The sequence below is a fragment of the Chelonia mydas genome, chromosome 8, assembly GCF_015237465.2.
Source record: "Chelonia mydas isolate rCheMyd1 chromosome 8, rCheMyd1.pri.v2, whole genome shotgun sequence".
Taxonomy (NCBI): Eukaryota; Metazoa; Chordata; order Testudines; family Cheloniidae; genus Chelonia; species Chelonia mydas.
The window spans coordinates 63635563-63923029 of NC_057854.1; the positions used below are offsets into that span (position 1 = coordinate 63635563).

General features: G+C 40.8%; 2 protein-coding genes and 1 pseudogene across 10 annotated transcripts; 2 read left to right on the forward strand and 1 right to left on the reverse strand.

Moving 5' to 3' along the window:
* Positions 1-49271: 49271 nt before the first annotated feature.
* PTPRC (protein tyrosine phosphatase receptor type C) lies at positions 49272-224606 on the forward strand. 9 transcript variants are annotated; one of them, XM_043521584.1, is made up of 36 exons: positions 49272-49469; positions 75968-76090; positions 88014-88241; positions 99247-99361; positions 99893-100028; positions 100218-100335; positions 142097-142195; positions 144540-144563; positions 148533-148667; positions 149504-149635; positions 150435-150470; positions 153885-154109; positions 154502-154618; positions 168455-168616; positions 178286-178420; positions 184083-184235; positions 188716-188906; positions 193714-193774; positions 204527-204635; positions 207138-207172; positions 209334-209443; positions 210260-210350; positions 210470-210546; positions 210819-210855; positions 211306-211403; positions 212629-212754; positions 215360-215517; positions 215945-216080; positions 216803-216952; positions 218121-218211; positions 218542-218675; positions 219867-220001; positions 220360-220482; positions 221030-221208; positions 222297-222432; positions 223294-224606. In XM_043521584.1, exons 6-36 carry the CDS (start codon positions 100263-100265, stop codon positions 223573-223575), a joined length of 3750 nt encoding a protein of 1249 aa, XP_043377519.1. In that variant the 5' UTR covers positions 49272-49469; positions 75968-76090; positions 88014-88241; positions 99247-99361; positions 99893-100028; positions 100218-100262; the 3' UTR covers positions 223576-224606. The 9 variants fall into 9 exon arrangements, with proteins under 9 accessions (XP_043377519.1, XP_037762429.1, XP_043377520.1 ...); XM_037906501.2 differs by having other exon boundaries at positions 49275-49469; positions 99893-100133; XM_043521585.1 differs by lacking the exon at positions 99247-99361 and having other exon boundaries at positions 49275-49469.
* Positions 51686-68518, reverse strand: ATP6V1G3 (ATPase H+ transporting V1 subunit G3). Its single transcript, XM_007063662.3, has 3 exons — positions 68395-68518; positions 59917-60017; positions 51686-52299 (listed from the first exon to the last, which is right to left on the reverse strand). Exons 1-3 carry the CDS (start codon positions 68474-68476, stop codon positions 52126-52128), a joined length of 357 nt encoding a protein of 118 aa, XP_007063724.2. The 5' UTR covers positions 68477-68518; the 3' UTR covers positions 51686-52125.
* Positions 111586-111704, forward strand: LOC114020353 (annotated as a pseudogene).
* Positions 224607-287467: the final 62861 nt, after the last annotated feature.

Consider the following 287467-nt stretch of genomic DNA (forward strand, 5'->3'; position numbering starts at 1 on the left):
CTTGTTATAGTATTATGAGAAGGAGTAAATAACTCTTCCTTGTTTACTTTCTCTATACCACTCATGATTTTATAGACCTCTGTCATATCCCCTCTTAGTCGCCTCTTTTCCAATCTGAAAAGTCCCAGTCTTATTAATCTCTCCTCATACGGAAGCTGTTCCATACCCCTAATCATTTTTATTGCCCTTTTCTGAACCTTTTCCAATTCCAATATATCCTTTTGGAGATGGGGCGACCACATCTGCACGCAGTATTCAAGGTGTGGGCATACCATGGATTTATATAAGGGCAATAAGATATTCTCCGTCTTATTGTCTATCCCTTTTTAAATGATTCCTAACATCCTATTCGCTTTTTTGACTGCCGCTGCACATTGAGTGGATGATTTCAGAGAACTATCCACGATGACTCCAAGATCTCTTTCTTGAGTAGTAACAGCTAATTTAGACCCCTTCACTGTAAATTAAATAAAAAGAAGAAAAATGATTTGGAGGAAGAAGCCCGAGATAGAAGGGAAATCAATCAAAAGTGGAGAGAACAAAGCATTTTTTGGTTTGTTTCTGCATGGGGCCTAATAAATCTATTTCTATATGGAAGGTTGAAAAAGGCAGTTATACTTGTACCAAAGATGTGGGGGAGACTAGAAAAATGGGGCCATTCCTCCAAAAACACTCTCTTAGTAATGCTGGTACCAAGGTGAGTGAGAGCTTTGAGTATCTGTCAGTCATGCAACCAGGGTGACCAGACAGCAAATGTGAAAAATCGGGACAGGAGGTGGGGGGTAATAGGAGCATATATAAGAAAAAGTCCTGATTTTATAGGGACAGTCCCAATTTTTGGGTCATCTGGTCACCCTACATGCAACTTAGGCCCTTGGGAGAGAGAGCTGTAACCTGTACACCAGGGTTTTCTGGAAACTTTTTCTGTTATGCATCTACATTGTCTCCGTACTTGGGTCAATGGTGCCCTACTTTGTTACCCCATCCTTCTCCCTTTTTCAGCTTGCACTCCACTGGGATACATACTGAATGAGGTTCAAAAACTAAGGAAGAAAACCAGCAACCCTAACTAATCTATCTACCATGTCAACAGCTGATTAGACATAGTTTTCTTGATTTATATTTTGAAGGTTGAACTGCAAGCTAGTTCCTTTTCTTTTTTAAAGTGAGATTAAAAAACAAACAAGAAGCTTAACATTTACAAGCATTTTATATTTTTTGCTCCTTATTCAGCTCTTTAAAAGTAAAAAAAAAAAGAATAAGAGTTTTCAGTTGAATTAATTTGGTTTAAGGGTATAAATCCTTTAGCTGAAAGCCCTTGCATCAGTAGTTCAGTAATACCACCCATAGGCTGAACTAAAAACACTACAGCCTTACTTAATAATTAAATGAGGACCTCATTTTAGTCACCGTGTCTAGCACTGAATCTAGTGAGCCCACCAGCTGTGTATTTGCTAATCCAGAAAGTTCCAGCTATCAGGTTGTACTGAATTTCTCCCAGTCATCCCAGTCTTATTAATGCCTCAGTGTGGCATACAGTTTCATTCATTATTCATAATAATCCAGTCAGAGGGCACTCTGAGACCTGATAAATTCTCACCTAAATGACAACGGCTGACAGGGCCTAGGGTTTTATAGCCCTTCTTCTGCCATAGCAAGGTGCTGTGGGCAAAGGTCCAGAATGATCCTCCACTAATGACCAATGTGATATACGAGCAGCTGCTGATTTTCTGACATGAAGTCTACTCTGCTGAGTATCCAACCTGCTAACAGTGAGCAGTGGATGAATATCTGACAGATGAAATACTTCAGGAACAGGCCACAAAAAATTCTGTCTCGGATGAGAGCTAAAGGGTTAATCCTGTGCTGGAACACTACTAACACCAAAAAATATCCTGGAAAACAAGCAATCAGTAGAAGTCTGTAAATTCTGACTGTGCTGATGGGTGAATGAGCATGCAGCTCTCACTCCTGAAAACTCTCTTCCTTTTTGGCACACAGAGGGTTGAATAATCATGACTTTAGGAGCCTGTACATTGCTTTATAAAAATCAATAATCATCCGTTGAAGGATATTAATTGCACTTTTTCACAAAGCGAAAAAGCTTCATAATATTTTATTGGTTTTTAATGGCTTCTTTGATACCACAGGAGGTAAGTAAAAGCCTCCTTTTTCCCCTCCCAGACACAGGGCTATTCTTTCAAAGAAACATATATACCTTTCCGAGTTTTAACATTTCCCTTGTGTTGGGGGTTCAAATTAGAAGCAGGTGGAGTCCTTTTAATTCTGCCCCTCTCGTTTCCTTTCATCAACGATGACTAATGTTCCATTTTGTTGCCTTAACTTTGCAAAGTTACACAGATAAAACTTGCATGTGTATAAATAATTATATGCACACACATCTATGTAAAATGTGTGTTTCATCTTCAGTCACGTTTAGGGCCTGATTTTAGAGGTACATTGATTCAAGTCAATGGGAGCTGTGCGTGCTTAGCACCTCTGAACATCAGGCCTTGAGTGCTTGTAAAACTACACCAGATTGACAGCACTGACATCTGAAGTTTTCTGTTTGTTTACAGAATAGGTACAGCACACGCAGCAGCAATGCTAGATTCCTTGTGTTTCTTTTCTGCTGTGCTTCAACCCTGCCCTTGACACATGAACTCTAAGAGAGTAAGATTAGTCGATTCTCCAGTGTTTGGCCTCTAGGCTGAGAGTGCCAACAACTATGACATGTAGTGTCCAAGGTTTGTGTGCTATGAATGCACTGAGCACTGGATTAGCTCCATTTAACTCATTTCATACGGCCCAACAAACAGCCCTCAGATAGCGACAACGTTTGGTCACTACTGATCCGGGCGGAACTTGAAATGATGAGCTAGAGGTGAAATGCCAGTCCTCATTTCCAGCCCATTACTTGAGCCATCCATTCTGTCAGCAAGGCCAAATAAAGCCTGAGCCCTAAACAGTGGCTTCCAGCACAAATGACCAGGCAGCTAATGGAGACGCAAATCCAGCCTGATCTCCCAAACTCACTCATGGAAATCAGCGTTAAGTTGGAAAAAAATGTCGTCACAATGGAATTAGGCCCAGTGCTTTATTCCTGAATTTCAAATACATCCAGTTTATTGTTGCTGCCAGAATGACTTGAGTCTGACTTGCCCAGTGACTGCATGGGACAGTAGGGTGTGCTACAGATATTCTGTAAGGTACCTCTAAAATAAGCAAAAATTGAAGACATGCTAACAGAATATACTCTTCTTCCTCTTTAGCTCCTAAAAACCCCGGGTCACCAGCAAGCCCTTCTTAGCAGAGTTTCTTGGTATTGTGTGGGCCAAGTGCACAAATTCAGGATCAACGAGGAGTCCAGTGGCACCTTAAAGACTAAAAGATTTATTTGGGCATAAGCTTTTGTGGGTAAAAACCCTCACTTCTTCAGGACGTGATTCATTCTCTCCAAGCATATCAAGAGGACAATTTGACAATCTGGCAAGCTAGCCATCCTGAAGGGGCGGCCAAGAGACTTTCTGGGCCGAGGAACTATTTGAAAGTCCTAGTCTTGCTTTCCCCAGCTGTGTCTTGATTCATCTGTTATAACAATGGAACCCATCCATCTCTGGAATGTGCTTTCTGGAAAGACACCCTAATGGCTTAAATCCAGGAGATTGCAGACAATCCCATGGAATTAAGGGAGCACCTTATTTTCTTGACCAAAGTTATGCGTATTAAGGATGTGTCTACACTGCAGCTGGGAGTGTGCTTCATATGCTAGCTCTGCTTGAACTAATGCACTAAAAATAGCAGTGTAGCCCGGGGGTGGCACTACAGTGACTTAAGCTACTCACCAGTGCCAGGCAAGCTGCTGCCCATGCTACCCCTGGTTACACTGCTATTTTTAGCACTCTAGCTCGAGCAGAGCCAACATGTGTCTGTCTACTCGAGCTGGGAAGAACGCTACCAGCTGCAGTGTAGACGTATCTAGGAGATCCTTGCTTGACCTTGTTCTGAGAACTAGTGCTTCTATTAATAGGTGCACTGGCTGTGCACAGATAAGGTGTGCCTGACCTCTGTACAAAGCAAATGTTTTCCTGACAAGTTGTGGCCTTGAAGTTTGTGAGAATTTGGGGTGAAAGTGCTTCTGGAATCTTCCATGGTTGCCATAAGGACTTAAAATATAACTGCATTATTCATTCTTACTATGTCCTTTTATCCTGCTTCCCCATGTGCCTTTTCCTTCTCTCTCATTCTATTCATTCCCTTTAAAAAGTAAACAAAGCTTAACATTTCTCTTGGGTCATGCACCAGGTAGGTTATTCCCTTGCTGCCTCTGGCCTGAGTGGTAAACCTGGGCAGTTTGCTAGTGCTCCTCTGCTACCTTGATCAATAACTGTGCCTCCTATCTCCTGTACTACTTCTGCTGTGCATTCTTCTCTACTGGGTAATACATATGCTGAACTTAGACCAGAGCCATAACAGCAGAACATGTGCAGTGCCATTGAGGGAACAGAATCAATGAGCTCTTTGCCTTAGGCTTTAGGCATGGAGGGAAATGGCAGAACACTCTAATTATGTGCAAAATACCCATACAGACTCATTGTTTTAATGATTTTCATCACTGTGGGGGACAGTGGGATATGTTACTAATATGGCTGGGCCTGGTGAATTTTCTCTAACAATCCCAAGTTCAGTGACTATGCAGCCTGGATCTCATCTATGAGAGGAGCACATCAGTCAAAAATAGGCCAGCCAGTGTCTCCTCCAAAGCTTTTGAGGAACTTATTGTACCCTCCCTGTTTCTTTTAAGGTGACATGACTTTGTTTCAAGTTCCTTCATATCTAAGTAGATAGAATTGCTGAGTTTCTTTTTGTGTATTTGTACTATTTGAAAGTTATTCTCACTTATTGTAGCCTAATAATAAAAGGTGGACTTTAAGATATACTTAAAATATACATGACACAGTTCTAAAAATTAGCTGTAAAATGCTGTAAAGAAGAAAATATTTTTAAAAATAAAAGCCCAAAGTTATGTTCCTAAATCCATATTTAGGCATCTTAATAATTGGCCTGATTTTCAGACATGCTGAGCATCCAAAATCTTACTGACTTCAGATGGAGCTATTTGGTACTCAAAACTTCTGAAAATCAGGCTATTTATTTAGATGCCTAAATGTGGGCTCCTATTTTTGAAAATCTTGGTGTAAATGTATTAAGCTTTCTTACTAGTATTTATTAAATATCCGTCTTTCACAGAAGGGTAGATGAACAGGTTAGGAACCTAACTAAAGAAAAAGCTTCCATATAAAATAATCTCTCTACAGTGCAAAGTTTTCTGCCAAATACTACAGGCACTCCATATACCTAAGTGCAGGAACTAATGGATTGTAACGCATGTGTTCCCTAATTCCCTCAAGGATTTTACTTACCTTCAGAGTCCCTTCAGGGCTTTAATGGTAAACATTTAACAAGAGGAACTCCCCTTCCCGTCTCACATACTGTTCACTGATTAATTTACTTTAATAAGGGGAACTACATTTCCTTTCGGTTGGGGGCCTGACTTCATTACAGCTGGGAATTCTACATTTCAACTGTTTACACTCCAAGGTTTTGCTACTAGACACTTCAGTTTGTCTCTGACTAGGAGTGGAAGAAACTCAACATCTTGTTCAGTGGAAAACAACCTGGCTCCTCCCAAAAGTGAAAGGAATTTCTGCCTAAATTTCCAAGATGAGTTTTTAATAATCTATGGATAACATTTGTACTTCTGGTCAAATTTAGGGCCACCACATGACAACTCAGCCAGTTAATTTTGTTCCCTAATTTATCCGTTGATTGTAGCTAACATGTTTCCAATATGCCAGTCATCAAGCTTATCCTAAGCATAGTGGCTAGGATTGGGAGCCCCAATCCCATAGAGATTCCATGGCAGTTTGTTGCCTTTCTCTCTTAGGCCTCTTTGAAAGGCTCAGTATGCATGTTTTTCTCTGTCTCTAGGAAGCCAATGCAAAATTTCTTCCCTTTATCCAGTGACTAAATCAGATTGAAACAGGAGGGGGAACACACCTTCCATGGGAGAACAATTGCAAAGAGCAGTTGGCAAATAGTTGTCTCAGTCCCAGCTCAGCCTGGGCATGATCATACGAGGCGTTCAGAAATATTTCCTCTTGAGGATGAGAGTGACCTTATGGAAATACTGTCCAATACACAAGGGCAGATCTGGCCATTACAACTTGGCAAATAACTGATTTTTTGGTTCAGTGGCAGTTAAAAAAAAAAAGATTAGTTTGGGTTGAACCGAATCTAAAATTTCAGAATTTTTGGTTAATGAAAAATTTTGTTTGTTCCAGAGTAGGGATTCAAACTTGGGTTTCCCACATCAATGTACTACTGCCCCGCCCCTGGTCTTATGAAAAGCTGAAATTATTTTTGTCAAATTCATTATTAGTTTTGAGTCAACCAAAGCTGCATTTTCAGTGAGTAAATTATGTATCAAAAAATTTTGTCCAGCTCTAATGGCAATCAGAGGGCCAGATCCTCAGCTGCTATGACTCCATTGGAGCCCAATGCATTGAAAACAATAGATATCCATCAGTTCACAGCAGCTGAGCTTCTAGCTTTGTAATATCTGAACAAATTGGCTGATCCCATAATCGCTCAAAGGTAAGCCACGCTTTGTACATCACTTTATCCTAAATGCTGAATTCTGTTCTGTTACACTGGTGTAAGTCTGGAGTAACTTGATTTCAGTGGCGTTACTCTCCAAAATTTACACCAGTGATTAGGTGGTGCTGGAGGGATTCCTAGATATTGCCATAAATATAGTTACTGCTTGAAGGCAGGTCTAGTGAGAGCAATTCCAGTCACCACGGCTGTCCCTGGGGGGTGCGGGGCCCAGAGCAGAAGTGACGATTCATCACTTCCAGGATGCCGTTACTTCTGGGACCAACTGCGCCGGCCTGCAGGGCCCCCCAAAGCGCATGGCCCGGAATGGTCATGTGCACCTGTAGGAGCCCTGTGGCCCGCCTGGGTGACTTAAAAAGGCCCGGGGCTCCTGGCTGCCACCACCACCACCATTGTAGTGTTGGTGGCCAGGGGCCCCTGGGCCCTTTTAAATCTCCCGGGTCCCTGGGCAATTGCCCCCTTTGCCCCCCCCCCCCCCCCGGGAGGGGGGGCCTGCTTGAAGGCATGTTTTCTAATGTAGTGATGTGCATGATGTCTGCCAGATCACATTCAAGCAATTGGATTTGTTGCAGAGTTCTCTAGCCTTGGTGGGCTTTTCTGGCAGTGCCTTGTCTGTGAGGAAAAATACCAAAGCACAGTACAGCACATATTGAAAAGCTCTTTTGTGTGTGTGTGTGCATGCACGCGCGTGTTTAGCGGGTGGATGGGGACTTTTCATTTCAAACACAAGTTTCTGGAAGATAAAAATAATTTTTTTTTTGGACAGTTCTATGGTTTGTCTCTAGGCATATTGGGTGCTGATTTTCATTTTACTACATCAAGACAACTGTCTGAACTGCAATCCAAACTGAAATTCCTTCAACAACAAAACGCTAATATCACTTGTAGTTCCAATTGCTCACACTTCTTTTGTGTTCGCTCTCTCTGTGAAGTCTCACTTCCCCAGCCCACTGCCTTGGGCTAATAGTTTGAAACAAAGCTCAGTCTCTAAAATGTCATCTATAAATGGAGAAAGGAAAATCATAAAAAAGAAGGATGAAAACATTTACCAGTCTGGTTCCCACACACTCAGTTCCTCTTGGGTCTCTTGATTCATCAGCCAGTTAGCAGGGCATGCAGCCACCTATGCTGCTCCAGTTACCACTGGTGAGGTACCATTCATCAAAGGAGGCTCATTGAAGAATGATGTAGTGTCAATGCTGGCAATCGATTCAGGAAAACAACTCACATCTTTGAACGCCACCAAGAGCCCACTCCCCTTTTCCTCAATAACTTAAAAAAAGTTAACAGGCCAGCGGTTTTTTTGTTGAGATAGCAAGAGCTAAAATAATTTGCCAGGTTACAAGGTATGCCCATCTTCATGGAGGGGATGAGAATTAGCAGAAAAAGTAAATTATCTGCCAGTATATCCAGTTAGAAAGAGGTAATTCTTTCTGGGACATCAGCTTGTAATAATACGTATCCATGTGGTGGATTTCTGTAGGCTGAGAGAGACAGAGACCACATGTTTGAAACATGGCATCTATATTTTCCGCTTATACAATCATGTGGTTCACATGCCAATCCCACACACATACTATTTGATGTGTGGTTATTCTGCTATTTCTATGCACAAAAAATATGGAGCCAGATTGTGAGTCCCTTGTGCACAATAAATATCTTACTCAAAAATACCTAATTAATTTTTGTTGCCCTTCTCCATACATTTTCCAATTCATTCATATATAGTGACTACACACAGTTTTCAAGGTGTGGGAGTACCATGGATTTATATTGTGGCATCATGATATTTTCTGTCTTATCTGTCCCTTTCCTAATGGTTCCTAAGATTCTGTTAGCTTTTTTGACTGCTGCTGCACATTGAGGAGATGTTTTCAGAGAACTATCCACAGTGATGCCAAGATCACATTCTTGAGTGGTAAAAGCTAATATAAACCCAATAATTTTGTATGTATAGTTGGTATCATGTTTTCCAAAGTGCATTACTTTGCATTTATTAACATTGAAATTCATCTACCATTTTGTTGCCTAGTCACCCAGTTTTGTGAGATCCCTCTGTAACTCTTCACAGTCAACTTTGGACTTACCTATCTTAAGTAATCTTGCATCACCTACAAACTTTGCCGCCTCTCTGTTTAACCCTTTTCCAGATCATTTATGAATATGTCGAACAGCACAGATCCCAGCACAGCTCCTTGGGGGTCCTCCACTGTGAAAACTGACCCTTTATTCCTACCCTTTGTTTCCTATCTTTTAATTAGTTATTGATCCATGAGAGGACCTTCCCTCTTATCCCATGACTGTTTACTTTACTTAAGGTGTGGGACCTTGTCAAAGGCTCTCTGAAAGTCCAGGTACAATATATTCACTGGATCACTCTTGTTGACTGGTGAGGTGTGGCTCTCTTTTACAAAAGCCAGGTTGAATCTTCCCCAGCGTATTGTGTTCATCTATGTGTCTGATGATTCTGTTCTTTCCTAAATTTTCAACCAGTTTGCCTGGTACTGAATTTGGGCATACTGGCCTGTAATTGCCAGGATCACCTCTGGAGCTTTTTATAAAAATCAGTGTCACATTAGCTATCTGCCAGTCATCTGATACAGAGGCTGATTTCAGTGGTAGGTTATATACTACAGTTAATAGTTATGCAGTTTGATATTTGAGTTCCCTCAGGACTCTTGGGTGAATAGCATCTGGTTCTGGTGACTTATTACAGTTTTATTTATCATTTTTTCCCAAAACTACCTCTATTGACACCTCAGTCTCGGATAGTTCGTCAGATTTGTCACCTAAAAGGTATGGCTCAAGTGTGGAATCTCCCTCATATCCTCTGCAGTGAAGGTGGATGCAAGGAATTCACTTAGGTTCTCCACCGTGGCCTTGTCTTCCATGAGTGCTCCTTTAGCACCTTGATCATCCATTGGCCCGACTAATTGGCAAGCTTCCTACTTCAGATGTACTTAAAAATTTTTTGGTGTTAGTTTTTGTGTCTACTATGTCTCTTCAAATTCTTTTTTGGTGTGTCTACACTGCAAAAAAGTGTGTTCTTAACTCAGGTTAGCTAACCTGCATTAGCTAACTTGGGTTAAAGTAGCAGTTGAGACACAGAAACTGGGGTAGCAGCTCAAGTTCCATCACTGGCTGCCCTGTGAGTTTGAACTTGAGCTGCAAACCTGAGTTAATAGCTGAGTCACCATGTACTCTGCTGATTTAACCTGAGTTAGCTAACCTGGGTTGACTTGGGACCCACCTTATTTGCAGTGTAGACATACCCAATGCGTAACTAGAGAGGCTGAGAATGGAAGGACAGCAAGGTTCTGCTCCAACGTTTACCAACATTTCATTTGAACAGTTGTAGGATTTTTTTTGTTGAGACTGGCCCAGCAGTGAGCAGACACCTGAGCATATGTAATACTAATCAATTAACAGAGCCGCCCCGCCCCCCTTCCCTGGTGACTGCACTGGATTTTCTGTTTGTGTCTGTGCAGCAAATTACTCAAACTAATACTATAACTGGGATCCTTATATTCCATAGACAGCAGATTTCCTGTGTCAGCCAAAAGGGAAACTATCCCTAGTTAAGCTCATAGAAGCTGCGTTAAGCCTGTTTCAGATGGAATTTACTTTTGGCATAATTTTCATTTAGCTCATCTAACTAGCCCACCTGTCATCATTGGTATGGTTCCCCGTGAAACACTCTGCCTGTCCATCACCAAGCTAAATTGGCATCTCCAGAAACACCACTTACTTCCAGGAGTGCCAGCTGAGTGCCAAAATTTTTGTTTCACTTTGGCTTTGAAGTGCTTCCAGAAAGGCTTATTTACCACGTCAGAGGGATGTAATGGATGTAAAAAGCTTTCCCAGAGGACAAGCGGTATAAGGTTCTTACAATTACTCAAACTGTAGCTTTATGTCACAGTTCAGGAAGTTGCTTTTGCTCCAGTCTTAGCATTCTTGTTGCAATTAATTTTGGCATTGTGAAATTATACAGTATGTTGTATTGGTTCAGATAAGCGCGTTAGAAAGGCAGCTACCTTTTAGCCTATGATAGAGGGTGGGTGGAGAGACTGGTTGCAGCCTCCTGTCCATTAGCGACATTTCCAAGTGGCTAAAAGATGCTAGTGCAAGTTAGAGAGAGTCCTGAGTGACAAAGATCTGAACTGGATCCAGATCCTAACTTCTGTAATGTTCAGGAGTGTTTAGATGCAGGGTTTTGATTTGCTCTCATCTATAGAGCAAATGCAATAGGAATGAAAGAGAGAGTGAACTGTGTGTGTGTGTGTGTGTGTGTGTGTGTGTTGAAAGGAATGAAATAATAATAGAATATATTTATATAATGCCTTGCATTCTGAAGCTTCCCAAAGCACTTTTCAACCAAGTACATCAGCATCACTGATTAATGCAACAAACAATAGGCTGTTGTCACCAGCAAAACAAAACCAAAAAAACCCCATCTCCACAATTGGCCACCAGCAGGTGGAAGTAGTATTTTTGTCTGTGTTTTTGGTCAAGGAAAGCAGGGCAAACACTGACTCTTATGAAAAGTGCCAGGGGCTATTCAATGTCTGTGAAGTTCCATCAAGTCCTCTGATTTGAAGGTCTCTTTTGAAAAATTCACATGTCGATAAAGTCATGGAACTCCACGTGGTCACAATTAAGAAAAGAATACTAAATAAAAGAAAAGAAAAAGTGAGCAAGTGAAAAATGCGAACATCACATGAAGATAAATGTGGTATCTTGACTTCCTGCATAATGAATGGGTGTTTCAGTGGGAGGCGTTCTTTCTTCTGAGTCAGTATCAAGCCAATGCTCCAGTACTGTGGTAGAGGGTACATGTTTTGTTTTGTTTTTTAGATAAGCTTATGTTGTGACAGTATAAGAGATCTTATTCCGCTCTTAAGTGTAAAGGGTATTATCACCCTTAAGGTTCTGGCCAGATTTGAATTTGGAAATGATAGTTTGCCTCACTAAAATTCCCCTCTTAATTTAATTGGGTATGCTGTTGTTGACTTGCTGCCTTACTGTGGTTTAAGATACTGAGTTGTTAAAATACTGCTGTGTTCCTCTCCAGAGCTAGCTGCAGTTTAGTAGTGGGTGAAGCAATCCTCCTTCACCTAAATTACAGGACTTCTGTGAGGCTTGATTAGCTAATATTGGTCAAGCACAATGACATCCTCATTAAAAGCTGCTATTGAAGTTAAAGTTGGTTCACGTGGTGGTAGTATTTCTCTGCTCCTAGATATATACCTTTAGTTAGTGTTGTGTGGACAAGGCAGAGCCCAGGACTGAATGACCCTACCTGCTGCTGAAATTATGCTGTAAATGTTTTCTCTTTCTTGCATCTTCATGAGATAAGGTGGTGAAGTAGTATTTTTTATTGCACCAACTTCTGTTGGTGAGATAGAGACAAGCTTTTGAGCCACACAGAGCTCAGAATACCCTTCCCAGACCTGAAGAAGAGTGTCACAGCAAAACGCAAGGTGGAATAGATTGTAGCTTGTCTCTCACCGACAGAAGTTGGGCCAATGAAAGATATTAGGTCACTCACCTTATCTCTCTAATATCCTGGGACCAACACTGCTACAGCTACATTGGCTCTTCTTCATGGACAGCTTAGGGGTTCAAGTTACCATTAAAACCCTGACCTTTTCAGGAATTGGACCTGCGGGTAGGGAGAAAAATATTTCATTGCCAACACAACTCTTTAAGTTCACTAATGTGGCAGTTAAGCATAAGAAAGGGATGTTTTCAGGACTGAAACTGAAATTCTCAGCCTTGAGATGCCTCCAAAGTCACCTAAGGCATCTGGACACTTAGCCAGAATTGGCTGTCCAAGTTCCCTCAGTGGCTTTGGAAATATCAGTCTAAAGTTCCTTCCCTGGAGTGGGGCTTTGGCTATATATTCAACACAGATTATCAAGCAGTATTAGAGGGTCTAAAAGGAGGGGAATGAAGGCTACATAGGGTGAAAAGTGACATGGAAAATGATAGTTGGCAAATTCTAAGAAAGCAAAGTGAGAGACACAGTCTAATTACCAGGGCATAATAACCAATGCATAGACAGTAAGTACCTTGGTTCTGAGGTCCCTGGCATGAATCCTTGGTTACATCAACACTCACTACTACTGGTATACTTTTGTGTTCAGAGTTTATTTTCCATTATTGCTAGAGGCCTTCAAATTCCAGATAGTCAAAATATCTTTTCAGTACTGCCTGCTGGGCATTTAACAAGGGCTCTTGTAATAGGACCCAGTACAAGTACTCTCATGAATGAGAAATGCAGGGGCCAACATAGCACCACAGGCTGCAAGGTAGCCAAGTGGAGGCAGCTGGAGAAAAACAGAAAAAAGTAGACAATGACCCTCAGTGCCTCAAGGCATTGCTTCAAAAGGTATCAACACCAATTAAATTGTAAAGGCTCTGTCAGCTTCTGAAAAGTTATCCAGACAGGGAGAGACAGAATATAATCAAAGGGTCTGAAATGTGGTTTTGTATATTTCACAGTAGACCTGGTGTACACACACTCCTGACAACTTGTGATCCATACGAGATCCTTCAAAAGAAATGTGGTCATGCTTGGAGAGTGGAAAAGAGCCTACATCTAGAGGGCATATCCCTATTCTAGGATTTCCCAAGTGTTCGTCTTTAACTATTGTTGGTGGACGCGGTTCCCAAATTAAAAATGGAAAATACCAGGCTGATCAAAAAATGGTGGCAATGTTTTTGTGGGGGAAAAAATCATCTAAAGGTTAAAAAGAATTGAAAAAAAATTCAAATTTCACTCCTGTAAAATAGTTGTCTGCATCATTCATGCATTTACTTCATGTTGGATTTCCTTGAAGTAAATGACAGACCAGTCTCTCAGCATGTTTGTCGCTATGTGCAGTATCTGTTGTGGGCAAAAAAGCACAGTTGCACTGGCTTCTTTCTTTCTTTTGCTGGTAAATGCAAACAAATATAAAATTGTTAAAGCTCCCATCCCCTACCCATTACTCGGGTTGTGACAGGATCTTAACATTTTGGTTCCCTGTTTACTGCCTTGGAGGAGATTAAAATAGCTAGTGGTTCTGGGCTAAGGTACCCTATTCATGATCCATTAGATGATGTTTAATACTTTAGCCAAGGGATCATTGTGATATATATGAACACCGTTTTCAAAATGACAGCAGAATGGTGTGTTCTCATACTGAATAAAACCGGGAGAAACTGTCAGTAGGGTGCTGACATTATAGTCTGTGGTACATAGATGGTCACAGGAGAAACTAAAGTGCCTCAGGTTGCAAGTAGATTAAATGATTCATGCTAAAAAAGACTAATTATGATAGTCTCCTCTATGCTGCTCATTAAAAATAAGGAGAAAAGACTTTGCTGATTTTTTTTTCTTTCCCCACTAGTTAAAACAAGGAGTTCCAAATGTGCTTGGTGTTCTTGGAATTTGCTTGCAGAGCATTCTTGTGGCAATTCAAGTGACTGCATCATGTTAAGTCACCTTTGTAGGTATGCACGGTAGGTAACAGGGATAGCACATGCTTTGCGTCTAAGTAGTACTAAATAATGCATCATGTCGAGCCCGAGCCTGGTGTAGTAACAAATTATATAATGATTTCATTGTTTAGACACTAAATGACTTTGCTCCTTCCAATCTGAGTCAAGAGGTGATAAAACTATGAACTGGCAATCAGCACAATTGAAAACAGTAGTGAATTTTCTTTGAGTTTTTGCATTCTGACAAGTAGGGCCTGATTTTGCCTTCTGGGGCAACCATGCAACTCCGTCAGTTTCACTAGGAATGCACAACTGTGAGGGCAGAATTTGGCCAACAAACTCTAGTTGAAGACTTATGGAGAATGGTTAAAAGAATAAATAGAAAGGCAGTATTATCTATTACATTCTAAAAGACTTTTCCAGAAGGGTAGGTGAGTTAGTTCTGTAATACAAGAATCATCTTGAAAATTCTCAGAATGCTGTCATCTAACTAGAGCTGAACTTTTTTCTGGACTCCGATAAATTGGGACAACTGTAGTTTCCCATTACAACTTTGTCATCATGCATCTTTGAACTTCTTGATTCTGATTGGGACTGGAAACATAAATGCCACGATACCATGAGAAACTATAAGAACAATTTCTGGCTGAATAGAAGGAAATATCAGAAATCTTATCAGTCTGTTTCTTCTGGAGCTTCAGCTCAGTTTTGTAGACTCAAGATGTTCTCATAAGCTTCCAGAATGCCTGGAGTACTTAACTGAAGTAAACCATCAGAGTTTATAGGGATCACTACTTGGTACAGAGAGAGATCCAATGTCTGTTCCTGTTTCTGTAAGGAACTTGGCAATGTCTTTACAAGATGCTTTCAAGGCATCCATGAGAAGTCTAGTCAAGCTTTCAGAATCCACATCAAAGTGTAGCTGAGATGATGACTGTTCTAGGAACAAGTGAAACTGCGATCCAACCCATGATTTATTTGTGTGCGTGTGTGCATATCCTGGATTTTTTATGTGTTTATATAGATACTGCACACACAGAGGAGGAAGTTTGCTGTGCCCTTAAAACGACTACTGCAGATTGGCCTGTGGTAAGGGGCACATGGGAGGCAAAGGACTGCATGAACCATGAGTAGCCCTGCTTCAATTTGGAAGTAATTGTATTCCAGTCAATTATTTGTTTGGGAAACCTTCTAGGCACTAGAACTGATAACTTAGAATGGCCATAAGAAGCTCACAGCAGATATCACCAGTTTCAAGTAAGGAGAGATTCTGTGTCTAAGGCCTGTATAAGGCAAGTGAGAAGAACATGGGCAAATGTTTTGTTGTGTCTGTGGGTTACCTGGTTCCTTCATGCTATGCCTTCCTGCTTATTAGTAGTTTGCTGTTCACATGCAGAGAAGAGGATTCTAAACTAATTCCAATTCCTGTCTGGAATTAGAATAAAGTAAGGACTCTCATATTTTTAAAAATACATTAGAGAAAGAGAAAAGATGATTTGCTGTTGGCTTTCTCCAGCTCAGGACAAAGCTCTCTTCTTCAATCCACAGTGTGGATCTCCATTGCAGTTCTTGCACTTGTACTGTGCATTAACTACATTCACATACATGGGAATTACATATGTACAGGGAGAGAGGAGTTTCTCTGTTTCTGTAGCAGAGGAACAGAATTCTGATTCTCTGAGGAACCAGCAAGACATGGGCATTCCCCCAAATCTAGCATCAATTCTTTCATCCATGCTATAGAGAGCAGAAACCTTGGTTTACTTAATTCTACTGATTTATAAATGGGTATGCACTAATGCATTTCCAAGGCTCTGCCAGAGTACAATGCAATGTGATTTTGACATGGCTGAATGGATTGTAAACTTTGTCAGATCAGGATATCGTCCACTTAAACAACATCCTAAACGGAGGCATTCTTGAAGAAAGATGTTGAATGATCTTCAGGTAGGAGACTGAAAGCTCAAGGACTGAATTCTGCTTGAAGTCAAGGGGATTACTTATGTGAGAAAAAGCAAGCAGGATTTGCCCCCCCGCTGTGATATAATTGTAAACAGCATGGCAAAGCTGTAGATGTCTTTGTTTTTAATTAATTAAATTAAATGCAATCCATTATTAAGCGGTTTCATTCTTTGGAAGAATTATTTGACTGTTGTCTTTACAAGAAGATGCTGATGGGACTATGCAGACATTCTGTCTTTGATTGTCCTTTGTATGAACTTGATTTGATTCAGGTAGGGACAGGAGTATTTGTGGTTCCATGTTCTCTTAGGTCCAAAGCCATTTTCTATCTGAGTGGGTGCTGGGGAGATCCACAGGCAAGGAAATTTCTTTCCCAGAGGAGATGGAGTGGGAGTGGAGCTGCTCCATAGAGGTTACTCCAGCCTAATGGCGAGTGTTACCCGTTAACAGCCTTAATACTTTCTCCATAGTTGGGAGGGAAAGACTTGAGGATCAGCACAGTCTAGAACTTCTGTACCCATCCCTTCCTAAGCCATCTCTTGCTTCTAAAACAATTCTGTATATTGCTGTCCAGGGAGCCTGCAGGGCACTGGGCTTCCCACACTTTAGGGGGTGGCCAAAACCAATTGTATTCCCTCTTGTATAGGGCAGCTGCACCAGTTCCATTGCCCAGAAGATCTTCCTCTGGGGGTGCAGTTAGGATTTGTGGCATACTGTGTGGCTTGTTTCACCAGTACAGCCCAAGCCAAAGCTAGTGGAGATTTTTTGTTTGAGTAGTAAAAGCAGGGATTTTTAAAGAACCATTAGCTATTACCTATAGTCTGCTTTAAAACTGGTACACTGTGTCCTGTGGTCTCAAAACCTGTTTGTTCTGTGTCAGTCTACATGGAGTTTAATTCCAGACATCCCTTATCTTAGCATTTGCTTTCCTGTTTGAGAAAAAATTCACAGCATTTGCAGTACATGAGTGAATACTCGTACAGATTATATTTGTCCAGAGTCATGGATTCAGGGGGGGAAAAGCCAAGACTTTGGACATTTGGGTCATTTGTGTGTGGGAGAGTGACAAAGAATCAAACCTGTTTTTTCGAGAACCTTGAATGTAGTCAAATTAGAACTTGATCCAGCAAACCCTCACTAAAGGATGAGGGTCATTAACTTCACTGGGACTTTTAAACACCTCACATCAATAAAGGCCTTGCAGGATTGAGCATTCCGTAAATCCTGAGCTGCAAGAGAGGCTAATGGAAAGCAGGAGCTCAGCCACAACATTGCAGTGACACAAGAGCTGTTCTTGATTCTTGTGAAGTTATGAAATTTCTCACTCTTGGAAGGTAAAAGATCTGGGGCATTAAGTTGGATTTAAAATGTCTGCCCGTAGCGTGGGAACTGCTGTGTTTGGATCTGTTCAATGTAACCATAGCACAAACTCAGATCTAGTCCTTTAAACTAACATGGAAAAAACAAAAGTAATTTGGGATACCAAGCAGTGTCACTTCATGTCTTAAAACTATTCTGCCATTAATTTGGGTCTTTTGATCATGGCACTTCATTAAAGCGCTTGTGATAAAACAAGGCTAGCTATTGCTCATCTTACTAACTGTAGCTACCCATTTTGATTTCTTTATTAATGCTTCAAAATCCTGTTAATAAATGGAATAGTCACCATTAAGAAATCGAGTTACTTTGCTATCTGACCTGTTAGAGCAGTATTCCTGATATTCAACAGCGTAAGCAAGTCCATACGGTTCTTGTACAGATACAACTATTTTACTGAAATAGATATACCAGTACAGCCCCTAGTGTGGAGGCCAGTGCTAAAGGTACTTTATACCAGTATAGCTTATTTCCCTTTCTGTATGGGAATAATTTATACCAGGATAAGCACTTTCATACTGGTATGGTTGTATTCACATTAGGGAGGACTATATTGCTTGAGGATGCTGATATTGTTCTTATGGTATAAAGCACTATGTATAGGAATTCTTTGAAAATGCTGGAGAAGTGAATTTTTGGTGTTTAGCACACTAATAATTTTACCTGCCAATAACTTTTTTTCAATGCTGTCCCCTATTAACAGGAAATTCCTGACCCTCTCCAACGTACCAGGGTACAATCCAGACTAATGAGCAGCTATCATCTCTGCCCTGCAACCTTGGGTGCCTTACAATGCCTCACTGAAGTAGCTCCCACCTGGACTGCTCACAGCCTTCCAGCATGCAAGCTACACCCTCAGTGTCTGTGTGTAACTGCAGCCTGCCAGCCACACCTGCATTACATTTTGGTTCTCACCAGCCTGGTTATGCTGCAGGGTTAACCCCAACACATGCTCACTACCACATTTCCCCCCAGAAATGTATGTCCACCCCTCTCCTGGACAATACAAAATATTTTAAGTCTGTTATTCCTTAAAGAGAACAATATGCCAGTTTATTATCTCAAATAGTTATTCAGACACTTCCATTTAAACACATGGCATTAGATAAAACAGTAAAACAAGTTTATTAACTACAAAGAGAGATTTTTAGTGAGTACAAATAATGAGGCATAAAAGTCAGAAATGGTTGCAAGAAAAATAAAGATAAGACATTTACTATTACCTAACTTAACAATCTATCAGACTCAAGAAAAATTTCTCATCGCATGCTTTCAGCAGTCTTATTGACCAAACCCTGTAGTTCAGGACCTCTCCCCCAGAGTCCAACAAGTGCTTCCTTTGTTGCATCAGGTGTAGTGAAGGAGATGGGCAGAAGGAGAGAGAGAGGTGCTAGGGGGTGTTTGTCCTTCCTTTTTATACTTTCAGTCCCCCTCTGGAAAAACGTTTCCAGCTGAGCATGAGGAGAAAAAGTGTCTATGTGGAAGGATATTCCCTGCTGTTTTTTTCTCACCTGTTTCAGCTTTCTTTGTTTCCCTTCCCACCTGGTGACTCTGTTTACTGCTTAGATGCAAACTAAGCAGAGCACCCATATCTTTGTTAGGACAAACCTGCTTGCAAATTCTGTTTGGGCAGGGCTGTGGGGTTTGGAACATGTGATAATAACAATAATATCTTATAACTTTACATACAATGACAGGTTTCAGAGTAGCAGCCGTATTAGTCTGTATTCACAAAAAGAAAAGGAGTACTTGTGGCACCTGAGAGATTAACAAATTTATTTGAGCATAAGCTTTCGTGAGCTACAGCTCACTTCATTGGATGCATTCAGTGGAAAATACAGTGGGGAGATTTATATACATAGAGAACATGAAACAATGGGTGTTACCATACACACTGTAACCAGAGTGATCACTTAAGGTGAGCTATTACCAGCAGGAGAGCGGGGGGGGGGGGGGACCTTTTGTAGTGATAATCAAGGTGGGCCATTTCCAGCAGTTGACAAGAATGTCTGAGGAACAGTGGGGGTTAGGGGGGAAATAAACATGGGGAAATAGTTTTACTTTGTGTAATGACACATCCACTCCCAGTCTTTATTCAAGCCTAAGTTAATTGTATCCAGTCTGCAAATTAATTCCAATTCAGCAGTCTCTCATTGGAGTCTGGTTTTGAAGTTTTTTTGTTGAAGAATTGCCACTTTTAGGTCTGTAATCGAGTGACCAAAGAGATTGAAGTGTTCTCCGACTGGTTTTTGAATGTTATAATTCTTGACGTCTCATTTGTGTCCATTTATTCTTTTACGTAGAGACTGTCCAGTTTGACCAATGTACATCACTACAAAAGGTTTTCCCCCGGCTCTCCTGCTGGTAATAGCTCACCTTAAGTGATCACTGTTGTTACAGTGTGTATGGTAACACCCATTGTTTCATGTTCTCTATGTATATAAATCTCCCCACTGTATTTTCCACTGAATGCATCCGATGAAGTGAGCTGTAGCTCATGAAAGCTTATGCTCAAATAAATTTGTTAATCTCTAAGGTGCCACAAGTACTCATTTTCTTTTTACATACAATGTTGTCACTTATTTCACCAGGACAATAATGACCAGCAAATTACGAGTTTTTAAATGATACCTGACAAGACATACCTTGTACAAAGATTATTACAATAGTGTGTAGGGTGTGAATATAAGGGGAGTAGTCTGTCACTGCCTCATTAGAATAATTCTTGCCTTGTGATCCAGTGCCATTATTGTGTGACACACAATCTTCATAACATGATTCAACCGGAGTTTGTAAATATTTTCCAAGACTATATATAATTTTCTTTGGTCAGCTCTTGCCAAGAACAAGCTCACCACTTGTGTGCTGATGGAATGGATACCAAGCTGGGCAAGCACCAAAACCCTAGTTAGCATATCCTGAGTTCAACATTTGGATCTGAATTTTGCTGCCTGAGCCCATCCCTGCAAACAGAGCCAGATTATCAGATGGTGTAAATTGTCTTCAATTGATCTACATCATTCACACCAGTTGATAGTGTGGCTCCATTTTCAGGGATGGGCTCAAGCAGCAATATTAAGATCCAAATGTTGATATGGCCCATTACATTTCTTGTCCTTGAATCACATACCAGCTAAAATCAGATGGGATATTATATCCCAATATAATTATTTTTATTCTAGCACGATGACTGGTCTAGTGGATTTCTAGTTGAATAACATCCTTTGTAATCTTTTTTAAAAAGCTTTATTAAAAAACTAAAATAAATTGGAGTAGTCCATTCACATATCAAGAAAAAAGCCCTGTTTTTGTCTCCATACCAACGCCCTGGAGAAATATATACCATTTAGTCTTTTTGTACCATCATTATAGATATTTTCTCTCACTACAGACAATAAACCTGCTCTCCCTCATATCACCCTAGTGTAGTCTATTCATTTAGAAATTGTTTCATTTTTTAAATGCTAATGTTATTCTTACCAGCTTAGCAACCCTGGGATAATAGCATATATCAGTGAATTAGGTTATCTTTGTTTAAGGCATTTCTAATTTTTAATTAAAAAGAAAAGTCAGACTCTTGGTGATCACCTACAGGATTGTGCCTCTCCATGGTTACCTGTCACTCAAAGAGATCTAGCTCTGAGGAATGCTAATTAGCACTGCTAAAGCAATGGTAATTGAGCTGTGGAGAGAGGCTGCAGAAGGAGGCTGTTTGCCTGCCTTGCCATTTAAATGGACTAGTACAGTCATGAAGGTACACTGGATAAAAGAGAAAAAAAGCACTCAGACTGAAATTTTTAGTGTTGACTTCAAAGTTGTTTACCAAAATATATCCTAGAAACAAGTGCCCACACCGAAAAGCTTGGCGCTTAGCAACTTCCCTAACAGCCTATTCCTCAAAGATGCACAGTGAACTCCTCTTCTATTCATTTCCATGGTACTCAGGACAGTACTTTGCAGGAATGGGCCCTAAAATATACTCCCTGATTCTCAGTGCATACCACCATTGCTAGATCACTGCTTGTGTTTTGATATATTGTATTTGGCCAAGAAAGTAAAATAAATAAAAAAGGAGCATGAATTTCTCAGATGATCTGTCTTAGGTACTCATTTGGCTCCCATTATCTGGGCCTCTCACAATCTTTTGGATGCATTTAGCTTCACAACATCCCTGTGAGTTAGGGAAGTACTATTATCCCCATCTTACAGATGGAAAACTGAGGCACATAACTTATTGACGGTCACATGCGATGTCTGGTGCAGCTAGAATTGAACTTGGGACTTTCAAGGCCCAGGCTAGTGCTTTAACCACTAGACATTCCTTCCTTTCTGGAGTTACTTTAAAATGGACTGATTTTCACATAGTGGGAGCTCAGAACTTTTTGAAAATCAAGTCCCTTTTAAAAGAAGTCTCAAGTTGGGTGCTTCACTTCTGGAGCACCCAAGTCACAAATGACTTTTGATACTCTTAGCTATGTCTGTTCTTTCATCTGAGTCATCTCAGGAGTCTTTACCTTGACTCATTGTTTCAGGTCTCAAATTAATACCCAGTCCCACAAAGAGTTACACACATATTTAACTTTATACATGCAAGTAGTCTTACTGATTTTGAGACAACTTGCATTTGTAAAGTTAAATGTGTGTAAACCTTTGCAGGATCCAGCAATTAAATTGTAAGATCTTTAGGGTCAAAGATACAATACATCCCAGAATCATGCTTAAAATCCTGCTGTAAAAATAAAGACTACTAATATGAAATTATATTAGATGAACAGGTAGGGAATAGTTGAGCTCACTGATTGTATTGCAGGTATTACACAAGTAATCAGTGGTAATAAGAGTTTTGTACTTGCAAAAGTGTGGAAGGGTTATTCAGTTAGCTAAATTGAATGCCTGCAGCAATTCTTAACCATCCATAATGAGCTATTAATATACTGTAAAAGAGAGAGAGAGAGAACCGCTAACTTAGCGTCTCCGGTTACTGAGAGCTTCTTGGGTTAAAACGCTAAGGGTATGGCTACGTTTGAACTGGAGGTACAAATTCCAGCTCGAGAAGACGTACCTGCTCTAGCTGCAGTCGAGCTAGTGCTCTAAAAGTACAGTGTAGTTGCAGCAATGCAAGCAGAGAGAGGGGCTAGCCAGTCCAAGTATGCGCCTACTGTTTGGGACTGGTATGTATTCGGGGCAGGTAGCCCCTCCTGCTGTTTGTGTTTGCCACAGCTACACTCTCCTTTTAGAGTACTAGCTCAATCACAGCTAATGCAGGTGTGTCTCCTTGAACTGGAGTTTACATCTCCAGCTCAAAGTGTGAACATGCAGTATTTTGATCATCATGTCTAAGGGTAACTTCACTACATAGCATGGGAATCTTACCCAGTACAAACCAAGAACTAGCATCTATACGCCCTTACTCCTGCACATAGTGCTAACTTGCTCACACATTATCAGTGGGTGAAATTCTGGCTCCTTCTGAAGTCAATAAAGTAAATGGGAATTTTGCCAATGAGGCTAGGATTTCACCCAGTGACATCAGTGTTCAGGAATAAGGATTTGCAGCCTAGCATCCCAAAGTCCTGTCACTGCTCATGCTGAGTCCAGTGTTAAAAGCTGGGATGCATTCTCTGGAGACGTTTCCTGTTTTGGTTGTTACTGAGTTCTTGTCAGAGATGTGGAGAGTTTTCCCAGGTCAGTGTGCTGCCTACACTCATCTCAAGGTGCTCCAGCTCACTTCTTTGTGTATTTCAGTAATCTTTACAAATTGTGCATATAGAGATATTAAAAAAGGTGACCTGTCATCTAAAGTACCTGAAAGACCATGATGCAGGTGAAATCTTAATAAGTGGCAATGCTATGCCACAAGAATAGCAAAGAACATTTCAAGAATTGCCTGTTATCACCTTACTAAGGTGTTTTATCTTTCTCTTTAAACACCCACCCACATAGTAGATGGCCCTGTTTCAGTAGTTGTTTTTTGGGTACCTCAGTTATCTGACCATTAGGTGGTGGACAGATACGAGTGTGTGCCCATTAGATGGATAAACCCACTTTCAGAGAGACCTACGTTTTCTTTTTAAACTGCCTACCTTTTCTGTTGTCTCAAGCTATCAGCAAAGAGAAAAGGCAGCATAGCCCAAGCAGTATTTAGTAATATTGCCTGATACTCCAGCATATAATCTCAAATTGTCTCTGAAATGAAATCCCTGAATCTGTGATTATGGTTTATGGCACTGACTCATTTTTCTTCTGTTTGCTCTCCGGGTACTAAGGTGCCTTGTTTAGAAACCACACTGGCCTAATTAGCTGTCCTTGTGTATTTAGACTCTCTGTGTATGTATGCTCTTTATGGCATAGTACCTAGTATGTTCTGTGTACATTGTAAAGAACCTAGTATGTTCTCTGTGTGTGTGATAAATTTATTGTGTGTAACCAATTACTCATTGTATCTAATTCAAATAGCCTTTAAAATCAAAGTAGACAAGTAGCATCCTATCTGAGCAACCACCTTTCCTGTATGGCCCAGTGCAGTCATGGCTTGATACTTCCTTTTCCTCATCATTGCTCCATTGTTGTTATGGAGACTTATTTCTGGCATAATGCAATTCTGTCCCTTCATGGCTCAATTTCCTGGCATGCACTGCTGTTACCATGGAGATACTTGGCCATTCATTTTGCTGCTCCTTTCAGCAGCAGAGTACCTTCTGGTGCCTCAGGCAGATGCGTGTGATGTCAATATGTGGCTATGGGCACTTTAAAAAAAAATTGTAACCAACTCCAGCCTGTTGGCTAATCAATCAAACAAACAAAACCTATGTTAAAGTGATGATGATGATGTGGGTCTGACTTAACCATCACCCCAAAAGTAAGGAAGCTTGGCGCTAAGGCTGGTGTCCAGGAATAGTCAAATCCATGAACCCCCATATTTGGAAGCCCATTACCCTCTCAAGGTACAGTGGAGGAGTGCAAGCAGAATGCATGACTGGATTTTCAACTTCACAGTGGAACTGTCTTGCTTTTGTAATGAAACCCCTATAATAGTTTCAGTAGATCTTTTGAGTTGCTTACTTTCTTTTAGCCTATCACAGTGTTAAATATAGAGATTATTTTTAATCTAATACATCAGACTGAAAAGTACATGCACTGTTTTTCTTTGAGGTCAGATCAATAATGATCTGTCTGTAAATGTACTTTAAGGGCTTTTAAAATTGACCTGTTGTATTCCATTAATATATCAGGGTGTAATTTTGCTCCCAGCTCTACTTTAGGGATGTGTAAGGTATCAGTCACCATGGAATTTATGCACCCTCTACAAAATTAAGAGTTGTATCTAAATTGTCCATGAAGCATTCTTGTTTCCTCCGTGCTCGGATTCAGATGCTAATATTTAAACACTTCTCTTCTTCCTTCTTTATCTGTCCATGGGAAATGATATTGATTAGATCCACACAATGGATCTCAACTCTGATATTCTGCTGTTCCTATGTATGTAGAACTGCTGGCAACAGATAAATGGTGCAGTGGGAGTTCTACACATTTAGGGCGGTGGTGGGGGAAGGGAGGAGAGCTAGAATACTGGGGTTGGGAATGCGTGAACTTATTTTATCTAACTTCAAACAAAGTGAAAGATGGATCAGAGGTGGAGGAAAAACTAATGAAACTTATCAAACTAGTATTTAATGATAAAATCCATAATACTTTGCTTCTATTGATCTCAAAGAAAAGTTGCTTTCCAAAGGTGGGTATTATCACCATTTTATGGGTGGGGAAACTGAGGCATAAGGCAGTTTAGTGACTTGCTCAATTTCACACAGCAAGTCAAAGCAATGGACAGGAAGGGAAGCTAGTTCTTTTGGACAAGTGCCCTATCCACTGGACAGTGCTGCTTCCCAAACATGTAGAATGTAAACAGAGAAACAGATGTGGTGAAAGAAAAATGCTAATGAAATACCATATATAGCCCATTCACTTGTGCTAGCCTTTTTCTTTTCAGGAGAAGGAGGTTTCTCTGTTTTCAGGGACATTTGTCAGCATAGCTAAACTGGAATAATTATACTACTTGCAAAGCAGTATAAATTAAACCAAAAAAGGCATTCTTATTCTGGAACAAGAGCATCCACGCAGGGAGTTGCACCAGTGTGACTCCAGTCATATAGTTATGCCAGTAAATTTCCCCTTGTAGATGAGCACTTTAGACATATGTTGTTAGCACAGGTTTCCCTTTAACTGGTTAAATGTATTTCAAAGCACTGAATCAACGTGTGTGAGGCAAGGGGGAATGGATTTAAATTACAAGGAAAAATTTGCAAAATCAGATAGATGGGCAATTAAAAAAGCAACAGTTGGAGAGGTTTTCAGAACCTTGAACTCTAAAAGCTTTCCCCATCGCTAACTGAACTCACGATCTGACAGCAGACATTTGCCCATAATATTTAAATGTGGATTTTTGATGAGATTAAGTGACCCATGGTACCTGTATGTGTATTCAAAACAATGTGTGACTATGCTTTATGCATGCATTATTGTACGTGTATTGTATTTTTGCTTTTTAAATCCATCATACAAAATGCATGACCTATTTTAAAATAAAAAATATTTACTATGAATGCACACTAAGTGCTTTTTAAACCTCACTACTTTGCGATGTCCAATATTCTTATACCTAAATAGTCTGATTCATAATGTGCTGGTCTGCAAATCTCAATTTGAAACCAGAAGCTGTTTAAGGCCCAGATTCTCAGCTGGGGTAAATCAGCATAGCTGCACTTGCTTCAGTGTAGCTGTGCTGTTTGACACCTGCTGTTGGTGTGGCAAGAGCCTTAAAATCCAGTTTGCCTTCCACCCCAAAGTGAACAATAAACGCTTTTAAATTTTAAAAATTTCTGTTTAATAGAAATGCTGAGAATCTTTTCTCTATTATTGACAAACAAATCAGTAAAAAGTTACGATTTCCTGCACAGCAGATGCTGTCTTTGTTGTAGGACGCTTTTTGGGATGGAGTGGATGTGAACATGTCAGGCAGATGCCTGATCGCTGCTAACAACTGAATTAGATCCCCATCCTGCAAGTTGTCCTGCATGGTGCAGGCCTCAGTGCCTGTGCAGAGTCATGGACTTCAGTGGGGCTCCATGCAGGTGCAGGACACTGACCATGCAGGGCAGCTGGAGGACTGGGCTCTTTAAAGTTAAGCCTGGTGTAGTTCATTATCCACTGGATCAGGCCCTCGGTTCTTGCACTTGCGTCCAAGCCCAGCAGGGGGAAGTTTGCATCCTCTTCTCAATACTAGGGCAGGCCAGATACAGTCTGGCCTTTAATATTTAAATGTTAGCTATTTGATTTAAATATTGGAATTTCTTTTCCGATTGTTAAACTTTTCTTAAAGCAGGCTTGGAAACCAATTCACAGACTCTTCCCCCGAGCTCTCACATTGCTAGTGGCACAAGGAGCTTTCTGTCAGAGGAAGATGGCTACCTCCAGTACCAGACTGAGAAATTCCAGTGGTAATAAAACACTTTTTAAAAAATGCATTTCACAGTTTATTCTTAGTGCGAATTGCTTCGTACATTGTGAACTTTCATACCGAAGGGCTAAGCTGTATGGAGGTAGTTTTCCTTTAGGGCCTTCTTCCTCTGTGGAATGAATAAGGGTCTCACAGCAGAGCTAGGCAGACTTCTTATCTGAACTCCGGAGAATGTGAAAATGGAGTTCTAATCAGGATGCCTGTCCTGTGACAGCTTTCTAAACAGAATAACAAACTGGTCGTACTCTTGTTGATCATATACCCTTAGTTTATGCTAATGTGGTGTACTTTGCACTTCCTCTTTAAAACGCACCTGGTGAAAAGGCTCATTTGCTTTTGTGGGGGATAGGCCCAGTGTTAGACTCGCTTATGGCAGCAGGCCAGCCGCTGTGCCACATATCTGTTTGGAGGCGGATTCTTTTTCACACACATCTCCTACTCAACTAATGAGTACCGATAAATTAGGTCCTCAGCTAAGAGGACCATGGGTTTAGTAAGCCTGTGAAGTACTATATGGAGTTTGATGGGTTATGTAAATCCCACACTAGGTAACATGGGATTAATGAACTAATATGGGTTGAGTGATTGCCCTGATACACCTGTGAGAGATGTCAGAATTGGAGAGAGACACTTAGAAGGGAGAAACACAGCTCAGTTGAAGGCAGAACAGGCAAGAGAGCTAACCTTTGGTCCTCCTCTCCTGGAGAGAGGGCTGATTAAAGGCAGGAGCTCCTGGAATGGCTGCTGCCTGATGGCCCATCCCATTTGGAAGGGAGAGCCAGATGTTGACACACATTGAGATGGGTCTGTTCCTTTCTATTTACTTGCGAACTCAGTTTAGGGCCACAGTCTGATGAGCATCCTCAGAAGAAAGAGAGCCTCAACCCAGCCTTGTGTTATTTGTGTTATTTCCCCTTCTTCCTGTTAATTGACAACCTGGAAAGGGTAGATGCTCTGGGGCCCAGCCAGAGGGCTGAGCCTTCTAGGTCTGGAACAGGAAAACCACCTGGATATTGCAGAGCACTGGCCTGGGTGAGTGTGAAGGCCACACCTAGAGCCCTGAGGGTACCCTGGGGAAGGAACTTCTGGTGACAGGGAGAAAGTGTTAACATCCCAGTTTTAGAGTGGGAAACTGAGACATATATTCACAGTTAGCTCCTGGGAAACAATCTAAAGACCAAAAATTAGTTGCTGAAGAATCATTTAGAAAAGCAAATGAATCAGAGAGAGGCATAAGCTGCTTGTGAAAAATTCACACACAGAAGAGTAACTATGTCAAATAAAATTGTTCTTTGCAAATTACTCACTCAGCTGTAATTATAAACAACTGGACTCTGTGTGTGTGTGTGTGTGTGTGTGTGTGTGTGTGTTATAGTGAAAGTAGCATATCAACCTTAGCTACATCAGTTGCTGCAGATCATAGAGGATCTGTCTAAATGATATCTAATGACGTATGTCAACTGAACACCAGAAATATCACATATGTTTATTCTCTTATTGAGGGCTGAATCTAGGCCTTTTACTTCTCTTGCCACATCTCACTGGCTGGACAGCCTTAATAGATAGATTCATAGATACTAAGGTCAGAAGGGACCATTATGATCATCTAGTCCGACCTCCTGCACAACGCAGGCCACAGAATTTCACCCACCCACTCCTGCGAAAAACCTCTCACCTATGTCTGAGCTATTGAAGTCCTCAAATCGTGGTTTAAAGACTTCAAGGAGCAGAGAATCCTCCAGCAAGTGACCCGTGCCCCATGCTACAGAGTAAGGCGAGAAACCTCCAGGGCCTCTTCTAATCTGCCCTGGAGGAAAATTCCTTCCCCCAATATGGCAATCAGCTAAACCCTGAGCATATGGGCAAGATTCACCAGCCAGATACTACAGAAAATTCTTTCCTGGGTAACTCAGATCCCACCCCATCTAATATCCCATCACAGGCGATGATATGCTGTTCTTCCCCTCTATGTGCCTAAGTAATAGGAGGGGGAGAAGGTTGGAGTGGGGGGGAATGCTTCTCCCTCTCTTCTTTAACAAATAATTTTGTCTTTAAAAAAAAAAAAAAGAACTTAACTCCAGGTACATGGGAAAAATACATGAGAACTTGTCTCGCAAGGAAGAATCCATACTGAATAGGAGTAGAAAAAATACATCAGTAACAGATGGTACAAATGTAAATAAAGTAAGTAAACTAACTGATGTTGTTGCTTGCCACTTTCACCTCTCCACAGTGGTGAGTAGTGGTGAGCCTTTATGTTTTGTTTTGTTTTGTTTTTTGTTTCACTTGGGCAGGAATAACAGGCTGTTAGATTTTTAGACTGATTATCAAGCAGGTGGCTATTCCTCATTTATGTAGTAGACTTCAGTGTTTGCTAAGGGTTGGAGACTAGCTGGGTGAGGGAATGGGTAATGGATTATGAACATTTTCACATCAATTATTTATTTGTATTACAGTCGGCCTTAGAGGCACCAGCCAGGATCAGGGCCCCATTGTGTTAGGCACTGCACAAACGTTGGCCTAGATTCTGTATATGTATGTACAAACCCTGTCCGCCTGTCCCCCATGTGACACAGAAGACAGCAAAAGGATGAGAAAATGTGACAGAGCTGAGAATTGAACCCACGTGTCCACAGTCCTAGTTCAATGCCTTAATCATCAAAACATCCTTCTTCTATGGCACTGGATTGAATCTAGCCCAGACCATTTGGAAGTTTTTACCATCTAAGGCTGTTGGTCTTGAAGGCAAGGTCCAATAAGCTAATATTTGGATTCATCAGGTACTTATGTTTTGGAGGCTTCTTTTTAAGGAATATATGGTCTTTGATTACAGACATTTCTGACTCCAGTTATGGGGGCCCATTGCTGTCATAACAATGCACCTTATATACACTAATGCACTTACCCTCATAACAACTATGAGGGTTAGGGAACTGTTATTACCACTCCCATTTTACAGAAAGGAACCTGAAGTCTTGTGGTTAATACAATATTAAGAAGCTCTGGGTTCAGTTCCCAGCTTTGCCAGAGACTCTGTGTAACCTTGGTTTTGAAATTGTCACTTAGTTTCTCTGAGCCAGGAGTCTGGCTTCTGATCCAAAAGCTAGAGGATCTGATGAATAAGGCTGAATGGCTTCAGCAAAGTGCATGTGGGCTGTGATTGCATCTCAGCGGCTGCCAGCAGTACTGGGAGGGCCAGGGAGCTATGGCCCCCCACTTTTAAAAGTGGGAGGGACATGCCCCCCACCTTTTAACAAAAGAAATATAAGCACAGAATTCATGTCCCCCACAGATTTTTTTTTCCCCTGCAGAATAATAGATTCTGCCAGGGAGGTGCTGCAATTACACCTTTTACCCACCAGGGGCTGCTGTGGCACAAGAAGAGAGGGCAGCGGGCTCACTGCCAGAGCCAGCTGTGGAGAAGGAGAGGGCACTTTGGCCTTAGCCCCTCCACTTCTACAAAGGTTCTGGTGCCCTTGTCTCAGCCTTTTTTTTGTTTATCTAGGAAGGGGCAGCTGATCTACCCGTACCTGGTAGTGCCATGCTTACAGCACCAGACTTTTGCTGTCTTTACTAGATTTCATTGTGCTCCTATCAATGCCCAGCTATGCTGCCAAAGTTGCACTAGTCTCTTCCACCATTGCTGTAGCCTCCTGGTGGCTCACTCAGCGCATCCCTTGCATACTTTCCTATGTTTTGATGCATAGTTGGTGCTGGAATTCATAGCATCATAGAAGATTAGGGTTGGAAGAGACTTCATGAGGTCGAGTCCAACTCCTCTCCACACAAAGAAGCAGGTCCTCAAACTTGGGTAGTATAGAAAACCGTAAGAGAGAAAGCGAGCATGCAGCCTTGTCACAAAGCTGTGTAATTTGTGCTCTGTAAAAGAGCTTTGCCACAAGGTTTTACAGGTTTGCCCTCTGTTTATCTGTAAAAGAAGCAGCCTCCCCAGGGCCTGGCTCTGGCTCCTTTAGCAAGTGTGACATAGAAGTCTGGAGTACATGAGCCATCACACAGTGCTGATTTGACTCCTTGCTTCTGCACTGTCACTTACCTCAAGTGTTCTGCCTCCTAACGGCTATAGTATCCTAATGAAGCACCCTGGTGTCCTGCTCTGTGGAGAAGTGATACAGAATGCTTTTCTCTCAAGCAAGCATGAGGTCCCTTCTGCCTCCTTGTAAATGAGTCCCATGGAACTCCTGATGGAGTGGAAAAAAACAAAACCGGTATTGTTCATACTTACCTGGTGGTCATGCCTCAATCAGTGGGTTTGGTGATGGTTCTATTGAGTCTACTGTGCAGTCTCAGAAACCTGGGAGGGAAATGGGCAGGGAATAAAGTCGCAACCAGCCACGTGGACCTGACTTACGGCAGTGACTAGATGGCACTGTGTGCTGCACAGTTGGCTGGTCTGTTTCCTGTTTCATTTATGTTTCCTGGCCAAACGTTTTAAAGTCAGAGTTCTCATTTCTGCATGTAGATTGGACCACGCGTGGAGGCCTTGGTGATTGTAGCTAGCAAACGTTCAGTTAATAGTGATTGAAACTTTAATGAAGCCTCTGTTACATGGGAAAATATAAGCAATTCTACAATGTGAACCATATTTTATCTCAGAGCTTACTGCTACTGTAGGTTTTAAAAGCCACTGAGAGGAACTTAAATCCAGCTAGAAGTCCATAGGGTTAAAACTATAAGTAGATAACATGTTATAATAATTATATGATATGAGAATACTGGAAAAGTAAAGGGATTTAGTTAGCCTATAAAGGTCACTGATGTGATTTGTGCCGCTGATGAAGACTCAAGGAAAAATTCTAGCAGTAAGCAGAGGCAGAAACCTTCAGATAACAGATGGACAGACAAGATTCACACACCTACTGTGCGTATGTAAAAGCATTACTATCCCATTTCAAAGGCGGCACTTTTTTTTTTATTGTGGGTGAGCACATCTTGCTTACTGTTTGGCACATTTATGGGAACGTGAATTCTGTTTGCACTAAGCACTGAGTGGACAGCATCCTGCTGAGGCTTGTGTGAGTTGAGGAGGAGCAGAGTGGGTGCCAGTTATATGTGCAGCAAAAAAGCTATCCTGCCAGCATGGGCTGGCATCGCTCTGGTTGGGCCAGGGGATGAAGGAGCAGCCAGATGCGCTGAACTGCTCCTTAGAAAGAACAGTGTACGTCTCACAGCAAGTACATGCTGCAGATTGCAATCTATGCACGAACCAGCACTAACTTCTATTCCAGCAGGCACAACATGCTCCTTTAGGGACATGGAGCACTGGCAAGTGAGGAAGACAGGTCAGTTTCCTAGTGTGCTCCTGGACATAAGGCAGAGATTCTGCTTTGCTGCATGCACAGGGGAAGAACCCCTCCATACCCTCTTATTGTGGCCGGGCAGCACAAGATGTAGCCCTAAATGTGGCCACCAAGGAACAGACTGAAGTTGAGTACCCATAATTGGATGGGTGCATAGACCCTGCTGATGTTACATAAGTGCTGAAGTACCAGGATTGGACTCAGTTCATTTGTGGAACAAATGTCAGAGGGCATGCCAGGCTACATCGCTGTCACTTAATCATCACTCTGCTGCCACAGTTCCAGCCCTGTTTTGGTCCACCCGCCAACTTTGCATGCTGAGCTCCTGGAGGGATCTCCCCCGGATATTCTAACTCCAGTCGAAGGGGATGAAATCTTCTCTAATAAATTTATTATTCTGGAACAATGAGACAGAGAGAAACAGGATTTTATTTGAAACCTCACAGGTCAGGAGACAATACAGGTCACCTGGGGCAGAGGCCGGGGCAAGGTCAAGCACACTTTAGCATAGCTGCTGTTTTGTGCTTCAGTGTGCAACACAGTTTATTCCAGAGTTGACTTTTTTCTTTGTGTAAAATGAATGTTTCATGATATAAATTCATCTCCTGATTTATATATGCCAAATTAGTGTATAATTTCTTTTTTATTCTCCCTTTTTTCTTTCTTTAGTTAGAAACCAGCAAGTGGTGTAAATTTATGTGATTTGATGAGTTCATGGTGCCATCTAGTGTTTAACAACAGAATTATTGTTCCTGGTCTAGAATAAAATCTTTCTCTGAAGGCATTGGGGGAGGAGGCAGGAGGAGAATGCAGGGACTCATTATGTGATTAAATAATAGCTCATAATCTCCTAAACACCAATTACCGTGATTTCAAAACCGCTCAGCACCCCGCACTCACACTGAGCACTTTTGAATATCTGGCCACGTCTTTAGGTGCCTAAATGAGTGCTGAGTTCTTTTGAAACCTGGCCCCAAATTTATAGCAGAGAGCTCCAGAGAGTAAAAGTCAGACCACAGCAAGTCATTATTTTAAAAATCATCTTTTCTTTTCTTTTTAAAATCAATATCCTTTTTAAAAATTTCTAAATTTGGGTGTTGGGGAAGCCTTTTACTCTGACTAAATGGTGATACAAAAATAGTTTCCATTGATGATGTCTAAAAAATGGATAAGTTTGAGAAAATGCTTTTGTGAATTTTCACTTTTGAAAAACAGTCATATTGAATCTCACACACACACACACACATCTATCTAATCTATCTGGAAAATGTTATCAGAAAGGAATCCTGCATTACTATTCTCTTCCCAACCATAGTTGCTCAGGTCTTCAGATCCTGGCCTCCTCCTTCCTCCAAACATCGTGGCATACTCTAAAACACCTCCTTGTTTCTAACATATCTGTTCTCCTTCTCCTTCCCTGGCAGATGGGCAGCAGCTCCAGTCTGAGAACCAGGAAGCCCCTCTAGAAGACAGAAGAATGTGTTTTGGTATGGCTTTCATTTGAATCTTGACTCCCAAATGACTCTCTGTGTGAGGAGGGAACCAGACATTCCCATGAATGTTAGGCCACAGAAAATGTGGAGTAAACAGGAGTGGGGAGGGGGATAGCAGAGTAACTTAAATAAAATTCAGTGTGCTAAAGCAGAGTGGTTGAGAGGTCCGGCTGGAATGAATTAGCTCTCCACCAGAAACAGTTCATAAAAGAATATGCAGAATGTAATTTAACTGGTTATTCTATCCATATTGGCAACCTGAAATAACCTCTGCAGACATGTTTCAAACACAGCCTCTTCCTTGCCCTCTTTAAGTAAAGTGGTTGCTCATAATAGCAGATCAACTTTTCCCTAAATTAATAATGCTACCTTAATAGTTGCAGTGTTCCATGTATTGGTATTTATGCTATGGAATACTGCAAGTATGGAGATAAGTGGGAAATTTGTAAGAGTGGCCACTGAATAAAAGACAAGGAAAGATTAGAATAGCAGAGCTGCAGAATTCAGGAATATCTGGTGAAGGTTACAACTGGAGGTCAGTTGGATCATTTGTCCTTGAAATAGTGGGTCCAATAAAGAAATGTGAGGTCAAAAATAGAGGCTTAGCCATAATTGTCACTGCCTAATTACTGTAGATGTTGTTATAGTAATGGGATTAGCCAGCAATGGCAGTAGCCTGTGGAAATAGGTTCCTCTTTTTCTGTAGATCTACTAAAAGAATCTGCCCAACAGCAGTGAAGTGACTTGTTTAGAAATAGACATGCTACAATTATGCAAGGTAGATTATAGCTTTATTGGGAAATGACTTTGTGGTACCCTCTCCTCATGATCCAGTTACATTCAATTTTGTACAACCCCTTAATGAGAGGTGACTGAGAAACTGTCTAAAAGCCAGCTACTCTGTGAGAGCTTATTTGAGGTGCACTGTGAGTTAGCAACCAGAAATTACTTGTTTATGTAGAGAAGGTTCAGGAGTTTGGGGTCAGTAGTCTTAATTGAAGATGGAAGGTACATGACACTTCTTCAGTTAATGAATCTAGACACAATCCTGATGGGATCTTTTCTCAACTTTTTAACTCAGTAGGGGGCAGCATTCCTATTTAATAAGACATACTCCTGCCTTCTGTCAGAAAGATGGATTATAGGGTGTATACTCATGTATACTTATCTACCCACCACAGGTTAAAGTATAGCTCTTACTGGAGAAGAAGCAAAAATAAGATGAAAAGTTAGGCACAGGGGAGTATCTAGAATTCATTAGGGTTGCCTCTGGGAGCTTTATCTGTAAGAGGAACAGATAAGAAATGTCCACTAATGGATTATTCAAAAAGTTTACTTGATGGAGTAGTCCAGAATATGACTTAACCTTACTTCAGGTTTAGTGAACGTTTTATTCAAATATGCAAACAAATTTACTTCAGTGTGTTCACAGAAGTGGCAGATTTTGAGCAAATATTGCAATATATTTGAAGAAAATGAATTTCAGATTTGTAATTGTGAGTATTTGCTCTGGAAAACTAATTCTAAATGCTACACTCAGCTACAAACAGACCATGGGATCTACATGGGAAAACCAGAGTGGTGGAGGGATCACTTTGCCATTGCATGTTTGCACAGTGCCTAATCCAATGGGGTGGCTTGATCACAGGTTATAAATACTGTACCTACGTGAGGAACAAGTATTTCATAATAGGCTCTTCAATCTAGCAGACAAAGATGCAACAAAATCCCATTGTTGGCAATTGAAGCTAGGCAAACACAGACTGGAAATAAGGTGTAAATGTTTCACAGTGACAGTAATTAACCACTAGAACAACTTTCCAAGATTTGTGTTGGACTCTCCATCACTGGCAATGTTTAAAATTAGATGTTTTGTGTAAAAAATATGCTGTAGTTCAACCAGGAATTATTTTGGGGAAAGCTCTACGGCATGTTATGCAGGATATCAGGCTTGGTGAGCACAGTTGTCCCTTCTAGCCTATGAATAGGGCCCTGACCCCTCTATGGAACATAAGTGCTATATCAGTACACATGTAATAATAACTTCAGATGTGAATACTTGACATAACAAAACACTGACAGGCAAAGAAGCTACTGACTGAGAAAGTTTTGCAAAATTATTCTGTGAATGATTTCAAATGATGAGTAAACTGAGATTTTTGTAACCTATTTTAGACAGATTTGGAAATAGAAGAGTAAAACCAAACTTAATCAAATAACTTATTAGTTTTAAAGCATTCATCCAAATTGATCTTTAGTAGAGATGTCAATTAATCGCAGTTAACTCACGCGATTAACTCAAAAAAATTAATCATGATTAATCGTCGTTTTAATCCCACTGTTACACAATAGAATACCAATTGAAATTTATTAAATATTTTGGATGTTTTTCTATGTTTCCATATATATTGTATTCTGTGTTGTAACTGAAATAAAACAGTGTACAAAAACAAAACAATGTCAAACTTCAGAGCCTACAAGTCCACTCAGTCCTCCTCCTTGTTCAGCCAATTGCTAAAACAAACAAGTTTGTTTACATTTACAGGAGATAATGCTGCCCTCTTCTTAGAATCATAGAAGATTAGGGTTGGAAGAGACCTCAGGAGGTCATCTAGTCCAACCCCCTGCTCAAAGCAGGACCAACCCCAACTAAATCATCCTGGCCAGAGCTTTGTCAAGCTAGGCCTTAAAAACCTCTAAAGATGGAGATTCCACCACCTCCCTAGGTAACTCATTCCAGTGCTTCACCACCCTCCTAGTGAAATAGTTTTTCCTAATATCCAACTTAGACCTCCCACACTGCAACTTGAGACTGCAACCATGGAGAACAGCCTAGCTCCATCCTCTTTGGAACCCCCCATCAGGTAGTTGAAGGCTGCTATCAAATCCCGCCTCACTCTTCTCTTCCGCAGACTAAATAATCCCAGTTCCTTCAGCCTCTCCTCATAAATCATGTGCCCTAGCCCCCTAATCATTTTTGTTGCCCTCCGCTGGACTCGCTCCAATTTGTCCACATCCTTTCTGTAGTGGGGGGCCCAAAACTGGATGCAGTACTCCAGATGTGGCCTCACCAGTGCCAAATAGAGGGGAATAATCACTTCCCTCTATCTGCTGGCAATACTCCTACTTTTGTAGCTTGCATTGCAAGGTATTTACGTGCCAGATATGCTAAACATTTGTTTGCCCATTTGTTCTTCGGCCATCGTTCCAGAGGACATGCTTCCATGCTGATGATCATTGTTAAAAAAATAATGCATTAATTAAATTTGTGACTCTACTCCGTGGGGGAGAATTGTATGTCCCTGCTCTGTATATACATTCTGCCATATATTTCAAGTTACAGCGGTCTCGGATGATGACCCAGCACATGTTGTTCATTTTAAGAACACTTTTTCACTGCAGATTTGACAAAACACAAAGAAGGTACCAATGTGAGATTTCTAAAGATAGCTACAGCACTCGATCCAAGATTTAAGAATCTGAAGTGCTTTCCAAAATCTGATCGGGACGGGGTCTGGAGCATGCTTTCAGAAGTCTTAAAAGAGCAACACTCTGATGCAGAAACTACAGAACCTGAACCACCAAAAAAGAAAATCAACCTTCTGCTGGTGGCATCTGACTCAGATAATAAAAATGAACATGCGTCGGTCCACACTGCTTTGGATTGTTATCGAGTAGAACCCGTCATCAGCATGGACGCATGTCTCCTGGAATGGTGTTTGGAGCATGAAGGGGCATATGAATCTTTAGCACATCTGGCATGTAAATATCTTGCAACGCTGGCTACGACAGTGCCATGAGAATGCCTGTTCTCACTTTCAGGTGCATTGTAAACAAGAAGCAGGCAGCATTATCTCCTGCAAATGTAAACCAACTTGTTTGTCTGAGCGACCGGTTGAACAAGAAGTAGGACTGAGTGGACTTGCAGGCTCTAAAATCTTACATCATTTTATTTTTGAATGCAGTTTATTTTGTACATAATTCTACATTTGTAAGTTCAACTTTCATGATAAAGAGATTGCACTACAGTACTTGTATTAGGTGAATTGCAAAATACTATTTCTTTTGTTTTTATACAATGCAAATACTTGTAATAAAAACTAAATATAAAGTGAGCACTGTACACTTTGTATTCTGTGTTGTAACTGAAATCAATATATTTGAAAATGTAGAAAACATCCAAAAATATTTAAATAAATAGTATTCTATTATTGTTTAACAGTGCGATTAATCACGTGATTAATCACGCTTGACAGCGATAATCTTTACTAAAGTTTTCTGCCTTGTGTAAATGGATTCTTCAGTAGAACCTCAGAGTTACGAACACCTCAGGAATGGAGGTTGTTTGTAATGCTGAACAAAACGTTATCTTTGTTCTTTCAAAAGTTTACAACTGAACATTGACTTAATACAACTTTGAAACTTTACTATGCAGAAGAAACATGCTGCTTTTAAGTCTCTTAATTTAAATGAAACAAGCACGGAAACAGTTTCCTGACCTTGTCAAATCCTTTTTTAAACTCCCCCCCCCCCTTTTTTTTTTTTTGCAGTTTATGTTTAACACTGTGCTTTACTGTATTTGCTTCCCGCCCCCACCCCCCTCTTCTTTTGTGTGTGTCTCTGCTGCTGCCTGATTGTGCACTTCCAGTTCCAAATGTGGTATGGTTGACCGGTCAGTTTGTAACTCGGTGTCCGGTACTCTGAGGTTCTACCGTACTTCCTCTGACTAGCGAATTATAAATGAATCAAATAAGGCTTCCAGTCTTTCAAAATGGAACTTGTTCAAATATTAGAATTATGTTTTTAATATTAATGGTAGATACCTGACTAGCATCCACATTTTTATGGTTGCCACTTAAAATATAGGCTGGGATTTTGGTGAGGAAGAGATGGTCTAGTGGTTTGGCTCAGGATTTGGGAGATAAGTGCCTTCTCTACCACAGACTTCTTGTCTGACCTTGGGCAAGTCATTTACCTCTCAGTGCCTCAGTTCCCCATCTGTAAAATGGCACTGCCCTGCCTCACAGAAGTGTTGTGAGAATAAATACATTGAATATTACAAGGTGTTCAGGTACTGTACTAATGAGGGTCATACACATATCTTTGATAGGTTTTTCACAAAAGCCCACATTCTATGGGCTTTCAATAGTATTTGGGTGTCTAATGATATTAAACATCATTTTTCTTGCTTTTTGAAAGTAGCTCCAGGTCAGAGGTCTGCACACTGTCCCCTGCATTACTTACTTAAGTCATTTCTCTAATGGTGTGTAGAGCTATGCATGAGCTTCTGCACTGGAGGAAATTTCCCCACTGTGTTCCTTTGCACTGTGTTCCTTTGCATACTCAGAATACTCTTCCAGTTCCCAGGTATGCCAAACTCAGGCTCAGGTCTGAACTTCAGCAGCTGTCTAAAAAAGTCAATGAATGCTTGTGCATACACGGAGATCTTCTCTGCACAAGCCGTCATAACAACCTACTCCAGTGCCAGATTGGTTGACTTTTGAACTTTATTGCTCTTAGAACTCTGCAAGACTCCACTCTCATGCCAGCAAAACGGAAGGGAGGCAATATAACATAAACGCAGACATGCTTGTTTATATTGCACACACCATCAAACTGATCTTCACCTTCCATGGACCTGAAGTTTACAAGGCAGAAAGAAAAAGGGCTAGAACAGGTCATAGGGCCCAGAGAGAACAAAGAGACTCATTAAACTTGATACTTGCATGTTCAAATTTAAACCAACCTACTGCTTGTTTTCAGTGCTTTGACTTTTAATGACACATTACTGTAACTAGCATGCATCTAACCTTGCTTTTTGCCATTTTAAATGCAACAGAGACATTTTGCAAGATTTCCTGGAATACTGAGTTGTCTCTCAATGTTTGGGTGAGACAAACTACCTCAAGATTGATAAATGATGAAGAAACATATATCTCCTTTTCTAAAGCAGGACAAAGAGTATATTTTCTGGTCATAAAGAAAACTAACCATGTAGTGCTCTAAAGTGACTGACCTTAGTGTTTGACAGTGGGTTTTTCACACGGCTTCATACAAGACCACATTTCCTTGTGAATGTAACACCTTTATTAGCCACTGAAGAGTATGTCTAAAGATACAAATGAATGCTGTTCTCATGCAGTAAAAGATAAAGGTTATACTAGTCCAGTCTCAAACAAGTGCACTACGTTTTGCAAAGCATTGTACTATAGTGATATTAAAATGCTAGATTAATTAAAGGTGTGACAAATATCAACACCTCTCAATAGACCATCTCTATTTGTTATATCCACACCTTTATCTCCCTGGGGAGTTGCTCCCATACATTTTAAAATCATTCCTAGTTCTAACAGATGCAAAAGCATCAAATCTTAATGCTAAAATCTATATGGAACATGCAATCTGCACTTTCTTACTGAGACCTTGAATGTCTTAGCTTGTGCCTTTTGAGGCTCCAAGTACCTTGGTGATGGGCACCAAATAAATGCTACTAATAATGAATGGAGTTACTGATCATAGGAAGTACCAGACAGTTCCCTGTGATTTTGTGAGGGCAGCAATGTGCTGCACAGTGCATAGGTACTGATGGGCTGGGGTGGGAGTAGTGCAAGTTTTAAATTATGAGATCTAAAATGTATTCATTGAAACCTGAAAAAACATGACCACACTTTTTTCAGGTGCAATGCCAAACATCTAAAAACAAAAGTTTAGAAAATATTTGCAAGTAACTAAAAAGGGAGCAGTTTGCTGATTTATTATTCAGTTTGTAGCGTGTTTATTTTTGGGGTATGTCAAGTAAAGTCCCTTTGAAATTCTCCAATTTGAAATATCCCACTCAGTTCCATAGCTGGCATTGTGTGTTAGAGAAAATATAACTGTTCACAGATTGCAGCCCAAGGAAGTCTTGAAATTTACAAACAGCTTTTCATGCAGCATGCATGATCTCCAAAAAACCCACCAAAACCCCCCCAAACTGTGATTATTCTCAGTTTTTGTAATCTGGTTCCCTGTTCCTTATTCCTCTACCTGCTCCTCCCTCCATGTCAATTGTATCTGATACCAGATGCTGGATACAACAGACTAACTAGCTCAGCATAGTGACTGACAGAAGGATAGTAGGGTGCAAGGTTAAAATGCGAACAGAAGAGGGGCCAAATTCTCAGCAGGTGTAAATGGTGTAGCTCCATTGACTTCAGTTGAGACACTAATTTAAACATTTTAGAATCTGGCCCAAGAAGTTTTGTCTCTCAATGACTCTCCCACATAACCAGAAAAAAAATTTAAGGGCTATTCCCAAGAAACCCATAGGAGTTGTGTAGGGAATTCCCTTACAGCAAACTTACATTGGAACAGATTCACCACCTTATTGGAATCAGTGGGACCACTCAGGATACCACGTATTACCCTTACACTGGGTATCAGAATCAGGCCAACTGTCCGAAAAGGAAATCCTTGAGGAAGTGGGTTGCACTAGCAGAAGCAGACACTCAGGATTATCATGTAATTGCTCTTTTGTGGACATTAGCATATGTCCATTCTCTAATAAGAAACAAGCTTGGGTGCAGTTCTGAGCCTCCCAGCTGCACAAAGCGTGTCCCCATTCACACAGATCTCTGTCTGTTCTTGCAAAACAGCAGCTTTGGGTGGGTTAAAGCGTCGGATTTGAGCCATGGTTATTGCTGCTGGTCTGGCAATTTCACACTGACATTCCCTGTAGGGTGAAAATCTAGTTGCTTCTGATAAAAAGCATCATTGGTAACATGCACATTATTTCCTCACATGCAAATCTACTTTAAAATAACGCTGTGGGTTAAACACATCAAATCATAGCCCTCAGAGTAAAAATGCCTTTAACTCACCCTGTATTGATTTGTAATTAAAATTTTATTCGACTTTTAAAATAATCAACACAATAACATATTTCAATTGATCCAATCCATTTTTTTTTGGATCATCCTTTTGAAGAAATTTTAGAAACTTTGACTTTTTGTCCAGATTTTGGAAAGGAAAATGTTTGAAATCTTAAACTCTCATGCAACATAACAATTGTTTGCCACCCAGTTCCAGTCAGAATGCTCAGCACTTTGGAGAACTGAGTCCGTAATGCAAAAATGGTCTGTTCCTCAAAGACTTGCAATCTAATTTCACACATGATGCAATAAAAGACACAGCAAAACAGGAGACTGCAAAACAACAGAGGAAAGAAAAGTGTTTACTCAGCGAACGCATGTGCGCAGCATTGTTGAACAAAATTTACATTGTCTCTCTTTTGTTAGTTTCTGTCTACCTACCTATACAATATCTTTGTAATATCTAGGCTTTTCGAGAGGCATATAATATACATTTATATATTATAATTTATACATATATTATATGTACATAGAAAAATGTTTAACTCGTGATAAGTAGTAAGTTAAGTTCTGCTGAATTTGCTATACATATTTTGCTTTTGTTTTCATGTATTGTTGAATGGTAACTGTATAGATTTACCAGTGAATTTGAATTGAATAGCTTGTTAAAGCTATGTCCATTTAATACCAATTAGTGGAATCATCTCCCTTTTGTAATCTACATGATTTTTCATTTCATTGGAGAGCTTTGTTTTAGTCAGGTTAACAGTTTGTGGAGCAGAGTACTAAGCAATAATTTCCATATTTCCAGGAGTGAAATGAAAACACAGTAGCCTCTTGGAGAAGTCTGCACCATGGGTAAATCAAATATTTGGGGGAACAGGGACTTGCAGAAATCTGCATAGATCAGGTAATTTAGTCTCAGCACATCCTTCATAAAAGCACCTAGTACTTTCAGAGAGATAATAAGCTTGCAAGTCAGCATGAAATTCCACATGCAGTCATGTCCTGTAAGTGCCCTAGAGTATATTAAATAATACTCCAATGTACCATTTTCCAGGTGTTTTATAATAATACTGGTTGGGTCATGTACTCATAATAAGTGTTAACATTCCTCAGGGAAGATTCAAAGTTTGAAGTGACTTTTGCTACCATAAAATGAGGGATAATCAATGTAAAAAGGACAGACCACTATGAAAATGGCAGTAAAATATGACACTCACGTATTCTATAAGCGGCAGTTGCTTGACTTTTGTATATGCACAGAATTAGTAAAAGCACTACTGGATTGTGTGTGTATGTGTATGTATGTACCATATGAGTGTATAAAATTTTGCATAATATTCCTATTTGCTACTTAACCAGAGCATGACTGTGCTTGGGTATTGCAATCGACTAGACCTGGGACTAGCTGCTAATGACACTTGAAAGCTCTGGTTAGCTCAAGATATGGCTCCCCCCCTTTCTGAGTGTGGAAGGCTGGGGAGAACATTTGGGCTGGGCAAATAACTTTGATTTTTCAGTTTGCTAGTTTGGGTTTGGAGAGTGGGTAAATGGTTCAAACCATTTTTTTTTTTAATTTTCAGCAAATCTAAAAACTTACCAAAAATTTGTTTTGGATCAAATGAAACATTTTGTTTCTGGGATTTTGTAACCCTTAAGAAAAAAATAAAAACAAAGGAAATAAATGGTTCGGTTTGTGGTGGCACTGCTGTCATCCCTTATATTCACTAGCCCATGGGCTAGGACACTCATTTGGGATGTGGGAGAGGTAGGTTTGAATCCTTGCTCAGGAGCATCTCTCTTCCCTCTGAGGTGAATGCCCTCACCAGTGGGCTATACGGTATTCCGAGGTCGGTTGCTCTCAGTCTCTCCTGCTGAAGCTTTTCCATTTTGTATAAAATATTTGAACAGTCACGGCACCAGAGTGAGAATGACTCTCTAGGCAGGTTGTTAGAGCATTCACCTGGGATGTAAGAGACCCAAATTCAAGTCCTTGCTCCAATGATTATTTGTACAGAGGGTTTTACAGAACCCAAACTTCAATGGAGAGCCTGGTGTGTGTTACCTGCAGCGTACTCCTGAGCCATCCCAGCCTTACTCAGGTCCCAGAAATCTTCCTCTCTTTCTTTCTTTGAGTTGGTTGGAAAGTAGCATTTTTTTCCCCCACAGAAAAATTTGACTTTTGGGCAAAATGTTTTGTCCAAAAAGTGAAGTGTTTCAGTTCAAACTGATGCTGCCATGCCTCATGGGAATTGTAGTTCAGGTACCTTATGCTATCATTGATCTCTAAGGGCCTAGCTCTCTTGTCAAACTATACCTTCCAGGATACACCACTTTCTCCCCTATTGGTGAAGGGGGGAGGTACATTATATGAGACCCTGGCTGAATCATGGGAGTTTTAGTCTGGCCAGAAATGCTGAAGCTTGGGGGAGGATGGAGGCAAAAGGCATCTGCATTACAATTCCCACCATTTTGAATAAAAATATTTCAGTTTTCAAGGTTTTGATGAATTACTGAAGTTTTCCCTGGAAAAAACATTTTCATTTTACTCAAACCCCCAAACAGTGTTGACAGAATTTTTTTGACTTTTTTGACTATTTTTTATCTTCTTGTAGGGAGGGAGGATCTGTGGTCTGATTTCCACTATGGCATCTTCTTAAGTCTAGACCTCCCTCATCTCTTTTCCGTCTTCCAGCTTCAGATGGGTTACTGCTAGATAAAGCCCATTCTCTCTGTCATGCAAATCCAAAAGGGTTGGGAAGCAGAAAAAAGACAAAGCTGTCATTTATGAGATCATAAGGCAGCAAGGAAAGTAAAACACTTATTTTCTCACTGTAGCACGTACCACCTCACAATATTTCTACCCAGGTCTGGATGTAGAAAATCAAGTAATCTCCCAGATTGTTCTCATGAGCTTTTCAGCTCAGTATTATGTCAAAAAGTGTGTGCCTGTAAGGGGTGTGTGCATAACCAGACCCCAACTATAACATATGGCTGAAGTGTAATCTCCAGTGTTTGTGGAGACACTTGGGATGTGGGGCAGTGCTTGCATGATAGTCTGCAGACTCTGCTTGACCCATGCAGAAATACTATCTGTGCGTGGTTTCTTCCAGACAGCACTCCAGGAATAGTCTTCCTTTTCACTGAGAGAAAGGTAGGGGTGGGTGGATGTGCTTGAGGGTGTGAGTGGGAATTTGGTCACATTTGTTTAGATGGAAAGGTGGGACAGACACACAAAAACAAAAGCAATGGTGCCTCTGAAGAGTTAAAAAAAAGAAAAAAAAGATTGATTGCTGACCGTCTCATGATTTTGCTTCTCCCTTTAAATAATTTGAAAGAGCAGCAGAAAAACAGAAATGTCTTTTTTTAAACAGCTGTTGAATGGAGCTCCAGGCCAGCTTTGTATAAAATGCATTGTGCTTAGGTTTGCAGAATATTCCTTCATTTACTAGACCTCATCCTTTAGGAGATGGGGGTAATAGGCGCCTATATAGGAAAAAGTCTCAAAAAACAGGGGGTTACCTTTCTGCTATGGTTTACCTTTTGGTGCCCTGGAAATGTACGTATTTTGTATCTTTGGCAGTTATTTCTGAAATGTTGGAAAGGATGGCCGAGAGGCCTAAGATTCAGGGTTGGATTCACGTCTGATCTCAGGATGCACAGTTTGAAATCTCAAACTTCCAAGGTAGACGTTAAGTTCCATGCAGTCCCACTATGCAATGGTCTTTTGGATCAGTCATTAGAAACCAAGGTTCTTTCTGCTTTGTGTGTTTAATAAAGGCCAGTTTTTCTGAGCAAGGCCTGTTTGTGCAAGTGTAAATTTGCACCTTCACTTTTTAAGCACTCACACTTATACATTCAAGAACACAGAAATCAGAGCTTGAAAACCATGTACACGGGTCTCTGGTCATGCTGAGGACCCTTTGATAATTTTTCCCGAAAGGTCCATGGCACTTTCTGTAAAATGAGGGGTTTGTCCCAGTGTCCTTGGCAAAAGCCACTGGTACACCAGCTACTGTGCACCAGTGGTCCATTTGATTGCTCTACCCCCATCCATAGTAGCTAAGGACTCCCAGGTCTCACAGCCAGTGCCAGGTTTCTGCCTGTTCCCATGTTTCTTCTAGCAGTGCCTGAGCTCTATTGGATATAGATCCCTAGCAGGTCAGGTCACTCCATTTTATACAAAGATTTTAGTTGTGGTCCCTTGAATTGTCTTTGGTGCAGGGACTATGTCTTATTCTGTTTTGCAAAGAACCTCATGCATACACTTGTCATGCTATATATATATGATTATCTCTAACAGCAGGTGATATTGTACTGATAATCTGGGTTTCAGAATATATTGGATTACGGAAGATCCCACTGACACAAATCCTGTTGCAATCTAAATCAGGGGAGTGGAGCCAATTTCAGTCTACAATATGCACAATCTAACCAGTTAACACTGATTCCAACTCTCAAAATCTTGCTTTCCTTTCTTGTAGGAAATTGCTTAATGGTTAGTCAGAAAAACACCCCTCTGAATTCATTCTCCAGGTAACGTGAAATGAAACTGAGATGGGAAAGACACTCTTATGGATACACTATCCACCCTGCATGACGGGATTTAGATGGAGTCACAGATCTCCCATGAATAGGAATCATGCCATTAAATCCCTATGGATCATAAATGAACATTTATCTCTAAGTGTAGACATCTAGAGAAATTCTGACAGCACAAGTGCAGCAGGATATCATTTCACAAGCTAAAAAATCCCAAGACTTGGAAATTGTTTGTGTCAGGAGTTTCTCAAACCAGCTGTTGCATTTCCTTCCTAGCTTTTGACTGTTTCTCTTAATTCTCTTTTTCTGGGGAACTGAGTTTGGTTTTAAGTCATCTTTTATAGTGCAGCTCTTCCTTTTGAGGCAGCAGAGGCATTTTTATAACTTTAGATTGCAAGCCTTTGGAGGATTTAACCAATTCATTAGGCTATATGATGGCAGCTGTCCTACTGTGGACCCAGTCCTACTCCCACTGAAATCAACAAGTGGTTTGTGATTGATTTCAGTGGAAGCGAGATCTGGAATTAAAACAAATTTCAAAATCATGAAATTTCCCATGAAATGGAAATTTGGGTCCCTACACAGTTGTATATGTATTGAAAACCTGTTGTAACACAAAAAGAAAAGGAGGACTAGTGTCACCTTAGAGACTAACCAATTTATTTGAGCATAAGCTTTCATGAGCTACAGCTCACGAAAGCTTATGCTCAAATAAATTAGTTAGTCTCTAAGGTGCCACAAGTCCTCCTTTTCTTTTTGCGAATACAGACTAACATGGCTGCTACTCTGAAACCTGTTGTAACACAAAGTGCCAGGAGGAGATGTGAGATTGGCACAAGGGAACCTTCCTAGAGAATTGCCTGAGATTTATTTAGCCATTGATTTCATTTATAATTATAAGAGGGGGCACTTTTATAGGTTCCAATGGCAGTTAGGTACCCAATTCTCAGAGAAAGTCAAGGAGAGTTAGACACCTTCCTGCCTTTGTGCCTTTGCAAACATCCCCCTAAGTGCCCATCCTGTGGTCTGCATTTGTGTTCAAATTCTAAACAACAATAATCAATGTTATTGTAAGATCTGGGTTTAAATTGCAACAAGGGAGGTTTAGGTTGGACATTTTGAAAAAACTTCCTAACTGTCATGGTGGTTAAGTACTGGAAATAAGTTGCCTAGGGAGGTTCTGGAATCTCCAACATTGGAGATTTTTAAGAGCAGGTTGGACAAACACCTGTCTGGGATGGTGTAGATAAAACATATTCCTGCCATGAGTGTAGGGGACTGGACTAGATGACCTCTGGAGGTCCCTTCCAATCCTACAACTCTATGCTTCTGTGAATTTCTGCCATATTACTAAATGTGCAGTGTGTTGGGGAGAGTAACTGTCCTTCTCGATGGAATTGGCTTGGGGCAGGGGGAAGGGATCTCATGAAGCAGACTAGAACATTATGAGTGCAGCAGATATATCACTAGAGCTGTTCTATGAGAAACTCTGACATAAAAAACATCATTCTGAACAGGAACAAAAATTCAAAATTTTGAAAATTTCCCATGAAACTAATTTTTTGGGGGTCAATCAAAACATTTTGTTTTTATGTCAATATTTTATATTATTTTTTAAATGCTATTTTTATATTTTTAAAATGTTATTTAAATTATATATTTTATCATTTTATAAATAGGCAGTTGGCATTGTAATTGGTAATTGGGTTTGAAAGTGGAATTCTAGTTGGCTTGGTGTCTGGTAATTGGTATGCTAATTGATTTGGTACTTGTTTTGCTCAATTTGTATTCTCACTGATCACTTGTGCCTAACTGCCATCACTTTGTAACTGCTATTCTAATTGGTACTATTCTATCTATGCTATGAGATATTTTGGAAAGACATGAAGGACCAGATCCTCAGTTGGTGTAAATTGACAGAGATTTATTAAAGACAGTGCAGGTTTGCCCACCCTAAATGTTCACAAATCATGAGCCAGGTCCCTAAAAAGCACGAGATTACCAACCAACGAACCAAACATACAAAACCATAGTTGGTTTCTTTCTATTTCCCTTCTTGTTTCTGACCCTTCAGGTCACATTTTCAGGGTTTTCTCTGCAACCACGAGGACTAGAAACTTACTTTAAACAAAATGAACCCAGAGATACCCCTCTAATTGTATGAATCTAGGAGCTGTGATGTTTCAAAAAGCATCTTACATTGCGGACTTGTGACAAAATTGCGCTAGTTGGCAATGCAGAAATGCTGCTACACCAGTGCACATCAGCTAAAGATCTAGTGATTAGAAAGATGATAAATGTTTGCAACGTTACATTCTTGTTAATGATGTCATTATGAAGATGATAATGTCATCATCATTGATAATAATGGAGGGGCCAGTGAGAGATGAACCCCTCACGAGTATCCTCTGGTTTAGCAACTTGAAGTATTGGGCCCAATATTTTTTTAGAGCATCGTGGAATGCTTTACTATGAGGGAGGAGTATTATTCCCATTTAACAGATAGGTAAACTGTGACACAGAGTTCAAATGATTTGTCCAAGGCTACACACTGAGTCAATGGCAGAAACTGGAGCAGAGCCCTGGTTTATTTACTCTTACTCCCTGCTCTGCTAAACAACACTGCATCACTTCACATACTGCTGTCATTTAGTGGGCAAATTTTTTTTTTAATACAGTGCAGCTCAGCAATACACCAAATTGCATCATATTAGTACACCAACTTTCCAATAACAGGTGGGAAACCTATTGGTGCATATTTTTTCCTTACCACTCCTTTCTCTGCAAGGCAAATACCTCATCTGCTGAGCTCTAGAAATGTAATTATTAAAAGCTGGATTTTTGCACTTTTTAATATCAAGCGTTTCATGATATATTCTGTAGTATTCAATCCTTGCCTGCCTCCTATGTCCACACATTGATTCACATATCACTTCCACAAGATCTATGCACTTTGTCTTTAAACATTTATTTAGAAGCCAAAGAGGAAGAGGTGGAGCTCTGTGGTGAAGCAGAGAAACAATGTGTCAGGTTTCAGAGTAGCAGCTGTGTTAGTCTGTATCCGCAAAAAGAAAAGGAGGACTTGTGGCACCTTAGAGACTAACAAATTTATTTGAGCTTAAGCTTTCGTGAGCTACAGCTCACTTCATTGGATGCGTGCAGTAGAAAATACAGTGGGGAGATTTTATACACACAAAGAATATGAAACAATGGGTGTTACCATACACACTGTAACAAGAGCGATCAGGTAAGGTGAGCTATTACCAGCAGGAGAGGGGGGGAAAAAACCTTTTGTAGTGAGAATCAAGGTGGGCCATTTCTAGCAGTTGACAAGAACGTGTGAGGAACAGTGGGGGGGGGGGGGGGAAATAAACATGGGGAAATATTTTTACTTTGTGTAATGACACATCCACTCCCAGTCTTTATTCAAGCCTAAATTAATTGTGTCCAGTTTTCAAATTAATTCCAATTCAGCAGTTTCTCGTTGGAGTCTGTTTTTGAAGTTTTTTTGTTGAAGAATTGCCACTTTTAGGTCTGTAATTGAGTGACCAAAGAGATTGAAGTGTTGGGCCGTCCTTCAGGATAGGTTGTAGATCCTTGATGATGCGTTGGAGAGATTTTAGTTGGGGGCTGAAGGTGATGGCTAGTGGCTTTCTGTTATTTTCTTTGTTGGGCCTGTCCTGTAGTAGGTAACTTCTGGGTACTCTTCTGGCTCTGTCAATCTGTTTCTTCACTTGAGCAGGAGGGTATTATAGTTGTAAGAACGCTCGATAGATATCTTGTAGGTGTTTGTCTGAGGGGTTGGAGCAAATGAGGTTGTATCGTAGAGCTTGGCTGTAGACAATGGATCGTTTGGTGTGGTCTGGATGAAAGCTGGAGGCATGTAGGTAAGCATAGCGGTCAGTAGGTTTCTGGTATAGGTTAGTCTCTAAGGTGCAACAAGTACTTCTTTTCTTTTTGCGGATACAGACTAACACGGCTGCTACTCTGAAACAATTAAGTTAGTTATCCTCTACATTGTACAGCAGGTTCAGTTAATCCTGTGCACATTTGGAGTACCTCCATTAAAATCACTGTACTTATTTTGGCATTACACCAGATTAACTGAAATCAGAAGATAATCCTCTGTCTGAAAAGCTTTAAAGCTTTCTGAAAACAATTATTCCACACTTTTAAGTTGCAACCGTTACAAGAAATTGTCTTACACCATTCTCCCTGAATTGCTTTAACTCACACCATATCTTCATTCCACTAGCAAATCAGTGTCTCTTTTCATTTTGAAACATCAGAATAAGTGCTCTGTTAGCAACTGCTAAGAAGCCACCCAAAAAATATTTTCCTTGATACTCAGTATTCTCTTAGTCTGGAATTCAGAACAGACACAAATTTTCATGTCTGAAGTATGCTTGTATACACAGAGTCTAAGCAACCACAGAAAATGTAATAATCAGCACTCGTTTTCACTAGATGATTATATAGAATTAGGATACAACCTTGAGGACTCATGTTAACTGACACAGTTTACTATGGCAGTGCAGTCTCTCTGCACAGAGACAAGCTGTGTTTAACGCCATGTCATCTGGGTAAACCTAACTGGAACAAGGATTTGCCTATGACACACTGGCATGAAGTGGGACACAACTTGTTTCAGTCTACATAGACTAAAAAAAGTCATGGTAATTGTTTTGCTAGTTATTGCAACTCCTTAAGGTTATGATCTAACTTGACATAATTTTCTAATGAAAACAAGCCTTCAGCTGGGCTCATGACATAGGGCCTGATCAAAATCCCATTGAAGTTAATGGGAGTTTTTCCAATGACTTCTAAGCGGCTGAATCAGGATGGGCCAGATTCTGCTATTCTCACCTTGAGTAGTATTCTACTCCACAAAAATCAATGGAGCTATTTGAGGACTCACGTACTACTCAAGGTGAGTAAAGATGGGAGAATCTGGCCCAATGTAAAAGTAACAGGATCTGGCCCTAAGTAATTTGACTTCAGTGAAACTCCTCATGGATTTAGGTACTATTCAATGTAAGGATTGCAGAAAACAGCCCTACCTAATTTTTTTTTGCTTCATGACAGATATTCTGTTATGTATCTTGAGCTAAAGCTATTTCATTATTAGTATAAATCATTTATATCGATTTTCAGACCTAAAGCAAAGCCTGCAGGGTATATGGTGCAATTTAACAGTAGGACAATTCTTTGAGAGTGGCATGGGCAGGTAAATATGTAAAATCAGCCAGAACTATATTGTGCATTTACATTTTACAAACTACGAAGAGCCACCACTGTGGAAATATGAACTATGTTACTGCATGTAGCATGGTTCTAGTCGTGTTGGTCACCCACCTTGTCTGAACTGTGACTTAAGGGTCATTACTCTAGACAGGTCATTGCAAATGCATGCAGGAAACTGAAACAGCCTACTACTATAATAGCCATAACCAACACAGTCCGTTTGCTCAAAACAAGAAAGAAGTTCTTTAATTTTAAGTAAAATGAAACATTATTACATATCTGATCATTTTAAATGTACTAAGGATTGGGACAAACAATTTCATGCAACACCCCAAGTAGTACAGAACACTTTATATAAGAAAAGAAATAAAGACACCCACTAAAAAGCTGTCAGTGTCAAATAATCACTTGTTCTGCTGTTGTCAACTTTCTACTATTTAAATGACGGTAATAGCTATCAATAGGAAAAACAAATCCATTCCACCAAATTCTTGTGAAACCTTGTAGCATTTTGTCACATAAAAATTTTGGTGTGTGGCTGTGTGCTTTGGGCTTAGTGTTTCTCTTTCACGTACAGACAATCCCATAAAGGAGATGATGATTTGGGTTACTAGGAAAACAGTGTGCCTTCCGTTGATACATGCACACATCAATGGGATTTAAACTGTGTCTCTGTAGTTTGGGTGGATTTCAGGCTTGATGTCATATACCATGTTCAAAAGTTGTTTCATTATGTTTTCCATATACTTGTGGAAGCTACTGGTGATGTCTCGGATTTTTTCTGTTGTTTGCTCTTCTATTTTAGTGGAGAGGTTACCTTGGGATCCCATTATCTACAAAGGCAAAACAAGAGAAACCCTATGAGCAAAATAAAGGCTTACATCACAGTCGTGTTTACTGTAGCCAGGGCAGCCTCTAAGAATGTCTTTCTATCCCTGAACATAAACATTATGCAAACCTTTCACAGTGCTCTGTAAAAGTAAGGTTTAAAGTAGATTAAACCATAAACATAATAAACAGGATTAATGGGAATGCTTTGGATACTTGTTAGCGATGAAATGTCCCCACGTAGTGCAGGTTTCCAATGTCACTGTTGCGTACAATGTTTATGAAGAGTTTTTTCTCTTTAACATTTTTGAATATTTTCATTTTATTGATTAATCCACTACATTCTATCAATGATAGGTTTGTTTGAGCTCATAAAATTAATGCAAACCATGGCTTTTGAAGTGTGGAAGATGGGAATGCTTCCTAATAAATAAATAAATAAAAATGAAGCCTTTGTGTTTCCAAAGCACTGAAACATCTTCCATGGTTACTGATGTATAACCCTCAATAGGCCTCATTTGAGGCCTTTTAATATTACATTTTCTTATCTGGCCAAATACCAGACAGCTTCTGGCACAATAAATATCAGGACATTCGCTTTGGATGTAATTGTATCTTCCCTTCTTTCTAGACTAGCTGAACATTTTAGCAAGGTTATGTTGTAAACAGATGCGCACATTCCAAATCTGTGGCTTCATCCCTTCACTGCCCCAACTTCCTGTGAGTGTGCTTCCCTTATAGAAAAGTCCTAAAGAGTTTAATCGAACATTATACCCTGCTGTAGGATGGCTCACAAAACCTGGGAAAAGACATGAATAGAGAATGATAGCCTCTTAGATCTCTATAGAATCCAGTTGTAGTCATCAATATTAAATTCTATAGGGCTTCTCCATAAGAGTTCCAGTTTTTCTCTGGGCTGTTGCTGCAGATAATTCTAAAAGTAGTGCAATATACAGTAGCTACCCATAGCTAAAGAGAACATCCTGTGAGTGTGATAAAGGAGCAATACATAGTATGAATTTTAGGTTTTGTGGTTCCAAGGCACACCCTTACTACTATTTCAGTCTTGTGGTTCTCTTGAGCAGAGGCTACTTGTTGAGGCAAATTGTGTTGTGGTCCAATGGTCACAAGATACAAGGGAGCATATAGGTGAGCAGCAATTCTCCAAAAAGGGCCATATTTCTGGAGTTTAATGTTGGCACACCCTCATCATGTATCATTGGAAAATTTATTTTGTGTGTGTTTAGATGAGGTCTGATGTAGAGCTGTCAAGGGGTACTGTAAGCCTTAAGGCAAAGTGAAACAATGGTACCCAAAATGATTGTCATTTTTTTGCACAGTTCCACAAATACTGTTTACATTAATTTCAACACCTCAATGTGGTGTTTATTGGTCCAAGCTACCAAATGACAATGTATTAAAAATATATATATTGGTTTTGCATGGCCAAGTTTGTTTTTCTTTTCAGAAATGATGACGCTGTTTAGCATGTGATAAAAAGGGCAAATGTCAACATATTGCAATATGCTTACATGAAATGTTTTTGCATTGCATATTCTGAATTGTCAGGGTCTCACAAGTGATTATAGTTTCCTATATTTTCAATTGAAATTTGCTGACCAGATCAGACTCTTGCTGAAGGTTGGGCACCAGTAGTAGCAGATTATGTGCCAATGGCTTATACTGCACAGTGGGTAGATTTAAACGCATGTGAATTCCTAATATAATATTCCTCCATTTATAAGCTTTTGTACATACAATGTAGCAAATAGTTTGCCTGGTAGGAGGTTTTAATTTGTAATTGCCTATGCATGTAGTACAAGCCATTGAAATATTCTAGAATCTAGCTTTTAAATTTAATTTTGCACAGATCAGGATTCATGTTAGAGATGACAATACACAGCTTCATGCTGGGCTTCAATCAAGTGCTCACTAAATGGAAATGGCAATTTTGATAGTACCATAGGTCTAAACTGTATCTAATTTAGCACAAATTTGTATACGTCTACAAAATGAAAAATGGTGGTAGTGGTTGTGATAATGCTCACAATATACCTTGGGAATTTTACCTTCACAGGGAAATATATGAAGTTGTGGAGGATACAAGTCCCGTAAAGCTTACGTTAAAGAGAAAAAGACTCCCCACAAACATTGAAAAATGAGTTGTTTGTCAAAAAAATCAAAAGAACGCAAAACTGTCAGAAGCCACCAGAGCTGCACAGAATTCTGTGGTGCTGGCAGCCAGGAGAGATGAATTGTATTGGTGGCGACTGGATGAGTTTTCTAGTTTAGGTGATGTGCCACCAATATTCTATCACCGGGGCTGCTTTTGGAAAAACACAAGTAAGTCAAATTTGGCACATGTCAGGGATGTATTGAACTCAGGAAAGAAAACAGACTCTGAATCTGAGCACAGAGCATCATGTTCACATGCTTTCATAGTCACCAGAGCAAGCATATCCTCCAGTGTTTGATCCTGGTGCATTGTTTACTTGAGAGAAACACACAAGAAAAATAAGAAATGTTGTAAATTAGAAACATTTTAGAGAGCAACCAATGTAAGGGAGACAGCACTTGAAAGAGGAGATGATGACATGTTGCACAGACTACGTGTGGAAGACTTGATTGCTAAGGATGCACTGTATCACTCAACATGCCTTTCTTCCTATTTATGTAAAATAAATCTTAAAGCAAAACCATCTAGTTACACTTATGACACTGCATTTTATCAGCTGATTGAAGAGATAGACAATGATCTTATGTGAAACAAGAAGGCTCTTCTCCTGTCCAAGCTGCTACAAAGCTATAAAGCTCTACTTCTCTCGGATGTAGAAGCTGCAAGCTATTCCAGTCCCAAATTACAGGTAAGATTAGAAACAACAATGAGGTTTTGCAAATTCATTCCATGCACAATGTGGACAAGGCAAGTCTACCATCATTCTCTGCAGTGCAATGACATTAGCTGCTAGTCATCTGAAGCAGGAACTTAACTCATCCAAATGTTTTATAGATGTTCTTCTGATGAGTGAGCCTGATGAACAGCTTTCAAATGAACAAGTGGTTTTGCATAATGCTACTTCAGTCCTTCAGTCTGAAATAGCCAAAATGAAAGCCTCCGCATATTATCCAATGCCAGGTGATTGCAGCTTACAGAGCTTAGCTGCTTTTGTACCCTAATTAGTGCAGGAGTTTGTCCTTTGGTTGCTAGATAAAGAGGCATATAACTCAGACAGCAATGAGTGTCATACCTCAGAAGACAGTCAGAGGAGTTGCTTCTCAGTTGTGCAGTGCATAGTATTTAACAGATCCAAAATTATCACACCATTACACATAAGCTTTGCTACACAGCTACACCTGAGTTTGGGTGATGCAATTTAACTGACATACAACATCATCAGGGATTCTGCATCAATTACGATGAGCTAAGGTGATTCATGACTAATGCGGCAACAACCGAAGCAGAAAGACTCCAGTGAGGTGTGCTCATTCCAGACGGAATTGAACCACTTCGTGCTGGTGGAAATCTCATTCATGACGGAGATGATAGTATAGACATCAACACAGAGATCACTGATGGAAAGAATACCTTCCATTCCGTGGCTAGAGTGCTATTTCAAGAACAGACTGCAGATAGTCCAGCATCATGAGAAATTCACTGAACCATGGGAAAGAAAAGTCACTTAGTCTCCCCGAGTAATCAGAGTCTCTGAAGCAGTATGCAGCATTTGAAAAACTAGAACACGTCCAGAACTGACTTGCCATGAAAAAGTACTTGAGAAAATAAACTTTGGTATCCTACCAATGAACTCTGTCCAAGATTTCTCCTGGTGTCTTTTAGACTACTACCTCGTGATGTCCTGCCAATACCAAATGATATTGATAGCTTGCAACAAAGAAAAGCACCTACACAGTAGTTGCATATGCACCTATTGTGGATACAAGACAGCTGCGAGCGCCAGAGTCTGTCCCACAGTGCTGAAATGTCAGCCACTGTAGGACAGCAGCATGTCGTTGACACCAAGAATCAGCAGCTGTCTGCTGTTGCTCAGCAAGTGAAATGGACTCTCTCAAATGAACTTGGTACCAATATGATTTGTACCCTGTGCTGTTTTATAGCATGTATTGGGAAATTCTGGGGAGATGCAGGATTGCTAGAGCTTCTTGTTGATTCTGATGTGTATGCAGCTTGTACTGCAAATCAAATGCTGCAGGTAAGCAATTCAGCTGTGTTCTACATGGCTTGTGATTTTTTTGCATTTGAGGCTCTGAGTGCTCTTAAGAAATTTATTATTACATTTTGTTTTACCCTTTAGATTGCTATTGTGATGATTTGAGGTCACAAAAAAAAATCCGATTTCATGGCTTGAAATAGTACAGAGAGTCATTAAACTACCAGAAACTAATGCAAATATTTCAAAGTGGTCATTTTAACGTGTTGATAGTGTCATTGTTTGTTCTCATTTCTATGGTAACAGCACCACTTGACAGGTCCACAACATACTTCATCTTAAAGTAGACATAATAAGCTTTCAAATGATGCATGTTATGTGTGTGTAGAGAGGGTACATGAAGTCGACCAAATCAGTGGTCTCTTGCTGCTCACCTAATATCACCAAATTCATTTTCCTTGTGACTGTAGCCCAGTTTTGGCCTTCAAAGATGACAAAGTGAATGAATAAAGATTATCCTTTAGAAGGATTTCCATTGAAATGATATTCATTTTCTAAGTAGCATCTACTAAACAATTGGTCTATAATATAGAATTAAAACTTTTGCTAGTTTGAGAGAAACAAAAGGAAACAAACAATTTTAAATGCTGGGAAGGGATTATTATTATCTGTAATAATTATTTTTCTGAGGATAATAATTAGCATTATATGTATCTTAACTTTGGGCCAAACCCTGAGGGCCTTTACTTGGGAAAGATCTGACTCCTTCCACATAGCGAGCCATCTCCATAGAGAGAACTTTATGCAGATTCAGGGTAGCTAGATGTTGTCTCCAAATCAACCCCATGGAAAATGCTCAAGAGTGTTACTATGCACTTGGGTGGAGCCTCCTCCACACCAGGGACCCTTCCCCCTTAATTCACACCATAGGAAAAACATACAGTATTGTAATTTAATTAATGATTGAATTTCTGCCTGGATTTTTTCATGTTCTTGTTTTCTACTACTGAGTTCCAAACCCTTCATATTATTGAACTTCATTTGATGTTGTATTTAAGTTATGATCTGTTTTGACTTTGAGGATTTTACCGCAGTGTCAGACCAATGACTTCCATAGTGCTGCTCCTAATCTTACATCTGGTATGAATGAGATCAGCATCAGGCATTGTATCTCCATAGGTAGGTGCCATACCTTAAGGATGTTGTGTAACCCGTTCATTGTAGTTTAAATTAACCAGGTAAATTATGCACTTATTAACACCCCATTTCTTAGGCTTAATTCATTCATGTTTATCGAGCTCTTGGAGATCCTCATGTGGAAGGGCCATAGTGTTATTTCACTATGAGAGAGACTCTCAACATTCAGAAAGGGATTTTGTACACCCCAAAGTTAGAATCCTGGGGAGAGAGTTGATTTAGTCTGTTATAAAGATAGGGCCGTTTGGCAAATTTTGGATCCAGATCTGTGCTCAAATTTTGCACCATGCTAAAGTGGATATTAGCAATTATCACTCTTATTCAACACCAATTGTTGTTTATTGTTATTGTTTATTATGGTCTGATATGTTGTGGCTGGGGTATGAGTCCGCACAGAATTTAGTCCAACATGTCTCTAATGAGCCACAGTCAAGATGCTAAGTACAATGGGGAACTTTAAATGTGGCTGTAATAACTGTGGAATTATAAATGTTTTCATAGGAACACATGAGCCAGCACACGAACTAGTTAGGGACCAGTGCTCTGGCACTGCCCTCCTTACTGCCCTCCAGGCTTGGGTTAATAATGTTGTCATTCTTCTGGGACAGACAAATGTCCGACATAAAGGGGTCAGGGAAAGTGAAGGAGGGTTGTAATGATAGTTTACAACATGCTGGCATTGGAAGAGCTGTATGTGCTCTTGTCGTCTTGTGTAAACTGCTTCAATCCACAATCTACAATGTTAGCTGAATGTGGTAATTGTGGGTGTAATGAGAAGATTGTGCTCAAAATAATGCACAGAGAAATTTCTTTCTCCTTTGCTCAAAGTAAGGCACAGAGAAATTTCTGTCTCCTTTGCTGTTTCAGACATCAGACGACAGTTTCTCTCTTTCTGGCTTGAATGTAAAGGTGAACACATCTGAAAGATATTTTACCTTTTTTTCAATTGTCAGTAAAAATCTGAAATAGTATGTACAGGACAAGTCTGCCTGCTTTACTGTGAGATTATCTCTTGGAGATGACACTCTGGCTGAAGTGACAAGCTGATAAATTTGACTTCCTCTTCTCCTCCCCACCCCATTCAGCTGTTGTAGCTTTACACGGAATCAGACAAAAAGGAAGTCCAGTAAAGCAAAGAGAATAGTTTGTGATACCCCTTCATGAAAACAGCAAAGAAAATTGAAAAATGATGGAATATCTAAAATTTACTAAAATTCAGAAATTCAGGTGCAAAAATGCCAGCCAGATTACTATTTTACTCTGAAAAATGTCATGGAAAAAATAATCAGTTTTGAACAGATGTTGCTGTGTGCATAGTTGGAAGCTAACATTAAATGATTAGAACTAGATAAATAATAGATTTTTGCATTTCACGGACAGTTTAAAAAAGTAAAAAAAAATTGTTTGGCTTGGACCAAAAATGAATATTTTTCAACTTTTTGGTGAATCAAAAAGTTGAAAGAAAGATCATTTTGGATTTTTATGTAAATAAACAAATTAAGGAAATTTTGCAATGAAAAGTCATTTCAAACCAAAAATTTTCCAAAACAAAATGTTCACATCTGATCAGAATTCTGTTTCTTGTTTTGGTTTTTTTGCAACCAAACTTTGATGACATAAACACAAACTTGTAAAACGTTGTGGTGTTGCCGAATCTACATTTTTCACTGAAAAAACGTTTTGCCTGTAAAATTTTGTCCGACACTATAAATGAATAAACGCAATAGCTTTTCATAGGGCCTGACCCAAAGCCTTCTGAAGTCAGTGGAAAGATAACCGTTGACATAGATAAGCTTTGAGTCACTGCAGCTCAACTCTTTGTATATTAGTTAGCAACCAGAATTGTACCTTACTCCAGCTTCTGCTCTGATGTTAACAGAAAATCTGCCTGGCATTAAAAAAGAGAAACTGAAGGTACTTTTAAAAAAATATGTGCATTATATATATTTCCCAAGAGACGGGCCTGAATGATCCCCAGCATCTGAACAGTCCTGAATTTTAGTAAGGTTGAGATCCAAAGCCCCAGATCCAAAAGTCCCTGAAGTTTGTGAAAAGAGCCGGACTTTGAAGTCCAGCCCCATTGCTAATATTTTCAGTGAATAAGTAAATTCATTATGAATTGTTGGACAGCTGATAGTGTACCGTATATAAAGGATCTACAGTAAGGACCTAATACAATGCTTATTGAATCATGTCCTCCCCTTCTCTATTGACTTCCATGGACATGTGAAATATGTATGTAAGCTTCTTACTTACATTAGATTGTTTGTGCCTGAATTCCCTCTCCCTCTGTAACCTGTAGTGGTCTATCTCTGCTATGGCTTCTTCTTTGGCTTGCTTCAGTCTCTTTCCCTTTCCTGGACAGAGAGAGGAAACATAGGGTTACTTTGAAATTAGCATTGTGCCTGAAGAGATGGTTGTCTCCACACAGTACTTATTCTACACAGCATAGTATTCCATGTGCTGAATCCCCAGTAAAGTACTTGAGAGTTTTGATTGCGTGCAGATTACTAGTAAGATTTTCAGGAGTGCCTAAATGATTTAGGGAACACAGGTTCCACTGAAAGCCAATAGAACTTGTGGTCCTAAGTCACGAAAGCGCCCAACCTATGGTATCAGGCCCTTCTTGTCTACAAGTACACAACAATCATAAAAAATGGGTAGGGTTGTCAACAATAGAGCATATGGCATTTTCAACTGATTTTCTTTACCACAACATAAATGACCATTTCTTATCACTGCTTCATGTTCAAATAAAATGCTTATCTTTGCTGAATTGGCAACAGTAGCAATCAGAGAACAGGTTTGAGTTGTCACTGATTGGAAGAGACATTATTCTATAAGATTTGCTGTATTGATTCACTGCCAGGAACCCTTCAGTCCACACCAACTGGATTCTATTTAATGCTGGCAAATTTCCAAGGCACTCTGAAGATACAGCTCAGCCACTAACAAGCTAAGTTGCAACATTTACATTTTATTGCCCACCCCCCTTTCATCCAAACACTTGTAAAATGCACAGGTGGGTGATTAAGACACAGAGGACATCAAAGCAGCTTTTGTTTTCTAATGTGTGGAAACATGAAAGTGATGGCAAAATCAATATTAATTAATTTATTTATTTATTACAGAAAAATCTTTGTTATCCGGCATGTTAGGAATGGGGCGGGGGGGGGGGGGACAGGAGTGTGCGGTTAGCTAAGAGTTATACTTACCAATGGAATACCAATTTTCAAAGAATTAGAATACAATAAAATGAATCAAGAATAAAATAGTATACAGGGACTCATCAATCCAGTACTGCACTGCAGAGTGGTTGGTTTCTTGAAGCACTTAGGTTTATACAGGTAAAGTTTTCTATACAGTAGGTTATCTTATGAAACTATATATCACTATGGGAAGCGCATGGCATACACCCAGATCACTAAAAATACACTTAACATTAAAACTATACTGAATATAATTTAATCTTTGATGATTCAGAAGACACTTCAGGATCTTGCAGTGCATCAGGGTCATCATTATCAACATCAATTATCACTGTAGATGTAGAAGGTGTAGGAGATTGGGCTGAATCTGTAATGACCCTATGACACACCCTGGAAGCTGCTGTTTTGAATAAATCCCTGATGTCAGCTTGCTTACTTGTCTTCTGCCTCTTTTGCGTGAAAGTAGAGTGCAGAATGTACAATTGCATAACCTCCTGGGCAGTATACTAGTCCCGGTTACTAGATGGGAGATATCAGAAATGTCAGTTAATAGCGCTTTCTGGTTGATAAAGTGTCGGATAACCCAGCTTTTACTGTATTATGCTAAGTGACCCTTACGCTGTAATAAAGTCTAAGGCCCTGATTCTGAAATGACTTATGTACATGCTTAACTTTACACACTGTGAACAGTCACACTGATGTCAATGAGTACTCACAGCGTGTAAAATCAGTGCAGTGTTGGATATGATATATGTAACTCCTGGATCTGACAGGATGCTCTGTGTAGGAGGAGAGAGAAAGAATTAATAGAAACATGTTGCTTATGGAATTGGAACATGAAACAAGTGGTGAATTTGTGATAACTGTTGGAATTTGATATCTATATGTGTATTTGTTTCATAGGATTTTGTCAAAATTCCCCTAATCCCTACAGGATCCTACAAATTCTCCACAAACTGCTGTCTGGGAAACCAGCACTTGTCAGCTGAGGGAACCATAGTTGCTGGAACTAGGGGTGCTGGTGGTGCTGCCGTAGCCCCTGGCTTGAAGTGGTTTCTATTTATACAAGGTTTACAGTTTGGTTCAATGGTTCTCAGCACCCCTACTATAAAAATTGTTCCAGCACTCCTGGAGGGAGCTATAAAATGCTAGATTTAAAACTGATCCACAAGGGGGAAAAAGAAATGGGTTTGTCATTTTTGTGTTTTTTTGTTAGGTCTTCTCATGCCTGGAAGACTCTATGATGACGTATAAATGAATGAAATGATAATATCACAAGCAGAGAACAATGACATTTTTCAGATGAAACTTATTTTTTTTTTTTTTTGGCCAAAAATTGTAGATTCTGGTCAACCAAAACATTTTGTGAATTTGCATAAAATTTGCTGGATTGTTTTGGTCAAAAAAAATTCTAAAAATTTAAACATTTCATGCTGATGTTTTCAAAACAAAAGTTTAGATTTTTATTTGAAATTTTACTTCAGCTTTATTTAAAATAGGTAAAAGCCACTCAAATTAAGTATTTTGTTTCAGGCTGAGCAAAAATGATATTTTTTTACTTTTTCAGTTTGCCAGAAATATTTGTTTTGGGTTGACTTGAACCAATTTATTTTCAATTTTTGTTTCAGTCAGTGATCCAAAAAATCATTTGTTCATACACACCCAAGAGCCATGAGAGTGAACGTTGGGCATTTAAGAAAGCAAGTCTTAGTCTATTTAAAAGATCTTCTTTTTTGGTTAACACCTATTCACAACTTTACACTTATTAATGCTTTGGAGCAAAAGGCTCATCACATGCACCCCCCTTCATTTAAAGTGTGAGAGTTAAAAAAAAAAATCCTTTTCTGAAACCCCCAGATAAGTTCTTCAGCAAAAGCGGAGAAATAAGAGTTGATGTTCCTTATATTTCTAATATAAAACCAGCCAATTCCACAACCCCTCCCACACTATCCTTAAATATGCCAGGCCTTTATACATTATTAAGCATTTTGATCAGCTTTAATCTGCTCTTACAGTGAAACTTGCCAAGAGATGTCACATTTTGAATCTATCCTACTAAAATTCCCCTGTATGTAGTCCTCAAATGCCATTTCTCAGAGTCTGCTAGACACTGAAGGCCTGATTCTGATGTCAGTTGCACCAGTGTAAATCAGGAATAACTCTACTGAAATCAGTGTTGTAAAACTGAAAAGGAGTACTTGTGGCACCTTAGAGACTAACCAATTTATTTGAGAATAAGCTTTCGTGAGCTACAGCTCACTTCATCGGATGCATACTGTAGCTCACGAAAGCTTATGCTCAAATAAATTGGTTAGTCTCTAAGGTGCCACAAGTACTCCTTTTCTTTTTGCTAATACAGACTAACACGGCTGTTACTCTGAAACCTGTTGTAAAACTGGTGTAAGTAAGAACACTTTCAGGCCCTAACTATCCACTTTTGGTACATGATTTAGTTCAGACAACAGCATCAGATTGAGGCAATTGTTCATTTCTTCTGTAGTACATCATGCTGCTGTAGATTGGTTTCAGTTGTTTTGTACATATGAAGCCATATCAGATGTAACATACAGTAATATAACTCTCCTAGGCATAGCTCAAAAATGAATCTGAAGTTTGCCAGAAAAAGTGCTTTTACTGGGTCTGTAACTCAAGAAAATTCTAAGTAAAAATGACTGATTCAGGGGTAAATTATCTGCTCAGTGAGCAGGCCAGTCCCAAGTCACTACCAGCATTTCAGTGAATAGATTTAGAAGCAGTAAATTCCTAAAAGCCTCGTATTGATTTATGGGCTACTTGACTCACTGAATGTGCTTATTGTGGGATTCAGGGAGGGATCAGGTATGATTATATAAAGCCTTTATACAGAAGGAGCAATACACAGTGTAGAACCTGGTGGATTTACTGAACATCAGCCCATCTTGTGGAATGTTTTTATGTTTACTTAATTAGATTTGTCAGAGTCCACATGTCACTGGAGATCGCTAAGAGTTTGTAGAGAAGGGCAGAGGATGGACATTTTTTTACCCATTTAAGATTAAAGTATATTCGTTTCCACAGGTTCTATTTCTTGAATCAGACCTTGCTACATCAGGTTCTGTTACTGCTCCAAATATCCAGAAGCAGTAAGCATAGATTGAATGACTCATGTAAATACCTGAGATTGGCCTAAGCAACAGAATTTGGAGCTGGGGTTGGGTCTTTATTTTGAAATACAACCCCTCTAAATTTGAAGGTCTTCAGATCTGGGTTTCCAGTTAAAGCTTTACAGCGCTACCCCTTAATAATTAAATGAGGGTGCCAGATTCTCAGCAGATGTAAACCCGTGGAGCTCCAATTGACTTTGATGGGAGCTGTGCTGATGTACATCATCCACAATCTGGGTTTGGTTCTCGAGAACTAACTAAGCTACGCTTAAGTCTGGGGGAGTTTCATATTTGGGATTCCAGCTGGGTCCCATCTCTCGTACATTTGTTACCCATTTGGTCATGAACAATCCCTCCTGACCCCATATTAAATAAACTAAGACACATTACAAAATTGGATTTCTCTGGTTTTGGTAATTAATCTGATGAAGAAAAAAAAACAGAAATTTTTTTACTGTGTTCTAGTAAGTAAGATATACCATATCTGCTGCCACACACTGGTTGTCACTTAACAGTGGCAGCCATTTAGTTTCTCCATGATACCATTGGTCATGGCACACCAGTGACTTTGTTTTGGAAGAGCTACGGGTGAATTGCTGCTAGTGGACATTGCTGCCTATGTCTGTAATAGGGCATAGACTGCTGCACCTGATTAAATTAAGTATTAATATATCTAAACCTGCTGTTTTACTAGAGGCACGCCAAAATTAATGAATCAGTTTGTCTAACGCTAACCTCTTGTCTGCTACCCTATCTGCACAACAAGTCTTGCTTTTCAAAGTTAGGCCTGTTGTTCAGGGATACAGATGACTTTCTGGGTCAGATTCTCGGCCTGTGTAAATCAGTATAGCTCTGCTCAAGTCAGTGGATCTGGTACTACATGTTTGGTGGTGGCACAAAACTGAAATTCAGCCAAGGCTATTGAGAAGCGTCTGCTAGAAATATCTGAAGGCAGGAAGGCCATTCTGATGACAAAGAGAGATTGCTATATTCATTTTGGGAGGGGCAAAAATAATCAATAAATAAATTTGACATGGAGGGTGTGTGTGTGTGTGTGTGTGTGTGTGTGTGTGTGTGTAAACGTATAATTATGCTGACTTCGAGTTTTGACCAAAAACCATGGCCACCAACTTCAGCAACAATAATCAGATCTTCCACCAAGAGAATTTCATTGAAAAGGCCCATTTATTGGGGGAGGGGAGCACAGGCAGCAGAACAGCACTGGCTCTGCCTGCTCCCCATCCCCTCTCCCCACCTGTACGGGAAAGGACACAGCAGTTCTGCTGAACTCTGAATCTCTGTGATGCTCCGAACCCCTGCAAGGTGGTGCTGGGAGAGTGAGGGGAGGGCTCTCTTACCCCTCTACACTGCCATCATGCTGGCCAGGCTGCAGTTTCACCTTTTGTGATTCGGTAGCCCTTTATTAGTCTTCATCTCCTCTATTCAGCTGGAAAGTATTGTTAAATAGCGCCAGGAATAAAAATGACAGGTTTCAGAGTAACAGCTGTGTTAGTCTGTATTCGCAAAAAGAAAAGGAGTGCTTGTGGCACCTTAGAGACTAACCAATTTATTTGAGCATAAGCTTTCGTGAGCTACAGCTCACTTCATCCGATGAAGTGAGCTGTAGCTCACGAAAGCTTATGCTCAAATAAATTGGTTAGTCTCTAAGGTGCCAGGAATAAAATGTACTCTTGGAGCAGTAGTTCTTTAATAGTAATATACTAGACTTGATTAGTAAAGTATTGGTGAGATTTTTAGGACTGCTGCAGGTTTGTGAAGTCATGCATAAAAACTAAATCATGGTAAATTGGTCATTTCTGCAAATGCCACATTTTACTTTAGTCAAAAAAAAAATGTATGTATCACTTTCCATTAAACTAAAGCTGCCTTGCTCAAATATGCTTTGGAATTTCAAATACATAATTGAGGATTCTCTGGTAAGTGTCTACATATGGATGACATGATGGTAATTTGCCAAGCACTAAAATGGCATTCTTAAAAAAAATTAGAACATTTTAGTTTCAAGACCACATTAAATTGTCTGTTATGTAGGTATTTGGAATACTCATTTTGAGGAGGATATGCCGCACTTTATACAAATATAATATAGGTTAGTGGATCGGTATATGCAGTTTTTATATTACATTATATACCAGATATTAACCAAGAAAAGGCCAGATACATCATTTGTTTTTAAAAACATATTTCTATTAGTGTTTCTTTTCTCTCTTGTTTTGTCCAAAAGGAGCCTTGGTGGACTGACATCCCTGCTCTGACAATGCATGTTTATTTTTGAGAGCTGGGTAATTATTAATGAAAATAGGGGAGGCAAGGTGGCAGAATTTTAAAGGGAGATTTGGGTTCAAAGGTTGTTTCTGCAATGTATGAAATGAGTTGGTAGTCTCATTCTAGGCTCCAGAGGACATTTGTTTATCCCCTTTGCAAAATCCACTGGAGAAGTTGCACAACAGCTGTTTTTCAATGTAGGTCATATTTACAGTTAACATAGAAAGGGTTGCATTAGAACAGGTAGGACAAGTTCACTGTTTTGCTTTGCAACTGAGATTTGCTGATTGCCAACCTGTGAGCAGGATCTTCTGATGTTAACTGGTACAAATTGGCTCAGAGTTGGTGTTTTCTGAATTGAAACAGAATATGCTTGACTTGCTTTACAAATTACTATGTGCACAGGTTACCTGTTAAGTGATAATTATAACAGATACATTAGTATTTTTAAATGACTGTTTCAGAAATATTTGTTTTTTTTGTTTACATTCTATTTTATTTATTTCCAATCGTGAGTCAAATTCTGCTGTCATTTACATAGGTCTAAATCCAGAGTGATTCTTTTGAAGTTGTTGAAATTATTCTGGATTTAAACTAGTATATCTGGTCTGTGTTAAATTACTGCTGTGAAACACGGACATTCAAACAGTGAATAAAAAACTATAATGCTTTAAATTATGGTTCATAGAAGAATTCTGAAAATACCATCGATAGACCACTGTTATGCCAACAAAAGCCCTAGTGTAGACGCAGCTATGTTGGCATAAAAATCCAATTGCTGGGGTACCTTATTTTGTTTGAGGACCTGCTCTAAACTATGTTGCCAAAAGCATATTTTTGCTGGTAAAAACTGTCTATACTAGGAAGTTTTTGTGGTATTGCTACACCCATAGAGCAACCTTTTCTACTGTAGACTATACCTACACTACTATAGCTATTCCTGTGAGGCAAGGAGAATACAATATGCCTGTTTTAAGCACCAGTCCCACTATAATTATTACAATAAAAAAAGCATCCCCCTAACCAAAATGACCATACCGGTACACAAACTTTCTGTAAACTAGATCTTAGAAATCCCAAATGGGAATCTTGCTAAGGCCTGACCTTACTTGCTCTTAAGTCATTTAGAGTTTTGTCATTTACACTAATAGGCACAGATTGCAATATTTAGCATACAGACAAAAATCTGTCCCAGTTCTTTAGATTGTGAGTGAATCTGGTACTTCAAATCTCTCCTTTTTAGAGAAAGGTCTTACCTTTTGCCCTGTTTCTGATACTAAATAATAAAATAGTACATGACAGGGACAGGTTCTAGTTGTTTCCTCATCACCAATAATTCTTAAAGAGGAGACAAACATAATTTGCTTAAAAATAATATAGATGGAGCAGGTACTTGATCAATAAATATGTTTTGTAACTTTGACAAAACAATAGCTGGGTTTCTCTATTTCTGGACTCTAACTCTCATCCCAGTGCCTCAGCACTGTCAGAAGCATTTAGCATTCTGATGTCAGTTTGTGGCTCCAAGGGGTTTGGAAGGTGTTTTAAGCTAAAAAGGCTCTGCGAGTATCCCATGTGGTGTGGCAGTGGTTGAGGTGATGACAGTAGGAATGTATGTTCATGCACAGCAGAGTAAGTGCACCTGGCATCTCAGGTCCTGATTAAGTATGGGCACAGTTTAAGTACATGTATATAATTATGCTTATCAATTATCCAGATTTCTGATTTGGAAATATTCCTTTTGGCTGACTAATTTTTTTTTAAAGTTCCTCCAAATCAAAAGTAAGCAGCCACAAGCTTTAAGTTATCATAACTAAGGGCCTAACTTTGTATCCCTAACTCTTGCAAAACTCACTTTGACTTCATTTAGGGCTAGATAGTGGCGTTGACAGGTACAGTACCCTGTCTGCTTCCCATTTGCTCTGGGGGATAGTAATTTGCATCTGAGCTAAACCAGCAGCAAATGGCAATACCTTTCAGGGCAGCTCAGTTGCACTGGCCAGGAAAAATAACCCAACATTTAAAAATAAATACTGTGGTTTTTATCTAATGAGTATTCAGTGGGAAAATACAATAAACGCAGGCCAGATACTTACTCTTTTTGGCTTCTTCTAGTTTGTCTTTGGCACGTTTTTCTGCCTGTAAAAGTTGCTGGATTCCCTGAGACTGGCTGGTCATGCTGATTTTTGGGTCTGGTGTGCCTTTGTAATAACTGGGAGTGAAGGGGGAATTATATACCATCGTCTATCTCTTCATTGTGTGTTTTGTTGTGGCAACATTCAGTACAAGACCCATCCAATTTGCACCAGTACAGCCTACTTTGGGCAGATTACTGTTGTGAAAGAACAACAAAGGGTACAATCTGGAAAACCACGCTGACTGGTTTTAGAGATTCTCTCCTTCCCTAGGTCACACAATACTTACAATGACTTGATTAAAGCACTTTGAAAATAAGGGAATGACACTCCAAACTTACAGTTTTAGGATGCTTATTTTAAAATAAACCCTCTGCTGAAGGAGAATTGAGTTGTTAAACTCTTGTTGGTGGGATCAGGAACAAAAAAAGTTTTTGATTTACTGCAGTTTTCTTTTAATAGCAGTTTCCATGGGTACTATGTCAGAATAATAGGGCCAACAAAGTAGACCTGGGCCAGTAAATAGAACTGTGCTCGTGCCTCTCTTTGTGTTTGCGTTCCCTGGAAATTTGAGTTTTACTGGCAGAAAATGAATTTCAAAGTTCCAGGCACAAGAATTGCAGACATTAAAGTTTAAGCAAGCATGTGTAACCCACTGTTCAGTGTATGCCTTGCTGCATTCCCGGTTGTGTCTGATCCATAGAAACTGAGTCTGCTACAGTTACCACTGTGGCGATTCAGCCCTGTAGCTCGGGCTAGAGGCTTATGCTCATAACTTTGGGGGTCCTGGGTTTGACTCCAGTTAACAAGCAAAATGATAGTCACACCTGTGAGTGCCAATAGTGCATGCATGCTAATCTTCTTAGATCATGTGCCATTGTTTCTGTTCCCCGTTTCATCAGTCACAAGCAAGCCACACAGCTCAAATTTGGAATATTTACAGTCAAGCACTGTAAAGTATTTGAAAAGATATTTGAATAACCAATCCTTCCATGCTCCCTCCATTCACCTGTGTAAGGGCTAGGGATCATTCGACATTGTGATTCAGTTGGTTTATTTAGCTGAATTAATGTCGCTGGTTATTTCTGCTGCTAGCTCTTGCTCCAAGGCCCTTTCTTCTCTGGAGCTCCCTAGGGCAGCTGCTCTGTACTGCTTGCATGCTGCAAGGCTGTTTTCTGGCCCTTATGAAAAACTGCCTATTGTTGCTATGAAGCTCTCTTTTCCAAGTGGCTGCATGCTTGAGGGAGAATGGAAAGAGAGAAACCTCTTGTCCTATTTCTCTCTTCCACTGGGCTCCAAATGGCAGGAGCCTGGGGAGAGTGAAAAGGAGGTTGTTTCCTTTTGTCATGGCAATAGTGTAGAGTGGCTCTGCACACTGAATCTTACCTGGGGAAGTACATACTACCCATATTACTTTCCCTCTCCCAGATACCACATGAGATGACAGCCCATCTCAGCTGTTGAAATCACAACCTGTTATAGCTGTTCAAGACAAGACTCATCAGACTATTTGTAGAAGATATAGCTGCATATTTTTAAAGTTGACTGTATCTTGTTCAGATAAAAAAACAAAGCGATAATCAACTTGACAAAACGCATACACATTTGAGGTTCATACAGGACGCTGTTCCACCAGTCATGCCCCAAATGTTCTTACTGGACAGAAAAACAGAAGGTAAAAATGAGCAGTGTTAGTCTCTGTGGGTAAATGAAATTTGTTTTTAAAATTTGAAAGAATTACTTTTTCAATTAAACAAGATGAGGGAGTGTTGTCAGGTTGCTCTCTTAAATCAAAGGTTAATCCTGGGCAAATTATTTTGGGTGTACTTGTAAGAAATGTTACACCGCTGCTACAAGGCTAAATTACCATATGGTGCCCTGGGCTCAAACAAAAATGTCAGTGATTCTCCCCCCCACCCTAGATTTTAAATACATTTCTCAGGTTTTCTCTTACTTTTCATTGAATTTAAAAGTGATCTAACTGCATTAGCTCTTAGTGATGACTGAAAATTTCACAATAAATAATGTATTTGATAAATTTCATTGTTCCCATTTGAAAATCCATCCACAAACAAATTACAAAATTCTGTCACATTGTTCATAATTGTTTCCAGATGTCTTCATTTGATGTGCAAATTTCAAATAGTTCATGAAATTCAAGTTTTGGCTGACCCATAATTACAATTTATAATTTAAACTGTAATGCATATAACTTACAATTAATACAGTGTGAATTTCTGAGCTTACAATTGTAATATATTCGCAATTCTTCTGCATAGACCCTCGGTCACATTTTGTAAAGCTCTGTGGGAAGACCAATAATGCCTGGCTTTACACTTCAGTTGAGGGTAAAGCCTACCAAACATGTGATCTCCAGAACTGCCTGCACTGAAAATTCCAAAGATTACCTGATGGTGATGACAAATTCAGACTATTTAGAGTGGGTGCTTCTGTGCACTCTATTTCACTGAAAATTCATTAAAATAAAGCATGTTTTAACAAGAACAACAAAAACTTAATGAGTAGATTCAATGAGAAACTTTTATGTGTAGCAGCCATGGTCACCCATTTCAACTCAGAGAGGGTTCCAGCCTCTGTCCTGTGAATGGAGCTGAGAAAGAGAAGCTGTTGTCAGGATTAAGAGGTTAATTTGTGGTCAGAGGGGGAGTTTACATTTAAAAAGAGACTCCTCTCTCCATGTAGCTGCCTGAGTCCTTTTCATCCATCTCTCTTGGCCTCCAGGACTTACTGCAGGTGTGCTTGGCTCTCCCTAGTGACAACGAAGGTACCTGGATCCAATTCTAACACTTCCCCACCCTCAGACAGCCATTATGAAGAGTTAATGTGAGGGATAAAAGATCTTGCAGCGAATGCCCTGCTGCTCATCTTCAGGTTAACCAGCAGCAACAGACACTGACTTAGACATTTCCAGTGTAGACACAGGCTGTACTGCTGATGTGTTCAGCAGTATCTGTCTGCACCCAGGAGGTCGGGGTGTACGTTACACTACAGATGGCTAACGACTATTTTATTTTCAAAAACAATTGGCTTGGCCTATAACTCATACTGAGTTTTTCAAACATGAAAACGACAACCTTTTAGTACAGCTGCCCTTTAAACTCACTGAGCAGTAAAGGCAGGGCTGTAGCATCCTTTTATAGTGCTCTGGGCAGCTGACCCACTAAATGCCACTGGGCTCAGTGCTCCTGTTCCAGTCCAGGGGCTCCTTGTTTGCACCATTTAAGAGGGTGGACTGCACATGGGGGGGGGGGGGGGGGTATGGGAGACATGGTGAGAAAGAGACCCAGAGCGGCAGAGCAGACTGGTTCAGTCAGGAAGAACAGGAGATGAGAGCTCCCAGAGGGAGAAAGTGGTTCCTGGGAGAGGGCTAAAGGCAAGAGAGCAGCAAGAGACGTTTGTTGGCTGACATCTCCAGGCCAGAGAGCCAGGACCGAAGGCAGCAGTGGCAGTGGCAGGAGATACGTTTTGGCAATAAACCAGCAAGGCAGAGCCCAGGGCCAGAGAGGGCTGATGGAAGGGTGAGCAGTGGAGCAGCTTATTTGCTGAGGTCTCCTTACCGAGAAGTGGGTCACAGAGGAATCATGAGAAGGCCCAGAAAAGTGAGGGATGCTCCCCTGGCAAGGATGCTTTCAGCAGAGAGGCCGTGAGAGTTCCTGCTGGGACGAGCAGGGTTGTACCCCAGCAGGAAAGGCTGGGGTGGTTGTCCAGCAGTGAACACAGAACGACTGACAGAGCCCAGCTATGGTGAGTACGAAGCTGGGTTTTAAAGACTACACGTGCTGGGGGTGGGGGATAGGGACTGTGCTTTCGGGCTTTTGTCCTATGTTTTTGTTAACCAACTGTGATGGAGTGGAGGATAAACTCATATAGAGCACATGCATCTTAAAAAAAAAAAATCACCTTTTTATACACTTTGAAAAAGCTTATTTTTAAAAAAAAAACCAGCTACCATGACTACCAAGTGGCACACTTTGTTCAGGCTCTGCTTCAAAGCACCAGCCTTGATACAATGATGAAGCGCTAAAATCAGCGGCGTGTCAAAGAGGACAGCTGGGATGAATTTGTGTGTGTGCGTGTGCACTTTTTGTTATGTTGTTTAAAAAGGTCTAAGCAAGGAAAAGTGCCGTGCACACCTGCATGCCTCGTTATACCACAACGAGGCCACCATGAATATTGTTCTAACAAAAAAAGAGCTACTTCAAATGGGTTAAGATCTATCATATTGAATAAGAATGCTGCAAATTTCTGCTGCTTCTATCAGCAGTTAATGTCAGGGGGACCTTGTGCATAATTTTAAAACAGGCATTGGCAACCATGATGCTTTTAGCAAAAGCATGAATTTAATTTTCTCTCATAATAAAATGGGTTAACTAATGTTAATAGAGGAAAAGCCTGTGTTATGTCTGCAAGTTAGAGAGTATTAGTTAAAAACCCTAAGGGTGAAATCCTGCCCCCACTGAAGTCAATGAGAGTTTTTTCATTGACATCAGTGGGGCCAGAATTTTACCCTTAGAGTTTACATGTTCAGAAATGAATAGTTGAGAAGATAATACAATTTCTTAAATATACCCATGTAAAATTCTTACATATGCATGTGTAATATATTGCAAATTCCAAAAACACTTCTCTAACTGCCCACTAGTCACGTTTCCATAGTTTTTTACCTTCAAAAATTTTCAGGTGTAAATTGTACGTGCAACTAGATTTATGTATGGAAACTGGGTAGTTTGATGGCTGACTGCATTATTTGCATGTGCATTATTTGCCGTTTGCCTGCACAAATCTGAGCTTTTATGCCTGCAAGAACTGGATCTGAAAAATTATGCTTGCAGGTTTAGCTCGGTTGCCGTCCTATTGAAAATATGTTATGTGCGTTTCAGATCATTTGTAGTGGACAGATTGCAGCAGGTTAGCCTTTTTATATATCTTCTGCATATCTAAAGAAAATTTTACATGACCTATTGATTTCATACAGTCCATGATATAATCGTATATACTGTAATTCTGGCTTTGTGTTATGTGAGCTTATACTGGCAAATAAAGACAATAGGGAGATTTTCAAAGACCTAAAGGATAGTTCGCTACCCAACTCCCAGGAAAAGTCAGTAGGAGTTGGATGCCTAATTCCTATTAGTGCCTTTGAAAATCTCCCCTAACATCATCCACATTCCTCAACCGACAGACAATGAAGAAAGCTCGCATTTTTTTCCTTAGTCACAGGGTAAATCAGATTTGTGCAATCCTAGTTATTGAGAGTTTTTCAGTAGTCTTGAAATCTTCATTTTAAATTTTCCTTTGAATTACTTAGCAGCGAAGTATTTGTTTTTTAATGGATTCCTATTCTTGAAGTTTCCTTTTGACTAATACTACTTCTTTCCTAGCACAGTCCTTCTCTTCTGTCTTATTTCCCACCCTTTTCCACCTAGAACGCCTCTTCTTTTTTCTCACTCCTACCACATCCTGTTTGACTCTGGGATGTTTTTTTTTTTTCTTAATAGTCCTACCTTGCAATAAGGCTGTAACCTCATCACTAAACCTCATTACTAAATCTCACACTAACTGAAATTTTACTCAAGGGCAAGAAAACAATCAGAAAACATCCTTTAAACTCTCTAGGCCAACCACTAATTCACAGCCATGTAGTAAATTTACATTCATTTGAAGAAAATGTACATTAAATTTTGTTGTTTCTACCTGTAAACTTGGGACTAATGTCAATTGCAATAGATTCTTTAGTGACCTTGGAACTGATCGTACAATTATTACACATAGCCCTAAAGAACTCTTTTACTCTCTAATTGAACTGTTCCTCATCACTTAGGGCCTGATACAATTCCTATTTGAGTTAATAGAAAGACACCTATTGACTTAATCTGGCCCTTATTGCTGGGGTGGATCACATATTAACGGTGAGATTGACTTGTGGACCTTCTCTCCCCTTATTTCTGTCAAGTGGACCCTTTCCCCCTCCCGTTCACATTCATATGACAGCCCTGTGGCAACTACAACAATTACCAGCATGGAAAGTAATGTTCATAAATTATTTAATGTAATTAAGCATTTTAAAAAATTCAGTTGGACATGTGGAAACAAGGAGAAGGGCCAACAGCCTGTGACCCTTCTTTTCTCTCCAGACTGACTGGAAGTGCTCTCTGGACAGTGAACCACAGCCTACAGCGTGGGAAACTCTGTCGTACTGCGAAATAGTAACCTACACGTTGCGTGTTATGTATCTACAGTCTATGTCTCAGTTAGACCTCTAGAGGGTGGGAAGGGTAGGTGGAGACAGCGGGATCATGACGGACAGTGAAGGTTGGTCTTTACACACCCGTTCCCCATAAACAGCAAAATCCTTCCTTCAGACGCACCTCCTAAGTGCCTGGCTTTGCTTCATTCCTCTGCCTAGAAAAAAACCTTTCTATTGTAAGGTTCATGCTGAATTGAAGATCACACTAAACTATGTTGATGATAAAACTTGTTTTTTCCATTTTCTGTTGCAATATCCAAAGTATATGGGGAAATTGCAGTGCACGCTATAAATAGCTCTGCTGAGAGCAACAATGGCACGGTAGAGAAAATAATCCAGCTTTGTGTTTGCAGCTCAGTTGAACTCTTACATACTGTTCTGTTCATGTGCTTCTTGCCAGGGGGCTCAAAAGACAGTGAATTAATTTCCCATCCTCTGACAAAAGCTTTGCTTGTGGTTCATGCATTTCATTTACATTTTGCAAATTTTGAGCAGCACCCACTTGTAAGACAACTGAAAATGGACAGTAGGTGATGAGACATATCACCTTTCCATTCTTCCTAGTGTTCAAAGGAAAAGGGAGTGAAGCAGTGGGAGGAGAGGAGGGCATCCAGTGCTGCTGCAGGGAAGAAGGGAGGAATCGGCATAGTCTTCACAAAGCAAAAATATGTTGGAAGGCTGAGGGGAAAAAAACCTGGGGTGGGCAGTGATTGGGTATTCGCTCTTCGGATTTTATTAGTGAGTACATATAAATGTGACCCTCCAGAGTCAGGCATGTGCTCTCATTGTGCAGCAGGATGATAAGGATCTTCCTGTGCAAGCTCCCTAAGAGCTGTTGAAGGCTTCATTATCTCAGCTGAGCCAGCCTCCACTCTGAAACCTCAGTTAGAGTTTCCTGGGCTGTTAGTCTTTCCCCTTGTTAGCTCCTCAAATGCCATTCGCAGATCATTGGTGAGCAGAAATGACCCAAAGGAAACTTTTAAGTCCTGAGGTTTAGCTGATGCTTGGTTTCCCAGTTTTTACAGAACTGCATTTTGGAAGATGTCCCCAAAACCAGAAGCAGAGAGAATCTCTAGATTTATAATAGCTGCCCACCTCTACCCTGTGCTAATTCCGTACCACCCAGTGCCCTGTTGGCTTCTCAACAAAACAAAGAAAAGAACTTAAAAACACTTCAGAACAAGTAAGCATGGTAGCTAATTTTAGTCTGTTCATCTCTTTACATCATATCCTCTGTATTTCTGTTCTGTTTCTTTTGGTTCACAGGTGAAAGCAAGCACCTCTTTTCAAATTGGACAGTTCCTGTCTTGGCGTGATTATTTAATCCAGCTCATCAGGATTTACTGCAGCAAACACACGTTGCACTATGTCCTTCAGGAACATTTAGAGGTTTGTTTTTGCTTGGTTTGTTTAGTTTCACTGATGAAAGTAAGCTACACAGAACCTGTTTTTTTTTTTATGTTGCCTTTTTATACACTGGGCAAAAAGCCCAAATTCATCATCAGTTTCGCTTTTCTTGAAAATTGCTTCACTTAGCTCCAATTACAGGAAGTCATTGCAGAGCTTAGCTAAACTCTGCACAGCTACAGTACGGCAAACTGAACATGCAGTGACTTCTAGCGTCATGTTTTGAAACATAATATGGTAGGGTCCTTTTTCCCAAAAAAGCTAGGAATGTGAGAAATGCCACAAAACAGGAAGTCTGTGCTTAATATCACTGCCGTGTTAGACTGGTACAGTGAAGAATTTTACTAATGGCACAAGGCATACGTGTTTACCAGGGACCCGCTGGATGGAGTGCCCTTGTGTTCTTATGCATACTGGCACAAAGCCCTATGATCTGATGCTTGTCTCAAATCTACCTCTGGCAAGTAGTGCGTAGGGAACTTGCTAAAACAAGGGCATCGTTTTTCTTGAAGCACTACGTTAGGAGTAGCACTTTCCAGATGAAAAAAATATATCAGTCCCCACCCTGCAGTGGTACAGGAGCTGCAATTAGAAAGGCAGCATTAGCCCATGGTCACTGTACAGAGGTATCTGGGATTGCCACAATCTTCTCCTGTGTTTAGGTTGGAAATAAATGTGCTCCAAATAGTCCTCTTGTGATTCACCTTCAAAGGGTCCTTTCAGTGCATGTCCCACCCACCACATATAAAAAGCAGAAACCCCTCCTTCGACTGGACCCCCGGATCTACATGGGGTAGGAAACTGAAGCAGGTACTCAAGAGAGAAGGGGTGGGTCAGAGATGGAGCCAAGGCGATGTGCATGGCTTACCCTCTATGCTCGCAACGGAGAATTGCCCTCAAAGTGTAATACAGTCAAAGGTCCGCTTTGCTTTCCCCTCTGTGGTAGGGGTCCCCCTTTTGAAAGGGGGTCTTGGGCAGCTGCAGTCAAGGATGTCTGAGACTGAATGGCTCCAGCTGAGCTACGCTGTGGGGATCTGGGTCTGAAGTTGTGGAGGTACAGTGACATTGCACAGAGATTTGTGGCCCAGGCCTTTGCTTTTTTCTGCAGGGGACAACCCCAAAAGATGAAGAGGAAAGTGCTCTGTGAGGGGACCTCATGGGATTTCCTTCTCCCTACACGTAGGGGTACAGTCTGGCTCTGCATGAACGATGTAATTTCCATTGGCAATGTTGACTTTTTAATGGAGAACATTCTCATGGTCAAATTTTAAGGCCGCAGCAAAGAGGTGGGCAAAACAGCCCTTGAATGTTAAACTGAACTCCATTAACATGGAGCAGTATGAAAAAGGATCTCAGGTTAATATAAACCCAAACCTAAGGTACCTTAAAGGAACTGAGAACAGTGACAAATTAATAGAACCATTCAGGCAGTTATGAAAGACTGCCTAATCAATCTTTGAAATATGATACCAAAAATTATTAGAAGGTTTTGGGGATGTGTGCGTGCAAATGCAGTTAGGTTTGGATAGTTACTATGCAACCAGGAAGCCATTCTCTGCACTGTAGCTCCTGTTTCTGAATAGCATGAATATTTGCATTGCTCTTTCTTGACACGATAGGCAGCAGCAGCAGCATGGATTAAACCCTTTCTCACAGGGCATGGCATATGCTGTAATGGAAGCATTTCCAAAGGAAATTGGTTGCTTTGAAAAAACTCAAAAGATATATTAAAAAAAGAAGCTTTATGCTTATGATAAGGTAACCCTTGATAAAAGGCTACACAGTGCTGGCTCTTGAAATCCTCTTGAAATGAAATTAAATCTATTGAAATACTTCCTCTGTACAAGGATCTACAACCTATCCTGAAAGACGACCCATCACTCTCACAGATCTTGGGAGACAGGCCAGTCCTCGCTTACAGACAGCCCCCCAACCTGAAGCAAATACTCACCAGCAACCACACACCACACAACAAAAACACTAACCCAGGAACCTATCCTTGCAACAAAGCCCATTGCCAACTGTGTCCACATATCTATTCAGGGGACACCATCATAGAGCCTAATCACATCAGCCACACCATCAGAGGCTCGTTCAGCTACACATTTACCAATGTGATATATGCCATCATGTGCCAGCAATGCCCCTCTGCCATGTACATTGGCCAAACTGGATAGTCTCTACGTAAAAGAATAAATGGATACAAATCAGACATCAAAAATTATAACATTCAAAAATCAGTCGGAGGACACTTCAATCTCTTTGGTCACTCAGTTACAGACCTAAAAGTCGCAATTCTTCAACAAAAAAGAACTGTTCAAAAACAGACTCCAACGAGAGACTGCTGAATTGGAATTAATTTGCAAACTGGATACAATTAACTTAGGCTTGAATAAAGACTGGGAATGGATGGGTCATTACACAAAGTAAAACTATTTCCCCATGTTTATTTTCTCCCCCCTCCCCACTGTTCCTCAGACATTCTTGTCAACTGCTGGAAATGACCCACCTTGATTATCACTACAAAAGGTTCCGCCCAGCCCCCGCTCTCCTGCTGGTAATAGCTCACCTTACCTGATCACTCTCGTTACAGTGTGTATGGTAATGCCCATTGTTTCATGTTCTCTGTGTACATAAAATCTCCCCACTGTATTTTCCACTGCATGCATCCGATGAAGTGAGTTGTAGTTTACGAAAGCTTATGCTCAAAGAAATTTGTTAGTCTCTAAAGTGCCACAAGTCCTCCTTTTCTTTTTGCGGATACAGACTAACACGGCTGCTACTCTGAAACTTTTCACAAAGCGATCACTCTATATGTGACCCATCAGTCCTCCACAAGGGAAACCTGCACAAGATTTTCAAAAGACGAGCCTGGAGCTTAAAGTCATAACTTTGCCAGACACTAAAAATCATGGTTTTAATAAAGACACTGGATTTATGGCTTATTACAACAATCTGCAACCTACTAACCCTCCTTTTTGTCCTATGAGAACAGGAGTGTTAATGGGCCACTTCACCTTGAATAGTCCCTTAGAATATGTGCTAACTACTTATGCTAAATTATCTGTTCAATCTTGTATGTAGCTGTGACACTCTGAGTCTTTTCCAGTCCTGAGGAAGAGCTGCATGTAGCTTGAAAGCTTGTCTCTCTCACCAACAGAAGTTGGTCCTATAAAAGATATTACCTCACCCACCTTGCTCTCTAATATCCTGTGACCAATACAGCTACAACAACACTGCATGCCAATCCATTGTCCCAGTCCTATTTTTATGAATCCATACGGCACAATTGGAATCCAATCCAAGACTAATGTGGAAGTCTAGATTCCTGGTGAAGTGTCCTTTGTGTGCAGAGGTTTCAGAGTGGTAGCCGTGTTAGTCTGTATCAGCAAAAACAACGAGGACTCCTTGTGGCACCTTAGAGACTAACAAATTTTTTTGGGCATAAGCTTTTGTGGGTTAAAACCCACTTCATCAGATGCATGGAGTGGAAAATACAGTAGACAGGTATAAATACGCAGCCCATGAAAAGATGGGAGTTGCCTTACCAAGTAGGGGGTCAGTGCTAATGAGCCAATTCAATTAAGGTGGAAGTGGCCTATTCTCAACAGTTGACAAGAAGGGGTGAATACCAAGGGAGGAAAAATCATTTTTGTAGTGCTAATGAGGCCAATGCAATCAAAGGGGCCCATTTCAAACAGTTGACAAGAAGGTGTGAGTATCAGTAGAGGGAAATTAGTTCTTGTAGTGACCCATCCACTCCCAGTCTTTATTCAGGCCTAATTTGATGGTGTATTGGCCTCATTAGCACTACAAAAGCTATATTTCATCAAGCTAGCTGGGATGGAAACAGGTTGGTATGCTTTTCCTGTATATAACCTCGATAGCCCCACAAAGTTCCAAGTACATCCATCCTTACATTTTGGGGGGATTCTGGAATCTGCCCACAAGCAGAGAGGGCACTGCCTCCCTTCTGTAGTGATGCCCTGTCACTCATTTCGCTGTAATGTCATCAAAGGACAGCATTTCCTCTGATGCTATCACAGTTCTATTCCATTCTGCTACAGCACATGAAACCCAGGTTCATCAGAGCTGTGATGTTATTGAGGAACTGACAAGAGTCTGTGGTGTTGCTCTCCGGAATAACAGCACAGAAAACTGTGTTGGTAGGTATGTGAATGAAAGTGTGGGAGGGGAACTGGCGGTAATAGATATAGAAGCCTAATACTTACAGTAATTCTGACTTCCTCTAGATGCATTTTGGCTGTTTTGAAGTGCCCCAGATGGTTTCTCTAGAGCCTTGTTACTAACAACCAAAAGGCCCACCTGAAACTGACCTTAGACCTGTAGTGCAATAGATATTCTATGCCACTTTCAGACTTACAAATCTTAATAATTTCACGTAGGTTATTTGACGAGGAAGTGAGTTTGCCTTTTCAGTAGACTGACTCTTAAAATAATCAGCAGCTTACAACAGAACTGAGTCTACCTGTGTTCACAATATAACGCTGCCTGTTTTCTGGAGTTACTCTCACAAACCATCTAGAAGAGCATGTTGGGAGTGCATCCCACTCCGTTCTTTACCTCTGTAATCTTTGTCTGCTAACAGTGCAGTTGTGCCTGGCTGGCGTAGTTTCATGTTGTAGGGGTGCTGCAGAGTGGGAACTCTGGGAGGCACTGCCCCATGATACCTCCTGGAGCTCCCTACCGCACAGGGAGAGCACACCCACTTCAGCACCCTTAAAAGGGTACTGTGCACAGAGAGCCACCTCTGCTGGTCGGTTTGGAAGGGGTGGGGCTACAGCCCTGCCAACTCCCTCTCCTTCATTTTGGCCTTCAAATCGGCCAGCGGCTGTGGGGGCACAAGTCGGGAGCAAGCATTGTAGTCAGGTGAGTGGTGTGACTGCACTTATGGCTGGCCTCTGCCTGGAGGGCATAAAAGGGAGAGTTTCCTGTGCTGCTCCCATCCCACCCCTTTGCACACCATGCAGAACTGTGGCCACAGTCTCTCCTTCAGACTGCAGATTCAACGTCCACGTAGAAGTATTAAAGCATGTGTTCCCCACTAATATATCAGCTAGAGCAGGGGCAGGCAAACTTTTTGGCCTGAGGGCCGCATTGGGTTTTGGAAATTGTATGGAGAGCCAGTTAGGGGAGGGGGCCATGGCCTGGCCCCCTGACGGCCTCCCCGGACTCCTGCCCCATCCAACCCCCACTGTTCCCTGATGGCCCCTCTGGGACCCCTACCCCATCCACCCTCACTTCTCCCTGTCCCCTGACTGCCCCCCGCTGCCCCATCCAACCCCCCCTCCTTCCTGACTACCCCCCAGGACTCCTGCCCCATCCAACCACCCCTTCTCCCTGACTGCCCCTGGAACCCCTGCCCCTCATTGCCCCCTGCCGCCCCATCCAACCCCCCCTCCTTCCTGACTGCCCCCCCGGGACCCCTGCCCCCATTCAACCACCCTGTTCCTCGCCCTCTGACTGCCCCGACCCCTATCCACACTCCCACCCCCTGACCACCACTCCGAACTCCCCTGCCCTCTATCCAACCCCCCCTTCCCCTCGCTCCCTGCCCTTTTACCGTACTGCTTGGAGCACCGGTGGCTGGTGGCGCTACAGCCGCACTGCCCGGCTGGAGCCAGCCACGCCCTGCGCAGCACCGAGCACCGGGTCAGGCCAGGCTCTGCAGCTGCGCTGCCCCAGGAGCTTGCAGCCCCGCTGCCCAGAGCATTGCGCCGGCGGCACTGTGAGCTGAGGCTACGAGGGATGGGGAACAGCGGGGGAGGGGCCGGGGTGAGCCTCCCGGGCCAGGAAATCAGGGGCCAGGCAGGAGGGTCCCGTGGGCTGGATGTGGCCCGCGGGCCATGGTTTGCCCGCCTCTGAGCTAGAGGCTAATGGTTTCCCGTTCTATGGTGTGCACATGATCTTATTAAATCACAGTCCCTGTACAGAAACACTCCAAATACAGTTTGCTTACTGAGCAGAGGGAAGGTTGAAGAAGATAGCATTAGGAGTAACATCTATTGGAAGACGTACATGCCCTAACAGTTCGTTTTAATAGACACCTGGTACTTGTAGAGTATATTTAGGGCTTCTGATTTTAGGTTTTAACCAATAAACACCAATAAAACAGCCCTGATTTTTTTAAAAAGAGGTGTTTCTCCAATAAACACTGGAAATGGTTACTTGTATCTAAGGGCTTGTCTACGCAGAACAGTAAGGTAGATGACGGAGGTGTGATTTCTAAAGCGCACTAATGTGTTGTGCATTAATTGGTCCTTGTGGACCCTGCTGGTGTGTGGTAACAGTTCCCTCGTGTGCTTTAAGTTCTGTTGTTTGAAACAGTAATCTGCTAACATACACTAGTGAGCATTACAAAGGGATTACTCACTACAGTATGGAGAAAGAGTCAGCCCAGACCCTTCCCCTGCCCTTGGATTTTTGGACATTGCTAAACATTGCTGAAAAGGAATCCTGAAAAATGAAATTAATAAAACCTGGAAACCAGAAGCCCTAAGTATATTCTTAGTGTCTTATCCTTAATTCACCCCTGCCATGATGTCTACAAAACATTCCACGATGACTAGGCACTTGAGGTGCTGGATTTTCTCCTTGGTGTGTTGTGACTGCTGTTTATAAGAAGAACCATGATCTTTTCACTGTAACCTTGTCCTCTCCTCTCCCTCTTGTTTGTTTATTGTGTCCAACTGTTGTCTTATGCTAAGATTGTAAATGGTGGGATGGGGTCTAACTTTTTTGTTATCTGTGTACGGTGTGTAGCTCAGTGGGGCCCTGCCTGTGGCCTCTAGATGCTACCAAAAGACAAATATAATAATAGCAATACTGTAAGTGTGTGAACTTTGGAAACTAGTGCTGAATACACAGTACTTTAATTCCCAGATCAAAATATCATTAAGCTGCAGTTAAGGTTGTAAATATGTATCAGTAATTTTTGAGAAAGTCCAGTGCCCTTGTGCCAGAGCAGGTGCTCCCAGGACCAGGCAGGCAGCACGTAGGGTCTGTAAAGGGCCAGGGAGAGGCCCAGGGAGAGGAAATCCCTGAAGGAAGCAAGGAAACAGGGTCCCAGTGAGTCAGAACAGACTGGTTCATTCAGGAAGGGCAGGTGAGAGCTGCCAGGAGACTGCAGAAGATCCCAGAAGGAAGCAGAAAGTGTTTCTTGGGAGAACCTTGAAGGAAGGACAGCAGCAAGATGATTTTGCTGGCTGATGTCCCCAAGTCAGAGAGCCAGGGCTGTAGGGCTGGAGAGGGCTGAAGGCAGCAGCAGGAGCAGAAGGAATTGCCTGCTGAATCTAAGCAGGAAAGCTGGAGCCAAGGGCTGGAGAAGGCTGAAGGCAGGGAAGCAGAGGAGGAGTTTATCCATCAACATTTCTAGAGATGGAGAGCTGGATGCAGAGGAATTTTGAGAGGGTTGGGGGAGTGAGGAATGCTCCCAGCAGAAATGTTGTGGGGTTGCCACTGGGAAGAGTGGGGTTGTACTCCAGCTGGCAGGGCTGGGGTGGCTGTCCTGATATAATGACAGGAGAAGACTGTGTTGGAGAGCTGGAGTATTGGGAAGGGGTGCCGGGGCTGTGCTGGAGAGCTGGGGTGTTTTTGAACTATGCTGGGGAGTTCTGGACTATGGTTGTAGGACTCTTGTCATCGTTTATGTGCATGGAGCTCTCTTTTGTGATAAATGAACCCCACAAGGGCTATTTGCACTAAGAATGACTGTTTGAATAATTTGTGGGGACCCTAAAGGAGAAACTGAGGCATACACACTTGTGCTATGGCCTGCTGGAAGAGGGCATTCTGGAGTGGGCTGTTCTTGTTACATGTTGCTTTTTAAAAATATCTGAAAGGATAGAAGTGTAGAGTTAAGGTACCCCACACAATTGTAATGCCATATACAATTCTTTGCATATTTTGTGCTAAGTTTTCACTTACTGTTCTATATGCAAATCCCCTAGCTCTGGTTACTAGCTATAAACTGATTTCAGTAAGTGATCTGTTATCCCCAGAGCTCATCATCCATGTGTCCACCATAAACAAGGTCATTTCAACTTCCCTTTACTTGAAGGTTCATGCTGTTAATTTGTTAAAAATCATATTAGAGAATCACTCTACGCTTTTGGAATGGGAATGCCTAATGCCTTGCAAATAGAAAATATTCTTTGGTTTTCTGTGCAGGTGGCCAATTGTCTTAGATAGCTAAATATTTGCCAGTAAGGAAACTTGGTATTTGCAGAAGTCAAGGTACTGGGCATAATTTTCAAAAATGGATGATTAAAATTTCTGCTCTTAAACCCTAACTTAGGTGCCTAAATAGGTAGCCTGGTTTTCAAAAGAATGGAGCACTTGGCAGCTCCCATTGACTTCAGTTGAAGCTGCCTTATGCTCAGTAATATTAATAAATTAGGCCACTTAATTTGGTGCCTAGAATAAGGATTTAGAAGCCTAATTTTAGGAGCCAATTTTTGAAAATCTTGAAGATTTCCTGTAGTAAGCTCTTTGGGGCAGGGACTGTCTTTGTGTTCTATGATTGTACAGTGCCTAGCACAGTAGGGTCCTAGTCCATGACTGGCGTTCCTAAGCATCATGATGGTGCAAATTAATGATAATATTAAGGGTAGGGAACCTAAAGGAAATAAATACTAGACATAGAGACGTAATCTTATCTAATTTGGTAGGCATAATTGGCGTGTGTACTAGAGCAATGACAGATTGCAAAAAAATTTTACTTAACAAAAAGTGTAAAATATTCCTGCACGTAGATCAAGCTTTTTGAGAAGGAAAATGAACAATACTTGTACTTACAGTAATGGCAAGAGACTTACTAGAGGAAAAACATGGAGAAACTGTAGCTATTATGTGGAAATATAATTCATTTGTTCTGACTTGTTTTTCAGCAAGATATTCTTTATTCAGTCCTGAATGGCAGTTACACATCAGGGAAGAGGCCCCAGCAGAAAAAGCGCAATTGTGCAGCATACTGTAGGGGTGTGTGTGTGCATGTTTCTGGCTGATGGGCTTGCTGAAACTGTTCTAGGAGTCCCACTGAGTGCTGGAATAATAACTTCAAAAGTCTTTCTTTTTTATTTCCCCCCACACCCCCCTAAAATGTCCTTGGGCTATGCCCATGGAAAACGAGAAACAGAAAATACTGGATGCAGAAGACAGGAGTATTTGTATATAAACAGCAAAAAAAATGTTCTTAGTAGCTTTTATAAAAACAAAAGCTATAGTGATCTCTGTGAATGCTCTAATCAGAAACTGCTGTTCATCTACATCCTTTATCTCTTGCTTCTTTCTTTTTCTGAAGTACAGTTTTAAATGTGTTCAGAATGGCATTATAGAGCATGTGACAGTAAGAGACCAAACAGAGCTAACTCAGAGAGCCATCAGCTAATGGTGCCAAAGGATGTGGTGGACTGAGGGAACTACGATTAAAATCAAAAAGCTTGGGCTTTTTATTCTGGTTAGGTACACTTGAAAAATTGTCCTTTTTTAAAAAAAACAAAAAAACCAAAACCCTAGACTTCTGTGAATGTCTGCAATAGCTGTGTAAGAAATTCAAAGGAGTCCAAATACAGTATGAAAGGTCTTTATTGTTCATTTGTCTCAAGTTTTGAGTATAATTTCCTTTCTATTTGGAGCTAACTGGTCTGTCTTGTAAACTCCTCCCAATGGGTATATGCTCCCCTATGCAGAGGTCCAGGGCCTAGGTGGGACTTTAAGTCTCAGTGCATAGGAGTTGGGAAACCAGGTGAATTCTTCTGCATATGAATATCACCCAATAAACACACACCTGCTGTGTGGCATTTACCTGTAAGTGTGTAAGGTGGAGTTGGGTGGGAAATGGATGACGACACCACTTTAGTGGGAACACTAGGAAACCATTGCACCTCCCACCCATGCATTCACCACCACGGGGAGTGAATTCACCACTACACACCTTCAGGAGATGCAGTGTTCACGCTCCTGTTCTGTCAGGCACCTCTGCTGACTTGCATGGGTGGGGGGCAGGGGCAAAGCTTTTAGTGCACTCTTCCTTGAACATCTGCAAAGGAGCCAGCCACAACCTGCCCATAATGGGCCTTATTCTATAGTCCTCTTGGGAAATGAATCTTTGGCTGAGTAAGGACTGCAGGACTGGGTCCTATGGTTTTAATTTATGTAAGAAGGAATATCACATTTGTTTGAAAAAAGGAGACAAAATTGGGATGTTATGTTCAGTACATCAGAGTTTGGGGTAATACCTCATAAAATGGAAAGACTTGTAAAATGTGTATAACTACTATAACTTCTCAAAAAGCCTTCACATCTCCTGGGTGGGGCCTTATGAAGGAGGAATTCTCTTGAAGAATCCCATGTCTCTAAAATACAGTGGGTTTTCTTTTCTTTTAAAGTATTATTTGTAGATTCCCTGTCACAAATCTCCCTTGTCAGGAATTCTATTGGAAGAGTCTCTTCTTCATAAGGGGATTCCAGTGAAAGGAGGTATGCTATAGAAGAATCGGGGTAAAGTGAATGAAATGAAATCTCATCAAAGAACAGCATGTATGATTAAACAGATGGGACAGGTGGAAAGACTAAATAAGAATTTCAAACAAGTAAGTTTAATACCTCAGGACAATTGTTTCGTGGTTAGTTAATGGTTCATAACGTCATAGGAATTGCTATACTAAATCAGACCAACCCCATCCAGTACAGTGTCCTGGTTCTGAGAAACGTGTAAACCCCCTATCCAGGATGACTATGTAATAACACACCTATGTGTAAAGTAGCTAGATCATAACCTGGGGAAATGTACTGATTCCAAAACAGAAAAAATATTTCTTTCTAAGTATTGTGTCACGGGCAATGAACACTAATATCTAAGGCTTTAGTCCTGCACTGAGAACCATTCAGGGAGACCTCTGTTGCCTTCAACAGGTTCTGCGTAGGCATGGGGTCCATCTCCATGGATTTCATGAAGGGCTGGGCCCTAAATTGTTAACAAGTATTGAGCTACCGAAGTTCACTCTACTGATATTTAATGGTATTTTATTTGACATCCTTATACAAAATAATTCGATATACCTTTTCCCACCCCAGCCTTACCCCCTTCCCACTCGCATTCCACCGCCTTCCCCCAAGTCCCCACCCCTGCCCTGCCTCTTCTCCACCTCCTCCCCTGAGTGCACCGTGTCCCCGCGCCTACCCCTCCCTCCCAGAAAGTCCTAAGCCAGTAGTTCTCAAACTTTTGTACTGGTGACCCCTTTCACATAGCAAGCCTCTGAGTGCGACCCCCCTAAAAAATTAAAAATACTTTTTTATATATTTAACACCATTATAAATGCTGGAGGCAAAGAGGGGCTTGGGGTGGAGGCTGACAGCTTGCGACCTCCCCATGTAATAACCTTGCGATCCCCTGAGGGGTCTCGACTCCCAGTTTGAGAACCCCTGTCCTAAGCGCCGCCAAATAGCTGTTAGGCAGCGGAGGGGGGCGGGAAGCTCTGGGAGGGAGCGGGAGGAGCGGGGATGCGGCACGCTCGGTGGGAGAAGGAGGCGAGGATAGGGGAGGTTGGCTGCCGATGGGTGTGGAGCACCCGCTTATTTTTCCCCGTGGGTGCTTCAGCCCCGGAGAACCCACGGAGCCAGTGCCTATGCCCCTTACTGCCCTGCTAACAGAGTCTACATTTGGACTACTGCAATCAGCTTTACCTAACAGGCTGTGACAGATGCTACAGAATGCAGCAGCCTGCCTCCCAAGTGGAGCTGACCATCATGAACACATCACACCAGTGCTCTGGACATTGCTCTGGCTGCAAATGAATTTTGAGACTATTTCAAGGTCCTTGCCTCTGAATGGAGTAGTTCTTTCTTACCTCAAAGTCTGTTTTCTTTCTCTGTTCCCCACCAGGCTTTCTACACTCACCTGGATCACTAGAGCACACAGAGTATAGGTTTCCTCTTAGGAAAGGTGCACAATTATGCACAAATGTCTGAAGGAAATTGGGCTAAGAAACAGGCATTGCTCCAGTCAACCATACCATAAGGACACCCATGGAAGAAAGAATCAACTACCAGCTCCTATCACTGTGTGACACCAGCTTAAGAGGAGAAAGGTAGAGGGGTCTACATACTAGAGGTAATGTGATATATCTTTCATATTGTGGGGTGCTCAGAAACTATGGGAACAAGTGCTGCAGAAATGCCTATAAATGAACAACTTATAGCACAACTTCTTAAAAGAGGAAAATCAAATTAACCCCTCATTACCTGTTAACTTGTTGCTTGGAGGGGTGGAGGGAGGGAGGAATGTGCAGACCTTTGGTGGATGGAGTGCCAATGATGCAAATGCACTGGGACCAAAACCCACCTCCTCAGTACTGAATGAATGGTTCCAAAGTCTTTCATATGCTCCCTCATGAAGGTTTTTCCCCTTTTAAAATGTTGCTCAACTGCTGTCTAATCAGTTGGGAGCCCTCAACATGCTGGAACAGCAGCCCAGGGCCAGATGGTCAGGGGGAGAGATGTGCTTGTAGCACTTTAACTGTACACAACTCCACACTTCTGCACATACTTTCAGCCTCACCATTGCCCCAGAGCAGGTTTAGTTGGTATAGAAAACCCGAGGGTTAGCGCCATGCACCCTTCAATGCAGTGCAAACCAAGAACTGGTCAGTTGCATCTGAACAAGAGCTTCTAGAATCAATCTAGAAGAACCTGAAGCAAGTCACTGAAAAGGTTGTGCTGAGCCCGTGTGTTGCACCCTGCTAAGATTAGGACCCATGAGATTTGGGTAGTCATTGGCTATTGCTATCTTTCCCATTGGCAGTTACCCTTGTCCATCCCTCTGGCAACTTGTGCATTATGACATTCCACAAGGGGATATGGGAAATGCAGCCATTTGCATGCAGAGAGAGATACCAGTTATAATAATTGTAATATGTATTTGCTCCTGATTCAGCAGTTTGAGCCACTTGGCTACCAGGTATGAGTCCGTTTGATGGCAACAAGTTTTGTGATTTGTAATTTAAGAAATTAGAGAAACTGGTCCATTAAGTCCTCCATTTCCCAAGACCACTGATTCCTCCATCAAACTACTCCAAAGGCATAGAGGCATCTCCAGAGGACATGGGTCAGCTTCTGACTCCCAGGCTATACATCTGTTATCCTGAGAAAAATACAGAACAGCAATGTCATTAATTCCCAACACATGCCTAGCACCAGGAGATCAACAATTGTTTCGGTCCAAACCCCATACCTGTTCTGAGGAATGGGTGGAGGGCTACCTCCCCAAGGGAATGATCTGATGGAAACACTGCAAGTGAAACTGTAGCTCTATTGAAGTCAATGGCAAATCTGCATTGACTTCAACAGGGCCAGTATTTCACCCTGGAAGCACAAACTTAGAGATTCTCACCTGAAATGTGAGAAAAACAGCATTGGGAAGGATATAACCAGGGCCTTAGTTTAGTCTTTTGCAAACCTATTACTGCATATTGTGCTAATTAATGTATAGGAACCAGAAAGTGAAACTTACTTGAAATGGTATGACTAGCGTATTTTCACAGTGCACATTAAGTAGAGTGCAGAAAGTAAAGAGTATTAAAGTAACATTTTGTAATATTCATTGAGTACCACAGATAAAGAAATTTGGTTTTAAAATATGTATTTTTAACCTGACAGGGTCTCTTTAAATAAACTGCGTACTCTGAGCCTTGCAAAATATACTGTCTGCCTTGTGTGAGTAGCAGCTAACTGGAAGGATGCGAAACATATCTCTAAATTAAATGAAACAAAATTCTCTTTTTATGTACAGGCTGTTATTGTCTGTAGTTTAACAAAAGAGTGTCTACAGTATAGTAGTCTAGCAGGATGTATGTTCACTAGGTGCATGTTAAATAGGGCTACCTAGGTGTTTTCTTTATATCTGTGATTTATTACCCGTTGATAACCAAACAATAGACATTTTTGAGATGTGGTATAAAAGATTTATAAAACAGGATTTGAACAATCTGTCACAGAAATAATGTGATGATAGGCAAGATCAAATCTATTTTTGTTCTTTTAATAATTAGCTTCATTTTTAATGCATGTCTAAAACTCTAGAAGAAAGATATTACTGGTGGCTGTGCTTCAAACAGCTCAGATATTCCATGTGTTTGGATGTTTATCCAAAGCATATTAACAATTTGAACCTCCTGGGGTTTGCAGCACTTGGCTTAGGCATCTTTTTGAAACAGGCCTTCTTGAAACACTTCTATTGCTTCCTGTTTCTATTCAGGCCAGAGACACCACAGTCTACCTCGGGAAGCAGCAAAGAACAGCTTCTCTTGTCTTATTTTGGCACTTCTTTTTTCAGTCCCATCCCTTTCTCTTGCACATGCAAACAAAAGTGAACTGAACATTTTTGAACCTCAAAGAAAGTTTGATTTGGGTTCTATTTTACGAAGGTTTGTTATATGCTGCCATTATTATTTGAATATTTGTGTTGAAGTAGCACACCAAATGCAAGTGGTACTGTGCTCATCTATAAGGAAACACAATTCCTGCACCTAAGAGATTATGACTTGAGAAGACAATCTACAAAGGTTTCAGAGTGGTAGCTGTGTTAGTCTGTATCAGCAAAAAGAATGAGGAGTACTTGTGGCACCTTAGAGACTAACAAATTTATTAGGGCATAAGCTTTCGTGGGCTAAAACCCACTTCATCAGATGCATGCAGTGGAAAATACAGTAGGAAGATATATATATATATACACACACAGAGAACATGAAAAGATGGGGGTTGACATACCAACTCTAATGAGACTCATCAGTTAAGGTGGGCTATTATAAGCAGGAGAAAAAAAAACTTTTGTAGTGATAATCAGAATGGCCCATTTCGAACAGTTGACAAGAAGGTGCGAGTAACAGTAGGGGGAAAAATTAGCATGGGGAAATAGTTTTACTTTGTGTAATGACCCACCGACTCCCAGTCTTTATTCAAGCCTAATTTAATGGTGTCCAGTTTGCAAATTAATTCCAATTGAGCAGTTTCTCACTGGAGTCTGTTTTTGAAGTTTTTTTGTTGAAGGATTGCGACTTTTAGGTCTGTAATTGAGTGTCCAGGGAGGTTGAAGTGTTCTCCGACTGGTTTTTGATTGTTATAATTCTTGATGTCTGATTTGTGTCCATTTATTCTTTTGTGTAGAGACTGTCCGGTTTGGCCAATGTACATGGCAGAGGGGCATTGCTGGCACATGATGGCATACATCACATTGGTAGATGTGCAGGTGAATGAGCCCCTGAGGATGTGGCTGATGTGATTAGGTGCTATGATGGTGTCCCCTGAATAGATATGTGGACAGAGTTGGCAACGGGGTTTGTTGCAAGGATAGGTTCCTGGGTTAGTGGTTCTGTTGCGTGGTTGCTGGTGAGTATTTGCTCCAGGTTGGGGGGCTGTCTGTAAGCGAGGACTGGCCTGTCTCCCAAGATCTGTGAGAGTGATGGGTCGTCCTTCAGGATAGATTGTAGATCATTGACGATGCGCTGGAGAGGTTTTAGTTGGGGGCTGAAGGTGGAATTAATTTGCAAACACTTATTGCAAGTTTTCTACCTTGTCAGTGTGGGCATACATTTCTTGCAGGCTCGAGTGGGATTTGAAATATGAGATGTTAGTGTCCTATCGGCCAGTTCAATGAAGAATCCAAGGATGGCATGGAAGAAAGAGCATGTATGTACATGTGGGTATGTCTACATTGCAATAAAACACTCATAGCTGTCTGGGTTCAGCTGACTTGGGCTAGTGGGACTCAGACTGTTGGACTATAACATTGTAGTGTAGATGTTCCAGCTCAACCCCAAGCCCGGGTTCTAGGATCCTGTGAGGCAGTGCGTTCCCAGAGCCTGGGCTCCAGCCTCAGCCCAAATGACGACACAGCAGTTTTATAGACCTGCAGCATGAGCCCCATGAGCCCAAGTCAGCTGACCTGAGTCAGCCACAAGTGTTTTATTGCAGTGTAAACATACCCTATGGGGTGATGTAGGTAATGGAGACGGATGTTCTTTTTATTCCAACAAGTTCATACATCCTTAAAACACATTCCCACTTTTGTGGGAAATAATATTGAAGAATAGATTTGTAGCTTTTTTTTACAGGATCGTATTTGTGAAACAATATTCTCTCCCGCTACTCCTGGCTTACGGAGTTCCAGCCCATGTGGTAAAATCTATTAAAACAAACCCACAGCCACTACCCTTCATTGCTCATTACTGATTGGTGGAGAGTAATTTGGCTCCACAAAGTCTGGAGATCAAGCTAGGAACTAATGCTGTTACCTGTCTGACTTCACTGTATCTTTGCCTAGGACAGGAAAAAACAATTTAATACCAGGCAGTTTACAGGCCTGATTACAGTGAACTGGTAAGACACAGCTTTGATTCGTGGACTGGATAGACTCAGTCAACAGGTTGTGTGTGTCTCAAAAGTCAGTTTTTAATGACACTTTTGTGATTGAATACAGAATTTCATAAATTATAATATAAAATTATTTGTGATGACTACGGGGACGGAGCCTCTTGCTAAATAATCATTGCGTAGGGCTTCACCTTGTATAGTATTTTTCACTGACTAGGTAAAGCAGGAAGTGTTGTAAGAGGCTGAAAGAGGATATGCAAATATCACACTCTGATCTCTGGGGAGAGGGGGCATACATTACCTCAGACTTCTGCAAGTTGCAATTGGTTTGCCAGTTAGTTCAGTCTGGGCACGATCTGCTTGAGATAGGAAAGACTGTTTGTTTTTATTCTATTGCAAGTGAAATTACTAAATTGTAATTGGTTTTTTTAAACAAATAGAAAAGAAATTGACTAAACTCTAGCCAGATTCTCTCTCGGCAGAGACTAGATTTCCAGCATTATGCAAACTTCCTGTGTGTGTGTGTCTTACACGCAGTAAGGAAGTTCACTGCGTTGTACAATTTTAATAGCTCTTTATGGGCTTTATGAGACATTGTTCTGAGCATAGTACTATCTGAACAGTTTGTACATAATAGGTTTTAAGTTTTTTTTATCCTGTTGTCTTTTATTTTTCTATTCAGAAATTGTGTATGCTTGTAACAGCCGATGGTATGTGTTTCTTGAGTATTTTCTGACACAGCTAAAATGAAATCAACTAATTTGTGCCAGAGCTCTTTGTGCATTTATTACAGAATAAAAAATGAAACAGAAGCAAGACATAAAACAAAAACATCCATGAAGCAAACCCTTCCATTTCCAAGTGTTTCATTTCCCAGGTTCTGGTCTGTCTTTCTTCTTATACATCTCTTTAAATCACCTTTTAGTTTCTTGGCTCTCTGCCACAATCTACATTTCACACTGGCTTCTACTTTTTAACACTTTGCTCCTTGTACTTATTCTATTTTTAATCTAAAACTTCCGCTCTTTGATTAACAGAACAGAGAACTGTAATTATCCTTCTTTACTAGGAGCAATGGGCGAACCAGTTCAGATTAAGACCTGGTCTAAACTTAAACAATTGATTGACCTAGGTCCATTGCTCAGAGCTGTGAAGAATTTTGTGCCCTGGGCACTGTGTTTGGTTGACCTAACCCATGGTGTAGACACAGCTAGGTCAATTCTTCCATTGACCTAGCTACTGCCTCCCGGAGAGGTGGATTAACCACATTGATGGAAAAACCCCTTCCATCAATGTAGGAAGCATCTATACTAGGGCAGCACAGCTGCAGCACCATAGGTGTGCTGCTATAGTGTAGACATACCCTCAGTAAGAAGTGACTTGAGCCATTACTCAGCACTTGAACCACATCTTTATCATAGTTTGAAGTGATTAGTTGACTCTCTTAACTATTTTTCATTTTTGCTTAGCTTTGCACTTCGCAGTTTGAACCGGGACTAAAGTTGGCTCTGTTCAAATATCACTGGAAAGACCTTTCTGGACACACCACTAATCTCAAGACAGTGCTTATTCTCACAGGATTTCTAACTTTAGTTTTATACTTGAGAAGCTTAGGCAAGGTCTGAATTAGCATCTGATTCAAATGGCTCTAAACCATCTCAATTTTGGCAGCCACTAATTGTAAAGGTCACCTTTTGCCAAGAATGTGCCTCTGCCTTCCCTTTTCTTTTATTTGAGAGGGAATTCCCTCAAATCCATAACTATCTTTTCTCTAAATTTCCTTTGAATGTGTTTTAGAATCTCATACTGTTGCTGTCAAGTGACACATCTCCTTGATGTCTGCAACTTGTACCTCCGCTTTTCCCTTGTGGAAGTATTTGATGTCTCTCAGCATTTGCGTCGTCAAAATACAGCCCTCTTAAATGTTCCATAAACCTGGAAAACATGCAATGTGTAATAAACTTCAGTTATGGGAGGGAGAAATGGCGTGTTGGAAACCTTGGAGGAAGAGGGACAACAATCAAGCTGCTACGGAGGTACCAGAGAAAAGCAAACGGTGTTAATAGCTTGTTGAGTCTACATTTAACTATTATTGCTGAGAATCAACTAACTTGAAATATGGAGACTGATGAAGCACATCTAACAGGTACAGGAAATAACTGCTCCGCTGCTCGACTGCCTTGTATGTCATAGGCTGTTTCTTCCTCCCTCTTCTCCCCCATCCCCCATTCTTCAACTGCTACGTACAGACTATTTTAGGATCATATATATTTAGAGCTGGAAGGGCCATCAAGTGGTCATCTAGTAAATAAATGAAGCCAGTCTGAGACAGTCAAAGAAGTAAATGTTTATGCAAAGTTGTAATTGGTATTACTGGTGAAACAAGAGAGGAAGGAAGACACTCTAACCTGTAAATTGAACATGTACCAGTGGTGCCAGAGAAACCAATATTAATTACGTCTGAAACATATTTCATAGTATTTAGCTGATTGGGATTTTGATCATTAGAAGGAGCCTTTAATACTGGAGAAAACTTCAGATACAACAGACTCCATTTACATTTCCTGCCTTTTTTCATAATTTTGCTTCCACTATTTTCCTAACTATCCAGTCTGGTTTTGGTTAAGTAAAAACTTCCTTCTTCACAGCCTGTATTTATTTATTTATTTGTGCCTACAGATCCCGGACAGGAATTTGGGCCCCAGTGTGCTAGGTACTGTACGAATACATGTGGACACATGTGCGTGCACACCTAACCACCAAAAAGACAGTCCCTGTATCTAGGAACTCTGAGTGTAAGCCAAGAGCACTATTCTCTGTCCCTTTGCAGAGGAGCACAAAGTTACACTACACTGCTATGGTTCAGTAAGTAACAGTCACAGCACAGTAGCTGTCTATCCAACTTCACTTATTTGATCTTCCAATGAGGTAATAAACTAATATTTGACAGCACAGATGGATTAGTTTTAGGGATAATAATAATAATAAATATTTACAATTTTATAGCCTTCTGTCTGACAATGCATCCAGCTCTGGGTAGGTAGCAAGCAGGGGAGGAGACAGACCAAGGTGCTGGAGGTAAACAGTAATTAAATTAATAGATGTATGCAATATTTCCCAAAGTAGTATCAGAGAGGACAGTGAAATGACCAAAAAAAAAAAAAAAAATGAGGAGGGTGCAATAAAGGGACAGAAAATAAAACTGAGATTCAACCTAAGAATATACAAACTATTACAGTGAAAGAAGATAGCCTGAAATGCAGATATTGAGTGGGAAATACTTGGAAAGCAGTAATGGCATAAAAGGCAGAAGGCATAGTGTACAGTAAACAGGACACAGAGACCTACAATGTGACACAGCTGCAAACATTGCAGGCATTGCAGTTGTAAGCTACATGTACAAAGGAATCACAAAGTGAGATGACAGTCTCTTAATGCACATATTCTGCACTAGGACAGGTATGTTGCCCTTTGGCATGATTCACCTAAAGGATCAAATTTTTACAGTATCACCCACAATCCCTATTGTTTGCCTAAAGCACTGGTACCAAACTCAGTAAACCGATAAATCTTAAAGTATGGAGGAGAATGCTCTGGAAACAAGTGATAAGAGAACATTCAGTGAGCCCAATGAAATACAGGACTGTGTCACATTGAAACCAAGACAAAAATACTTTGGGAAAGATAATCTGTATATCCATTTTCTTTATTGCTTTTGACCATAGGTTGCTGCTCTTTGCTTAGCATTACTCCAGTTCACGACCCTTCTGGCCCACAGTAAATATGGTAGTGCTATGACCGCTATGTGGCAATGGTAAGATGGCATCTACTGTGTATATGAGAATAGATGAACAACCAGACTGGGTCAGACCAATGGTCCATCTAGCCCAGTATTCTGTCTTCTGACAGCGGCCAATGCCAAGTGCTTCAGAGGGAATGAACAGAACAGATAATCATCAAGTGATCCAATCTGTGATCGCCCATTTCCAGCTTCTGGTAAACAGAGGCTAGGGACACTTCAGAACATGGTTTTGCAGAGCAGTATGATTTGAGTGTCTGCAAGCATTTGAAGGATGTATATGCTGCAGAGGGATAAGAATTGTTTATAACGATACTATTTGTTGTAACCAAAAAGAATGAAACTGAGCAAAAGAGAATTTTGGCTGAAAATCAGGAAAAATCTACTAGAGTTGAGATGTATTAGATTGTAGAGTAAACCCCCAAATGAAAAACTGGAAACCCAGCCATTTGAGTCATTTAAAATCTTATGGGACCAAGTGTTAGACAGATCATTGTAGAAAACAATCCTCACGTGGCATGGGGATGGCCAGCTTAATAAATCTTTCCTATCTTTAATTTTTACGACTTCATGATTTTACTCTGGATTAGAGAGACAAGAGTTGCCTCATGTGTATCTAATCTTCTGTTACAATCTGGTACAAATGTGTGCAAAGTCTTTTATTTGTCTTTGTTATGTAAAACTTATTACTAAGCAGCGGTAATTATTCCCCTTTGGCTGGTTCCTTTTTTTTTTTTTTTTTTTTTTGGAAAGTGTTCAATTTGTGTCCTGAATACAGATAATGGAAAAATATTTCATACAAAATTCGGAAAAATTCTAAGCCCTTTTATTCTCCAGGTTTAGAAAAGGGATGATTTTTCATTCATTGGAAATTTTGCATGAAAATTTCGAAATAATTTTTGGGTTTTGAAATATTCTGGTTTTTGCTTTTCCATGCTTTTCTCTCTTTTCCTTTTCCTCTCTCTAAAAGGAGGCAAAGAAGGAAAATTAAGACTAAAAACAGAAAGTCTTTAATTGCCCCCCCAGTGTTTCTGTCTAAATTTTTCATTTTCCAAGTTAATTGAAAAAACCCCACCATAAAATGATGAAAAATCCCAATAGAAAAAATGATCACTTATCAAGTAAATAAAATTATTTAAAACATTTTGATCAGCTCTAGCCTTTAATTATATGTAAGGCTATGATTTAGTCATGGGTATTTTTAGTAAAAGTCATGGGCAGGTCACGGGCAATAAACAAAAATTCATGACCCATGACCTGTCCATGACTTTTACTACAAATACCCATGACTAAATCCTGGGGAGCCACTGCTGGGGGTGCAGGGGCCAGCAGCACCAGCTGCCGGGGACTGTCAGAGTAGCGGCTGCTCTGGCTGCTGGGGGACCGCTGCCAGGGCCCGTTGGAGCAGCCGCTGCTCAGGGCTGCCAGAACAGCAGCTGCTCCGGCCACCTGGGGACCGCTGCCCGGGGTTGCCGACAGCGGCTGCTCCGGCCAGCCCAGGGACTGTCTGAGCAGCGGACAGTGTGGCTGGCCCCAGGGACCGCCTGAGCAGCGGCTGGCTGCAGAGCTGTTCCACCATCGACTGGTGCCAACTGCTTGGGTGGCCCTTGGCTCATCCACACTAGCCAATGCAGAAGTCACGGAGGTTGTGGAAGGTCACGGAATCTGTGACTTCCACAACTTCCATAACAAACATGGAGCCCTAATTATATGTGATTTAATTCCTCTTTAGTCGAGTTTACTCCTTTGTGGCCATGCCTGAAATGGAATTTTATTAATACATCACGTTCATTTGATGTGCTCTTAATACATCAAGTATTCTTAATCACTGCTTTAGCCAGATAACTCTCTTGATTGAGGAAGCAGAAAGATATAATTATTAACAATACTTTGCACTTCTATAGCACTTTCCAGCTGAAGATCTCAAAGCACTTTACAGCCGTAATTAATTTATTAAACTTCACAACATCCCTGTGGATTAGACAAGTGATAGTAGTCTTATTTCCATTTTGCATATGGGGAAATTGAGGCACAGAGCCCAAGATCTCCCAAGAAGTTTATGGCAGAGCAGGAAATAGAATTAAAATCAACCCCATCCTCCATCATCTTCATTGTTTTCATGTTAATCTCAGAATTCACTTCAAAACTGCCCTCCTGATTTTTTTTCAAATTCACCACGGATCTAGTACACTTTCCCTTCACCATGTTCCTCACAGTGTTCCTTTATCCCTGGCCTGCTCTCTGTCTCTAACCTGCTAATATCCACAATTTCAGACCTTTGTCATCGATGGTGAATTCTCTCTCCCTTTCCTCTGCATCATTGAGTCCTTTGTCTCTTTAAAGCTCGTCTTTAGACCTTCCTGTTCTCCTTAACTGATTCACTTTGGAGCATTTTGTGATTTTCCGTACTGGGGATGATGTATGCAAATTTACATGTATTACACTGTGTTATGGAAAAAGAAAAGGAGTACTTGTGGCACCTTAAAGACTAACCAATTTATTTGAGCATAAGCTTTCGTGAGCTACAGCTCACTTCATCGGATGCAATCCGATGAAGTGAGCTGTAGCTCACGAAAGCTTATGCTCAGATAAATTGGTTAGTCTCTAAGGTGCCACAAGTACTCCTTTTCTTTTTGCAAATACAGACTAACACGGCTGCTACTCTGAAAACTGTGTTATGGGTTACCTTGGTAACTGCTGGAACAAAAATCTGGCTAAATGACATCAAAGAGTGCACAAACTCCACATCTTCCATTCTTTTACATAAATGAATGAGGCTTTCTTCCCTTTTTTTAGCAATCTTCCGAACTCATGGTGCTGCTGGTAAATGTTGGCTATCTTAATGTTGACCACTAAACTGGTGGTAGTTGGTTCAAACCCCCAAATGAAAGAGGCAACCCCAGAGTTTTCCCCCCTTTTAACCTCTCTTCTGCTCTTTACCATCCAACAGGACCCTAGTGAGCTGTTGGGTTCCGTTGCAGTGACTGCAATGAGGGAAAACATCTGCAGTCCTTTACCTACTCAGCAGGAGAGACCAAAGTCCTCCAGGATTGTGCTGCCCCCTGGTAAATACTAGAAAGGGACTAAATATTCCATCATAGGGATGTGTCAACTTTTTGTGGAACTGACTATCCAAAATTCAGATTCAGCATATTGTAGGTGGTGGTATGAAAGCCTTAGAGAACTACAGCATGCTGACTTCCTAGGTACAGAACAGCACAAGAAACAGAATATAGGCCATCCATAGCTACTTGGTATTGAGTACTGTCATGTTAGGAATTGCATTTTTGCAGAGAGACTGTTAACAAAAGTACTTTTTAGATCAATGTTCAAATGTTATTCATTTAACCGATAATCACTTCAATAAGAACTGGGTATTTTTATTATGGCTGTATTGTCAATTTAATATGTGGATTCATTATGTCCTCAGAAGGATATTTTTTCTTGCCTGGTATAGCTTGAAAGAATACAGGGTCCATGAATGACCAGGCACTGGAACAGAGCTAAGTTACAGAAAAGCTAATATTAGAAGTGCTAAGGTCTTTACTTACTGTCCCATCTTTTGAAACATGAAATTCTTTCCAACTCTTCTTCAGTTCTTCTGCAGAAATGGTTAAAAATGATCTATTTGGTTGAATTAAGGAAGTTACACATTACTGCAGCAACTTAAGAAAAACCCTCTTGACTTCCTGGAAACTGAAAAGAAAAAAAAGTGGTGTTTTAAAGAAGTAGGTAAGATTGTCTCTGACATCACTTAGTTATATAGTGAGATCGCGAGTGGTTAGTCTTTGGGTGACAGAGGAAACTGCTCCCTGACTGATAAGCAGGCACTGCAATGTATGTGCACAGTTATTCTGCTTTTGATTCAAGTTTTGCCGAGAAATACTTTTATAGAAAGATAACAATTATTTTGCTTTCCAGAGAGAGACACATGCTGTTTCATAAGGATACGCCTGATTTCCAGATATGACCATGTTTTTGTGGCTTGAACTCTTGGCATTTGGCTTTGCCCTTCTGGACAACAATGTTTTTGTCAAAGGTACGTACCAACTGATATTTCATTTTCTAAATATGGTACCATAAAGTTCTTTCAGCAAAACAGAATGTTGAAGCTTTGCAAAGAGGAGAACTGACAATGTTGTCCAGAAACTATAATATATTGGAGCCGCAGCCATAATGCGGCAAAGGCTCCACTAGAACAGGACGACGTGTCTTAGAATGTGCAAGAGAAAAAATGTTTCCTGTGTAGCCATTTGTGAACGTTGTATAAACTTTTTTAAAGAAAGCTTTGCATTTTATATTTTAATTGTCTTTTATTCAAATCGTTTGGAAAAAATAATTGATTTGGAGCTCTCATAAATATCAGTTCAGTAGAATCCCAGTTCATTGTTTATGAGTCAACACTTTATTCCTTCACTGTTTAAAAACATTAAAAATCTCACTGAAGGAATCTTTAAACAATAAAGATCTCTTTGTATTTAAGTCACTCCCTGATGCAGATGGCATACAGTTCCTCAAATTTAGATTTGTATTGTAAAGAGTCTAGAAAGAAATCCAAAAACTGACTGGAGTGATGGGCAATTGTAAAATGTATGTAATTACCATTGACAGTTTTCAAGAAATAAAGTAATTTTGTTGGTACATCAGCTTTGTAGTTAGTGAAAATTAATTAGAGAGATAGAATTTAGAATGGTCTGCAGCTACTTTCCATTATAAGTGAAGTTAGATCAATCTTCACCGGTCGGTCTTGAAAAAGAATCGTACAGTCTAAGGGCCTGATCCTGCAACATTGACAGCTAGGTGTAGTGCTTGCTACTGAGAGTAGTCAATTAAGTCAATGGCAATACTCACAGAAGTAAGTATTATAAATGGCCATCAGCGTCTGAAGAATCTGGATCCTATGATGATACAGTTTTCAATTAAAGAAGGCGCAATGGTGCAGCATGATTGCCCCCCACCCTCTACCACCCTTCCGGTTAGCTAGTTTATATAATTGAGGATGTTAGCTAGGACAGCTGTTTGATAAGCAATGTTCATCCTAAAATTGGGCCTTAATTTACTTAATTCCAGATAGTAGCAAATGGCATGGTCTGATTCTCCCCTCATCTACAGCCGTTTTACACAGGTGTATTATTAATAATTTATTACTAATTGATTTCAATGGAGTTACTCCTGATTTACACTGGTATAACTGATAGAAGAATCAGACCCTTAGTTGCTAACATGTTTTAGCTGGTTTAGAGTCTGGGTATTAGTTCTGTAATCCTTGAGAGCCTACAGAGAGTGGGCACTAAGTAGATCTGGTTAGTAGCTGTTGGATATTATATGGAAACAAGCGAATCTTGCACTATAAAGCAAAAGAGCAGATTTCTCTTTTTTTATCTGCTCTCCCATTTTTCATTTTTATAACTCACGTCTACAGCTGCTGCTCCTTTTCTTCAGCAACAGCAGGCCAATGCCAGCCTCCGTTGCCATCCCTCTTGTGAGTCGATGCAATGGCTAACAGAGGGGGCTGGATGAGGGGGAGAGAGTAGCACTACTTTTCCTCAAAAGACAGATTGTATCTTCTTTTCTACGTAGACTGGTCTGGCTTCGGCCAGTTCCTCCCTATCAAGTTGCTAATACAATTGTTACAGGAGCCACAGCAGGCAGAAAAACAGAATAAAGTCAGTAAAAGTTCAAATACTGAAATGGCATTAAGGTATTGGAGAATTATGAGGGAGAAAATATTTGGCTTAAAACTTTGCTCGGTCTCCATTTCTTGGAGGGAATTCTTTCTTCTCACATCTTCCTCTTTGATTTTGGGCAAGTCACTTCACCCCTTTGTGTCTTTGTCTCTCCTTTTGTTAAATGGGGATAAAGCTTTTTACCACCTTTGTAACCCATGTTGAAATCTACAGATGAAAAGCGCTGTACAAGAGCTAGTCGTTGTTGCTTGTGATTAGCCATACCACATTGATTTACTGAATCCCCTATATCAAATACCCAACAGTGTAGACACTGTAGGTCCCATTGGGACTAAAATCAAAGATGTATCTCAGAGGGAGCAGAGAACACCAGGGCTCTCGGATCTGCACTGTCAGCCTGTTGGTTACCAGGTGGAATTTAAGGCGTTGCTTTTCCCTATATAATTTGGCACATGCTTATTTGAGAGACTCCTGTTCCCATGCCTTACTGACACAATTATGATCAGTCATTGTAATCTTCCTTCTCCCCCCACCCCCCATGTGTGAAATAGCTTACATTTGACTTTCAAGACACTTTCAATGCCTGTCTATTTTTCTTGTTATAGGGTAGGGAAGAGTTTGATGGGGGTGGATCTTTCTGTTAGGACAGGTGTATTGGTGGACTTGATATTTTTTGTATTGGTTACCATTGGCTGGCAGGGATGGAGTAGGTGCTAGGTCTTATCTCGAGCGGTTTGTTGCCCGGGGTTATACTCGGAGGGGAGGAGAGGGTCTTTATTCTTGCTGCAGAAATAGTTTGCTGGTTATTGTTAGTCAATGGTGAGTTTGTTGCTGGGTTTGTCTTTACATTATGATTTGTGGCCAAGATTCAAATATGCCTAGTAAATTTTTTTTTTGGGGGGGGGGGGGGGGGGGGCTCAATTTGTGGGGCCCAACCTGAAATGTTTTAAAACAGCCTGATTCTCTCAAAGTGCCAAGCACCCACCCTCTGCCAGTCAGACCCCTGTAAGGTGTCTTAGGTTGCGCATCCCAACATTGAGGCATTTAGAATCACTAGTCACATTTAAGAATCTTGACCTAAGTTTTTAAAGAATGTCAAAGATAGCTAGAGCCTGGGAAAGGTGACTTTTTATATATATTGTTAGAAATTTCAAGAAATGAAATATATGTGGCCATCTGCAGTGTGTCAGTAATAAATATAGGAGTAATATTATTTGTAGCTGTTCCGTACCCATTTTCTAATGAACATTGAAAACTTCCATATTGATACTGAAGTAAAACATCTCCAAGTTACTGAGTGCACTGTCTTAGGCTCCATTCCTGCAACTCGGTCTGTACAGGGAGACATTTGCATCCATGAAAAATTCCATTCGGGTCACTTTTTCAATGCGGTGTCTGTCCCTCTCAAGTCCACTTGCACAGAACAGCTTGTAATATCAGGGCCTAATGCAGTCTGGCATATGCTATGGGGCTTTATAACAATCAGTGTCATAATATGCTCTTTCTTCTAACTTGGTTTTCTGATAAACGATCAAAATGTAAGTCTTGTATTTCTGGGGTCTATCTGCAGTGCACATTGAAGCATATCTTTATGAAATGCTACAATTGTTCTCAGATTTTTTTAAACACGTGCTGGCTGAACTTCCTCTCGTCCATGCTTCAAGTCCTCCTTTCTCCCACTGAAGAACTGGCACAGCGACAGTTTTCACAAGCCTTTTACCCAATGCTGAGCCACTTCCTTTTCACAAGAAACTCCAAGTTCCACTTAATAGTTTGGGTTTGACTTTATGATTATTTTATTTTATTTTATTAATTAAAAGGCTTCTGCAGCCTCAGGAAAATCACTGTCTAAACAACTTCCAACCTTAACAGCTAATGAGCTTGGTCTAAATGCCTTTTCTTCTTTGCTTTGCCACAACCTTTGGCAGAGCTCCCCTACGTCTTTGGCCTCCTCATGGCAGTTAGAGTCTGAAGGATTGTGCTGGAGTGCAACTCAGGCTACCCTTTTGGAAGGATCTAGTGGAGCCATGTTGTAGTTATAATTTATAACTGTGGAAAGCTATTGTAATGCTTGGAAGGTGGGGTGGTTAGAAAAAGCAGAATTGCAAAAACAAGAGGAAGATATTAGAGGAGGAAGAGGGGAAGAGAGAGTATTCTGAAATACCCTCTCTTCTGTGACACTTTTCACTTACAACAGCCACCTGTCTTTTGAAGATGTTGGGTATTTCACTATGTTGTTTTCCATAGTGCATGTAGACAGTAAGTTCTCTGAGGCAGGGACCTCATTTGTGACAAATCACTCACTTTTCAATGCTCTGCTCACTTCTGGTATTTCAAAATATGACAATAGATGGGGACAAGAGGCACAAAAAACAAGAGAGGGAGGAGTGGAGGGTAAGAGAGACAGAGAGAGGGAGGGAAGAGTGAAGTGCATGCGATGTGATAGGATTATTGTTGAGGTGTATGTGCTGTTATCTAAGGAATATAGGGAAAGGGATGTTGGTTCAAGGCCAACCAGTTTGCTTTAAACTGTGCAAGGCAGACCTGTGATTCCAACCATATAATTCATTTAGATTTCTTCCTTAATGCATTTATATTTACAAATTGAAATGCAGCAAACCACATTTAGAATCAGAGGGGCAGCCATGTTAGTCTGTATCCCCCAAAACAAGCATTCCTTATCAAGCATTCTTAAAACTACAAACCCACCTGGGGAAGTGAGGAAACAGATTGACAGAGCGAGATGGGTACCCAGAAGTCACCTACTACAGGACAGGCCCAACAAGGAAAATAACAGAACACCACCGGCATCACGTACAGCCCCCAGCTAAAACCTCTCCAGAACATCATCAACTATCTACAGCATACCCTGGAAAAAGATCCCTCACTCTCACAGACCTTGGGAGGCCGGCTAGTCCTCGCTTACGGACAACCCCCCAACCTGAAGCAAATACTCACCAGCAACCACACACCAGACCACAGAAACACTAACCCGGGAACCTATCCCTGTAACAAACTCTGTTACCTACTCTAGCGACACCATCAGAGGACCCAACCACATCAGCCACACCATTAGGGGCTCATTCACTTATATATCTACTAATGTGATATATGCCATCATGTGCTAGCAATCCCCTCTGCCATGTATATTGGCCAAAGTGGACAGCTCTACGTAGAAGAATAAATGGACACAAATCAGACATCAGGAATGGTAACATGCAAAAGCCAGTAGGAGAACACTTCAATCTCCCTGGACATTCCATAACATATTTAAAAGTAGCCATCCTTCAACAAAAAACAACTTCAAAAACAGACTTCAAAGAGAAACTGCAGAGCTACAATTCATTTGCAAACTTAACACCATTAATTAATTTGGGCTTGAATAGGGACTGGGAGTGGCTGGCTCACTACAAAAACAATTTTCCCTCTCTTGGCATTGACACCTCCTCATTAATTATTGGGAGTGGACCACATCCACCCTGACTGAATTGGCCTCATCAGCACTGGTTCTCCACTTGTAAGGTAACTCCCTTCTCTTTATGTGCCAGTATATTTATGCCTCTATCTGTAATTTTCACTCCATTCATCTGAAGAAGTGGGGGTTTTTTACCCACGAAAGCTTATGCCCAAATAAATCTGTTAATCTTTAAGGTGCCACCGGACTCCTCACATTTAGAATGTACTACCAATATACTCCTACAATCACAGAGCTGCCATGCAGAGATTGATTAGAAGGAAAGTCCTTTTTGGAACATGTCACACTGCAATCATTTCCTTTACCTCTGAATTTTTCTCCAATGCTATTATGTTTATATATTTGGGTCCCTAGTCTATGTTGGGGCCTTTGGAATACAAAGTATTAAGAACTATACAAATACATAGTGAGACACACAGTCCCTGCCTTGGCAAGACAGACAAAGGGGAAGGGGAAATGGGAAATGGAGGTGAAGTGACTTTCCAAAAGTATCATAAGAGGTCGAGGTTAGAATTAGGAACAGAACCCTGGTCTCCTGACTCCTTGTCCTGTGCCCTATCTATTAGATCCTGCTGCACCCCTGACATTACTTATGTGTATTGAATAACCTATAGGTCTTCATACTCAATCACTAACACATTAAGTCACGGAAGGAGTATTTAATAGGTGTTTCTTCTCTTGAGGAGCTGCATGGAGGTACATTCTGTATCATGCTGAGAGTGAGATGCAGGGGAAGACTATAAAGTATTTAACTCCACGGTGTCCTCTCTTGGTATTCGTGGTCTAGTTAGATATTATTATATCTAATTGTCAATTTTCCTGAGTTCTGCCAAGACTACCTCTCTTTGCCTAAATGGCTGTTGCCTCTTAAGTCTCCACTCACCCGTGCCCAGAGCCTTAGTTATTTTCTCAGTGAAGCTGTTTAATGGGGATTGGATTGCCAGGCCCATCCAGGAAATGGCAGTACAGCCTAGAAATATGTCACCTCAGGTAGCTTATTGCCTTTTCCTTTACTTCAGAATGCCCACTCTCACACATTGCTGTTACACTCATGTCTGATTAACAGTCAAGATGAAGTGAGCTGTAGCTCACGAAAGCTCATGCTCAAATAAATTGGTTAGTCTCTAAGGTGCCACAAGTACTCCTTTTCTTTTTGCGAATACAGACTAACACGGCTGTTAATCTGAAACCAGTCAAGAGGGTTTTTGATTTCAGCTAGTTCATGTAATTTCAGTTGGGAAAACCACTCTGAGCTAGTAGGCAGTTTTTGCACAGAACGTTTACTGTCTTTGAAGCTGAAGTCAGGCACTGAATGAGCCTGGAATCAAATTGATGCACCATAATGGTGTAAAGCCCTGAAATGGTAAAACACTGATATCTTCCTATAGATATCAAGATTAAACAACAAAAACAACCTACAGTGCTTTGTTTTTCTCATTTGAAATGGAGATTGACTGCTGCATTGTGTGTCTACATATATTTCCAGGTTATCTGTGCACTTGCAGACAGGTCATGTTCACTGGTGTTTCAATGATTGTTAAACCATTTTATCTATTTCCACGTTTTTTTCTCTTTCTAATAAAAGCAGATTGGAGGCTCCAGGATCCGGGTTTTAAAAACTAACTTTGTGAGCATTTCAGTGTCAGCTTACATTATCCATAATGTTGTATAGCTACAGAATCTATTTCCTTTCTTTTCTTTTCTACTTCTTTTGCAGTACTGTACTCCTAGTTATTCCTTCTGTGTCAACGTATACTCAGCTGGTATGCTTTCTTGGGTTTCTGTTTTGCAAATTCAAAGACTTCTCTTACAACCCTGCTTCTCATTCACAATCTCACCACTCTATAAAGAGTTGTCAGCTCTAACAGTATATTTCATTGTGCATGGAGGACTTTTTTTGTCACAAAAATGTGGACTCTGTGGAGCAATTTTTGAAATTGCCTTTGAAATAGTCTTTTCCTGACATGAGATGAAACAGGACACACACACAAATCAGACTAATAGCGCTACAACATGGGGGGCGGAGAGGGAGAGGTCAAATCAAAGAATATTTCTGTACTACATATAGCAACTAGCAGATCATTAAATATATTAGCTATCTCCTAGCACCTGCAAGGCTATATCATCAGGAAAATATAAGGCAATACACAAGGATAGCAATAATCTCTGTCTCAGAAGGGTTGGTGTATAGGCATATGGTATTGTGACACTTTCAGATAATTAACTAGTTACTGCAAAGGCACTCACCCCCTTGAAACTGTGAACAGGTTACTTTAAGCAGTAGTGCATTCCTGGACTGCTTCTGGATGGTGGGAGTTAAGAAGGAATGAAGTGGATAAGAGAAAAGGGGGAAGATAAATGATGGAGTATGGCCAAGTGGCTAGAGCACAGAACTGGGTGTCAGGTTCTGTGGATTCGGTTCCAGGCTCTGTCACAGACATGTTGTATGCTGTGTAGTTGTAGCCGTGTTGGTTCAGGGCTATTAGAGAGACAAGGTGGGTGAGGTAATATCTCTTATTGGACTAACTTCTATTGGTGAGAGAGACAAGCTTTTGACTCTGAGTACCTCTCCCTGACCTGAAGAAGGCTGGTGTGGCTCAAAAACTTCTCTCACCACTAGAAGCTGGTCCAATAAAATATATTACCTCACCCACCTTGTCCCAGAGACATGTTGTACGAACTAGGTTAAGTCATGTAAACTCTCTAAATCTCAGTTTCTCCCTTTCTGAACCGGGGATAATAATACCTACCTCATGGTGATATTTTAAGCCACAATTCATTAAAATTTAAAAAGGTGAAAGTTATTGACAACCCTTAAATTATCACAAAAGAGTTACTTTGAAGAAGCTGTGTGATCTCAGGAAACATTGTCTTATGACACAGAGCTATCCACAAGAAGTGCAGAAAATGTAAAACAAGTGACTGACTGAGTATATGGCATAGGATTGATTTCTGCCCTCACACCTGAAGGATAGGGGCCGACAATATGAAGGGGATGTTTTTGCAGTGTAACAACTACCCAGGTAAAAAAAATAATTCTGTGCAGCCACACTCAAATCAGTGGGACTATTCTGAGAGTAAAGAGCTCCTCAACTTGAGTAAAAGTAGCAGAATCAGGCCTCAAATGATTAACCCTCTCTTGTCTCCTGTGAATTTCATATCATCTCCATTTTAACAAATGTGGAAATTGGGATACAGAGAGGTTAGGTGGAATGACCAAAGTCACACAGGGAGTCACAGTCAGAGGTCGGACTGGAACATTGGTGTCCTGGCTTCCAATCTACTTCATGAATCAGAAAACCATGTCCCTCGAGAAACCATAGATATAAAAGGCCTGATTTTGAAGTGTTTTCCATTTTGTTGAAGTAAATGCTACCATAAGAATGTCAAACTGAGAAAGGCAATTTAGATGTTTAAATGGTAGCATTTGTGGGTACAAATTATTGCAGGAATCAACTGGTTGCACAAAAATGGAAACCAAGTCAAGGATCTCTTAGAAGTCAGACCTCCAAAAAAAAAAATAGTCAAAGAAAGTTTTCCCATTCTTACTTCTGGATTTTTCTCCATTGGTCAACAGTTGATTTGGCTACTGCAGTTCCATTCTGTATCAGTCTCTTTTCTATATACTTCTAGATGATTTAAATGAATGTAAGGTAACATGCACAAATACTGGAGAAATCATTTTGTTTTACAGTGTTCTGGAGAGGATACACCAAAGAGATTTTATTCTCAAAATCAGTCCTTGTAAAATGTATGTCCAATTAACGTTTTCTTTTTAAAATTATATATAATTTTAATAATTTTGTGTTTGGTACCTTGTTGCTATGATAGAATATCATCTTATTATTTTGGTAATCAATGGAGAGAACTAGAGAATATATACAGTAGAAAAATTGCAATAGTTGTGGCATTTTGATATATGGGATAGGCCTTAAAATAGATAAGCTATCGTAAGGCTCAGTCTTGTTTGCTGGGTTTTTGTTTAATGCTTCTGTGTTCAGTTGTGTTGGCTAGTCAGAATCAAAAGGCATTTCTATATCCTCTGCACCTGCTTCACATTTCACATAAGAAGCATGGCATGTGGTTTAGGTTTCAGTGAAAGATGTGAAATGGCAATAAAGTTATATAGCTGCTAGGATGTTCTGGGTTAGTGCTACTCCTCATCTACTAGTGTGTGTTAGGGCATTTTGATTGCCTGAGGAGTGATTTAAAGGAATTAGAAATAAAACCTGCTAAGAGCCTCCCCAATAGATGCTCTTTCCCCTACAGAATATTTGGGTCTATTATAACTTATAACTTAAGCCAAGGTGAACTCAGGTGCTGGAAAGGAAGGCAAAAGAGAGTTCTGAGTTAAGAAGCCCTGGCAGGGATATAAGGTCTAAATATGGCTGTGACAAAGAGGGAAGACTGGCATGTGGAAAGACAAATTTTTCCTGGATACCAGTGAACTCAACGTTTTGAGGGAGACAGAGGTAAAACTTTGATGAATTTCAGTGAAATACAGCTGTTGATCTCCTGAATTTGGTATGATATATTGTTAGGAATATTGGACTGTCTGACCACTAGAATAGAATCAATGAAAAGGTAAAGTGTTTTATATAAAGAAAGATGGTGGATTTTTAGGGAGTCACAATATGATATGAAAACCATGCCTGCAGACTCCTTTTGAGTGGAACATAGGACATGAAAACCATTGCAAGGTCACAGTACAGTTCAGGAAATAACTTCAAATCTTTATAGCAAAACCTGCAAGAGTTCAGGAGTGCTTTGTTAGATGAACAAAGATCAGGATGCTCTAGCTGCATTTGCCTCCCTGCCATGATTAACATTTGTGATCAAGATCTACCAGGTTTAGTTGTAGTAGAAGATTATCCTGCATACACTACTATTTGGGATTTTAGTACATGTGGCAGTGTTGGGGGATGGGCATATATGGACATGATCCTGTGCCTGGAGGTCAATAGGAGTTTTGTCACTGATTTCAGTGGCCGCAGGATTATGTCAAGGGAAGGACTGTCAGCAAACCAAAGCCTCTAAAAATGGCTTTCTACTGAACAGCAATGACAGTTTACCCATCACATTACCTCACACCATTGGCAGCCATTCCCTCTCACATTAAATCTCTTGTTTTCTCTCCCCACTCAAAATGTTATTCACCTAAGCCTCACCTCTGCAGTGACGTCAATGGAAAGTCCACAAAGGCAGAAGCACGACGCATTCAAACTTACAAGTATTATTTTGTCTCTGTGTTTTTTTCTTTTTTCTTTTTCTTTTTGCAGTAGTTTGTTGAATTTTCTTTAGCATTGTCTTATAATAGGAAAATAATGTCTATGCTGTTGGGTTATATTCACAATAAATAGTTTTTGGGTCCTCAAATGCTACAACTTTGCTTCAGCATTTAATTGCCCATACAAGGTATTTAGGGCCGGCACCCGCAAATGGAGCAGTATGTTCAAAAGAGCTTGGCGATCATTTAGACATCAGAATAAGTCTCCAGATTTTGATGGGTGGGTTTTGAGCTCTTTTGAAAGTCTGGCCTTTGTTTAGATGCTGAAGTGAGAGAGGAAAACTTGGCTCAATAGCGAGTACTGAGCACATGGAAAATCAGGCCATTAGCTCTTTTGACATTGTAGCTGTTATTGCTGTGTATATGCTGCCGTGAATATTATATTGTTGTTCTTTATTACTACAACTGAACCGAATGACTGCAATCAAGATCAGGGGGACTCCATTGTGCTTGGCACTGTACTAACACAGAATGAAGGCAATACTTGCCCCAAAGAGCTCACAATCTAATTTAAGGCAAAATACAACAGTGGGTTTTTAAAAAAGGAAGGAACAAGGGAACGAGGATGAGGATGAGCAATAGGAGCATATGTGCACAGCCATATTGTTTTTATAATCCCCTATGCAATTAATTTCTTCTGCTGAGGAACTGACCTGCTGTTATTTTATTCAGAGTACCACCATCTTTGAATAATGAATCATTCTCTGCACCCAAAATAACCTCTCACACATAGGCCCATGAACTATTATTCTCACACTGGTCACTGTGCCCTTGCAGTTTTTATATTGCAGCAGATGATACAGTACAGAACTTGGTAGTGTACATTTTAATATAAAACTCTGCTAAAACCATACCACCTTGAACACGCCTGATCTCATCTGATCTTGGAAGCTAAGCAGGGTTGGGCCTGGTTAGTAGTTGGATAGGAGACCTCCTGGGAATACTGGGTGCTGTAGGCTTTTTTGCGGGGGAGGGATAGCTCAGTGGTTTGAGCATTGGCCTGCTAAACCCAGGGTTGTGAGTTCAATCCTTAAGGGGCCATTTAGGGATCTGGGGCAACTATGGGGGATTGGTCCTGCTTTGGTCCTGAGTAGGGGGTTGGACTAGATGACCTCCTGAGGTCCCTTCCAACCCTGATATTCTATGATTTTATGATTCTATGATATTCTAAAAACAAGCTTTAGACACCCATGTAATTATTTTTATTCTCTCTTATGTGAATGAAATATATAAGGACATATGCAAAAGCATTGCACTTGTTTACATTATTTATTTGGCCCCAGTGTTTAACCCATCCCTAACCCCACTGTGGTTTCACACTAGGTAGCAATCATGTAAATAAATTAATTTTAATATAGCTGTGTAGGTTGCTGTGTGTTATATATGTACTTTGTATATAATAAGATATGCCCATGTGTATATGATGCCAGAGAATATGAAAATCTAATATTTTTATGCTCCTGACATGCAATTCATATTACAGATATTCCATCTGTTTGGAATGCAAGTATGTAATGGCACCCACATACCTAAGGGAAGGGACAATATTCTATTCTATTTAGAATCTTGTCTCTCACTCATCACCAGTATCTGAGCACCCATAAAACCAAATATAATCATTATAATAAGGAATTAATTCTCACTCCAGACATGTCATTGCCCTAACAGATTTATCTACACAGAAAAGTATTGTACTATAACTCCCCACCCTTCACCAAAAAGAAAAATACACAAAATATATGTATGAAGGGAAATACAGGATTTAACAGCTAGAGTGCAAGGGTTTGACATCACATTTCATGAAGTGCATGTTGCAGATAAAGTGGAACCAAAGATCGCTTTGGAAATTGTCTTCAGTGAATGAAAGTAAGGTCCAGATCCACACTGCAACATTCAGTATTGGAAGGAGATATTTACTGAACCAAATAATTGGAATTGTGGTGCTTAGCACTTTTGAAAATCAGGTTGTATGCAGCTGTATGTGTGTTTTGGAAATGTTTTACTTTCAAATTGCAGAGGGATTTGAGTGGTTGAGTTTATCTGTAAGATATAAAATGTTCACTGAAAAGGGATTCTGACAAAGTCTTGAAATACTGAAGCAGATACATGGTACACAAAAAGAGCTGGGTGAAATCTTTTCAGCAAATAGTATTGTCACTGAAAAAATGCATTTTGGGGTAGGGGGGGGGTCTGAAACTATTTTCAAATTTGGGTCAAATTTGTTGAATAGTTTTGGCTGATTTATTTTGAAAGAGGACAAAAATAGATTTGACCATTTCTAAACGTTTTCGTTCAACTTTTTGGTTTCAAAATGTTTCATTTTCAACATTTTAAAATGTTTCTTTTAGTTATTTTTGTTCCAAAATGTTGTCCCAGTTTGAATTTTGGCCATTTTTAAAAAAAATCCACAAGAAAAAGGTGAAAAATGCCCCCCAAATGACCACATTGGAAAAAAAAAAAGTCAAAAAATTCATTTTGGGTTGACTCAAAATGTTTTCGTCAGTTCCAAACAAAAAAAAAATTGCGTCCTTGCTTTGGTGAAAAATTTTAAAAATATAAATTTCAGTTTGATTCAAAGCAAATTTGGGGGAATTTTTTGGTTCGGCCCCAGAATAAAAAATATTTGCTCAGATTTATATAGAAATTCTTTAATGACAATAACCATTTGCTCTCTCTGAAAATAATCTGTCACATTAGCTTGTCTTGCAATTGTCCCACAGCTTGTCTTCAAGATAATTGGCATATTAGGAAATGGGCAGAGCCACAAAGTCTATTTTAAAGTCATTTGAAATCTTTATTGTAGACTTTAGGAGTCACCACGGTGATTGAAAGGGTGATACATCATCTAATTTACATCTGACACATTCTCACTCTTTTCTTAATGGTATTTTCAAAATGTTCCAAAAAATGTATCGTTATATTTTGATAAATATTTGTTCAGAAAATGGTTTAACTATAGAAGGACTACTTAAATGCTTAAAACTATGCCTGTGCTAAAGTGGTTTGCTGAATCAGGGCATGTAGATTAAAGTAATCAAAAGGAAAAACAAAGAACAGCCCTTCTGATGTTTTCCTTTCCATATGAGATGTTAGTAATGCTACCTGTTTATTACATTATAAAATAATAATCATATATTGAAAAAAGAGCAGGTAACTGTGATTTACTGGGTATAATTGTGTCACAGGGTTCTGATAATGATATAAGCCAAAAGAACAAATCTCAGCAGTTTATGTTGTGACTTACTAGAACTTTGAGACTGAACTATAACCCCATAATTCAAAATTTGCCTGTTCTCTATTAAAATGTGAAATAACATAGTTTAGTACATTGATCTGATTCCAGACCTACTATTTTCCTGTTTCTTTTGAGGTGATATTCCCTGATTCAAAGTCATCTTTTGGCCCCTGCTCCTCTTCTATTGAGGCTATACTTCCTTCAGTACCTTATCCTAGCCTGAAGGGACTCTGCTAAACTACCTTAATCTGAAATGTCTGTGTGCTAGCCTGGTGGCAGTAACTAACTCTGACAGGGGACAGATGTTTAGTACCCTTGGTGGGGTCTTGCTATTAGTGGTTGTAATGTAAAGATTTTGTAGTAAATATACTAACTATAAACCAGCCAGAATAAAAAATTAGTGTTCCTATGAATTTCTCTCTCTTTCGTGCACGCTTTTAATGATGTTCTGTGAGATATTTTGCTCTCAGAAAACAGAAACATTTCTCATATTTTAGAAATAGATCTAATGCAGTACTGTTATTTTTATTATAAATAAATTACTTTGCTAGGTTTAGACATTGCCAAAGAACATAGATTAGAATTTTGGTGTTTGAGTTTTGAATTGGATTAAGAACAATATAACACCAGTTTGATAGAGCATTAAAATCAAATGGAAGTCCACTAAGTTTAAAAATTAGAATTTTATGATCAAATAATTCTCCTCACCTGATACATTTTTGATACAAAGCTCTTTGTTTTATAAAACCTTTTGGCCCCAGCGCACCACCCTCACTTGAAAAGTATACACTGGAAGGACAATCAAATGTAAAACATTAGACTGGAAAATATTTAATCTGTTCTGGTGTAACAGCTACTAGAAAAAGAGGAAAATAAAGTGTTATGTCAGCTATTCAGAATGTATAAAAGCTGTTCAGAAAATTTCTAGCATACTTCATGTTACCGCTTTTAATGGCATAAATGAGTATAAAATAGTTAAAATATATTCATTTACTTTGGGTCAAGTTCTGATCTCAGCTGCACTGATGTACAATTGCCTTCAGTGGAATTACTCTGGATTTATGTCAGTAAAATTTACACCAGAATTGGGCCTTCTGTTCTTCGGATAGGCTTGCACTTTGGGTGCACTCCTTTAGGATGTTTACTAGGCACATAGGGTAAAATTTTCAAGAGACTCTACAGTGACTTGTGAACTTAAATCCCATTTTCAAAACTGAGATAGGCTATGTCTACACTGTACATGTCACATATAGCTACATGCTGCAGTGAAAAGTGACCTGGGTCCACATTGTGGTGTGTAACTACACTTGCCAGTGAAAGGCTCTGGCAGCAGGGAGGCAGCAGGCAAAAGTCTCAGCAGCAGGAAGCTGCCGGAGCCTTTCCCTTCTGCTTCCCCCCGCTGGAGCCTTTCCCCACTGCTGGAGTCTTTCCCTGCAACAGGGAGCTGCCTTTCTCTGTACTGGGAAAAGGTTCCAGCAACTTCCTGAAGTAGCTTTCCCTGCTGCTGGAGTCTTTCCCTGCCGCTAGGACCAATCCCTGCCACAGGGGATGGCTCCAGCAGTGGAGAGGCAGTGGGCCACCATGCTGATAAAAATAGCAGTGTAGACTGGGAGGCACTGCTTGCATATGTAGAAAGCCCTGTAAGGTATATACCCAGTACATAACCATAGGGATCAGGAGTCTCTCTACTCTCCTAAGCTGTGGCTCACTGACTACACTGCTTTTTATACCCATGTTAGCGGTTATGTAGTGTATGTACTCTACAGGTTGTATGTGCAGTGTATACGTACCTTTAGGCACTAAGGATCCTAAATGTCTGTCACTTTTGAAAATGGGACTTAGGTTCCAAAGTGATATTAGCTGCTTTTGAAATGAACTCTGATTATCATGGATTTCATTATGATAACTACAGTCTTTATGTAGAAATAAATAATTAGGGCTTGTTACTATAAGTCACTGGAACTTTTGCCTAATTCAGGTCTGAGTAAACATTGAGGACTTGATCACCCTTTCTTGAGAATAAACCTCTGAGAGATGTTCCCCTTGTGGAGTTTCTCCAGAATCATTCCACTAAAGATCAAATAGGGGGTTCTGTCCCTAAATCTCATAGACCCCCTTCAGATCCGTGAAGATCTTCCACTAGATCAAGAGGATGGGTCTTTGTTGAGGTTTTGTTCCTCCACAATGACTTTGAATGTGGTACCAATGCCAGGGTTTTCCTTATCAACAAATGCCCCTGGAATCCTTTCCCAGTGGATTTCCCATAGCATTAGGGGTGGGGGATGGTAGGGAAGAGTTAATCTAATCCAGGCAACATTGACACTTTTGTTAGATGTATCACTGGTGGCCAGACAGGATGTTGTATATCCCCTGATTCCATGCTCAGACCTCCCTGCCCCTTCCACCTTTCCACACATTCGTCCTGGGTCCTGTGGAGATCCCTTCATGGAATCCATGGAAAGGGGAGGATCTTGTAAAGATGTGGGACATTTGGCTCAAAGGGTTTTGATAGCTTCAGCACTCAGCTCCTGACAGGATAAGGTTCCAATTCTGAGCACAGGGCTGAGTAAACACAAACACCTCTGTGTTGATGTTGTCATGGAAATAACGGCCTTCATTTTCTCACTGATTACATCTGCTTCATGTCTGAGGCACAAACACTGAAAACCTGGAACAGTTTTACCAAAATAGGTAGCTTCTTTGTTTCTAAATGAGTATGGAAAATTACCTGACCTTTGATGGATGTTTTGATAATGGCAGACATACAGACCTATTATCTGTTTTCAGGAAGTGTAGGCAGAATGGTACCATTCCTGCATTATTAATAGTAGTAATAATAATAAGAATGAACAGGTAATTCTTTTAGACACATCATGGAATCTCTCAATAGAGCAGTTCAGAGGCACCAGATATCTTGTTTCCAGCTACAGAGAATATAGTTCTGTTCTGCATTCATGAATAGCTGTGTTAAAGCCAAATAATCACCTTTTTTTTTTTTTTTAGTTAGAAGCAGTGATGTAACAAAGAAAATCATATTATTTCTCACTGGTACATTTTATTCATATCTTAATAGTGGTTACCTATATAATGGTTAATAGTGGTTCTCACTATAAGGCATTTATTCAGGAAATAAAGCCCTCAATCCTGCAGGCCTTATGCTGGCAAACCTCCCTTTTATCTGAGTGGGAGGTTTGCCTAATACCTGGTCTATACTTAGCAGTTAGGTCTACATAACCACATCAGTCCAGGGTATGAAAAATGTACACCTCTGACTGATGAAGCTATGCTGATCTGACCCTCAGGGTAGATGCAGCTATGTCAATGGATGAATGATTCTGTCAACATATTTGCCATCATTCTGGGAGGTGGTGTTTCTACACAGATGGAAAATCCTTCCCATTGGTATAGGCTGCAGCTACACTTCAGGGATATGCTGGCATAGCTATGGTGAGGTAGCTATGCTGGTATAATCTCCGTAGCATAAACATACCCTAAGAAACGATGACAAGGCTGGTCTCCTAATCTTTTCCTAAAATATTAGAGAGTAGAGTTTATAGTGATTTACTATCTATGTTCCTGACCCCGCAAACATTTGTGCATATGTTTAACTTTAAACACTGACTTCAGTGGGACAATTTAAAGGAGTAAAGCTAAACATGTGCATGGTATTTGTAGGTTCAGAACCTAAATATTTGGTAACAGGGTAAAAAAATACAAAATATATTAAAATTACAACTCAAAATATTTACTCTGTTACGTAACTACACATAGTAGTACATTTCAGGGTTACCATAAAGTCAATAGGATTAGCAGCATTCTCTCCAGATCCAAGTCTTACGTGCATAAGCACAAAGTATAGAAAACCTTTGTACAAGTTAGTGGGTTTTATCCTAGATAGATTTCTGCATTCAGGAAATAACCTGATCTCTAGTAGCACTCAGTACATACACTGCCGAGGATATAATCCCAATGGTAACACCATTTTAATCGTCTAGAGAACTAGCATAAGAAATTGAAGCAGTTTCCTCCCAAGAGAAACATGAACATGTTATATTACTATATTAACTTGAAGCATATTCATGTGGTTGGAGGTGACAGCATTTATTTACTGAATTTGGGCATGTTAAAGACCAGGTTTTCAAAGAAATAAAAAAAAAATAGTTTGGGGGGCACCTATTCATCATTATCAATTGTTGTTTTTGTTACTTCTTGCATAGTGGGTGTAAAAATATTGCTGCTTAATAAATGTAATGTCACTGGACTTTAGGGCCCCATAATAGTTATATCTAGCTGTTACAGAGCCCCTTTTCATCCATAGACCTCAAAGTGCTTTACCGAGAAAGTAGGTATCTTTATCCCACTTTTTAAAGATAGAAACAGGTACAGGGAGTCAAAGTGACACACTGGCGGACACCAGCAGAGGAACAGAACCCAGGTCCCTTGAGTCTGAGTCAAGTACCCTTTTGATTTGGCTACACTGCCTTTCTTAAAAAAGGTAGGAGGTGTGATCTACAGGAAGGAAATATTATTTTATTCTTGGGATTTATGTTGTTTGAGACAATGTATGACTACTTCATAAATTAAATGGAGACACTGGTCTGCAAGCCCATAAATCCAAGCCAAAAAAAAAAAAAGTAACAGTGTAAAAAGATAGGGGCATATTGTACCATCAGCTTTTAAACAGAACAGCCTGTTCATTTGGTGCTTGTTGGTCACAAAGGAGTTCATCCCTTTACGGGGGGCCAACACAAGGCCTATGGGCCATTCAAGCATGACTTAAGTGGCTTTGCAGAAGTCCTGTGCTGTCTCTCTGAATAGGGATACATTTTATCCTAAAAGAAGGATGGGTGCAAGAGCTTATGTTGTGGACCAGCAAAGACAAGGGTTGTTTTACTGGGGAAAGATGAAAAGGTATTAATATTTCTTGCTGGCTCAGTAAGTATATTTCCTGCTGAGAGAAGTTATTGGCTTCAAAAGAAGTTCTCTGCTTTTTTCCAAGTAAAGGTGGGATGCCAACTGGCTGTCTTGGAATAGTGAGTAAGATCAAAGGTCAAACCTGCTTCAGATGTCCAGGAGCACCAGCAAATGCAAAGAGTACATCATAAGCTGGGAAATAGGAACAACACAAATAGTATCAGCCACTTCTATATTGTGAGAGATACACCAGCTTTACTTCATTTTGTGGTTTGGAAATAAAGCATCTACTAGCGCATATGAAGAGCAAATGAGAACTAGCTTGAACTGGGCTATAAAGATAGGTCCTGAGCATTTGGCCCTTACGGGGTATGTCTACACTGCAGTTAAACATCTGTGGGTGGCCCGTGTCAGCTGACTAGCAGTTGTGGGGCTTAATAGCAGTGTAAACATATCCACTGAGGCCAAATTCCTATTAAAGGCAATAGAAATTTTGCATGTGCAAAATGTGAGGAAAGACCTGAAGATCTGTATAGTCTAAAATGTTTTATGAAACTCCATTAAATGTGACTGTCTAGGTAATTTAGTTGTCAGACTTCTGTTGAGTGTTGCTGCTGAAATATAGTCCTGTATCTTAAATGACACCCATAAAATGACAGAGCGATCTTTGATTTCTAATGATATTGAGCTATCAAACCTAAGTGTGTAAAATAGCATTTCCATTGGATACTGAAGTTTAGCTAGTGTGTGTATGGACCCAGTATTCAGGCTGTCTTGCTACAAGCAATATTATCATTAGGGAAATGACCTGTCATGCAATTTGCTGTAGTGTCATATTTCAGAATAAAAAATGCTCCAACGCGTTCAGCTTAAAAACAACCCTGCCCCGTCTCTCCCAAAAGACTTTTCCCCATACTGATACAGGAGATTTTACTTTTGTGATGAAGACTGTTGGGAATGAATGAAAGTAGGATGATTATTTGAAGTATTGCATCTTGATTTCCTGGTACATAAATTCTGTCGAGAAGTTTCATAGAGCAGTTGTTAAGGCCGATGCCAAATATGACTGGAAACAAATTATAGCTTGGTTTTGCTGAGCACTGATATTCACTATGCTGCACACACATCTGGCAATTGTTGATGTAAAATCTGGAAAAAAGTTAGTTTGACCTCTTTAAATGTTTCTTTGCCAAAAATGATCAGATTCTGTATTCACTGCTAGCACCTCAGTGATTCTAATTTACAATCTTACTCATACTTTTTGATACTGTTTCTGGTACATTATTTTGACCAGAAAAGCTGGGAACTACCATCTTAGCTGAAAGACTAACAAATTTATTTGAGCATAAGCTTTCGCATCCGATGAAGTGAGCTGCAGCTCATAAAAGCTTATGCTCAACTAAATTTGTTAGTCTCTAAGGTGCCACAAGTACTCCTTTTCTTTTTGTGGATACAGACTAACACGGCTACTACTCTGAAACCCATTTTAGCCGATACTTTCCTGCAGATGAAGCTCTGGGGGGAGGAAAACTCACTACAGTTCTCCTTGCAAAGTTTCCTCTGATTTTTTTTCCCCACTGGGATAGGAGTTTCCCACTCTCCACAGAAGAAGCAGAGAGTCCCAAAACTCTACAAATCCCCCAAATCCTGTGGATCTCGGGGATGTCTTAGAGGCACTTTTGTCCTGGGAGAACATGGCCCTTCTTCCTACTGTATTGACCAGCCATGCCACAAATTTACAATGGTCAAATCCAACTCCTACCACAGGGATCATGTCCTGAGTGCACAGTATCAGCAGGCTTCAGTATGAGTGAAATTGGGCTAAAGTATTTTAAAATCATTTTAATCCCAGAGAAGAATGTGGCCTTTAATGATTATTTTATTTAAGGTCAGCTCAACAATGCAACCTTATTGAAACCAACAATTTCAGAATTAAATTGTCATAGTCTTTCTTATGAAAACAATATACACAAGCAACTTATACTTATCTTAAGTAATATTCTGTGATGTTCTTAACTTTGCAAAATAGACTGGATAAAGTGTCCACTTCTGTAGTTTATTTTAAATTAATATGATCATTTTCATAAGTAAGAACCTTTTAAAGAAAGTAAATAAGGAAGTATTTACTCCTTCTCATAACACAAGAACTAGGGGTCTTCAAATGAAATTAATAGGCAGCATATTTAAAACAAACAAAAGGAAGTATTTCTTCACACAACACAAAGTCAACCCGTGGAACTCTTTGGCAGAGGATGTTGTGAAGGCAAGACTATAACAGGGTTCAAAAAAGAACTAGATACATTCATGGAGGATCGGTCCATCAATGACTATTAGCCAGGATGGGCAGGGATGGTGTCCCTAGCCTCTGTTTGCCAGAAGCTGAGAATGGGCAACAGGGTACGGATCACTTGTTGATAACGTGTTCTGTTCATTCCCTCTGAAGCTTCTGGCATTGGCCACTGTCAGAAGACAGGATACTGGGCTAGATGAACCTTTGGTCTGATGTGTATGGCAGTTCTTATGTTCTTAAAAAGAAACTCTGTAGGGTAATAATGCAAATGATTAAGAGGAGTGATAAAGTTTCTTGTTAAATCATGACATTCTGTCTACCTAAATATATGTACTGTACTTAGAAGCAATCTCAAGTGATATCTACCATTATTCATAATTAGAGTTGCTTGTAAAAGTGCCAGAATGTTTGTTTTTCCCCATAATATTCTAGAACTGTTTGGTAGTTGGAAATGAAACTACAACAAAATGCCTATGTGTAAATGCCCTAATTTCCTGATTACTATACTTTGGTGCTGAGATTTTCAGTCATGTAAGGGATTTGGATGCTCAGTTCTCATTACTCTTAAGCAGCTTTGAAAATTTCACGCTAGATGTGTTGCATTGGAAAAAAACCTACAACATGCTATACTGTGTCTTCACTTCTATTCTTGAACAGCAGTTCAATGGCCTTTTGTACTGATCTGGAGTTCTCCATCCAGTTCCTATTGGATGGGTGTCCATATCACACACCTCCTCCACATGTTTGCAATATGTGGCAGTGTTATCTAAGAGGCCAAGAACTGAATGGGCATAAAGCCTGAATGAACCTGGAGGTGGCTTCTACAGGACAAGATTGAAGAACAATGGCAGGACTATGTGGGGAAACTGGTACTTCCACTGCTTGTACTGTACCACTAAATTTATGACAATTTTGTGCAAATACTCTTCATTCACTAAACTTTCTCTCTTTATTTAAAGTTAATTTAATGTACTTGAGAGATTAAATCACAAAAATATAAATTATTGTGCAATAAAATGCCTTACATATTAGATTGGAATCTTCTATGAGGCTTCTATCAACTCAAAAGCCAATTAAATATAGCTCTATAGCCATGAAAACATCTTAAAAAGGGAAGATGAGTCACTGGCTAGTCACGCTCTCTGGGGTTTTACTTTTGCAAAATTCTACATTTCAAACCGTGTAGGCTGAAGTGTTAATATTTTTGTACATTGCTGCAATTCATTTTACCTCAGTGAGGAAGTTTACTCACTTGTGGGTTTACTAGCAGCCCTGGCCATGGGAACCGGTAGGGTGCTTGCTATAGAGTGCAAGCGAAGTGCTAGCTGCTTGCTGAAATACGACCGAACACTCTGCAAAACGGAGATAAAATTAAGGCACCCACATCCGGTGACTCTAAATTGTTCTAGCATGCTGTCCCTTATCCGGAAATAAAAATGAAATCCATTAGTTCCAGCCACTGCTAAAGTACTCAAATATTAAAAAGTAATTATTGATTTCTTACATACGATGTACAGTTGAACCCGTACCTTGACCCAGATCCTCATTTGGTGAAAATTAAAATATCTTCATTATGTCAGTGGAGTTCTGCAAATTTGTGTCAGGTTGTCATCTGCCCTTATTAGTTTTGTTTTTGAACATTAACCTTCCTCTTATGTTCTGTTTTTAAAGTATCTATCTTAATTATTGTTTGTTATTATTTGTTATTAGTTACTGTGTCTATTCTTATGAATGCTTATAAAGAAGCAAAATGTACAACACCTAAATTGTTAAAGAACAACTGTGGGAGATAAATATTCTCTCTTTGAAATATACAAAAATTGCAGTTTTAGTTACATTGTGAGCAGTGGATCAGCACTTCCTTTTCACTGTGGTTGGCAAGAACAAGTTTGCAAATGTGGTATGCTCTGAAGAGATAGAATGCAGAGTGTGGGCAGTACTTTAGGAATCCATTTTTTCTTAGGAATTCTAACCGAGCATTTGTTTGTGATGGGTAGGAGTCTAGCAGAGCTGAAGGTCTGTAATTCTTCTCAGTAAACTGCAATTGAACTTAAATCTGGATCAAGAGGCTATTTCTGAAATTCCTCTCGAGCTCAGGGGTGATTTTCTGCTTCAGGCTGCTTCTGTTTAGGCATCTTCTGTAAGGGAACCAAATTATTTTGACATCTTTTTTCCATTTGGACTCAAACAATAAAAATGTCCTAACTGAACTGATAGCTGGTTGGGGATTAAAATGGGCTGGGACCACGTCACTTGTGTCATATGCTGTTGCATGTTGGAAATCTAAACTTCTGCCTTTATAACAAGCTGAACCAAAATCCTTGATCTGATCACCTCTGAATAATGAGGTTTCTGAAAATAGGATCTCAATCCAACTTCTGTAGCATTAGCATTTTTAATTAGATGGGGGCAGAAACAACCTAGTTGGGAGATCCCAAATGGTCCAAGCATCCCAGACTGAGCAAACTGAGCTAATAGTTCTAAACAACTGTCATGCCCCTTACTACTCCTGCATAGAAAAGGGTCAGTGTTTGACTCTGCAGGACAGAGTCTCTGCCTTTTTCTACTGTAAGTGGCACAAAGAGAGTGGACATTGGACATATCCCCGTAGCAGGGGATTTCCCTGTGGGGAGTCACCAGTGAGCTCCTAGACCATCCTTCTGGCTGGTTGCTTTCGAGTAGAAAGTGACGGGGGTAGAAGGAGATGGAAAAGAGGCATGACCAGAATGTGCTATTCTCACCTGGCAGGACCGTTACCAGCTGGTGCAAATTAGAGCAACCCACTACTCTGCTCAAAACTGCTGCAGGGTAAGGGGCCCGGCAGAGAATCTGGGAGCTGCAATCAGCTGAGAAAAAATCCAGAAAGTAACCTCTTAATACGTCCTTTGCAATATCATCCTAATGCTGTATAGAAATCTAGTATGAAATGTTCTAGGACTAAAAACTCCCCAGACATAATTTTTTCAGTCTCTTTTATAAATCAGAAACATAGAAATGCTGTCAATCTAGGTAGTAAAAGAAGTAGAAGCTATGAAGGTAAAGTACAGATGATTGAATATTATGCAGCGAGTACATTGTTTGACAAATTTTGTCGTTAATTATGAAATGCATTTAACAGACAATTTAAATTTTTTTTTTCAAGTACTCAGCCTCCTCTTAAGCAGGTCCTGGGTTACACAGGTTTTATATATGACATCATAGCCCTGGTTACTGTCACCAAACCACAAAGATGGAGTGTGACTTCATGGCCAACCAATAGCCATACACCACTGCAACACATATGGCCCGCAGGCAGAAACTGCACCAGAGAAAGGGAAGTGCTCCTATTGTTAGGCCTGTAGGATCTGTACTAAGGTTGACTTAGACGGAAGTTGAACTTTATTTATGTAACAGGCTAACTGTAATGATAGCCACATAGTCTACATTCAGAGACCAAGTGCAGCAACTAAATATAATGTACCTGTAGCATATAAAATAGATCCCATCATGACCAATCTTTCCAACAACACACATCTCCACTACTTCTGTTATAGGGCAGCCTTTATGAGCTAACTATCACTAATAGAATAGGCTTAGGCTGCTTAATGATTGCATCAGTGGTTGCCTCAGTAATGGAGTCTATAGTGTCTGTTACAATGCATTAATTCTGCAGCAGACACCACAGCAAGGCAGGACCTCATGTATTTTCCCAGACGTGTGGGAAGAAAGACAATATGCAAGGGATGTGATTTAGTTAGGCCTCAGCTCTATTAACTTAATTCACCTGGAACCACCCAGCAATAACTGGTACAATGTAGCTCATGATTCCCTCCTTAATAGTTTCCACTTCTTGGAGGGCTTTCAGTCTTCCACGCCTCCACAGCTAGTACCCAATCCATTGTTGGTACCCCAGAACTCTCCTCTTGTCTGAGCGTTAACGGGATGAGGCAAGGGGTTGTCTCCTCACTGTTACTGTACGTTAGGAGCCCCAAAGCCATTCCCCAGATTCATTAGGAGATGCCTTCCCTAAGGCCACTTCCTATTCTGGTTTATCAGAAAACTGGACGCTATGGAACAAGTACTTGTACCTGCCACAGGTAGACACCAGCAATTAGCTTGGCTACCTCCCACTTATTCCCAGACAGGTTCCCAGATAGTTAACAGTTCCCTCCCTAACATCAGCCACAAATATATCCACTCCCTGGCTCATTGTCCCTGAATGACTCAGGTACCAGATACTATATTTTTGGTGGTCTATTGCCAATCTTCCCCATTCCTGATGATTCGTATGTCTTCTGGCCTTGTCAGCCTGTGAAGGCGTGGGGGCTCCCTGCCCTCCTTTTGTTGCAGAATTCCAGAGCACCCTAGGAAAAGGTCCTGGGTCTTTCCTAACTCGCTGTGCCCTCATGACTAAGCCAGTTCCCTTATACGCTGCTTAAATATTGTATTGCATTTGTAATGGAGTCTGTAGTCTCTGTTACAATGCATTGATTCTGCAACAGGCACAAGGAGGGTCTCGTGTATACTGTGACTATGGAATTTCCCGCGGAATCCACCCTTTGAAGCAGAACCATGCTCTAGAATCTTGGGTTTCACTTTTCAAAAAGTGTTTCTAGCTCTTCTGGTTGTGTAGAAGACTTTGAAAACTTGACCTGAGTGTAAATGTGGTCAATCTGAGGCTACAGACATCCTGAAACAATAGCTCTCAGAGATAGGAACTTTCTGATCCAGTATAAAATGTTGTTATCTTTGAAAACTACAGATGGCTTTTTAAATTTCAACATTTTAGCAGAAATGTTCAGTTGCTAATGTGCTTGTCCCATAATCCCATACTGCCTCCAGGGCTCTGCCTTCTACATGTTTCCTCTAAACGGGCATGCTATACAATTTGGCTTCCTCCATTTTTAATTTCAATGAAGTTGCTTCAGAATTTCCAGTCTGCCACACCAAGAGGCTACAGACTCCAGGTTCTTGACACAGAGTTCAGGTCTAGCTTGCTGCAGATTACACAGGATGTTGCTCAGAGTCAACTTGATTCCAATTTTGGTCCCCCCACTACAGAAGGGATGTGAACAAATTGGAGAGACTCTAGCGGAGGGCAACAAAAATGATCAGGCGACTGGAACACATGACTTATGAGGAGAGGCTGAGGGAACTGGGATAGTTTAGTTTGCAGAAGAGAAGAGTGAGGGGTGATTTGATAGCAGCCTTCAACTGCCTGAAGGGGAGTTCCAAAGAGGATGGAGCTCGGCTGTTCTCAGTGGTGGCAGATAACAGAACAAGGAGGAATGGTCTCAAGTTGCAGTGGAGGAGGTCTAGGTTGGATATTGGAAAAAACTATTTTACTAGGAGGGTGGTGAAGCACTGGAATGAGTTACATAGGGAGGTGGTGGAATCTCCATCCCTAGAGGTTTTTAAGGCCTGCCTTGACAAAGCCCTTGCCGGGATGATTTAGTTGGGGTTGGTCCTGCTTTGAGCAGAGGGTTGGACTAGATGACCTCCTGAGGTCTCTTCCAACCCTAATCTTCTATGATTCTTCTATGATTCTACGTTCATGTCATCTAAGCTTGCCTGCAATTCTCACAATTGCTACCCGTTCCAAGCTCATCAACTGAAGATCAGAGATGGATACAGAGTGGCTTCGCTATTAGTTGGATTTGTTGCTTTTTGAATCATAATATTATCTTCTAAAACTCTTTGATGCATGTTTGGCAATTGTTTTTATCCAACAGATATCTGAATCATTAAAATCCCCCATGAGTATAGGATCATGCACGTTAGTACACTGTGAGAGCTGGTCTGTTGGTTGGTGGAGTTTTTTGTTTTTATTTGTATTGTATCTTTCTGTGCACCACAATTCTTGTTGCTTTGTTTCCTCTTATTTTTCTCCATCCAACCTTTCCCTAAGAATTCCTTTATTACACTCATCAGTAGCTATAGCTTCCTATTGTCGTAAGCACTTTGACATGCTGAGCAGAGCCAGCCTTCCACCTCTTCCTTCCTTTCTACTTCTTCTACATCTATGCATCTATATATTCAGTTACGAGAGTCATTAAAAGTTCTGTTATGCCAAGTCTATCATTTAATATCACTGCCCGTTCTTCCTGCTTGTTTCCCATGCTCCCTGCATTTATGCATAGGCATTTTAATATTTTACTTAACCTTCTTATTTTGCTTCAGAACAACTCGATTTTTCTTAATGTATATGCTAGAAGTACATGCCAGATCATAATAGCTGAGACCTTGTCTACATCTAGTTGGGAAGCAGCTATACCAGTATAAAGGAAATAAACTATATTGATATAAACACCTTTATACTGATATAACTGTGCCCGCATTAGGGTTGTAATAATCACAATAATCACAATAATCACCAGTGTAATAATCACACCCTAACCAAAAAAATTATACTCCTACAAAATTGGTGTGTAGAACCCTTTCTCTGTGCAAGGACCCTTTTCATCCTTTTCTTTTCAAGTCCATCTGACATTGGAAGGTCCACTGTGAGTGCAGAAACAGCAAAACATTTTTAAAAAATGAGGAGGTCGGGGGAGGAATTAACTTATTTAATATACTGAAAAACAGGGTTGGTTTGACTTTTGGACAAAGATTCAGGCAGATTCTTATTTTTCACCTACATTTTAACAAAACTCTCGGCCCCAACTATGGATGTTACATTTCTACTGGCAAGTGCTTCCTCATGGGAGTTGTCCCTTCAAAGGGAATGGGATGATGGATGTAAGTGCTCGACAATGTGGAGATGGTTGTTTTGTAATAAAGCCCTTAGGTTATAAAGCCCGTGCAATGGCTACCCTTGCAGTAACATCCCAGAATGTCTTTACAGTGAAGTGAGGACTCAGGGGGAGGGTTCCAGTTCTCTGAATGAAGTGTACTGCTGAGGTTAGAAATGACACTGCTGAACTTGCTGGGGTCTTGTGCTAGGAGGGCAGTTAGTTTACTCTAGGTATTGAGTATCACTGTGTGTATGGAAAAATGGGAACTGAGTAGAGTCTAGAAAAATACGGTGAGTGGGAGATTAGAAAAAAAGGTTAAATCTGATTCGGTTTAAAATAAGATAATCAAGTATCCCTAACAAGATGAATTAACAGAATCAAAAATCCATTCGGGGTGTTTCTGTCAAATACTTCACATCAGGCCTGATCCAAGGCCCACTGAAGTCAATGCAAAGACTCCCGCTGATATCTGTGGGCTCTGAATCAGGCCCTTACATCTTGTCATGTATAAATCTTATCTTAATTTTGCACAACAAAAGATTGAAAAGTGAATTTTGATCTTGAGGATAGTTCTACCAAGAGCGAAATGCCTTCATAACTCTGTCCCTATAAACCAGCAGAAAGAAAACAACCAGTTTTCACGTCTGATTCATTTTGTGGTAGCATTTATTTAGGAGTAGTGAGTAAAGTAAAAGCTGGTGGAACTCCCTGGACACTTTTCTTTGGTGTTTCATTTACCTTATCTTTTTCAATTATTTTTCTATTATAAAAATTGGTCCCCTTTTATCTGACTCTAGACAACTTGTGTTGCGGCATTTTTATACCTAATTTGCTGCACCATAAGTCATATGTTGATACTGTATGGAGCTGAGCTTAATCTGTATAAAGACCAGGTTCTGCCATCGCGTGCTGGAAGTAAGGGTGCTGGGGGTGGGACAGCACCCTCTGGCTTGAAGTGGTTTCCATTATATATGGGGTTTATAGTTTTGGTCAATGGCTTTCAGCACCCCACTATAAAAATTGGTTCAATACCACTGTTTGCCATCCTTACTCATGATCAGTAGTCCCAAACTTAAGATACTTCCACCTTTGCTTACATGAAATAGTATCATACTCTGTGACTTATCCCATTTTCTTCAACAGCACTACTTGTGGAGTAAGGTACTACCAGATACTACTAAGATGGCTCAGCATGATGAGAGAGCAAATTCTGGGCCAGAGGGTACTACCCACTGTAAGAGCGGCAGAACCAGATGCATAAGCAGCTACAGTCTTTTGTATTTCTCTCTGTACTTATATGGCCCCTATTATCTGAGCACCTCACAATCTTTAATGTATTTATCCTCATAGCACCCCTCTGAGGCAGGGTAGTACTATTATAACCATTTAGAAGATGGGGAAATGGAGGCACAGAGCAACTAAGTGACTTGCCCAAGTTCCCACAAAGTCAATGGTGAAGCAGAGAATTGAAACCAGGTCTCATGAGACCGTGGGGCGCACCCTGCCTCTGGATCTTCCTTCCTCTTTGTACATGAGTGAGAGGAGAATTTCAAATGAACGTAAGACCAGAGAATATACAAGAAGGTTTTGGGGTTTTTTTAATAGTTGACCAGCCTTTCTTTTACAAGAATAGTTGTACGTCTGCATTAGTTTATCTAGTGAGCTACAGCTGGTAGGACACCAGAAAAAATATCTTTTGTAAAATATTCAAACACCCCCAAATATTAGTAAGGCTAATTGAATAATTTACTCGTCAAATAATTTTTTGCATTATTTAACCACTCCTAAAGCTCACTGAATAATATTTGTCAAACAAATTATTTGATGAATAGCCACAAAAATTAATCAATGTACTTGATTAATTGTATTCAGCCAATTTTACAATGGACCAGCCTACCAAGTGGCATATGCAAGCATCAGGCATGAAGTTGAAATGATGTTAAGATTTTTCTGCCCAGCTGGATGGATTTCTTTTAAAGCTCTCTACATTTTAGGAAACAGATACTGGATCTCTCAGCCAGTGCTGGTTTGCTCTTTTCTTACTGTTGGGAGGAATCTGGGTCATGGAAGATGAATGAGACTAGCAATGCAGTTTAGAGCACAGGTTTTTAGCGATGTGAGCGCTGGGACTCAGATTCAGAAAGCACAACAACTGCTGAAGGCTCCGTGAAGCTCGGAGCAAGAAGTTGTAGAATCACAAGTGACAGTTCACTGGAAAATAAAGTTCTTTTGGAGGGTTTGATGGAATTGTATCTTTATTCTGGTTCAGATACTTCCATTGTTGTTAAGGATTCTTCAAAGCCCTCCGAGGGCTACAGCAGGCAGAGTAGCAGTATAATAAAAACAATACTGCACATTACAGATGTAGAGCAATGGCATACAGATTACTCCATTCTGAAACAAGATTGCTATATTTGGCCCCATTTGTTCAGCCCCAAGCTTGAAATGCACAGCCCTAGAGGAATTATACAGATCCACCTTATCATCTAAGCGGTCAGGTACAGTTTGATTCTTGCCTGATTCAGATAAAATTCAAGTTATCTTCTCTAAGGCCCTGATATTGTTCCCATTAAAGTCAATGGCAAAACTCCCATTGACTTCAGTGGGGCAGAATCAGGCCCTAATTTGAGGATTTCTCCATCAGTAGTAAAGTTAGAGTGACCAGATGTTCCCATATTAGGGACTTTGTCTTATATAGGCAACTATGCCCCCCCATCTTCAACCCCCAAAAAGATTCCCAGTTTTTCACACTTGTCTGGTCACCCTACGTGAAGTATCATTGCAACTCTCAAATTATTACTCCAACTGAGGTACCTAGCATCTTCATCTCTATTAAGTGAGTCTCTTGTCTAAATATGTGGAGATATTTTGTGCTGATTTACACATCCAGCCCCATTCACTTCAAAAGACCCCATGGAGTCAAATTTTGCACTGAAATCCTGTCCAATCTATTGAAGTCAATAAGGTATAAGTTAGAATCTGCAATTTTACAGTAGATACATTTAGGACCAGATCCTTAGCTGGTTTAAATCAGTACACTGTAGTCCTTTGAAGTCAATGGAGCTTCGCTGAAATACTCCAGATCAGGATCTGGTCCATAGCAATAATCTCTATTGATTGAAAGCAGTTTTAAACCTCCACCTATAGTACACAGCACACACACACACACACACACATACGTTTACTTACACAATTAAATAAAAAGCATGTTGTGATGCACTGTGATTTTAGAAAAGACTCAGATTAAATTGTACTGTACTGCTGTAACTTTACCCATTATTTATTGGAAGATTTACAGCATCTATCTTTGTATCATTGCCTACCAATTTGCTCGTTAAATGTAAATAACAGTTTGTATAGATGTCTGGAGGAAGTGCTGCAATGTGGAAAGTTTAATATTTCAGACAAATACTAGGTTTATTTACACTCTCTCTATTATGGCTTCATTTAAAAAGCACACAAAAAATATACAGGCAACAACAAAAAAAAATCCAGTACCCAGAAATTTTAGTATGAGCACTTTTAAGAATAACTGCAAGGAAGTTTATATCTTCATACAAAACAAAACAAAACAAAAAACATTCCCAAACAAATAGAAGAGGAAAGTGATTTATCCCTTAGGCTGTATCATACTGGTAGGGAAAGGATGAACTTGTGGTTAAGGTATTGGACTGGGATTCGGTAGATCTGCATTCTGTGTCTACCACCGACTTCTTGTGTAGCCTTGGGCAAGTCATTCTCAAGCTTGTCTCTTTCTGCCTCAACTTCACAGCTATAAAATTGGGACAATACTTCCTTTCTCCAACCCTTTGTCCATCTTGTCTATTGAGACTGTAAGCTTTTTATGTTTGTACAGCACCTAGCACAAAGGGTCTTTCATCTCAGTTGGGGTCTCTAAGCACTACTGTAATAAAAACTAAGTAAACTTTGAAAAGAATACCATCTTCTTAAAAGTCACACTTGCATTTGAAACTTTTTACCTACTCTTGTTACAAATAGCACCTAATATTACAGTGAATGTGAGAGATTAGAGAAAACATTATTTTCTCTCCCTTTTTTCCTGCATGTTCTCTTTGTGCATTTTACTACACATGGGGCCTGATTTTAAGAAGAGATGAGTCTTCCCAACTTCAACTGAAGTCAATGAGGGTTGTGGGTGTGAGCACATCTGAAAATCAGATCCTTTATCTCGTCTATCTCTCTCTCTCTCTCTCTCTCTCTCTCTACCTGACCTAATAGGACCAGTTTGTGAGTTTCCTCTTTTGTTTGTTTGGGTCTTTCACATAGCAACAGGGGAGAATTTTTTTAAAAATAGGGTAATGTGAGTGTATTGATTCAATAATTGGAAGAGTAACTCAGGAGAAGTGTAATTCCTGAAATTGCTTTTAATTCATTTTTAAAATTGACTGGATTTAAAGGTGATCACATCCTTTTAAGGGCCAGTTCCTGAAGTCCTTACATTAACTTCAAGGATATATTCTAAAGGTAAAGGGTGCTCTTTGAGTTCAGTAGGCTTTGGATCAGGTCCCAAGTGGCTAAAGTATTGTAACTGCTTTCACTATTAAATTGTTCATGGCTTAGCAGTAGACCTGGTTGAAAAAAACAATTTTGTGAAACATTTGAAAGGTGTTTCTGTTTTGCACGAAAATAGACCCATTTTCTGTCTTTGGGAAAATTTCCTGCAATATTCGGTACACAAAAAAAGTTGATGACTGAAAACATTTTTGATAAAAAATTAAAAATATCACAGAAAAGTTTGGGGAAAGTGTTACATGTTTATGTTTATAATTTTTCCAAAAAGATAAAAATAAAATAATTGGAAAATGGCCTTTTTTAAAAAAGAAAAAGAAACATTTTGTGCAAAAAATGTACACCAGTTGTACCCAGCATTACTGGAATGTGGTTTCCAGGCAGAAATAGTTTCCCCCAATATTTTCCAGGTCACAGGCAGCACTAGAATTGTAATGGAACTCAGTGGAATATAGTTAGAAAAGAAATCTGAGACCCAAACACCCCACAATTCCTATGGGATGTTCTGACATGATGAGTACCACTTCTGACTCTAATTCCGATCCATTACAAGGCAGTGTTCATTGCAGCCTCCCATCCCTTCCAACCTTCTTCAGGGCTGTGCTCTCTCCTTCACCTGTTCAATCCCCACCACAATGGTGCTGGGAGAAGCAGCAGTGAAAATATTGTGGGGGAGGGTGGCCTAGTAATTATTTCCCCCCATTTTCTCCATTGGTCACAAGCAACAGGCATTTAGCAGTTTCAATCCAGTGTCTCTGGTGGTTCTGTCCACAAAACCATCATCTTGGTACAAATGCTAGTCTGCTCATAGTTGATTCTGGAAAGGAAGATCAAAAATATAGCAGTGCCAGAAGATTCATTGCTAAAGCTGGGTGGTGAGACTTGCAAAACAAATGTTTAACATTGTATCTACTTAAGTATAGCTCTCAGCTTCTCACTTTCATGAATACTGGAAATATTCAAAAGGAAAAAGCAAACAAAGATGTAGTCTTTCTTTTGACTCAACATAGAATTGCCAAGTAAACATCACAGTGTCAATAAATACCACTGTAATTGTTTCATACGGCAGCCTATACATATACGGTCTTGCAAGCTAAGTATTTTCATTCTTTTTTATTACATTCCTCACATACAGAGGATCTTTGACTGTGGACAAAACCCAGCATTTTGCAGTTGTAATAAATATTAAGCCAGAATTAGATCTGCTCTCCTCTTGCAGGCATATTTCATGTGTTCACAAATACTCCCTGAAAGGCATACTTCATTGTATTTCCAAAGGTTACCAATATCTTCATGTTGGAAACCCTGCTTTCTATCATATAAGTGGGCCTGTACAACTAAAAATAATTAGAAATGCAAATTTGGTGAAAAGAAGTTAATCAGGAAACTACATGACTGCTCTAGAGAAGATGTGGTTTAGCACCAAGATAGGGCTGATTACTTGAGCATGCGGCTGCTATAGTAACCCAGTTTCACCATTTGGAAGAGCTTAAGCTCTAAACCACAGTACACTGCACCCTCTTCCTTTTTAGTAGGGTTCTGAAGAAGAAAAAGAGAAGTAAACAGAATGAGAGAAACCACAGAGCAGCAAAGGCGTTGTTAGCTGTAGTTATACAAGCAGTCTATTATACTTGCTCTAAGCCTGTGAAGATGATGGCTGACATTAAGTTTAATGTGTAATACAACGGACAGACTTGTTTTTCCTGTATATCTGATAATAGGTAGGATTCTTAAGTAATTATGATTCTAGCAAAGCTTTGTTTTTAGTTTAGAATAATTATGTGTGTGGCAAAACTTAAATTTGGATTGCTGCATTTATTTTTTGTATTTTTTTAAGGGTTTGGGTGAAGATTCACTGGAGAGCTGATTGAGAATTTTCCAGTCGAATGATTTTCTGTCAGAAAATGTAGTTTCTTCAAAATTGAAGTTTTCTCTGGAAAAATGTTGATTCTTGCCAGAAAATGTTGATTTTCCATCTGGAAAATCTAAGTGAAATATTTCATTTTTGGTTGGCTCAAACAAATCAACCAAATCAGAACATTCATATTTTGAACTGACTTGAAAGGTTTCAATTTGGATCAGTTCAACAGAACTTTAGTTTAACATTTCCTTTGTGTGATATTGCCAGATGAGACATGTAATTTGCATCCTCATTATCTCCCACGGGCCAGGCTCCCTGGAGGACTACATCTCCCATAGTGCAGTGTGGGTCCAAGGTGTGCAGTGCCTCATGTGAGTCACATGACATTGGGTGCATTATGGGAGATGTAGTCCAGCTAAGTTGTGCTCAGACCAGCAGATCATACCTTTGGTTCACAGAGGTGAATGCCAGCATCAGGCTCCTGATATACAGCTCCCATAAGGTAATGCACCACTATGGGTAAATGCAGTTTAATATTGAACTAATTTGAAACAAAGTGGTTTTGGACAGTTAATAAACCAACATGAAACATGTCAATTTTGGAATGTCAAAATATTTTGCTTCAATCAAAAATGTCAAAATGAAACATTTTTCAGAATTTCCTTTCCAGGATTTTAAAAATTTCTGCTTTTTGTCCCAATTTGGGATGAAAATAAATACTGAAATGTCAGAATGTATGTCAGCTCTAATTCTCAGCTGGTGTAAACTGGTGTTGTTCCATTGACTTGAATGGATCTATACTGATTTCCATCAGCAATTGGCAACAGGTCTGGGCACAGAATGGCTTGGAACAAAATGGAAAATATTTCTCAAAACAGTTCATGTTAAAGAATAAAATCTGAACCCGCAAACACTTCTTCACGCAAGTAATTTTACATACGTGATTAGTTTTATTGAGTTTGATGGGGTTTTTCACCATATAAAGTTACTCACATTTAAGTGTTTACAGGATCAAGGCCAGTGTTTATACAGGCTTATTTGTAAAGTAGCACCAATCTCTTAACTTCCTTCACAAAGAAACCGTAAAGTCTCAGGGCCTCATTCTCACTTACACTAAGGCTCTTTACACCAGGCTGGCATTGTAAAGGGGCCTTAAAGTGGGTGTAAATTACATATCATTCCACTTGACTTTTAAAAATAATTCAAAAGATGCCTGCTAGAAGCAGTTTCTAAGCCTTCTTGCCTTACTCACCCGCTCCCTCCCACCAGTTGTTCCTCTCTGAGTAGCAATTCGCTGTTGGTGTGCAGCTGAGCTGACTGATGTCCAGATCTATTCTGTTTTCTAGAAGACCCACACAAAGAGCTTCACTCACTCTTTCAAGTAGGTCACATCCTGCTGCTTCCTCTGTGGATGTGGAAGGCTCTGACCCTGAAGAACTAATGCAGCCTATCTTCTGCACCCACAACTCACTCCACAGCTCTTCTCGGTGGGGGCTCCTGGGTTACAATGTATTGGAGATTTGAGGGGTGCTTGGGAAGGGCAGAGGTGGGGATTTTCAACTATGCAGAATCACTGACCATTTTCCCCTGTGGAGGGGGAAGTCACACCATCGGCCAGTGTTACTACAGCCTTTAGACTGAGGGGCTCCAAAGCCTGTAGGGAAGGATAATTTCCCCTTCCCTCTCCCCACACCCAAGAATTAGGGGCATAGCCCAATTACTTTGGCTTCACAACTCAAGGAACTGAATTAAAACAATTAAAAGCCAAATATGCCATTGGTGTTAGGGGGCCCAAATTCAATGGCTCCTTGTGCTTGTGTGCAGCAGGGAATGCAAAATTGTTGCAATTCAGAGTCAGTATGTACCGAGGGGATAATCCTGGGTGCCAGTAACCTTGAGCACTAGGCACAGTCCTTTGCATAGAGCCATAGTAAATCTCAATCCACTTGTGTGCCTGTAAAGTAAGAAAGGGGGTAGAGAATGCATATGTCTTATGAGACATGGACTTAAGCGCTCAGAGTAATCTGATCGCTAAGCGGCACTGGTTTCAGTTTTTAATGCAGAATTGCATCTCTGTCCTGCTTGTTAGATTTCTCTTGCACATACACATAATACCCCACACTTGTATTGGGCAAGATTAATCCCTAAACATGTTACTCTGGATCTTTTCAAGCTTTTTTGTCTGAAGTGTCCTCAGATGATGTGTTACAGCTGTCAAATTAGTCTGACACAAAGAATTTTTACCTTGGCTTTTCTGAATGGGCAGCAGGGGCAGGATTATAAGTGGGTTCTTTGAGTGACCATTGCACAGTATAGCAGGGCCATAGTTGTGGTTGCAAGAAAAAAGCTGCTGTTGCTGTTTCTGAATGCAGCCTAGTGTATCCTAAAGTTCCAGGGATTTCAAACCCTTGACTTTTTTTAGCCTAGTTTCTTCACAGCAGTGCTTGAATTTGCTCATCTTGTTTAACATTTAAATGGTCTCTTTAAAATATAGTAGTCCTGCTTTTCCGTCTCTGGGCCTGGGTGTCTAACAGCTTCCAAAGGAAAGGATTGTCAGCTCAGGTGTTCTGGGTTTATAACTTTGGGAGTCTGCCTTCTCCATCTAAAGCCTTTTCCAAGGAGCAGCTGCAATTGTGTCCACCAACTAGTGGCCAGACGTTGGGGTGAACTAACGCAATGAGCAAAGTCTTCCATCCATTGGCTGGACTTGCTGTGAATGTGCTTTCTGCAAATTACCTGAATAAGGATATAATCTGGACCTTCATGGTTAATAGGCTGCCAGTCTATCAAGTGAGCCAAGACAGGAAGGTTTACACATGTCTTAGTTAGAGGAAACTCTTCGCATACCTTACATTTTCCTCCCCTTCCAGGAGCTATATGTATGAGTCAATAACTTCCACATCGTCTCAAACATTATTTAAGGTTTGATTAAGTCTGAGATTTCAGTAAAGGTTTGGGATGCTCCCTATTTCATCCAGACTGGGTTGCCTATCCCTTAATGTCTCAGTGATTGTCAGACTTTCTTACAACATACTGTACCTTTTGTATTCAGAACAACTTACATGTAGAGCTTTGGAGATATCCTTGAGTTTCATTCCATCTACGAATTTTAGAAACATGCGTGCTGATTGATATGACCAGGGGCAGAAAGTTGTGACTTCAAGGGTCATTTTGCTAATACACTCTCTGAAATATTTTGAATTGTAGTGGGCCACATTGGGAAAAGTAAATTCATGGTAACAATACATGTATTGGTATTGGAGTAATGTGGGTTTTTTTGAAGATCAAGTGCCCTGTGATCTCCATTTTCATCTTTTTAAAAGGAGCTATTCTATTTGTCTGGTATCTCACAACAGGATTATAATAGGAGATCCATCTGCACAATGTTTGAGAATTTTTTAGTGTTATGGTGCCACCTACTGAGATAATACTAACTGCATCTTATTCTGCTACTATAATAAATTAAATTAAAAAGAAAATGAGGCATACAGAATGTTTGTCATAAAATTGCCACAAAAATCTGTTCAGAGAACAATACAAGAAAATGAAAGATAGCACTGTTACCACCGTCTGTAGTAAACCTGTTTAATAATAATACTGAGCAGTAGTCATCATCAAAGAGATTTACAAACAATTAATGAATCCTTCAAACATCCCTGCATGGTAGTTAAGTTAGTACCATTTATTCCACATTTTTCAGAGGCATAGAAAGGTTAAGGGATCTGCCCAAGTCACAAAAGGAGCCAGTGTCACAGCGAGGATTAGAGCTCAGTGATTTTTGGTTCCATCTTGTGCTCAGACTAACAGATCATACCTCTCTTGAAGCACTACACCTTAGAGTGTTTGACCATATCTTCATCATATTTACACTAGTGATAGATGAATAGAGAGAAGAAGCATTGTGAGCATTTCAGTACCTTCTAAATAAAATTTCACTTTGACCTGGTCTGCAATTCCTTATTTAGTTTCTGCAAACATGCATTCAAATGAAGTTTTACCTTTAGTATGAAAGTTCAAAGAATGTGAATTTTGGGCTCAAGCCAAGACCAAATTAATGCATTGAAACAAAATTGGCTTTGGGAGTAGTTTATGAAGGGTAAGTAATCTGGTTGAAAGCAAAAAAATACTATGAAACTTAGGTGACCAAACCACAGAGCTCAAATATTTAATTTAAAACATTTAAAGGCATATTCTAAGTGAAGGGTTCATGGCCAATCTGCAGGCCCAAATCTGCTGTCTTATCTCATAAGATTTCCAATTTTGTTTATGTATTTGCATGTATACAAATGTTAATAAGATAGGTGCCTATCTATACTCAGTAGGTATGCATGCTCAAGAGATTTGGATAGTTCAGATGAGCATCCATACTTTTGGATACGTGTCTGTACCCAATCTCTGAGCTTGGTGAGGTTCAACCGTTACTGCCTTGATAGCAGTGAGAAGTGTAGGTGGTTTTGGAGTATCTATGGTGGTGCTGTATGGTGGATAACAGGAATGAACCCACTAGAAAACCCTACTCATACACGTTAGTACTAGGATGGCTGTTTCAGCATTATCTTTGTACCAGTTTTATTTTAGTTCTAGCTAATACATCTGCTCTAATACACTGAGTTATTGGCTTTTCACAAATGTTAGTAAAAAGAGACCTTGGGAGAAATCCTGGCCCCAGTGAAGTTGATGGGAGTTTTTGTCATTGACTTCGCTGGAGTCAGGATTTCAACTCTGGTTTTTTTCTATCTCATTTTTTTAATGTAAGTGAGCTTTTTCAAAGTTCCATCAGGCTTTTGGTTACTCAGCAACTGAGCATTTTCCTGGGGTGCCTTATTTAAACTTGGTGGCTACATTTTGGGGTTTTTTTTTTTTAAACTGCCCAGATGGATTGTGGAACTTGTAGCATCTTTTGAGCAGCTGAACTATTACGATGTTGTTGTCAGGTCGATGAGGAGAAATCCTTTCGAGTCCCTGAAGGTCTGCCTATGGTGAGCTTCTGTGCTGGATACTAGAGACCACTTTTGACCCCGGCATGTCAGCAGGTCGAAAGCATGTGTATCCCTTATGTTATCCTTGTCTTCTCTTTAAGTTGTGGTGGTTGAGCCTCAAGCTTTGTTTTAAAGGGTTGAAGGAGTCTGTATTCAAAGAGGTACAGACACCATAGTTATGAAGCATCGCCTGGAGAAGGTAAAGTAAAGAAGAGATAATAAGCAGTGAGGCGCTAGTGGAGAAACACAGAATGCAGCCAGCAAATTAACAGAGTGGTGGTGTAATGAAGAAGTACTAGCTGAGAAAGGGAAAGAGCTGCCAGCAGAGAAACATTGAATATGTGGAGTCTTGCTGTTCGCCAAAAGTATGGCATCCTGTAATAGAACCGGAGATGTTACAAGGCATCAGGGCTCTTTTAGGACGTGTCTCAGGACTTCTGTTGAGAGTGGGAGCTTCTTGAGTATCTCTTGGGACAGAACAATAATGAGTGAGAGGTGCAGTGATGAATACAATTCAGTGAGCCTGTGTGTGTAAGGACTGAGCCTTAAGTGACATTTTGGTTATTACTGTTCTTCTCCAAAGTGTGCTCGTGCTGCTGTTACCTGACTTGCTCAGACAGCCAGGGTCATTTATTTCTGTCTCCCTCCCTCATAATACTAATTTTACTGAATTCAAGGCTCTTAGGACATTTAAAGGCCTACGGGCACCTATAGTCATCTGTATAAGGCACTGTATCCATTGATGAAACCTGTCCTACAATACTGGTTCCAGTTTTGGTGTCTGCGTTTTAAAAAGGATGTCGAAAAATTTGGAAAGGTGTAGAAAAGAGACACATGAAAGATTTGAGGACTGGGAAAAAAATGCCTTCCAGTGAGAGACTTAAAGAACTCAATCAGTTTCTCTTGTCAAAAAGAAGATTGGGAGGAGACTTGAGTACAGTGTAGAGGTATCTTCACAGGGAGAAATTACTGGTTACTAAATGGCTCTTTAATCTAGCAGAGAAAGACATAAGACCCAATGGCTGGAAGTTGAAGCCAGACAAATTCAAATTGGAAAGCAAGCACAATTTCTTAACAGTGATGGTGACTAGCCATTGGAACAAACTACCAAGGGAAGTGGTGGAGTCTCCATCTCTTGAGATCTTCAGAGCAAGACTGAATGCCTTCTTGGAAGATACATATATGAATTTAGGCATGTAAATATGGAACTTGACTTTCAGAGCTGCTGAGGAACCACAGCTCCAGTGAAATCGGAAAACATTATGAGTGCTCAAGAGGTCATTTAGTCCAGCCCCCTGCACTGAGGCAGGTTCCCCCTCAGTCTTCTTTCCTCAAGATAAAACATGCCCAGGTTTTTTAACCTTTCCTTATAGATCAGGTTTTCTAAACTTTTAACATTTTTTGTAGCTGTCTTCTGGACTCTCTCCAGTTTATCCACACCTTTTCTAGAGTGTGGCGCCCCAAACTGGACATAGTGCTCCAGCTGAGGACTCACCAGTGCCAAGTAGAGTGGGACAATTACCTCCTATGTCTTACATGTTACACTCCTGTTAATACTCCCTAGAATATTAGTTTTTTTTCTTGCATCACATTGTTGATTCATGTTCAATTTGTTATCTGCTATAATCCCTAGCGCCTTCTCAGCAGTACTACTGTCTAGCCAGTTATTCCCCATTGTCTAGTTGTGTATTTGATTTTTCCTAAGTGTAGTACTTTACACTTGTCTTTATTAAATCTCATCTTGTTGAATTCAGACCAATTCTCCAATTTTTCAAGGTCATTTTGAATTCTAATTCTGTCCTTCAAAGTACTTGCAACTCCCTCCAGCTTAGTGTCATCCACACATTTTATAAGCATATTCTCCATTCCGTTATCCAAGTCATTAATGAAAATGTTGAATAGTACTGAACACAGGAGAGACCCCCTAGGGAACCCCACTAGATATGTCCCCTAGTTTGACAGTGAACCATTGATAATTACTCTTTGAGTACAGTCTTTCAACGAGTTATTTGCCCATTTTAGAGTAATTTCACCTAGATCTCATTTCCCTAGTTTGCTTATGAGAATGTCATGGGACAGTGTCAAAAGCCTTACTAAAATCAAGATATATCCTCTCTACAGCTTCTACCCATGCACTAGTCCAGTAACCCTGTAAAAGCAGGAAATTAGGTTGGTTTGGCATAATTTGTTCTTGACAAACCCATGTTGTCTATTACCTATAATGCTATTATCTGTAGGTGCTCACAAATTGATTGTTCCAGTATCTTTCCAGGTATCAAAATTAGGCTGACTAGTCTATAATTCCCCACGTCTTCTCTCCACACCCACTTTTTAAACATAGGTACTATGTTTGCCCTTCTCCAGTCCTCTGGGATGTCACCCATCCTCATGAATTCTCAAAGATAATCACTACCAATTTCAAGATCGCTTCAGCTGGTTCCTGAGGTACCCGAGGGTGAATTTCATCAGACCCTTGCTGAGTTGAATACATCTAACTTATCTAAATATTCTTTATCCTGTTCTTTCCCTATTTTGGCTTGCTTGCCATTTCCCTTGTTGTAAATATTAATTGTGTTAAGTATTTGGTCACAATTTGCCTTTTTTAGTGAAGACTGAAGCAAAATAGGCATTAAACACCTCTGCCTTCTTGTTGCGTATATATAATATGAGAGAGCATCTTGAAGTTATCCCACTGTAATCAATGCTGTAATAAGAAATATGGTCCTAGCTGGAAAACTAATGGCAGTTGACATTTTTTTTTCTATTTAAATTGTACTTTTACGCTATGTACACTATTCAATTAATAATATTTTCCCCATCATGCAACAGGAGAAGGAACACGAGGAACTGCAGATCCTTCCACGCCCACAACCACATCACTTCTACGTACAAACTCCACTCCACACTCACCTACAGGCGACAACAAAGGTAAAAGTGAAACACGGGGCACAGTTTTGTTCTCAGATTGTTTTCCCTGAACTGACGTCCAGCTCCACCACACAGATGTTACAACAATCCTTTACAGTTGTCCGCACTGGCTTGTCTCAAATTACTTTAAATAATTAAATTAGGAAAATATTTCAAAATATTTGTATATCCTTGGTATATTTAGAATCTGATTCTCATTTACATTAAGACCTCTTGATGCTGCCAGAACAAAATGCAAAGAGGCTTTAGGTAAATGAGAATCAGACTCTTAAAGCTTAAAACATAAGAACAGAAGAATGTCCATACTGGGTCAGACCAATTGTCCATCTAGCCCAGTATCTTGTCTTCTGACAGTGGCCAGTGCCAGGTGCCCCAGAAGGAATGAACAGAACAGGTAATCATCAAGTCATCCATCCCCAGTTGCCTATTCCCAGCTTCTGGCAAACAGAGGCTAGGGACACTTTAGAGGATTGCTTCTCAAGCTATCTGATGTGGGGGACCGGCAATTTTTTTTTTTCCAATGTGCGCGCACACCGGCAGCCGATGGCTTGTGGACTGGCACCAGTCCGCGGACCACCACTTTGAGTAGCACTGCTTTAGAGGATGGTTTTGCATCCCTGCCCATCCTGGCTAATAGCCAATTTAATGTAATTTCTTTCTTAGAAACACAGGGCCACATTCTCAAATGCAGGCACAGATTGCTAATTGTATCCATAGAATTTGTACGTGCACGACAGGTAAGTGCATGCATAAGTATCCACATTGCATGCATAAAAGCATGAGCATGTGCAGGTGCATGTGCAAGTTAGGCAGCCATATTGTAAAATCTGACCCGTAGTCCTGATGTTTCTAAAGCTACATGTCCTAACAGTGAACTGGGAATATTTCATTGTAGGCTGTTTACCAAAAATACCAATATGGGGATGTAATATGGTGAAGGGAGCCCACAGAGGTGCTGGAAGGGGATTGGGCTCAGCATCTATATTTGAACTATATCTGAGGCCCACAGCTGAGGGAAGCCTTTTTTATATATATCTATCTATCTATATATTTATATATATCTATACTTAGACAAAAAAGGCCTTAAAGGCATCAGGCATTGTTTGATTTCTCATTCTACCTTTGCCTCCCCAGTGCTTGAACACCAACTCAGATGTGGAGGTTTCCTTGGCTCAGGTGTCACAGCCTGTCACAGAGAATTAACAAATTAAACTAGTTCTAGTTTTAACTTGTTTCTTATATAGTACATGTTGTTCTACAGTAGACAGTGTACTGCATGATAGATAATTAAGCACCTGGATGAAAGAATGGAGCTCAGTGTCTCATTCTTGAATTCACATTCTGGATTAAAGAAGAACTACAGCTTAAAGACACTTACTATTTATACCGTACATTTCACAGTTAAGTTCCTCTCAGTTATGTATCACCATGTGTTATAGGGTTATATAGACTGGTATTGAACCTTCATTTTACATCCTCTACACCTGAGAGAACCATTTCACCTCTAGTTACAAACATCTTGGGGAATCTCCATCCCATGCCCATTCCAGCAGAATCCCAGACTACCAACATCAAGCTACAAGATAACTTCTCAAATAAATCCTATTACAATGGGTTGAGTGACCTACAAGATTAAAATCTTTTTAGATTACAGGAAGCCCGGGATCAGTCAGTGTGAAGTTGGGAAGAAAAGAATGGTTCTCCTTCCCCATGGACAACTGAAAAACGCTCTTGGGTATAGTGCCAGTTAGTCTCACTCAGTAGTATTGGGCCAGATCCTCAGGTGGTGTAAATCTAGCCAGCTCCAATTACTTAAGTGGAGATACATTGATTTACATCTGCTGAGGTTCTGGCCCATTATATTACATCATAATTTGTAGATGTTTCAGAAACATTGTTTAGTTTTTATTGCTTAAATTAAAATCAAATATGATTAATGTTTCCAAATTTTAGTATAAACAAAAATATATATAAATGAAGTTGCAAAGTGACAGGTAACATCATAAAACCAATATAATTATAGGTTTTTATCACTATCCTTCACCGACCCCTTTCCTGATCTATGTGCTTTCAGTTCTCAGTTTTCAGTGCTGTTTAACAGTTGCACACTTTTGGTGTGTGCTGATCATGTGAGGCACATAGAGAGAGGTCAGAGCTCATGTGCTTAAAGTCAGGCATGTGCTCACATACCTTGATGAGTCAGGCCCTAAGCTCTTCTCCTGCATGGAGGCAAGGATCTGTTTGCATGAATCTAATTGCAGGATTGGGGCCTTAATGTATGGACACAAATGTGTATAACCTTCTCTTGACATATTGGATTTACTCCTGTTTTTATTATTTTTAGAGCGAATGATCGACCCTGAAAAAGGTAAGAGAACTATATTTACTTTCCTTACAGAACTGCAACACTTCTCTATGAAACTTGCTTGTATTGTGGTTGTGTTCACTTCCAATAAGACACATACTTTGTGTGTACAAAAGTATTATCTTCTAGAGTGTTTAGTGCCTTTACATTTAGAATAGTGAGATCACATGTGAAATAATATAGACTGGTTTAAAAAGGAGGAACTGAATGAACCAATTTGCTTCTATCCGAATTTGTGGTTTACGTGTATTTCACTAAACATATCTCATTCACTTAGCATATTCATTTAGATTGTAAATTCTTCAGCGTCGGACTGTGTTTTTGTTATATGTTTGTAATACAAAAAATTAATAATAAAAATAATAGGACACGGTAGGTTCTGAATTGTGTGTCCTAGTTTAAACAGAAAATGTGTTTATATTTGTTTGGTTTTGTTAATCCCAGATAGTGTTTTCACATTTATCTTATCCCACAGAAGAGTTAAACTTTTACAAGAATTGCAGAAAAAGCAGACAGAATTTTTTTTTAAAAAAAAGTCATCTAGGGATGGATCCAAAGCCCACTGAAGTCAGCTGAAATCTTTCCACTCAGTTCACTGGCTTGGGACCAGATCTATACAGTTTAAAAAAAACCCCAACAACCAACAGTATTATAAATATAACACAGCCCAGAATGTGGAGCCCTAGATTTTTATAGGAAGCTAAAAAGGGGACCACAAAGGCTGTTTGAAACTCCTCTGTGCCAAAAGTGAATCTGATTTATTTTTGATTGAGGAGGACAAACAGCCTCGTCAAACTGCATTGTTGTAATCAGTCCAGATGCAACACTACTTGAAAACGGTGATATTTTCTCTGTTTAACTAATCACACTTAAGGATGTGCTGTCTTCCACCATTGTATTATTCATTATCACTCACAACAGGAAACTGAAGTCTCCCACTGTCTAGTGGCTCTTTAGTCACACCTGTACATTATACGTCACCCTCACCTGCAAGCAACTCTGAAGCGGAACATGACTCTGCAAGCATGTTCTGAGTCAAATATATACATATACATACTGGATATTCTACTGAAGTATCCATTAGCATCGCCACACAGGACTCTGTTAAAACCACATAGCTGCTGCTGCCACAGGTTGTTTAAATATTGTCCTGAAAAGAGATGCTTCATCCTTCTTAAGGTCATAATCAACTCTACCTCTTCCACACAATTCAACACTACTCCTGAATTATGCAGAGTGGTTAAAGCAGAGCAACTCAAGATGTTCTATGCCTCAAGAAGTATGTTGCCCCAGCTGCATTCCCAATATCATTGCTGGCCAAGGACCAAAAGGAACAAGTTGAGGCCTCTAACTCAGATCCCAAAAGGACCTGTGAACTGCTGGACTAGCCTCTGACAAGAAGCTGAAAAATGAGACTCATGTTTATCATGCTGTTCTTATATTGTATTAGATGAATAATTCCAGGAATTCAGTCCTCTAGACAGTACTTTGCATCATGAGGCAAAATTTCAATTGATTTACCTGGTATTTTTGTCTGAGTAAAGAATGCAAGATAAAGCTGTAGGCCATTAAGCATCGTTATTTGCAAATGGCACTCAGCATATGCCATTGATATTGTGACAGGGTCGGGCCAGATGGCTACAGGAGAGTTATAGAAGGCAGATATATTAGCCCCAGGTTAAGTAGGTCCCTTTTCCCTGGGTAAGGTAACAGGGAAGGTTCCAGAACAATCAGGAACCTTCTGGAGATAATTAAGACAGACAGGCTGATTAGAACACCTGCAGCCAATCAAGAAGCTGCTAGAATCAATTAAGGCAGGCTAATCAGGGCACCTGGGTTTAAAAAGGCCCTCACTTCAGTTTGTGGTGCGCATGTAAGGAGCTGGGAGCAAGAGGCGCTAGGAGCTGAGAGTGAGAATGCATACTGTTGGAGGACTGAGGAGTACAAGCATTATCAGACATCAGGAGGAAGGTCCTGTGGTGAGGATAAAGAAGGTGTTGGGAGGAGGCCATGGGGAAGTAGCCCAGGGAGTTGTAGCTGTCGCACAGCTGTTCCAGGAGGCACTCAAGACAGCTGCATTCCACAGGGCCCTGGGCTGGAACCTGGAGTAGAGGGCGGGCCTGGGTTCCCACCAAATCCTCCCAATTCCTGGTCAGACACAGGAGGAGTTGATCTGGACTGTGGGTTCACAAAAACGGCCAAACTAAGGACTGCTGTGAAGCTCCAAGGCGAGCAAATCCGCCAATAAGCGCAAGACCCACCAAGGTAGAGGAGGAACTTTGTCACAATATGCTTTCTACTTACCACTGAGTAAGAATTTCAGGTTCTTCATCTGGTAAGAACATTTTACCACACAGTTACATGACCATCTTATCTTTATGTGTAAATCAAGAGTTAAGAGGTCAGAGATGAGAATGAGAGAGAGGACAGGAAAACTGGGGCTGAAGGCAGAGAAACACTACAAGGAGACTGAAAAAGCAGCAGAATATTCCAGTGAGAGGTACTAGTGTGCTCCATAAACATTCAGAAGATGAAAACCAGACAGTAATGTTGGACAAAAGTGGACCACTGCAAGATGCCTGATCAATCAATATTAAAACTATAGTCCAATTTGAAGTAATGGTTTATTGTTAGATAAAAGATGGTTCATTTTTTTTCTTTCTGTGAAGCAATGATGACATCCAGTGGTCATTAGGTTATTTACAGGTATATATTCCATAAAGCTATTGCAAGAGATCAATTTTAGTTCCCATTTCCTATTCAAAGGGACGAAGAAAGGAGTACTGATTTCAAGCAATTTTGGGGCATATATTTTTTCATAGCTTCTTTTCAAATTAGCCTAAAAACCATAGAATGGATCTATTATGCTGCTGATTGTGTGGATACATATTCCATATAAAATGCTTTGTAAAATCATCAGCCTTAAAGACAAGCTGACATGGTATTGATGTCCTGAGGCCTTAATTTTTTGTTCATCTTCATACTCTTGTTTTGTTATGTGCTCATTGAAAAGTTATGGTCTCTGCCTGAAATGAAGGAAGAGCTATTTGCCTTCACAACTGTCTTGATTCTCCCTGAAACTGAAAGCCTACAAAATTGTCAATTATCCACGTGGATTAAAAATTTTCTCTAATGGAAATGCATGAAAAGATATAAGGTATGTTCAGCTAAAAGTTGAAGGTCCAACTAGCTAAATCTAAAGAATATTAATCAACTGAGAATCCTGGTAAAGATTTCATATAACGGTTTGTCTGAGTGTTGGTGGTGGTTAGATCAGGAGATAGAGTAAGGATTCCTGAGTCTGTTTCAGGGCTTTGCCATTTACTGGGATATATGATCTTGTACCCACCTGTAAAATGACTGTAATAGAATTTACCAACAGAATCTGATCCTTATTGAGTTATACAAGTGTGTTAGAACTATAGACACACTAATTAGTTTTTATAATGGTTTTATACATTAGAGGGTATTACAGGGTAGTGGTGACATTTATATTATTGTTTTGGAACAGTTATTAAAATTACAAGTGTAGATCTCTCTTTCTGCATGACAATGACCATTTCTTAAAACACAAGGAATCTGAACCTACAGAGGGGATGACCACCCTCAGCTACCATCAAAATCAAAGAGCTTTATCCTAATCCCCTTGAAGCTAATGAGAGTCTCACTTCTGACTTCAGCAACAGCAATCAGTCCCAGTGAGAACTGAGGACACTCAACATTCACCTGCTCACTTTGTAGGTGTTTTGTACTTCTGAGTACCTTTCTTTTAGAATGCATTTTGCTGTCTTTTCCATTGGCTGTATACATAAGAAACAAAATGAAATTGTGTGTCTGCCTAAATATAAAAGCAAGAACTTCTAACATTATCTTTCCAGGAATAGCAGCCTTGCTTACATGTGACTTTATTGTCCTTGTCTGTGTATGTTATGTTAGGAAGCAATAACAAACTATTGTACTACTTTACTACAGGTGTCATTCCAACAAGCATCGCAAATCTCACTCATGCATACTCAGACTCTTCCATGGGATCCACCAATCAGCCACACAGCAGCACTGCTGCCCTTACTTCACTCACTCCTGCTACCATCATGCATAAACCACCAGGTTTGCTGTATTCCTTTAGATGCCCCAGGCTGTGATTAGTACAGTTGCTGGAAGGAAAATAGTATAGTTTGGCAGTTAGGTTAATTCTTATTACATTAATTGCTCAACAAACTGAGAAAGTGTTTCTAAGCTGCACAATTGGTGCCAGACTTCAAGGAGCTTCTGCATTTTATCTCCAGAGTATAACATCTGATAGTTGTGATCTTGCAGTCATAACTCTGGGAAAACTCCTACTGCAGTCAGTGACAGTTTTGCCGAAGTAAGAACTTCAGGAGTGGGCTCAATATAAAACTGAATAAATAAGTAATAATTGTTTCTAATTAAGAAAATAAAATTATGTTGTGCATAGTACCTAGGTACTTATGAATCTGATCTTGCAAACATCTACTATGGAGACTAGTGATTACTACCCTGAGGTGTCTCAATAGCAATAAGCACTATGCTTGGTAGTAAGTGTTAGCAGAATTGAGCCCTGTGGTAAGAAATAAGAATGAGAATTGTGGTCTTCCCTAGTTTGAATAATGGGCTAAATCCTGAAATCTTCATTCAGGCAAAACTGCCATTCACTTCATAAGGGGTTTGTCTGAGTAGTGACTACCGAATTCAGCCCAATATATTTTAGGAGTATTTAACCTGTAGAAGTTTGATATTATTTTAAATTATACTAAGAGACTCCTGTTTTGTTTTTTTAAATGCAAATACTAACACAACGTCAGTTGCAGCTCCATTTTAGGATAGGATAATAAAAAGAAAGCACAGGTTAAAACCCATTTATGATAAGACCGCACAATGGACTGACTTTCTGACATTAATTTGTTCTGTTTATTTCCTTGCAGATTATTCCAATACGACATCCTTGCACTTTTCACCATCCACAAGCCTTACTCCAACCAGCACTACAACAAACATGCCTGAGTCTTCCTCAGACACCTCACATTCCATGACAACTGCTTCACCTCCAAAAAATGGTGACAAACTTGCACACAGTAATAGCAATCCTAACAGCTCATGCATGAGAACTGTGTTAGCCACTGAAGTAACTTTATCTTTGAAACCTTAACAAATATTTTTTATCACAGATACAACTGAAGAAACTGCGTGAAACTAAAGTCTCTTAGGAAGCTTATTACTGTTAATTTAATGATTAAATTATGTTTATTTCCTGACAATCATGAACAGAAAATATTACTTGCTTTTTCTTGGTAAAAAACAATGGTGAAGCCCAACCTTGCACTTCTTACATGCTTAGCGTAATTAAGTCACAATGGTTTGATTCTTTTTGTTTAACGGCAGTCAAAACTGAGACACTTCACCATCATCATGGCAATTCCCAAAGTGACATGGCCTTCTTGCAAATGCCACCTGCATCACTGAAACCTTGCAAAAGGGCCATTCCAATCAAGATACTTACTGTCCCCTTATTCTGGCTATAAAAGAGACTGATGTAGCTCCCCATGTAGATTTGCATACTATACCTATAAGAAAAATAATGCAACTTGCTTGTGTAGAACTACAATTGTGAAACATGTATAATGAGCAGTCTAATTTGCAATCAACCACGCAAAGGGAAATAATGAAATGCACACTAACTATACTTTAAGGTTGAAGACAGAAATATGAGTTAATCAAAGTACACCATTTTAACATGTAAAGGCTAAACATTATTTTGAAATAAATGTTTGGTGATATAAGTACAAACACATTAACCATCCGTCCCAAAAATTATTAATGGAATGTTGTCGTCTTATTTTCCCCCTGTTCTTACAGATACGACTGCAGTAACGGCTTCTCCCATGAAGTGTGGTAAGTTATGTTTAATAAAGGTGAAGTGCAACTTTTAAAATCAGAAATAACACCCTCCCACCTCACTGTGATCAACTAAATGCCCAAACAAACCAATCAGCAGGTACTTAAGCATTTTATTTTGTTTTATGGTCTTTTTTACTGTTTTGGAGGGGTAGTCTGCAGGTCTTCAGAATTTTTTGGACTGCTTTTGCCCAATTCTCAAGCTGCTCAGACAACCCACTATGCACTCATCTGGTGAAGTAGTAACAGAGCTCTCCAGTGCTACAGCATATTGTCTGCCTCTGGGAGAAAAATGTCTGGTTTGTTCAGTACCAAGGTGCTCTCTAAGATTCACTCTTTAATAATCTAATTTTATAACCCGTGAGAGACAAAATAAGAAAACAGGCTTTAGAGAATAACTGATAAAACTAGTCTTATCTGTCTTCCTCAGCTCATAGGCAGAGCATGCTGGAGTGGAAGGTGAATTAGAGATCGGAAAGCATACTCAGCCAGGGAATTGTGCAGTAATACAATAGTTTCCAGATTATGTTATAACAGGGCTTCCGCTTGGCTGGGTAGATGGGATAAAATCATTACAACCATGGTAAAGAGTTGTATGAGAGCCATGATCTGTTCATCTCATATCTATTTAGATTTTTATACAATGTCCTTCATCATGGTCTCTGAATGCCTCACAAAATTCATAAAATAAACTTAAGTTGATCTCTACATGACTCTCTACTTCCCCAGTCTGAAGAGACCACATTTTTTTAAATATGTGATTTTGGTGATGTTACTGAGAGAAGTCTATATTGAAGAAGTGGATTTTATATTTTGTTTTGAGGGCCCAGGGAACCACAACAGTCCATGTATAATATATGGAGTGTTTTACGGGTTACATGATTTTTAGCCATCAGAAAATATCTTCAAGTATTAATTGCTATTTATTTCTTTTAAATTATAATATTAAAACTGTCAGTTAAATTGACCAGAGAGGGTGCTTCATTTGTTTCTTGGAGCCCCAAAGAGCATTTACTCCCCATCCTAGGATCCTTGTACTATGGAGAAACTATGTCTCTGAAGAGAGCTGAACTTGTCTGCCTGTAGAGCTTGTAAATGCTGCAAAAATGGGTACAGTAGTGTAGGGAGTCCACTTTTTGTAGGGAGACAAGTGTGCTGTCACCACTCTCCCTCTCCAGAGACACCTCTTTCTGTCTCCAATACACCATCCTTTGGATACCTCTCAGTCTTGTTACATTAACATGCTACCTCCCAGCTCACACAATGTCCTGATATACCCCAACCAATACGTGTGCCAGCTTCCAACTCAACCATCACTCTGTTGCTTTTTATCTACTCTTAGACTCCTGTCTAGCCTGTGTGTGTAATGATTCTGGTATATCTTGTACAGTCACGATGGATGGCCGAGTAGAATTTATTCATACCTATTTGTTAGCTAGTCACTTTGTAATGTATAATATCAATACACATATTAGTTGGTATTGTAACGGATGGACAGATTGTGCCCCCTCCCCCAATCCAAAAAGAAAGAGGAGTCTTTCTATGCACAGATCTCCCCACCCACATAAGAAAGAGCATCAGGGCCCTCCATGGTAACATGCCCATTTCCCCCCAGACCATGTGGAAAACTTTGTGTCAATACAAGTGGACAATCTTAGACTAGATAGGATGGGAGGAGGCTCATTGTCTCCCACCAGTCCCATGGAACTCAGGGTAGAAATGTAATGCAGTGCCCAGCTTATTTACTTTTTATAGGCTCCCTGGCTCCACTAGAGATCTCCCTACATGGGTGAGGCTGGGGCAAGTTGCTGGCTGCAGAAGTCCAAGTAGGATGGTTCCACTGGAACTACAATTATAGAGGACAGTACTGGGGTGCAGGGCCTTAGTGCAAATCACCCTGGTTTCCTATGGATCCCCCAGAATCAATGGGGTTAGAGAGCTGGACCCACAATCTGTTCTGATGGGGAATGGCATCTCCCCAAGCAATTTGTGTATTTTCTACAATATTTACTCCGTCCCGTGGATTTTTCCACAGAAAGGGACAATCTAGCCCACTTAAAAAGAGCATGTAATTGGGTACACTCACCATTGGGCTGGCTCTTGGTGGCCACATCTGGGGATTAGCTCCATTCAGGTCTGATGCCCCCGCTTCTGACAGTTGCTCACACTGCATCCCCCCTCACTCTCCAGGACTCGCAGAACTTCATCTTCGTGACTCAGTGCTCTGACCAGATCACTGCACAGTCCTCTCCTTTTGGGGTATCAAAGTGCCACTGGATTACCTATCTGCATGCCATTCCAGACAATCTTCTGGTCCAAGGCTAGTCCTGTGCCACTTTCCCAGCATCTGGTAGGGAAATCCAGGGCCATGTACTAATCTGTGGTCCAGCCCAGGGAACCTATGTCTAGCAGCTATGGTCTGCTTGCTCCCTGACCATGTTGCTATTTCCCTGGACTGCTTTGTATTTCCCTTCTCTATCTTCTGCACCCTTAGGTTTACCAGTCCAAACTCCCTCCTCCTGGGGACTAACTGTAAACTACTTCCCCTCTCTGACTTCTTGCCAAGCTCTGTAGCCCAAACAAACCTCCTTTCTTCCAGAGAGTGATTGCAACCCCACTCTGTTCTTAGCTTGCTGGCTTTATACAAGCTCAGTCTGCCCTTGCCCAGTTAGGCTTCATCATCAATCCACCATTATTAGTCCCTGGCTTTCCTCCAGCTTTCCTCCTATCAGGTTGATTGGCCTAACTTAACCTGCTTTGTCTTGTGTGGGGTGGAGGCCTCGTCACAAACCATTTTTGATAACATGTCTATACCCTGATGGGGGAGGTAAAAGGACATTTCTACGGGCATGTCTACACTTAAAATGCTAAAGCAGCACAGCTGCCCTTCTGCAGCTGTGCTGCTGTAACACTTCTGTGTAGACACTACCTACACTGATGGGAGGGGTTCTCTTGCTGGCGAAGGTAATCTACCTCCCCAAGAGGCGATAACTAGGTCAATGGAAGAATTCTTCAGTCAACCTAGTGCTGTTTACACCAGGGGTTAGGTTGGTATAGTTATGTCTCTCAGGGGTGTGGATTTTTCACACCCCTGAGAGAGGTAGCTTTACCAATGTAAATTCCGAGTGCAGACCAGGCCTAAGTTTCATATACTTCCTCATATCTTTTTTTCTGAGATCTTTAAAGAATGGAGTGTGCTGGAGTTTGGACAAATGAATCCTTCACTGGTGTTTCCAAATCAGTTATATAAATACCATAAAACAACGAGTTGAAATGATTTTATTTATTATAATTTATGCTACCTATATCATAAAGTGAGGAGGTGACCAGTACCAAAATTAAAATTCAAGTGTAAGAATGAAAAATTGTTTTTTTAAGTGTGGCGATTAAAATTTTTTTGTCCTCTTTTAGACAACATTACTCTTGAAGTGGAGCGTTACAGCTACACTGAGAATCGCGTCAGTGCAAAAGTGAAAGTTTGGAAATGCGACAAAAATATAACTTCATTCACTCTTAAATGTACTAATTGTACTATAAAAAATGACACTATCGAAGGACTTCAGGAATGTCAAACATATGACATTGAAATAGAAGTTAATGGTTCTACCCGTTCATATCCAATTCATGTCCCACCTGGTAAGTACAGTTTTTATTCATGATATACGGGTTTATTCAGCAAAATCATAATTAAATTGTTTGTGAGGAAGAGGGAGAGAGCAGTCACCATATATGCTCCCATACTGCCTTGTGCAGCTATGAAAGCTGGGTCACAATTTGCACAGAGAATTCCATGGGTTATCAGATGTTTAAAGCTGAGTTGCCAAACTTTTTTTAGCAACTCACCATAATGCCTTGTTACACATGATTTTACTCACCTTAATACATACTTGTGGTTCCCCCGCTCCACAAACACATGTTTGTATTAATAATCAAAACATAATGTTATACAGGAATACTGAGAATAAATACCTTCAAAAGCATGTTAAAATAAAATCTGAATATATTGCATTATGTCTTCATCATTACAGATGAAAAAAGATACAACTTTACGATTGAAGTAATAAGTGCCAGCTCTTTGCATTTAAAGTGGACTAGAAACAACCTGCCTAAATGTAATTTAACCTACTTCTATGCCTGTTCTAACAGTAGGTACTATTTATTACCTTTTATAACCATGGTTTTAATTGCATGTTTCTTTACCTCATGGCATATACTTTAAGCTGAGCTTCCTGATTTAAAGGAATGTTGAACAACAGAGCATAATTTTTACCTTCAGTGAGTGAATAAATATGCTAAGATATCATGAAATCCCTGATAGAGAGAGAAACACAAGGGAGGAGTCCTTGTGGCACCTTAGACACACACAAATTTATGTGGGCATAAGCTTTCGTGGGCTAAAACCCACTTTCATCAGGCTACCCCTCTGAAACAAGGGAGATAGGCATATATTGTATATAATGTAAGAAAAATATTCTTAATAGAATGTTGGGAATCATTAAGAAAAGAATTGATAATAAGACAGAAAATATCATATTGTCTCTATCTAAAGCCATGGTTCACCCACATCTTGAATACTCTGTGCAGACGTGGTCACCTCATCTCAAAAAAGATGTATTGGAATTGGAAAAGGTACAGAAAAGCGCAACAAAACTGATTAGGAATCTGGAACAGCTTCCACATGAGGAGAGATTAATAAGACTTGGACTTTTCAACTTGGAAAAAAGATGACTAAGAGGGGGTATGATAGAGGTCTATAAAATGAGAAATGACTGCCTAGGAAGGAGTACTGTGGAAAGGGATCTGGGGGTCACAGTGGATCATAAGCTAAATATGAGTCAACAGTGTAATGCTGTTGCAAAAAAAGCAAACATCATTCTGGAATGTATTAGCAGGAGTATTGTAAGCAAGACACGAGAAGTAATTCTTCTGCTCTACTTCGCACTGATGAGGCCTCAACTAGAGTACTGTGTCCAGTTCTGGGTGCTACATTTCAGGAAAGATGTGGACAAATTGGAGAAAGTCCAGAGAAGAGCAACAAAAATGATTAAAGGTCTAGAAAACATGACCTATGAGGGAAGATTGGAAAAAAATGGGTTTGTTTAGTCTGGAGAAGAGAAGACTGAGAGGGGACATGATAACAGTTTTCAAGTACATAAAAGGTTGTTACAAGGAGGAGGGAGAAAAATTGTTCTTCCTAACCTCTGAGGATAGCACAAGAAGCAATGGGCTTAAATTGCAGGAAGGGCGGTTTAGGTTGGACATTAGGAAAAACTTCTTAACTGTTAGAGTGGTTAAGCACTGGAATTAATTGCCTAGGGAGGTTGTGGAATCTCCATCGTTGGGGATTTTTAAGAGCAGGTTGGACAAACACCTGTCAGGGATGGTCTAGATAATACTTAGTCCTGCCTTGAGTGCAGGGGACTGGACTAGATGACCTCTCGAGGTCCCTTCCAGTTCTATGATTCTATGAAAATCATGACTGGTGTGGAGAAAGTAAATAAGGAAGTGTTATTTACTCCTTCTCATAACACAAGAACTAGGGGCCACCAAATGAAATTAATAGGCAGTAGGTTTAAAACAAACAAAAGGAAATATTTCTTCACACAACGCACAGTCAACCTGTGGAACTCCTTGCCAGAGGATGTTGTAAAGGCCAAGACTATAACAGGGTTCAAAAAAGAACCAAGATAGACTCATAGATATTAAGGTCAGAAGGGATCATAATGATCATCTAGTCTGACCTCCTGCACAATGCAGGACACAGAATCTCACCTACCCACTCCTGCAATAAACCTCTCACCTATGTCTGAACTATTGAAGTCCTCAAATCATAGTTTAAAGACTTCACGGTGCAGAGAATTCTCCAGCAAGTGACCCGTGCCCCATGCTACAGAGGAAGGCAAAAAACCCACAGGGCCTCTTCCAATCTGCCTTGGAGGAAAATTCCTTCCCAACCCCAAATATGGCAATCAGCTGAACCCTGAGCATATAGGCAAGATTCACCAGTCAGATACCCAGGAAAGAATTCTCTGTAGTAACTCAGATCCCACCCCATCTAACATCCCATCAAAGGCCATTGGGCCTATTTACCATGAATAGTTAAAGATCAATTAATTGCCAAAATCATGTAATCCCATCATACCATCTCCTCCATAAACTGATCAAGTTTAATCTTGAAGCCAGATAGGTCTTTTGCCCCCACTGCTTCCCTTGGAAGGCTATTCCAGAACTTCACTCCTCTGATGGTTAGAAATCTTTGTCTAATTTCAAGTCTAAACTTCCCGATGGCCAGTTTATATCCATTTGTTCTTGTGTCCACATTGGTACTGAGCTTAAATAATTCCTCTCCCTCTCCGGTATTTATCCCTCTGATATATTTATAGAGAGCAATCATATCTCCTCTCAACCTTCTTTTGGTTAGGCTAAACAAGCCAAGCTTCTTGAGTCTCCTTTCATAAGACAGGTTTTCCATTCCTCGGATCATCCTTGTAGCCCTTCTCTGTACCTGTTCCAGTTTGAATTCATCCTTCATAAACATGGGAGACCAGAACTGCACGCAGTATTCCAGGTGAGGTCTCACCAATGCCTTGTATAATGGTACTAACACCTCCTTATCTCTACTGGAAATACCTCGCCTGATCATCCCAAGACCACATTAGCTTTTTTCACGGCCATATCAGATTGGCGGCTCATAGTCATCCTGTGGTTAACCAATACTCCAAAAGGTCCTTCTCCTCCTCCGTTACTTCTAATTAATGCGTCCCCAGCTTATAACTAAAATTCTTGTTATTAATCCCTAAATGCATGACCTTACACTTCTCACTATTAAATTTCATCCTATTACTATTACTCCAGTTTACAAGGTCATCCAGATCCTCCTGTAGGATATCCCGGTCCTTCTCTAAATTGGCAATACCTCCCAGCTTTGTATCATCTACAGACTTTATTAGCACGCTCCCACTTTTTGTGCTGAGGTCAGTAATAAAAAGATTAAATAAGATTGATCCCAAAACTGATCCCTGAGGAACTCCACTGGTAACCTCCCTCCAGCCTGACAGTTCACCTTTCACTATGACCCACTGTAGTCTCCCTTCTAACCAATTCCTTATCCACCTTTCAATTTTCATATTGATTCCCATCTTTTCCAATTTAACTAATCATTCCCGACGTGGCACGGTATCAAATGCCTTACTGAAATCTAGGTAAATCAGATCCACTGTGTTTCCTTTGTCTAACAAATCTGTTACTTTCTCAAAGAAGGAGATCAGGTTGGTTTGGCACAATTTACCTTTTGTAAAACCATGTTGTATTTTGTCCCATTTACCATTGACCTCAATGTCCTTAACTACTTTCTCCTTCAAAAATTTTCCAAGACCTTGCATACTACAGATGTCAAACTAACAGGCCTGTAGATACCCGGATCACTTTTTTTCCCTTTCTTAAAAATAGGAACTATGTTAGCCATTCTCCAGTCATATGGTACAACCCCTGAATTTACAGATTCATTAAAAATTCTTGCTAATGGGCTTGCAATTTCATATGCCAATTCCTTTAATATTCTTGGATGAAGATTATCTGGGCCCCCTGATTTAGTCCCATTAAGCTTTTTGAGTTTCGCTTCTACCTCAGATATGGTAATATCTACCTCCATATCCTCATTCCCTCCTTTTCTTGTCATGCTACCATTATCCCTAAGATCCTCATTAGCCTTATTAAAGAGTGAGGCAAAGTATTTGTTTAGATATTGGGCCATGCCTAGATTATCCTTAACCTCCACTCCATCCTCAGTGTTTAGCGGTCCCACTTCTTCTTTCTTTGTTTTCTTCTTATTTATATGGCTATAGAACCTTTTACTATTGGTTTTAATTCCCTTTGCAAGGTTCAACTCTACTTGACTGTTAGCCTTTCTCACTTTATCCCTACATGTTCTGAGCTCAATAAGGTAGCTTTCCTTGCTGATCCCTCCCACCTTCCACTCACTGTATGTTTTCTGCTTTTTCTTAATCACTGCTTTGAGATGCTTGCTCATCCAGCTTGGTCGACAACTCCTGCCTATGAATTTTTTCCCCTTTCTTGGGATGCAGGCTTCTGATAGCTTCTGCAGCTTTGAGTTGAAGTAATCCCAGGCCTCCTCTGCCTTTAGATCCATAAATTCTTCAGTTTAATCCACTACCCTAACTAATTTCCTTAATTTTTGAAAGTCAGCCCTTTTGAAATAAAAAACCCTAGTCGCAGATTTATTTTTGTTTATCCTTCCATTCAGTTTGAACTGAATTAGCTCATGATCACTTGAACCAAGATTGTCTCCTACAACCATTTCTCCTATGAGATCCTCACCAAAACCAAAATGGTATCCCCTCTAGCCGGTTCAGCAACTATTTGATGAAGGAATCCATCAGCTATTGCATCTAGGAAAATCTGAGCCCTATTATTATTACTAGCACTCGTCCTCCAGTCTATATCTGGGAAGTTAAAGTCTCCCATGATCACGCAGTTTCCATTAGTATTTACTTCATTAAAAACATTAAAGAGGGCTCTATCCATATCCAAATTAGATCTCGGCGGTCTATAGCACTATAGCACCCCAAGCACTATCCCAGGGGAGGCTCTAGTAGTTTTCTTCCCCAATGTGATTTTTGCCTAGACGAACTCTGTCTTATCCATTCCATTGCTTCTTATTTCTTTACATTCTACCTCAGAATTGATATACAATGCTACTCCTCCACCTTTACCTTTATTTCCTAAACAGCACATACCCTTCAATAGCTGTAGTCCAGTCATGTCTACTATTCCACCATGTTTCTGTTATCCCTATAATATCTGGTTTCACTTCCTGCACCAGTAGCTCTAGTTCCTCCATTTGGTGTACAAACATCTTAATTTTTGCTGTTTGGCCTCGCTCACATTCTTTACCCGATTAGGCATGGACACCATGTCACGGTTCCTCCCCCACTCTGAACTCTAGGGTACAGATGTGGGGACCTGCATGAAAGAAAAACCTCCTAAGCTTATCTTTACCAGCTTAGGTCAAAACTTCCCCAAGGTACAAAATATTCCACCCTTTGTCCTTGGATTGGCCGCTACCACCACCAAACAAATACTGGTTACTGGGGAAGAGCTGTTTGGACACGTCTTTCCCCCCAAAATACTTCCCACAACCTTGCACCCCACTTCCTGGACAAGGTTTGGTAAAAAGCCTCACCAATTTGCCTAGGTGACTACAGACCCAGACCCTTGGATCTTAAGAACGATGAACAATCCTCCCAACACTTGCACCCCCCCTTTCCAGGGAAATGTTGGATAAAAAGCCTCACCAATTTGTATAGGTGACCACAGACCCAAACCCTTGGATCTGAGAACAATGAAAAAGCATTCAGTTTTCTTACAAAAAGACTTTTAATAGAAATAGAAGTTAATAGAAATAAAAAAAAAGATCCCCCCTGTAAAGTCAGGATGGTAGATACCTTACAGGGTAATTAGATTCAAAACAGAGAGAATCCCTCTAGGCAAAAAACCTTAAGTTACAAAAAAGATACATAGACAGAAATAGTTATTCTATTCAGCACAATTCTTTTCTCAGCCATTTAAAGAAATCATAATCTAACACGTACCTAGCTAGATTACTTACTAAAAGTTCTAAGGCTTCATTCCTGGTCTATCCTCGGCAAAGACAGAATATAGACAGCCTATAGACAGACACACATACCCTTTGTTTCTCTCCCTCCTCCCAGCTTTTGAAAGTATCTTGTCTCCTCATTGGTCATTTTGGTCAGGTGCCAGCGAGGTTACCTTTAGCTTCTTAACCCTTTACAGGTGAGAGGAGAGTTCCTCTGGCCAGGAGGGATTTTAAAGGGGTTTACCCTTCCCTTTATATTTATGACACCTCTCAATGCTAAAATCCGGCGTGGAAATTACCTGGACATCTCCCAACCATCTCCCCCAAATTCCTAGTTTAAAGCTCTCTTAATTAGTTGTACCAGCCTCCATCCTAGAAGTCTATTTCCTTCCCTACTCATTGAATGAGCAGCTATACAATATTTTGTTTTATCCTTATTATTCAATATGTGGCCCCAGACTTTGTTGACTGCACGTTTTTTCCAACCCCTGCTCTGAACAAAGAATTATTAATTTCCTCATGAACTTTTCTGTGGTGCTCATCACGACTCTGTCTGAGTGCTTCACAAACATTAGTGAATTATTTCTGCAATATTTCTCTGAGGATAGGTGATGATATTATTCCCATTTTACAGATGGTAAACTGAGGCCCAAAAAGATTAAGGTGAAAAATGTCTACTAATTCTGGGTTCCCAATTGGAGAAGCCTAAGAGCTGCTTTTTCAGAGTATTTAGTATTATATCACACCTTATGTACTCACAGTATAGGTCCCATTGACTTCAGTTGTGGCTGCTAGTGTTCAGCGCTTTGCTCTCAAGCTGAGCATCCAGAAAATCAACGCACAATTAGCGACCACCTACAAAAAGTTGGATTTAAATGACTTGTCTACTACTCTATACAAACTCTGTGGTAGAGGCAGGGATAGAATTCAATTCTCAAAGGGAGCATTCAGTTGCCTTAACCATGCAACCATCCTCTGTATTCCTGCAAATCCCATTTCTCATTTGCTACATGCCTTCCAACTTCTGCAACAATTAAGGTAGGCTTGCTTCAGAAAACAGTATCCTTCACTACACAACTGTGTTTCATTCCCAGAGCATGGGTCCATCCAGTGCAGTGAATGAACCAGGGGGTCACAAAGGCAACCTTAATTCTGATATTTCCTAACTTTTGAGTGCTTGACTTAGAAATCTTGACATTTTAAAAATAGCTTATTTATGTAATTTCCTAATTTTTATAAAAAGCAGACTGAAAAAACAAAAATTCCATCCAGTATAATCATATTGACCCCCACATGAGTCAACAGTAGGGCTAAAAGGTTTAGATCCACCACACAGACCTCTGCTGCTTGAGCTAACACAGTAACTCATAGTTGTAGCAGGTTGTCATCCTCTTTGTGGACCAGCACTAGAAGGGGATGAGACACACGCTTTGTCAGTGATTTTACGTATTTGCTAATAGCAGAGGAATGATAAGAGTCAGAAATCTTGGGTTTCATTCCAAGTTCTCAAGGAGAGTATACTCTAGTCATCACAGACCCTTCTGCTCCTGTTTCCCCCAAACCTAATCCCTTCAGACTCATTCTCTCTTTTCTATCCCAGTTCTGTCTCCCTCTCCCTGACTCCTCATCCTAATCTCCCCCCACCTTCACTCCTCATCCTTGTTCCAGTCTCTTAACCAGTCCCAGTTTCCATCCCTTGGGCTCCTCAATCCAGTCCCAGTCTGCTTGCTCAGCTAGTCCTAGTCTTCCCCTTGAGAATCTCCATCCAAGTCCCAGAATTCCACCCTTCCCTCCCCCCGCAGTTCACAGTTCCTTTCCCTCTCTGGATTCCTTGCCCTAGTCTCCATGGTCACCCAGTCCCAGTCTCCCACACCCAACCGCCTCACGCAGTCTCAGTCTCTTTATTTCCACAAGAGAGAGTTCTGTCTTTCAGTGTTCAGAGTTTATAAAGAGAACTAATTAATGGATAATATCATTCTATGGAAACATTATAGGCCTTGAACTAGAAGAGCAGCGCAGTTAGTGGTGTGTAAGTGTACTTAGGTACTATATTTCTTTAAAATGTAGCAGATCAAATTTTTGCTATCAGAACTGCCAGGCTATTATCTCTTTCTCTCTCTGTATTTATATATTTGGATTGTTGTTGTAACCGTGTGGGTCCAGGATATGAGCACAACAACGTGGGTGAGATAATATTTTTTTATTGGACCAACATGCATTGGTGACATGGACAAACTTTCAAGCTTCACAGAACTCTTCTTCAGGTCTGGGGAAGGTGATCAGCATATCCAAGCCAACCAACAACTCTCTGACACTTCCTGCTATAAAAAACTCAAAGAAGAGTCCACTGTACATTTCACACCGGAATTTAAGGATATCAACAAGTCCTTTCCCAAAAAACTCCAAGAGAATCTCTACAACCTCATGCCCCAGGAACACTCCCCAGTGGCCTTCCACATATTTCCCAAAATAAACAAGCAAGGGAATCTAGGCAGACCCATAATATCTGGCCACAGCACTCTTACAGAAGGAATATCAGGACTCATAAATGCCATCCTCAAACCACTCAGCACACAAAGGGCAGTTACCTCCAGGACACAACTGACTTCCTCCAGAAACGCTGCAATATTAACCACCGCCCTCAGAACACCGTTCTTGCCACCATGGATGTCTCCTCCCTATAAACCAAATTACTTCTGTGACGGGTTCGGTCACAGAGACCCCCTTGGGACTTTCACCTGACGTGCTGCAATTACCTCTGAGCCCGTTTTCCACTGCCAGCTTGGGCCTCCAGAACCCTGCCTTGTTGAGCCAGACACACTGGTCTGCTGCAATGCAGCCCTAGGTCTGGTCCATATCCCCAGAACTGCAGACTTCAACCAAAAAATGCTCAGCAAGTCACCTATCTCCAGCACCCAGACACCGAGCTCCCAAAGGGATCCAAATAAATCTGTTTTACTATGTAAACTAATAAATTGTCCACCCTCTACAACACTAATAGAGAGACATGCACAGCCGTTTGCTCTCTGTAGCAGGGTGCTGGTGCAAAAGCACCTATTAGCCCCTGCCCAGTCAGCTCCAATCAGGGGAAACAGATTGGGGCTGATGGAAAAGGCCTGATGCCGGCCTAAGGATTGCCAACATCTGCTGGCCTGACTAGCCAAGGGCTATAAAGGCTGGGAGGGAGCCAGAAGGCATGGGGGGCAGCCAGGGAGGGAACTGGAGGCCTCCTAGCTGAAGGCTGACTCTGCCTGTAAAGGTGGTGACTAATCCTGTAAAGCTTGTATGTAGATAGACACTGGTGGTGGGATAACCGTATGTAAATAATGACACAGGTGTTGCACAACCCTGAAGCCTATCTGAGCCTTATTGGAGTCAGCAAGTGAGCCCCAGGAGAAAGGCGGGTCATGAACCCTGTTACACTCTCCTAGGTATTAATCACTTACTCTGGGTTTACTAATAATCAAAAGTGATTTTATTAAGTATAAAAAGTAGGATTTAAGTGGTTTCAAGTATAACAGACAGAACAAAGTAAGTTACCAAGCAAAATAAAACAAAAAATGCAAGTCTAAGCCGAATACATTAAGAAACTGAATACAGGTAAATCTCACTCTCAGAGATGTTCCAATGAGCTTCTTTCACATGTAACCCTTCTGCCCGTCAGAGTTGGCAGCAACAAGGGCCGGGTTCAATATCTAGGGGATCCATTCCAATAACACAATGCAAACCAGCTCGAGCCCCCACCCCGTCACCTGTGACAAATATGTGTCCACCCCCGCTGGGCGCCTCCAGGAGGCAATACTTCCCCTCTCGCAAGCACCTAGTCTGAGTGTAGCAAAAAGCCTTTTAATAACAGAGAGAAACAATGTGGCATTATGTTGGGGAACCACCTCCAACAGGATTCATAACACAACCCATGAGCAAAAAACCCACCCCAAGCAAATTGGGGCATGCCCTTTCCCTTTGGTTCTTGAGTCCAGCAACCCCAAATCACCCAAAGTCCCAAAAGTCCAATGACCCAAAAGTCTCTGTCCCTGCTCAGGGCAGCCCCAGAGTTCGAAAGTTTATCTGCAGAGCTTTACCTCCCAACCTGGGTGGAGATGGGGATGGGGGTAAAAGGCACCTTACATGATCTTAAGCTGACTGCCCCACAGCTCCATAGGCCTTCGCTCCTCTCCGTTCCACCAGCCGCCCCACAAACTGCTTCGCTCAGCTCTGCGTCCCATCAGCAGCTCCTGCCATCCTATGAACTGCTCCTCCAGCCTGTCCACAAGGCACTCCAGCCATCCCGCAAACTGCTCCACAATATATCTTCAGGCTCCCCCACTACTTAACACAACGCTCAGTGATTTCAGTTCTTAGTCAGTTGAGCTCTTTGGTGAATTCAGCTTGTAGTAGGGGAGCCTCAGTGCTGGTGCACCATTAGCCCAAAGTGAGCTCAGCAGCCTGTAACTAGACTCCTAATGAAATCAAAATTAGCTCTGATATTCCACAGTGGAGAGAGAAGGAAGTGCAATTAGCATGTAAGGCCCTCACCAAGGGGCCCATGCTACCAAGTATTAATACTTGTCCCCAACCTCTCTCAATTCACAGAGTTTTGGAACCCATGACCCTTGCCTAGCGAGTGCTACTTAGTTGATGGTGAGTCCCTCCATCATAACAAAAGGCCAAGCACAGTTCCAAGCACAGTTCCCATAATCAGTGTAATAACAATTTATTCTTCCTGCCCCAATAACAGAGACACTGGGGATCCCACAGCAGCCAAAGTGACCATTTGGGCAGCTATGGCCTCATTCTAGGCGGGATGGGTGTGCCTATGCAAATGAGATCGGCTCCTGAAGTTCTTTTCCACAACTTGCCACACCTCACCACCAGATGTCAGGGTGGAGCTCATCCTGACACTGCTTACACACAGACTAGACTCCTTTCCAGTCAGGGCCCAATCCTTTCCCAGGTACAGTTCTTGTTAGTTCCAGCTCAGGTGGCAGCTAGGGAATTTCTCATGACTGGCAGCCCCTTTGTTTTGTTCCACACCCTTTTATATCTTTGTCACAAGGCAGGAATCCTTTGTCTCTCTCTGAGTTCCCACCGTTCCTTCTAAATGGAAAAGCACCAGTTTTAAGATGGATTCCAGTATCATGTGACATGTTCATATATCCTGTGAGACTTCATTACTTACTGGCTGGCACCCACATATACAGGAAGGCTTACAAGTAAACAGAGACATTTTCAACCAATTGTCCTAGTTAATGGGAGCCATCAAGATTCCAAGCTACCATTAATGGCCCACACTTTGCATAGTTACAATAGGACTTCAGAGTAATACTTCATATTTCTAGCTTCAGATACAAGAATGATACATTCATACAAATAGGATGAACACACTCAGTAGATTCTAAGCTTTTTAATGACACCTTTCAAGAGAACTTTTGCATGAAGCATATTCAAGTTACATCATAGTCACACTTAAAAACATATTTCCATAAAACATATGGAGTGCAAAGTCACACCTTCACCATGATGGCATTACTCCCTGCTCCAAAAATCTACAAGATAATAGGGACAATGCTCAGAAATCCACCCCAAACACATAACCAAACTCATCCATTTCATTGTCACCCATAACAACTTCACATTTAATTTTGTCCAAACTGTGGGAACAACCATGGGTATGAGAATGGCTCCCAATATGCCAACCTCTTCCTGGGCCACCTTGAGGAAGAATTTCTAGAAAAATGCACCATGAAACCAATGATATGCATCCAGGACATTTTCGTCCTCTGGACAGACAACCTAAACTCCCTCTGATATTTCCACCATAACGTCAACAACCACCACCACCCACCCATCAGACTCACGCACACCAGCATCAACTTCTTGGACACCATGATCAGCTTCAGCAATGGAACCTTACAGACAAGTTTATACAAAAATGTCTATGGATCACCACACTTATCTCCACAGAGCCATCAACCACCAAAAAATATGTTATCTACAGCCAAGCACTCAGATACCATAGAATGTGCTCTGAAAAGAAAGTTCAGGATACGTACCTTAACACACTTAAAACCGCCTACACTAAACAAGGACACTCCACCAGAGAAGTAGATTTCATCATGAAACAGACCACACAAATATTCTAGAGAACCTGCTTCAATACAAGAAAAAAAACCCCTCCATTGACCACTCACCTCTACTTGTCACCTACCACCCCACACTAGAAGCAATATGGAGTTTCATCAAACAATTACAACCCATACTTGATGGGGACTACATCCTGAAATAAATCTTTCCCAGCACCCTCTTCAGGCCTTCAAATAACTCCCTAACCTCACCAAGCTTATCATCAGAAGCAAGGTCCCCACATATCAGGGTACACCACCTCACCGGACTCTTCTAGAACAGCAGATGCTACGATGATCAACACCTTCAACAGCACACCTTTCCAAGATCCACAGGTCCTACTCTTGCCTATCACATGTGTATACCTCATCTAGTGCATCAGATGACCCACCACCAACTATGTCAGTGAAACCAATCACTATGCTCTTGAATGAACTCACACAGAGAAATGTTAAAAGACAAAAATACCCTATCACCTGTGGGCGAACACTTTTCACAAAGCAGTCACTCCATATCTGATCTCTTAGTCCTTGTCCTCAAAGGACATCTGTACGACGCCTTCAAAAGATGAGCTAGGAAACTTAATTTATAATTCTGCTAGACACTAAAAAACATGGGCTTAATACAGACATGAATTGCATGGCCTAATATAACAATTTGCAACACACCCTGCTGCCTACTAACCCTCTATTGTCATACGACTACAGATGTGTTAATTTCTCTGTTCATATTAAGTGGTCTTCTACAACATTTGTGAACCCTTTATGCTTAACAATCTGTTCCACTTTGTGTCTGGCTTGGAGACTGGTTATCTTGCCCAGACCCGAGGAAGAGCTCTGTGAGGCTTGATAGCTTGTCCTTTTCACCAGCAAAAATTGGTCCAGTAAAAGATATTACTTCACCCAACTTGTGTCTCTCATATTGATTCATACCTGTTTCTTATCTATTCTTACATAGATAGATACTTTTCTTTTAAATGACATATATACAATTGTGTGTTTGATGAAGAGCATTGAGAAGGTACACCTCTTTCAAAGGGTTGTTGTCCTCACATTTTTCCCACTCATCATTTGGTAAGAAAGTGATAGTGAAGATAAAAGGAGCCCTCACAATATGCACGTTTAGAATAAAATTTGTAAGGGGAGGGATGATTGCTGCCCACTGCTGACAGCTGAGAGGGATTCTGTGGGGAATCCCTCATGGCAACATTAGGGAGAAGGTAGCCCAACTGACAGAGAGAGAGAAGTTCTTCAATATATTGCAGAAAGAGGGATCCACTACAGCAACAAGGGAGATGGAAAGGCCTGCTCAGGCATTTCCCAAAATAGTAATAATGGGCATAGCGCAGGTAATCTATTCCTCTCCCTGCCCTCCAAGATATTCAACAGGGAAGAAGTAGACAACCACAACCATCCCCTCCACGGATTACTAAGCATAGTGAGAAGGCAGGCTGGAGGTAGGCACCGGTCCTTAATGCCTCTGGAAATCATTCACCTGGTCTTTGATCTTTCCTTGTAAACTGCTCTACAGATAGGGCCACTTTGAAATACTGCAGGAAAAGGAGATCATGCAGGCTATGAAACTGACAAAGAGCTTATTGCACATGGAGGCGAAAGGGAAGAACAGAGTTAAGAGCAGAAGAATTTAAAGAAAGAGACATGCTCTTGTTGAGTTGTGAGGAAAGAAGCAGATGGACAGGACATGAATAATGAGCTTGATCTCAAAGAACTCAGATAATCATCTAGATGTTTTGGCTTTTATCCTTATTGAACCTTTCAGACTTCTGAGGTTTTGCATCACTGCATGTAAGGAATGGCATGAATTCTTTTTATATTGAAAACTAAAAATCTCCCTGGGTATATTTGAAAATATCTGTATTTAAAATTAAATTAAAATACTATCCAGAATTGTTTAGACTGTGTTCACTGAGGAAGAGGCTGGTGCATAATTGTGTATTTTGGATCATGTCTGATCACAATTCATTGCACCAAACACGTCTTTTTGGCCTCAGAGAGAATGTGGAGGAAGTAAGGATACATGTGTGTAAGCTATAAGAGCAAAATGGCATTCTTAGTCTAAAAAATGAAGTGGATATGGTGCAACTGCATTAATTTGAAGGTGCTGTAACTAGTGTGTTTACTTGCCTTTTTAAAATTAGCAAAGTGAGATGAAAATACATAAAGTGGTAACCAGAGAATTTGGTCCTGTGAAAATGTTAATAAGTCTTCATATTTTAATGCAGATTTGAGCGGTCAACGAAACTACTCTCCAGTGTCAAGCCACTCTATTGAGCTGACGGGTCTGTCAGCCAACACCCCTTATAACTGTACTTCAAAAATAATCTTTTTGGAAACCAACAAAACGATCAAAGAAGTTGAGGGAACTATGACAACAGATTTTGGAAGTGAGTATTATACTTACCTTTATTTAATTTAAAAAAAAAGAAGAAGAAGAAGAGAGAGTCTTTCTATGGTAGGTCCTTCCATCTCAGCAGTTAAACTGACTGTAGAGCAAGTCAAATATTTTTAACATTTCTTGGGGGGGCGGAGGGGATCTTAAAATAGCCTTTTTATGCAACAGAAAATTTTCATGAAAATATCTGAATTTTTTAAATTTTGTGGGGGGGGGGGGTTGAAATTTTTGTCAATTTGAAAACAGAATATGTATTCTATTTTTTGTCCTAAATGTTTTCATCTTTCAGTGTTTCTTTTTTGCATTTTGTTTTTTCCTTCCTTCCCCCCCCTTTCTGTATTTTTCCTTTTATTCTTCTCATTTTCCTTTTTTTCTTTTTTCATCTTTACTTTTTTTCCTTGTCTCTTTCCTTTCAAAAATGGCTGAAATATTATTTCCATTCCCTGTCTTTTTTGAAAATCAGAAGTTTTCATTTTAATAAAATTTCAAAAAATGAAGAATTTCCCCTCCACTCCCAAACTGGTACATTTTGAACTCTGCAAAGTGAAAACAATTTTATCTCTGCAGAACTGACAGGGATACTGGTCAATGGATATAGATATGGAGGCTGGAGGAGGTGACACATTGGGCTTTTGTGATAGTTGTTATACTGAATTAATATTAGACATGGGCCCAAACCAAGAACTTCATATCTAAACTCTGTTGGGCTTTTGTGGGATGTGAAATGTTCCAGTTTAAATTCTAAAAACCGAATCCACCCTGGAAGATCTAATTTGGCAAAAGATTCCATTGAAAACATTATCAAAAAGGTTATCAAAATGGTTGTCAGCCAATGTCGAAAACCACTTTGATATTTTCTTTATTGATTTTGAAACAAATATATTATTCAAAATCACATTTTTTTCATAAAACAAGAAACAATTCCATTTTGAACAGCTTGAAATGAAACAAGATTGAAATTCCTAAATGTTCAACAAAACTACTTTTGGATTTCTTTGGCCAGCTCTAATTATTGTTATTTGTACTATGATAGAGCCTAGAGGCTCCACCTGAGACTAGGTCCACCAGTGTGCTAGACGCTGTACAAAAATCCAAGTGAGATGGTCCCTGCCCAGAGGAACCTTCCATTTAAACGGACAAGGCATTGAAAAAGTCAGAAGGGAAACAGACACAGCTAGGTAAAATGACTTGCTAAATGTTACATCAGGTCAATGGTAGAGCTGAGAATAGAACCTAGGTCTCCTGACCCCCCATACAATGACCTACCCACTAGACTATGTAGGTGCATCATAAATATTGTTTATAATTTAACAGTTACCATTTCCGCAGATAATCTCATAGGTCTGCAGCAGATCACCCATTACATGTATGGCCGCTTTGGTCAACACCATTGCTTTGAACTGAGATCTTTTTGTGATGCCACTGGTACATTTTCTTGTTGTAGGCTGAAGTCCGAGGTAATTTTAGGTTCCAGATCTTCTGGATCACTTCACTAAATATTTGTCTTCCATTTGTGTAAGTCCTGTTATTTGGAGAGTGGACCCTGATGTAATTTTCAGTTGTTATGAATCACCCTACTAAACAAACATTTCACATCAGTCTCACACATTTTATAATTCCTGAAAATGGGCTTCCTGGTTCTCCCCCCATTATTATGCCTCATAGCCTTGGTCTACACTAGGAGTTGAGGTCGAATTTAGCAGCCTTAAATTGATTTAACCCTGCACCCGTCCACATGATGAAGCCCTTTTTTTCAACTTAAAGGGCTCTTAAAATCGATTTCCTTACTCCACCCCCGACAAGGGGATTAGCGCTTAAATCGGCCTTGTCGGGTCGAATTTGAGGTACTGTGGATGCAATTAGAGGGTATTGGCCTCCGGGAGCTATCCCAGAGTGCTCTATTGTGACCGCTCTGGACAGCACTCTCAACTCAGATGCACTGGCCAGGTAGACAGGAAAAGGCCCGCAAACTTTTGAATTTCAATTTCCTGTTTGCATGGTCACCTGCAGCTTGCCACACTGGCCAGAGCTCATCAGCAGAGGTGACCATGCAGAGCTCATCAGCAGAGGTGACCATGATGGAGTCCCAGAATCGCAAAAGAACTCCAGCATGGACCGAACGGGAGGTACGGGATCTGATTGCTGTATGGGGAGAGGAATCCGTGCTATCAGAACTCCGTTCCAGTTTTTGAAATGCCAAAACATTTGTCAAAATCTCCAAGGGCATGAAGGAGAGAGGCCATAATAGGGACCCGAAGCAGTGCTGCATGAAACTTAAGGAGCTGAGGCAAGCCTACCAGAAAACCAGAGAGGCAAACGGCCGCTCTGGGTCAGAGCTCCAAACATGCCACTTCTATGATGAGCTGCATGCCATTTTAGGGGGTTCAGCCACCACTACCCCAGCCGTGTTGTTTGACTCCTTCAGTGGAGATGGAGGCAACACAGAAGCAGGTTTTGGGGACGAGGAAGATGATGATGATGAAGTTGTAGATAGCTCACAGCAAGCAAGTGGAGAAACCGGTTTTCCCGACAGCCAGGAACTGTTTCTCACCCTGGACCTGGAGCCACTACCCCCCGAACCCACCCAAGGCTGCCTCCCGGACCCGCCAGGTGGAGAAGGGACCTCTGGTGAGTGTACCTTTTAAAATACTATACATGGTTTAAAAGCAAGCATGTTTAATGATTAATTTGCCCTGGCATTTGTGGCTCTCCTGGATGTACTCCCAAAGCCTTTGCAAAAGGTTTCTGGGGAGGGCAGCCTTATTCCATCCACCATGGTAGGACACCTTACCACACCAGGCCAGTAGCACGTACTCGGGAATCATTGTAGAACAAAGCATTGCCGTGTATGTTTGCTGGCATTCAAACAACAGCCGTTCTTTATCTCTCTGTGTTATCCTCAGGAGAGTGATATCATTCATGGTCACCTGGTTGAAATAGGGTGCTTTTCTTAAGGGGACATTCAGAGATGCCCGTTCCTGCTGGGCTGTTTGCCTGTGGCTGAACAGAAATGTTCCCCACTGTTAGCCATGGGGAGTGGTGAGGGGCTAGCTACGTGGTGGGCGGATGCAAAATGCGACCTTGGAACGAAAGCACATGTGCTGTGTATGTAATGTTAACAGCAAGGTTTACCATGAAAGAGTGTACCCATTGTTCTATAAAACGTGTCTTTTTAAATACCACTGTCCCTTTTTTTTCTCCACCAACTGCATATGTTTCAAGGATCACAAGATCTTCTCCTTCCCAGAGGCTAGTGAAGATTAGAAGGTGAAAAAAACACACTCGTGATGAAATTTTCTCTGAGCTCATGCTGTCCTCCCACACTGACAGAGCACAGACGAATGCGTGGACGCAGACAATGTCAGAGTGCAGGAAAGCACAAAATGACCGGGAGGAGAGGTGGTGGGCAGAAGAGAGTAAGTGGAGGGCTGAAGAGAGGGCTGAAGCTGAAAGGTGGCGGCAGCATGATGAGAGGAGGCAGGATTCAATGCTGAGGCTGCTGGAGGATCAAACTAATGCGCTCCAGCGTATGGTTGAGCTGCAGGAAAGGCAGCAGGAGCACAGACCGCTGCTACAGCCCCTGTGTAACCAACCGCCCTCCTCCCCAAGTTCCATAGCCTTCTCACCCAGATGCCCAAGAACGCAGTGGGGGGGCCTCCGGCCACCCAGCAACTCCACCCTAGAGGATTGCCCAAGCAACAAAAGGCTGGCATTCAATAAGTTTTAAAGTTTTAAACTTTTAAAGTGCTGTGTGTCCTTGTCCTTCCCTCCTCCACCACCCCTCCTGGTGCTTCTCTCCTCCACCACCCCTCCCAGGCTACCTTGGCAGTTATCCCCCTATTTGTGTGATGAATTAATAAAGAATGCATGAATGTGAAGCAACAATGACTTTATTGCCTCTGCAAGTGGTGATCGAAGGGAGGGGGGAGGGTGCTTAGCTTACAGGGAAGTAGAGTGAACCAAGGGGCGGGGGGTTTCATCAAGGAGAAACAAACAGAACTTTCACACTGTAGCCTGGCCAGTCATGAAACTGGTCTTCAAAGCTTCTCTGATGGGCACCGCGCCCTCCTGTGCTCTTCTAACCACCCTGGTGTCGGGCTGCGCATAACCAGCTGCCAGGTGATTTGCCTCAACATCCCACCCCGCCATAAACATCTCCCCCTTACTCTCACAGATATTGTGGAGTGCACAGCAAGCAGTAATAACAGTGGGAATATTGGTTTCGCTGAGGTCTAACTGAGTCAGTAAACTGCGCCAGCATGCTTTTAAATGTCCAAATGCGCATTCTACCACCATTCTGCACTTGCTCAACCTGTAGTTGAACAGCTCTTGACTACTGTCCAGGCTGCCTGTGTACGGCTTCATGAGCCATGGCATTAAGAGGCAGGCTGGGTCCCCAAGGATAACTATAGGCATTTCAACATCCCCAACGGTTATTTTCTGGTCTGGGAATAAAGTCCCTTCCTGCAGCTTTTGAAACAGACCAGAGTTCCTGAAGATGCGAGCGTTATGTACCTTTCCCGGCCATCCCACGTTGATGTTGGTGAAACGTCCCTTGTGATCCACCAGTGCTTGCAGCACTATTGAAAAGTACCCCTTGCGGTTTATGTACTCCCTGGCTTGGTGCTCCGGTGCCAAGATAGGGATATGGGTTCCGTCTATGGTCCCACCACAGTTAGGGAATCCCATTGTAGCAAAGCCATCCACTATGACCTGCACATTTCCCAGGGTCACTACCCTTGATATCAGCAGATCTTTGATTGCTTTGGCTACTTGCATCACAGCAGCGCCCACAGTAGATTTGCCCACTCCAAATTGTTTCCCAACTGACCGGTAGCTGTCTGGCATTGCAAGCTTCCACAGGGCTATTGCCACTCGCTTCTCAACTGTGAGGGCTGCTCTCATCTTGGTATTCATGTGCTTCAGGGCAGGGGAAAGCAAGTCACAAAGTTCCATGAAAGTGCCCTTACGTATGCGAAAGTTTTGCAGCCACTGGGAATCGTCCCAGACCTGCAACACTATGCAGTCCCACCCGTCTGTGCTTGTTTCCCGGGCCCAGAATCGGTGTTCCACCGCATGAACCTGCCCCATTAGCACCACGATGCCTGCATTGCCAGGGCCCGTGCTTTGAGAGAAGTCTGTGTCCATGTCCTCATCACTCTCGTCACCGCGCTGATGTCGCCTACTCGCCCGGTTTTGCTTTGCCCGGTTCTGGTGCTGCATATACTGCTGGATAATGCGTGTGGTGTTTAATGTGCTCCTAATTGCCAAAGTGATCTGAGCGGGCTCCATGCTTGCCATGGTATGGCGTCTACACAGAAAAAAGACGCAGAACGATTGTCTGCCGTTGCTCTGACGGAGGGAGGGGCGACTGACGACATGGCTTACAGGGAATTAAAATCAACAAAGGAGGTGGCTTTACATCAAGGAGAAACAAAAACAACTGTCATACAGAATGGCCCCCTCAAGGACTGAACTCAAAACCCTGGGTTTAGCAGGCCAATGCTCAACCCACTAAGCTATCCCTCCCTCTCGTATTTCAGGTAGGACTTCATGGAGGGAGGGGGGAGCAAATGAATACAAAACAAATCTGGTCTATTTCTTGTTTTGATCCACTCCATCTATCTTTTACATCTTTGGCTGGCAGCAGACGGTGCAGAAGGACTGCAAGCCATCCACATCTCTTGGCTGCTCGGCAGAAGATGGTTCAATAGGACTGCTAGCCATCCATATTTCCTGCCTGCTCACCATAAGATGGTACAATAGGACTGCCTGCAGGACTAAAGAGAGTGACCTGGTCGAGTCACTCCTAATGTAGTCCCTGCACCCATGTCTGCCCAGGCGCTCCTGACCGACGCAGCCAGGAGCACCTCGGACATGACGATGACGGCTACCAGTCCTATTGTACCGTCTGCTGCCACAAGGCAATGGGTTGCTGCTGCTGTGTAGCAATGCAGTACCACGTCTGCCAGCACCCAGGAAACATACGGTGACAGTGAGCTGAGCGGTCTCCATGCTTGCCGTGGTATGGTGTCTGCACAGGTAATTCAGGAAAAAAGGCGCGAAACGATTGTCTGCCGTTGCTTTCACAGAGGGAGGGAGGGAAGGAGGGCCTGATGACATGTACCCAGAACCACCCGCGACAATGTTTTTTGCCCCATCAGGCACTGGGATCTCAACCCAGAATTCCAATGGGCAGTGGAGCCTGCGGGAACTGTGGGATAGCTACCCACAGTGCAACACTCCGGAAGTCAACGGTAGCCTCGGTGCTGTGGAAGCACTCCACCAAGTTAATGCACTTAATGCACTTAGAGCATTTTGTGTGGGGACACACACAATCGACAAAAAATGATTTCTAAAAAACCAACTTCTATAAATTCGACCTAATTTCATAGTGTAGACATACCCATAGGTATAAATTCTTTATACTCGCATTACCTAATATAATTACAATGGGCAAAATTTGCTCAAAAAGCCAAGTTCCAACTGAACACAAGAATACTCACATCATCCAATGATTTTTGTAATTTCAGCTACTTTTTTATTCTCAGTTATTTTAAATTGCTTTACTTTTTATAGGTTTCAGAGTAGCAGCCGTGTTAGTCTGTATTTGCAAAAAGAAATGAGTACTTGTGGCACCTTAGAGACTAACAAATTTATCTGAGCATAGCTTTCATGAGCTACAGCTCACTTCATCGGATGCATTCAGTGGAAAATACAGTGGGGAGATTTATATACATAGAGAACATGAAACAATGGGTGTTACCATACACACTGTAACCAGAGTGATCACTTAAGGTCAGTTATTACCAGCAGGAGAGCGGGGTGGGGGGAAACCTTTTGTAGTGATAATCAAGGTGGGCCATTTCCAGCAGTTGACAAGAACGTCTGAGGAACAGTGGCGGGTGGGGGGAGGGAATAAACATGGGGAAATAGTTTTACTTTGTGTAATGACCCATCCACTTCCAGTCTCTATTCAAGCCTAAGTTAATTGTATCCAGTTTGCAAATTAATTCCAATTCAGCAGTCTCTCGTTGGAGTCTGTTTTTGAAGCTTTTTTGTTGAAGAATTACGACTTTTAGGTCTGTAATTGAGTGACCAGAGAGATTGAAGTGTTCTCCGACTGGTTTTTGAATGTTATAATTCTTGACGTCTGAATTGTATCCATTTATTCTTTTACGTAGAGACTGTCTAGTTTGACCAATGTATATGGCAGAAGGGCATTGCTGGCACATGATGGCATATATCACATTGGTAGATGTGCAGGTGAACGAGCCTCTGATAGTGTGGCTGATGTGATTAGGCTCTATGATGATGTCCCCTGAATAGATATGTGGACACAGTTGGCAACGGGCTTTGTTGCAAGGATAGGTTCCTGGGTTAGTGGTTCTGTTGTGTGGTGTGTGGTTGCTGGTGAGTATTTGCTTCAGGTTGGGGGGCTGTCTGTAAGCAAGGACTGGCCTGTCTCCCAAGATCTGTGAGAGTGATGGGTTGTCATTCAGGATAGGTTGTAGATCCTTGATGATGCGTTGGAGAGGTTTTAGTTGGGGGCTGAAGGTGACGGCTAGTGGCGTTCTGTTATTTTCTTTGTTAGGCCTGTCCTGTAGTAGGTGACTTCTGGGTACTCTTCTGGCTCTGTCAATCTGTTTCTTCACTTCAGCAGGTGGGTATTGTAGTTGTAAGAATGCTTGATAGAGATCTTGTCAGTGTTTGTCTCTGTCTGAGGGGTTGGAGCAAATGCAGTTGTATCATAGAGCTTGGCTGTAGACAATGGATCGTGGGTGTGGTCTGGATGAAAGCTGGAGGCATGTAGGTAGGAATAGCTGTCAGTAGGTTTCCGGTATAGGGTGGTGTTTATGTGACCGTCACTTATTAGCACCGTAGTGTCCAGGAAGTGGATCTCTTGTGTGGACTGGTCCAGGCTGAGGTTGATGGTGGGATGGAAATTGTTGAAATCATGGTGGAATTCCTCAAGGGCTTCTTTTCCATGGGTCCAGACGATGAAGGTGTCATCAATGTAGCGCAAGTAGAGTAGGGGCATTAGGGGACAAGAGCTGAGGAAGCGTTGTTCTAAGTCAGCCATAAAAATGTTGGCATACTGTGGGGCCATGCGGGTACCCATAGCAGTGCCGCTGATTTGAAGGTATACATTGTCCCCAAATGTGAAATAGTTATGGGTCAAAAATGGGAACAAAGTCACAAAGTTTAGCTACCAAGTTTGCCGTGACATTATCGGGGATACCGTTTCTGACGGCTTGTAGTCCATCTTTGTGTGGAATGTTGGTGTAGAGGGCTGACAAAGGAGGTGCTGTCATCATCATGAATAGGTCGGAATATGAATAGGTCGGAATATGAACAAGAGGCTGCTAGGCAGCTTTCCAACACGACTTTCTATAAGCCATTACCCTCTGAAGATAGCTGGGAGTGCTGGGAGCGTAGGGCCTGAGAAGGGAGTCTACATAGCCAGACAATCCTGCTGTCAGGGTGCCAATGCCTGAGATGATGGGGCGTCCAGGATTTCCAGGTTTATGGATCTTGGGTAGAAGATAGAATACCCCAGGACGCGGTTCCAGGGGTGTGTCTGTGCGGATTTGTTCTTGTGCTTTTTCAGGGAGTTTCTTAAGCAAATGGTGTAGTTTCTTTTGGTAACCCTCAGTGGGATCAGAAGGTAATGGCTTGTAGAAAGTGGTGTTGGAGAGCTGCCTAGCAGCCTCTTGTTCGTATTCCGACCGATTCTCTGGTCACTCGATTACAGACCTAAAAGTTGCAATTCTTCAACAAAAATACTTCAGAAACAGACTCCAATGAGAGACTGCTGAATTGGAATTAATTTGCAAACTGGATACAATTAACTTAGGCTTGAATAGAGACTGGGAGTGGATGGGTCATTACACAAAGTAAAACTATTTCCCCATGTTTATTCCCCCCTCCCCCACCCTCCACTCTTCCTCAGACATTCTTGTCAACTGCTGGAAATTGCCCACCTTGATTATCACTACAAAAGGTTTCCCCCCGCCGCCCCCGCTCTCCTGCTGGTAATAGCTCACCTTAAGTGATCACTCTGGTTACAGTGTGTATGGTAACACCCATTGCTTCATGTTCTCTATGTATATAAATCTCCCCACTGTATTTTCCACTGAATGCATCCGATGAAGTGAGCTGTAGCTCACGAAAGCTCATGCTCAAATAAATTGGTTAGTCTCTAAGGTGCCACAAGTACTCCTTTTCTTTGTACTTTTTATGTGATTTTAATTTATGTACTTTTTGCTCAGGTCAGTCACCCACACAAACTACTGCTCCAGTTGGTCCTATTTCTTTAATACTTTGCCACACTACAGTGATGATTCCAAAAATTCATGCTTATTCTCTGAGTTGTCATTGTTTGCATTTTAAATTATGCAGTTTCTACAGCTTATGTATGCACTATATTTGTGTAAAATGGGTTAGAGTTCAATAAATCGCGTGCATTATTATTCACAACTCTATCTCCTGCTAGTATCTTGCACTAATATGCAATAAAATCTTAATTGCAGCAAGTATTTTTCAAATGCTGGTGTATAATACATATTTTTCATTTCAAATTTGCTGAGCTTTTATAATTTGAAAAATATTTTCTGCATTAAAACAGTGTTATTCCCTCTCCCTTCATTTTGTGTTACAGAACCAGACAAACCTGAAAGTCTTGATCCAGTAATCACAACTCCTGAAAGTGTAACATTCAATTGGAAAGAACCATCAGTAACAACAAATGGACCTATTGATGGCTATATAGTGAAATGTTGTGAGAGAGATGAAGGCAAGTATATTTTTCTTTGATATTTGCCACGTAACAGAGATGGATTTCTACATTATGTACAGTGCCTAGCACAATGGGACCTCTAGGCACTATCATAACACCCATAATAGGTTACCTGCACAATCACGTCTCTAAAAAGTTTTTTTTCCTTTGATATTATATCAGTTCAATTATGTAATTTATTTTTTATATGATGAAGTTTTTCATGGTTGAGCTCAGTGGACTAGTTTCACCACAGCCAGTTATCATGTATTCTGAGAAAGTCAAGGCATTTAGCAATAGGACACAACAACAGTATCCACTAACAGGCTATTGGGGCCCATCTTGGGTCAGCTGTAAGCAGTGTGCTGAAGGTAGAGTGCATCAGTAATCAACTAATGAATATTCTGGAGTGGCTTATTCCTACTAGAGTATGACTTAAAAGTATAATTTTAAAAAATTAAGAGATCCTTGTTGGAAGAAGATAGGTAATGTTTCATCCCATTATGAAAAATCATGTATAGGAGGAAGATAAAGGAAAAATAAGGAAAATATTAGAGACATATTTTCTTTGTTATTTTCATTGTCTCTCAATCGCCTCTCACCTGCAATTAGCACGACTGGTTTAAGATTTCTGCTTCTTTTCTTTTATAATGATATAGGTTTTGGGTAGAAAGGCAGCCAAAGGCTATGTTGTTCATCTACTCTAATTCTCTCCAGGACTAGAGTAGGCCAACAAGCAACTGTGCCAGTTTCTTGGACTGCCTGGACATCTGGTCTGCTCCCAGACCCAGGCACTACATGAGAATATGTATTTGAAATAGCTAGTAAGGGCTTTGGCTGTTATTTCATCAGAGGGAAAGGCCATGTCCACAAGACTACACAGTCTCAAAGCTCCTGCTTAACTGCTGGATCATTTGTTTCCCTCCTGAAATTCGTTCTGGTCCTGTCTGCTGCCACTACAAGCTCATGCGGCCTCTTCCCATTTCAAGAAATACCTCTGCAGTGCACCCAGGTGGGCTAGCCCACTTGCAGCCAACGGTCTAACAGAAACATATGGGTCATCCTAACACCAGCCTCTGTCTAAAGTGAACCCGGTGTGGTGGCAGCCTACATTTATTGTGAATTTGGGAGGCTGGATCCAAACACTGAGATCCAAGTTAGAAAAAGAAAATTTTGGCAGGGGGGAGAAAGAATGAATTTTGATGTGGCAATAATGGAGGGGAAGGAGGAATATGGATGATTCTGGGATGAACAAGAGAATGGATGGATGGACTTGGAGGCACAGACACCCAGAACTTTCAAAGGAACCCCACTGTAACAGAATTAGTAGGGGTTGCTCAGAAGTTATATGGTCAGGGTGGCTTGATTATACCTGTCAGACTCTGCTTGCCTGCCAGCATTTATACTTTCCATTTTTGAGAAATTGAACCTGACAACGTATCAGTTTCCAGTTCAGGTCCCAACCCTAAACTTCAGTTTAGTTATTATTTATTAGTAGTATTGTGGTAGTGTCTAGGAACCTTAGTCATGGATCAGGGCCCCATTGCATCAGTTACTGTGAAAACACATGTAAAAAAGATGATTCCTGCTTCAAGGGGCTTATGGTTTAACTAATGCAACTCAGCCATTTATTAAATGAATTAGCTAGATTGGGAGAGGACGTGGTGGTTTTCCTTTGAAGTCCCATTGATGGCACTCCTGAATTGGGGAGCTGGTTTAAAACTCCCAGTTCATTTTCTTAAGATTGAGGAGAGAAGGGAAGAAGTGACGTGCAAGGCATGTGGAGGAAGCCAAATGACTGGCAAAGGAACTGGTGAACACTTCACCCTCTGTCTGTCTTTCCAGGCATACTCTGTGCTAGTTTAAAAGGAAACACCTCTAAATCCATTATTTTAAATGGAGGAGGAAGGAAAATAGGGCAGAACAAACAATTTTTGTTTGTATTGTTTTTTTGAAAGGGAAGGATTTCTCCTCCTGCTATAGCCCCTTTAAACTGCTGGTTGATGCATAAGGGGCTATAAACATACTGGAGGCTGCACCGGGCCCCAGAGCAGCCCTGAGAAAGGAGCAAGGTGACTTTAAGACACCTTTTCCCTGCCCTCCATGGGCTGCACCTGTGCTGTGCCTCCTGGAGGTGCAGCACAGAATCTCAGCCAAAGTTTTTTCCTTATTTCCATTTTGTTTTTCCCTTTTACAATAAGGGGCAGAGAGAACCTCCTCTTTGTAGTGGTGAGGTTCTGCTTATTCCTGGCTGAGAGCTGGTAGATGGCTGTAACACCATCAAAAACTGAACTGACCAATCCAGAACATAGCTTTGACTAAACAACACCTACTGGCAAACTCTAATAAGAAATTTCTCCAGGCAGTAAAAATGAGGGATAGCCAGCAATTGAAGTGTCTAAAGAGAAGGTGATTGAAAAAAAACAGATATACTACATAGCTACTAATCATCAGCACTGGATGTTACACATCTAAGATCTCTGAAGAAATATAGGAGTAAAGTGGGAAAGAGTTGTTACCAAAAATGTCCAATCTCTCATTAAAATCAACTACTATATTCCAGAAGGGGAGGGGAGGAAATGTTGTGAGTATCTTTTTATTTTTATTTTTTTTAATGGTTGTAGGGCTGAGTCTGAGAATTACCAACCAGGAAGCCTACAGTACAGGGGAAAGTGGTTAAAACAATTAAAGAGAGTTAAGGAAACTGAATAGTCATGGGTTAAGAAATAATATACTGTCATGAATTATATCTGGCTCAAATACAGAAAACAAAGAGAAGAAAACATGGCCAATTTTCAACATAATGGTAAAGATTAACAGTGTGGTGTGCTAAAGATCTGTTGTTGGACCAGAATTGTTTATATTCACTAATGATCTGGGAAAGGGGATGAACGGTGAAGTGACAGTTAGCCAATGTCCCGAAATTATTTAGGTAGTCAAGAATAGAAAAGACTAAGGAATTTTAGATATAGGCAAGAGAGAAGCAGATGAAATTCAGTGCTGGCAAATGCAAGGTAATGCACACTAGAAAAAATAACACATACTTTTTTAACAATCATTCCATACTAATCCAGGCAAGTAGTTAGCCAGACACTGTACAAAACAAGCTATATTCCTTAGACTAAAAGCAGGAGAACCAAGCAGCTACAGGTTATGCTTCCATGTCCGGTCACTTATATAAAATTACACAAAAACAAACAAAAAAACCTACATTACAAGAACATTAAGGATGCAAAGTCAAGCGCTCAAAATGTAGGAAATGCCAGAATTAAGATTATCGATGCAACCTTAATTCAGCCCCGGTAGGCAAATGCATTAAGATACAGTCTTTACTGACATGATCATACTTTTTCCTCAGGCCTCATTCAGTAAACAGTGTAGATGGTGCTCACTGAATAGTTAACTATTTATTATTTCTTTTTATCTTCATCATTCAGTGTGTGGCTCAATGCATTGTTTACTGAATAGTATTCAAATTGTATACTACACAGAGAATTTTTAATTTCCTTGTGAGCTTCTCTATTGTGCTCATCACCTTCGTATCTGAGTGCTTGACAAACATTAATTTATTTTCATAACACCCCTCAGGTAGGGAGTTGGTATTATTATCCCCATTTTACGTATGTGGAACTGAGGCACATAGAAATTAAGGCTAAAATTGTCAAAAATGTCTACTAATTTGGGGATACCAATTTGAGATGCCTAGAGCTTAATTCTTCAGCACACTTAACATTTTTATACCATTTTATATGTTCAGATCACACATCCTTAACTGCCTTAAGCATGAGAACATCCCTTCTCTTACTACAATCCCTTGCTTAATTCACTACACACCTTCCAGCTTCTCTAACAAATGAGGCAGAGGTCCTACACAGTCTCCTTTACTACACAGCCCTGATTTATCCCCAGAGCAGGTTCATCCTGTGACCTGAAGGAGGCAGGGGTCCTGTGGAAAATATAGTATGTCCTTATGTAATTAAACACTGTGTCATAATGCATATACAGGAGGGGGGAGAATTGAGGTTGCATTTTCTAACTTCTGAGTGCTTGACTTTGAAACCTTAGCTTTATTTTAATGTATTTTTCTCAAATGTAATTTCCTACATTTTTTAAAAAGCAAACAAAGAACAAATTACATCAAAATTAATAAAACAGGGAATTGGGGGCTAAAGATATGTAATCACTGGAGAGCATTCCCTTTACAGAACCTGAAACTGAACCTAGGAGTCCTGAGTCTCTCTGTTCCTCTACTGTCAGCAAATAGCTGTGAAACCAACTGGCAAAGTGTGTGTGTCATTCTCCTTTGAGTGCCTGGGCCACATAGCGGATAACAGCCATGACTGCTACCAGTTACGCCATTAGTTCAAGGTCAAGTGGTACATTAGTTCAAGTCTGTGCTGTAGATCTAAAGGTGTGAACCATGCTGATCTCCTCAGTTGGGGGTGATTATGGTTCCACATGATGGAATTTTTGTTTTTTAAGAGTATTTAAAAATTCAGAAATTACATTAAAAACAATGCTAAAAGAATGTTAAGGTTGCAAAGTCAATAAATCACAAGTTAAGGAATGGTGAAATTAAGATTGCCTGTGCAATCTTAATTCAGATCCCTTGTGCACATGCATTATTACACTATCTTTAATTATATGATCACACACTAATTTGTTGGGACCTCTACCTCATTCAGTGCACGGGACAGATGATGCTGTTGAACTGAATCAATGCTGTGTAGTGAAGGAGACTGTTGTGTGCAGGACCCCTGCATCACTGGTAGTAGAAGTTGGAAGATGTGTGACAAAAAGGCATAAAACTGCAGGAGAAAAGGTTGCCTCTCAGTTAAGGATGTTGAACTCCATCCTACAGAATCGGATTCTATCCCTGCCTCAGCCAGAGAGTTCCTGTGATACTGGTTAAGTCACTTAAACCAAACTTTTCATAGGCAGCCCCTAATTGTGTGTTCCTCATTTTCTGACTGCCCAGCATGAGACACTGTATGGCTAGATGTGCTGAAGCGGTGAGTGTTCATAATTACAATTGAAGTCAATGGTAGCTTGTCCTTTGAAAATATAAACTGCTATACAAATGCTAAATACTCTGAAAGATCAATCCCTAGGTTTTTCAAGTTGAGCACCAAGAATAAATGCACACTTGACAATTTTGGCCTTAATTGATCTGTGCCTCAATCTCCAGCTCTAAAACAGGGATAATAATACCACCTAGTCTTACAAGGTAGATAAATTCATCAACATTTATGAAGCCCTCAGATACTATGATGGGAGTACCATAGAAACATCTTTGAATAATTGTGTGATCCGTGCAGGAACTGAATCGTGTGTTAAATAAGGCCTGGGACCACCTGTTGAACATGGAGGATAAAATTAATAGTTAATAGCTACCCATCCTTTGAATAAGGCAGGGGTCCCGTGGAAAAAAGTAGTCTGTGATATAATTTAACCCCATCATGAAGCATACACATGGTACTTTTAATACTGTGTGGGTGGGTGTGGCCAGGAACAATTACCCCTCTGGCCAGTTTAATCCGTAACTTGTCCATTTCAGGGGTTCTTGCACCTTTACTGGCCATCCTTTGGAGACAGGAATATTGACTTTGATACAGTATACCAGTTCCTATGTTCAAAGTATGAAATGCTAATTTAATCTTTCCTTTTTTTTTTTAAACAGAAAAGGATGTTGGTAAAATCACTTCTTATAACTGTACAGGATTTCAGCCTTACACAGAATATACTGTGTCAGTTAACACATACACCAATACAAAGAAGGGACAAGAACGTAGTGTGGAACCTTTGCTTTATAAGGGACACACAGATTCATCAAGTAAGTTTATTTATTTATTTCTCTGGGAAATACAAAGAGTTAATATGTGACTGCAACCATTCTCATTGTCACTTGAATCACTAGTTATGAATTTATTACTCTACTCAATTTACAATAAGTTGAAAATTTTGGTTCAGACTGTGTTAATATTCACATCTTATGTTTAGTTCTTACCAAGCTTTCAGCACATAGTATTGATACCATGTTCTTTATATTATGTTGTTTAACACTGACATTTTAAAAGTTCTTTCATACATATTGCACTGATGAACTTTAAGGTTTTTTCACACTTGAACTTTTAAGTTTAACACAAAATGCAAATGTAGGTTTTAAAAAAGCACATCAAATATATTTACTTATAGCACCACAATGCCAATAAAAAGTAAAATAAAATTGTATCCTGTGAACAGTCACATTTAGCTAGATTGGATTATTTGACCTTGCCCCTCTCAGTGTAGGGCTCAAGCTCTACTTCCACAGTATTTCTCTATTTTTTTAACCCCTTCTCTACTTTCAAGGTATCAACCTTTTCCCGTTTGTCTGTCCTTTTCCTTCAATCTTTTAGACTGGGTCTACAAGAGGAATTGTTTTCAAAAGTTTCCCACCATTGCCACTGCCAGTTCACTATCACCTCCGGCAGCTATGCTGTAAGTGCTAGAGTAGATTGATGAGAGGTGTTTTAAACCTTTGTGTCACCTAACCCTAATCAGAGAAGAACAACGTGACCTGGTTGTTGCTCGTGTCTTGAATATATTGATGTTCCCATCATTGTTCCCATCATTGTTTAAAAGTTCCAAGCCATTCCCACATCTCATCATAAAGCTCAGGATCTTCTTTTTAATGTACTATGGTTTCTTTCAAGCTTTTCCAGTTCCGGAATCTCTTTCTCTTCCCTTTGCTTTCTTTCTGCCTTCTCTCTTCATCCTTCTGCTCTTAGGCTGATAAATGTTAATGTCTAATGAAAAGCTATAATGCAAAAGTCCTGCTAATGCTTGCTATGGCATCTCTTACATCTGAAGCCAGAAGTGTTAAATGGGAACCTGTCTTTAAGACCTCTTCTTGAAGAAATATTGCTTGAAGTCCTCAGCCTACTACTTCGATTTTTTGTAATAATGACATGCTTAACCACAGTTTTAACTCATATCATTATCCAAAAACATAAGAGAGGTACAAAGTTCATATGAATATTTTTCTCTCCGGCCTTTATTAACTGTAGTTTCCATCTTAATCAAAAAGTTCTCAAATGAATTAGATTACATTTAATTCTGGAAACCAATTTTCCTTTTAGAGAACAAACAAGCAGAACGGTCTGCTTTACATCACTGCTGCTGCTATGACACTTTGAAGAGGTGTATTTCTTTTTCTCCTGCTCGCTAGGAACAATTAAAAGATTAAAAGATCTAGGCTCAATCTTAGATCTTCTGGAAAGAACAGAGAGCAACAGACTAATGGTGATATTCTGTACTGTGCTTCTAAATGCCATGGGCAAGTTTTTAAACCACCTCAGCATCCTTCCAATTATGGGCTGCTCCCCAAACTCAAGCAGCCACCGGCATAGTATAGATACTCCAGAAGGCCTTTCTAAGTTACAGCAGTCTCCCAGGGCTGGCCTATGGGATACAGCATCTGCCCAGAATCTCTACAGCACTGTGTGCTGTGGCTATGTCTCCAATACACCCCTACTTTCCCAACTCCATTCCTGACATGGCCCTGCTGTCTTCTAACACTAGTACCCAGTGCTTGAGAGGGGGATCCTCAAAAAACAGACTGTAACTGTCTTCCTCAGTCCCTGCAGTGGGGGAATTCTCCCCCCTCCCCAACTGTATCCAAGACTTTTAGAACCCCTTTATGCCACTCCATCCCCATTACTTATCATGAAGGGGTCAGAGCAGAGGTGAAAATCTTACCGTAGGAATCTAGAGATGTGGGATCTGATTTCTAGGGGACAAAAAAGCTCCACAAGGATCCCATCATAGAGTTTAGTACTCTTTCTTGGTGTTAAATGGGCAGCAATTGTACAGCAGACCATGCACATCATCCTTCCTTGGGGAGTCCCTGTGCCTTCATGTTGGCTCTGGGTCATCTGCTATATATCAAGTTTTACTTATTTAGTGAGGGAAAAGTCAAGATGTAGTTAGTAGCTGCAGGCAATGTAATGAACAGTTGGTGCATTAATAATCTTGTCTATTAGATCTACTTTGGTCGAGTAGATGCCCCCCTCAGGTCTATTCCTCTAGAGGAAGCCAAAAACTCTTTGATCCTTAAGCCTTACTGGTATGGGTCTGACCCTAAATCTGGTGACTTTGGGTCCTTCACAATCTTGTCTGGGCCCTTTTGCATTGTCTGTTTACTGGCTACGGGGTCACTGATTCTGATTCCTCTAGTTGACAGCCGAGCCAGAATTGCAAAACAGGTAACAAATCTGACCCCTCCAAAGCTACTTTCTTGGGCATAAACAATGAGTCCTTGTGGCACCTTAGAGACTAACAAATTTATTTAGACATAAGCTTTCATGGGCTAAAACCCACTTCATCAGATGCATGGAGTGAAAAATACAGTAGGCAGGTATAAATATACAGCACATGAAAAGATGGGAGTTGCCTTACCAAGTGTGGGGTCAGTGCTAATGAGGCCAATTCAATTAAATAGCAGACTTCAGCGAGAAACTGTAGAACTGGAATTAATTTGCAAACTTGACACCATAAAATTAGGCCTGAATACAGACTGGGAGTAGCTGGGTCACTACAAAAAATAATTTCCCCTCTGTTGATATTCACCCCTTCTTGTCAACTGTTGGGAATGGGCCACATCCACCCTAATTGAATTGGGCTCATTAGCACTAACCCGCCACTCGGTAAGGCAACTCCAATCTTTTCATGTGCTGTATATTTATACCTGCCTACTGTATTTTTCACTCAATGCGTCTGATGAAGTGGGTAATAACCCACGAAAGTTTAAGCCCAAATAAATTTGTTAGTCTCTAAGGTGCCAGAAGGACTCCTCATTGTTTTTGCTAATACAGACTAACACGGCTACCCCTCTAAAACTTTTCTTGGGTATATCATTCCAAGCATCCCATATAAAGATCCTTCCATGGCCTTATGCCTTCAGGCTTTAACTCCAAGCCTGTATTTCAGTTCAATGCTCCCTTCTGCTCCAGAACTCCCTTCAAATTAAAATAGTCCCCTGTTGCATCCTTCTATCTAAGAGGAGGTCCACTTCCCAACCTGCTATAAAACCCAGTCCAACAAAGAAATTAATAGAAGGAGAACAATGTTCAGTTCAAACTGTCTTCACAAATTTGGCTGCTCATAAAGGTTCCTCCCTGAATTTGCACTTTTTCAGCAACAAAATGTTGTCCAGCTTTAGTAGAGAGCCACCTACTTTTAGTCATCAGAACTCACTTAATATTTGCCAACTGCTAACAAAATGGGGTGTCTCAAGCAAAGACTGCCAGCTCCTTACAATGTCCTCAAGGAGAGAACAACCTAATGAGACCATTTTCCCTTTAAGAGGTAGGCAAAGACACAGTCTGATGGCGTTCTTCCCTCTCCCACAAACAAGCCTCCTCAAGAAAGGCTTCTTATGTCTGGAGTGCTATTTCAGTAGTGTGCCTAGTTACCTACCTGCTTTCAGGATTATCTGGGAAGACTACATACAATTCATATATCAGTTCTCCATTGAAATGAAGATTAAAGATGATACTCATGATTTATTTCATATATATTTTGAAATAATCTTTACATAAAAATGCACTCCCTTAAGGAAAATTTACCCCAGGACAAAGGGTCTACACCAAGCCTTCCACAGCATTTATGCCTGGAATAATGGTTTTACATGATAATGAGAATCTTCCATGGGCTCTCTGCAATGGGGTGAATTTCATCCATAGAAAATGTGGATTTCTGCCACTTTTCATTAGCAACCTCCCCCCCAAAGGCCCTTTTGTGAAATATATATTAAGTATGGTAATAAACTACAGACTAGACTTGCTGCCATTCTCTTCTAAGTACCCCTATAAAATTCAGTATTTACTGAACGTTCAAGTATTATTTATTATTATGATACATGATAGTTATCAAACTCACATGCACAATGTCTTTGCCTGTGAAACAATCTCTTCTGTATAACAGTCTCCCAAATGAAGAATGATACTAGGAGGAAATGGATCAGTTACTGTGCCATGTATGGTTATATCAGGATCACAGGCAGATCTCTCTTATTAAACAATCTCCTATCACAGTCTTATTCCAGTTTGTGGAGGTACCAATTCAACAAAGTGCTTAAGCACATGCTTAACTTAAGCATATGAGCAGTGCTATTGACTTTGCTGAATCAGGATTAGGTGGTGAAATATAATAAATCTATCAGTGATACATGTAGGTAGCAATTAGTGGAAAAATGGGTAAAAACATAACTGTTAAAATGTTTGATTCCAAAATATTAAAATACAAAATGGTGACATTTCTTCTATAAACAGAACCAGGTGCAGTGAAGATTATCAGTATAAGTCAACCACAGAACAATGCTGTCCGCATTAAGTGTGAGGGGCATGCACCAAATGGCAAATTACAAATTTTCTATTTGAAATGGGATGGAAAAGTCTTTAACAAATCCAAGTGTGATTTTCTTCAAGACAATCTTTATTACTTGACCACATATGACATTGAGGTAAGTTTTATATATATGTAGATTTAGATGGACATATAGTTAATTTCACCACAAAATTATTGGTAGTGCCATTTTTTAAAAAAAGTTGTATTGTGTCTATTTTTAATCAAAAATTACTCTGCTATGGTAAAGCTCTTTTCTTAGTAGAACTAATATTTTATAGTTTAAAATATTTGTAAATGTGGTGATTACTGATCACAATCCACATCTGCACTTTGGTGTTTATTTTACATTTCAGACTCAGTAGTATCTAATATATGTAATTTTCAATTCTGGGAGACTGAGGGATGCATGTGTGTCAGAACTTGGGTAGGGCTATGCAGATAATCCTTAGCAAATAAATACTTTTAGATTATTTACTAATTTTTCACTATGGATTCTTGAGGTTATCCAGTGTTATTCCTGATATTTATTATGTACTCGTGGGTTGATTAAGATGACTCAGGGATCAGATCTCATCCCCACCAGATAAGACTTTGGGCAGACTTTTCACACACCTTGATTGATCCTTCACCTTACAGAGAAAAACATTGATCCATGTGTCATGCCTGCTCAGTGTAGTGCTTTGTTCCCCTTTAGTGGTGCCTAGACCAAATAAAGATTGATGAGCTTGCTACAGCCTCAATTAAGAGAGGATGATTTTTTTAGCTCAAGCAGTAGACACTTACATGTTAAGATTTAGTGGTCTTGAGTTCAGTCCCTGCTGCTACTGGGTGTCAGTATTACATATTCAAATCATATCTGTCTTCTGAGCTCTCTCAGATAAAGTTTTCCCTCTCCTGAATGCCTCCCTCTAGTTTCCTCCCCCATCTTCCTCCCTTCCATTATGGACAGGGACAGAGATCTCCTCCTGGCATTTTATCTTTGTAGCATTTATTACTCTCCTTATAAAGTCTGTGTACTATATCTATCACTTCTTTGGAACATTTCCAGGCCCTGGTAGCTGCTCCCATATGTTAGTTCAGCTAAGAAGGCACCTAGGAAGCAGGCTTGAAGTTCAGCTTCTTTCAGGAATCAGTATCTGCCCTTTTTCTTCTCTCTTCTCCTGCCTTCTTCTTGCCTTGCTAATGAATGGCAGCTTTACAGAGTGGATGCTAATCTCTCTGGAATTTGTTCATTCATTTTATACTTTGAATTCAGAGACAATCTGCAAAAAAAGGAAGAGGGACTGAGATTGTCCTAACTGTTGGAGTTGAGTACAGTCTTCTTTTGCGGGCTCATCTTGCACCACCTGCACTAATCCCCCTGGCTACAACAGGACTAAGATTCTGGTGTGGTTTCCAAAGAGTGGCCCAGGATTTAGTCTGTTCTGCCTGATCCTGGCTGGGGAAGTCAGATAGGGTCTCCTAGGCAGTGACAGTAGGATTCTGGAACTGGTTCTACCCAAGAGTCATTGGAACTTGTTATGTTCACAGAAGTTAGATAAAAACATAAACAATAAATACTCTTGCTGGAAGGTTGTAACATAAACTACTTTATTTCTAAGAATTCAAAATGATAATTCACAAGAACCCCAAAACAGAGAGAGAACAGGCAGGCTGCTTCGTAAAACAGCAAAGCACAACTAATCCCACCTTACTCTAGGCTGTCTGTCTGCTGACTGCCTACAGGGAGAAACATGAAACCCCCCAACTCTTAAAGTCTTAGCTTTCAATTCCAGTACAGTCCTCAATATATGAGAGAACTGATTGTGGCTTTGTAGATTCAGTGTCTGTCTGTGACAAACCTTACACCCTCAAAATAGGACAAAAGGAGCAGTTTCCTAATTTCTTGGTTTAACCAGGTTTTCATGAAATCTTAGATTTTGGGTTGTCTCTCTTTAATAAACTTCCCTATCTTATTCCCACTGTTACATTTGCTGCCACTCATCCCCTTACTCTCTCTCTATATATACACACACACCCTGCCCAAATGGTGGTTCTTTTCCCAGCTCCAAAACTTGGGAACTCTGGGCCTTTTAGAGTTCTTCAGTCTCTAATGTCTACATTGCATTATAAATCCATGTCTGTGGGACCCAGGCTTGTGGACTTGGTATTTCTAAGTCTGTGTTTGAATGTCCACACTCCATTTTAAACCTGGTTTTACAATTGCTACAGTCAGGTCTCGCAACTGTAATTGCTGGAGTCAGGTCTTACAACCATGCTAACACGTCCATACTGCACTATACTGACCTTCTGACTCAGGTCTGTGGCTTGAGCTATATCCAACCTGCAAAATAACATGGTTTGGACCCCAAGTCACAGCACAACTCAGGCTCTGACCCACCTCCTCAGCAGGGTCCTTGGATCCAGGTACTGAGTTCTTGCTGACCCAAGTAAGAGTGATTTACATGTGGTTGTAAGGGGGGCTTCGGCTCAGAGTCAGAACCTGGGCTTGGTGTGCAGTGTAAACATACCCTTAGTCCAGAGAGTCCGCGTGATGTTCAGTTGCATGGTGCACAAGCAGAAATAGCAGTCCTTTCAGGAAAGGTGTCTCCTAAGGGAACTTACTTATCAAGTATGTTGATGCAGCAAGGATTCTTAAAATCTCCTCTACCCTTTTCAGGTTTTGACTTGGTGGGGTGTGTCCTGATGCAACCTTAATCGTCTCTAAATCAAGTTCTTGTGTGAGTTTATCTCACATGCAATCTCTAGGATGCTGGCTTATCTCTCAGTGGCTTCCACTATTCCTCTGAAAGCCAGGGTTAGCCTTCAGGACATCTTAAATTGAAAAATAGTTGGTGCTTAATGTATGAATCTCAGGTGGCTATAGCCCAAGTGGGACCCTCCATCTATGACTCATACATGTCTAGGACATACATGGAATAGATGTCAGCTTCAAGGTGACCCAGTTTTTCTCATTTACTAAAGAACTTTTAAATATCTTGAATAGTATTATCATAATAATACCATGGCCCTTCAAATCAGGTGAAAAAATACTGTTGCTTGTAGTAGCCCATGGGGCTATTTAACTGCAGTTTTGGCTTTCTAGTCTAGAGCATTTCAATTTAGCACAGAGCCAGCCAGCATGAGAGAGAGCCTGTCTTAGCAGCTGTTGAGCTGAAGATTCATAGAAATGTAGAACTGGAGGGACCTCAATAGGCAGCTACTCTGTCCCCTGCACTGAGGCAGGACTAAATGTTATCTTGAACATGCCTGACAGGTGTTTGTCCAACCTGTTCTTAAAAACCTCCAGTGACAGAGATTCCACAACCTCACCTGATAATTTGTTCCAGTGCTTGACTATCCTTGAAGTTAGGACATTTTTCCCAATGTGCAAACTAAATCTCCCTTGCTGCAATTTATAAATTCTTTATATCTTGACCTGTCCTCAGTGGTTAAGGAGAACAATTTACTACCCTCCGCTTTATAATTTACTACCCTCCACTTTATAACAACCGTTTACGTACTTGTAGACTGTTGTCATATTCTCCCTCAGTCTTCTCTTCTCCAGATTAAACAAACCCAATTTTACCAATCTTTCCTTAGAGGCCATGTTTTCTAGACCTTTAATCATAAATCATAAACAGCTCCCCACTGTACTTTCTCCAATTTGTCCACATATTTCCTGAAGGGTGGTTCCCAGAACTGGACACAGAACTCCAACTGAGGCCTTATCAGAACTGAATACAGTGGAACAATTACTTTTCATGTCTTGTTTACAACACTCCTGCTAATACATGCAAGGCATGCTAACACAAGACGGCAGAGTGCTACTTCCTGCAAGATGGAAAATTCTGTGAGGAGCCAAGGTGTGAAGGGAGAGAGGGGATTGCATTCATGGTCAGCAGCCACCAGTATCAGTTAGGACCTTATTCTTTGAATTGTTGTGCTCTGCCACAGACTTTGTGACTCCAGGCAAATTACTAAATCTCACTGTCACTCACTTTTTCTATTTGTAAAATGGGAAAAATGCTTACTTAGGGCCTTATCCTGTAAGGTGCTGAGCACTCTGAACTTCCATTGACATCAGTAGTTTCTGAGTAACCTGAGCACCATATAAGATTGGGTGTCTAATTCTTAGGGATGTTGTGACCTTAAATTTGTAAACAATGTTTATACAGTGCTTTGAGATTCTCTGTCAGAAGATGCTATAGATTTAGTTAAAATGAATTATATTTTGCAAAATTAAAGGCTGCATTTTAAGAATATTATATTGCACAAGAATGACTTAAAATCAGAAAATGCATACACAAAAGGAAATGTAGAAAGAGATAGTAATCGAAATTAGATGCATATATTGCTTTTTAACTTGGTGTATAAATGTGAGATAAGTTTTGCATATGCAGAAAATTTGGTACAGTGAATCCTGTATGGAAGTTTCACTTTTGGAATTTTCTTTGAGAACACACAAAGAGATTCCAAATTGGAGATTCCAAATTGACAGTTTGTACTTTTTGTATACACAAAACTGCATTAAAATATTACACTATTTGTTAGATGATGATCCCTTTTATAAAAATATACTTGTCATAGTTATTGAATAAACCAAATAAACTATAATGTTTTATTATATATTGCACATCTACTTTCATATTAAAATATATATCCATGCAAAATGTGCCCTTATTATGATTGGTTATTTCTAACTGATTTTTTTAGATATTTTGTACTGCAAATGCTATTGATATATTTTTAAAATAGTTTATATTGCAACACAGTGCCACATTTTAGTGGCAGCCATGTTTAAGAGCTGAAAAAGGTTGGAGGATAGATCCTCAGCTAGTGTAAATCTGCATAGCTCCTTGGAAATCAATATTTTAAGTTTGTGGAAGAACTTTTGCTTAGTACAAAATTTTTTATGAATGTCTTCATTTATTGCAACTCAGATTTACATGTACAATGGAGATTATGAGGGGGATCCTGTCAAAGACAAAGTAACAACAAAATGTAAGTAAATATTTTCAATGGACTAGTCAATGTTTTTATTTACAGACTTGTTTAAGTGTCACTGAGATGGCACACAATGTTAGTGTGCCTTTGAAACTCTACTGTTGTCATAATTCCAATATTTAGGTGACTAGTTCTGTTAGGCTCTGATAGAGATCTCCCTATGGGATGGGGGAGCAGGCGGATACCAGACGCAGTGTTGGTATATACTACTCTAAATACTTTTTATTGATTACAATGTAAATCCCACTCACTCCCTTTTCATACTACACCAGAGTCTGAAGGTCAGAATGAAATCCCTGAAGGCCAGTTGAAATTCAGTCCGATCACAAGGTGTGGGAAGATGGCGTTACACACCTCTTCTTTTTCAGAGCTCTGGATTGACGTCTGACTCCAAATTTCAGATCTGTCAGGCAGTTATTTATAGACCAGTTCATCGCTTCATCAACTTTGTTTCTATTTACGAAGTCCTTTCACCCATAACTCCAGGCAAACAGTTCTGGGCAAGCCACAATAATCCAAGACGTTCCATTTCCCCCAGTTCTTGCATAACTGCACAGCTGGTGTTATTCCCTTCCCTGCTAATTCTTCATATTCCCCAGGGACATAAAAGTTGGTTTTGCACAGACAGTTCTTGACCACTCATAACCTTAAATACTTGCTTCAGCTGCCAGTATGCAACTCACGTACTCATGTCAAACATACAGCATTTATACTAGGCCCATATGGCCTATAGCATATTACAACATATACATCTCAACAGTACCCCTTTTGATACATGATTAATAACATTGATTATTGTATCACTTTTATGATTTTGCAAGCAGCTCAGCTTTATATATTACCTATTCCAAAACTCCTTGTCATTTTCTTACTTGACAAACACAGCATGACAAAGATTAATAGAATCATTAACATGAACAATATAGCAATAAGAAAAGCAGTACTTGTGGCACCTTAGAGACTAACCAATTTATTTGAGCATGAGCTTTCGTGAGCCACAGCTCACTTCATCGGATGCATACTGTGGAAAATACAGAAGATGTTTTTATACACACAAACCATGAAAAAATGGGTGTTTATCACTACAAAAGGTTTTCTCTCCCCCCACCCCACTCTCCTGCTGGTAATAGCTTATCTAAAGTGATCACTCTCCTTACAATGTGTATGATAATCAAGGTGGGCCATTTCCAGCACAAATCCAGGGTTTAACAAGAACGTCTGAGGAACGGGGGAGGGGGGGGGAAGGAATAAACAAGGGGAAAAGGTTACTTTTTATAATGAATCAACCATTCCCAGTCTCTATTCAAGCCTAAGTTAATTGTATCCAATTTGCAAATTAATTCCAATTCAGCAGTCTCTCGTTGGAGTCTGTTTTTGAAGTATTTTTGTTGAAGGATAGTCACTTTGAGATCAGAAATCGAGGGACCAGAGAGATTGAAGTGTTCTCCGACTGGTCAACATACTAATCCACAGAGACCTCCCTACCAACACTACAAAAAGAAGGATTCTAGGTGGACTCAGCAGACTGGACTTCTACATAGCGTGCTTCCGCCGACGTGCACGGGCTGAAATTGTGGAAAAGCAGCATCACTTGCCCCACAACCTCAGCCGTGCAGAACACAATGCCATCCACAGCCTCAGAAACAACTCTGACATCATAATCAAAAAGGCTGACAAAGGAGGTGCTGTTGTCATCATGAATAGGTTGGAATATGAACAAGAAGCTGCTTGGCAGCTCTCCAACACCACTTTCTACAAGCCATTACCCTCTGATCCCACTGAGAGTTACCAAAAGAAACTACAGCATTTGCTCAAGAAACTCCCTGAAAAAGCACAAGATCAAATCCGCAGAGACACACCCCTGGAACCTTGACCTGAGATATTCTAAAACCTCTCCAATGCATTATCAAGGATCTACAACCTATCCTGAAGGACGACCCAACACTCTCACAAATCTTGGGAAACAGGCCAGTCCTTGCCTACAGACAGCCCCCCAACCTGAAGCGAATACTCACCAGCAACCACATACCACACAACAGAACCACTAACCCAGGAACCTATCCTTGCAACAAAGCCCGTTGCCAACTGTGCCCACATATCTATTCAGGGGACACCATCACAGGGCCTAAAAGCATCAGCCACACTATCAGAGGCTCGTTCACCTGCACATCTACCAATGTGATATATGCCATCATGTGCCAGCAATGCCCCTCTGCCATGTACATTGGTCAAACTGGACAGTCTCTACGTAAAAGAATAAATGGACACAAATCAGATGTCAAGAATTATAACATTCATAAACCAGTCGGAGAACACTTCAATCTCTCTGGTCACTCGATTTCTGATCTCAAGGTGACTATCCTTCAACAAAAAAACTTCAAAAACAGACTCCAATGAGAGACTGCTGAATTGGAATTAATTTGCAAATTGGATACAATTAACTTAAGCTTGAATAGAGACTGGGAATGGTTGATTCATTATAAAAAGTAACCTTTTCCCCTTGTTTATTCCTTCCCCCCCCCCGCTGCCCCCGTTCCTCAGACGTTCTTGTTAAACCCTGGATTTGTGCTGGAAATGGCCCACCTTGATTATCATACACATTGTAAGGAGAGTGATCACTTTAGATAAGCTATTACCAACAGGAGAGTGGGGTGGGGGGGAGAAAACCTGGATTTGTGCTGGGAATGGCCCACCTCGATTATCATACACATTGTAAGGAGAGTGATCACTTTAGATAAGCTATTACCAGCAGGAGGGTGGGGTGGGGGGAGAGAAAATCTTTTGTAGTGATAAACACCCATTTTTTCATTGTTTGTTTGTATAAAAACATCTTCTGTATTTTCCACAGTATGCATCCGATGAAGTGAGCTGTGGCTCACGAAAGCTTATGCTCAAATAAATTGGTTAGTCTCTAAGGTGCCACAAGTACTCCTTTTCTTTTTGCGAATACAGACTAACATGGCTGTTACTCTGAAACCTGTCAATATAGCAATAGGATGCAATGCCACATTCAGGGAGGGCCGTGGCACTGGGAGACCATCCCTTAAAGACATCGTACCAATGGTGGACTGTCAATTCTTCTCCTTCTTTTCCTAATTTTAATATTTGACCATTATGCAATAAGATACTTATCTTTCCTAACTGGGCAGATTTAGATACATCCTTTGCATATTGCTTTATTTTTTCACTTTTATCAACCAATTCCTCCCACTGTTCTCAATGTACCCCTAAATGAAAAGACCAGTCCACATCGTTTGGTCCCCAACCAATTTCCTTTTTTAAGAATAAGGGTCCCAGATAAACAATTCCTTCAATAATAACCTCTGTTACATTACATTTGCATGAGTCAATTGGACCTTTTTCTGTCATATGTCCCCAAAATATATATTTTTCAGTGGCCACAACACAAATGCACCTGTTGCCTATATCAAACACTCTTGTGCCATTAGGGGCTAAATATTGTATTATATATTGTCAATTTGAATGGTTACATGTCATCTCTCTAAAGTCCAAGTTAGCTGTGGGCACACCCATTTATTTTCCCCCCTCGCCTCACAATGTTTTATCAGTTCCACCAATTTATAGCCCTGCTCTTCCTGGATCAAATGTCTTCCCCTTATTTCTATTTGCCATAATTCTCCATTAATAATCTTCAGCAGCACCCAGGCCATTGCAATTCTTTTCTTTTTTCCAGTGTTATGTGATAGCATCCTGTCCTTCAAATCCCCTTTTAGAGTGGTTTGATTCCAATTAAACCCAAGGTGTTTCTTCCATCCTATAATTTGTTGTTTCCATATATGGGAGTCTTTGAACCATTCAAAGGGTCATTGCCTGTTACTCAGTATATTGACTATCTTCTATATATACTGTATCCCATAAGCTTGCATCTGTACACATCATATTGTTAACACAGTCTTCTTATTAATTTATGACACACTCAATAAACTTGCATTTAAAGATGCTTCCAAGGCTTGTATTTGTTTTAATTGGAGCACTACATTCCTTATTCCTTGCTCCGATAATGTGCCAAAATTTTGTATTACATGCATCTGTATGGCTCCCAAAATCTCACCCAAGACATTTTCCTTCATAACGTCTCAATATCAAACGAAGTCAACACCCCAACCTCAGCACCAGTGCCACCCACACTATATTCTTCTATACCTCTTTTACTTCTTTTAGCTCCATCTCCCCATTGTTGTTGCCATGCTAGTAATAGAGGCAAGGCATATGGCATACACTCTGAATGTTGTGCACCCACATTTAATTGCGACCCCTCCAGCCAGATCGTTTGTTCCACAATAGTTGGGGCTTCAATTACTTCCCCCCTTCCATATGGATGTTCATCTGCCATGATTCTTTTATTTACTGGTATTTGATTAAGAAACACAAAATACCTACCATATCCCCCAAAGTATATTTCCCTATCGATTTTCCTGAAACAGCTTAATTTCACCACTGTGGAAGAATTTACCATAGCATCATACATCCACATTTTGAGAGCTGCTGACTCATTCCATCCCACATGAACATTAGCCAATTCTTTTTCATAAATCACATCCAGGGTAGTTACATTAAATCCCAAATTCCGAAGAAGTGCAATTCAGGATGCTTATATTCAAGTTATTTTCATTATCACTAAATTGAAATGTCAACCAGCTCTCACCTTTTATAACATAAAAATACCTCCGTTGCTTCTCCAAGTCCTCTGGTTTTAAATATTCCCATGTTAAATTCTTACCATTTTCCCACCATATTTCAAATTTCACCTCAAAAGGTTTCCCCTCACCTCTGTCTTTGTTTGGTCCCATTTTCTCCATTGTGTCCCAAGGATAGTTGAACGTATTACCCCCTTTAATTCATACCTCCATTTTAGAGGTGCTCCCATGTGTACATCCTTGTACCCCTAAATTTCCCCAGATACTCACAAAACATAAAAACCAGAAGTCATATCCCCACCCAAGGTCATGGTTGTTATTCCGTAAGAATAACGTCCAGTGCCTCTGACTATACTACCCCAAGTGCTTTCGTTAAGCCTTTGCCAAACTCTTCTGTTTTCACTCAAGCTCTGGTATTCTTCTTCCTAAAATATAATTCACACAACACAGTCTTTCCACCAGACAAATAATGCAAAGCAAAGCGAGCATAAGCAGCAAGCCGTACGAGCAAAAGTCATAGCACCGTATCCACACTCCCAATTCAGTATCTGTTCGGGATATCTCCAGTGCAGTTGGACATTCAACTTTTATTTCTGTAAAACAAACCAAAAGTTTATCTAATGTTTGGGCCATAACTTTAATTGTGATGTGTGTACCCATTTCCCCTCTTTTTTCTCTCTGCACTACCGTGGGGGAAATTTTATTCATAATTGAAAGTGGTCCAACCCATTTTGATTCCAAGACATGATCTTTTGGTGTCAGCATCAGATACATCACCTTATCCTCTATGTTCCGCAATTTTGTATCTTGAGTGGCCTCTCTTCATTTTCTGTTTTGGCTGCCCCTGCCATGGCCACATTCTTTGGTCCTCATTTAAAAAGATATTAAACTTTATAAACTCATGAAAGTACCCAAAGGGTTAAATGCTAAATACCAAAACCACATCATACTAGCTGGCAATATCTGGCAAAAGGGTCTGTCAATGTTGCAACTTTGGATGTAAGATTCAAATGGAGTTTTAATGGCGTTATTTTTTTATTTAAAAACAAAGGCAATTTATCTTAAACCTACAAACAGGATTTTACACACCATAAGTGTTGGTTTAGTCCTTAAAAGCTTACATAATTACACAAAAATATTTACACACACAAATTCTATTTTTTTTGCCTACTATCCCTTGAACTGCTCTAATTATTTTTTTCATAATACTGTACCCAGATTCCATTCAATTTTTTATAATCGAAGGCAGTCAAGTTAAGTTCCAGTAAAAAAACCCATATATATACATACACATATATATACATACATATATCTAGTGATTTTGATTACAAACTATTTCTGTCAAAAAGGACCCATTTCCCCCAGAATAGTTGTAAAGACTTCTGGGGATAACACATAGTGGTAGCAGTAGCCTCTCTACCTGACCCCCTTGTATAATTTGTTTAACTACCACGGTTCCGCTCAATGTGACTGTACCGCATTGCACATATATTTATATTTACATAACTGGGTTTTATTATTAAACCAAGAATTCCCTTTTTATAATACCACAACTGTTACTTTTTAAGATTTTCACAACTCCTAAGTGTTTACTTCCCTACAAAGTCTGTCGCACTAATTTATGCAAAAGCTACTTGTAACTCTTCCTTACTTTAAAATCACTTACTTCTTCATTCAATTCTTTAAGTTGCAATACAGCTGCCTTACCCTGTGCTTTTTTTTTTTTTTTAACCTCAGTTGAATTGAAAAAGTACTATTCTCTGCTGCAGTTAATTGTTTCTGAACAACTTCAGGGGTTAACCCATTCTCCCTTTTTCACTTCAAAACCTTTTTTATTTTTATTTTCTTCACTCCGACCAAGTCACAGAACCTGTCTCTTAAAGTGGTCTATTAACTTTGCTTCTGATTCCAAACCCTGTTGTGCCAAGTTATCTTTAACCACCCCTAACTTTAATTTGCGGTCCTCCAGTTGCCTTTATTGGAGTAGCACCAAACTTAAAAAAAAATTACTGCCAGTCTCCCATAATGCTGCCTTTACTCTAAACCTCTTACAAATGGACTTAAGTGTCTCCTTTCCTTCACCCTCTCCCCTGGTTCTTGTCACACAGACAGAGAGCAGAATACCAAAAATCCAAAGTGCAGGCAATGCAATGTTTATTGGGGTTAATTCCAAGCAAACATATTCATAGCTCTACACGCTGGCAGAGTCTGTCCCCCAATATTCTGTTCCCACCTCTGATGCTGCAGAGCCTTGCCTATGTCCCCATTCCATCATTCTCTTTTCCAGCTGTTCCAACTGAGTCTGCATTATTTGTGCTTGCCTTACTTCCTTCTCTAAACTTTCCTAGCAGATTTTAAAACTTTCTCGCAGGGTCTGTAGCCCTGCACATGCCTTCTCCTTGTATTCAATTACCTTTTTCATAGCCTGCCACAACAACCATATCACAGCTGCCTCTAGCCCTTTACTCTTTTTAAAGTATTATCTCAATAACCCCGCGCGGTATCTTCCTGCACGCTCTCATTTATACTTAATGTATAGTATGCTCACTTACACTTAATGTAGTACGTTCCCAAAACTCCATGCAGTATCTCCCCACGTGTACTTTTAATCTCTCAAATCCCACAAATAAGGAAAAAGAAAAGGAGGACTTGTGGCACCTTAGAGACTAACCAATTTATTTGAGCATGAGCTTTCGTGAGCTACAGCTCACTTCATCGGATGCATGCTGTGGAAATCGCACAAGACATTCTATACACAGACACCATGAAACAATGCCTCCTCCCACCCCACTCTCCTGCTGGTAATAGCTTATCTAAAGTGATCATCAAGTTGGGCCATTTCCAGCACAAATCCAGGTTTTCTCACCCTCCGCCCTCCCACAAACAAACTCACTCTCTTGCTGGTAATAGCCCATCCAAAGTGACCACTGTCTTCACAATGCATATGATAATCAATGTGGGCCATTTCCTGCAGAAATCCAGGTTCTCTCACCCCCTCACCCCCCTCCAAAAACCACACACACAAACTCACTCTCCTGCTGGTAATAGCCTATCCAAAGTGACCACTCTCCCTACAACCTGCATGAAAATCAAAGTGGGCCATTTCCAGCACAAATCCAGGTTTTCTCACTCCCCCACCCCCATAGAAAACCTGGATTTGTGCTGGAAATGGCCCACTTTGATTTTCATGCAGGTTGTAGGGAGAGTGGTCACTTTGGGTAGGCTATTACCAGCAGGAGAGTGAGTTTGTGTGTGTGGTTTTTGGAGGGGGGTGAGAGAACCTGGATTTCTGCAGGAAATGGCCCACATTGATTATCATATGCATTGTGAAGACAGTGGTCACTTTGGATGGGCTATTACCAGCAAGAGAGTGAGTTTGTTTGTGGGAGGGCGGAGGGTGAGAAAACCTGGATTTGTGCTGGAAATGGCCCAACTTGATGATCACTTTAGATAAGCTATTACCAGCAGGAGAGTGGGGTGGGAGGAGGCATTGTTTCATGGTGTCTGTGTATAGAATGTCTTGTGCGATTTCCACAGCATGCATCCGATGAAGTGAGCTGTAGCTCACGAAAGCTCATGCTCAAATAAATTGGTTAGTCTCTAAGGTGCCACAAGTCCTCCTTTTCTTTTTGCGAATACAGACTAACACGGCTGTTACTCTGAAACCTGTCACAAATAAGGAGTCACCCTTTAGACTGCCCCAACACTGTCTCAGAATCCAGCACTCCTTATATCTCTCCCCACTCGCAATTCTCCCCCAAATGTTAGGCTCTGATAAAGGTGTCCCTATGGGATGGGGGAGCAGGCAGATAACGGACACAGTGTTGGTATATAATACTCTAAATACTTTTTATTGATTACAATATAAACCCCCACATTCACACCCCTTTCATACTATGCCAGAGTCCAAAGGTCGGAATGAAATCCGGGTGGCCAGTCGAAATTCAGTCCAATCACAAGGTGTGGGGAGCCGGTGTTACACACACCTTCTTTTTCAGAGCTCTGGATCGATGTCTGACTCCAAATTTCAGATATGTCAGGCAGTTATTTATAGACCAGTTCATCGCTTCATCAAGTTTGTTTCTGTTTATGAAGCTGTCATAAATATAAAGGGAAGGGTAAACCCCTTTAAAATCCCTCCTGGCCAGAGGAAAACTCCTCTCACCTGTAAAGGGTTAAGAAGCTAAAGGTAACCTCGCTGGCACCTGACCAAAATGACCAATGAGGAGACAAGATACTTTCAAAAGCTGGCAGGAGGGAGAGAAACAAAGGGTCTCTGTCTGTCTATATGCTGCTTTTGCCGGGGATAGACCAGGAATGGAGTCTTAGAACTTAGTAAGTAATCTAGCTAGGTATGTAGTAGATTATGATTTCTTTAAATGGCTGAGAAAAGAATTGTACTGAATAGAATAACTATTTCTGTCTGTGTATCTTTTTTGTAACTTAAGGTTTTGCCTAGAGGGATTCTCTATGTTTTGAATCTAATTACCCTGTAAGGTATCTACCATCCTGATTTTACAGAGGGGATTTCTTTACTTCTATTTACTTCTATTTCTATTAAAAGTCTTCTTGTAAGAAAACTGAATTATTTTTCATTGTTCTCAGATCCAAAGGTTTGGGTCTGTGGTCACCTATGCAAATTGGTGAGGCTTTTTATCCAACGTTTCCCAGGAAAGGGGGGGTGCAAGTGTTGGGAGGATTGTTCATTGTTCTTAAGATCCAAGGGTCTGGGTCTGTAGTCACCTAGGCAAATTGGTGAGGCTTTTTACCAAACTTTGTCCAGGAAGTGGGGTGCAAGGTTTTGGGAAGTATTTGGGGGGAAAGACGTTTCCAAACAGCTCTTCCCCAGTAACCAGTATTTGTTTGGTGGTGGTAGCGGCCAATCCAAGGACAAAGGGTGGAATGTTTTGTACATTGGGGAAGTTTTAACCTAAGCTGGTAAAGATAAGCTTAGGAGGTTTTCATGCAGGTCCCCACATCTGTACCCTAGCGTTCAGAGTGGGGGAGGAACCTTGACAGAAGCCTTTCGTAACTCCAGGCAAACAGTTCTGGGCAAGCCATTGTAATCAAAGATGTTCCATTTCCCCCAATTCTTGCCACCAGTGCACTGTGAGACAATAGCAAGTGGAATAGTTGAATCATTTCATCTAGTCTGCATCCACTCTGGCAATAAAATGGTTCAGGCTGAAAAGGTTCAGACTGAAGCAAAATCTACACCAAATGGTATTTAGCACACTTATTAACTGTCTTTGAAGCATTCAGCAGTAGAACACATGGGCAAGAATTGACAGAAAAGGGACAGGCAGGTACATAGGAATAAGAGGATCAGAGGGTCAGTCAATAGAAATACGAAGTTGCATGCTATCCAAAGAAAATGATGGCAAAGACCGACATTCGCAATGGGACATCCCAAAGAAGAAACGCAATGGGGAATTACAGAGTGGAGGAGGTGGAAGATTAGATGCTTTTCAGAAATGAAAAGGGTGTTTTTAAAGAGGGTAGGATTCATACCAGGTCAGGGGAGTGCTGGAGCTGTTGAGAGGAAATCATTATCAGAGAAATAGGATAGAGGGCCAGATTCTTGGCTCTGTTGAGGCTCCTTTATGCTCTTCTGGGAGTGCAAAGCATCAAGCTGTTATAGGGAATATGTCCAGGGAAAGGGGGCATGGCTTGACAGACACATAAACACTAGAGCTGATCATTTTTTTAAAAATTGTAACAATTTTTCACAATATAAAATAGCTGTTGGACAAAAATGAAGTTTTTAATGGAAATTTTTCAATTTGGTCAACATGTTTTGAAAAAATTTCATTTTGAAAAAAAGTATTTTGTTTTTCAGGTATTTTCCCTTTCCTCTCCCATTCCCCCTCCCCTCTTGCCAGCAGGAATTTTTATTTAGAATTTTTTCATAAAACAAAACAAAAAAATAAATTATATTTCACACAAATACATTTCAAATTCCAACCAGCCCTTCTAAATGCATGTGCACACACAAAAATATAATATAAAATGAGTAAAATTGCTATGCTAATTCTAATTGTTTGTTCAAAAATAACTTATTATGTATTCACGCCATGATTTTTGTTGACAGACAATTCTCAAGCCCTGATTATATTCCTGGCGTTCTTGATTATTGTGACATCAATTGCCTTACTTATTGTTCTGTATAAAATCTATGATCTCCACAGAGAGAAATTAAGGTAAGTTTCTCCCTCCTCCATCTCCTTTTTTTAGAAGTAGAAAAATCTTTTTGAAGGTTTTATAAAAGAAAGTGATGATGTTTTAAATATATGAGTTAGCTATTTCTTTTGATATTTGAAAAAGATATGTCTCTGCCTTAAAAAACCAAAGAAAAACTAAATCATGGATATTTTTAGGTGGCTTGCATTGTAGCAGGCACAATATAAGAATCTAATATAAGAGAACAGAATATCTATGATTTTAATGTTGTTCAAGTTACCAAAGAGCTGGTCAGATAATTCACAAATGTGCTCAAAGGCAGCCCCCATTCTGCTGTTTGTACAGCTGGAACAAACAGTTTCATTCTCTCCCTGTGTCAGGAAGGCAACTCATTGAGCCAGCACATTAACTCTGTTAGAATACCCTTGAATAAAAATGAATAACTCTGGATTCATCAAACACGAGTTATTGAGCTCACTATATCAGAGGGGTTAAACAGAGTTACTGAGCTCACTACAGGAGTAACTGGATTCAATTCTATGTCCCCTGTTATACAGGAGGTCAGACTAGATGATCTAACAATCCCTTCTGGCCTTTATATCTATGAATCTATAACGGTTTTCTATAAGCAGAATTCTCGCCAAACCATGAGAAATAAATATCCAGCATTTATATTTTGTTTTTATATGAACATTAGTGTAAGTGGGGCAATAGTCCTGCTATTGTGGGGAACGTTCCTGGCTTCTGCACTACCCCAGTAAGTGGGCTAGTGAAAGGATGAGTCCTCGCTCCCACTTCCTTTATCCAGTGGCCTCCCTGCCCTTGAGGACTCCCCTTCCACTCCCCTGTCTGGCAGAGTCCTCGTAACCCCAACCAGGCTGGGCCCAGGATTCCTGGGGGGCTCGACCCCCAACCCTGCTGTGGTCACCTAGGACACGGGCTAGGGTGTCCCCACTCCGGTGTACTCTCTCTGCACTGGGCACTTCCCTGCCCCACTGACCATTACATACAAGTTAAAGCAAATGCAAGTTATTTAATCAACAATTAATTTTAAAAAGAATAAGGAAAAATGGAAAAGGTTAAAGGAAAACACATCACCCCGCTCTGTGGCAGGGAAGATCACAAACAGTGTCTCTGGAATGTCAGGGCAGTTCACAGTCTGTTCCTTGTAGATCCCAGGCCTTCTTCTCAGGCCCTGGCTGTGCTGCAGGGATGCTGTGGGTTGGACACTTGCTCTGGTGGTGGCCACATGCTCTCAGGCTCTAAGTGGTAGGACCCTTCTTCCCAGTGTCGCCCCCGCCCTGTCGGGGTTACGATCCAAGCCTGGCAGGCAGATCCTCTTGGCTGAGGCGTCTCCCTGTGCTGGGCCCACTGCCCAGGGTCCCCCTCGCTCTCCCCAGCTGCTCACCGCACCCAGCTCCGGACTGCTCCAGCCCCAGCTCCACCACTCTGTCTCAGCACTGGTGCTGCTGCTCTGCCTCCAGCTCCCTGGGCTGCTTCTTTGGCCCCTCTGCCTCTGGTTGCTACAGCTCTGCTGCCAGGACAGGTCTGCTCTGCAAGCTGCTTCTGTGACTCTGCTCTCAGCACTGACCTGCTTCCTGAGCTGCTTTTCTGGCCCCTCTGGCTCTGGTTGCTGCAGCTCTGCTCCCAGGGCAAGTCTGCTCTCTCTGGGCTGTGCCTCTGGCTTTCGGGCTGCAGCTCTGCTCCCAGGACAGGGTCTGCTCTCTCTGGATCTGGCACAGCTCTGCGCCCCAGCTCAGCTCGGGCCCTTGCGTTCTCCTTAGCTCGGCCCCACTCTGTCTGACCCAGGCAATTCCAGCTCACACAGAGGACGGGACATCCCTGGCCTCCTGACTCCCCGATTAGCCTGCCCACCCTGTCATTCAGGCTGACCTGGCGCATTGGCCTCTCCCCATTGTTCCTGGGGCTGTCAGTCTCAGGGTCCTGAAACCCCTTTTTAGTACTGGGAGCTAGCAACTAAAACACCCCCACTGAATGTTAGTAAGGGGACAACAGTCCCCTTACATTAGGTTGAATCTGGCTTTCTTTAGCGTGCACAGTGATCAAGGAGCTATCCAGACTTTTCTTCCAGATCTATGCTGAAACAGAAGATTTCAGAACAGTGTTAAGGGATCTGGGGTTTCATGCAGAAGTTTGACCTCAGATACCTAATGGAAAATCAGAGAGCACTGGCCAGAGCTCCACTTATGAAATGGCAGTAGTGTTCTAAAACGTAGGTCTCAGTCCTCAGCTGTGCCAAGCTCATGCTCAGCTTGGCTAAAGATGGGGGAGGCAAGTGTAGTTATAATTTGCTCTTTTACCTCCTCTGATCCTGGGGCCACCAGGGGTAACAAAGTGCCATAAAAGGAATTTTACCTGGTTTGAAGATCTCTCGGCACTCCTCCCCACTCCCCATATTCCTATACAACTCTACCTTTATTTAATTAATTTTATCCTTTAATTCATTGTCATACATACATTGCATTAGTCGAAGCCTTAACAAACACTCATGCTTTTTACAGCAATTCAGGTGAAGATGTGATGCTTGTTAAGAGGGGTAAGTACATTTTCCGTATCAGATATGTTTAGTAAGTGGAAATAAGATATTAGCCAAATGTCTTATTCCAGCTCATAGCCATCTATATTTTAGATGGCTAAAGTCTAATTAATTTAGACAAATTAGATATTAACACAATCAAACCTTGCCCAGGCCAAAGGTAGAGGTTAGTGAATATTCTATACATGTTATTTAAGTGAATGGTTGTAACTTTATTAAATATTGGGAAAACTTGGAAAATCTAATATTTATTATCTTGACAGTAAAACTATTACTATATCTCAAACAGTGGCCATAACAGAATACAGAATGGGGCTTCAGAATACCTCATGAGATTCATCTCTGAAGTGAACTCACCCCAAGTAGACCTTTATATGATCCAAGAATTGAAGATAAACAAGAGGTGCCTCAAATCTGTGCTTAATTATAAAGGCCTTTCTGGATGCTCTCTGCCTAGTACCTTGCACACCCTGAGCTTACCAGAAATTCCTTATCCCCCTGAAAAATGGGAGAGGAAGAGTCAGTGATGGGTTTGGCAGACAGTACCAACTAATCCCAAATTAATTCACTGGGAACAAATAATTTTTATACCAGGGTCAAAGAGTTTAAAAACAAATATGTCAGGAGATTGCTCCATTTAGTATGGGAAGCTGTTCTCATTACATGGTGAAAAGTAGTTTGACTGTGTTGACTAGGATTATCTGTAATAAATTTGGGGAAATTTCTTGCATGAATTCCATTTTTTAATTTACAAAGGGTAACTTGACAAGGTTGCCCATTTTTTCACCTTCCTTGCTCTTCCTGTTTCCTTCAGATCTAGCACACTGAGTAATTTCTCAAAGAGAAGCAATAATATGAAGAAATTCCCATTGTACACATTTTGCTGTTTTCTGTGCAGCTGATATTATTTTATTATTGATTTAAAAGAAACCAGAATCCAATTTTCTATGGACATATTGAAAGAATATAAACTTATTTCTGATTATAAAATTAATTATACTAATTGGAAGATGGCACTTTCACAATTACATCCATTTGTCCTGATTCTGTATGGAATAGCAAAAATATTTAATTTAAATTGGAATCAAAATGCACAAGGACTTAACATTGTAATTAATGATAATAACTCAGGGAAGACTTAGAACTATTTTCACATTAGTTTCTGACATTAGTGTAATGGTTACTGTTACTGTGCATAACACAGTAATATAATTTATTACAGCTAACAAATGGTTAATTATTACTCAAATGTAAGTGGCAGCACAATATAACTATTGTCCCTGTTTGGGTTGAAGTGTCTTGTGCCAGGTTCAGATGTTGCTTTGGCCTTACTGGCCACACTCACCACTTTCCCAAGTCACCTCTGTGCACTCAGCATGCTGCTTCTCTAGTACACAGGAGGTGCAGAAGTCTTAGAATAATAGAAATGTAGGGCTGAGAGTGACCTCAGGAAATCAAGTTCAGCCCCCTGCATCGTGGCAGGACCAAGTAAAGCTAGACCATCCCTGACCGATGTTTGTCCAACCTGCTTTTTAAAACCTCCATTGATGGGGATTCCAGAGACTCCCTTGGAAGCCTATTCCAGAGTTTAACTACTCTTATAGTTAGAAAGTTTTTCCTAGTCTCTAACCTCAATATCCCTTGCTGCAGATTAAGCCCATTACTTCTTGTCCTACCTTCAGTGGACATGGAGAAAAATTGATCACAGTCCTCTTTATAACAGTCCTTACTATATTTGAAGACTATTATCAGGTCTCCCCTCCATCTTCTTATTTCAAGACTAAATCTACCCAGTTTTTTAACTTTTCCTCATAGATCAGACTGTCTAGATCTTTTATTATTTTTGTTGTTCTCCTCTGGACTGTCTCCAGTTTTTCCACATCTTTCCTAAAGTGCGGTGCCCAGAAATGGACACAGTCCCTGTGTGCAGTGTTTCTTTGATCTGTCCCCCTCTGGAGAAGTTCAGTTGCTTTGGGGGCTCTGTTTACTCACATATGAAGGGGTGGGACTTGCTGCTATAAACATATATGGCTTAGTTTGATTGAATATTTCTGTTCTCATTAGCTAATCTTACTGTTTAATAAATGTATTTACTGAGATTTTAAGTACATTTTTAAAACCATTACAAATAAATATAAAATATATGTCTCTGTGTTTAAAGATGACGAAAAGCAACTGATGAATGTAGAGCCAATTCCTTCAGAAATGTTGTTGGAAACCTACAAGAGAAAGATTGCTGATGAAGGAAGACTTTTCCTTGATGAATTTCAGGTTTGTGCCTAGTCAGAAATATAACAAATCCCAAATTAGATATTATGCAACATACCATTAAAAAGAATCTGTCACATTCAATAACCAACCCCTTTTGTTGTGTCTTACAAAACATCTAAGATTAAGAACCCCTCACCCCCATCTCAGAATAGCCAACAGGCTAGTGGATAAGGCACTTATCTGAGAGACCTGGCTCTGAATCAGGCAAAGCCAATATATGCCTACCATCTCAGATGGGTATGTATTCAGGACATCTAGCCGCGTGTAGTGCCATGGCTACATTCTATTTTTAGTGCGCTATCTTGATCAGAGCTAGCACTGGTATGTTTTCTCAAGCTCGGAATTACACCCCCAGCGCAAAGTGTACACACAAGGTGGTCACAGCTGCTGTGGGCTTTAGAATTCCTCAGTTTCTAAAGATTTTACTTTTATGAGTTGAATTTAGAAGTGTGTTGTTATTATTATTTGTTTTGTGGTAGTTTATAGGAGCCAGTGTCAAGGACCAGGGCCCTTGATGCTGCATTTCAGAGCAGTTTTATTAATTTGTGTTCAGACTAGAATCCAGCGTGGAGCTTCTTTATTAGTCTTTTGAGAGAGAGAGAGAAGCATCTTTTGATTATATGGAAAAATATATTAATCTTTATATAACTTAATATTTGTTCAAAAAGCTAATCAGTATCAATCATAATATTGTGAATAACAGAATGTTATCTTCCAACTGTCATTAAGAATTAATTAACAAGTATGTGAATTTTGTTGCTAGTTGAAGTTATCTAAAATGTGTTTTATGAATAAAAGAAGCATTATGTTTTACAGAGCATTCCCAGAGTTTTCTCTAAGTTCTCAATAAAGGAAGCACGCAAAAACTACAACCAAAACAAAAACCGTTACATTGACATTCTCCCTTGTAAGTATTGAATGCAAATTCCATACGTTGTGTAAATACTTCATTGTTTTCGATTATATCAGTATATTGAGGCAACTTGGTTAATTATTCCATTACTTTGTTTTAAATTATCTAAATAGATGATTATAACCGAGTTGAACTCTCAGAGATAAACGGAGACCCAGGATCAGACTATATAAATGCAAGCCATATTGACGTAAGTGACTTCTCTCAGTAAAATTTTTGATGCACAAACGAAAAATGGTTCATACGTGTCCCATTTCAGGCACCAAATGCATTTGATTGACTCTTCTAGAACTGATCGTTTCCACTTCTTTAGTTCTATCTTTACGCTGTGTTTGGTACTCTTGGATTGGTGTCCATATTATTGTGCATGTTAAATACGTAAATTTCTGAAGTGACAAATCTTTTCACAATCTTCATCTCCTACCTTTAAATACTTAGTAATGATATATATTTTTAAAACAGGGTTTCAAAGAACCAAGGAAGTACATTGCTGCACAAGGTAAATTTTTACTTTATTTTTTATTTCATTCTTCACCCAATTATCCTGTAATCAAAGTGGTGGAGTCAAACAGTATTAATATATTTAAACAAAATGGGATGGCCAGCAAATGTGGAATTTAATAAATAAAGCAGTGCTAGACTGTTTGGGTTTGGGGAGTTATGACCAACCAAAGAAGGGAATTTGAGGAGTGCAAAATATTGGCTATAAGTATTTGTTTTATTTTCACACTGGAGAATTTTTGCCCTTCTCAGCCACACACTAATAAAGTTTTAAAATTATGTAGACTAAGATGGTGGAATCGTAATTAAGTCATTCAGTCTATGGCTAGTATTGCATGACCTTTGGATGGTTTCTGAGCCATAATAGGTATTGTAACTATGTTCTAGTCTTTCTCTGTTTTTCCTAATTTTTGGGAAGGGATCTCTTATCAAATACCTTATCTACTAGGCCCCAAGGATGAGACCACTGATGATTTCTGGAGAATGATCTGGGAACAGAAGGCAACAATTATTGTTATGGTGACTCGCTGTGAAGAAAATAATAGGGTGAGGGTGACATATATAATATATATATATGTACATATACACAAATGCACGCACGCACACACACATTAATCCTTTAGCTGCAGTATACAGGAGGTTGCTTTGCTTTGGTGAATTATGCTTTTCTTTTTTCCTTTAAATGTTTTCTCTGCATTCAAGTATTTCTTTTGAATCCTTGTTCATTCTTGTTTTTATTCTCTATTTGTGATAGAATTTCAGAAATTGAATAACATTAACAAGCCTACATGGTTCTGCCTTTTAGACTATTTGATCAGCAGCATTCTCAATAATATCATCTGACGCACGGCCCTAAGGAATAGGGAACTACATTCCGCCTTCTTGCAGATAAACCCATAGGAGGGTATAACTTGCCCCAAAACTCCCTGAGTTAGAATTTGCTGAGCTGCACTAAAACCTCTCTCCCTCCCCCGCATCCTTGCAGACCTGTCACAACTCTCAGTGAAAGAGGGGATATTTTGTATTTGGGACTTTCCTCCTCTCCCCCCGGCATTCTGTCCTAATGTCTTGGTAATGCCTCCACAGTTCTCTGCCAGTTTGTCTTGTTACCTCCCTTTCTTACTTCTGAAACCAAACTTGGAAGCAGCGATTAGGAGAGTGCTCACCACCTTGGTAGGGCCACATGTTTCAGATGCAGATAAGAGTATTGATATTCTGATTGTTTTAAGGAGAAGAGCTGGCTGGCAGTGGACATGTTTGCAGTATAGCCACACTGCTAACAGGAATGGAGGGGAATTTGGGCATGAATTGCGAGGGGCTGGGACATGACTATTGCATCTGCAGCTATGTATATTCACTGACTAGAAATATAAGTAGGAGTCACAGAGTGAGCTGCAATCTTTACTGTAGCCTTCAGGCAGTGACAATGACTGTGCATGGACTGTGCAGGTGTTTTGTCCCTGCAGTTTGGTTGGAGGATAGGATTCCTTCCCATCTTGTTCTCTATGTAAATCCCATGGGCAGAACCTTCAGGCTTTGTGCATGAGGCCAGAATCTGGATCTTTGGGTTTTTTCGAATGTTTTACTAAAGCAGTGGTAATCTCTTTAAGGGATTAACTACAGTATTTATTGGAGACTGAAATTGTACTGAAGTATTGGTTATGTATTTTATCTGGTGTTGATTTTATTTTATTTCAAGTTTTCTTCAGAACCTAATTTCACTGTCATATTGATATCATACTTCTAATCAGTTAACTTTGTATTTTCATAGAACAAATGTGCCCAATACTGGCCGACCTCAGAAAATAGCACTGCAACTTTTGGGGACACTGTTGTGAAGAGCAATGAAAGTAAAATATGTCCTGACTACATTATTCAGAAACTGCATATTACAAATGTGAGTTGGCTTTTTAATGTGAGAATAATTTGAATTGGTCTGTATAGTTGGTATAAAGAGACTATTATCAGAGATTCTTCCAGAACAACAGTGACAGTTACCATTTCCCCCTGTTTTTACCAAGCAACATAGAGCTTGAGAGAACACCTAGTAGATGGTGTGTAATTTCATAGGGCAAATATGAATTGGAAACTTATCTCATCACTAGGATTTACCTCATTACTGTGGGCACTGTACTCTCAACAGGAACACCAGTAACTTTCTGTTCTATAAGCCTACTGACAAGGCTGGATAAATTATATGCAATATACTGTGGTTTTGTCAGATATTTACTCTTTTTAAATTAAGAAAACTTGTTATTGGTTTATGAACATAGAATAATATATGTTTAAATTAACACTGAGACCACCACATTCAATATTATTTCCCCCTAGTAAATTCACTCAGAAATGTGGCTCTTAGAACTGTATTGCCTATCCTTGTCTGAACTTTACTGGGGAACAATTACAGTTTACGGTAACCTCTGTTGTATTTATAAACTGTGTTGTAGAGCTATCGGTGGTCAATATGGGGTTTTCAAGATTTGTAGGCCAATTACCAATCTCAGTTATACCAGTGAAGCACAACTAGTTGCTAGACTCTAACTGAGTGCAGAATTTACCCTTTAGGGATAAATTTTGCCCCTTTATTCCTTGCAACTTTATTTCAGTGGGATACGTGTTAGTCAGGGCACCATTTATTCTTTATTGTGTTAGATTTCAGGAAAAATGTGCTGGAGGTTCAGGTCATCTTGAAAAATAAATAGTATAGCACCCGCCCAGACCCATCTTGCTCCCATGTTTGCATCTTTAGGCGCCAGTTCTGCTACCTTTCCTCACATCAAGTAGAAGCTTACTCTGGGACTAGTCCCACTAAGCCTAAGATAGTTACCACTTACTGTGAGTAAGGTGGCCATACCCAGCCCCTTAAGATTTAAGTGTTAATAAAACTCTGTGGCATCATGCATAGGAGAGACTCCAAATTACAATAGCTAGAGTGTTGCAGGTCAGAAGTAATGTGAATTTTTTTTTATGTATCAGTTTGTTTGGTGCTTGTTTGCTTGTCTGTAAGATCATATGAACAAAAAAATTAAAATTAAATACATTGTGACTGCTGTCACAGCTGATCATTCAAAGTATTGTAAAATATCAGTTGATTTTTATGTAGGCTAAGAATGGGGGGGAAACCATCAACTCAGACACCCTTATGAAACTTCCAAACCCACATTATTAAAGCTCGTAATCTAGTAGGAGCAACTGTACAATAATTTTGCAAACTCTATGCTCTGATTGGCTACCTGGGGCTCTCAGTCAGTTGCCCTAGGGTTGCCAGCCCTCCAGGATTGTCCTGGAATCTCCAGGAATTCAAGATTCTGTCACGTCCAGGAATACAGCCAACCAAAAGTGGCAACCCTATTTGGAGATTCACCTGCTGAATAGTTATTGGGGAATAAGCAGATGGTCATTATCTAAATCAAACATCAGCTAGTCACAGTGCAGAGTATTGCTTGAATGTAAGATTAGCATACAGTTATGAATCAGTGGTCGCATCCCAGCACTTTGCCTGGGTGAGATAATTCAATTTCAGTATATTACATCCTAAACACGCATGGCTTCAGGTTAATATCTAACTAAGCACAAGGTGAGAACATGTCCCATGGTATATTCAGACTGCCACAATGATGGTATAGTCTGCTGACTGCAGAATGCTTCTTGAGAGACAATCACACAGGTTTTATTGTTCTTCTCCTGTTAGATCTCTATCCCCAACTCTCCATTCACAACAAGAGAATGGAAACAGTCAAGATGTATATTGTTGTTTAGGCCTTGTGATTCATCTCCATCATGTAGTCAATGGCCAAGTGCACCCCATTATAATTTCTTTTCTTATTTGGATTCACAGTCATAGTTCCTCAGCTACCAAAATGTATTTCCCTTCTCCCTGCCTGGTTCTGGCAACATCATAATAAAGCAGGGTGTGTGACCCTAAGGGACCTGGTATGCTTTAAGCCTTGAATACAGTTACTTAGAAATAATGAGCCACCTCAGTGATTGTCACATGTTTGACAGCCCCATTTCTATTCTGAGTTGCTGTTTTTAGACTTCCTTCATTCCTCTGTGGGTCTGTGTGACCTTAGCAGGTAGTTAAAAGTACAGATAACCAAAATAACCAACAAATACACTTGGCAGCACATGGACCTGTATGGTGACTTCCTAAATGATTTACAAGTGCAGTGGAGAATACATGGTACAGTCCACATAATCACAAAACAGAGTATTCTTATGATGATAATATTGGACTTAAAGTGGATTGTATTATATTCTTTCTTCAAGTTATGGCATGTTCCACATGTACAGCTCTTATTTTAACCACTCTTTTTTGTTATTAAAATTGGAACATGTTCCAACTTCTGAAACCTTGGAAAGAACATGTGACTGTACAGTGTCTGGAATCACTGTTGCAATACTAGATTCCTACTGTACCTATTTTTCTGCTTTATTCTATACTTTGTGTATTTACATTTGATTTTGATGTGGTACTAATGAGACAATCCCACCCTGTCCAGAGAAAGGAGAAGACACCTGGGAGAGATGTGACTCACATTCAGTTCACTAGCTGGCCAGACCATGGAGTGCCTGAAGATCCTCATCTTCTCCTCAAATTACGACGCAGAGTTAATGCTTTAAGCAACTTTTTTAGTGGCCCAGTAGTGATTCATTGCAGGTAAATATTACAGAAACTCTCTAATAGTAAACAAATGCCAGCCAGAGCTACCCAGAAAAACAAGTCAGGGAAGGTGAACAATAGTTGATTAGACCAAAATTTTCAAAGTTGGTTGCTTTAAAGTAAGGCATGCAATTCCATACTTACAGTCCTAAATAAGAGGCCTGATTTTCAAAGGTAATAAAAGCCTACGCTCCTATTCAGATCAGTGGGTCCTGAGGATGCTTGCGACTTTTAAAAAGCAGACACTTATTTAGTTTGAAAATGTTGTCCTTATTTATTTAAAAGATATTTAAAACGTAAGTTGACCAGACTTTTGAATTGTGGATTAATTTATTATAAGCCACACTGTTTGCACTGCTTTGCGTCACCTTGCAGAACATGACTGGCATTCATCCTCCTCTCTCAATCACTTTGTACTTGTCAGTGCTGGTGTTGGACGTACTGGAACCTATATTGCAATCGACGCTATGCTGGAGGGGTTAGAGGTAGAAGGCAGAGTGGATGTTTATGGCTATGTTGTAAAGCTCCGTCGACAGCGATGCCTCATGGTTCAAGTAGAGGTATGTTCTAGAGCTCGCTGCTTTGTTTCGTTTATTAATCTCCCTCAGGAAAAGCTGGGCCCAGCTAGCTCAACCCGAGGTAAAAGGAAGATGGCCGTGATTTTCCAGTGCAGCTGTCCAGGGAAATATAAAACTATGAAAGAACAGAGGGAGGAAAACCATCTATGAAGCAGGAATGGATGGTCAGCATTTTCCCAAGTTTTGACATTTCAACCATTTTTTTTAAAATTTGGAATTGCAACCAAAAAAAAGGGACAAAAATATATAGGAGCCGATTATCTTTTGGCACCCAAATATGAACATTTTGGGGCAGGGTTAACTATGCAGATTCACTTTTTTTTTTCTTTAGTGTGGGATTTTCAGAAGTGCTTAGGAGCACAAGTTCCATTGAAAATGACTGATGAGACTGGAGCTCCTAACTTAGGCGGGTGTTCTGGAAAACCCCACCCCAAATTCTTAGCTGTACAACCTAAGCTATGTTACATTTGATTTATATGGGACCTTTGATCAAAAGCACTAAATGTTGCACTAACACAGCCAACTGTGTTTAATTGACATAGTAATAGCTGTATCTATTGCCAGTTTAATATAGCAACAGTAATAAGAATACATAAATGTTGTTATATGTTTTAGATAGTAAGAACAATTTGAAAAATCTCTTCTTTCTAATTATTATTTTCAATTTTTGAAATCCACCTCATCCTTAAATTGGGGAACACTAGACACAGTACATCCTGATCCATCAAGCACTGGTGGAATACAATCAGTTTGGTGAAACAGAGGTCACTGTCTCTGAACTGCACACCTACCTTAATAATCTGAAGAAAAGAGATCCTCCCAGTGACCCCTCTCTGCTGGAAGCAGAATTCCAGGTAAATATAATAGTGCATTCTGTTTGATTCGACTCTCTGTTCTGCTTTTAAACAAAAAAGTGACATGCAGTAATTTAAATAAACCAATAATTCAGAGCCACATTCTGCCAAGTAAATTGGTGATTTTAAATGAAATCAACAGACTAAGGAACTGCTCAAAGTGAGGGTGGCAGAATTAGATCCAATATTTGGTTGCTGGGAAATAGGGATGGGGCCAGATACTCATCTGGTCTAAATGGGCATAGTGACATTGTCTTCAGCTGAGCTAAGCCATTTTACAAGAATCTGGCCCCATGGAGTATTCAGACTGAGTTTTACCTGTTCCAGTTTTTCTGATTGTAAATTGATATTTTGTATTTTAAAATTATTTTTATCTTACTGAAAACATATAGTAATTCTTTTTCTTTTTTTCAGTTCTTCCTCTTAGGGTTCTATAACTTTATTTCTTTTCCCTTATGAGAAACTATAGACAAAATATAATGAACAAATATATAATTTCCTGTGGCTGAACCAGGAGTGTGTATAAAATTAAAGCTTTTCCATATGGATGCAGAACAAGCAACTGCCTGAGTAGAATAGCTTATAGGATCAAGATCTTAGAGAGATGTAAAATGCTTTAAAATAATTGAACCTAGGGTTATCAATTTCTTTGTAGCAATAATGTCTTTGTGGCAATGTGGATGTGAAGGTGCAAATTACCACTATCGATCCATGTATTTGACAAAAAATCAGTTTGCTTATGACGCCCACGAAGAGTGGGTACCATAGTTGGTAGATCATTAAACAGATGTGTTTTCTGTGGCATATATACTCTGGCAGTACCATAATTACCTTAATAAATTAACTTTGCATTCCTGGAAAAACTTTTAAAGTGGTGAAATATCTTAAAGAAATAGCAATTTAATTCCCTTTTTGTTAACGTTGTTCATAAAATACAGCAGCACAATCTTTTAAAATTGTTTCCACCTGCATGGTTTCTTGTGGTTCTGCATGTGGTAGGTTCAAGGGTTCGTAAACTGTGGTCCAGGCACTTCCATGGAATGAAATGAAGCAGTGAGGGACTGAGCTATTAAGAGAGGAGATGGGTCTCTGAGAGTATCACTGTTTTATAAAGCTGGCAGAGCCTTGTTTAGCGCATGGTGTGATCTTGTATGTTTTCTTTCCTTAGAGGCTACCATCGTACAGGGGATGGCGGTCACAGAACACTGGCAATCGACAGGAAAATAAAAGTAAAAACCGGAATTCCAAAATGATTCCATGTAAGTGTTTGTGATGATGTCTGCAGTCAGTTTGTTCTAATTGTATGAAGGCTTTCGGATAAAACAGGACAGTAAATTACCGTATTGATATGTACTCCACCCTAGAAAATTTAGGAAGTGAATGATTTGTTACAATATAAACTGTGAGGAGTCCTTGATTTTTTTCCCAAACAACCATTGTGGCATGTCTGCTGCCTCTATGCCATTGCATAACTGCTGAATCACTGCACTTTTTCTACATTCCCTTTCCATTGTAACAAAACTAAGAAGGGAGATGGTTGCTTTCTTCCTGCCAATACAAACTATTGTTGTGACACTTTTTTTTTTCAGATGACTTTAACAGAGTACCAGTTAAACATGAGGAGGAGAAAAGCAAAGAGAGTGAACATGATTCAGAGGAATCATCTGATGAGGATAGTGATTGTGAGGACGCAAGCAGATACATAAATGCCTCATTCATAACTGTATGTATTTATAGGATAAAACTACTTGTGTCTAATATGCTTTCTGCTGATAGTCCCTGATAATAGCTATGTGCCAATTTCTGCTCATCTTACTCTCTCCAGTAGTCCTACTGACTTCATTAGCATGGTACTAATTATGTGAGTAAGACAATCAAGATCTGGCACTTTATTTGGATGTTCATTTATAGACTGAATCACAAAGATCTTGTAATATTGGCTGTCCCCTGGGAGAAAGACAGAGCTCTTACCTTACGCTGTCCTAATCTATGCAGCCTCAAAGAGTTAAATACTTCATTCATAATAGCCCTAAGTCTAGTGAATGTTGCAATAAACAGAGTGATGGTAAAATAATTATCTTTTATAGTTTCTTTTAAAACCTGACTTTCAGCTAGGCTTTTCAGGGCCACCTATATTTTTGCTAGCACATCTATGAGTAGACCTCCACCTATGTGAATTCCAGGTACACATAGGTAGTTATATATATTAATTTCCCTTACAGTCAGTTTTATACAGTTTTTTGTGGATACAAATTTGGCCTAGTGAAAACAGAGGCCAGCACTGAAAAGCAAGCTTTTAGTGTCACTGTCACATCTAAAAGATACTATCTTTGGAGGGCCATTGTTGGACACTAGCAGATATAACTGATTATAAGATTATGCAATGAATGGGATTTGTCTGAACTCTGTAGACAAAAAATACAGTTAGCATATCTACTGATTGTAAATATCTGTTTACTAATAGATACGTCAGTCTGCATTAACTTGCTTAGCAACTCTGTGATGTTGCAAGAGACGTCACTCAATATCCAGTTTCTAATACCAACGGTGGAGCGCGAAACCTTCTTTTTAATCCCAAAATGCATTCTGCCTCAGATATTGGCAGTCTGAGCTTTCCCACGTGGCTGTATAAATGTGTCTCAACTTTGTCCTGGATAAAGGACTGCTAGTTATGGAGGGTCAGTCATGTGCCCACCAATTTTTGTCCTTTCTGGTGACACTTTGAACTATTGCCAATTGTGATGATGGTTTTTTGAAATGGGTACTTGTCCTCTAGAAACTATACTGAGACCATTAACTCATTTCACGTAGGCTACCGAAGTTCCTTTAGATGGTAAATACTTCTTTACACATGAAAACTGCCTTTCAGATGAATTAGTAAAAATAAATCACATGTTCAAATGGTCTTTTTTAGGGCTACTGGGGTCCAAAAGAAATGATTGCAACGCAAGGGCCACTACCAGAAACAATCAATGACTTCTGGCAAATGATCTTTCAAAGAAAAGTCAAAGTAATTGTTATGTTGACAGAGCTGAACGAAGGAGATCAGGTTAGTTTGTCATCTTCGAAGTAAAGTATATGATACAATACTCTTTATAAGAGAAAAGAACAGAATTCCAATCTCTAAATTGCAATGAAATTCTAATTTCCAAACCAAAAATGTGACTGTCAGAAAGTGTCTCAACCTATCAACTATTTTGTTTTCTAATAGGATTTATTCCATCCTTATTTTTTAAATTGTGCTGAAATGAATTTATGATTACACCGTAAAAGTTTATCAGTGATGTACTTTATAATACAATGAAACTGAATATTTATAGAATATATGCATCCTTTAAATTGATTTGGAAAGAAAACCAAAAGCAATGATGAAAATAAGGACTGATTTATAATTTCTTCATTTCTAGCAACTCTGTGCACAATATTGGGAAGAAGGAAAACAAAGATACGAAGGCATAGAAGTTGAAATGAAAGATGTCAACCTGTCTTCTAGCTACACCATACGCGCATTTGATGTAACACATGTGAAGGTAAAAGATAAAAAATGACAGATGGGAATTTTACATTTGTTTTTCTATTTTAAACATAGTCTTTTGTAAAGGGCAAACAAAATAAGGAACAACCAAAAGACAAGAACAAACCTGTTTGTGTTTCGATAGCTGATGTTTTATTAGTTCCTTGCTTTAAATGTTTTAATAGTCATTAAAATGGGACTTACAGTCACCATTGAATTACAAAGTCAGACATAAGTAAAATGAGGGATAGAGACCCACCTTGCTCCTCTCTGTCTCCAGTAGACAGTAATTTATTGCTGGCCTGGTCCCACGGCAAATTATGACACACTGTGAGGTAATTCAGTCAAGTCTCCACCCAGGCCCAATCTACCTCCTAAATGGATGGTAGTGGGTGCATAAGGCCTGAGTACCCACAATGTTATCACCCTGCAGAGGGGTAGTTCAAGTCAGTCTAGTCCTAAGTGATTATCAGGATTTTTTTTTTTAATTCACATGGAATAAATATAATGTGGATTATTATGTTATTCCTTGAATTTACTCTATGTTTATCTCTGTTTTGCAGAGGAAAGAAACTCGAAATGTGTATATGTACCAGTACCACAGGTGGAATGGCTTGGACCTTCCTGAAAACCCCAAAGATTTAGTCACCATGATTCTGAACCTCAAACAAAAACTTGCAGCTAAAAGTGTCCCTGAGGACAGCAGATACAGCCGGAGCGTTCCAATTGTCATTCACTGCCGGTGGGTCTGGATGCTACAGATATTTTAGTGCATTTCTACGGTTTGGTTATACTTGGCAATAGCAGTTTCATAATTCTTACCTTTGATCCTAAGCTTTCCTAAAGCCTGGAGACTAAATTCACCCTACAGTGTATGCCAGCTTCTCCCAGCAGAGGGCTCCCATGGCAGAACATTCACCCTGTGTATCATGCAACATTGCAAAGTGGCCACAACCTCCCCTCCATTGAGACATGGGTCAGGGCAGAAGGCAAGAGCTATCTAAAAAGTAGATGTGCTGGCCGGTACAAAGCCATGGCCAGAGAAAGGCTCAGCTCAGCACATTCTTCCAACATTTTGTTGGCAGGGGTCCTTGTGAAGCTCACAGTGGATTGTAAGGCTGCACCCACCAGCTGGAAAGGCCAGCCTTGTTCAGGGAGGTGTAAATTTCACCAAACCTAGCCTAGGGAAGTACATATGGATCCGGTTCCTTTGCTGGCCATTATACCTCACACGGCTAGCTGTTAACATCAGTATGGTCCAAGTCTTATGTGGCCTGAGTTGGGAGTGACGTGAAGCACCAATACAGTGGCACAATGCCTCTTCAGGGCTCTGTGTTGCACTGGGGGGCAGTTTACGCATCTTGTAAGACGAATAAGCAATTCTGGCCACTGAGAGCATATTGGGGGTGGGATGGGAAAGGAAGAGTTATGGCTACACGTACTCCTTACCCACTGGTAAACGTCATGCACCACTGGGAGACCATCATGATAGTAGCCCTGTAGTCCCCAAGGGCAGGACCTAAATCTGGTTGATTCTTACCCAGCTACAAAAAGGGAGGAGAGGCTGCCTTCCCTCCACACCCTCCACCCCCCACTCCCCCGCCAATTGAATGGCTACATAAGGGCTAGGTATAATCTAGCACAGTAAAAATTGGATGTCCTCTTTGCATCTTAACGGTATTCTTGATTACTATAATCTCATTTCAGTGAGAAATATTTCAGAGACAGGAATCTTTGTGACTGTTGTCAGTACAATAATCTTTAAAATAAACCTAACTGCTAGTGAGAAATTGTACTGATTTTTGAATTCCAATAATGTGTATCTTCTAGTGATGGATCTGAACAAACTGGTGTGTTTTGCGCCTTGTTGACTCTCTTGGAAAGTGCAGAAACAGAAGATGTGATAGATGTCTTCCAAGTAGTGAAATCTCTTCGACGTGAGAGGCCAGGAATGGTCCCCACTTTTGTAAGTAAATCCTATGAGTTAACCAAACAATGCGATAGATTTGTTTATCTTTAGTCATGAATGTTCTAATAACCCCTGGCATTGTTTCTGCGTAGGAAACATGTATTATCATTATCTTATCCCTAATTATTCATCAGCAGTTGTGAATTAGCTATTGGTGATAAGAAGGAACTAGTCTGCAACCTATCCTCAGCTGTAATAATAAGTTTCTTGAAGCTGAAAAGGTCAATAGTACATGTTATTTGTAAACCATTAATTTTTTAGGCTGGAACTTTGGCAGCTGCCTAATGGATTTAGGAGCACATCTTCCACTGAATTCCATGGGAGTTGGATGCCTAACTCCTTAGGCAGGTTAGAAAATGCCCTCCTTGTTTTCTGAAGAGTGCACAGAAGGAGCTGCTTTCCTACTTGCATGCAATATGCATTCTTCCCTCTGACAATCCATCTCAATCATCTAGATTTGCTAACTCTGCTGTGGTTTATTATAGAACTGAACAGTAGTCACTACCTGCTTGATTCTCTTTTAAACACACTTTTGATAGTTTGCCATGTGAATCAAGAGGGATGGATTCTGCAACACTGCCTTGGGAATGAGGTGATTATAAGTAGTGACCTAGTACCTGATCTACCAGGAATTAGGGATGCCCTCAGTGCTGTGTCACCATAGACTCAGAATTGAGCATAGCAGGGAGGTGCTTCAACGTCCTGTGGGCCAGCAGCCATGGAGACCACCTTACGCTGAATGTTTCAGTAAGATGGAAAGATTCACATTGTCAACACTTAAGACAAAAAAAAAAATCAGCCATCCTGGCTCAATCACATGGCATTTCATCCACACTAATCCCTTCTTTTTTGAATTAGGAACAATACCAGTTCCTGTATGATACTGTTAGCAGCATCTACCCTGCACAGAACGGACAAGTAAAGAAAAACAGCAAGCAGGAAGATACAATTGAAATTGACAATGAAGTAGAAAAAACAGATCAGGAAGCTAATTTGATTACTATAGATATCACCTCACTGGAGTCAGAAGCCAATATGAATATGGAAGCGTGTGAAGATTCCAAATCTGCAGATGGCACTCAGGGAACAGAAAGCTCTTCAAATGGACCCAAGACTCCAGTTTTAACTGAGAGTGCATAGAAAAATATATGAAATTTGGATGTACAAAGGCGTCTTAAACAGAATAAGTAGTAGAGATTTGATCTTGAGTTAATTTTTCAGAGGTACGGTATGGAAAGAATACTTGAAATTTGTGGATAATGTAATGCACTGTGAAAATTTAATTTTTGTGTAGATTTGCATTTTATTCCTTTCACATTATTTGAATTATTTTTGATCTTTTTACAAATCTGTATATTGTAATGCTGATTTTCATTCAGGAGTGGAAAGAAAAGTCATGCTACCTTTTTCCAATCTTATTTTTTGTTATAAGAAAGTAAGTAGCCAGGACTGGAATCTCTAATAATGTACAGTCATAAATATAGAGTTGGAAGTATGGCAAATATGAGTTTTCTTGTGACTAATTATTGTCTTTAATTGACTTAGAGGGTAAGGAATATGGCCTGAATTTCAGAAATTCAATTCCTATTGACTTTAGTTAGGGTTGTACTTGCTTTGCACGTGCTTTGCAGAACAGCAAAGCCATATCTGGGCCATATCTTACAGCTCCATTGAAGTCTATGGGGATTTACACCAACTAAGTAACTGTTTCCACACATCCTTACCTATCTAGGAGGACTGAAAGCTTTGCATTTTTCTAACTGGCCTCAAGATGTCCTCATTGCTCCACATAAATCCATCTGAGGCTTCAATATTTGAGACTGAAGAAGAAAGTCCAGAACTCCGAGTATTGACTGATTGGAGAAACTCTGATAGTTAATTGAATTGACATTTGGCAACTTGAGATCCCATGTGTTACCACAACTGCTTCTTGTGCTATTTTTTCTAATGTAAAGAGAGCGCTTCTGCAAAAGTGTCGTACCTATTATGTATATTCAACATTACATAATACTATGCTACTAATAGTACATGCTACTAGCACATTGTTGATTTTATTTAGTAGTTTCATCATATGATGATTTGTATGTTGCAGTTTGGATTATTTTACTGTTGCCTTAGTGGATTTCAGCCTAATATTTTAAAGCCAAATAAAAAGGACAATTAATAAATTGCATAGTGGGAATTATTCTGAAATATGTAAAACTCTGTGTAAAGTTACTTATATGTAAAAGAATGAAGGGACTTGAAATGCACCTGCTCTCTGTAGACTGCAGATTGGTTGGTTTTTATTTACACTCAGCAATTGGTTTTGTAGTTCCCCATATCTGCCAATTTCAGCAGAACCAATGGTAGTGCTTAATTCTTGTATTATTCGCTTCATCTGAAAAGATCAGACACTTTACAAAGGTAGGTAAGTATTAGCTTCCTCGTCTGTAACACGGGGATAAGGAATACAGACATGATATTATAATGCCCACAGGCAGACGCCGGTCAGCGGGATCGAACTTTGGAACTCTGGAGCTTAGTGCATGAGTCTCTTACCGCATGAGCTAAAAGCCGGCTGGCTGTTAGCTAAGGCTGTAGAGCAGACTCATTTTATGTCTTTTTCTAAGTGGTCTCAGTGCCACTAGATGGGACAGAACACCACACCGAGAAGGTGTGTGGGTTACAATGTGACTTATGCAAGGTCATACAACATGTGGCAGAGCTAGGACTCCTAACTTTCCATTCCAGTGTGCTATTATTTGGACCACACATTCATACCAGCTCCAAGGGAGAGAACCATGCCATAGGCTATGTGTATACTTGATTAAAAAACACTGAATCTGAAAGCTGCCCAAAAAAGTGATTGATCCCCTAAGAGCCAAACAATGCAAGTGTAAAGGGGTTAACATAATTTTCCAGTTTTCCTAGGTCAGATGCTTCATTCATTCTCTGCCTACACAAGTAAACGTCTGCTCAGTAGTTCACTTGAAGAAACAGCAGCGAGAATGCACAAACAGTTGGGACCTCCCTTGCCTGCAAGTTGAACTTTCCTTCCTTTCCAGCCAAAGCCTCACTGGTTTATGAATCCTTTCAGGAGACAAGAGCACCTACAGCCAGAGAGACTAAGGCAAACCTGGCCCAGATCAGCAAAAAAAAAAAAAAACTTAGGACACCAAACCTGTTTGCGTATTTTGAGAAGATCAGTGTAGCTGAGTTGCAAATGTAGAGGGCAGCTTTGGGGATGAAGAGCTCCAGCCTACTCCTGTATTTTCAGAGGCAAAGGCCACCAACAATTCGAGGAGTTTTCTGGAAAATGTGAATGATCCTGTGTTAACTGACCCCTTCTTATGGTGCAACCAGGGTGCTTGGCCTACCTGTGAAACACACAATATTCTTAGTTTGTCTCCCTCCTCCCCCACACTAAGACTAGGTCTTCAGCACACCTCTAGTTGTTTCCCAAGGTGCCCTCCACCTAAAAACACCAAGAGGGATATGCAGTTATATCGTATGTATGCACAAAACAGAGAACGTCAGAACTATGGGAAGAACTGCAAATATCTCCCCAGGCAGTAGACACCTAGGCCCAGATCCTCAAAAGGTATTTAAACGCTTGAAACCAATGGAAGTTAGGAGCTTAAATACCTTCTGAGACTCTGGGCCCTAGAGCTAAAAGTTCTTCTGCTGTAAATCAGTGTAGCTCCATTAATTTGCAACATCTGAAAATCTGGACCCTAAGTTTCTTCAAATTCCTGCAAGGCTGGGGACTGTAGAAATTCTGGAGGATACTTTTTGCTTGAATTGCTTTCTGCGGGTGATTTAGTGCTCTCCTGCTTTTTACGTATTTATTGCAAAAGTGCATGGCAGGCTGTGACCTGATTTGTATAGACACTTGCAAAAAGAGAACCACAGCTCTGCTAAATCTTGTCTAATTCACACCCGCATTGCTATCCTAACGAATGGGTAATGGAATGACATTTAAACATCTCAGGTGCCTAGTGTAAACCACTTTTGGAGTAATGTTCTTTCTATTCACAGAAGGAAACTGAGCCCTTGGGTTTTAATTGGGGCTGTCGATTAATCGCTGTTAACTCATGCGATTAACTCAAAATTAATCAGGAGTAAAAAATTAATCATGATTAATCACAGTTTTAATCGCACTGTTAAACAATAGCATACCAATTGAAATTTATTAAATATTTTTGGATGTTTTTCTACATTTTCAAATATATTGATTTCAATTACAACACAGAATACAAAGTGTACACTGCTCACTTTATATTATTATTTTTATTACAAATATTTGCACTGTAAAAATGATAAATAAAAGGACTAGTATTCAGTTCACCTCATACAAGTACAGTAGTGCAATCTCTTTATTGTGAAAATGCAATTTACAAATGCAGATTTTTTTTTGTTATGTAACTTCACTCAAAAACAAAACAATGTAAAACTTTAGAGCCTACAATGCCATCCAGTCCTACTACTTGTTCAGCCAGTCACTCAGACAAACAAGTTTGTTTACATTTATGGGAGATAATGCTGCTGGCTTTTTATTTACAATGTCATCTGAAAGTGAAAACAGGCGTTCGCATGGCATTTTTGTAGCCGGCATTGCAAGGTATTTACATGCCAGGTATGCTAACCATTCATATGCCACTTCATGCTTCGGCCACCTTTCACTGCAGATTTGACAAAATGCAAAGAAGGTACCAATGTGAGATTTCTAAAGATAGCTACAGCACTCGACCCAAGGTTTAAGAATCTGAAGTGCCTTCCAAAATCTGAGAGGGATGAGGTGTGGAGCATGCTTTCAGAGAAGTCTTAAAAGAGCAACACTCCGATATGGAAACTACAGAACCCAAACAACCAAAAAAGAAAATCTACCTTCTGCTGGTGGCATCTGACTCATGATAATAAAAATGAACATACGTTGGTCCACACTGCTTTGAATCGTCATCGAGCAGAACCCTTCCTTAGCATGGAAGCATAGTGGTTGAAGCATGAAGGGCCATATGAATCTTTAACGCATCTGGCACATAAGTATCTTGCGATGCCGGCTACAACAGTGCTTTGTGAACACCTGTTCACACTTTCAGGTAACATTGTAAACAAGAAGTGGGCAGCATTATCTCCTGCAAATGTAAACAAACTTGTTTGTTTGAGTGACTGACTGAACACGAAGTAGGATTGTGTGGACTTGTAGGTGCTAAAGTTTTACATTGTTTTATTTTTGAATGCAATTTTTTTTGTACATAATTCTACATTTGTAAGTTCAACTTTCATGATAAAGAGATGATATTACAGTACTTATATTAGGTGAATTGAAAAATACTATTTCTTTTGGTTTTTATAGTACAAATATGTTATAAAAATAAATATAAAGTGAGCACTGTACATTTTGTGTTCTATGTTGCAATTGAAATCAATATATTTGAAAATGTAGAAAACCTCCAAAAATATATAAATAAAAGGTATTCTATTATTGTTTAACTGTACACGATTTTTTAACCGCACGATTAATTTTTTTAACTGCGCAACAGCCTTAGTTTTAATACATATCAAACTAAATAATCACGAACATTAAATGCCAATATTATTAAAACTAAGTATTAATAGGAAACAATATCAAAACAGTATTAAGTCTGAAACATGAACCAGTAAAAGGCAGAGGATTGCTGAATTTAGGCTGCACAGCCAAGCTAAGGCTCAGAGAAACCTTGGAATTAGAGAGCAGTTGCTCAAAGGAGTCAGATCATTGGTCTGTATAGAAGGGTAATCTGCTATAGTGGTCAAGGTCTGTTGCTTGGAAGGAAAGTGAACCCCTATGTGAATGGGTGCCTGGATGGGCCACACTGAGAATGATACAGTCAGAGCAGACTGCAAAGAATAGGGTGGACAATCCCGAAAACTGTGATTTATTCTATGATAGATTTACCAAGGCAGTAATAAAACAGCTTCTGTAATATCACACCAGTTATCAAGAAGCCAAATACAGTTCCCTTTAAACATTCCAGCCCTTGACTCCCATCTAGACAGCCAAGTCTGATATAGTGAGAGGTTACTGAAAACCCGATGCACCACTGTGAGGTCCTCCAATCCCCAGGGCCTGGACACTTATCCCCAGGTCAGTGTTAGTCTCAGATCTTACCCAATACTCATGCTGATGCCAATCCTTTAGTAACTAAAAACTAAAAGTTTAATTATAAAAGGAAAAAGAAAGAGGAGAGTTGAAAATGGTTAAAAGTTCTATATACATACAAATGTATGTAAAGTCCGTAAGTCAGTTTCATAGCGGAGATGGTGAGACTGCTGATTTGTAAAATTCTTTCTGGAATCAATTTAAAGGGTTATAGTCTATTAGGCTATCCAGGTGTAGAGTCTGTTCAAGTCTTTCCATGCATTTTCCAGGTTATTCCAAATCATTATTTGGAAGATCTCCATCTTACGACTTATACTTTCTCTATTCAAAGTTTAAGCAGACTAGAGATAAAAAGAATCAGGCCCAAAGCTTCCTTCATAGTTCTCTAGCAGTCTGACAAGCCTCTTGTCACAGCAGAACCTCCCCCAAGGAAGAATAGGCAGTACAGATTGTTGCTTTGAAGCTAATCTTCTATTTCCTATGCATACACAGGTAAACTAGTTGCATTCATTCACATAAGGTAATTCGACGGTACTTAATTATAGCATAGATAGTTAAGTTGAAGACAATATAGATAATATTTTTAGTTTCCTGCAATATCTTTGATCTTAAGGTTAATTGAACCATCTGCATGCATAATATAAGGCAATTAAGACAAGAAAGGGAATTAGCATCTACAAACTAATCTGGTTATATTGTTAAATGTCTAACAAGAGATAGGTAAACACACACAAATATACTTAGCATCTACCCTTGATTTCTATTATGAATAAATGGGTTAATGATTGCTGGTCTAGTGCATCTCTTTCAAATTCACATACTAGTAGATTGTCTTGATTACATTTTAATACCTTTTGTTACGTTGTTATGGGTCATACCCAAGTTGGCCAGTCTGTCAGTGTCACACCCCATACTAAATCCCACCATATGTGCAAAGCTGTGAGAGGAGGCATGGTGAGGTGAGATGCTCTTTTGAACCTCAGAGGACCTTAAAACATGAGATTTGAATGACTTTTTATATATTTTCACAAAATGGCAAAACGGCCATTAAAATTATCCAGCCATAATTTTTAATTATTCATTTGTCCCACTGACCTGATGTAGCATTGTACTTTATTTCAATAATAAAAGTGACGCCACATTTGTGTTGAATGTAGTAACTTTGGGAGTAAAATGCATGTCAGTCTTAAAATGAGGGACATTTAAGAGGTACAGGCCAACAGGTAAAAATTATTGGATTTGATCCGGGACTCCAAATCTGAATACTCTGATCTCAGAGATGCAGGCAGGAGGGACGGGAAGATTTGGAAAGATGAACTCAAACCCATATGGGAATTTTACAGCCCAGGTCCAGCTCAAAAATCATTGTTTTCTTAGGCCGAAACTTTGAGACACAAAGAACCAGAGCTGGATGGAAAATAAAATTTCCCTCCCATAGAAATTTAGATTTTTTGAGGGGAAAAAAAAATCCCAGTTCAGGACAAAAATGGGGGAGGCGGGAGACACCTTTTAAAATTGTGGAAGGAAAATTCTGTTTGGGGAGAATAGAAATGGATTTTTTTGGCTCGCATCCAGCTGCCTAACATCATGGGAAAGTGTTTAGTCACAGAATTTTTGACCATCCCTAGCAAAGAGCTCATTGCCAATTTCCTGGGACCCTGAGGGTGACACCCAATTTACATATTGATTAACATTGCAAGCTGCAAACATTCATTTGAATGGGTTTCATTGCAAGTATATAGTTTGTCCACCAGGCTGCACTGAAACATTTCAAATACATCAGTTTTAAAACAGTATTGACAATTCTGCAATTATTGGTTTATTGTATTTACTTAATGTAGTACTCTTCAATGGTAATATGTATGTGACGTTTGTTTTTACAGCACTGCATGTGTGTACCTGTAGGAATATGCTTTGCTTCAGTGTGTGTAGAAGCACTGATGTACATATCTAATCTAGTATTAATCTGTATATAATAGCCTTGATTGATCGTGTGCCCTTGCTGCAACTCTCAGCATCCCTACTATGAGGTCACAACCCCACCCCTCAGTAATGGCTAGCAATGGGATCCCTGGGTAGCTGCTCAGGAAAGCAGCACTGTTCATTAACATACATTTTGTCCATGGGTACTAGACAGTTAACACAATATTGCCTTACAGGGTGAATGATCTTTGCTGGCATTTTTCTTCAAAAGTGAATTTACCAGAGGCAAAGCTACAAGTGAGGTGCTGTATGTAAAACAACACACACATTGCTTAGATCTTCACTCCCCCTGCAATAAATCAACACTGTCACCACTGACCAATATACAATGGTTAATCAATGCTCCCCCAGACCAAGTAAAATAAATTATTAAGCTCTCCCCTCACATACACATAGAGCTGGTCGAAATATGTTAACAAAATTTTCTGTTGGAAAAATACAATTTAATTGAAAATGAATGTGTCACAGGAACATTTCAATTTTGATGACATTTTTGATGAGAGAAAGAAGAAATGAATAATTTCTCATTTAATTTTGATAATGCCAATGTTTTATTTCAAAAAGAAAATTTTCATTTTGAGTACAATTTTATTGCATTTCATGTAGACTTTAGTTTTAATATATTTATATTTAGTATTCTATATTATAACATTCTACTTTACCAAAATGAAACATTTAAACATCAAAACATTTTGTAATTTCAATTTTTTCCAGCTGATTGGGATTGAAAAATTTTGAAAAGTTGGAATTTCCCATGAAATGGAAATTCTGTTTTCTGACCATCTTCAACACAACCTAATTAATAAGTAACGTGCTCTCCTCTTAAATGAATTATGGGTTCCCATCATCACTGAATCATCTCAGCTTTCCCCTGTCTCATGCCCCAGTATATGAATTCTTCTTTTTCACCATCGTATATTCACAGAGTCAAGGCTCTTACCTTTCTCTAAAATAATCAATTCTGTTCTCACCGCCACACCTCAATTAGTGAATTCTCAGCTTTTCCCCCATCTCTCTCCCATCCCACAATTAATAAATACTGGATTCTTTCCTTGTCCCTATCCCAATACATTAATTCTGGACTCTACCCCATATTATTTGTTTCTCTCTTCCCCATAGATTAATGAATTCTGAGCTACATACCTCTATTTAGCGCTTCTTGGAAGTTGCCATTTTCCTGGACACACAGGATGCCCTCCGCTTTCCAGGTTCTGTTCTTCATGTTGGAAGTGGGTCTACTCTCCACTCACTTGGACAATGTTTCCTCTGTTCTTAAGTGACCGGGCTTCTCCAGCTACTGGCAATAAACTACCCACCCAGGCACCTGCTGCTTCCACTGCAGATTCTCAAGGGTAATTAGTTCTCCTTCGGCCAGCCAGTTAAGAGAAAAGAGGAAGGGATGTTTGAGTGAGCTGAGCTCCCCAAAGCCCAGGAGATGGAGAAGAGACAGAACTTCCCCTTGCTGACAGCAGAGGAGGAGGTTCTGCATTCACATAGACTACCCTGCATTTTAACTCCTATCAAACATCTCTAGCTTATTGGCCTGATGGTAACTCAATGGACTCTGAAATTATTTGCTCCACAGCTCTATCATGTTGGCTTAATGTGAAGGCAAAGACTTCTCTGTGCTCTCTGGCTTATCACCTCTAGCTGGCTGTTCTAATGACAAGAGAGAGCTCTCTGCGGTCAGTAGTTGATTAACTTTATCTGCTGGATTAATGTCTGCTATAAGGCCTATTGCCTCAGCTGTTAAAGTTTGTGGAGCTGAGGCCATGGCTCAGGCCTTTATGAGGTGCCTAGCTCAACACTCTTTTTGTGTGATTACTGACTCAGCAGCTCTAGTATGCTGGGACGATGTCTAAGCAGAGGCTTCTGTGAAGTCCCTTACTTAGGATTTTTAAACTGCTGGCCTGAAGGCAAGGCAAAAATCTTTGCAAGATTACTATTTTAACACCGCTAATTTTCTGGTCTGTTGTCAAGATACAGGTGTCTGTCAGGTCTTTGGAGCAACACCTCTAGTTTATGGGGTTCAAGCCCCTGTGAGGTCTCTAGCTAAATATCCTGAGCACAATAGGCTGTTATCTAGGATGTTTGGCTTTGTGATGATTAGTGGTTCAACATCTCTAACTTGGTGGTCTAATGTGAAGGCACTTGGGTCTCAGTAAGGTCACGAACCATCAGTTTTAGCTTGGTTTGCAGATATCAACCTCTCGCTTGTTGGATGAGTGTCAAGGCTCAGGCCTCTCCGTCAGCACATCTAGAGTCCTGTCAAAGACCAAGACTTTGTGGGGTCACACCTGGCTCAATATCTCTAGATTTCTGGGTTGATGTGAGAGTCCAGGCTTTCGTGAGATGTTTGGCTCAGAACCTCCAATTTACACCACTTATCCTGAAGCAAAAATCCTGTCAGGTCTCCGCTTCAGAATCTCTAGTTTATGGGCCTGATGACAAGTCTCACTGGTCTCTGTGGTTACTGCTTCAGCAGCTGTAGCTTGCTGAGTTGATGCTCAAGTACATAAGTCTGAGGTCCCTGTCTCAGCACCTTAAACTTGCTGGGGTGACCCCGAATCAAAGTTCTTGAGACATTAGGATGTTTGGCTGATAAGAAAGCAATGGCCTTTGTGAGATCAATAGCTCAGCACCTCTAGCTTGTAGGGCTGATTTTTGAGGTTTCTGGTTAAGCATCTCAAGCATGCTGGTCTAATGTCCTGGATTAGGTCCCTCTCTCTCACACTATTTATCAGCTTTATGTGGCTGGGCTGAAGTCCATGCACAAGTCTTTGTGAAGTTAATGTCTTAGCACCTCTATTTTTCCTGGTCTCATATCAGAATACAAGGCAGTCATATCACTGACTCATCTTTTGCTTGCTGGTTTGTTAAGTGAAGACCTTTCTGAGTTCACTGACTCTGCACTAGTTTACTAGCTTGAAGCAAAGGCATAGGCCTCTGTGAGTATGATGAAATGGGGAATTTTCTGTAGTATTTGAGTCCTATGCATGCCTCAATTTCCCCTATATGTTGCATCACTACCCAGTGGGCGTGGCGGGGGAGGGGAGAATTGTTTGTTCTCAGGGCAGACTGAGACGCAGCGTGTGTGTGTGTGTCCACCCTGTCTAGGTGGAACAAAGAGTCATTAAGGCCTGGTCTACAGTACGCTGTTATTTTGGAATTAGCCGAGTTAATTCAAAATAAAACTGATTCCATCCACACGACCAAACTGGTTTCTTCGATTTAAAGGGCTCTTTAATCCGATTTCTGTACTCTACCTCGGCAAGTGGAGTAGTGCTAAAATTGAGATCTCAGTTCCGGGTTACAGGTACTGTGGATGCAATTTGACATTATTGGCCTCTGGGAACTATCCCAGAATGCTCCCTTGTGACTGCTCTGGACAATACTCTCAACTCCGATGCACTAGCCAGGTAGGCAGTAAAAGCCCTGGGAACTTTTGAATTTCATTTCCTGTTTGGTCACCATCAGCACAGGTGACCATCAGCACAGTCCACCATCACATGCGATCATGCAGAGTCCACCATCACAAGAGACCCCGCAGTCCCGGATTTGCAGACGAGCTCCAGCATGGTCTGAATGGAAGGTACTCGATCTCATTGCATGTTGGGGAGACAAATCTGTTATGGCAGAACTATGTTCCAAAAAAAGAAACGCTAAAGTCTCCAGGGCCATGATGGAAAGAGGCTACTCCAGGGACACAGAGCAGTGTCGTACAAAAATCAAGGAGCTCAGGCAAACATACCAAAAAGCCAGGGAAGTGAACAGGCACTCTGAGTCACAGCCCCAAACATGCCGCTTCTACCATGAGCTGCATGCAGTTATGGGCGGTGATGCCACCACTACCCCACCACTGTCCGTGGACACCTGCAAGGGGGGAGTTGCACGGAGTGAGGAGGATGAGTTATTGGAGGACGAAGAGGAGGAGGAGGAGGAGGAGGAGGACAGTGCACAAGTGGCAAGTGGGGAATCCGTTTTCCCCTCTAGCAAGGAACTATTCTTAACGCTGGACCCAATAGCCTCCCCCTACTCCCAGTGCAGGCTCCCGGACCATGACCCTGGAGAAGGCGCTTCTGGTGAGTGAGAGCCTGATCGGAGCCATGCGGTGGGGGATGGGGGAAAACCCAGCGCGCTGGGCTGTTCGCATTTAGTTTAAAGGGCTCATCCCCGCTCAGACCCTCATCGGAGCCATGCAGTGGGTGCGGGGGAGTGGTGGTGTTGTGTGAAGCGATCATCCCAGAGACCCTGCAGGCCCTCCTTTTATATGGCAAACCCACCAGGCATTGCTTGCTATGGGAAAGGGGGCCTGGCAGTTTGAAAGCATTGACATGAATGCAGAAGAAGCAGAACCCCGCATGTGCCTAGGGCTTACCATGGCTGCCTGCAAGCTGAATTCTGTTGCCCAGCCGCGTGTGATAGCTTACTCACACCAAAGTGGCAGGCACTTCAGTATAAGAGGCAAAATGCGATCTTGTAGAGAAAGAACATGTGCTGTGTACTATGAATTGCCTGTTTCACTGAGAAAGTGTCCCCTTTTTTCTCTAAAATGTATCTTTTAAAATACTACCCTCCCTTTTTCTCCTCCCGCAGGAGGCAAACAATTGCAGGGTTAAGCGTTAAATGAACATGAAGAGAGGAGGGACATGTGCGATGAGAGCAGGCAGGATGTTATGGTCAAGCTCATGGGGGAGCAAACTGACATGCTCCACTGTATGGTGGATCTAATGCAGGAAAGGCAGCAAGACCACAGACTGCCACTGCAGCCCCTGTATAACCACCCTCCCTCCTACCCAAGTTCCATAGCCTCCTCACCCAGACAGCCAAGAACCCGGGGGTTGGGGGGGAAGGCTACAGAGACCCACACACTCAACCCCAGAGAATTGCACAAGGAGCAGAAAGCTGGCATATCCAAAATTTTGATTGGTTTCTGGACTTGTCCTTCCCTCCTCCTCCACCCTCCTCCAGTACCCTCCCCCGCCACGGTCAACCTTCCGATTTCTCTCAATGTGTTGTGCAACAAATAATAAAGAACAGTTTTTAAATAATTGTGACTTTATTTCCTTTCATATATATAGGGGACAGGTAACTTCAAGAGAAACAAACACAACTGTCGCACCGTACCGTGGCCAGTCATGAAACTGGCTTTCAACGCTTCTCTGATGCACAGCATGCGCTGCTGTGCTCTTCTAATTGCCCTGTTGTCTGGCTGTGCAAAATTGGCCACCAGACAAGTTGCCTCAACCTCCCACCCCGCCATAAATGTCTCCCCTTACTCTCACAGATATTGTGGAGAACACAACAAGCAGCCATTACAATTGGAATATTGGTTGTGCTGAGATCTAACCGAGTCAGTAAACTGCGCCAGCACACTTTCCAACATCCAAAAGCAGTTCTACCACCATTCTGCACTATAGTTGAACTGCTCCTTACTACTGTCCAGGGTGACTGTGTATGGGGTAGGCTGGGTCCCCGAGGATAACTATAGGCATTTCAACATCCCCAACAGTAATTTTCTTGTCTGGGAAGTAAGTCCCTTCCTGCAGCTGTTCGAACAGATCAGAGTTCCTGAAGATGCAAGCATCATGCCCCTTTCCCGGCCAGCCCATGCTGATGTCAGTGAAACATCCCTTGTGATCCACTAGTGCTTGCAGCACCATGGAAAAGTACCCTTTGCGGTTTACGTACTGGCCTCACCGCAGTTAGGGAACCCCAGCACATTAAAGCCATCCACAATGGTCTGCACATTTCCCAAAGTCACTACCCTTGATAGTAGCTGGTCAATGATTGCGTTGGCTACTTGCAGCACAGCAGCCCGCACAATAGATTTGCCCACTCCAAACTGATTCCCGACTGACTAGTAGCTGTCGGGCGTTGCAAGCTTCCACAGGGCTATGGCCACTCACTTCTCAACTGTGAGGGCTACTCTCATTTCAGTGTCTTTGCGCTTCAGGGGAGGGGACAGCAAGTCACATAGTTCCATGAAAGTGGCCCTACACATACGAAAGTTTCACAGCACTGGAAATCATCCCATACCTGCAACACTATGCGGTCCCACCAGTCTGCACTTGTTTCCTGAGCCCAGAATCGGTGTTCCATGGAATGAACCTGGCCTAATCCCACTATGATCTCCCAATCGCCACATGCCGTGCTTCTAGGAACATCTGTGTTCATGTCCTCATCACTAATGTAATCGCACTGTCATCGCTTCCTCACCCGGTTTTGCAGGTACTACACATTCTGCTGGATAATGCATGAGGCATTTACAATGGTCCAAACTACAGCAGAGATCTGAGCAGGCTCCATGCTTGCCGCGCTATAGCGCCTGCACGGGTAATCCTGGAAAAAGGGCGCAAAAGGTAGGAGAGCAGAGTGGCAGAGGAAGAGGTGCTGTTTGGTTCACGATAGCCAAAAAAAGGCGGGAAATGGTTGTCTTCTGTAGCTTTCACGGAGGCGGGAGCCCAGGACAGACAACATGGAGAAGCTCGGTAGCACAGCAGAGTTGGCGGTGGAAGCTCAGTTCACAATGGCCGAGCAGAGTTGGCAGCGGAAGCGGTCGATGAAGAAGAGAAAGAGTAGATACTTATAGAGATTACATAGAAAGACAGGAAATGAGAGATGGATTCATAGCACCAGGAGAGAAGCGGTGCCATCTGTCCGCATGCCAAAAAGGCGCGAAACAATTGTGGAACCAGCCCAGATCAACAAGGGGGGCAGAGAGACCATGCAAGCTCCAATGACTTGTGGATTTCCCTGCCTCTGAAAAAGGAAGCTAAGCAGAAACCCCAAAATCAAAACAAAGGCCTGCAAGGTGTGAGGTGAGGGAATAAAAGGCTGGCTTCTGGAAGGCGCCTGTGCTTTCTCTCCTGGGAACTGACTAAGAAAGGAAGCCTGAGAGAGACAGAGAGTCTGAAAGTGGGATTCACTACAGCTTGACTGGTGCTCTGGGATGATCAGAATGGATTATGCTTAACATTCTTATGTCAGCATAGAGAAATGGACTGCCAGTGATGTGTTCAGTTGACTATTAAACCCTGCTATCTTCAAAGCACTCCTTGAATGTCACTGTAAATACTTGGTGAGGTGCATAAGTCTCTACCAGGATCTATCTCAGTTGGACTCACTGAATAGAGATCATGGTGTGAAGAAGGAGTTCAGAAGCCTCATAGGTTCAATCTCAGAAGGTGGCCAGGCCTCATAGCTTACCCTGAAGGAACAGAAAGACCCCTTGTGGGTCTGGAACATCAAACAGGGTTCCTCCAAGACACTGTCCCAACCTGGGGGTGTAGCACTGCTCCTGTGAATCTGTGACAGTGAGGTTACCAATTCAGCACCAATGGTTAAAGTACATCAAAATAGAGGGGAGATCACCAATTCCAGTGGTTATATATGTTTTATTGTGATATGTTATACTGAAGTCATGTTATGATGTGGCACTGCATTATCTTATTTGATGGGACATGGAAATAAATGTATTCAAAGGGTGTCCTTGTCCCCAGACAAGCATATAGCCAATTAAAAAATTGTATGTCTTTGTACAGATGCAGAATGTGCCCTGCAACCGTCTTCTCTATCCTCTCAACGCCCCCCACACCCATCTATAGATAACCAGAAAGGGAGAAGGAACTTACAGGAGAAACAGAATTTCCCTGCATTATAGATAGGGTTCAGAAAGCCAGTGGCAAGCCTCCCTTTCACCATGGAGAGGGGAGAACTGGAGACACCAGATTCTTCCTCTTTCCCTCTCTGCCTCCTACAACCAAGGGGGAAATACACATCTTTCTGTAAAAGACAGTCAGTCAGCAGCTTATGAGCTTGGGCAATTCTTCTCCCATCACGTGGTGGTGATGCTGCTGCTGCTATACCCACTGGCAGAAAAAACTTGGGGACCCACAAACTCCACAGACAGGAACCAGCCCTGTCACTGGCAATCCAAAATTGCCCACCTAATGAGTCTGCATTGCACCAGCCAGTGAAGAACTAGAAAGAGAGGAATTGTGTGTGTGTGTGTGTGTGTGTGTGTATACATGCACATGTGTGTGGTGGTGTGGTTTTTGTGTTGTTTTTTGAGAAGAGTGGGAGCTGAGAGATTCCCCATACTACTCCTTTATTCCCCATTTTCATGTAGACAAGGAACCAGAGATTCCCCTACCCCACTTGTTCAGGCAACACAGCTACTCCTCCTAGGGGTGTGTGCAAGTGGTATTTACACTATGGTTATATATTTAAGTGTCTAGGATTTGGAGCCCTCAAAACCATAGCACTAGTTACAATACAAACATGAGACTAGTGGAAAGGCACGAGTATCTGATTGCTCTTTGATGATCTATGTGAAATGAATTTGGTGGCATAAGTCCAGTTCATAATGGGGAAGTCTGTTACAGCAGTGATCATGAGACTGTGGTATATTCGTACAGTTAAGCCAAGATGCCAGTAGATGGCACTCAAGTGTACATAACATAGTTCCTGGGATTTATAAGACCAGTAATACTTGCTGTACAATACAAATCACTCCCTCTGTGCAGTTCTTTATATACTTTGAGATCTCAACACTGCACACAGCGCAGTTGCCATCCTTCTTGATGGAGGACTGAATGGGCATGTAGACAGAACGGACTCTAAAGGTGGTCTCTCCAGGACAAGATGGTTGTTGTGGGAGACATATGAGGGTGGGGAGAAAGCTTATACTGGAACTGCCCCTGTTGTGTGTGTGTGTGTGTATATATATATATATATATATATATGTATATATATATATATATATATATATATATATATATACACACACACAGAGCTTCCCAGGATTTCCACTGGCACCCCTCATGAGCCATTTCACGAGTATTTTTTTAGGAAATAAAATGTCCAGTGTGCATATCCCCCTATAGCCATAGATTTTTTTCTCTTGCTTTAGACCTCTTGTATGTTGCCAGTTTTTTAAATTGCACCTCAAATTTCAATTGCTCAACCTCAAGCTTTAACTTGTAACTAAAAATATAAATAAATCAGGAGTTGTTTAGTTTAATTCCTGATGCTGAATTTTTCCTCCTTTCAACTGGCATGTTGAATTAGCCGCTTCTTTGCTCAAAAATCATCAAATACAAAAGGGTCCAAAGTAAATAAGTGCAGTAAATCAAGTATGATAAATTAAATAGTTATAACTTCAAAATCTAAGATAAACAGAAAGGAGGGGAATAATATTTTTATAAAGTTTATTCAGGTTTCTTTGGCAAGAGTTTGAACTTTAATAGGCATCCAGGCTGATACCTTTACCCTGCAGTCTGACACCTCTTGGCTCAGAGACATTACAAACAGACTGAGCAACCATGTGATGGCATCTGCTCCAAAGAGCCTTAGTTTGTGCAGATGAGGCTCCTGTCAAGTGGTTTGGGGGCAAAGACCACATATGTAGGGCCATCATAAGGCAGCATGAGTAATACAGCACAGATGCAAGAACAGGATGTGTCTTCAGTTTAGTGAAATGGGTTAACACAATAAATGTGTGCAGGTGTTCTGCTGCTGGACATGTCTATGGGAAATGGGTGGGCCAGATTAAACAACCAAGAGGTGTTGCAACCATTTGTTTGTATAGCAGCTTTTTAGCAAAACTTTACATAAAAGTAGCGTGCATGAACCATCTTGAGTGCAAAACCAGTAGGAGGGTATGGTGGGAAGGCGTCTGCCCACTACTTTAGTTCTTTAATATTTGTTTCAAACGTGCTGTCTTGCAGTGTGAAGGTGCATGCATTCTAGAAGGCTATAGTCCATTTGATTCACAGTGGGCCAAGCAGGCACCCTAAGCGCCGGGGGCGGGTGCAAGTATTATGACTATCGTTGCTATGGCTGTGCAGGATCGGAAGACTCAAACAATGAAGAAGTGAGGAGGGTAAAGTTTGTCAGCAATGGAGGAATAAACATTTCCGTTGGGATGAGGCCATTGAGGAGAAGGTCTCATCCAAGTATCCTCCAGAAGTGCTAGAGTGCGTGAGTGGAAGGGAGAGCTGGGTGCAAGCTGCATCATTCCCTCTCCCCCATTTTCAATGGGTGGTGGAAGGCAACCCCATGGGGATTTCACTGAGGAAGATTGTGCTGCTGTAATCATGATCTTTTGATGAATTCTCTCCATTACATGTAGCTAACTGCTCAAGGGTGGGTTCTCCTGACAGCACAATATCTGAAAGAGCCATGCTGTGTGAGGGACGGAAGGCTGAATAGCTGCCCTCCTATGCTTCTAATAAATACCTGTATAGATTTCCCTTTGGCTCCTGCTATACCTTCAACGATGTCTCGAAACTAAACACATTCACATTCCAATAAGGTGGGGAACTTCCTCCTCCAGGGGGATAATGTGTATGCAACCCCCAGAGTTGACATTGGTTACGTTTGTGGCCTTACTCTTGGTTTTCCTTGTGTAGGGTTTTCATACATGGGGGCATGTTTAAAACCTGACGGATTAGGTTCCCTAACCAAACTGCTTGTGTGGGGTTTCTTAAAACTTTCTTGTGATGCCAATTCTATCAATCCTCTCTAAGGACTCAGGACCTGCCCTGTGGCATTGAAGTCAATAGGAGCCTTTCCATTGACTGGATGGTGCAGTAGATTGAGCCCTATCAGTGCGCAACAATTATCAGTGAAGTACCTTCAATCACTTTTTGGACTTAGAATACTACAAACATTTATGCTGGCAAATGACATTTCCAATCAGAGAGGAACTCTTGGTTGTTCTCCCCTCCCCGCAAGAGATTAACTTTGTAAAGAGAAGTTACCAGTACAAGATTTGCACTTGGCTCACTGCCAATGAAATAATTTAACCCTACTTCTATTTCACTATCAATATTGCACACTGTAGTACAGTATAAGATAGATTTGTGTGTAATTTAATGCATAACTATTCAGTTTGTCTAAAAACAAAACAAATAGTCCTTGTGAAATCTTACCTGAGTGTGCACGTCTTTATTATATTAGTCAGCATTTGAGAGGTTGTCTGATAGCAAGCTATTCTGCTAATGCATAGTTTAGTGACAGGATCCCTGACATCATGACTAGTATGGTGAACTATAAGCAGTTATCTTTGCATACCTCAGCTAGCAGGGATATGGTTACCGTAGCACATAGGAAGCTCCCACCCAGCTGGGAGTTGTGTTGCGTAGGAGTCTTGTATCCACTTGTCCCCTCACATCCTGCCTCTCTTCACAAAGCAGAATTACATCCATTCCTCTGTAAGAGGGACCAAAGAAGGAGGGTGCAGGAATTGCCCCTTGAAGTAGTTTCCAGCGTATGGAAATTGAATCCAGTTGACGAGAAATGACCATATGATGGATTGCATGATTTTCATTGTATGAGGTTTAATGTCTGCTGTCTCTTTGTTCGCTTTCCACTTGGCCAGTGTTGTGTGTCCCCTCCTTCTATACTCAGTGCCTGTGGCAGCCTCAGTGTTAAGCACAGGGGAAAGTAATTAAATGTACCATTTTGGTGGTCTTAGTTACACGCACAAAACCATTGCGCATTTCAGCACACTTGGCACTCTCTGGGCGGGAGAGGTCCAGTACTGGGATAGCAGCCATGGATTGCTGCTACTCATGACTGAATTGCATTGACAGAGATGTGTGTGGGAGTTTACACAGGGCCTGCCTGCACTGTACCTTGCTCCAGCCAGGATGAATCTCTCAGTTTTGTGAGCACTGAAATTCACCAACATTCGCTCCCAAATTAAAACATTCACACAATTCTATTACTAAAGCAAACAGACCTTGTTTCTTCCGTGTAAATAAAACCAACTCACATTTAACCTTTGTTGCCTTGAATCTGGAGAGCTTGGTACTAACTGCTAGTGCATTCACTGGCTCCGGGGCTTAGCTGAAATTAACTCTTGGTGAGAAAAGTCTAGGATTAGGAGTCCCAAGTTTGTTTTGTTTTGTATTTTCAAATCTCCTTTCGAAGTAGAGTCAAGTTTTCAAAAGCACCAACCTGAGTTAGAAGCCTAAGTCCCAATGCCAAAAACTGGTTTTAAAATAGGCAGATTCCAAGAATTTAAGTGCTTTAGAAAATTAATAGGAGCTGCACCATTAAGTTCAGTGGTACAAGACCAAGCTGTTAGAGTATGGTCAAAACCTACAGAGTTAGTTTCATTAACCCACAGCCTTACATATATGGCTATTTAAAAATTATGCTCCCCCAGCCCATTCAGTATTGCTCTGAGAGCAAGGCAGAGCCAGTGTCTGTTTGAAAGGCCTTTCCCTGTGAAGCCAGCAGGTGGGCTCCAAGTTGGTAGCGATTTAAAAAATCAAATAAAATAAAGAAGAGGATAAGTGGGAGCTAAAATATTTTTCCTACCTCATCTTTAATCACAAATATTAAGGAAGTGTTCCCACTCATTTTCAACGTTGATCAAGAAGCAGCAAGGAAGAAATTTCTTCTTGGGGTAAGCTGTATGCTCCTCTCTATATTAATGGATTTTGGTTTTGTATAGCAAATTGTACACCCATATTTTGATTCTAGCACTTGAGTATCGAAGTAATACTCCAGCATATGAACTCCCATGCACCAATCTCCATGGCTTACCTCTTAGGGAGTTTGGCGCTATAGGGACTGATCTGAAGTCTGCTAAGTCAACTGGAGCCTTTTCATTTATTTCAGCTCAGTGCACAGTGACTAAGGTAAGAGGAGAGGAAGCATGGTCCGATGGTCAGAGTGCTCATCTGGGATCCCAAAAATCTGTATTCAATTCCCCACTCTGCTGCAGACTCCTTGTGTGACCTTGGGCAAGCAATTTAAGGAACTGAGGCACAGAAAGACTCTCTGTCAAATGGGGATAATAGGACTTCCCTTCCTCACTGGGGCATTGTTGTGAAGATAAAAACATTAATGATTGTGAGGGGCTCAGATACTAAATTAATGGGGGCCCTAAGTGTGTTAGATAGAGAGAACCATAATACTATTTGGATTTATTCTTTGTGACAGTTCATATGACGCTTGAATATGCTGAATGTAATATATTCACATTTGGTAGATCTGTGCCCCTCAAGTTCTGTCTGTAATAAACACGCAGAATCCCAAATGCTCTTATGATTGTGAACCTCTCTGTGGAGTCTTTTGGATTCCTGCTGTTTTCTCCCCTCTGCCCACAAGGGGGCATATGTACACATGCAAGATGTCCAGCTGTGGTTCTGGCTGCTATCATGACTAGCTAGCTCTGCAGCTAGAGACTGTGGCCAGCTCCTGCCATTCTCTCCTTTCAAGCTGCATGGAGGTTTAGTGGTGGAAGCTTCTCTGTACTTGAGGGTTGACTAGCCTTGAGGTTACTGCACTGCCCAGGTGACTCGCTCCTACCTTTGAACATATGCAACTTTCTGGACTGGCCACTTTGTCTCTTTCTGTCTCACTCAGTCTTAAATCTCTGGCATGGGATGTGCAAGAAGGGAAGAAGGCCATTGTATTGAACATGGGTGGCAGCAGGACACATGAGCAAGAAAGAGAGATTACTTTATGGATGCGTGTATACAGGGTGTATAACTAAAACCCATGGAACTAGTAAGAAGTGTATCTAACGTCACTTAACATTTTGTTCGGGGTGTCCTACCCCTTCCCATATCTTCTGTAGCTCGTTTAAGCCCTGATCCTGCAGTGAGATCTGCACAAGTACACCTCTGCACCTGTGTGGTACTTGATGCAGGATCAGGACCTTAGACTGTAAACTCTTCATGACAGGGACTGTCTTCCTTTCTGTTCAGTGCCTAGCACACGTTGGACACTGCTGTAATATAAATTCAGAAGAATCCTGCTAATGTATGTCATGATTTTATTAAATGTGTGTGGGCAGTTTTTTGGCCAGTATAGATTTAGGGTGATGTGTATAGTGCTTTTCAACCAATACAATACACAGCAATGCTAGACCCACTAGGGGAAGGGGTTGGGGTTTGCTCTAAGTTATGCTACTGGATAAGAGGTCACAGGAAGCACTCCTATGGTCAGGATCACTACAATTCATTGTACTAGAGCCCCTTCCAGTGTACTGGTGGGGGGTGGGGCACATTACTCTGACGGTGTGGCAGAAGGGTAGGGAAGGAGCAGTTTTTATAAGAGTTGGCTATGCCAGTACTTTGCCAGCTGAAGGTTCTGGTGCTACCTTTTTAAAGCAGCTTTTAAGTCAGTGGTACAAAGGGGATATAGGAGGGGTTGAGGGTCTGTTCTAGAACTTGCACATAAAATGGTGACTCGATAATCTAATCTCTCCCTAGGTAGCAGCAAAGTGATCCACTGTGCCAGAAAACCCAACAATATTTTATAGTTTAAAACTCTATTTGCTTCTTCTTTAAATGAGTGCCGTAATTATATTAAAAAAGAACCCTCAATCTATGCTGCCAGGTTGATATGTGTTACGCTGGAAACTGGGTGAACCCACGTTTACAGACAGACAAGACCCAAAAGTTAACTTTCTGAGATAAATAGACATCAAAAGCACTATGACAACTGTGGTTTGCAAGAGAATGAGGTTTGTAGTGTGTTGGATGGCATGTATATTGGCCTTGCAGTAATGAGAGTGTCATTCAGGTTGTGTCCGAATTTTTTGTTTTACAGGGTCTGTACCTCCGTGTTTCACCAGCACCATTGTGACAAAGTCAGGCACTCCCTTCCACCACTTTATTTGCATACTGGCGGGGGGAGTCACTAGTGTCCTGCTTGTCATGGCACTGGTTGCCTTTGATGACTGGTTTACCTCAGCTGATGAGATTAAAAGAAGGGGAACAAGAGTTGTTGTAATGAAAGCAGACTGGGTTTGGATAAGCTGCTTAGTTCCTTTGGGTTTGTAGGTGGGTAACTTACCTTCGAAAAAGAGAGTGGAATTATTGCTTTCCTCAGAAAGGGTTACATGAAATTAAGACACAATTCCAGCTCATTTTCCTGTATACCATTGATAGGCCTTGCAAAGCTTTTCAGAATATTTCATTGGTTTAAAAAAAAAGGGGTGGGGGTGGGAAATTATAGCTCTGAGTCCTGACTCAGATTTCTGTTACACAACTAGAAAAGTGTCATTTAGAAGCTGCATTACTCAAACAACTTTATTTTAAAAGAATTTAATTACTTTCACTATATTGATCAACATGGCACTGAGAGGTGAAATATGGAGCTTCACAAAGATAGTAATGGCAATAATACACATAGAAGCTAACAAATGTGTAAGTGCTTTAATATTTAAATGGCACACAAGAGATCTTAAGGAAATTGCCAACAACAAAAACTTTTGTCTAACATTTCTGCAATCAAAAAACTAAACCATGAAAAGTTAAGGATTAAAAGGTTGCAAAGTCCAGTACTTTCAAGTTGAGAAATGCCACAATGAACATTTCCCATGCAACCTTAATTCTGGCCTCTTCTGTATATGCATTATGATACCATCTCTAATTACATAATTAAATACTACTTCTTCCACAAGACCCTTGCCTCTTTCCATGCACAGATCTGCTCAGGGGATGAATTGAAGTTGTGTAGTGGAGTCTGTCTGTTAGACCCTTGCCTCCTTTGTTGCAGAAGTTGCAAGATCTGTAGTGAATGAGTCCGGGGGATTTCAGGAAGAGAAGGGATGGAATCATAGTTAGGTTAGTTAACTACCACTGTGGACACTTGGATTTTGTCTCTGTCTCTGCTACCCAACTCTTATGCTGGACAAGTCCCTTACATGAATAATTCACAGATGGTTATGTCTGCATGTAATTAAAGGCTGCATCATAATACATAATACAGGGAGTTTGCCTGGGATGTCGCCTGGGGAGAGCCCACTGAAGCTTACATCTTCCCAGCTTCTCTGAGTAGTTTCTACAACTCCTGAGGAAGCTCGTAGAAGGAAGGTAATATGGATGGGGAGCGTTCAGCTGTTGTAACCTGCACTGGATGTGCCATGTTTGTCTTTCTTCCACAGGACAGAAGTGACTTTGTCTGTCCAAAGTGCAAGCTGGTCTCCATATTGGAAGAGAAGGTTCAAGGTCTGGAGAAACAAGTATCGACCTGCGTTGCGTAAGAGAAACTGAAGATTTCCTGGACAGACGTCAGGATATGCTTCTACGGGCACAATGTTCTGAAGATTCAGAGCAGGCTGCGCAGGAGGGACAGGAGGACAGTGAAGAAATTTGGCAGCATGTGACCTTCAGAAGAAGAAAGGGGAGCGTCCATGTACCAGCAGTGCAGATACAGGTAAGCAACCATTTTCATGTTCTCTCCACAGGTACTAATGCGGAGAGTGGACTAGATGATACATCTGAGGGAAGGGAACAGAAGGAGACTCCACTGATTGGAAGGCATGAGATGCACTGTCCTAGGGATGGGGGTTCCACAACTACCGCTCCCAAGAGGAGGAGGCGGGTGGGTGGTGGTCGGGGACTCTCTCCTCAGGGGGACTGAGTCATCTATCTGCCACCCCAACCGGGAAAACCGAGAAGTTTGCTGCTTGCCAGGAGTTAGGATTCACGATGTGACGGAGAGACTGCCGAGACTCATCAAGCCCTCGGATCGCTACCCCTTCCTGCTCCTCCACGTGGGCACCAATGATACTGCCAAGAATGACCTTGAGCAGATCACTGCGGACTATGTGGCTCTGGGAAGAAGGATAAAGGAGTTTGAGGTGCAAGTGGTGTTTTCGTCCATCCTCCCCGTTGAAGGAAAAGGCCTGGGTAGAGACCGTCGAATCATGGAAGTCAACGAATGGCTACGCAGGTGGTGTTGGAGAGAAGGCTTTGGATTCTTTGACCATGGGATGGTGCTCCAAGAAGGAGGAGTGCTCGGCAGAGGCAGGCTCCACCTAATAAAGAGAGGGAAGAGCATCTTCGGAAGCTGGCAGGCTAACCTAGTGAAGAGGGCTTTAAACTAGGTTCACCGGGGGAAGGAGACCAAAGCCCTGAGGTAAGTGGCGATGTGGGATACCGGGAGGAAGCACGAGCAGGAGAACACGAAAGGGGAGGGCTCCTGCCTTATACTAAGAAAGCAGGACAAACAGCAAGTTATCTCAAGTGCCTATACACAAATGCAAGAAGTCTGGGAAACAAGCAGGGAGAACTGGAAGTCCTGGCACAGTCAAGGAATTATGATGTGATTGGAATAACAGAGACTTGGTGGGATAACTCACATGACTGGAGTACTGTCATGGATGGATATAAACTGTTCAGGAAGGACAGGCAGGGCAGAAAAGGTGGAGGAGTTGCATTGTAGGTAACAGAGCAGGATGACTGCTCAGAGCTCTAGTATGAAACTGCAGAAAAACCTGAGTGTCTTTGGATTAAGTTTAGAAGCGTGAGCAACAAGGGTGATGTCGTGGTGGGAGTCTGCTGTAGACCACCGGATCAGGGGGATGAGGTGGACGAGGCTTTCTTCCGGCAACTAATGCAAGATACTAGATCGCAGGCTCTGGTTCTTATGGGAGACTTCAATCACCCTGATATCTGCTGGGAGAGCAATACAGCGGTGCAAAGGCAATCCAGGAAGTTTTTGGAAAGTGTAGGGGACAATTTCCTGGTGCAAGTGCTGAAAGAATCAACTAGAGGCAGAGCTCTTCTTGACCTGCTGCTCACAAACTGGGAAGAATTAGTAGGGGAAGCAAAAGTGGATGGGAACCTGTGAGGCAGTGACCATGAGATGGTCGAGTTCAGGATCCTGACACAGGGAAGAAAGGAGAGCAGCGGAATACGGACCCTGGACTTCAGAAAAGCAGACTTTGACAACCTCAGGGAACTGATGGGCAGGATCACCTGGGAGAATAACATGAGGGGGAAAGGAGTCCAGGAGATCTGGCTGTATTTTAAAGAATCCTTATTGAGGTTACAGGGACAAACCATCCCGATGTCTAGAAAGAATAGTAAATATGGCAGGCAACCAGCTTGGTTTAACAGAGAAATCCTTGCTGATCTTAAACACAAAAGAGAAGCTTACAAGAAGTGGAAGATTGGACAAATGACCACGGGAAGAGTATAAAAATATTGCTCGGGCATGCAGGAGTGAAATCAGAAAGGCCAAATCACACCTGGAGTTGCAGCTAGCAAGAGATGTTAAGAGTAACAAGAAGGGTTTCTTCGGGTATGTTAGCAACAAGAAGAAAGTCAAGGAAAGTGTGGGCCTCTTACTGAATGAGGGAGGCAACCTAGTGACAGAGGATGTGGAAAAAGCTAATGTACTCAATGCTTTTTTTGCCTCTGTCTTCACGAACAAGGTCAGCTCCCACACTGCTGCACTGGGCAGCACAGCATGGGGAGGAGGTGACCAGCCCTCTGTGAAGAAAGAAGTGGTTCGGGACTATTTAGAAAATCTGGGCGAGCACAAGTCCATGGGGCTGGATGCGCTGCATCCGAGAGTGCTAAAGGAGTTGGCGGATGTGATTGCAGAGCCATTGGCCATTATCTTTGAAAACTCATGGCGATCGGGGGAGGTCCCGGATGACTGGAAAAAGGCTAATGTAGTGCCCATCTTTAAAAAAGGGAAGAAGGAGGATCCTGGGAACGACAGGCCAGACAGCCTCACCTCAGTCCCTGGAAAAATCATGGAGCAGGTCTTCGAGGAATCAATTCTGAAGCACTTAGAGGAGAGGAAAGTGATCAGGAACAGTCAGCATGGATTCACCAAGGGCAAGTCATGCCTGACTAATCTAATTGCCTTCTATGATGAGATAACTGGCTCTGTGCATGAGGGGAAAGCAGTGGACGTGTTGTTCCTTGACTTTAGCAAAGCTTTTGACACGGTCTCCCACAGTATTCTTGCCAGTAAGTTAAAGAAGTATGGGCTGGATGAATGGACGATAAGGTGGATGGAAAGCTGGCTAGATTGTCGGGCTCAACGGGTAGTGATCAATGGCTCCATGTCTAGTTGGCAGCTGGTATCAAATGGAGTGCCCCAAGGGTCGGTCCTCAGGCCGGTTTTGTTCAATATCTTCATAAATCATCTGGAAGATGGTGTGGATTGCAACCTCAGCAAGTTTGCAGATGACACTAAACTGGGAGGAGAGGTAGATACGCTGGAGGGTAGGGATAGGATACAGAGGGACCTAGACAAATTAGGGGATTGGGCCAAAAGAAATCTGATGAGGTTCAACAAGGACAAGTGCAGAGTCCTGCACTTAGGACCGAAGAATCCCATGCACCGCTACAGACTAGGGACCGAATGGCTAGGCAGCAGTTCTGCAGAAAAGGACCTAGGGGTTACAGTGGACAAAAAGCTGGATATGAGTTAATAGTGTGCCCTTGTTGCCAAGAAGGCCAATGGAATTTTGGGATGTATAAGTAGGGGCATTGCCAGCAGATCGAGGGACGTGATCGTTCCCCTCTATTCGACATTGGTGAGGCCTCATCTGGAGTACTGTGTCCAGTTTGGGCCCCACACTACAAGAAGGATGTGGAAAAATTGGAAAGAGTCCAGCGGAGGGCAACAAAAATGATTAGGGGACTGGAACACATGACTTACGAGGAGAGGCTGAGGGAACTGGGATTGTTTAGTCTGCAGAAGAGAAGAATGAGGGGGGATTTGATAGCTGCTTTCAACTCCCTGAAAGGGGGTTCCAAAGAGGATGGATCTAGACTGTTCTCAGTGGTGGCAGATGACAGAACAAGGAGTAATGGTGTCAAGTTGCAGTGGGGGAGGTTTAGGTTGGATATTAGGAAAAACTTTTTCACTAGGAGGGTGGTGAAACACTGGAATGTATTACCTGGGGAGGTGGTGGAATCTCCTTCCTTAGAAGTTTTTAAGGTCAGGCTTGACAAAGCCCTGGCTGGGTTGATTTAGTTGGGGATTGGTCCTGCTTTGAGCAGGGGGTTGGACTAGATGACCTCCTGAGGTCCCTTCCAACCCTGATATTCTATGATTCTAATAAGTATGACAAGTGGCCCCAATTAAAGTTGCACTGGCAACATTCATTCATTCATTCGGACATTTCCTAACTTCAGTGCTTGACTTTACAACTTTTTACTCAACTTTGTATGTCCTAATTTTTTTAATAGTTTGTTGATAAGAACAACCTGAACTAATGTTACACTAGACCCACAAACAAAACAATGTATCATGAGTATCCAAATTTGTCCTGGTTGATAATGGGCCATGTCCAAATGTGGAAAATAACTTGCTTCAAAATGGCATCTGAATGACATTTAGTTTCTAATAATTATTTCTTTGGTTTACTTAGAGTAGGTGGAAGAGTCTGAACTTGGGTTCCTTTATAATATGTTTATTATAAAAGCATATAGAAGTTTAAGGGGCAAAAATGAAAGGAATATATGAGTGCACACTCCTCTTATTCCTTGTTTTTTTTCTATCTGAGAGATATTGTTTCTATTTACATCAATGTTCAGTCTTCCAATGTAATGAAAACCATAGGGTTGACATGCTTTTTGCCTTCCCAGATACGATACAGCTCACCCTGCAGAAAAATTGCTTGCTTTTCCACTAGTATTAATTTGTCCTTAAGCTATCTTGCAGGTACACAGTAAGATGTGAAAGAATTTTCCTCATTTCATCTCCACTACTCTGCTCCTCTTGGGATAATGACCAAAGATCTGCCAGAGTAGAAAGCATAGACACAGGAGAGCATGGATACTAGAGGCTTGTTGTAGCAAAATACCTGAAATACATTTATTTACAGTGGATTATTTCTCACTTCCTCAGCTGGGAGATGTGTGGGACCTTTAACTTCCAGATTGGGTGGGAGCATGTGGAGATTTTAAGCCAAAATCTCTGGACAGAGATGAATCTCTATTTAATTAATAAGAATGACCATACTGGGTCAGCTCAGTTGTCCATCTAACCCATAATCCTGTCTTCCAACAGTGGCTGATGCCAAATGCTTCAGAGGGAATCAACAGAACAGGGCAATTATCAAGTGATCCATCCATTGTCATCGAAAGGAACTAAGCCAAGGAGCTTTACAATATTCTGTGAAACTGTACTGCAGATACTGTATGCCAGTAGGATATCCATTTTTCAGTAAAAAGGATTGTACAATAGTGCCGGTTGTGTAGTCACAACCACAGCAGCCTCTTCTGGCAGGGTGCAGTGCTATAAAGGGTCCTTGTCTCCAATATTTCCTTTGGCCATCTGACTCACTAGGTCTGTGACTCAGCCCTCCAGCCATATCATAAAGTTCAGTTCCCTTCCAGGGTAACAAAAAAGATACAATTTGAAAGTTCACAAAACATATTAACACAGGAGAGCTTTCAGCAGGAGTGGCACTGGGAGGGGGATTTGTGGGGGCTATAGCCCCCCCGAATTTGCCATAGCCACCCCTCCCAGAGCTGGGTACCCAGCCAGCAGCTGCTGCTCTCTGGCCACCCAGCTCCCACTACCGCAGTCTCCCCTTCTTTGGGAAGCTGATCCATGGCTGGTAGGGGACTGGTGGGGGAGCTTGCCCGATGTTAGAGGTGGCCACGCCAAAGTGAGTCTCTGCTGAGCTGGTGTGGGGAGACAGGGAGCCTGTCTGTACTGGTGTCTCTGGCTCAGGAGTGGGAACGCGGTTGCTGCTGTACTGAACAAGGGTTTAGGCTCCTAAGTGCTTTGCTTAAAGAGACAGTGCACTGACACACTCACTCAGGCATGCACACAGTCTCTCTCACGCTCCCCCCAGTACACACACACACACTCACACTTATGTTGTTATTACTACTTGGTACTTCCTGTCAAAATGCGCAATACACATATATTCTCTGTAATTTTATTCTTTCAAAGTTCGTTGAGGATTACAGTACTGTTATTACTTTTTTGACTGGTCTATGTATTTCATCATTTTATTTCTCTTATGCTTAAGTTTAATTTTTTGAGTAATGCATTCTAAATGCCTAACCTGTCCTGGCTGGAGTAATTATCATTATTACTTTTATTACCATATTGTGCTTTGTCCTTCATTATTTAAAGTGGTACAATCAAATAATAGTATCCTTCTAGAATGTAAATTTAGCTTGTACTCCCCTTAGCAGTGCCAGGTTAAAAAACAAAAACATTAGCTGAACTCATAACTTTAGACAGTGTGCAGATGAGGGTCACTTATTCTCAAATTGTATTTTAAATTATATCTGTAAAATAACTACATATTTGCATGAAAATAAATGTGGTTCCAAGTCTGAAACTAATAGTAATGATGGAGTCAAATGTTAGTGAGTCACGTACATGATTGTGATCGGTAAATGTAAGTGACAAAATAATTAGAAAATTAAATTCCTGTTCTTAATAAAAGAGGAAAAAGCTTAACATATGAGATTAAAATTAAGTAAATCTGTTTTTAGTGGCTTGAAGAACAATTGACTAAAATAGAGTAGTGATGGCAGTGACACAGAGTGTGTTTGTTAGAGAAAGCAAGCAGATATATATATGAGTTCAGCTAATGTTTTTGTTTTTTAACCTGGCACTGCTAAGGGGAGTACAAGCTAAATTTACATTCTAGAAGGATACTATTATTTGATTGTACCACTTTAAATAATGAATGACAAAGCACAATATGGTAATAAAAGTAATGATAATTACTCCAGCCAGGACAGGTAGGCATTTAGAACTCATTACTCAAAAAATTAAATTTAAGCATAAGAGAAATAAAATGATGAAATACACAGACCAGTCAAAAAAGTAATAAGTGTATATATAGATAGATAGATAGATAGATAGATATAGTATTTATCTCTACTGAAGATAGCGTACAAAGTATCAAACTTGTGTTTCTGATATCTGTGTTAAGGCTCCAAAACGGATACCACTAGGTTTGGGATTGGGAATATCTTGCTTGTTCTAAATTTACATATAAATTTAAAATATTGCTTTAATTGGTGTCTGTGTATATATATAATTTCTGTGTATATATATAATTTCTAATTCCTATATATATATATACATGACAGGAGCATTGTATCTAAGTTATTATCTGCAAAAAACCCTAGAGTTTTCAGATGCTTAAGTAGCCCCTGGAATCATGGTTAAAGTCTCCCCCCACCCTCAAAAATATCTGAAATAACGCTCCTGCTTCCTTCCCACCTGGTTCACATGCTCCTGCCCAGGCTGAGGATGCTTAGGTTTGCAAACTGGCTGGGAGCTGCATAGACCCAGCATCCATCACCCTTCCCATCCACTGCCTCCTCCAGCTGTGGCTAAGGCTGGAGGACAGAGCAGAAGGTGTCCGGGTAAGGCCTCCTCCAGCCTCTGTGCTCAGTTAACCCTCTCTATCATCGATGACCCCTGCTCTGGGTTAACTGCAGTGTGAGTTGCTGTATCCCACTTTGCTGTATGCAAATGGCTAATTTTAAAATATAATTCAGTACATACAGTAATTTCTCCCCAGAAGTTTGCATTTGTTTGTTATGTTTGTTTATTTATTGGCTTAGCTTTTTTTCTATTGATTTTCTGTGAATAAATGTGTCACCAATGAGCTGCCATAGATGATGTTTAAACCTGATCTCTCTCTATATATTCTCCTTTTGAGGGTAACATAGATAAAACACACTTAAGAGGGTATTATCAAAATAAGTATCTGTGCCCACAAGACTTATAGCTCAGGCCCCATGCTGGGATGAGGCTGGAGATGCCCTTGGCTTTCAGACCTCTTCTTGAACTATTCCTTTGCCCATCTTTTAGGGTCATTCTTCAGCCCCATCCTGGGGTCAGTATTCCTTTCACTAGGCTGGCATCCCTCTTCCTCAGGACTGGTTGGGGAAACCCAGGCCCAACTTCTATGCTGGGTACTAGCCCAGTGACCCTGTATTAAGCAGTTGGGTCAGCTTCATCAGGTGTGTTGCTATTTCCCTGGGTTCCTTCCCTACAGCTGGGGCTTAACATAGCCTCCCTTTAGTTCTCAGGCATCTAGCTCCTCCTACACTCTCCTTTCTCTGCTGAGCTAACCATTTTTCCATTCCTCTTAAGCTGACCTGCTCTCTGTGGGATTCTCTCCACAGAAGCAGCCTCTTCCCTCAGGTTCCTTCTAAGGCCCAGGTGCCTAACGATTCTTACCGAGCTCCGCCCCAAACTAGGATGTAATCAGAGATCCACTAATTGGCCCTTAACCCCTTGTCTAACAGATTATGGGAGTAGCTCCATTACAAATATACTACCCCTCACCCCGCATCTTATGTTCTTATGAAAGGCAAGTGACAGAGTTGTCATGCTGATATCTCAAAGAAAATGACATTTTCTTTAAAAGAATAAGGAGCAATCATATAGGTCCAAATTCAGTTTTCAGTTACGCAAGTGTAAATCTGGAATGACTCTGACTTCAGTGGGGTTCCTCCAGATTTATATCAATGAAACTGAGAGCTGCATTTGGCTCTTATTGAGCACCCACAATTTTTTATTTTTTTTTAGATTAAGGGATAAAGTCATCCATCAGCAAGAATTCATAACTCTCATTACTGGAGCTTATGAGTACTGAGGAGATAATATATCTCTGTTAGCCAACAGCTTTGTTCTTTGCAATTTGTTGTAGTTAGTGATATGTATCCTATATATTTGACACGAAACAATGCCTATATGCAGCATTTTACTATATCACATTGAACATATCACTCTGAATACTTTTGTGAGTGTGTGCATGCTGTGTTCATGTATTCCATACATATGGGATGGTTTATGCTTTTTATAACAAAGTACTTTACACATGAGAAATTTTTACAATACTTAATAAAGTTTTGTCTCCCTAAAATTGGAATTTGGAATTCCTAAGTAAGGGATTCTATGCAATAACTTTCCATCATCTGTTCCAACATTCTTCTTCTCTTTTGAAAATCATGGCTGATTAAAAGTCTAATGCAACAGCTGTTTATGATCATATGATTGATATATTTCTAGACAGATGCTGAGTATTAAAAGCAGAACCCTTTAGAATTCTTTTCAGTGCTTGGAAACTTTAAATTGACTTTTTAAAAAAATTGCAGGACACAACTTCCAGGCAAAACAAATCATTTATATTTTTAATAGTTAACATTGATTTCTTTCTGTGTAAGTTAGAAGGAGCTTATGCTTCTCAAAATCACACTTTTGTAATGTTTCATGATCACAGAGTATAACTGTATAAATTCAGACCTGATGTTAGCAGGTGCAACTTTGCTGACTTCATAGATCCTAAAGCTCTTTAAAAATTTTTATCAACTCATTGTACAAACAAATAAGTTGGTTTGAGAATGAAACATAGCAGCACTGCACAACAGTTAGGAATAATAAGTGAAGAGTGATATAACCAGCTGAAATTGCATTTAGTCAAGTTGGAATTTAGCAAGGACACTGGGTTTACACCTGCTTCTACAAAAGGTACCAGGAGGGCTTTAATGAGTAAGAGCATTCAAAATGTCTATTTACATATCTGCTGGAAAGCTAGCAAGTGCAGAGTGCCATTCACAACCTTAAATTAACCTTCTTATACTTAAGTATCAAGACCAACATTTTCAAAAGGTTCCATGGGCAAGAAACTTGTTCTTTTGCCCACTCCAGGAATTTTCAGAAAGGGCCTCTTCAAGCATGGGTAATGTAGATGTGAGCAAAAGCTGGAGCACTAACGCTGGATTTTTCAGGAGATCACAAAGGATGCTCACATGCCTAACCAGCTGCCGCTACTTCAGTCATGTCAAGGCACAACCAACTCATCGTGTGCAGTTAACGAGTCAACGCACTTGTTTATCAGAAGGTCATTTTGTTGAGCCAGATGCTACATGCCTGGGGAACACGCCCCTAAACCTGAATTAATGCTCCTTAAACACGTGTTCCATTCTGAGGGTTTCTATTTGGCTAATATGTGTCATGACGATCGGAGCTATGCAGTCAGTGGTTGCCCTGTCCTAACCTGGCAGAGTATGGCCCCAATAATGTTTTAACAAATGTTCAGGAGTTGCTCTCTCTCTCAGAAGAGAAGACATAGCACTTCTATTAACTGCATGTAAAAACTCAGCCCTGCCTGAATCTGCCCAGGCTCCTCGAAACATGTAACTCACAGAGACTGCTCAGAAACTCAGTAAGTGCCTGAGTATCATTGCTCCCATGCAAACAGTGACTCATTCTGTAGCCTCTCGCACATTTGTAACTTTTTGCCTATCCTTAGGACACCAAATTTAATTTGTTATTGTTTCTTCTAGCAAGAGATGGGAAAAGCTGCTGTAATGTATCAAGTCAGAGGATAGATTAGGAGTTTGAGTAGTTATATTGCTGCTAGACATTTGCAGTAGCAACCTACTGGAGTATCTGTAGAGGGGGAGGGGAAATCACAATTTTTTTAAACCTATGGTTAGGTGCATATTTTACTATGTATTGCTCTGGTTCAGTTTTAGTTGGGGAATTTACACAAATTCAGTTATTTTTGAACAAACCCCACATCTCTAGCTCAGTACCAAAGGACTCTTTTACCAAGCCTCCCTACACACCTCAGGGCTGGTACCATAGGTCCATTAGAAAAATAGTGACCAAACATACTTGTTTTGACTTCAGTATAACAGTTTAATGTTTTTGTTTTATTTACACTTACTGAGGTTGGTTACGATGGAGTTTTTAAGCCCCTTGGGAGAACTCTCCCCAGGAAATAAACAAGTAGCTATAGAAGAGATCCTGAACACTGACCATGGTCATGAAACTGCAGCCGCTCTCCTCACTTCCTAACTTGGGTGGAGGGAAGGCAGCTGTGTTTTTGACCCACTCAGTTGGAACAGGAGGGTCTCATTACCCTCATCAGAAGATATATAAGGTTGGTCTTCGTTCAAGAAAGAAAGTAATGCAGGCAAAGCTGTGGGGGGGGGGGAAAGCCTTATAAAAACCACCTGAGTTCAGGTAGGCATGGGCTTAAGCTTTCTGTTGAAATCAGTTTATTGTTTTTGGAGTGTTTGTTGTATATATGCTAAATGTAGAAGGAAAATATCTGGCTAGTGTGCTTAGGCAATCTTTGCTTGGCCATTTAAAAAGACTGACTAGTGTCTTAAGGCAATCCTTGCTCTGAGTCATCTAGAAAGATTAAAATAAATATGAACCTTAACTAGGATTTTCTTATTTTTATAAAAGAAACCTGGTTGTGTGACTTGCTTGTTTTGTTGGTCCTAGCTCTAGATCTTCCATGTTCTCCAATTGTCAGAGCTTATTTCTGCATTATGTGAACAATAAAAAAAATTCACATTAGTGTAAATGGGAGATCTGGAAGTGCAAGCAATACTCTATCAAGCTGTTAGGATAAGTTTTTGTGAAGTATTGTCTTAATGGCAATATGATAAGATACCTAAAATGTGTAATAGGGAACTTTTAAGACTGCCCCCATATCATTGTTCTCAATCTATATCCTGTTCTTACTGAGGCTAGAAGCTCGGATCAAGCAGAGGTCCTGCAATATCAGCAGTGCTTCTGAAATAGAATGTATGGTTTTAATGAGGGATCCATTGGATTCTTCAGTGGGAGAGCTCTTTCTAGAAGAGAAGCAGAGACAAGGTTGATACTCTGAGAAGGAATCATTCAATTATCTAAGTAATTTCTTTCTGCTAATGGCATGTATGTCTTGATAAACTCTTCCTCAGTGGGCCTGTGAGTGCTCCAAGACCCAAAGGGCAAAGGATATCCAATGGTTTTGCAAAATTCTTACCATCTGATTCCACATCACATAGTGTAGAAATAAGTGTCTCCTTTCACAGCAATATCAGTGCTGTTCCTTAAATCAGCCATCAGCAGTCACTTTTGATACAGAGTCGTTTCATCCCCTACCAACTGAAAGTACCACCTATGTTTTGATCTTATCTTATGCCTCAAATATTAAAGGTGGAGGGGTTGAGAATTGGGTATTAGCCCTGTGCTAGTGTAGCCCATTGCTGTTTTACTTCTCACTGTTTTCTGAGCAAGTACAGTACCTAGTGATAGAGGTATTTGAGCACAAAATATGTTTGTATAACAGATTTATAGAGGGGGGAAAAACAATGTGTGAGGCATCAAAGCCTGGAGAAGAACCTTGATCATGGGACTCTTCCTCGGCTGCAGCCTTCTGCATTGTCTGCCAACAAATTCTAGGTGCATTCTGCAAGAGCAAATAGTACTCAGTGGGATATTTTAAAATCTCTTATTTTAGGATGCTTCAGACCCAAACAGCTCTTGTTTATCTGTATTTATACTCAGGGGTGTGGTTGTGTGGTTTTTTTGTTTGTTCAACTGGGGGAGCTTGAGGTATTTTTCAGCTGGTGATAATCTACTAGGTATGGTCAATTTGAAACACACTTTGAAACATTGTGGGTTAAGTCTAACTTGAATGCAAAAATAACTAGGTTCACTTTCTACTTGGGAGAAGCTAGAGAAAGGTATAGACAGCAGCACAGTAGAAAAAGTAAATAAGACTATGAAAAAAGGAGGGGAGAGAGTCTAATGGAAAATGTATTTATGTAACATGAGATACCCACATGCAGCAGCCTAGCTTTGCAGACTGGGAAAGAGTGGTGTCTTAAGTCTAATATACAACACAAGCTTCCCTTGAACTAGAAAACCACGTTTTAAATAGTACTGTGCACTTGCTTGCAAAAAATTTATAGGTACATCAGTATTCATTCAATCTTCCTTGAAGTGGAAGAGGTCTATATCAGACAAGGGATAACATTGCCAGGAGGTGATATGGCAGATCCTGATGTCTCTTCCAGCGTGTGGCAGGATCCTATCTACCTCTTGCTGTAACACTCAGGGTGGTATCCTGGGAGTGTATAGCACTAGTGTCTGGTATTAGCAACTGGCACTTGAAGTAACATGAAGAAATAGAAACTGTGTTATATAAATTCATTTGGTTTTCGACACCATTGCATGTTCACCACAAGCTTCATTGTTTGTACTTGTGGTGAAATGTATAAATGGAATGATATCCCCTTCTTAAAAAGGGGATCCTATATGATCACAAAGATAAATAAGCAAAAGTCCATGAATTTCTAAATAAACATAAGCAGGTAGGCCCCTAAAAATAAAAAAAGTAGAGCTAATTCCTATCTTTTTCTCGTGCTGCGGAAGAAATATTGCATAGGCCCTTAGCCTGGAAACACTTAAGCATATGCTTAAGTACTTTAATGGGAATATTCATGGTGTATAAATTTAAGCAAAAGAAAAAGGTTTTGCAGTACTGGGGCCTTAAGAAATATCCTTTTTATGATCCTTCTTCAATGTTCTCTCTTCCTTATCTGAAGATATGAAACAAAAGGCAATAAGAAATATTAAAGGAAAACCTCTAACAAGGTCTCACTGTGTGGTAGGACACACTGTATATCCCACTCATTTTCTTTAAAAAAAAAAAAAAAAACAAAAAAAAGCCTCCAAATAGTGAGAAGTGGAGTAGTGACCTGCCAGTAATGAGTCTCTCTGTGTAAAGGTGTGTCCTGGATTCAGTGAAGTATCTGGTGGAGATATGTCTAATAAAACGACCATCTAAAGATTCTTATATTTTATTTAAACCTTTGGCTGTGAAAATTCATGTCTTCACTGAAGTCCAGTGGAGTTAACCAGTTCAGATGCAAAGAGAATTGGGTCCACAGAGAATTTGCTTTCTTGGTATCAGGAAACCTATTTGAGAGAGGGCTGAATTCTTTAATGTTGCTCTTATGAAATAGCGGGGCCATAGCAGCACTCTAGAGCTTGCTGTTTTCTGCTCTGTTCCATCAGTGCTCCTCATTTTATGCACTGATTCAAATGGAATAAATCACTGATCAAAATTTATTCTTCCTAAACATTTTGTAGTGTCTTTGTAACTTCACAAAGTTGTGTAAAGTGTATTGTGGATAGATAGAATTCTGTGTTTACTTTAAATGAAAAGTATCCATTTAATTTTAAATTTCTTGGAACACAAGCACTGCTGATTAGCTTGTGTAGTCTTCTTTTAAATGATTATTAATATAATCAACTTCGGGGGAAACGGGTGATGCCTCTCTTAAATGCCATCTGCAAGAAGTAGAAAGCAGCACTGAATGTCGAGCCTATGTGGATCTCCAGTCTCTACCTATGGCTGCCCACTAGCATTTCCCTACAGCTTGTCCAAGCCTACAGCACAAGTGAAATGGCCTCTGCTTGTGGCAGCACAGCCTGTAAAGATGCCACCCATATCTTTTGCTCTATAGTAGAAACAGACAAGGAATGAATGGCCCTGTTGCTGAAAGTTCACAACTCCCACTGACTTTAACTGAGTTTGGAACAATTAACAGAAGGTCCTCCAGGGTTCTGTTGTCAGTCGTTAAGATGTGTTAAGCCCAATGAAAAGCAAAGGTGGCTTTTGCATAAGGAGAGCTGCTCAGAACTTGTTTCTGCTTGAATAGAAGCTTGTGTTACGGAAAGAGATAAAGATGGACAGTTTAACTAGCTGTAGCAAATCAAGAGTATTCCTCCTAGAAGTGAGAAGTATAATGAAGTAAAACTAAATGGTTTCATCGGGTATCTGAACCTAGAAGTGCAGTTACAGTAGCTAGTCTTTATTCCAGTCCAGGCTTTATACATTTATTCTGGCAATAGAGGTGGAGTCATAACTCTGCCACATACATTTTCATCAGAAAACTCAGTTAGTAAGAAAACAAGTAACACTATGTTGATAAAGGTAACTTTGCAGTGAAGCTAAATCTAGTAATTTTAGGCAAATGTTTGTTAGTGACATTCTTCTTATTTATACTACATGCATCTAGAAAGACTAACAAGACAATTTTTGATTTGGAATCTGGAATGCATGTCTGTAATGTCTCTTGCTGCGCCAAATATTCATAACGATACATGGATTGGTGAGCAACTTAGCTATTCTGAGATAAAACTGGTGAAATCAGGCAAGTTTGACTGCTTGTTTTTGTTTGTTTTTTTTAAGTAATCCGACTGTCTGAAAAATCTCAAGGTTTAAGAGTAGTTTCAGGAAGAAAGGAAGGCAACACTGTGGGAACTGACGATGTTCATGTATTAGCATGGAAGTAATGAGCAATGCGTGAGAGAACTTTGAGGGTTCCAGTTTTGTAATATGAAATAACACTTGCTGTATCCAGGGCCACCTCCAGGCACCAGCATTCCAAGCAGGTGCTTGGGGCAGCAATCAGAAAGGGGCGGCAATTTGGCAGCAGCTTCTCTCTCTCCTGCCGTCCGCAGCAGCAATTTAGCGGCGACAGGTTTTTTCACTGCTTGGGGCGGCAAAAATGGTAGAGCCCGCCCTGGCTGTGTCTGTAACTTATGGAGAAGTCTGACCTGGAAATGGGACTCAGTCTTTGCTTAAAGATCCCAAGAGACAGTTCGTTCTTTCAACAAAATAATTCAAGTCGTAATGTCTCTTGTGCATTCCAATTATCTGGTGCTTCCTTAATTATCATATTTCACATGCATTTTGAATGAGGAGGAAGCTGTGAGCTTTTGAATAAAAAATTTTAGAGGAATGTTGCAAAAATAAATCTGGCTGTTAAATCAGTTTGTCATGAAATGTTAGTAGTAGTATTTGAACTACATTAATGCTTTACCCATATTAGGGCTGGCTGACATCTCTAGTGTGTATAAAAAAAAATCTATATCCTCCCATCCTGTCTAGTATTTTATGAATCTATATAATTCTAAGAGTCTGGTATCCAAAACCATATTCTGTGTCCTGGTGGAGTCATTTTCTAAACTGTTTTAGCAGTCAGGGAAACTCCTAAGCACACAGACCAACTATGGTAATCTAATTTTAGGAGGAAGCATGGTGTAGTGATTATCTGAGTCTGGTAGTCTCCAATACTGGACTTTATTTCCTAAACTCTAGTGATTTTCTTTTTTTTTTTTTTTTTGAGCAAATTATTTTCAACAGACATTGTCAACTTACATCAGATTTCTGTCTGAATTTTGTTTACTTTCTAGTGCTAGTGACTTTAGTTGTTACTTGTAACTGGCAGATTGAAGACACGTTCCCTGTTTTTAGCAGCTTTTTTCCTTTGTCAGCCCTCGGTATAAAGTCCACTTAATTGGGCCTTTCATACAGCAGAGGCAGGTGTAGTAACTGCAACTACTCAGCTTTTGAAATGGACTGACTAAATTTTGACTGTACAGTGTTCCTTTTCAAACTTCTCTGTGCTTCAGCTTCATTGTATGTATGAAGGCTTGCCTGTTTCAGGGGTGTTGTGGACTTGTGTTTAAAAAGAGCTTTAGATTCTCTACAGAAATGCCAAATACTGGCATAATATTCTGTTGTAGTTTATGAGCTGTGTCTCCAACTGAATTCTGTGCAAGTAGGAGTAATATTACTGACTCACATTACTGGAGTTCTTTATTGCAGTGTGCATGCACCACTTCTCCCCCCCCCTCCCCCCGTCCTATCTAGGAGCTGTGATGTGTAATAAAGGATGCCACTTTGTAGCAACATGCTATATCTGTTGAGCTATGCTTTTCTATGGTCACCCTTCACAGAGGTACATAAGTGATGCGTGGCGTCTTTTCTTGCAAGTTAATAGGATGCTTAAGTTGGAGCGAGAGAGGGGGCCCCATCTGCAAATGGCAAGAGTGTTTACCCTCTGGCTCACAGCAATCTCTAGTTTAAGGGTCAGATTCCCAGCTGGTGTAAATTGATATAGCTCAATTGAAATCAATGTAGACGTTCTCACTTATACTAAAAGCTGGCCCTAAATCTTTGGAACAAAGGAAAACAACTGAGGGGTTTTTTTTTTTTTGGCAGCTAAAAACTTGTTCTATGTAAGTTTGTGTAGTTTTGGAGAACTCATGAGATGCTACATGAGTAACATGCAAAAGAAGTGCACACAACAAAGATGCACTGAAATCCCTCATCCCAAAGGGGTTTTAAATGTCACTACTGTCAGTTGCTGTGCTCCTGGCTTTCAGCTAATGTGAAAAGTAATACTACTTCTGTTTTAGTCCTTGTAGACTGACATTATACATACATTGGCGCTCTTCCCACCCCCCTTGGCAATACCATAATATGTTCAGTCTTTCCTCAGGTAAGGGAAACTTATCACAGGTGATAGTTGTGCTCCAGGTTTCAGTATCCAGTTGGTCATACAAATGGACCTACCAATCAGGTTTATTTGCTCAATTTTCTTACAGGTCATACATTTTGGGTTTTTTACATATTAAGAAAAATATTTCCAAGGAACACTGTGTTGGATTCTGATGCATGAAATCCATCATTTCCCACATGTAGCAGGGAAAGAATGCCTACTAACCTTATTTCAGTTTCCACTCTTGAGTGAGGGTAACAGCTCTGGAATAAATTCAGAGAGAGTATATTTTCTCTTTTTAACTAAATGCGAACAGCTCAGCTGGCGTAACACAGGCCCATCAAGTATTGTACAAGACCTAATCTGTTGCCAAGTTTCAAATACCTCAGTAATGCCTCTGATGGAAGGAAAGCAAATAGTTGGGGCTCTGGATTGATGTGATGGCACAATGTTTATGAAAGGAGAGTATTGTGAAAATTCGAGAGTTACGCCAGTGCAAATGCAGTCATTGATGAATTAAGATTGGGACTTTAGGCACCCCGTTCCCATCCTAAATTGAATCCTAGCTTAAAATAACCCATTGAACTAAATGTTGTTTATCTCCCAGGACTGTGCAAACACAGGAGCGGGCCCTGAGCTGCTGGGCTTTTTACAGTCTGGAGGGTTCCCCACCGCCCTCCTCCCTCCCCCCCCCCCCAAATGAGAAAAATGGATCAGCCCAATCTGATCTCTCTGACCTCTCTTTGCTGCAGGACAACAATGGGCAGCTCCACACCCTTTCCTTCTTCCCTAGAGGGCGTGGGGAAGAGGATTACCAGCCTAGAGGTGCTCCAGCAGCAGCTAGGACCTTCTTATGGCAACAACAATAGAGCCCTGCAGAGGGGTGTATGAAGGGTGGCAATGGGCAGCTGAATTTATCTGTGCCAGGGCTGGAGGCAGATAGTGTGGCCTGAATTTATTGTATGGGGGGTATTTTAGGAAGTGACTAATCCCCTCTTGCCAAATTATTCTCCCATTGCTGCCCTGAGAAACCCAGTCAATTACCTCAACATACCTTGAAAATCTTAATAGGAGAGCTCAGATACACGTCCCCCCTACCATGTTAAAACTGGCATCATTGAATTTTCACTTCAAATGGATTTTTCATAAGAACAAAGGTGTTTGCACCATTCAGATCTACAAAAATACTCCTTGTATTTCCAATTCTAGGAAGTCTTTGGGTGACCAGATAAAGTCAATATTCACATTCTGCAGTTAAAGGAATGTCTCTGATTCCACATTCAGAAAAAGGCCCCACAGAACTGATGCTATATATTACTGCATAATAGTGAAAGATGATGTGCATAGGTGGTTGAGAGGGCTGGTGGTGTGGTTAGTGTACCAAATTTTGAAAATGACTGCAAATGGTAGTGAAAAAGAGCTACACAGATTTTGTTTCAGTGGTGAGCACTGTGGATTTGGCTGAGCTTATTTGTACCTTTCTAGGTGAGAGGAGAACACAAATTTGCTGGAAGCCAAAAATCTTTCTATGAACTCTATCAGCCTGCAAAAATACTTTTCCCTTTGAGCCAAAAAAAGAAAAATGAGATCAGAAAAGAATTAACTCTCTTGGGAAATTTTTTGCACTGATTGTGAGAATATTGTCTTAGCTTTTCCTGCGTTCCCACATTCTCTTAATTTTTTTACCAGAAAGAAACCACAGTTAGAGACATTAAAGTACTTGTGGTATCACAGGAAACAATCATTTCAAAATGGTATTTCAAGATGTGGAAAGGACTTGGCAAATTACTGCTGTGACTTTTGTGTTCTGAAGCCAATAGGATTTCACAGGGTGCATTTCTTGGCTGAATCCAGCCCTTTTGTATATAAATAAATCGCGAAGGAAAGAGCAGTTACAGCAGAAGCCTTTTATCTGTACAACACTTTACTATTATTCCATTTGTAAATCCAAAACACAGATCCTGCTTGTCTTAAAAAAATAAGCCAAATGAGAGAATACCAATAAACTGCAATGAAGATGGTAACAAAATAATGGGGGACTTTATCCTGCAACTTCAAGTGTCTGTGTGGATTGCTTATCCATGAAAAGTCCTGCTGAGTCAGGAGCTCTGTGTGGGTCCATTTGTCCACTTGCACTCATGGGATCAATGCACAAAGTTTTAAATACCCACTGGGAAAACAATACACTAAATAAGAGCCCTCAAATTATTTAAGGGCTTGATCCTGACCTTGGACACAGAGGGAGTGGCTGCTTGTGTATTTGCTAGGATCAGAACAGTGCTCCTGGGGTACTAATTCTCCCCCTGACCCAGGTAACTCCCTGAGCTCCAGAGGGAACAGAGCCTTTGGGTGAGCAAGACTTGAATAAAGTAGGTGTTTTTCATCCCTCCTTCCCCGCCCCACTACTTACTATATTGTGATTAGTCATCCACCAAAGAGATTCTCTGTGCACTGTACTCCCAAACTATTTCTCGTATGTAAATGACACTATCTGAGTGACAGTCTGTGTTGGATGAACATATGTCCTAGAAGATGAGTGAGTTAGTAGACCTACCTTGCTCTCCCATCTCATCTGTTAGATTTGGTTCCCACAGAGACAGCTGAGCCAGTCTGGCAGGTTTTCACCTGGAGAGAACCCCCAGGGTGGGGACCCAGAGAAGCTGGTGTCTAGTCCTCATAGCTGCATGCAGAGTCATGGTCCTGATGGTGGTGAGAAGTCAGGATGTCCATGTTAACTTATCCTTCCACTGAGTCAACCTTTTAGCAATTGAAGTGGCCCTGTTAAGCTCTGGGCAGGAGGATGAGTTGGCAGGGAGACAAGGCTTCTGCCTGGAAGAAGGGAAAACATTTCTCATCTGTCCTTTCCATGTAGAGGTCACCTACCATTCACCAGATTCCTCTCCACCCATCTCCATATCTATGATGAGAAACTAAAGAGATCTTCAAAAATCAATCTACCACCTTGTTCCTTTGTGAGGTCCAATGCCCTATTTACATCCCATCTCCCCCTTTAGCCTTCCACCTTAGCTTCCTCACCTTTATCTTTGGAACTTAATCTCTGCATTGGCTTTCCGGCTTCCCAAAACTACTATTCACTTGAAATATCTTCACTAAACACTACCTCCTTCCTGATCTTTTAGCCTGAGTTCCCTCTCCCTGATCACCCCATCGCCATCACATTCATCCTTTTCCCCCCCTTCTAATCTCTTCCTACTCTCATCCAACTCTTTCATGACTTACAATCCTACATTGTCTATGATCAGCCACTCATCCCTTTCCTCATTCTCTCCACTCCAGGCTCTCGCTCAACCCCCGCATCAGACATTTCCTCCAATCCCATTGGCAAGCTTCTGTGTGCAAAGTCCCCTGGTCACACAAATTTCCTCTACTACAAAAATTCATAGTCTCCCTCCCCAGTTCTGCCATCTTCCTGTTCAAGCAGCATTCCTTCTCCATGTCATGCACTCTGATGCCCTGTCACCTATTCACTCACTTTGGTTCTCTCCTGAAACCTTCCTCCATTTTTCAAGTAGAAGCTTTCACAAAATTTGCAGTGACCTTCCCCTTCCCCTTGTGAGACTGACATGATACGATCTGATTGGGCTGGACTTCGAAAACAATTTTATACGTCTTTGAATTTTTTCCAAGTATATAGAAAGCATTTATTTGGGGGGAGACTGTATACAGTAGACAATTGGATACTATAATAGGCATTGTGTATGAAGGTGTGTCTACACAGACGTCATGTAATTGACTATTTAGGAAAGGATGTTAGTTTGGAGATAGGATGTTCACTTAGGCCCTGATCTTGAAAACACATGGGCTTGGCACATGCGTGGTCCTTCTGAATGAGACTACTTGTTTAAGGCACTCATCCAGCAAATAAGTGTTGCTTTAAAAAAAAGAATCACATAGTTAAGAATAAAAACAGCTGCATTCATTATACCTACATTATAAAATAGACAATGCACCAACCTCTTCTTTTCCCCCACTGTCCTCCTTAACAATGCTATCTTCTGTTTATTTTAGATGTTTTTCTATTGCTTACATGACAGTAATCCCAGATCATGTCCAAGCATTACCGAAGCCCTGTGAGTCAGGGATGTATTATGATTTCCATGTTATAGATGGTGACCTGATGGTCAGAGATTGTGACCATTGTTTAAGGTCTCACGGGTGTCTGTGGCACAGCAGGAACAGTCCACATCTTACCCACATGACTATCTTGACTTTTTAATGGTGCCTTGAAGTTGACATCTGTGTGGTTGTGAAAGGAGATTGTAACCTTATAATTTCTCCCTCTCCCCAACCCCCAACCAAAAAAGAAAGCTGCAAGGTCTGTATATTTTAGTAGAGACAGACTCAACCCAAAACTGAAGGTATCAACACCCCAAAACTTTGGAGTGGGGGCAGGGGAAGGAAATTCAGACAGTGTTATGGCTACTCATGTCTATAATGAATCAAACCTTAAACACAATTACACTTTAGAGTGAATGTAAGAAACCTGTCTCTGGATTCTCCAGTTTAGGCCAATCTCTAGTATTGATTTTAAAAAACAAACCTGGTATTGTTTACTTTCCTGTAATATAACTTTCACAGTTGTATTTTAGTTTAGTGTACAAGTCAGAATGACCATAATCCTATACTGGCCTCTGAAATTGCAATAGATTTAATTATTCTATGTTAATATCAAATTAATATTTAATGATAGTTTAGGTTGTCTCAAAAGGAAACTTGCTTCGTAATAAAGCAAAGCAGTAGTTGATTACTGGTGCTTTTCTCAACAGGGCTGCATTTCACATCTGTTATGATGTGTAGTGCCATCGGGGACAAATCCAATAACTATAGGTACATAGTAATACCTTTAGTTAGATGAACTGAATAAATATTGCATGCAAGCTTTTGGGATCTCATAAAAGATTTTCTTCTAATGGAGAGGAAATTGATGCAACTGGAGACTAACTCCAGGCGGAACTGTAAATTGGGAAAACTAATATCTACTAAATCCTCCAGTGCACTGATATTTGAAGCACTTGTGTATAAACTTCTGATTACTCTCACCTATAAGGGAAGTCTTTCTGAGAACCTGGAAGCTTGTGTAAAACTTGCTTGTTAGTCAAATGACTGTCTGCTGCTACTACACCTGTGCCTTTACACCTACTACATGTTTTTTTTAAAAAAAAGTGTCTCTCAAATTTTCCCTTGTAATACTTACTTACAGAGACCAGATTACTGGAACCAAAAATATCTCTGCCTGGCCAAACTTTTCCTCCCTTCTGGTCTGCACAGCCTTAGGAACATAGCTGGGGTCAGGCTGTGAAGACTTTTAGACTAAGCGGTATAACAGTCTCTCTGTTTTCTCCTGTTTTTCCTGTCATAATGAGTATGTGAGGTGACTGGAGTGGGAAAGTTTAGTGAATAGAGCCTTTAGACTGACACATGCAGCAACACCTGCTGGCAGCTGAGAGCAACACTGCTGCAAACCTGCCACCCTCTGGCACAGAAAGGGAGACTGTAAAGCTTTAAGCCTAACTTTTTACAATAGCAACAAATCTACTTGTTCTGTGCTGCTTGTTTTCCTGGGGCCAGACTCCATCTGTGTGGTGTTTCATCTCAAGAAAAGGCTTTGAAAATTAAACTCTACCCACTAGCCTGGTACTTTGCAATCAATCACACACAAATAAAAAATCAATTTATTTTTCTACTGCTGGGGCTGACGCAGAACTAGGTACTGTGTGCTAGCATGTATTTATTCCTTACCGCTGAAATAGATTTTATGGGCCAGATTCTCTAAAGACTTGTCAGGTGGTGTAAAGGGGCCACAATTTGACTGCAAATGTGTAGTAGAGTATTACCATGTGCTAGGAGGATTTCCTGATGTACAATTGTGCTAGCTTCAGGTCTATGCCTCAGGTGTGTTGGGGAGGGATAAGTTAAATTGAGGCTGCAGAGGCAACATGGAGGAGCTCTGCTATGCTATGTCTGTGTGCCACTAACATATGGACACCACATCAGTGGCAGAATTTAGAGCATCCTGTCAACAGCTCTTAGTTGTGTCAAACCAGAGTTGGAGCTGGAACCAAGAATCTTGAAGATCTTGACCTACCTATTTTTTCTGCTTTGTTATATGACTGACTATGGTAAAAGTAATTGGCAATAGGAATATGCAGCCTTTAAAAAATACTTGCCTGGAGACCTAATCTTTGTATATCTGCCATAAATTTTGTATTCAGAGAGGGAAAATAGTTTTCAAATCTGCTTTTGATACTGAAATTGTGATCCTAAACACAGAATGAATGAAGAATGAATCATGAGTCCATAACCCCTTGCTCACTGAAGTACTAGTTTCCATGTTATGTGGTTAAATTAATAATCTTGTGACCTTTCCTAATGAGAACCAGTATTTTGCTAATCATATCAATACATATAGAACAGATATTTGCTCCTTTTTTAGTTTGGATTTACAGTCTCTGAAATTTTGAATTTGGAAAAGAAATGGCTTATAAGTAGGTCAAATTGTCTGACTCATGGGCATTTGGTTTAAAAATATTTTTTTCTCTGCAATTATTTGCTGATCTATCAAGCCTTTATACTATAACACTTTAATTTTTATAATCCTCAATATCTTTAACAAATATAATTTTCCCACCCAGTGTCAGTGGCATCATAGATGCAGCGGGTCATGGGTTTTTTTTAATGGATGTCTGTTTCAGAATTTGGTTATTTAAAAAAATGTATGTAATTTAATTATCAAGATAGCAAATACACTGTAGACAAGTCACTGACCTAAAATGTTGCCTTTAAGCTTCCTAGCATAGCTGAGATAATGGAATGATGTAAAATGACATGAAGGATGAAAACATAATTGCTCATTGTGGGTCTTTTTTTCAAATAGCTAACATTTATTCTAAAGATGAAAAGTGACAGTTATATATTTTTGGAATCACTTTCTGTAGGAAAGGAACATGCAATCTATTTATTTTTCTAGTGCTGGGGCTGACTCAGAACTATATTTATAAAAGTTTATTTATTGACATTGTGGACCAAATTTTCAAAGCAGCCTCTAACCAAGAACTAATTTTGGACTTGGTACTCGGTACTTCTGTGCAAAAATGAGCAGTTAGAGGTCTACCCAGTTTACATGCACAAAATCACAAGTTTATTTCTAGGAGCAAATGCCATGTTCTTGGACACCTTAAATCAAAGGTTCTTCAAGATGAGTGTTCAAAATTCAGAGGCAGTGGCTGAAAATGCAGCCCTATAAGACTACATAACGTTGCCAAATGGCAATGATCCATGTTCTACCTTAATTCCCTGAATGCTAGTAATATTTTAATTCTGTAATGGACACGTCAAAGGTTCCATTTTAATCAAACACAACCAAACTGTGGTGACATTAATTTTTCAGAGGAGGCTTTACCAAGAGTTCAGTTAAAAATATGATGGAAAACTTGAGTTACAATGAAAATTCAGGAAGACTTTTTTCCCCCCCATTTGCCTGTGAAATTTGTGGTGGGGCATGAATGAAACAATGCACATGCAAAGGCATGGAAAACCAGATTAGTGAGCAACTTTATTTAAAAGTTGGTAACACTTTGTAACCAGCAGAATCTTAATTCAAGTGAAGAGAGACCCTCATAGTGAGTAAAAGTGTTGAGGAAATGTCATCGGATGATGATGAAGGTTTTTAAAAACAAACAAACCCCAAACTAGAGAAACTGAAGTCCAATTCAGGAAACCAGAGATCTGCACTGAAATTCCCATATGACCTCTCCTGATCCTTTATAGACCCCTTTGATTCAACGAGGCCGTGTGGAGGAAGGAAATGGGTTGTACCCACTATCTGTAACAATGATCTACATATTTCTTTTAACTCTAATTGGCAGGATTCCCCCCAAAATGGTGTCCCTCATAGACACCTAATTATATTAGCCCTTACTCTGTTCAGCAGAGGTTAGTATTTCCTCCTGCTAAATAATGTTATGGTCATGGAGAGATTAAACAAATCTGACTATACTCTTATGTTAGAAAAAAATGTCAAGGTAATTAATGGTTCAAATAATCTTCTTAGAATTGAGTATTACCATTGGTTATGCACAATCCTTGCCTGGAACCAAGAACCCATATGGAAGTGGGGTGAGTTCAGGTTCTTGTTGGGATACACAAGTTTGACAGACCTGGACTATTCTTGCTGAGGTTCCCAAGAAAGTAATAGCCAGCTTCTAGAAAACATCAGCAAGTTCACTAGCTTCTGCGCCAAGCACTAGGGGGTGTCTGACCCTGCTGCTTAGTCCGTCACCTGCTCCTTTGTGGGGGAGGCACCCACGGCAAAGACCTTCATGGAAGTAAGGTGGTAGTGGCTGTACAAGGTAGCCTTAAGAAGATAGAAAATGGTGAAGGAGGAGGGTGAGTAATCACCCTTATAGACTCAAGGAATGGATCATGGTAAAGTTTGGACTCGGTGGTAACCTGCTTTGTGTAAACTAACTCTGAAGGGTCCAGTTTGTGACATCCATATGGACCAGGCCCTGCATTTTGGTTCACTTTTAGCTATTATGCTGCTCGTAGTATTGTATCTGATTCCAGAAATGGCTTTACACAATGCTTATACCTGATCACCAATAAATGCAGCAATCTGTAGTGTCTGAAACATAATGATACATTATTTAAATGAAACCTTTGTTTCTAGGTTCCTGATCCAAAGCTCTTTGAAGTCATTGGAAGGGCTCCTAATGACTCCAATGGGGTATGAAACTAGGGTATTGAGGAGATAATTGAGCAGGGGCTCTGAACCAGGAAGGCACACAGATGGCACAGTGATGAGTGACCTGATGAAAATCTTAGATGACTTTTATTCTTCCTGATAGTTCAAGTGCAACAAATGAAGCTATTTTTACCAGTTCTCTGCTTTATATCCTAATTAGGGAAAGTAGAGCATAAAGTACAGTGTGTGTGCAGTGAAAGGGGAAGCAAGCCACCGTCAAGTGTGCTGATGCTGCCACTGTCAAATGTAACTATGCTGTGAACTTTCTCTCCCCACCCACATACCTCAGCATGAACAAAGCTGAAGAGAATGCCTTGTGGCAGGTAAGGCCAGATTATCATAATGTGGGTGTAAAGGGTGTATCTGCAAAATGTACACTGTGTCCTAAAGCCTCTTGCATGTAGCTGCAAAAGTCCTTTGCATATGCAAACTGGGTAACTGGGCATCCGAGTGTTATATGCCCAATTGCCAAGGGACACCCACAATTCTTTTCCTGGTAGAAATGTATGTGTCTGTAGGAGAGAACACGTTTTTCAGATGCAGTGTTTAAAGACAGCCCATGTACCCTACAGCTGAAAAACCTTGCGTTTAGTGTAATAAACTGCAGAACATGCAGGGGCTGTGTTTCTCATGTAAATGGTGCTGCAGCTTGTTTGTAGATCTTCAGTTAGTATAAACTGGCATAACTCTGCTGAAGTCAGTAGATGTATGCTGACTCAAACAAGATGAGGATCTGACCCCGTTTGTGAATTAGCTAGCAGATCAGCAGCAGCTAAAACTTCTGGAATGATCTCATGCAATTGTTTTGGGGGAATACAAAGATCGTTCTCGGGATAATGCTAATAAGTTTTCCTCAATAATATTCTCAGGGTTACAGCAGCTGCTTACTGTTACTGAGTCCTCTCTCTTCCCTCCTTCCCCCCTCCCCCCCCATACCTTTCTGTATCTCCAAACATCTTACCTGAAATTCTTCAGTTCCTGTTAGCTCTGTAGCAGTTCTTGGCCTTTTAACAGAATCCAGAGTCTGTGGGAGGGAAAGGGCAGTGGGCTTGGTAGCCTCATCATCTCTGTCTTCCTGTTAACGAGCAGCATATTGACACTACGGAAATGCCATCCAAAAGCAGTTTAATGTAGATGCACCAACATGAGTTTTAGACTTGCCATGGCTCATCATTTTGTTTCAAATACAGCAATTAGCACTGGGTGTACTTTATGATATTTAGAAATGTTTTACGCATCAGATGGTGATGCTGACTTTTGAGAGCAACCACCTGGGCCCAACTCAGTTTAGCCAAAATATTTCTGTATCTTTTTCTGATTTCAGTGGTACAAAATGCTTATGAGAAATTGTTTTAAAATGGTTTCTTTCACCACTGAATTGTTGACTCAAGTAAATTGTGCATCTTGCTATTCAAATAAATTGGGGGTAACTTGCTATTTCCCATAGGCATTCTGATAGTTTAGATATCTCATTCTTTAGTGGGGTTGCCAGGTGGCCGGTTTCTGATCGGAAAGTCCAGTCGAAAGGGGACCTGTGCAGTCTCTGGTCAGCACTGCTGTCTGGACACCTCAGTTACTGTGGTAAGCGGACTTTTGATCTGCCTCTGCCACCAGGAAGGCTGGAAGAGCAGCTCTTTCTGGAGGAGGAGGGATCCTGACAGTGCACAGCACCTGAGGAGGTGGGCCGGCAGCTGGGCTTGCTACCCATCCTGCCTTCTCACCCTCCCATTGCCCTGGTTCTCTCCATCCCCTTGCTCCAGGGATAGATACTCCCTCCACCCCTCTGTACCCCAATTGGGCAAGCAGGCTCCATATCAGCTCCTCCCACCCCAGCTCTGTGGACAGCAAGTGAGTCCTGTGGGAGGGGAGAGTAAGTGACAGGGTGGCCTGTAGTATTTGGGTTTGAAAAAATGGAAAGTTGGCCACCTGTATTCTGTGTCTAATACAGAATAAAGTCATAACTATGACAATGTTCATCTGAACGTTGCTTTGCAGCTTTGTCTCCTATGCCTGAAATCTCTGAATTTTGGCATCTTAGAAGCATACAATTTGGCTCAATTTCAGACTTGCGCTCCATCATCAGAGCCTAATGGGAAACTTTGAGGCTTCAGTATAAAGAGCAGTACTGAGAAACGAATGCCAGCAAACTTGTTATCTTGAGGAGGTTTTTGTCATTGGAATTACAGTTTTAATCAGGAGCCCTTATTTAAAGTAACTTAGGTGCAAGCTTTTGTTTGCTATCACAAATGCAACATCCACAACCCTTAATGTCCCTATTCATGTAATTGTGTGTACATGAAACAACATAGGAGGAAACTGGGATATGTATCATCAGTACATCCTATTATTTACTGAATGAAGGGTCCAATCCTGCTTCTTTTGAAGTGCATGGCAAAATTCCAATTGACTTCACTATTGGAAGGTTAGGCCCTTGGTTAGCTCACCAAGCCGTGTGGGGGGAGGAGTTTTTATTTTTTTTATTTTATTTTTTTTTAAAACAGTTATCACTGAAAAAGATACCATTGCTTGGTGGAGAAAGCCACAAGAGAATAAGAGAAATTCTCCTTTGACAGTATATTGGGTTCTGTATCATTCTCTACTAATGAGAAAAAAAACAGAACTTCAAAGCTGAGCCCCTCTCACTTGCAGTGGGCATCAATTTAGAATCCCTAGATCTGAATCTGTCTCTTTGGTTTTGGCCCTTGTTCAGATATGAGCCTAGAAAGGGGCACTTGCTTTCACTACCAGTCAGGCTGAAATATCGTAACACAAGATCTTCTGGGACGTCCACTATTGCTGTCCAAATCTTCTGAAAACAGTTCAGTATTTCGAGGCTGTCCAATGCAAACACTGGCCTTGATTCCATCAAACCAAAAACTCTAATCCCAGCATTAAACCTCATCTAAAATTAGAAGCTGAAGGTCTCATAACAGAAATTGCTATGTGGCTGTGCCAGGTATGTCTGCATTTGCAGCCCTCAGGGAAATGCTCACTAGTTGTGACAAAGTGAAATACAGGAGGGAACTAGTATCTCAATATACAATGCTGAGCTAGTGAACATGACTGTTTCTCTTTCATCACTTGATTTCTCTAGAACAGTAGAAAATTTCTGTCTAAAAGTGATCTTGTTCGCATCTGTTTTTCCCCATTTTTTTGAGGGAACAACCAGCAAGTCCTCTTTATGGGCAGAAAGACGATGCAAATGGTCCTCCCCATCTTCCATTTTAGTGTAAATTGAGTTTATAATGAGTGCCATTTTAAGATGTGTTGGATGGTTGTTCACTTTTACAATAGAATTTCAGGAATCCTCATTATTTAAATTGGGTTTACCACAATATCTGCAGTGCTTCCTGATTGCATAGCTTGTGGTAAATTTCCAGGTTTTAATGGCTCCCTTGGTATATGCGCACACACTTTGAAGACAACTCTTATTTCTGTTTGAGATGGAACCTATTCTTCTTTAGGACCTGTGGAAATGTTCTGGTTTGTTTTGGGGGGTAGAGGGTCCTCTGAGCCCCTCCCTGCACTTCCGGGGAGGGGCTTTTTAAGGGCTGGTGGTAAAGTGTTCTGGTAAATAAATTGTTTTCAATAGCCATGTTGTAAGAGACTGCTGTTTATGTTGTTGCCTGCTAATGCATGCTGCCCACTTTCTTTAAGTTTTAAAATTTTAGAGAAATGTCTGTTGTTCTGAAGGGAAATTATGTTCTGGAGAAATTGCTCTCCAGTTCAGCAAATGCAAAGTCCTGCATTGCAGTGAGATGAAATACACTGCTACAAAGTGGACTTGGCTACCTGGGACTCGGCAAGGAATGATAGTCGATAAATGTAAATGTTGGCATTTATAATGGCACTGTATCATTCATGCTTGGCTGAAAGGCATGGGAGTTAAAAGCTCATTTTAGGGAGCCTTGACTTGTCTGCATTTGGAATATTGTATGAATTTCTGGTACCTGTAGTTTGAGGAGGATATAAAACAATGCAAAGAAAGGCAAAAAAGATATAGAATTTGATTAAGGGTGAATGAGGAAGTTACAGTTGAACATGCCTATCTGTTTGCTCTTTAAATGTATATAGCCCACTACTACTCTGTACAGCAGAGAGAATTCAAAGTGGTTGGGCACATATAAACATAAATCTGATTATGGTTTTTAGGTACCTTTTGAGGCGTAACCATATAAAGGCAGGAAAGAGACTAAAGTACAGTAGTTGCAAATACAGAAGGACAAAGAGCAGTGCTGCAATGTAGAACAAAAAAAGTGGGTTTCATCATTGGATGTTCTTGCGGTTAATGGATTTTTCCTTTCTTCCCAGTAACACATGTGCTTGGGACTTGGCAGACCTGGGAGCGGAACCCAGGTCTTCCACAGACTTCCTGTGTAATTTTGGGCAAGTCATTTAATCTCTACATACTTTGCTTCCCCCTCCTGTAAAATAGGGATAAGATTTCCCTCCTTCATAGTAGTATTGTAGACCAGTCCTCTGTCTACACAGCCCCTCAGTTTGGACTACAGGAGTTGCATAGGGCATTAGTGTACTGCACTTTGACTGCCCAATGTGGATGCTGCTGGCATGAACTAAAAGATACTTAGTTTGTCTTTTATCAACAGGATTACATTAATCCAAACTAGGTACCTTTTTAGTTCATGCTAGCAGTGACCATGTGAGGCAATTAGAGCATAACAACTGGGTGCTCTTCAGTTCCTAGTGTAGATAAAGCATAGGTAATGACTTTGAAGTGTTCTTCCTTCTGTGGTAGTGAACATCAGATTCTTCATCCCTTGCAGTCTTTAAGTCAAAACTGGATCTTCCTAAATGAGGCACAGTGGCCTGCAATGTGCAGGAGGTCAGACTAGATGATCACAGTGGTCCTTCTGGCCTTAAAGTCTGCATCTATGAGCTCAAACATAAATCCAGGGCTTGATCCAAAAAATTTTGGGTGAAGTTCTCTGGCCTGTGTTATCCAGGAGGTCGTGCTAACTGCAGGAACACTCAGAGGAAATTTTAAAAATCTGATCTTTAATTTAATGTAATTCCAGTCATGCTGTTGTGACCACTGATGAGGGAACAGCAAGTGGTTTATCAAAATAGAGAACTGTATTTTACCCCCTTAATCTTTCTATAAGGAAGATAAATCATAAACTAGCATTCCTATTAACAGTCAGGATCCATTGCATTCCCTGTAGCTTTGATATGCTTGACATCATAGTATATATTACTGTGAGTGAATTACTACCAATGGCATTGTTCATGGCCATTTTTGCAGAAGACCTCTGGTCCATGGGGATTTATCACATTATATATAATATTAACAAACCATAAAAATGAGACCTTTCCATGGGACTTCAGAATAATCATTGCTAACAGGGTCATCCCCTGGCCTAATACTTTGTTTTATGCATTTTTATAACAATAGTATTGTATGCAAGTAAGTGGTCTGTAAACTAGCTGGTCAGGAGGAATACTATGCAATATGTTGGCTATAATGAGGTATCTTGTGTCTAAACAGAGTTAAGTCTCTTCTTCCTTTGATACACAAGGATGATGCCCATTAATAGAAGTTACAGTTGGTACCATTGAAACATAGCTGGTTATTAAACCATACTATTTACTTTTGTCTTGTAATTTCTAGCATCCCTGATAATTTCAGTGGGAAATACCACAAGTATTTCAGTAAACCTAATAGTAGGTGTGTCAAGGTTCCTTCCCCACTCTGAACTCTAGGGTACAGATGTGGGGACCTGCATGAAGGACCCCCTAAGATTATTCTTACCAGCTTAGGTTAAAAACTTCCCCAAGGTACAAACTTTGCCTTGTCCTTGAACTGTATGCTGCCACCAGCAAGCGTTTTAAACAAAGAACAGGGAAAAAGCCCACTTGGAGATGTATTCCCCAAAAATATCTCCCCAAGCCCTACACCCCCTTTACTGGGGAAGGCTTGATAAGAATCCTCACCAATTTGTATAGGTGAACACAGACCCAAATCCTTGGATCTTAAGAACAATGAAAAAATCAATCAGGTTCTTAAAAGAAGAATTTTAATTAAAGAAAAAGTAAAAGAATCACCTCTGTAAAATCAGGATGGTAAATACCTTACAGGGTAATCGGATTCAAAACATAGAAAATCCCTCTAGGCAAAACCTTAAGTTACAAAAAGACACAAAAACAGGAATATACATTCCATCCAGCACAGCTTATTTTACCAGCCATTAAACAAAAGGAAATCTAATGCATTTCTAGCTAGATTACTTAACAGGAGTTGTAAGGCTGCATTCCTGATCTGTTCCTGGCAAAAGTATCACACACACAGAACCCTTTGTTCCCCCCACCCTTCAGATTTGAAAGTATCTTGTCCCCTCTTTGGTCATTTTGGGTCAGGTGCCAGAGAGGTTACTTCAGTTTCTTAACCCTTTACAGGTGAAAGGGTTTTGCTTCTGGCCAGAAGGGATTTTATAACACTGTATATAGAAAGGTGGTTACCCTTCCCTTTATTTTTATGACACACCCCCCAAATCACAGATAGGGTGAAACACTGGCTGTGATTTCTTCCTGGAGCTCTAGGAGAAAACAGAGTTAATAAGACACATGCACCTCTAAATATACTACTAACTGTATAAAGACTAAGAATAGTTTCCACATCTCAAGGATGATTTTAACTAGTTGATTCTGGGAAACTTTCATGGGAGAGTGCATCAACCACTTTGTTAGAAGCTTCTGAGATGTGTTGTATGTCGAAATCAAAATCTTGGAGAGCTAAACTCCACTGAATACGTTTTTTTGTTATTTCCCATGTAGGTATGAAGCCACTGTAGCGCAGCATGGTTGGTTTGCAGGTGGAAACGCCATCCCCAAACGTATGGGCGTAGCTTTTCCAGAGCGTAGACAATGGCGTAACATTCCTTTTCACTGATTGACCAGTGGCTTTCCCTCTCAGACAGCTTCTTGCTGAGAAACACGACAGGATGGAACTCTTGATTCGGTCCTTCCTGCATTAAGACTGATCCCACACCACGCTTGGACACATCTGTGGTTACTAGGAACAGTTTGTCAAAGTCTGGGGCCCTTAGCACAGGGTCAGACGAGTGTCGCTTTAAGCTGGTTAAAGGCCTTCTGACACTCTTCAGTCTACTGAACAGCATTTGGCTGTTTCTTTTTGGTTAGGTCTGTCAGTGGGGCAGCGATTTGGCTGTATTGTGGTACAAATCGCTTGTAATATCCAGCGAAGCCTAAGAAGGATTGGACCTGTTTCTTTGACTTTGGGACAGGCCACTTTTGGATAGCATCCACTTTGGCCTGTAGGGGGTTGATAGTTCCTTGACCCACCTGGTGTCCAAGGTAAGTCATTCTGTTTAGGCCTATTTGACACTTCTTAGCCTTAACAGTTAGTCCTGCCTCCCTTATGTGCTCAAGGACTTTTTGTAGATGTTCCAGGTGGTCTGCCCAGGAATCCGAAAATATGGCCACATCGTCAAGGTAGGCGACTGCATATTCTCCCAATCTCGCTAGGAGACCATCTACAAGTTTTTGGAAGGTGGCAGGTGCCTTCTGCAGCCCGAAAGGGAGCACCTTAAATTCATACAGCCCGACGTGTGTGATGAAGGCTGACCTTTCCTTGGCGGATTCATCTAGCGGTACCTGCCAGTACCCCTTGGTTAAGTCTAAGGTAGAGATGAACTGGGCCCGTCCCAGTTTCTCCAATAGTTCATCTGTGCATGCCATTGGATGGTTGTCTGGGCGAGTTACAGCATTTAGCTTACAGTAGTCCACACAAAAATGTATCTCCCCATCTGGTTTGGGAACTAGACCCACTGGAGATGCCCATGCACTGCCAGAGGGGCGGATTACACCCATCTGTAGCATATCCAGGATCTCCCATTCTATAGCAGTTTTAGCTTGAGGAGACACCTGGTAAGGTTGGGCTCTAATTGGGTGAGCATTACCTGTGACAATGGAGGGGTATGCCTGTTCAATCAGTCCTGGGGTGGCTGAGAACGTTGGCGTGTAGCTAGTGCACAACTCCTTGATCTGCTGTCGCTGCATACGCCCAAGAGTCATGGAGAGGTTCACCTCTTCCACGCCACCATCACTTTTCCCTTCATAGTAGACACCTTCAGGCCACTCAGCATCATCTCCTCCCTGGGCTGTAAACTGACAAACCTTTAATTCTCTGGAATAAAAGGGATTTAGAGAATTAATATGGTACACCTTAGGCTTTCGGTTGGAGGTGGGGAATGCTATGAGATAATTAACAGCTCCCAGGCGCTCTTGGACCGTGAATGGCCCTTCCCACAACACTTCCATTTTATGGGCCTGGAGCGCCTTTAAGACCATGACCTGGTCCCCTACTTTGAAGGAACGCTCTCTGGCATGTTTATCATACCAGGCTTTTTGCTCTTTTTGAGCATTCTGTAGGTTTTCTTTAGCAAGGGCTAAAGAGGTTCAGAGGGTGTTTTGTAGTTGGTTACAAAAATCCAGAATGTTAGTTCCTGGAGAAGGTGTAAACCCCTCCCATTGCTGCTTCACCAACTGTAATGGCCCCTTAACCTCACGGCCATATACAAGTTCAAATGGTGAAAACCGTAAACTGGGATGTGGTACAGCTCTGTAGGCAAAGAGCAACTGCTCCAACACTAGGTCCCAATCATTGGAGTGCTCATTTACGAATTTACTTATCATGGCCCCCAAAGTTGCATTAAACTTCTCCACCAGGCCATTTGTTTGATGGTGGCAACCAAGTGGTTCACCCCATGAGCTTCCCAAAGGCTTTCTATAGTTCCCGCCAGGAAATTAGTTCCTGCATCTGTGAGGATGTTGGAGGGCCAACCTACCCTGGCAAAAATGTCTGTTAGTGCCTGGCACACACTTTTAGCCCTGGTGTTGCTTACAGCTACTGCTTCAGGCCATCGGGTGGCAAAATCCATGAAAGTTGGTATGTACTGCTTTCCTCTGGGTGTCTTTTTTGGAAAAGGACCCAGAATATCCACAGCTACTCACTGAAATGGAACCTCAATGATGGGGAGTGGCTGGAGAGGGGCTTTGACCTGGTCTTGGGGTTTTCCCACTTTTTGACACACCTCACAAGACCAGATATAGGTAGAAACATCCTTGCCCATTCTCTCCCAGTGGAACGACTTTCCCAAATGGTCTTTGGTTCTGTTCACCCCAGCATGGCCACTAGGATGATCGTGGGCTATGCTTAAGAGCTTTACCCAGTACTTAGTTGGAACTACCAACTGTCTCTGAGGATGCCAGTCTTCCTGGTTTCCAGCAGAAAGAGTTTCCTTTGTATAAAAGTCCTCTTTCTACAACAAACCTGGATTGATTAGAAGAGCTGAGAGGTGGTGGGTTGCTCCGTGCCGCTGTCCAAGCTCTCTGGAGGCTTTCATCTGCTTTCTGTTTGGTCTGGAACTGTTCCCTTGATGCTGGAGATATCGGTTCCTCATTGGATTGTGGACCTGGGCTTGGTCCCTCTGGAAGTGATGCAGGTGATGGCGCTGTTTCCATTGACTGTGAACCGCTCTCCGCTGGTGCAATATATTGGGGTTCAGGCTCTGGCTGAGCCTCTTGTGTAGGGTTATCTGCTGCTGCCGGTGCAGGTTTGGTGGGGCCCTCTGGTGTTGCAAGTACTGGATTCAGTGCTGGCGATGGTTCTGGTGCTGGTGGTTCCGCTGGTTCTGAGACTTGCTCTGTCTGGGTCTCTGGGACTGGATCCACTACTGCTGTTGCAGACGTTGGCATGGGGTCTGGTTCCATCACCCCAGACCGGTAGACGTTTCCAGAACAGAGCTCGGTATGACAGCTTGCCTAGCCTGGCTGCGGGTGACCATTCCCACCCTCTTGGCTAGCTTCACATGATTGGCCAAGTCTTCCCGCAAGAGCATGGGGATGGGATAATCATCATAGACTGCAAAAGTCCACGTTCCTGACCAGCCTTTGTACTGGACAGGCAACTTGGCTGTAGGCAAGTCAAGAGTTTGACTTGAAGGGTTGATTCGTTACTTGGATCTCTGGGTCGATTAAATTGGGGTCCACTAAGGAAGCATGGATAGCTGACACTTGTGCTCTGGTGTCCCTCCACGCGGTGACCTTCTTCCCGCCCACACTCAGTTTCCCTCCTCTCTGAGGGTATCTGGGAGGCATCTGGGCCTGAGGATCTCTGGTGTGATTCCGGTGCAATGAACTGTAATCTGTTGGGGTTCTTGGGGCAGTTGGCCTTTACATGCCCCGGCTCGTTATATTTAAAACATCGTCCAGCTGATGGGTCACTGGGGCGAGGTGGGTTTCTGGAGAACGGTGTGGCGGGACGATAAGGTGTCTGAAGTGTTCCTTGGTGTGTAGTTGGGGCCTTGGGCTGCCCCTGGTAGTAGGGTGTGGTCTGAGGGTGACCCTTCTGGTATCCACTCCAACTGCGACCAGGGTTGTTCCTCTCTCCTCCCTCTACCCATTTTGTTCCGGCATGCCCCGCCTCTCTGGTGGTCTGGGACTGTTGTATTGATCAGCATAAGAAGCAAGACATTTGTCTGAGTCCATTTTCTTATCCCATAAACACTGTTTTATATCCTCCTTAGACATATTCAGGAATTGTTCCCGAGTCATCAAATCACACACTCCTTCAAAGCTAGTTACACCCCTTCCTTTGACCCATTTATCTAACAGATCCTTCATCTGGTTTACTTAAGACACATTACTTAGTCCTAGGCCCTCTCTTAAGGGCTCTAAATTTTACTCTGTAAGTTTCAGGTGTAACTTGAAATTGCTTTAAAACCAAATTCTTAAATTTACCATAGTCAGAAGCCTCCTCAATAGGCATCTTATTGAATATGTCCAGAGCTCTTCCAGTCAATTTTACGACCAAGGTGGTCATCTTGTGAGCTTCAGGAATTTGATGGAGTGTGCACAGTCTCTCAAAGGTGAGAAAATATTCAGCAATATCACTGGATTCATTATACTGTGGACATAGTCGCTCCCATTTGTGGATTGTTGGGGAAGGATTGTTAGGGTTATCTGGTATATTCTGCTGAGCCTTTGCCTTCTCTATCTCCAGTGCATGCTTCCTCTCTTTTTCCTTTTCCTCCTCAGCATCCTCCCTTTCTTTTTCTTTTGCCTCCATTTCTCTCCTGTGGGCAGCCTCCCTTTCTTTTTCGTTGGCTGCCATTTCTTTTTCTTTTGCCTCCATTTCCATCTGTCTGAGTTCTACCCATCTTTCATGTTCCTTTTGTTTTTCCTCAGCCTCAAATCTGGCTAATTCCAGCTTCTGTTGAACAGTGCAGTCTGTCATCCTAACCTCTCTGTTTTTAACTAATTTTACACCCGAGAGTTAGAAAGAAAACAAAACAAAAACTGGCTTGTAAAAGTTTGCTGTGCTGTAACCTGGTACCTTTTCTCTGACAGCTGTTTTCAGATTACAGAAAAATCCTTTTGTTATGTCTGCTGCTCTGTCCCCCAGGCAGAGAGACAGAATCTACAGCTGCAATCACCTTTTACAAAACCTTTTAAAATCCTGCTGTGCTTCTGGTTCAAAATGATGATGATGATCTCTGGTTCAAAATAATCCCACCACTCTGCCACCATGTCAAGGTTCCTTCCCCACTCTGAACTCTAGGGTACAGATGTGGGGACCTGCATGAAGGACCCCCTAAGATTATTCTTACCAGCTTAGGTTAAAAACTTCCCCAAGGTACAAACTTTGCCTTGTCCTTGACCATATGCTGCCACCAGCAAGCGTTTTAAACAAAGAACAGGGAAAGAGCCCACTTGGAGATGTATTCCCCCAAAATATCTCCCCAAGCCCTACACCCCCTTTCCTGGGGAAGGCTTGATAAGAATCCTCACCAATTTGTATAGGTGAACACAGACCCAAATCCTTGGATCTTAAGAACAATGAAAAAATCAATCAGGTTCTTAAAAGAGGAATTTTAATTAAAGAAAAGGTAAAAGAATCACCTCTGTAAAATCAGGATGGTAAATACCTTACAGGGTAATCGGATCCAAAACATAGAGAATCCCTCTAGGCAAAACCTTAAGTTACAAAAAGACACAAAAACAGGAATATACATTCCATCCAGCACAGCTTATTTTACCAGCCATTAAAGAAAAGGAAATCTAACACATTTCTAGCTAGATTACTTACTAACTTAACAGGGGTTGTAAGGCTGCATTCCTGGTCGAGTTTAGGATCCTGACACAGGGAAGAAAGGAGAGCAGCAGAATATGGACCCTGGACTTCAGAAAAGCAGACTTTGACTCCCTCAGGGAACTGATGGGCAGGATCCCTTGGGAGAATAACATGAGGGAGAAAGGAGTCCAGGAGAGCTGGCTGTATTTTAAAGAATCCTTATTGAAGTTACAGGGACAAACCATCCCGATGTGTAGAAAGAATAGTAAATATGGCAGGCGACCAGCTTGGCTTAACAGTGAAATTCTTGCTGATCTTAAACACAAAAGAGAAGCTTACAAGAAGTGGAAGATTGGACAAATGACCAGGGGAAGAGTATAAAAATATTGCTTGGGCATGCAGAGGTGAAATCAGGAAGGCCAAATCACACCTGGAGTTGCAGCTAGCAAGAGATGTTAAGAGTAACAAGAAGGGTTTCTTCAGCTGTGTTAGCAACAAAAAGAAAGTCAAGGAAAGTGGTGGGCCCATTACTGAATGAGGGAGGTAACCTAGTGACAGAGGATGTGGAAAAAGCTAATGTACTTAATGCTTCTTTTGCCTCTGTCTTCACGAACAAGGTCAGCTCCCACACTGCTGCACTGGGCAGCACAGCATGGGGAGGAGGTGACCAGCCCTCTGTGAAGAAAGAAGTGGTTCGGGACTATTTAGAAAATCTGGGCGAGCACAAGTCCATGGGGCCGGATGCGCTGCATCCGAGAGTGCTAAAGGAGATGGCGGATGTGATTGCAGAGCCATTGGCCATTATCTTTGAAAACTCATGGCGATCGGGGGAGGTCCCGGATGACTGGAAAAAGGCTAATGTAGTGCCCATCTTTAAAAAAGGGAAGAAGGAGAATCCTGGGAACGACAGGCCAGACAGCCTCACCTCAGTCCCTGGAAAAATCATGGAGCAGGTCCTCCAAGGAATCAATTCTGAAGCACTTAGAGGAGAGGAAAGTGATCAGGAACAGTCAACATGGATTCACCAAGGGCAAGTCATGCCTGACTAATCTAATTGCCTTCTATGACGAGATAACTGGCTCTGTGCATGAGGGGAAAGCAGTGGATGTGTTGTTCCTTGACTTTAGCAAAGCTTTTGGCATGGTCTCCCACAGTATTCTTGCCAGTAAGTTAAAGAAGTATGGGCTGGATGAATGGACGATAAGGTGGATAGAAAGTTGGCTAGATTGTCGGGCTCAACGGGTAATGATCAATGGCTCCATGTCTAGTTGGCAGCCGGTATCAAGAGGAGTGCCCCAAGGGTCGGTCCTCAGGCCGGTTTTGTTCAGTATCTTCATTAATGATCTGGAGGATGGCATGGATTGCACCCTCAGCAAGTTTGCAGATGACACTAAACTGGGAGGAGAAGTAAATATGCTGGAGGGTAGGGATAGGATACCGAGGGACCTAGACAAATTAGAGGATTGGGCCAAAAGAAATCTGATGAGGTTCAACAAGGACAAGTGCAGAGTCCTGCACTTAGGACGGAAGAATCCCATGCACTGCTCCAGACTAGGGACCGAATGGCTAGGCAGCAGTTCTGCAGAAAAGGACCTAGGGGTTACAGTGGACAAGAAGCTGGATATGAGTCAACAGTGTGCCCTTGTTGCCAAGAAGGCCAATGGCATTTTGGAATGTATGAGTAGGGGCATTGCCAGCAGATCGAGGGACGTGATCGTTCCCCTCTATTCGACATTGGTGAGGCCTCATCTGGAGTACTGCGTCCAGTTTTGGGCCCCACGCTACAAGAAGGATGTGGAAAAATTGGAAAACATCCAGTAGAGGGCAACAAAAATGATTTATGAGGAGAGGCTGAGGCAACTGGGATTGTTTAGTCTGAGGAAGAGAAGAATGAGGGGGGATTTGATAACTACTTTCAACTACCTGAAACAGGATGGGTCTAGACTGATCTCAGTGGTAGCAGATGACCGAACGAGGAGTAATGGTCTCAAGTTGCAGTGGGGGAGGTTTAGGTTGGATATTGGGAAAAACTTTTTCACTAGGAGGGTGGTGAAACACTGGAATGCGTTACCTAGGGAGGTGGTAGAATCTCCTTCCTTAGAAGTTTTTAAGGTCAGGCTTGACAAAGCCCTGGCTGGGATGATTAATTGGGGACTGGTCCTGCTTTGAGCAGGGGGTTGGACTAGATGACCTCCTGAGATCCCTTCCAACCCTGATATTCGATGATTCCTGATCTGTTCCCGGCAAAAGCATCACACACACACACACACACACACACACACCTTTGTTCTCTCCCCCCCCCATCCAGATTTGAAAGTATCTTGTCCCCTCATTGGTCATTTTGGGTCAGGTGCCAGCGAGGTTACCTTAGCTTCTTAACCCTTTACAGGTGTAAGGGTTTTGCCTCTGGCCAGGAGGGATTTTATAGCACTGTATACAGAAAGGTGGTTACGCTTCCCTTTATTTTTATGACAGGGTGGTTAATATATAGTCCTTGATGGCTCACACCGTATACACATGTGCCAAACTCAGTCCCTCCTAATTTCTGTGTGTGAGATGGAACTTGTTCTTAAGGACTTCTAGAAATTCTTGGCTTTTTTGTTTTCTCTTTCTCCCTTATCTGTCCAAATGTTCTTACATCCATGTATCTGGGATATCTGTCTTGAAATTCACATAGGGTCAGTCTACATGTCATGCTTAATTTCATAACCCACCGCTGCTTTGAGTATAACCTGGTCCAGGTGAAAATGTTTATACGCACACACACAGATACACTCTTTATGAAAACCATTTAAATTATAAGTTTTTCTCTGTGATAAGTCTGGTCTCCTCATAAGTGTCTGTATAGTGCCTAGCCTAATCCTGATGGAGGCCTCTCTGCACTACTGTAATATAAATGTTAAGTAATATTGAATCAGTGCAGGAAACAAAATAAGGTAGAGCTCCTCTGACACAGGAAGGTAATCAGGTATTATAAAGAAAGATCCCTTATACAAAACAATATATTCAAAATCAGCTTCCTTCTATGTGGAGCTGAAGTTCATATCTCCACACCAATTCTAGTATGCAATTTTGCTAACCAAAGAGCATGAATGATTCCCATTACTTCTCTGTGTTAGGATGATTCCAAACCAGGCTATTATTCTTCCTGTGTTACCAAATTCCAGGTTCTTCTATTCAGATAAATACCA

Coding starts and splice junctions, on each gene's coding strand:
- PTPRC (XM_043521584.1), top strand. CDS start 100,263: ATGACCATGTTTTTGTGGCTTGAACTCTTGGCATTTGGCTTTGCCCTT. Junction 212,755..215,359: donor AGAAACTGCATATTACAAAT/GTGAGTTGGCTT, acceptor CACCCTGTCCAG/AGAAAGGAGAAGACACCTGG. Junction 215,518..215,944: donor CCAGTAGTGATTCATTGCAG/GTAAATATTACA, acceptor TGTACTTGTCAG/TGCTGGTGTTGGACGTACTG.
- ATP6V1G3 (XM_007063662.3), bottom strand. CDS start 68,476: ATGACCAGCCAGTCTCAGGGAATCCAGCAACTTTTACAGGCAGAAAAA. Junction 60,018..68,394: donor ACTAGAAGAAGCCAAAAAGA/GTAAGTATCTGG, acceptor CTCTCTGTCCAG/GAAAGGGAAAGAGACTGAAG. Junction 52,300..59,916: donor TCAGGCACAAACAATCTAAT/GTAAGTAAGAAG, acceptor TTGCCTTTGTAG/ATAATGGGATCCCAAGGTAA.